General features: G+C 36.4%; 2 protein-coding genes and 1 pseudogene across 4 annotated transcripts in view; all 3 read right to left on the bottom strand.

Annotated features, from left to right (window-relative positions):
- Positions 1–74,648: 74,648 nt before the first annotated feature.
- On the bottom strand, positions 74,649–251,450 carry DPH6 (diphthamine biosynthesis 6). 2 transcript variants are annotated; one of them, XM_033190651.1, is made up of 9 exons: positions 251,244–251,450; positions 247,567–247,661; positions 242,478–242,671; positions 156,501–156,574; positions 152,757–152,875; positions 118,703–118,764; positions 84,698–84,792; positions 76,050–76,137; positions 74,649–74,752 (listed from the first exon to the last, which is right to left on the bottom strand). In XM_033190651.1, exons 1-9 carry the CDS (start codon positions 251,264–251,266, stop codon positions 74,699–74,701), a joined length of 804 nt encoding a protein of 267 aa, XP_033046542.1. In that variant the 5' UTR covers positions 251,267–251,450; the 3' UTR covers positions 74,649–74,698. The 2 variants fall into 2 exon arrangements, with proteins under 2 accessions (XP_033046542.1, XP_033046543.1); XM_033190652.1 differs by lacking the exons at positions 74,649–74,752; positions 76,050–76,137; positions 84,698–84,792; ... (1 more) ...; positions 152,757–152,875; positions 156,501–156,574 and adding an exon at positions 223,734–225,748.
- On the bottom strand, positions 130,900–139,824 carry LOC117069563 (annotated as a pseudogene). The gene is made up of 2 exons (XR_004431588.1): positions 139,757–139,824; positions 130,900–131,640 (listed from the first exon to the last, which is right to left on the bottom strand). The product of XR_004431588.1 is annotated as a 60S ribosomal protein L15-like (transcript).
- Positions 251,451–284,231: 32,781 nt separating the features above from the next.
- Positions 284,232–288,358, bottom strand: part of LOC117071122 (nuclear pore complex protein Nup93-like) — a 15,815-nt gene continuing 11,688 nt past the window's right edge. The window contains 2 exon segments of the mRNA XM_033190879.1: positions 284,232–284,507; positions 284,510–285,647. Of these exon segments, the coding sequence (XP_033046770.1) occupies positions 284,332–284,507; positions 284,510–285,647 (1,314 nt within the window). The 3' untranslated portion in view covers positions 284,232–284,331.

Here is a 288,358-nt window from a genome sequence, read left to right as displayed (position 1 = left end):
GGGCCAATAAGGGCCTTAAAAAGGGCCCTGTTCTAGGGTAGGCAGTCCCACCTTGCATGCCCTATGGCTTCTCTCATTTTAGCTGAGGAACAGTGGGACAAGAAAAGAGGATCTTTTTTCACTTTTGACAGGTTACAAAAAAAGTAGCAATTTTTGCCTACAAAACTACATTGCAATTATGAATGTGAAGAAGGGGTTAGGATGTAGGTGGAAGCTTAAATCATAAACAGGACAGGACATAATAACCTTATATGAATGCCTTTTAGAGCTACTCAAAACAATATGTCACGTATATATAAATTTCTGTGTAATAGTACTAGCTGATAGAATAACCTGAAGTTCAGCTTTAAAAGGAATGACTACTACTAATACTACCTTCTGATTACTAATAGTACCTTCTTTAATGCTTACTGTTCTGTTTAGATCATAAATTGGCCAGGTGTGGTGGCTCACGCCTGTAATCCCAGCACTTAGGGAGGTCGAGGCAGGTGGATCACCTGAGGTCGGGAGTTTGAGACCAGCCTGACCAACATGGAGAAATCCCGTCTCTACTAAAAATACAAAAAACAAACAAAAAAATTATCCAGGCGTGGTGGCACATGCCTGTAATCTCAGCTACTCGGGAGGCTGAGGCAGGAGAATCACTTGAACCCAGGAGGCAGAGGTTGCAGTGAGCCGAGACTGCGCCACTGCCCTCCAGCCTGGGCAACAAGAGTGAAACGCTGTCTCAAAAACAACAACAACAAGAATAACAACAAAAAACCAAAAAAACTATATCATAAATTATGCTAAAAGAGATTGGAGAATTATTATTGAGCAGAGAATTCAGTCTAAAAGGAGAGGTAAGACACATGAATTACACATAGTACTCAATAAACATTAGGTGCCATATGATTATGGTAACTATTAATTTAAAAACAACAGGTTTTAAAGGCAATTTACAAACACTGAAAACAAAAATGCACACCCTCAGATTTCAATCACATCTTGGCAACTGAAGACTGCTTTTTTTCCTCTACATCCCCACAAGTGGTTATACCATGTCATCTTTGAAAATAAATGGCAGTCTTACTCTTTTTTCTTTAGAAAAATATAATTCAAGACAATTACAAAAAAAATTCTGTCTTCAAATATCTGACGAATTTGTCTACAATAAAGCTAATTTAAAAATTATTACCAAATATATGCTCTCCTTATGACTATTAATCCAAGTTTAGAAATTTATGTTCAATGCTTTGGGGCAAGAAAGAAAAAAAAAGACATACACACAGAGAGCGAGAGAGACGGGAATGGCATTAAGATCTGCTTTAAGTACAGTTATCTGAAATGTTCTCTTGTTTTGACTTATTCCAGAAGGAAAACTTGAAACAATGATTAAATGAGTATAAGTTACAAAGAGGCATATTTTAGCTCAACATAAGGATTTTTAAAATAGAGTTGTCCAACAGAATGGATTGTTTCAGGAAATGATGAGCTCCTTTGCTGAAGATATCCAAATTGAGACCGGATGAGCATATGCCAAGGATGCTGCAGAAAACATTTCTGCACTGTGTGGGAGGTTAGCCAACAGAAGATGATGTCTTAGGTTCCTTCCAACGCTAAGTTTTATAATCTTATGACTATCCAAACACGAATAACTACTTTAATGATACAGAGTCTGAAGCCTGGTTAAGAAAATGAAAAAAAAAAAAAAATGGAACAGGAAAAACAAACAAACTTTACTCGGGCACCAGGGAAAACAGACTATATGAAGAAGTTTCATCTTTTTTTAAATGCTGAGATAAGGAAAGCTACTATATTTTAAAAGCACATATTTTATGATGCATGCAATTATTTTATAAAATCTAGTACAAACAATAAAGCATGCATTTCCAAAAGATAAATGAGCTGAGGAATAAGAAATTATTTGCTGAATGATTTGTACAGTTACTGAATTACAGAAGAGTATAAGAAGGTAGGCAGAAAGCCAGTGAAGGACTGAGCAAGGTTTTTACACAGTCTCACAGTCCTATGGAGACAAAAACTAGATTTTTGAAACTTCCGAGGGAGAGGGATCCTGGTTAAAAATCCCAGGATCCCAACTGGGGATTCAGGTGTCCACGTACTGGAAAAGCAGAGATAAACAAGAGGCAGGCTAAGCATTACAAACTCTGTAACTGAGTCCCAGAATTAAGATAATCTGCCAACACTCTATTGGCCAAACAGATTCACGGAGAGAAGTAACATTATCCAGAATCACTATAGTTTAACAAATAAAATATTTAGCGTTAATAAAGAAAGGAATAACAGACATGACACAAAACAGGACAGGAGGGGAAAAAACCCAGATCCACAGGTGACTCATTTATTGAAATTATTTGCTAAAATTAAAAAGAAGTGTATTTCCTTCTCTTGCATATAGTTATCTGGTTTTCCCAGCATCATTCATTGGAGAGATTGTCCTTTCCGCATTGTATGCTCTTGGTGCCTTTATCAAAGACAAGTTGGCTTTAAGTGTATGGATTCACATCTGGGTTCTCTAGCTTATTCTATTGGTCTATGTGTTTGTTTTTATACCAGTACCATGTAGATTTGGTTATTATAGCTTTGTAGTAAATTTTGAAGTCAGGCTGGGTGCAATGGCTCACACCTGTAATCCCAGCAGTTTGGGAGGCTGAGGCCGGTGGATCACTTGAGGTCAGGAGTTTGAGATCAGCTTGGCCAACATGGTGAAACTCCATCTCTACTAAAAAAAAAAAAAAAAATTATCTGGGTGTGGTGGCAGGTGCCTGTAATCCCAGCTACTTGGAAGGCTGAGGCAGGAGAATGACTTGAACCCAGGAGGTGGAGGCTGCAGTGAGGTGAGATCGCACCACTGCACTCCAGTATGGGCTACAGAGTGAGACTCAGTTTAATTTTTTTTTTTTTTTTTTTTTTTAAATCAGGTAGTGTAATGTCTCCAGCTTTGTTCTTTAGGCTCAGGATTGCTTCGGCCATTTGGAGTCTTTCATGGTTTTATATACATTTCAGGATTTTTTTTTTCTATTTCTGTGAAGAACGTCTTTGGTATTTGGATAGGGACTACAATGAATCTGTAAATTGCTTTGGGGAGTACTGTCATTTTAACAATATTAATTCTTCCAATCCTTGAGCATGGAATATCTTTTCTTTTTGTCTTCTCTTCAATTTCTTTCATCAGTGTTTTATACTTTTTATTGTACAGATCTTTCAGTTCTTTGGTTATTTGATTCCTAGGTATTATGTATTATTCGTAGCTATTGCAAATGAGATTGTTTCCTTGATTTACTTCTCAGATTGTTTGTTGTTGGTGTATATAAACACTACTGACTTTTGTATCCTGTAATTATTGAATTCATTTATCAGTTCTAACTTTTTTTTTGGTGGCATCTTTAGGTTTTTCTAAAAAGACATCATGTTGTATGTGTACAGGGCTATTCTTTTTTTTTTTTTTTTTTTTTCTTTTTTTCTTTTTTATTATACTTAAGTTCTAGGGTACATGTGCATAACGTTTATATCATGTATACTCCCCAAGCAATCCTCCCTCCTCCCCCCTCCCCATGATATGCCCCAGTGTGTGATGTTCCCCTTCCCAGTCCAATGATCTCATTGTTCAGTTCCCACCTATGAGTGAGAACATGCGGTGTTGGTTTTTCTCTCTCTTGTGATAGTTTGCTAAGAATGATGGTTTCCAGCTGCATCCATGTCCCTACAAAGGACGCAAACTCATCCTTTTTGATGGCTGCATAGTATTCCATGGTGTATATGTGCCACATTTTCTGAATCCAGTCTGTCACAGATGGACATTTGGGTTGATTCCAAGTCTTTGCTATTGTGAATAGTGCCGCAATAAACATACGTGGGCATGTGTCTTTGTAGTAGAGTAATTTATAATCCTTTGAGTATATACCCAGTAGTGGGATGGCTGGGTCATATGTACATCTAGTTCTAGATCCTTGAGGAATCGCCATACTGTTTTCCATAATGGTTGAACTAGTTTACAATCCCACCAACAGTGTAAAAGTGTTCCTATTTCTCCACATCCTCTCCAACATCTATTGTTTCCTGACTTCTTAATGATTGCCATTCTAACTGGTGTGAGATGGTATCTCATTGTGGTTTTGATTTGCATTTCTCTGATGGCGAGTGATGACGAGCATTTTTTCATGTTCTGTTGGCTGTATGGATGTCTTTTTGAGAAATGTCTGTTCATATCCTTTCCCCACTTTTTGATGGGGTTGTTTGTTTTTTTCTTGTATATTTGTTTGAGTTCTTGGTAGATTCTGGATATTAGCCCTTGTCAGATGAGTAGGTTGCAAAAATTTTCTCCCATTCTGTAGGTTGCCTGTTCACTCTGATGGTAGTTTCTTTTGCTGTGCAAAAGCTCTTTAGTTTAATGAGATCCCATTTGTCAATTTTGGCTTTTGCTGCCGTTGCTTTTGGTGTTTTAGACATGAAGTCCTTGCCCATGCCTATGTCCTGAATGGTACTACCTAGATTTTCTTCTAGGGTTTTTATGGTATTAGGTCTAACATTTAAGTCTCTAATCCATCTTGAATTAATTTTCGTATAAGGGGTAAGGAAAGGATCCAGTTTCAGCTTTCTACTTGTGGCTAGCCAATTTTCCCAGCACCATTTATTAAATAGGGAATCCTTTCCCCATTTCTTGTTTTTGTCATGTTTGTCAAAGATCAGATGGCTGTAGATGTGTGGTATTATTTCTGAGGACTCTGTTCTGTTCCACTGGTCTATTTCTCTGTTGTGGTACCAGTACCATGCTGTTTTGGTTACTGTAGCCTTGTAGTATAGTTTGAAGTCAGGTAGCGTGACGCCTCCAGCTTTGTCCTTTTGACCTAGGATTGTCTTGGCAATGCGGGCTCTTTTTGGTTCCATATGAACTTTAAAGCCGTTTTTTCCAATTCTGTGAAGAAAGTCATTGGTAGCTTGATGGGGATGGCATTGAATCTATAAATCACCTTGGGCAGTATGGCCATTTTCACGATATTGATTCTTCCTATCCATGAGCATGGTATGTTCTTCCATTTGTTTGTGTCCTCTTTGATTTCACTGAGCAGTGGTTGTAGTTCTCCTTGAAGAGGTCCTTTACATCCCTTGTAAGCTGGATTCCTAGGTATTTTATTCTCTTTGAAGCAATTGTGAATGGAAGTTCATTCCTGACTTGGCTCTCTGCTTGTCTGTTACTGGTGTATAAGAATGCTTGTGATTTTTGCACATTAATTTTGTATCCTGAGACTTTGCTGAAGTTGCTTATCAGCTTAAGGAGATTTTGGGCTGAGACGATGGGTTTTCTAAATATACAATCATGTCATCTGCAAACAGGGACAATTTGACTTCTTCTTTTCCTAACTGGATACCCTTGATTTCTTTCTCTTGCCTGATTGCCCTAGCCAGAACTTCCAACACTATGTTGAATAGGAGTGGTGAGAGAGGGCATCCCTGTCTTGTGCCAGTTTTCAAAGGGAATTTTTCCAGTTTTTGCCCATTCAGTATGATATTAGCTGTGGGTTTGTCGTAAATAGCTCTTATTATTTTGAGGTACGTTCCATCAATACCGATTTCTTGAGAGTTTTTAGCATAAAGGGCTGTTGAATTTTGTCAAAAGCCTTTTCTGCATCTATTGAGATAATCATGTGGTTCTTGTCTTTGGTTCTGTTTATATGCTGGATTACGTTTATTGATTTGCGAATGTTGAACCAGCCTTGCATCCCAGGGATGAAGCCCACTTGATCATGGTGGATAAGCTTTTTGATGTGCTGCTGAATCCGGTTTGCCAGTATTTTATTGAGAATTTTTGCATCGATGTTCATCAGGGATATTGGTCTAAAATTCTCTTTTTTTGTTGTGTCTCTGCCAGGCTTTGGTATCAGGATGATGTTGGCCTCATAAAATGAGTTAGGGAGGATTCCCTCTTTTTCTATTGATTGGAATAGTTTCAGAAGGAATGGTACCAGCTCCTCCTTGTACCTCTGGTAGAATTCAGCTGTGAATCCATCTGGTCCTGGACTTTTTTCGTGGGTAGGCTATTAATTGTTACCTCAATTTCAGAGCCTGTTATTGGTCTATTCAGGGATTCAACTTCTTCCTGGTTCAGTCTTGGGAGAGTGTAGTGTCCAGGAAATTATCCATTTCTTCTAGATTTTCTAGTCGATTTGCGTAGAGGCATTTATAGTATTCTCTGATGGTTGTTTGTATTTCTGTGGGGTCGGTGGTGATATCCCCTTTATCATTTTTTATTGCGTCTATTTGATTCCTCTCTCTTTCTTCTTATTAGTCTTGCTAGCGGTCTGTCAATTTTGTTGATCTTTTCAAAAAACCAATTCCTGGATTCATTGATTTTTTGGAGGGTTTTTTGTGACTCTATCTCCTTCAGTTCTGCTCTGATCTTAGTTATTTCTTGCCTTCTGCTAGCTTTTGAATGTGTTTGCTCTTGCCTCTCTAGTTCTTTTAATTGTGATGTTAAAGTGTCAATTTTAGATCTTTCCTGCTTTCTCTTGTGGGCATTTAGTGCTATAATTTCCCTCTACACACTGCTTTAAATGTGTCCCAGAGATTCTGGTATGTTGTATCTTTGTTCTCATTGGTTTCAAAGAACTTTTTAATTCTGCTTTCATTTCGTTATGTACCCAGTAGTCATTCAGGAGCAGGTTATTCAGTTTCCATGTAGTTGAGCGGTTTTGATTGAGTTTCTCAGTCCTGAGTTCTAGTTTGATTGCACTGTGGTCTGAGAGACAGTTTGTTATAATTTCTGTTCTTGTACATTTGCTGAGGATGCTTTACTTCCAATTATGTGGTCAATTTGGGATAAGTGCGATGTGGTGCTGAGAAGAATGTATATTCTGTTGATTTGGGGTGGAGAGTTCTATAGATGTCTATTAGGTCCGCTTGGTGCAGAGATGAGTTCAATTCCTGGATATCCTTGTTAACTTTCTGTCTCGTTGATCTGTCTAATGTTGACAGTGGAGTGTTGAAATCTCGCATTATTATTGTATGGGAGTCTAAGTCTCTTTGTAGGTCTCTAAGGACTTGCTTTATGAATCTGGGTGCTCCTGTATTGGGTGCATATATATTTAGGAGAGTTAGCTCTTCCTGTTGAATTGATCCCTTTACCATTATGTAATGGCCTTCTTTGTCTCTTTTGATCTTTGATGGTTTAAAGTCTGTTTTATCAGAGACTAGGATTGCAACCCCTGCTTTTTTTTGTTCTCCATTTGCTTGGTAGATCTTTCTCCATCCCTTTATTTTGAGCCTATGTATGTCTCTGCATGTGAGATGGGTCTCCTGAATACAGCAGACTGATGGGTCTTGACTCTTTATCCAGTTTGCCAGTCTGTGTCTTTTCATTGGAGCATTTAGTCCATTTACATTTAAGGTTAATATTGTTATGTGTGAACTTGATCCTGTCATTATGATATTAACTGGTTATTTTGCTCATTAGTTGATGCAGTTTCTTCCTAGCCTCGATGGTCTTTACATTTTGGCATGTTTTTGCAATGGCTGGTACCGGTTGTTCCTTTCCATGTTTAGGGCTTCCTTCAGGGTCTCTTGTAAGGCAGGCCTGGTGGTGACAAAATCTCTAAGCATTTGCTTATCTGTAAAGGATTTTATTTCTCCTTCACTGATGAAACTTAGTTTGGCTGGATATGAAATTCTGGGTTGAAAATTCTTTTCTTTAAGAACGTTGAATATTGGCCCCCACTCTCTTCTGCTTGTAGAGTTTCTGCCGAGAGATCTGCTGTTAGTCTGATGGGCTTCCCTTTGTGGGTAACCCGACCTTTCTCTCTGGCTGCCCTTAAGATTTTTTCTTCATTTCAACTTTGGTGAATCTGGCATTATGTGTCTTGGAGTTGCTCTTCTGGAGGAGTATCTTTGTGGCGTTCTCTGTATTTCCTGAATTTGAATGTTGGCCTGCCCTACTAGGTGGGGAAGTTCTCCTGGATGATATCCTGAAGAGTGTTTTCCAACTTGGTTCCATTTTCCCCCTCACTTTCAGGCACCCCAATCAGACGTAGATTTGGTCTTTTTACATAATCCCATACTTCTTGCAGGCTTTGTTCATTTCTTTTTCTTCTTTTTTCTTTTGGTTTCTCTTCTCGCTTCATTTCATTCATTTGATCCTCAATCGCTGATACTCTTTCTTCCAGTTGATCGAGTCGGTTACTGAAGCTTGTGCATTTGTCACGTATTTCTCGTGTCATGGTTTTCATCTCTGTCATTTCGTTTATGATCTTCTCTGCATTAATTAGTCTAGCTGTCAATTCTTCCACTTTTTTTTCAAGATTTTTAGTTTCTTTGCGCTGGGTACGTAATTCCTCCTTTAGCTCTGAGAAGTTTGATGGACTGAAGCCTTCTTCTCTCATCTCGTCAAAGTCATTCTCTGACCAGCTTTGATCCGTTGCTGGCGATGGGCTGCGCTCCTTTGCAGGGGGAGATGCGCTCTTATTTTTTGAATTTCCAGCTTTTCTGCCCTGCTTTTTCCCCATCTTTGTGGTTTTCTCTGTCTCTGGTCTTTGATGATGGTGACGTACTGATGGGGTTTTGGTATAGGTGTCCTTCCTGTTTGATAGTTTTCCGTCTGACAGTCAGAAGGACTGTCTGTTGGTCTGTTGGAGATTGCTTGAGGTCCACTCCAGACCCTGTTTGCCTGGGTATCAGCAGCAGAGGTTGCCAAGATAGAATATTGCTGAGCAGCGATTGTACCTGTCTGATTCTTCCTTTGGAAGTTTCCTCTCAGGGATGACTCCACCCTGTGAGGTGTGGGGTGTCAGACTGCCCCTAGTGGGGGATGTCTCCCAGCTAGGCTACTCAGGGGTCAGGGACCACCTGAGCAGGCAGTCTGTCCGTTCTCGGATCTCAACCTCCGCGTTGGGAGATCCACGGCTCTCCCCAAAGCTGTCAGACAGAGTCGTTCGCCTCTGCACCGCCCCCGCTGCTTTCCCTATTGGACCTCAGCTGTGGGCTGTCCCCAGAGGTGGAGTCTACAGAGACAGGCAGGTTTCCTTGAGCTGCTGTGAGCTCCACCCAGTTCGAGCTTCCCAGCGGCTTTGTTTACCTACTTAAGCCTCAGCAATGGCGGGCGCCCCTCCCCCAGCCCGCTGCTGCCTTGCGGATAGATCGCCGCAGACGGCTGTGTTAGCAGTGAGGGAGGCTCCGTGGGCGTGGGACCCTCCCGCCAGGTGTGGGATATATTCTCCTGGTGCCTGTTTCCTTAAAGCGCAGTATTGGGGTGGGAGTTACGCGATTTTCCAGGTGTTGTGTCTCAGTTCCCCTGGCTAGGAAAACGGATTTCCTTCCCCCTTGCGCTTCCAGGTGAGGCGATGCCTCGCCCTGCTTCAGCTCTCGCTGGTCAGGCTGCAGCAGCTGACCAGCACCGATTGTCGGCACTCCCTAGAGAGATGACCCCAGTACCTCAGTTGAAAATGCAGAAATCACCGGTCTTCTGTGTTACTCGCGCTGGAGTTTGGAGACTGGAGCTGTTCCTATTCGGCCATCTTGCTCAGGGCTATTCATACACAAAAAGTTAATCAAAATTGACTTAAATCTAAGACCTGAAACTATGAAACTACTAGAAGAAAACACTGGAGAATGACTCCAGGGCATTTGTCTAGGCAAATATTTATTTTGTGTAAGGCATCAAAAGCACTGGCCACCAAAGCAAAAATGGACCAATGGGATCATGTCAAGCTAAAAAGCTTCTGCACAGCAAAGAAAACGATCAATAGAGTGAAGATGCAACCCACAGAATGGGAGAAAATATTGCAATCTTGCATCATACAAGGGATTAATAGCCAGAATATATAAGGAGCTCAAACAACTCAATAGCAAAAAACAAACAAACAAACAAAAAAATCAAATTAAAAAAATGGTCAAGAGCTCTGAATAGACATTTCTCAAAAGAAGACATACAAATGGTCAACAAATATATGAAAAAATACTCAACATCAGTAATCAGAGAAATGTAAGTTGGTGCAAAAGTAATTGTGGTTTTAGCATTGTTGAAATTTGCCATTTGAGTCCGGGCGCGGTGGCTCAAGCCTGTAATCCCAGCACTTTGGGAGGCCGAGACGGGTGGATCACGAGGTCAGGAGATCGAGACCATCCTGGCTAACACGGTGAAACCCCGTCTCTACTAAAAATACAAAAACTAGTCGGGCGAGGTGGTGGGCGCCTGTAGTCCCAGCTACTCGGGAGGCTGAGGCAGGAGAATGACGTAAACCCGGGAGGCAGAGCTTGCAGTGAGCTGAGATCTGGCCACTGCACTCCAGTCCGGGCGACAGAGCGAGACTCCGCCTCAAAAAAAAAAAAAAGAAATTTGCCATTTGATATTGGAATACATTTTTAAATAAATGTGGTTATGTCATACATAATTTTAATGCATATTACTCTTTTTTTTGTTAATGACTTATTACTTGGTATTTACTTTATGTTTATTTTAGGCTCGGAAATGATGTTGGAAATGATGTTAGACAAAAAGCAAATTCGAGCAATTTTCTTATTTGACTTCAAAATGGGTGGTAAAGCAGCGGAGACAACTGGCAACATCAACAATGCATTTGGTCTGGGAACTGCTAACAAACATCCAGTGCACTGGTGGTTTGAGAAGTTTCACAAAGGAGGTAAGAGCCTTGAAGATGAGGAGCACAGTGGCCAGCTGTCAGAAGTTGACAACAACCAACTGAGAGCAATCATTGAAGCTGATCTTTTAACAACTACACGAGAAGTTGCCAAAGAACTCAATGTCAACTATTCTATGGTCATTTGGTATTTGAATCAAATTGGAAAGGTGAAAAAGCTAGATAAGTGGGTGCCTTATGAGCTTAGCAAAAATAAAAAAAATCATGGTATTGAAGCGTCATCTTCTCTTATTCTATGCAACAGCAATGAATCATTTCTTGATGGGATTGTGACATGCGACAAAAAGTGGATTTTATACCACAACTGGTGATAATCAGCTCAGTGGTTGGACCGAGAAGAAGCTCCAAAGCACTTTCTACAGCCAAACTTGCACCAAAAAAAGGTCACGGTCATTGTTTGGTGGTCTGCTGCTGGTCTGATCCATTACAGCTTTCTGAATCCTGGCGAAATTATATCTGAGACGTATGCTCAGCAAATTGATGAGACGAACCAAAAACTGCAACGCCCGCAGCCGGCATTGGTCAACAGAAAGGGCCCAGTTCTTCACGACAACGCCCGACTACATGTCGCACAACCAACACTTCAAAAGTTGAACAAATTGGGCTACAAAGTTTTGCCTCATCTGCCGTATTCACCTGACCTCTCGCCAACCAACTCCCACTTCTTTAAGCATCTTGACAACTTTTTGCAGGGAAAATGCTTCCACAACCAGCAGAATGCAGAAAATGCTTTCCAAGAGTTTGTTGAATCCTAAAGCACAAATTTTTACACTATAGGAATAAACAAACATTTCTTGTTGGCAAAAATGTGTTGATTGTAATGGTTCCTATTTTGATTAATAAAGATGTGTTTGAGCATAGTTATAATGGTTTAAAATTCAGAGTCAGCAACTTCAAATACTTTGCAACAATGACATATTATCTCTCCCCAGTCCAAATGGTTTATGTCAAAAAGACAGGCAGTAGCAGATGCTGGTGAGGATGTGGAAAAGGGGAACCCTCATACACTGTTGGTGGGAATGTAAATTAGCAGAGAAACTATGGAGAACAGTATAGAGGTTTCTCAAAAAACTAAAAATAGAACTACTATATGATCCAGTAATTCCACTACTGGGTATATATCCAAAATAAAGGAAATCAATATATTAAAGAGATATCTGCACTCCCATGTTTATTGCAGCATTATTCACAATAGTCAAAATATGGAATCAACCTAAGTGTGTAGGAACAGATGAATGGATAAATAAAATGTAGTAGAGATACACAATGAAACATTATTCAGCTGCAAAAAAGGCCAAAATTCTGTCATTTGCAGCAACATGGATGGAACTGGAAGTCATTACATTAAGTGAAATAAGCCAAGCACAGAAACACAAGTAATGGATGTTCATACTCAATGTGGGAACTTAAAAAGTTGATCTTGAGAAGATAGAGTAGGTTGGTGGTTACCAGATGCCAGGAAGGGTAGGGGGAAGGGAGATAGGAAGATAAATTGATTAATAGATACAAATATATGGTTTAATAGAAGAAATAAGACCTAGTATTTGATAAGTCATTAGGATGGCTACAGTTTACAATAATTTATTGTACATTTCAAAATAGTTAGAAAAGAATAATTCAAATGTTTCTAGAATTTTTGAAAAAGTTAAGGTGATAGATATTCCAAGTATACCGATGTGATCTTTACAAATTATATGAATGTATTAAATTATTGACATGTACCCCAAAACTATGTACATCTGTTATGTATCAAGAAAAAATTGTTTCAAAAAGGACCTGTGATTAATATGTCAAAAATAGATGATAGGACGAATAATTTATGGATTCCAGAGAGCTGGCTGGAATGTATAAAAAAGAACCGAAAAGCAACCTGAAACTTAAAAAAATGAAATCACTGAAACTAAGGACTTATTAGGTAGGTTAAATAGAATACTGGAAGCTGAAGAGAGGCTTAGTGATTTAGAAGAAATGCCAGAAAGTATTTAAGCTGAAACTTGGTGAATAAAAAGAATGGAAGTACTGAGAAGATTATAGCTATATAGGCCTGGTAAAAAGTTGTATGTAATTAGAGTCCCAGAGGGAGCATAAGAGAAAAAATAGGACAGAACAATTTAAGTAATAAAGGCAAAGAATTTCCAAAGTGAAAGACATGTGGGCAAAGAAAACCACACCTAGGTATAGCACAGCAAAATCGATGAAAACCAAAGACAAAGGACAAAGAAAAAAACCCAGAAAACAGATAAATGGCAAAACTACACATTACCATCAAAGGTATAGCAGTAAGAATTATGGTTAACTTCTTAATGGAAATAATAAAAGACACACAATGGAAATATATCTTCAAGATGCCAAAAGAGAACTGTCTTTCTAGAATTTTATACCCAGCAAAAAACTCTCCAGGGCCGGGCACAATGACTCAACCCTGTAGTCCCAGCTCTTTGTAAGGCTGATGCAGGCAGATTGCTTGCACCAAGGAGTTTGAGACAAGCCTGGGCAACATGGTGAAACCCCATCTCTACAAAAAATACAAAAAATTAGCCAGGCATGGCGGTGTGTGCCTGTAGTCTCAGCTACTTGGGAGGCTGAGACAGGAGGATCGCTTGAGCCCGGAAGGCGGAGGTTGCAGTGTTCTGAGATTGTGCCACTGCACCACTCCACCCTGGGTGACAGAGACAGACTCTGAAAAAAGAAAGAAAGAAAGTAAGTAGTAAGAAAGAAAGAAAGAAAAAGAAAGAAAGAGAGACAGAAAGAAAAAAAAGAAAGAAAGGAAGGGAAGAAAGAAAGAAAGAGAGAGAAAAAGAAAAAGGAAGGAAGGAAGGAAGGAAGGAAAATACTTTCCAAACAAGAAGGCAAAATAAAGACATTTCCAGACTAACAACAGCATGTAAAATTTTCACCAGCATATTCTCACTAAAATATATACTAACATGAGTTCCGCTGGACAAAAAAAAAGGAAAAAAAAAAATTCCAAATGGATACATAGATATTCAGAAAGGAATGAACTATGACAGAAAGAATAAAAATGTGGGTGAATATAAATGGTTATTGATTGTAAAAAACAGTAATTATAATGTCTTCTGGGAGCTAAAACATACGTAGGACTAAAATGATTAATAACACAAAGGATGGTAATAAATAAAGTTAAAATACTTTACAGACCTAGCATTGTCCAAGAAGTGTAAATATCTCAAAAGTTATATTAGGCTGTAATAAGTCCAGGCAATATATTGTATTCCTCAGCATATGCAGTAAAACACAGTAAATGAATGTATAATTAATAAACCAATAAAGGGGGTAATAGAATAATGAAGGATGCCTAATTAACTTAAATATTGTGAAGAAGAAAAAAAAAGGAGCATATAACAGGAGAGACATGCAGAAAATAGAGGATAAGTATAAACACAAATATATCAGTAAGTATATTAAAAGCAATCACTCCAATTAAAAGCCAAATATTTTCAAACTGGATTAAAAGTACAACTAGATGTTGCTTAAAAGGCATATTCCTTAAATATAAGCATAGAGAAAGGTTAGAAATAAAAAAGGTAGAAAAAGATATACTATGGAAATATTAACCAAAAGAAAGTTGGTATGGTTATTTTATTATTGAAGTAGAATGTGTAGCAAAATAAAATCCACCAGGAAAAGAAAATAATTCTAAATTTGATTTCACATATCTTCAAATAACTAAAGCAAAAACTAACAGAACTTAAAGAAGAAAACAAATCCATACAACCACCTCTCTCAGTTACTTATAAAGAAAAAATTAGCAAAGATATAGAAGATCTAAAGAAAACTTTTAGTAAACGTTCCTAAATTTTCATATATTTAACAGTGCACACAATGATAAGAGAATACATATTCTTTACGAGTGCATATAAATCATTTACCAAAATTAGTTGTGTGCTAGGCCATAAAGCAAGCCTCAACGAATTTAAAGAAACTAAAATCATATGAAGTACATTCTTTGACCACTATTTAATTAAGCTAGAAATCAAGAACTAAAAACAACAAATATCTTTGCTTCATAGCCTAAACTAAGACTGCAACACATAAGAACTACTGGAAGTCTTCCACTGCAGAAACTGATCCAGGAATCATTTTCACATTTAAAACTGTACTACAAAAGACATTTTATTTTCAGTTAATTACCAAAAAGTTTGTGCATAATGTATTTGGAATTGCTTTTCCTAGATGAAATCATATATAAATATATTTTATGGGATTTTTTCATAGGATTGTAATCAAGGTCTTGCATATTAAAGCTGTCAATATACATACTTGAGATCACTAATGTGTTTTTATTTTTAAACTTTGTTATTGAAAAAGAGCCAGCTGGTCAACTTACTTCACCTACTTGGTTGCCACAAAAACAAAAAAACCTTAAGCAAGTCCACTAACCTTCATAGACTAACTATACTGTCCAGTGCTAGCTAGCAGGTGCCTAGTGAGAAATACTCTGAATGTGCAGGATTGTTTTAGGTGGAGAGAGACCATCACCAATCTTCATGTCACTCTGGTGGACAAGGCAATCTACTGAGAAAAGTACTTCTGGCAACATGGTTTCTATGCACATTCTGAAAAATAAACCAAATGTGAAAGAAAATTTAAAAACCCCAAGGTAATGAATGTGAAAGGCTCTTCCCTCAAATCTTAAGATGACATGTATCTTTAATGCAGATGCTATTAAAAAAAATTAAAAAAATCTTAAAATTATATTGTTGTGGTTCAAGGTGACCAATTGAACTTAAATATTTATGTCTCATCTCTTTCCAAATTCTCCTGAAGTGACAGTAGAAAGGTAAATCTAAAAATAAATTCTTAGAGGTTGAGCACCATGACTCACAATTGTAATCCCAGTACCTTTGCAGGCCAAGGCAGATGGATCACCTGAGGCCTGGAGTTCAAGACCAGGCTGTCCAATATGGAGAAACCCCATCTCCACTAAAAATACAAAAATTGGCCAGGCGTATTGGTGCATGCCTATAATCCCAATTACTCAGGAGGCTGAGACACGAGAGTTGCTTGACCATGAGAGATGGAGGTTGTAGTGAGCCGAGATCAGCCACTGCACTCCAGCATGGGTGATAGAGCGAGACTCTGTCTCAAGAAATATATGTGTCTATTATATATATTTATTTATATAGTGTATATTTATTTATAATAATAGATAATAAAAATATATTTTTAGAAATGCTGCAAAGTTAGACGCATGCTACCAACATACAAGAACAGTAAGAAATTTCTGGAAAATGTAAAGCAAGATTAGGAAAGAAAGACTGAAAAAGAATTACAAGGCTGAAAATTTGCAAAACCCATAAAGGAAAATAAATGACATTAAGCATAACAAATTCTTACACTCTTTTCCTGGTTGCCATTTTACATGGAGCTATGTGAAAATTAGTCTGTCCAACCTTTCAGTTCATTAAACTGCTCTTTAGTTTGTTCTTTCTACTTTTCAGTCCAACTACTGATTTTTTAAAAACCACTAATCATTTCATTTTCGTGGCTTTTTTTTCAGACATATTATCTGTTTGAATGTCACTAAAAAAATTAAGTAAAACAATTCTGAAATTTCATTTATTTCCCAAATTAATTTTGTTTTCCCAAAGGATACATTATTTTGTCTGTTAAGGTTGATGCCGCTTTGTCTGGTTCTTATGTTGTTAGCCGGAATATATTTCAAATGAAAATGTTCACCTGGCTCCAAGGGTGTAGATGATTACATGGGTTCCGGACACACCGTCAGCTGGCTTGTATGGTTGGATATGTCTTGAGTGTATATACTTCCTTCTCTTTTGGGGTCCGTAAGTCAGAGGAGACTCTACCCAATCAAATGTGATTTGGGAATCTCCCACATCAGATTCAGATTTTTGTATTTGTAGCTTTATCCTGTATGTAAGAAAGCCAACCACTTTACAAGCAGAGTGCTCGTGCAATTGTTTTACTACCCTAGAATTAAATAGCTAGCACTCCAGACATAGCCTTTTCATTCTAGTTCCCTGCAGTTGTTAACCTTGGGCTTATTTTCATGGTTCCTTTTGTTCTGTAGAATCTTTTCCTTCTCTGTGGAGTTGCAGGGTCACCTTTGTTGTAATTGGCCATCTACCTTATTCTATTTCTTTTATACCTTCCAAAAACTCACACTGCTAATGGCACTCTTCCCTGCTGTCTAACGTTGCTATAGATTTCTTATTATTTTATATTTATTCTGTCATTTCAATGGAATTTTGGTAGGGAGAAAAAAAAAAAAAAGCTCTCAAAATATTCAGTCACTTTTCTGAACCCTGACCTCTCTGAAGGGTCTCCCTAAATTCCATGGGTATGAGTGGAGTCAGCTGGTTATCAGAAATGGAAAAGTCTGAAAAAAACCCTCAAAAGGCCAATCTTAGGTTCTTCAATTGTGATGTTATCTACAGGAACAACTAGGGAAGTCACAAATCTTGTGACCTCTGATCCCATGATGACCTCTGAGCAGTAAGGGATTATAGAAACTATGCCTACATTTTAGCAGAGTTCAGTTTCCTTCCGTAATCCTAATCTTGTGGTCTTTCAATAGTTTTACAAATGCAGTTTAGCTTTGGAGAGAGCTATCATCACCCTTGCTTTAAGGTTAAACTATAAACTAAATTCCTCCTATGGTTAGCTTGGCCTATGCCAAGGACAGAGTGAAGACAGCCAGCTTGTAAGGCTCAAAGCAAGATGGAGTCAACTATGTCATATTTATCCTACTGTCATAATTTTGTAAAGGTGGTTTCAAAAGAGGCCAGGTGCAACAGAATACACAGGAGTAAATACCAAATATTTTCATCTATAGAGAGTTCAAAAACAAGCAAAACTAATCATCTATGTATTAACTGTGAGAACCGTGGTTACCTTCTGGAAAGAGGGGAACAATAGTGACTGCGAAGGGCACAAAGAAGGGAGAACTTCTGTGGTTTTGATAATGTTTTATTTCTTGACTTGGGTAATAGTTATACAGGTGTGATCACTTTGTAAACATTCATTAAGTTGTATTCTTGATTTGTGCTCTTTTCTCTGTGGGAATACTTCAATAAGAAGGTAAGAAAAAAGGCAGTTTTATAGATTTTCTAAAAAAGGTTCTCCTAATATTATTTCACTCATCTAGAGGTGATTCTGAATAGACACGCTTCTTCCCACTTCTCAATTTGTACTGCCACTGTAATTTCCTGATGGGTTCATCCTGACCACTTTACAGACAAAATCAATTCACTGAGATTCTGGCATTGCAGTAGAGAAAGAGTTTAACTGACGGGAACCCGGCCCACACAGCAGAACTGAAGTTATCACTCAAATATGTCTCTCCAAAGACTCAGGGGTTAGGGTTTTTATGGAGAATTTAGTGGGCAGGGGGCCAGGAAATGGGTGTTGCTGATTGGTTGGGGATGAAATCACAAGGGTGTGGAAAACAGCCCTCATGCACTGAGTCTGCCTCCGGTGGGGCTGCAGGACCAGTTGAGTCATGAGTCATGGGTCCACGTGGGGACGTGGGGTCAGTCTGAAAAAATATATTGAAAACCAATCTTAGCTTCTACATAGTGATGTTATCTATAGGAATAATTGGAAAAGTCACAAATCTTGTGACCTCTGGCCACATGAATCTTGAGCAGTAAGGGATTATAGACACTATGCCTACATTTTAGCCACACTGAAGCCCTTCCCATAATCCTATTCTTACAAAGGAGGTTTTTGGTCTCTAAGCAAGGAGAGGGTTAGATTAGGGAGGGACTATTGTCATACTTGCCTTAAACTCTAAAGTAAATTCCTCCCAAGGTTAGCTTAGCCTTCGCCTAGGAATGACCAAGGATGGCTTGGAGGTAAGAAGCAAAATGGAGTCAACTATGTCAGATTTCTTTTACTATCATAATTCTGCAAAGGCAGTTTCACGACCACTTTCTAACAATTTTTGGTCATGTCAAACCTATAATATAGGATTTAAAATTTCCTTTCCTTGTCTTTTCTGTATCGCTACATTTCTGTTTTGCTTTGGAGTTGGAGAGTAGAACCCTGACAGCATCTACCAAGTTTTGGGTGGGAGCTTTAATCTGAATAATCATACGTTTTTAAAACTAAGGACAATTTTCTTCTATTTTCAAAAATTATTTTTCTACCACCACCTATTTATTCCTATTTATTTGAAAGTGTGACCTCCTCAAATTCTCCTCTATATCTCTTAATTTTTCTCCCATATTTTCCAAACTGTTCTGTATTGTGGGACATTTCTTGGATTAGTAGGAAACTACTTGATCATTAGCTTGTTCTTATACTCTGAACTCTATTATATGCCTCTGAACAGCATGTTTATCTCAGGTTATACCTACTTGATTGAAGGAATAAAAAAATAGGAAAACTCTCTTCAGTTTTCAGAAGGAGTTTAACAACGCCTTTGAACAGAATTTTTAACATTTTCATTCAAATATTATGTTATTTAAACAACAAATAAAAGAATAAAAGAAAAAATAATGAAGACAATGCTCACGGATGACTTCGAGATGGATTTTAATCCTTTTCTTCTCAAATCTTATATAGTGGGGACATAGCGTAATTAAATTGGATTTTTAAAAACAAGGTCAAATTCTGAACATGGCATTAAAAAATCTATTTAAGGATGATGTTATTAAGGTATAAGAGGCTTTAGACGTGTCACTTTTCTGTGAATGTCTTCAAGTCAGCTTTCTTACAGAGAATTTTGGTTTTATGTCTGGCTTTACACATTTTTGGTTTTGTTTCAATGAACATATTTATGGGACTACAGCCAAGAGACTGTGCCATTTGGGGAAGGAGGGAAAAACATTTTGTTTCCTTTTTTTTTTTCTTAAGGTATTTTTATTTACAGAGTGAACACAGGATGTCATCAAACTTCAAAATCTGAACAGTAGAGGTGACTTTGTCAACATCGCTTTGCTCCCAAAGTCAGTAGCTTTCCAAAGCAGTGCAGTTGCCAGCTGACCTCTTTAGTTACTGCCACAGTTAGACATTTTAATAAAAGCCTATTGTTCACTTTATGCTGGATCATTTCATCTTTATGTATTGTTTGCCCAAGCAGAATTCACTTAAAAGTAAGGATTAATGCTCTAAAGTTATTCTACCATCAAATTGCTTTAATAGTACAGGGGAATTATTTTCACAATTACTAATAAAACAACTAAATGCAGCACAAGAATTCATCCAATACATATTTGCTAAGCATCAGTACTGAGGAACCATTGCTATTAGAATTCTGCGGGAAATAGTTTTATAACATATGACAAATTTCTACACTTAAATTTATCATTTAAAATTTCATAGCTAAATACCTTGAGAAAAGTACCAATAATCCTTCAATAACAGAGTTATAATATAGGTATTTTGCTGACCTATGGAGAAGCCATATTGCAAAGAGGTTAAAGCAGAGGCATCAAAGCCGGTGTGCTTGAGTGTATCCCACCACTGGCTTGCTATGTAAATTTGACCTCATTAACTTCTAGATGCCTCAGCTTCATCATCTGTAAAATGGGGATAACAACAGTACATAATTCAGGGTTGTTGTGAGGATAAATGAGTTAATACAGTGCCCAGCATATGGTAAACATCAAATAAAATTTAGCTAATTCCTCACCCTTTATAGTAGGGGACAATAGAGCAATAGAGAATGTCTGAAGATGCCATATTAGTAGAGAGATAATGTGTTGCATAAAGTTATAAGGCATCTTTCAAAATAGTTACAAATAGAATTGCTAACTGGAGAAGTAGGAGGAATGAGAGGGAAAGATAAACCCTATTTTTCTTAAACTCAACAAAAATAAGACGAAGAATATAATACAGGTAAGTGCATCACTTACGTAGATACAAAACTGCTCCTTCCTTCTACTATGCCTTATAATGTTGTTACTTAAGTTGTTCTCAGTCCTTTCTAGCAGTTCCTTTTACAACTTCTAACATTTCCTCTCCTCTATCTCCCAAAGACAGCTCTTATATTTGGAACCTGCACTCAGGACCAGGAGATAAAAGATTGTCACTGAAACTGAGAACATACACTGCAGATAGCAGTAATCAGGAATCAAGATGCTTGTCCATAAATACAAACTGATAGTCAATAATTACCAAAATTGAAGCAAAACCAATACAGGCATGAAAAAGAGGCATGAGGCATTGAACTCAACAAACAAAAGAATTTTACCTTTTAGGAAACTGAATTAATATGGGACACAAAATAAAATTATTACAATTAGTACCAGATAAATTAGGAAAGATGTGTCTGTCTTAACAAAACTGGCTGCTATGAAAGTGAAATAATGATAAGTTTAAATAAAACAAAATCTTAGTACTTGGGATGAATAGCAGAAGGAACAGATAGAATCATCAGCTTATTGAGCTGGAAGATTGAGCTGAAGAATTTTTACATAGCCCAGTGCAAAAAATCACAAAAAGATGGAAACAGTACAGGAGTTTATTACATTTGGTGCCCTTGATTTCTCCTTTTTGGATTTGAAGGATCTTTAGCATCACATGTGATTGTGCATTTGCTGTTCAGATTTTGAAGTTTGACCTTTTCCCCAATTAGTTTATATGTTTAATACGTTCCTAATCTGAATTCCAGCTGGGTTTTTTTTGTTGTTGTTGTTCAAATTGACAAACTGAATCTAAAATGTTCATGGAAATGCAAATGGTTAAAAAATACCAAGATAATTCTAACGAACAAAGCTGGAGGACTTATGCTATTAAATATCAAGACTTACTTAAAAGCTACTATAATTCAGACATTGTGGTATTAGAACAAAAGCAGACAATTAGACCAAGAGAACAGATAAAAGAGTTTGGAAAAAGGGACATAGTTGTATGAATACTTAATTTATGAGAAAGGTAACACTGCATAGCCCTGGAGAAAGAATTATCTTTTCCATCAATGGGGCTGATTCCATTGTATGTACATGTGGAAAACATAAAATCTAACACCCAACCTCACTCCATCCACAAAAATCAGCTGGGGATACTGTAGATCTAAATCTGGAAGGTAAACAATAAACTTTCTAGAAGATATCATAACATTTCTTCATGGTCTTGAACTTGTAAATGTTTTCTTAAAGAGGACACTGAAAGCACTAACCATAAGGGAAAAATAATAAACTGTACTGCACTAAATTGACAAATTCTGCTCATACAAGATACCATTAAAACAGTGAAAAGTCAAACAACAGAATGGGAAAAGATATCTCCAACAAAAATATTTGACAAAGTTCTCACATCTAGAATATATAAAGAAATAATGTAAATCAATAAAAAGGACAGATAATACAATAGAAAAATAGACAAGACACAAAATGGCTGATAAATACATGGAGAGAAGTTCAATCTCAGTAGTAATTAGGTAAATGTAAACTAAAACCAACACAAGATACCACAATATACCAATCAGAATAGAAAAAATTTTAAAAACCCCGACAGTACTAACTGTTGACAAAGATATGGAACAAAAACAATACATTGCTGATGGAAGTGGAAATTGGCACCATGAGTTTAGAAAATTGTCAGTGTTTTCTGAACTCGAACATGTGTAAACTTACTGTCTCATCTTTACTTTTATTGTATTCTCTCCTCTAACATTGAACTTTTTCATATCCACAGATAAAAATAGCATAAACCTATTATCATTTTTCTTGAAAACAGTCAAAACTGATTTCGATTTGTCAAATACAAAATATAACTACCTATTAAAGCTCAATTGTCTTTGCAAATTTTGTATATGGAAATACTAAATTACATACATAATTAATAAATCAGTTTTTAGTTTTCGTTTCTTTTAAAATTAGCCAAATAATCTTTGAAAATTTAAAAATAATTTTTTTTAAGAGACAGGGTCTTTCCGTTGCCTGGGCTGGGTGCAGTGGTGCAAACGTGATTTACTGCAGCCTCAACCTCTTAGGTTCAAGCGATCCTTCTACCTCAGCCTCCTGAGTAGTAGGGACTACAGACATGCACCACCATGCCCAGCTAATTTTTAAAAAAAATTTTGTAGAGATGGGGTCTTGCTATATTGCCCAGGCTGGTCTCAAACTCTTGGGTTCAAGCAACCCTCTCACTTCAGCCTCCCAAACTTCTGTGATCACAGGCATGAGCCACTATGTCTGGCATGCAAGTAGTCTTATAAGTGACAGAATAATTGTGCTTTATGTAGTATTCAATAAATATTTACTAAGTTCCTTCAGGATGTCAGAATTTTTACTCCCCCATCCCTACCTCACTAAGAACCTACATTCTAGCTGAGGATCACAGACAGTATGAAAAACTAAAGAAGTAAAATATATCCCATGTTAGACAGGGATGAGTGTTAAACAGACATTTAAGGCAAGGAACCAGCAGAGGAAATATTAGAGTGGGAGTGTGGCATTCATAGAGTAGCCAGGAAAGACCTTGCTGAGAAGGTGACATGTAAGAGGCATGAAGAAGTGAGCCATGCCAGTATTTGGGAGAAGAGCTACAAGTGCAGAGCCCCTATAAAATGTCCAAATTTCCATATAAGGAATTTGCCTTAATCATTCAAATCTTGTATTCTGCAATCTACACTGGTTACATTATGTGTAATGCTGCAAGCTTTTGCAGCATATTAAATATTGTAGTTCTTGCTTAGCAGTTGTAGTCTAGTTTGTAAATGCTTCCTAAAATCAACTTTCTGAAATCAAATACAAGTTTTCTGTTCCAAAAGTACTGACAAAAGTTTCTAGAAAAGGTTCTTTAAACAATGGTGAGTGAGCGAAGTGAAAGTCAGGAGATGTGTTCCAGTGTCGTCTTTGCTGCTCACTTGTTGTGAGACTTTGGTCTCTAACTTCCCTAGGCCTTGGTTTCCTCATGTAGGAAACAAGACAGCTGGGTTGATTCAGAGGTTTTAAGCCCGTGTTTTATTAGACAAATAGAGTATTTTGAGTAACTTTAGACTGAGCAGCCCCTCTCTAGTTTGACTCTCTACCTTACCATATCAAAACTTACCAACTTATACCATGACCACTTGGCTCCTTAGTTATTTGCTTAACTCCTGATCAAATACACTGCAAACCCTCCAGCTACAACAGCATAATGCTATGACTACTGTACCTTGTTTATTTAAACTCCTCTACAACATGAGAGCTTCTCTGTTTAGTTCACTCATCTTCACTGCAACATGAATTATCAAAACTTCAATGCATTTGGACGAAGTTAGGCAAACTTACATATATATATACACACACATATATATATAAAAATTAATGAGCTCCATATTTCCTCATTGTGAAAAGGTAGAGTCTATCATAGCCTCTACCACTATTTTCAGGTCCTCTGTGTCATCATACTCTCTCTTGCTCCTAGGCTTTAAAATGCTATTAATTATCTCTGACAGGCACCATTTCTCTCCTTCTTTCTGCATCTTCACCTGGTAACCCCTTTGACACCTGGAATGCAAAAATCTGAGTTAGGCGCATTTCTTTCTCTTTCCCCTTTTGTCTCTCTCTCTCCTGTACTTTGTATAATTACACGTATTTTCCCCACCAGACTCTAAACGTTGTGAGTACAGAAAATGTCTACTTTATTCTCTGTAATAAATCCAGCAACTAGCATAGTACTTGACACAGAGTAGGTGCTTAAAAAGTATTGCTAAATGAATGTTATGGAAAGACTGGATACGACTGACCAAAAGAAGAAAAGGTGATAAGAGAACAAGGTACTAAGAGGAAATAAAGACTCAAATTATTTATCAAGGAAGATAATGTGAAGTTATGTAAAACTAAAGAAGAATCCTTGTCACAATTCTTAACATTGAGAATTTTTAAATGAATTGTTCCAAGTAGGTAGGAAAATAATGTCATTAGTTCAAACAGACACTTCCTTGTGGGTCAGTGTATTAGTCCATTTCACGCTGCTGATAAATTGCCCGAGACTGGGCAATTTGCAAAAGAAAGAAGTTTAATTGGACTTACAGTTCCATATGGCTGGGGAAGCCTCAACAATCATGGTGGAAGGCAAGGAGGAGTAACTCCCATCTTACGTGGATGGCAGCGGGCAGAGAGAGAATGAGGAAGATGCAAAAGCGGAAATCCCTGATAAAGCCATCAGATCTCATAAGACTTATTCACTACTGCAAGAACAGTATGGGGGAAACTGATCCCATGATTCAATTACCTCCCACCGGGTCCCTCCCATATGGGAATTACGAGAGTACAATTCAAGATGAGATTTGGGTGGAGACACAGAGCCAAACCATATCAGTCAGTAGAAGATACTAGAAGACACAGACTCATGGTGACTGAGGTACACATAAGCATGATAATCTATAATACCAGATAATTACAATGTGTATTAGCTATTATTAACACTCAGAACATATTGATTTCTAAGATTATTATACACAAATGTATCTGGTAGTAGCAGATAGCATTTGTGTATATATAGAATGCAGGGAAATAGAGTTGTGGTTGAGAGAGGTGTCAGTTTTCAATAAATAAAATAAAATAAAATAAAAGACAAGGATTCCCCATAAACTATTTGCATTGAGGCAACTTATTTTAATTTTAATATTATTTAGCTTAGTTGTGAAATCCTAAATACCTGAATTTCTAAATTTAGACTTCTAAATTCCTTTGACAAAATTTATCTTTCTTGTGGTTAACTAAATCAATTAACCTTGCAAAAGGAAGGTTAAAGGGACTTCTGTATGCTACATTCTCACAGCATGAAAGAGAACAGGCAGAGAAGCCTGAGTGAACTGGAAAGGTTCAAGGTTCAAGGAAAGGCTTGTACAAGCAGATGATCAGTTCTGTTCTTGCTAAAATTTGGCAAAGAAATACATTGTGGTTTCTTCAGATGACAGCATCGTAATTCACTTAGCTCTCCCCTACCTTTCCAGAAAAAGGCCAAAACCCCACAGGAAATGTGAGCACTGACATTTTTTACTCAGGATCAAAAACTGACTATTTGCCAGAAATTGAAAACAATATAGCTAAAACAGTAAATACACAGTAATGTGTTGAAAGAAATAGGCTGCTGGACTGGTCAGTGACACAATCCATCATTTCTATTTTAACTTCTGATGGATAGAAAGGTTAAAAAAAATATATGTTTGGATTGGCAGATTTCCATGCAAATGTAATGACAACCAAACAAATATTAGAGAATCTTTTTGCATTAATTTACAGATTATGCTCCAAAGATTTACACTAAACACGTGTTTTAATGACAAGTTTGATTATACATTTCTACTTGATTTCCAGGCAGTTAAAAGCTAGCTTAAGGGCCATCTAGAAGGCATGATTTCTTCGCTTTCTACAAAATGCTAAAGCTTCTTTATCATTCCGTATTCAGCCATGAACTCAGCTGCACAAGCCAAATGTAAAGATTTTATGGGCCAATCTATCATGCGAATACGTGAACAAGAATACAAGCCTACTCATGCAGACACTAAGGGTGATTTCCAGTTTTATGAATGAAAAAGAACCCTGCATAAACATTCTTTATTTAAAGTTTTAAATGAAGAAAGATGCAAAACAAAATGGAAGCATTTTGTTTTATATGTCAATATCTTGTAAGAGGGGCAAAGTAAGGAATCCGGCTCACATGATTCCCAAGACAGCAATATCTCCTTTGCATTAAGTACATAAATGAGATTTATGGCCACTGACCTAATCTTAGATGCCAAAATGTACAGCAGGAACAGCTTTCTGAAAAACTTAATTTAAAATTATGGTGTTAACAAAAGCACTTTAGGAAGCAGAAAACCTACCCAGCATACATGCACATATGCATCTGAGACCTGACTATAGAAAGGAGGCTTGGTTATTTGCATAAAGCTTTAGCATACATTTCTGACACACTTCAAATCCACAGGTTTTACTTTTTCTCTCTACAACCTTGATGTTTTTGAATTTCTAAATAATTACATATCACCAGACAGTCAATGTTAATCATCAAACATCATTTAATACCAGACATGTATAGATTCAGGTTTTGGGAAGGATAAAAATAAAGAGAAAGAAATAAACCTGTTAATTTATTTTCTGTTTTTAAAGGTAATTTTGTGACTCACTAAATACTAACTAAATTAGCACCTTGGAGAAAAGAAAAGGCTTAAGCAGCTGCATGTAACATGCCTTCTCCACTGAATGAGAGAAACGTGGCTCAGATGTTGCTAGTCCACTGGTACCTGGTGGGAGGTTTTCTTGAATACACTGGTTTTTGACCTTCAAGAGTAAGATAAAATAAAGAAAACAGTAAATGAAACCTATAATGACAGATGTCAAATAAACACTTTCCTAATATAGTCCCATAAAACAGAATTCCTGGAAAAAATAACATCCTGCAGAATGAAATGTCAAGTTAAGGAAATATGTCCCTTCCTTTATCACTGGGTTTTAACAAGAGAACTATGCATAGTTAGAGAAGGTAAACATACAGTAACAAATGCTCTTTAAATGATCTCAAAATTCAAGAGTTTTTACTTTAAAATATAGATTTGAAGCATTTAAATGTACATTTCAGGTATATATAAATCTATCATCTCCCTGAAACAGATAAATCATGCTACTATATGACATGTACATAGGGCTAAAAAGGTTTTTAGAGTACCATTGAAAATTTGAAATGAAAATGCAGGATTCAAAAGAACACTGGGTGCTATAAGTTATTGGAAGATTTAATTTTAAATTCCTATCTTTGTTTGGGTTGTCCCAAAAGAGAGTCTAACACTTGAACTTGGATGTTGGTAATTTTTTTGGAAGATGAATCCCAGAAAGCAGAGTGAGGAGAATGAGACAGGGAAGGAAAAGTCAATAATGCTATTGAGTTGTTTAATGATCTGGGCAGCCAAGGATCAATTCTACTGCGGATTTTCTGAGGAACTCTGTAGAATGTGCCCCAAAATTGTTCATCTGAAGGATGTCAGGTTAGTGCCTTTATTTTCAATATCCTGTCTTGTCTCCATTATTGAGGGTTGCTGCAGGTGGTGGCAAGTCCCTCACCCTTCCAGTCTTCCCTGACACAAGAGCTGAGGGAGAGCCTTTGGCTTCAGAGAAAGCCCTGAGGCAGAAGAATGGAGAAATGCATGCCCGGAGCTTTTGGTAGAGCATTGTCAGTGTGTCCAAAACTGTTTGACACCACTGTAGCTGTGACCATAGATAGGTCAACAGCACATAATGGGAGTACAAAAATCCTGTGCTCCAGATGCCAAGTCAGCTACGAAAACTCCCTACGTTACTTCGAATTAGCTCCTAGGATGGAAATTGATAAGACTCTTCATAAACATAAAGTTTTTGTATTCTATTCCTAAATTTTAAAATATCAGAAAATAATTTATAAAAATAATTCACATGTTCATATAACCAATCCAATATCATTTCCAATTAACATATTTTTGGTGTGTGAGTATATGTGGATTTTCAGAAGAAATTAATGAAAAAATTAGGCAAAAGGATAAATTTGAAAGTTAAAAGAAAAAAGGAGCCAATGACACTAAAAGAGAAAGAAAAAATATTTATGACAACCAATTTTCACATTGCATCTGCACTACAAAATGAATTAAATGGAAAGTAATATAATTTGATCAGTTGTATTCCTTTTTATCTCAATAAAGAATCTGGCTTGGATTAGTTTCACCTTTTTCAACTGGTTGTTTTGGCATCATGAACACATTGTCTTAATTGTACTTTTTAAAAGGCCATATATTATTGCAGTTAAAATTGCTCAGGCCTTGGGGTCAGATGCCTATGTTTGAATTCCCACTCTACAACTTACCAGGTGTGCAAAATGGTGACAAGGATAGTACTTAGTAATATTCAATAATTGGTAATTTAGAATTAAATTATATAAGACATATGGAGCCCTCAAAAGAGTGTCTATCTCAACGAAGATGTTCAGTACTATTAGTGGCGATAATTATCGTTAATGTTATTGTTATATTAGGAAGTAAGAAGTCATAACAAATTGCACATACAATTACACTACAAATTGCATGCACATACAATTACACTACAAAGCAATAAAGGAGAAAAAGAAAATATAACTGATTCAAATATACACTATTTTGTAGAAGGGGAGTCAATGATTTTCAGATGGGAGGTGAAGTTTCATTTTGGTCCTCTTCCTTTGTTAAAGAAAGGATGTTATCCTCACACAGTTCACTTCAAATGTGCAGTTATCCATACACAGCTTGTGTGAGGATGTCAAGTAAGAAGGAAAAAGATTAGTGAGCAGAATAAGAAATGGGGAATCAGGAAGCAAAAAAAAAAAAAAAAAAAAAAAAGCTGAAATTGAGTAAGTTAAGTGCAATTTAAATTTAGCGAAACTAAAACATTAAAAAGTGAGCAGTGGCCAGGCGCGGTGGCTCAAGCCTGTAATCCCAGCACTTTGGGAGGCCGAGGCAGGCAGATGATGAGGTCAGGAGATCGAGACCATCCTGGCTAACACGGTGAAACCCCGTCTCTACTAAAAAAATACAAAAATCTAGCCAGGTGTGGTGGCGGGCGCCTGTAGTCCCAGCTACTCGGGAGGCTGAGGCAGGAAAATGGCGTAAACCCGGGAGGCGGAGCTTGCAGTGAGCTGAGATCCGGCCACTGCACTCCAGCCTGGGCGACAGAGCGAGACTCCGTCTCAAAAAAAAAAAAGGGGGGGGGGTTTATCTATTAATGAAAAAGACCAATATCTGAGAATGGCAAACAGATCGATATTGGTGATGCAATGTGGCCAATGATCATGTAAAATAACAGAAGTCACACAGCAATGATAAGAATACTTGGTATCTTGCAATCATGCAAAGAAGCAAACGTATACTACAAAAGGCATAGAGTTAGGCTATTAATTGTTCAAAGAAAAGGGAAAAATATCACATAGCTATTATAGGAAGAAAAGACAAAGTAAAAAAGCATCAATTAAAATACTCCAGTAGGAAAAAGGTTGATCATGCAATGTCAGGCCATCATTAGAAAGTAACAGGCTAGTACCATTAATAAATGATTCCAATTACATAAATTAGTTAATATATAAATTAATAACCTTGTCCAAAACTGGCCAAAGTAATACACATGATGAAATTTAAAGCACTGAGCATACCTGTAAGAAATTAAACTTATATTCACTCTGGGTTGAATTTATTATTGCATATTACACTGTGGGTGGGAGTGTAAATTAGGTCAACCGTCGTGGAATACAGTGTGGCAATTCCTGAAAGACCTAGAGGCAGAAATAGCATTTGACCCAGTAATCCTCCCATTACTGAGTATATACCCAAAGGAATATAAATTATTCTATTATAAAGATACATGCACCCATAGGTTCATTGCAGCACTATTCACAATAGCAAAGACATGGAATCAGCCTAAATGCCCATCAATGATAGACTAGATAAAGAAAATGTGGTACATATACCCCCATGGAATACTATGCAGCCATAAAGAACAAGATCTTGTCCTTTGCAGGGACATGGATGGAGTTGGAAGCTATTATCCAGCAAACTAACATAGGAACAGAGAACCAAACATGGATCTAAGTACTACAGGGATCTAATGGGCATCAAACAGGCCATGGATGTCCATTTTTAATTTTTCAAAGTCCTCTAAATTTGTATTTAAAAATGGAATAGGGAAGGATACTTACATAAGATTCTGCTAATTTCAGGTCAAAAAGAAACATTTTTTAAAAAAGGTAAAAATGATCTAAAGATAACATAGGTAAATGTGTGCCATGGTGGTTTGCTGCACAGATCATCCCATCACCTAGGTATTAAGTGCAGCATCCATTAGGTATTCTTCCTAATGTTTTCCCTACCCCCACCCCATGCCCCCAGTAGGCCCCTAAGTGTGTTGTTCCCCACCATGTGTCCATGTGTTCTCATCATTCAGCTCCCACTTACAAGTGAGAACATGCGGTGTTTGGTTTTCTGTTCCTATGTTAGTTTTCTAAGGATAATGGCTTCCAACACCATCCATGTCCCTGCAAAGGACAAGATTTTGTTCCTTTTTTTATGGCTGCACAGTATTCCATGGCGTATATGTACCAGATTTTCTTTTTTTTTTTTTTTTTTTCTTTTGAGACGGAGTCTCACTCTGTCACCCAAGCTGGAGTGCACTGGCCAGATCTCAGCTCACTGCAAGCTCCACCTCCCGGGTTCACGCCATTCTCCTGCCTCAGCCTCCCGAGTAGCTGGGACTACAGGCGCCCGCCACCTCGCCCGGCTAGTTTTTTGTATTTTTTAGTAGAGACGGGGTTTCACCGTGTTAGCCAGGATGGTCTTGATCTCCTGACCTCGTGATCCGCCCGCCTCGGCCTCCCAAAGTGCTGGGATTACAGGCTTGAGCCACCGCGCCCGGCCTCAGATTTTCTTTATCCAGTCTATCACTGATGGGCATTTAGACTCATTCCATGTCTTTGCTATTGTGAACAGCGCTGCAATGAACCTATGTGCACATGAATCTTTATAAAAGAATAATTTATATTCCTTCGGGCATATACTCAGTAATGGGATTGCTGGGTCAAATAGTATTTCTGCCTCTAGGTCTTCGAGAAGTTGCCACACTGTATTCAACAATGGTTGAACTAATTTACACTCTCACCAACAGTGTACAAGCATTCTTTTTTCTCTGCAACATTGCCAGTATCTCTTGTTTTTTGACTTTTTAGTAATAACCATTCTGAATGGCATGAGATGGCATTTCATTGTGGTTTTGATTTGTATTTCTCTAATGATCAATGATGTTGAGTTTTCTTACATATATTTGTTGGCTGCATGTATGCCTTCTTTTGAGAAGTGTCTGTTCATGTTTATTGTTTATTAACATGTTCATGTTTATTATGTTCATTGTTTATTTCCTGTAAATTTGTTTAAGTTCCTTGTAGACTCTGGATATTAGACCTTTGTCAGATGAATAGATTGCAAAAATTTTCTCCCATTCTGTAGGTTGTCTGTTTACTTTGTTGATAGTTTTTTTTTTTTTTTTCTGTGCTCTTTAGTTTAATTAGATCCCATTTGTCAATTTTTGCATTTGGCATCTTTGTCATAAAATCTCTGCCCATGCCTATGTCCTGAATGATACTGCCTTGGTTTTCTTCAAGGGCTTTTGCAGTTTTGGGTTTTGCATTTAAGTTGTTAATCCATCTTGAGTTAGTTTTTGCACATGGTATAAGGAAAGGGTCCAGTTTCAATTTTCTACATATGGCTAGCCAGTTCTCCCAGCATCATTTATTAAATAGGGAATGCTTTCCCCATTGCTTGTTTCTGCCAAAGATCAGATGGTTGTAGATGTGTAGTCTTATTTCTGAGTTCTTTGTTCAATTCCATTGGTCTATGTGTCTGTTCTTGTACCAGTCCCATGCTGTTTTGGTTACTGTAGTCTTGTAGTATAGTTGGAAGTTGTATAGCACAATGCCTCCAGCTTTCTTCTTTTTGCTTATGATTGTCTTGGCTATTTAGCCTATTTTTTTGGTTCCATATTAATTTTTAAATAATTTCTTCTAATTCTGTGAAGAATGTCAATGGTAGTTTTATGGGAATAGCATTGAATCTATAAATTACTTTGGGTATTATGACCAGTTCATGATATTGATTCTTCCTATCCATGAGCATTGAATGTTTATCCATTTGTGTCCTCTCTGATTCTTCGAGCAGTAGTTTTAGTTCTTTTTGAAGAGATTCTTCACTTCCTTTGCTAGCTGTATTCCTAGGTATTTTATTCTTTTTGTAGCAATTGTGAATGGGAATTCATTCATAGTTTAGCTCTCTGCTTGCCTGTTGTTGGTGTATAGGAATATCAGTAATTTTTGCACACTGATTTTATATTCTAAGACTTTGCTGAAGTTGCTTATCAGCTTAAGAAGCTTTTGGGCTGAGATGATGTGGTTTTCTAGATATAGGATTATGTCATCTGCAAACAAAGATAATTTCACTTCTTCTCTTCCTATTTGAATACTCTTTATTTATTTCTCTTACCTGATTTCCCTGGCCAGAACTTTCAATACTATGTTGAACAAGAGTGGGGAGAGAGGGCATCCTTGTGTTATGCTGGGTTTTGTAGGGAATGTTTCCAGCTTTTGCCCATTCAACATGATATTGGTTGTGAGTTTATTATCTATGGCTCTTATTATTATTTTGAGGCATGTTCCTTCAATACGTAGTTTATTGAGTTTTTAACACGAAGAGATGTGGAATTTTATTGAAGGCCCTTTTTATACCTATTGAGATAATCATGTGGTTTTGTCTTTAGTTGTGTTTATGTGATGAATCACATTTATTGATTTGTACATGTTGAGTCAAACTTGCATCCTGGGATGAAGCCAACTTGATCATGGTGGATAAACTTTCGATGTGCTGCTGGATTTGGGTTGCCAGTATTTCACTTAGGATTTTTGCATTGATGTTCATCAAGAAAATTGGCCTGAGGTTTTTGTTGTTGTTGTTGTTATCTCTGCCAGGTTTTGGTATCAGGATGATGCTGACTTCACAGAATGAGTTAGAAAGGAGACCTCCTTTTCAATTTTTTGGAATAGTTTCAGCAGAAATGGTACCAGCTGTTCTTTGTGTCTCTGGTAGAATTCGGCTGTGAATTCATCTGGACCTGGGTATTTTTTGGTTGTTAGGCTAAGTATTACTGCCTTAATTTCAAAACTCATTATTGGTCTATTCAGAGATTCAATTTTTTTCTGGTTCAGTTTTGGAAGGGTGTATGCGTCCAGGAATTTATCCATTTCTTCTAGATTTTCTAGTTTATGTTCATAGATGTATTTATATTATTCTCTGATGGCTGTTTCTATTTCTGTGGGGTGAGTGGCAATATCTCCCTTATCATTTCTGATTTTGTTTATTTCATTCTTCTTTCTTTACATCTTTATTAGTATAACTAGTTATCTATTTTATTAATTAAAAAAATACATCTTCTAGATTCATTGATTTTTTTTGAAGGGTTTTGTGTCTCTATCTCCTTCAGTTAAGGTCTGATTTTAGTTATTTCTTGTCTTCTGTTAGCTTTGGGGTTTGTTTGCACTTGATTCTCTTGTTCTTTCTGTTGTGATGTTAGGTTGTTAACTTGAGATCTTTCTAGCTTTCTGATGTAGGCATTTAGTGCTATAATATAAATTTCCCTCTTAACATTGTTTTAGCTGCATCCCAGAGATACTGACACATTATCTATCTGTTCTCATTAGTTTCAAAGAACTTCTTCATTTCTGCCTTAATTTCATCATTATTATTATTGTTATTATTATTATTATTTGAGATGGAGTTTCACTCTGTCACCCAGGCAGGAGTACAGTGGGGTGATCTCGACTCACGTGCAACCTCTGCCTCCTGGATTAAAGCAATTCTCCTGCCTAAGCCTTTTGAGTAGCTGGGATTATAGGCACGTGCCACTACGCCTGGCTAATGTTTGTATTTTTAGTAGGGATGGAGTTTCCTCATGTGGGCCAGGCTGGTCTCTGACTCCTAACCTCCGGTGATCTCCTGCCTTGACCTCCCAAAGTGCTAGGATTACAGGTGTGAGTCACCATGCCCAGACTAATTTCATTACTTATCCAAGAGTCATTCAGGAGCGGGTTGTTCAATTTCCATGTAGTTGTGTGGTTTTGAGTAAATTTCTTAATCCCAAGTTCTAATTTGATTGTGCTGTGGTAGGAGAGATGGTTCGTTATGACTTCAGTTCTTTTGAATTTGCTGAGGAGTGTTTTACTTCCGATTATGTGATTAACTTTAGAGTAAGTGTTGTGTGGTGATAAGATGTATATTCTGTTGTTTTTAGGTGAAGAGTTCTGTAGATATCTATCAAGTCCACTTAGTCCAGAGCTGAGTTCAGGTCCTAAATATCATTGTTCATTTTCTGTCTCAATGATCTGTGTAATATTGTCAGTGGGGTGTTAAAGTCTCCCACTATTATTGTGTGTGAGTCTGTCTCTTTGAAGGTCTCTAATAACTTGCTTTATGAATCTGGATGCCCCTTTGTTGGGTGCATATATATTTAGGTCAGTTAGATTTTCTTGTTGGATCAAACCCTTTACCATTATGTAACACCCTTCTTTGTCTTTTTTGATCTTTGTTGGTTTAAAGTCTGTTTTGTTAGAAACTAGGATTGCAACTCCTGAGTTTTATGGGTTTCCATTTGCTTGGTAGATTTTCCTCCATTCCTTTATTTTGAGCCTATTTGTGTTTCTGTAGGTGAGATGGATCTCTTGAGGACAGCATATTGATGGGTCTTGGCTCTTTATACAGCTTGTCATTCTGTGTCTTTTAATTTGGGTATTTAGCCCATTTACATTTAAAGTTAGTGTTGTTATGTGTGAATTTGATCCTGTCATCATAATGCTAACTGGTTATTTTGCAGGTTTATGTGGTTGCTTCACAGTGTCACTAGTCTGTGTACTTCAGTGTGTTTTTGTAGTGGCTGGTAACAGTTTTTTCTTTGTGTATTTAGTGCATCCTTCAGAAGCTCTTGCTAGGCAAACCTGGTAGTGACAAATTCTCTCAGCATGTGGTTGTCTGAAAAGAATCTTATTTCTCCTTTGCTTAAGAAGCTTAGTTTGGCTGGATATAAAATTCTGGGTTAGAAGTTGTTTTCTTTAAGAATGTTGAATATTTACCCTAATCTCTTCTGGCTTGTAAGGTTTCCACTGAGAGGTCTGCTGTTAATTTGATGGGCTTCCCTTTGTGGGTGATCTGGCCTTTCTCTCTGGCTACCCTTGACATTTTTTCTTTCATTTTGACCTCAGAGAATCTGATGATTATATGTCTTGGGACTGACCTCTCATGGAGTATCTTACTGTGGTTCTCTGCATTTCCTGAATTTGAATGTTGGCTTATCTTACTAGGTTAGGGAAGTTTTCCTAGAGGATATCCTGAAGTATATTTTCCAACTTGGTTCCATTCTCCCTGTCTTTTTTGGGTACCCCGATCAGTCGTAAGTTTGGTCTCTTAACATAATTCCATAATTCTTGGAGGTTTTTTTCATTCCTTTTTATTCTTTTGTCTCTATTCTTGTCTGTGTGTGTCATTTCAGAAACATCATCTTCAAACTCTGAGATTCTTTCCTCCACTCAGTCTATCCGGCTATTGATACTTGTGATTTCATGGTGTAGTTCTCATGTTGTTTTTCAGCTCCAACAGGTTGGCTGTGTTCCTCTCCAGAATGGCTATTCTGGCTATCAGCTCCTGTACTGTTTTTTCATTATTCTTAGAAATGAAAGAATATTTCATGCTCTTTTAGCTCAGTTAAGTTCATTATTACCCACCTTCTGAAGCCTACTTCTATGAAGTCAGCTATCTCAGCCTCAGCCCAGTTCTGTGCCCTTGCTGGAGAGGTGCTGCAGTCATTTGGAAAAGAGGCCCTCTGGCATTTTTAGTTTTCAGTGTTTTTGCATTGATTCTTTCTCACATTTGTGGGCTTATTTTCCTTCGATCTTTGAGGTTGCTGGTGTTTGAATAGGGTTTTTGTTAGGTCTTTTTTCTTGATGTTGTTTTTTCTGTTTGTTTTTCTTTCAACAGTTGGCTACTCTTCCATAGGGCTGCTGTGGTTTGCTAGGGGTCTGCTCCAGACCCCAATTGCCTCTTTTTTCTTGTGCCTGGAGGCATCATCAGTAAAGGCTGAGAAACAGGAAAGATGTCAGCCTGTTCCTTCCTTTGAAAGCTCCGTCCCAGGGGGTTACTGACAAGTTGCTGTTCCAAACACGCCTGTAGGAGGTGGAGATCCCTGTTGGGAGGTCTCACCCAGTCAGTAGGAACAGGATCAGGGACCTGCTTAAAGAAGCAGTCTGGCTGCTTTTTGGTAGAGCAGGTATGCTGCATTGTGGGGGACCCTTCCTCATCTGGACCATTTGTATTCTCTAAAGCCAGCAGGCTGGAATGGTTGAGTGGACCAAACTGCAGAGATGATAGTTGCCCCTCCCCCCGGGAACTCAGTCCCATCTCAGGCAGACTGCAGCCTGTTGCTGTTGACTGGATGGAATTCCAAGCAGTGAGTCTTAACTTGTGAGGTGCTGTGGAAGTGGGGACCTCAGAATGATGCTGCTTGGCTCCCTGGATTCGCCCTCTCCCTAGGGATATGTATGGATGGATCTCTTGCCTTGCTGGAGATCCTGGGACCAGAATATTTATAACTCCTGGTTCTCTGTATGTGCCTGAGTGGCTGCTGTGCCAAGACTTCACACAGCTCTGTGTATCAGATCCAAGTCTCTGGTAGTGTGGGCTTGCAAGGGGATCTCCTGATCCATGAGTTGCAAAGATCCATGGGAGAAGTGTGGTTTCCTGGGCAGGGCCACACAATCAGTCACCACTTCCCTTGGCTAGGGGTGGGGGTTCCTTTGGCTCCATGCTGCTCCTGGGTGGGCTGTTGTCCTACCTTGCTTTTTCTTCCTTCTCCGTGGGTTGAGTTGTTTGCTTAGTCAGTCCCAGTGCAAGAACTTGGATATTTCAGTTGAAGGTGCTAAATTCACTTGAAGCTTTCATTCCTCTCTGATAGTGCCGTGGACTGCAGCTGCTTCTAATTGGCCATGTTGGCCCCTCCAAAGTGGTTTCTAAGTGGGTTTTAAACTGGATTTTCATATCAAAACATAGTGTTGTTATTGTATGGGTTTTCATAATATGAAGATTAGAAAAAATGTTCAATATTTTCCTGTAAAACTAGCCAATAATTTAGAGAATTTAGAAAACTATGGTAATTAATTCATCTTCATCAGGTCTGTTTTTCTTTAGAATTTTAAGAGGAGGTTCATTAGTTTATGGGTTATCTAATTTTATTCTTTCAGATATAGTCAAATGAGAACTCAGCTCTCTGTAGTAGTCCTGACACCTAGCTTTAGCAATGATCAGTTCAAAGCTATTCTTTCTCATCTATACTTTCACCCACTTCTTCTCACCCTCACTGTGATTGTACTGAAGCAAATTCCAGATTTCATAGCATTTCATCCATATACATTTCAGTAAGTAAAGCTAGGGAACTCTTTTTCTTTTTGAATATACCTAGAATACCATTGTCACACTTAAAAATAAGAATTCCTTAATATTATCAACTATCAAGTCTATGTTCACATCAATATTAGATGAAATACAACAAAATATATCTTAACAAATAATACAGTGTCAAGGCAAAACTCATATCTAATCTGTACTTGTGCCTTAATTCTTAAAATACATTTTGTAATGATTGAATATTGTTTTCATTTAAATTAGTACCAGGTAAAGTTCTTAAATATCCAATATTATTTAATTTAAAATCCCTACTAAGCAATTCAGAATGATTTTGACTTTATGATTCCATATTCACCAATGAGTTGTCTCTAGTATGTTCATTTTATTCTTGAATAATCACCCTAATGTATAGTTAGGGTGCATATTTACATATACACACAAAGTAAAAAGAGATGCTGCTGCTTCTATGAATACCACACAAAAATCCATGATGTCTTTCTAGGTATATCATTGTCTTATTTCCTATTACATATTGCCTCATGGTTCTGTAACTACTTCATCAATGTGGCAATGAATAGGTAAGACTCTAGACTACTTTAAAAGATGGTTCTTAGATAAATAATTTATTCTTTAACAAGTTTAAAGGCTAACTTAATTTAATAAATATTTATTGAGTGCCTACTAAATGTTGGATTCTGTGACATTGTATATACTGTACTGTTAGCAGTCAGTAAGAGAAAAATAATTTCTCATCAACTTTATACTGTAGTCTTGTAGAAAGACAGTAAAAATATGCCAAACAAGGCCCAAGTAAATCTAATTAAAAAATCAGGAAATATAATATTTAAAGTACTATCTAACATTTGTTTCACATGTGAAAATATGATTTCACTAGGAAAATAATGAGGAAGGCAGGTAGCTTTGCACATAGGAGGCCACTCAACTAATATCAGTGGGACCAAGTGATTGCCATAGGTTTTCTCTGGATAAGCATTCATTACTCTTCATGTTTAATAACAGTTATTTGTGTATAAGGCAGGTTAAACAACTTGTAATTAAACCTGAAGTAGTCAATTAAGACAAGTTTGAAACATCAAGTCTATGTTTTATTATAAAATGTCTTTCTTTTCCAGAAGTTTATGATTACCACTGATGATAAAGAGAAGCCAGACTGGAAAGAAAAAGGATTGGCAGAACATACATTAAGTTCAAAGAGGAAATGTGAATTGCTGATCCTAAATCCATTTAAAAATGTTCTTGATCTTTAGAAAAATATTTGTTCCATGCTGAAAGCCCCATTATACACAATAGAACTGACCCTTAGCTTATAATTAGGCTTGGGTCAAAAGTCTTAACCAAAAATTCAAAATATACATAAATATGACCTGAATAAGGAAAGTCTCCAGTTAAGTGCAAGCTATGTTTAAAAAGCTCTCAGGGAAGACTCAATTACCATCCCCCGTTCTTTTAGGAAACCATTCAGGAGAGGCTTAAAAGGATGTTACAAAAAATGCTAGATTCCAAAAGGATTTTATATTCTCTCATTAGATCTTCAGTTAAATGACCAAATGACAGATACAAAATTGAATAACAAAATAAAATAGCATATGATATAATACATTGTATTTCCATGTTTGTGGACCACAGTCTACATTATAAGTAAAATAAAAAGTAGGTAACTGGACTCCATACTCTGTCCAACTGAATAACTTTATTCAGTTACAATGAAGGTAGAAAATTCTTCATTTATATATTAGGCCACAGTTAAAGAATGTGCAAAAATACAAGCAAATATTAGTTCCTATCTTAAACTGAATGTGAACTACCTTTGGATCTAATCCTGGGGAATTACTTTTAAAACAGTAGGAAATCATATTTCTAAAATGACTTTAATCCTCTTTGCCTTTGGGAAACTATTAGAGAAGACAGCCATTTTGGGGAGGAAAATGTTTTTTATGGTTGACTAGGAAAAAATATGGCATATATGTTAAAATAAGGAATACAATTAATCAAAGATATTAAAATACGGAAAAAATAAAATCAGTAGACTATAGTATTATCATCCATATTTTATAGATGAGTGAACTAAGACAACAGAAGTTAGAAGGTATGTCCAAAGTCACTTGACATGAAAGTGGAAGGCAGCCTCATTCACTTTCTATTTCTTGGTATACACAGATAAAATTAATTTGTAAATTAACCTTGTATCCAGAAACCTTATCAATCTCAGTATTAATTCTAAGAACATCTATGTAGATTTGTTTTGCACTATTTATAGAGTCATAACTGCAAATAATGATAGTTTTATTTCTTCCTTTCCCTAATTTATACATTTATTTATTTTTCTTGCCCATTCCACTGGTTGAATACAAGTGGTCATTTCCATCATCTTTATCTTGTTTCTAAACTCAAATGAAAAGCTTTAATCATTTTCCACGAAAGCATAATGTTTGTTGTTATCTATTGCCCATGATTACGTGTGGTTGTATTATTCTGTTAATATGGTAAATTAAATTGACTAATTTTCATGTGTTAAGTTAATCTTGCATTCCTAGAATAACCTAATTTAGATTTGATGTATTATTCATGTTATATATCACCAGATACTACTCGATAATTTTTTAAGATTTTAAAATCTATGTTCATGAATGAGGTTGATTTATAATGTTCCCATTTTTCCTGGCATGATCAGGTTTTATTATTTCCAAGTATATTTTTAAAGCTAGAAACATGACTCTAATGCAAATACAGATTGAACATATATTCGATATCAGTAAAGATGGATCTCACCCACTGAGTAGAGCTGGTCCAAGACAATGTGAGAGAAGATATATATGTAATGAAATAACTCTAGAATAAGATTGATGAATTAATGCCCTATGGGTCAATAAAATTATAACTTTTGGGGTTACCTTTTCTACTTGACAGAAAATATTTACATCCCTACTTGACAAAATCTATATATTCATAAGTAACTTCACAGAGTGTAGGCTATAATCAGTAAATAGTGAGTGAAATGAAAGTGCATCTCCTAGAGAATTAAATATTCCTTGAGTGGCCCTGTTCGACAGTACTTTAGAATAACATTGAAAGGACAGGCAGTCATCTTTTCCAAAACATTTCTGACAGAAATGTTGGTTATACTTAACAGAATCTAGATTATATAGGGACCTCATGAAATGAGTCTCCCTTCTGTTTTCTGGAAAAATGTCTATAAAACCAGCAATTTGCCCCTTAAATGCTTGGTAGGTGTGCTTTTTCACTTACACATTTACACTTAAATGTGTAAGTGAAGCCATCTACTCTTGGAAGTGTGTGAAGGTATTTAGTAACAGATTTAATTTCTTTAATAAATATAGGACTATTCAGATTTACCATATTTTTTGATATTACTGTATTTTAGAAATTTTTCCATTTCACCTAAGTTTTCAAGTTTATTGGCAGACAGTAGTTGGCAGTATTACTATCAGATGGAATTACTTGATGTCTTTAGTATTTCTGGTGCTGATTATTTTTGCCTTCTCTCTTTATATCTCAATCAGTATTGCCAGAGATTGATGAAGTTTAGGTATTTTCAGGTACTGAATGTGGACTTCGATGACTTCTCTGTTATGTGTTTATATTCGACTTAATTTCTTACTTTAACCTTTTAATTTCCTTATCAGTTTCTTATTGTTAAATTGTCATTGTTTATCTAGCTTCTTAAGAGGAATGCTTAGGTCATTGATATTCAGCCTTTCCCTTTATCCAACATATACATTTGAGGCTATAAATATCTAGTGCTTTAACATTACTTCACGATTTTGATATGTGAACTTTTTCATTAGCTTATGGTTCAAAAATTATTAATTTCTCTTCATATTTATTCCTTGTTCCATAGATTTAGACATTTATTGCTTTTAATTCCCACATATTTTAAGATTTTCTAGCTAGCTTTCTTATTGTGGTAAAAAACGCATAATAAAATTTACCCTTAAAAATTTTTTTTTTGTTACTTTCCCCTTTCAGGTATCTTGTTATAGCATAAAATTTACAATCTTGACTATTTTTAAGTGTACAGTACAGTACTATTACTTACAGGCATCTTGTTGTGCAACAAATCTCTAAAGCTTCCTTTTGCAAAAATGAAACTCTAAACCCATTAAACTCTCCTCTTCCCCTTCCACACAGCCCTGACAAACACTATTCTACTATATAGTTCCAAGATTTTGACTACTATAGATACCACATATAATTGGAATCGTTCCATGTTTGTCTTTTTGTAACTGGCTTTTCACTTAGCATAATGTCCTCAAGGTTTATTCATGTTGTCATACATGACAGAATTGCCTGTTTGTTTGTAGAGATGGGGTCTCACTTTGTTGCTTAGGCTGGCTCAAATTCCAAGGCTTAAGTGATCCTCCTGTCTAGGCCTCCCAAAGTGCTGGAATTAGAAGTGTTAGCCACCACACCCAACCTCCTCCTCCTCCTCCTCCTCCTCCTCCTTCTTCTTCTTCTTCTTCTTTTTTTTTTTTTTAAATAAAGACTGAATAACATTCCACTGTATAGATATACTATACTTTCTTTAACCATTTCATCTGTTGATACACATTTAGGTTGCTTCCACATCTTGGCTATTGTGAATAATACTGCAATAAACTTGGAGTCCAAAAGTCTTCAGTATCTGATTTCAATTCTTTTGGATACATACCTAGAAGTGGGACTGTGGTATAATGTGGTAGCTGTAATTTGTTGAGAAAGCTCCATACTATTTTTCATGTTGGCTGTATTATTTTACATTCTCACCAAAGTGCATGAGGGTTCCAATTTCTCCTCATCTTCAAGAATACTGTTATTTTTCTGTGTTTTTGTTGGTTACCATCCCAGTAGGCATGAAGTAATATCTCATTGTTGTTTTGATTTGCATTTCCCTGATGATTAGTGATGTTAAGCATCTTTTTATATATTTGTAAGCCATTGTAGTTCATCTTTGGAAAAATGTCTATTCAAGTCCTTTGACCATTTTAAAATTATTATTTTCTTTGATATCGAGTTATAGAAATTCTTGATATATTCTGGATATTAATCCCTTTACCAACACATAGTTTGCAAATACTTTCTGTATTTGGTTTCTAAGCTTTTCATTCTGTTGATTATTGCATTTGCTGCACCAAAGTTTTAAAGTTGGATTTAGTCCCATTCATCTATGTTTGCTTTTGTTGTCTGTGCCTTTGTTGTCACGTCCAATAAATCACAGCCAAATCCAATGTAATGAACATTTCCTTCTATGTTTTCTACTAGGAGTTTTGTAGTTTAAGGTCTTACATTTAGGTATTTAATCCATTTTTAATTACTTTTTGTATATGGTATAAGAGTGGGTCCAACTTCATTCTTTTGCATGTGGATATCCAGCTTTCCCAACATCTTTTGTTGAAGAGACTATTTCCAATTGTGTAGTTTTGACATCTTTGTTGAAAATCATTTGACCATATACATAACGATTTCTCTGAGCTCTAGTTCTGTTACATGAGTATATAGGTCTGTTTTTATGTCAGTATCATACTGTTTTGACTACTGTATATTTGTAATATGTTTTGAAATTAGCAAGTGTGACATCTACAGCTTTGTTTTCTTTCTTGAAATAGAAAGTTGAGGTTTTTTGGCTATTCATGGTCTTTTGAAATACCATATGAACTTTAGGATAGTCTTTTTTATTTCTGAAAAAAAGACTTTGGAATTTTAATAGAGATTTCAAGGAATCTGTAGATTATAGTACAAATATTTTAACACTATTAAGTCTTTCAATCCATGATCATGGGATGTCTTTCCCTTTATTTGTGTCTTGTTTAATTTTTTTCAGCAATGTTTCAGAGTTCTCAGTGTACAAGTTTTTGCCTCCTGGGGTAACTTTATCTATAAGTACGCTATTCTTTTTGAAACCATAGTAAATTATATTTGTTTTCTTAATAATTTCCTTTTCAGGTATTTCGCTGTTAATGCACAGAAATGCAACTAATTTTTGTGTGTCAATTTTATATCCTGAAACTTTACTGAATTCATTTATTAGTTTTAACAGTTTTTGGGTTTTGTGTATTAAATCTCTAGGGTTTTCTATACATAAGATGATGTCAATTTTGAACAGAGATAATTTTACGTCTTCCTTTCTGATTTAGATCCCTTTTATTTCTTTTTCTTGCCTAATTAATGTGGAATTCCAATACTACGTTGAATAGAAGTGGTGAGAGAAGGCATCCTTCCCTTGTTACCAAACTTAGAGGAAAAGCTTACAGTTTTTCACTTGTTACTGAGAAAAATAATAGCTGTAAGCTTTTCATGTATGGCCTTTACCATATTGAGGTAATTTCCTACTATTTCTAGTTTGCTTAGTAGTTTCATCATGAAAAGGTATTAAATTTTGTCAAATGCCTTCCTTGGCATCAATTGACATGACTGTGTGTATTTTTTTGTTTGTTTGTTTTGTTTTTTTGAGAAAGGGTCTCCCTCTGTCACCGAGGCTGGAGTGCAGTAGAGTGATTTCGGCTTACTGCAACCTCTGCCTTCTGGGTTCAAGCAATTCTTGTGCCTCAGCCACTGGAGTAGCTGAGATTACTGGCGTGTGCCACCACACCTGGCTAATTTTTGTTATTTTTAGTAAAGGTAGGATTTCAACAAGTTGGCCAAGCTGGTCTTGAATTCCTGACCTCAAGTGATCCACCCACCTCTGGCTCCCAAAGTACTGGGATTAAAGGCATGAGCCACTGCCCCTGACCTATGTGGCTTTTGTCCATCATTTTGTTAATATGATGTCTTAATTTGATTTTCATATATTGAACCATCTTCTTGCATTCTAAAAGTAATTTGTGTAACTCTTAATATGTTGCTGAATTAAGTGTGCTAGTGTTTTGTTGAAGATTTTTGCATCAGCATTCATCAGGGATATTGGTTTGCAGTTTTTGTTTCTTAAAGTATCTGCCTGATTTTGGTATCAGGGTAACGCTGGACTTCTGAAATGAATTTGGAGGTTTGTTCTAAATTTTTTGCACGAGTTTGAGAAGGATATTTGTTAGTTCTTCTTTAAATAGGTGGAAAAATTCTTCAGTGAAGCCATTGGTCCTAAGCTTTTCTTTGTTGGGAGCTTTTTGATTGCAGATTACGTTTCCTTACTAGTTATTGGTCTGCAAAGAATTTTTATTTTTTCACGAGTCAGGCTTAGTAAATTTCTAGGAATTTATCCATTGCTTTGAGGTTGTCAAATTTTATTACTACATAGTTGTTTCCAGAAATCTCTTGTGATCATTTGTATTTCTGTGTCATCAGTTGCAATGTCTTCTTTCATTTCTGATTTTTATTATTGGAGTCTGGTTTCTTTTTTTCTTAGTCTAGCTAAGGGTTTGTTGCTTTTATTGATCTTTTCAAAAAACCACCTTAGTTTTGTTGATTTTTAAAATTGTTTTTATTCTCTGTTTCATTAATTTCTGCTCTAATATTTGTTATTTTCTTCCTTCTATTAACTTTGAGTTTAGTTTGTTCTTACTTTTGTAGTTCTTTGAGATGTAATGTTAGAATTTTTATTTGACATCTTTTCTCTTTCTAAAGGTAGGCATTTATTACTCCAAATTTCCCTCTTAGAACTGCTTTTGCTGCATCCAGTAAGTTTGGCTATGTTCTGTTTTCATTTTCACTTGACCTAAGATATTTTCTTATTTCTCTTCTGATTTCTTCTTTGACTCATTCATCATTCAAGAGTGTATTAATTTCCACATATTTAAAAATTTTCAAGGGTTCCTTTTGCTGTTGATTTACAGTTTCATTCCACTGTGGTTAGAGAAGATAGATGGTATGATTTCAATTTTCTTAAATTTGCTAAGGCCTAACATGTAATCTTTAGAAACATTCTGTGGGCATTTTAGAAGAATGTGTATCCTGCTGTTGTTGGGTGGAATGCTCTGCATTTATCTAAGACCAATTTGTCTAGAGTGTTGTTCAAATCGTCCTGTTTCTTTACTTATCTTTTCTCTGGTTGTTCTATTCATTATTGAAATTGGAATATTAAAATCTCTATCATTATTGTGTTACTATATGCTTCTCCCTGCAATTCTTTCAATTCTTTATTCTTGCTGCATATATTCACCTAGTATATACAAAGTTACATCTTTCTGGGAACTGACTTTTTAAATCCTTATATGTCCTTCTTTGCCTCTTCTAACAGTTTTTGACTTACAGTTTATTTTGACTGGTATAGCAACCCCTGCTCTCATTTGGTTACCATTAGTGTGACTTTTATTTCCTATCCTTTCACTTTCAGTCTATGTGTGTTGTTAAATTTAAAGCGAGTCTCTCATGGATAGCATATAGTTGGATATTGTGTTTTTTTTCATTTTTCCATTTAGCCACTGTATATATTTGACTTGGGAAATTAGTCCAGTTATATTTAAAGTAATTACTGATAGTTTACTTACTCTTGCCATTTGGTTAATTTTTTCTTTCTGTTTTGTTCTCTTACTCCTCTCTTCTTCTCATGTTGACTTTGTGATTTGATGATTTTTCGTGGTGATGTGCTTTTATTATTTTCTATCTTTTGTGTATCTACTGTACATTGTTTTTGTGGTTACCACGGATATCACATAAAATATTTTATGGTTGTATCAGTCTGTTTTAAGCTAATAACCACTTATCTTAGATTACACAAGTTACTCTATACGTTACTCCTCCCCAACACACATTTTATGTAATTTATGTCAGATTTTACTTTTTTTTTTTTTTTTTTTTGAGAGACAGGGTGTCACTGTGTCACCCAGGTTGGAGTGCAGTGGTGCAATTATGGCTCACGGCAGCCCTGAACTCCTGGGATCAAGGGATCCTCTCAACTTAGCCTCCTGAGTAGCTAGGACCACTGGTACTCACCACCACACTTGGCTAATTAAAAAAAAATTAATAGAGATGAACTCTCCCTATGTTGCCCATACTGGTCTCAAATTCCTGGGCTCAAGCAATCCTCCCATCTCAGCCTCCCAAAGTGCTGGTATTATAGCTATGAGTTATCTCACCCAGCCAGATACAGCTTCTTTCTATATTATGTTTAAATTGACAAATATTTGCGGATACAGTTATTCTGACTACTTCTGTTCTCTAATTTATATATAAGTATTAAATGTTAAGGTGCACCATTACAGTATTACAATTTTCTGAGTTTGTCTTTATGTTTAGCTTTCATACTACAATTTATACTTTCATATGCATTTGTGTTATTGCTTAGCTTTTCTTTTGTTTCAACTTTAAAACTCTCGTAAAGCAGTCCTAGTAGTAATGAACTACTTCAAGTTTTGTCAGAGCAAGTTTTATCCTTCCTTCATTCTTAAAGAATAGTTTTCCTGGGTAAAGTATTCTTGGTTGACAGTTTTTTTTTAGTATTTAGTTTACTTTTTTCTTTTCAACCTTTATTTTAGGTTCAAGGAGTACACGCGAAGGTTTGTTACATATGTAAAGTGTGTGTGGTGAGGGTTTGGTATACAGATAATTTTGTTACTCAGTTAATCAGCATAATAGCTGACAGTTTTTCAATCCTCACCTTCCTCCCACCTTCCACCCTCAAGCAGGGCTTGGTGTCTATTGTTTCCTTTTTTATGTACATGTGTACTCAATGGTTAGCTGCCATTTATACAGGAGAAAATGTGGTTTTTTGTTTTCCTGCATTAATTTGCTTAGGATTATGGCCTCCAGTTTCATCCATGTTGCGGTGAAGGACATGATTTCATTATTTCATTTGGCGGCACAGTATTCCATGGTGTATATGTACCACATTTTCTTAATACAGTCCCCCATCCAGGTTGATTCTGTATCTTTGCCATTATTAATAGTACTGTATTGAAGATACACATGCATGTGTATTTATGGTAGAATGATTTATATTCCTTTGGGTATATACTCAGTAAGGGGATCGTTAGGTTGAATGGTAGTTATATTTTAAGGTCTTTGAGAAATCTTCAGATTGCTTTTCACAGTGGTTGGATTATTTTACATTCTCATCAATAGTGTAGAACCATTCCCTTTTCTCTATCATCTCACCAGCATCTGTTATTTTTATTTCTTTATAATAATACCCATTCTGATTGGTGTGAGATAATATCTCATTGTGGTTTCGATATGCATTTCCCTAATGATTACTGATATTGACCATTTTTTCATATGCTTGTTGGCAGCATGTATGTCTTCTTTTGAAAAATGTCTGTTCATGTATTTATCCCATTTTTTAAATGAGTTTTTTTGTTTTTTGCTTGTAAATTTGTTGTAATTCCTTATAGATTCTGGATATTAGACCTTTGTTGGATGCATAATTTATAAAAGTTTTCTCCTATTCTGTAGGTTGTCTATTTACTCTGTTGATAGTTTCTTTTTCTGTGCAGAAGCTCTTTAGTTTAATTAGGTCCTACTTATCAATTTTTTTTTTTGTTGTTGCTTTTGGAGCATTTTTCATGAAGTCTTTGCCAGGGCCAATGTCCAGAAGGGCATTTCTTAGGTTTTCTTAAGGGGCTTTTGTAGTTTTAAGTTTTATATTGATTTGACTTTTGTATATGGTGAAAGTTAGGGGTTCAGTTTCAATCTTCTACCTATGGTTAGCCTGTTATTCCAGCACCACTTATTAAATAGGGTGCCCTTTCCCCATTGCTTATTATTGTTGGCTTTGTCAAAGATCAGGCAGTTGTAGGTGTGTAGCACTGCTTCTACGCTCTCTAACCAGTACCATTGATCTATGTCTGTTTTCGTACCAATAACATGCTGTTTTAGTTACTGTAGCTTTGTAATATAGTTTGAAGTAGGGTAGTATGACACCTCCAGCTTTGTGCTTTTTGTTTAGGATTGCTTTTGTTATTTGGGTCCTTTTTTGTTTCCAAATGAATTTTAGAACAGTTTTTTTTTTTTTTTCTAATTCTACGTAAAATTTAGTTGGTAGTTTGATAGATATAGCATTGAATCTGTAAATTGCATTGAGTGACATGGCTATTTAAAAAATATTGATTCTTCCTATCCATGAGCATGGAATGTTTTTCCATTTGTTTGTGTCGTCTCTGATTTTTTTCAGCACTGTTTTGTAATTTCAGTTGTAGAGACTTTTTACCTCCCTGGTTAGTTGTAATCCTAGGGTTTTTGTTGTTGTTTTGTTTGTTTTGTTTCTGGCTACTGTGAGTGAGATTGTGCTCTTGATTTGGCTCTCAGCATGAGGATTATTGGTGTATAGAAATGCTTTTTTTTTTTTTTTTTTTGAGATGGAGTCTGGCTCTGTCGTCCAGGCTAGAGTGCAGTGGCACGATCTCGGCTCACTGCAAGCTCTGCCTCCCAGGTTCATGCCATTCTTCTGTTCAGCCTCTGAGTAGCTGAGACTACAGGTGCCTGCCACCACGCCCGGCTAATTTTTTGTATTTTTAGTAGAGATGGGGTTTCACCATTTTAGCCAGGATGGTCTTGATCTCCTGACCTCGTGATCTGCCCGCCTCAGCCTCCCAAAGTTGTGGGATTACAGATGTGAGCCACTGTGACTGGCCAGAAATGCTACTGATTTTTGTACATTAATTTTGTATTCTGAAACTTTGCTAAAGTGGTTTATCAGATCTAGAAGACTTTGGACAGAAACTATGGGGTTTTCATGGTATAGAATCATATCATTTGCAAAGAGAGATAGTTTGAGTTCTTCTTATCTGGATGCCTTTTATTTCTTTATCTTGCCTGAATGCTCTGGCTATAATTTTTAGTAATATTTTGAATAGGAGTGGTGAGAGTGGGCATCCTTGTCTTGTTTTGGTTTTCAAGGGTAATACTTCCAGCTTTTGCCCATTCAGTATGATGTTGTGTGTGTCTTTGTCATAGATGGTTCTTATTATTTTCAGCTATGTACATTCAGTAGCTGGTTTCTTGACGGTTTTTAATATGAAAGGATACTAAATATTGTGGAAAGATTTTTCTGTCTATTGAGATGATCATGTGGTTTTTGTTTTTAGTTCTGCTTATATGATAAATCACATTTGTTGATTTGCGTACGTTGAACCAACCTTGCATCTCAGGAATAAAGCCTACTTGATCATGGTGGATTAGCTTCCTGATAAACTGCTGGATTTGGTTTGCTAGTATTTTGTTGAATATTTTTGCATCTATGTTCATCTGGGATATTGGCCTCAAGTTTGCTTTGTTTGTTGTGTCTCTGGCAGGATTTGGTATCAGAATGATGATGGCCTCATGGAATTAGTTAGAGAGGAGTCCTTCCTCCTTGATGTTTTGGAATAGTTCCAGGAGGACTGGTATCAGCTCTTCCTTATACATCTGGTAGAATGCAGTTATGAATCCATTTGGCCCAGGGTTTTTTCCAGTTGGGAGATTTTTAAATTACTGCTTCAATTTCAGAACTTATTATTGGTCTGTCAGGGATTACATTCCTTTGAGTTCAATCTTGGGAGGTTTTATGTTTCCAGGAATATACCCATTTTATCTAGGTTTTCTAGTTTGTGTGCATAGATGTGTTTGTAAGTCTCTGAGGGTTTTTTCATTTCTGTACGGTCAGTGGTAATGTCCCCCTTTTGTCATTTCTGATTGTGTTTATTTGGATTGTCTCTCTTTTTTCCTTTATTAGTTTAGCTAGCAGTATATCCATCACATTTATTCTTTAAACAAACTGTTGGTTTTATTGTTCTTTTGTACAGTTTTTCTCATCTCCATTTTATTCAGTTCAGCTCTGATTTATTTTCTGCTAGCTTTGGGGTTGGTTTATGTTTGTTTTTCTAGTTCCTCTATGTGTGAAGTTAGGTTGCTAAATTGAGATCTAACTTTTTAATGAGGGCATTTAGCTCTATAAACTTTCCTCTTAACATTATTGTAGCAGTGTCCCAGAGAATCTGGTATGTTGTATCTGTGTTTTTATTAGTTTCACAGAATTCGTTGATGTCTGCCTTAATTTGATTGTTTACCCAAAAGTCATTCAGGAGTAGGTTGTATAATTTCCACATAATTGTAGTTTTGAGTGATTTTCTTAGTATTGATTTCTATTTTTATTGCACTGTGGTCCAACAGTGTGGTGGCATGAATTCAGTATTTTTGAATTTATTGAGAATTGCTTTATGGCTGAGTGTGTGGTTGACAGTTTGGCCTCTTCTTTGTAGGGTGGCTTCTGTGTGCTGGAGATGCAAGTAAAGCCCTCAGGCTCTTTATTCCTTCTCCAGTATGGTGTCAGCAAGGGCAGGTGAAACTTCACAGCAGTGGCAGTACAGTTCTCAGTTGCCTCTGGGAGCTTCACCCCAAAGAAACACAGATCCATTGCCAATAAGAAAGCTCAGTTGGAGGTGGGGAAACTATGTTGTTGGCCCAAACCTGGGGCTGCCTGGTGAAGAGAAGGAGATGGGGCTCACAGGAAAGAGAGACTAGACTCCTGTCTGTATGGTGGCTGTGGTATGCTGGAGGTGAGTAAAGCACTCAGGTTCTTTATTCCTTCCTCAGTCCAAGGGCAGCAAGAGCTGTACAGTTGCAGCAGCAGTGGAAAGTGGCTGTCAGGTGCCTCTGAGAACTCCACCCCAGAGAGACACAGATCTGCTGCCAGTGGGAAAGTTCTGCTGTGGGTGGGGTGGCTGAACTGTGGGCCCAAGACAGGGACACTGCCTGGTGAAGAGCAGGGAGTTGAGGGCTTACAGAAAAGAGAGACTGAACTCTTCTCTATATGGTAGTTATGGCATGCTGGAAGTACCAGCAAGACAATCAGGGTCTTTATTCTTTCTCCAGCTTGAGAGCAGCAAGGGTGGTACTACTGCAGTGGCAATGGATTGTGTCTGGAATTTCCTCCCCAGAGAAATGCAGAGCGGCCACCAATTGAAGTAATCAGGCAGGGGCAAAGCAGTTGTGCTAGGGGCCCAGGTTGGATGACTCTGCCCAGTGTAAAATAGCAGGAGTAGGGACTTGTGTGGAAAATAGTCTGGCTGCTTTCCCATAAGTCAGCTGCAGTGTACTGAATACCTACAGTAGTTCTTGGACTCTGCTTCCTCCCCAGCATGAAGGCAGTAGGGGCAGAGGCTGAAGTAGTGGCAAAAGGGGCAGGCCTTTCAGCTAACTCTGAGAGCTCTGTGCCAGAGAAATGCAGAACTGCTACTGGCCTGAGTGCTCAGGCAGGGGTGGGTTGGCTGCGCTGCAGCCCCAGGCCAGTGGACTTTGCCATGGAAGGTGTAGTGGAAGGGAGGCCTACATTCCATTTGTTCCTCAGCACTGCTGATGTGGCCCCTATCCTGGGGCTGTGCAAGATAGCCTGATCTCTCTTGGTGGAATTACAGCAACTGGCACCAGGGTGCTCAGGGATCCAAGGCCCTTGGGGCTCCATGTGTGACTGGGCAGTAGCTCTGCCCAGACGCCATGCAACTCTCCATGATAGTCTGGAAGCCCCTGAGGGAGGTGGTTGGAAGAATCTCCTGTGCTTAGGATTGCAAAGGTCTGTGACAAAAGTGTGAGTCCCGGCCGGTCGCGGTGGCTCAAGCCTGTAATCCCAGCACTTTGGGAGGCCGAGACGGGAGGATCACGAGATCAGGAGATCGAGACCAGCCTGGCTAACACGGTGATACCCCGTCTCTATTAAAAAATACAAAAAAACTAGCCTGGCGAGGTGGCGGGCGCCTGTAGTCCCAGCTACTCGGGAGGCTGAGGCAGGAGAATGGCGTAAACCCGGGAGGCGGAGCTTGCAGTGAGCTGAGATCCGGCCACTGCACTCCAGCCCGGGCGACAGAGCAAGACTCCGTCTCAAAAAAAAAAAAAAAAAAAAAAAAAAGTGTGAGTCCCTGGGGGCTCTGGTTGACACAATTTCCCTGCAGGGGGACTCTCCCTTGGCACTCTGCAACAATCCTAGGTGGGTCATTGTCCTGCCTTGCTCCTCTCTACTGTCTATGGGAGGTGTTGCTTCCTTGAATTCCAACATATCCTCCTGGATGATCCAGTCAACAGTTAGTGTTTACTGGTCACTTTATCTCAGTAGCTGCTTCTAATCAGTCATCTTGACATCTAGTCTATTTTAGTACTTTGAGTATTGTCTTCCCCTTGCTTGCAAGGTTTCTGCTGAGAAATCCACTGGAATTCTTATAGAGATACCCTTGTATGTGACAATTTGCTTTTATTTTGCTGCTTTAAAAATTCACTTTGACTTTTAACAATTTAATTATAATCTGTCTCAGGGTAGACTCTGGATTCAATCTATTTGGGAACCACTGGGCTTTATGAATGATGTCATTTCTGGTATGGTTTGGCTGTGTAGCCAGCCGAATCTCGTACTTAATTGTAGTTCCCATAATCCCCACATCGTGGGAGGAACCTGGTTGGGAGGTAAGTGAATTGCAGGGGCAGTGACCCCCACAAAGATTTTCTCATGATAGTGAGTTCTCCTGAGATCTGAATATTTTATAAGGGGCTTTCCCCTTTGGCTCGGCACTTCTCTTTCCTGACATCATGTGAAGAAGGACATATTTGTTTCCTCTTCCACCATGATTGTATGTTTCCTGAGGCCTCCCCAGCCATGCAGAACTGTGAGTCAGTTAAACCTCTTTCCTTTATAAATTACCTACTCTCAGGCAGTCCTTTATAACAGCATGAGAATAGACTAATACAATACATTGGTACTGGGTAGTAGGGTCCTACTGTAAAGACACGTGAAGATGTGGAAGTGACTTTGGAACTGGGTAACAAGCAGAGGTGGGAACAGTTTGGAGGGCTCAGAAGAAGACAGGAAAAGTACTTACAATGTGGGAAAGTTTGGAACTTCCTAGAGACTTGTTGAATGGCTTTGGCCAAAATGCTGACAGTGATATTAACAATGAAGTCCAGTCTGAAGTGGCATCAGATGGAGATGAGGAACTTGTAGGGAACTGGAAGAAAAGTGACTCTTGCCATGTTTTAGCAAAGAGAATGGCAGCATTTTGCCCCTGCCCTAGAGATCTACGGAATTTTGAACTTGAGAGTGATAATTTGGGCTTTCTGATGGAAGAAATGTCTAAGCAGCAAAGCATTCAAGAGGAGACTTGGGTGCTGTTAAACACATTCAGTTTTATGTATTCACAAAGATGTGGTTTGGAATTGGAATATGTTGAAAAGGGAAGCAGAGCATAAAAGTTTGAAAAATTTGCAGGCTGACAATGTGACAGAAAAGAAAAAACCCATTTTCTGAGGAGAAATTCAAGCCTGCTGCAGAAGTTTGCATAAGTAATGAGGAGCTGAATTTTAATTTGCAAGATGATGGGAAAATGTCTCCAGGGGATGTCAGAAACCTTCATGGCAGCCTCTCCCATCATAAGCCTGGAGGCATAGGAGGGAAAAATAGTTTCATGGGCCAGGTCCAGGGGCCCCCTGCTGTTTGCAGCCTAGGGTCTTGGTGCCCTGTGTCCCAGCTGCTCCAGCTGTGGTTAAAACAGGCCATGGTACAGGTGGGGCTGTGGCTTCAGAGGTTGCAAGCCCCAAGCTTTGGCAGCTTCCACATGGTGCTGAGCCTACGGGTGTGCAGTAGTCAAGAACTGAGGTTTGGAAACCTCTACCTAGATTTCAGAGGACAGATGGAAATGCCTGGATGTCCAGGCAGAAGTTTGCTGCAGGGGCAGGGTCCTCATGGAGAACCTCTGCTAGGGCAGTGTGGAAGGGGAATGTGGGCTTAGGGCCCCCACACAGAGTTCCCACTTGGGAACTGCCTAGTGAAGCTGTGTAAAGAGGGCCACTTTCCTCCAGACCCCAGAATGGTAGATCCACCCACAGCTTGCACAGTGCACCTGGAAAAGTCACAGATACTCAACATTTGCCTGTGAAGCCAGTCTGGAGGGGGCTGTACGTTGCAAAGTCACAGAGGCATAACTCCCCAATGGCCTGGGAGCCCACCTCTTGCATCAGTGTGGTCTGAATGTGAGACATGGAGTCAGAGGAGATCATTTTGGACCTTTAAGATTTGACTGCCCCACTGGATTTTGGACTTGTATGGGGCCTGTATCCCCTTTGTATTGGTCAATTTCTTCCATTGGGAATGGGTGTATTTACCCAATGCCTGTACCTCCATTGTATCTAGGAAGTAACTAATTTGCTTTTGGTTTTACTCACTCATAGGCAGAAGGGAACTGCCTTGCCTCAGATGAGACTTTGGACTTGGACTTTTGGGTTGATGCTGGAATGAGTTAAGGCTTTGGGGGACTGTTGGTAAGGCATGATTGTTTTGAAATGTGAGTACATGAAAGGGGCCAGGAGTGGTTTGGCTGTGTCCTCACCCAAATCTAATTTTGAATTGTAGTTCCTATAATCCTCACGTGTCATGGGCGGGACTCAGTGGGAGGTAAGTAAATCGTGGGGGCAGTACCCCGATGATGCTGTTCTAGTGATAGTGAGTGAGTTCTCATGAGATCTGATGATTTCATAAGAGGGCTTTCCCCCTGCTTGGCACTTCTTCCTGCTATCATGTGAAGAATCATGTGTTTGCTTCCCCTTCTGCCATGATTGTAAGTTTCTTGAGGCCTCATCAGCCATGCAGAACTGTGAGTTAATTGAACTTCTTTCCTTTAGAAATGACCCAATTTTGGGTAGTCCTTTATAGCAACATGAGAACAGACTAATACAAATTCCCTCCCTAAATTTGGCAAGCTTACAGACATCATGTCTTTTTTTTTTTGACATAGGGTCTCACTCTGTCACCCAGGCTGGAGTGCAGTGGCGTGATCTCAACTCACTGGAACTTCCGCTTCCTGGGTTACAGTGATCTTCATGCCTCAGTCTCCCGAGTAGCTGGGATTACAGGTGCCCACCACCATGCCCAGCTAATTTTTGTATCTTTAGTAGAGATAGTTTTTCGCCATATTGGTCAGGCTGATCTCAAACTCCTGACCTCAAGTGATCCGTCGACCCTGGTCTCCCAAAGTGCTGGGATTACAGGAGTTAGCCACTACTATGTCTTTAAATAAGATTTCTGACATTTCTTACTTCTCCTTCTGTTACTCCATAGGTTGCATAGATTTATACAGATTTTAAGTTGTACATGCTGTTTTAACTCCTTTCCTTTTATTTTTTCATTTGTTCATCTAACTGGCTAAATTCAAAGGAGTTTAAAAAAATTTTTACTGATTCTTTGATTTGCATAATTGTGTCTTTTTTTTTTTTTCCCAATAAGTTATTGGGGTACAGGTGGTATCTGGTTACATGAGTAAATTTTTTTTTTTTTTTTTGAGATGGAGTTTCACTCTTGTTGCCCAGGCTGTAGTACAATGGCATGATCTGAGTTCACCGCAACCTCCGTCTTCCCGGTTCAAGTGATTCTTCTGCCTCAGTCTCTTGAGTAGCTGGGATTACAGGCATGTGCCATCATACCCAGTTAATTTTTGCATTTTTAGCAGAGACAGGATTTCTCCATGTTGGTCAGGCTGGTCTCGAACTCCCAATCTCAGGTGATCCACCTGCCATGACCTCCCAAAGTGCTGGGGTTACAGGCGTGAGCCACATGAATAAGTTCTTTAGTGGTGATTTGTGAGGTTTTGGTGCAACCATCACCCAAGCAGTACACATGCACCCAATTTGTATTCTTCTATCTCTTGCCTCCTTCCCGCTCTTCCCCCGAAGTCCCCAAAGTCCACTATATCATTCTTATTGCTTTGCGTGCTCATAGCTTAACTCCCACTCATCAGTGAAACATAAAATGTTTGATATATATCAGTTTCTTTATCCACTCATTGATTGATGGGCATTTGGGTTGGTTCCACGATTTTGCAATTGTGAATTGTGCTGCTATTAACATGCATGTGCATGTATCTTTTTCGAATAATGACTTCTTTTCCTCTGGGTAGATACCCAGTAGTGGGATTGCTGTATCAAATGGTAGTTTTACTTTTAGTTTGTTAAGGAATCTCCACAGTTTTCCACAGTAGCTGTACTAGTTTATAATGCCACCAGCAGTGTAGAAGTGTTTCCTGTTCACTAAATCCATGCCAGCATCTACTGTTTTTCGATTTTTTTTATTATGGCCATTCTTGCAGGAGTGAGGTGGGTATCGCATTGTGGTTTGGATTTGCATTTCCTTGATCATTAGTGATGTTGAGCATTTTTTCATGTTTGTTGGCCATTTGTATGTCTTCTTTTGAGAAATATCTATTCATGTCCTTAGCCCACTTTTTCATGAGTTTTTTTTTTTTTTTTTTCTGACTTGTTTGAGTTCGTTGTAAATTCTGGATATTAGTCCTTGTCAGATATATCGATTGTGAAGATCTTCTCCCACTCTGTGGGTTGTCTGTTTATTCTGCTGACTGTTCCTTTTGCTGTGCAAAAGTTCTTTAATTAGGTCCCAGCCATTTATGTCTGACTTTATTGCATTTGCTTTCTTGGTCAAGAAATCCTTGCCTAAGTCAATGTCTAGAAGGGTTTTTCCACTGTTATCTTCTAGAATTTTTATAGTTTCAGTTCTTAGGTTTAAGTCCATAATCCATCTGGAGTTGATTTTTGTATAAGGTGAAAGATGAGGATCCAGTTTCATTCTCCTACATGTGCCTCGCCAATTATCCCAGCACCATTTGCTGAAAAGGATGTCCTTTCCCCACTTTGTTTTTGTTTGCTTGTCAAAGATCAGTTGGCTGTTAAGTATTTGGGTTTATTTCTGGGTGCTCTTTTCTGTTCTATTGGTCTACGTGTCTATTTTTATACCAGTACCATCCTATTTTGGTGACTATGGCCTTATAGTGTAGTTTGAAATCAGGTGGAGTGATGTCTCCAGATTTGTTCTTTTTGCTTAGCCTTGCTTTGATGATGTGGGCTCTTTTTTGGTTTCATATGAATTTTAGAATTGTTTTTCTAATTCTGTGAAGAATGATGGTGGTATTTTGATGGGGACTGCATTGAATTTGTAGATTGCTTTTGGCAGTATGGTCATCTTCACAATATTGATTTGACCATCCACGAGCACGGGACTTGTTTCCATGTGTTCATGTTGTCTATGATTTCTTTCAGTAGCGTTTGGGAGTTTTCCTTGTAGAGGTCTTTCAACTCTTCTGTTAGGTGTACTCTAACTTTTTTTTTTTTTTTTTTTTTGCAGCTATTGTAAAAGGGATTGAGTTCTTGATTTGATTCTCCACTTGGTTGCTGTTGGTGTATAGAATTGCACTGGTTTGTGTACATAAATCTTGTATTCAGAAACTTCGCTGAATTCTTTTATCAGTTCTAGGAGCTTTATGGAGGAGTCCTTAAAATTTTCAAGGTAAACAATCATATCATCAGGAAACAGTGACAGTTTGACTTCCTCTTTGCTGATTTGGATGCCCTTTATTTCTTTCTCTTGTCTGATTGCTCTGGCTAGGACTTCCAATACTATGTTGAAGAAGAATAGGGATAGTGGGCATCCTTGTCATGTTCCAGTTCTCAGAGGGAATGCTTTTAATTTTTCCCCATTCAATATTATGTCTGCTGTGGGTTTGTCATAGACGGCTTTTATTACATTAAGATATGCCCCTTGTATGCTGATTTTGCTGAAAGTTTTAATCATAAAGTGATGCTGGATTTTGTTGAATGCTTTTTCTACATCTATTGAAATGATCATGTGATTTTTGTTTTTAATTCTGTTTATGTGGCCTATCACACTTACTGACTTGCATGTGTTAAACCATCCCAGCATCGCTGGTGTGAAACCCACTTGATCATGATGGATTAACTTTTTGACATGTTGTTGGATTCAGTTAGCAAGTACTTTGTTAAGGATTTTAGCATCTATGTTCATCAAGGATATCGGTCTGTAGTTTTCTTTTTTGGTTATGTCTTTCCCTGGTTTTGGTATTAGGGTGATGTTGGCTTCATAGAATGAGTTAAGGAGGGTTTCTTCTTTCTCCATCTTGTGGGATGGTGTGAAAAGGATTGGTACCAATTCTTCTTTGAACATCTGGTAGAATTCTGCTGTGAATCCATATGGTCCTGGACATTTTTTTGTTGGTAATTTAAAAATAATAATTTCCGTCTCACAGCTTGTTACTGGTCTGTTCAGGGTATCAAATTCTTGATTTAAGCTACGAGGGTGGTATTTTTCCATGAATTTTCCATCTCTTCTACGTTTTCTAGTTTATGTGCGTAAAGGTGTTCATAGCAGCCTTGAATGATCTTTTGTATTTTAGTGGTGTCAGTTGTAATATCTCCTGTTTCATTTCTTAGTGTGGTTATCTGGATTTTCTCTTCTTTTCTTGGTTGACCTTGTCAATGGTCTATCAATTTTATTTATCTTTTTCAAATAACTATCTTTTTGTTTCACTTATCCTTTTTTGTTGTTTGTTTAAATTTCATTTAGTTCTGCTCTGATCTTGTTTTCCTTTCTTCTGCTGGGTTTGGGTTTGTTCTTGTTTCTCTAGTTCCTTGAGATGTGACCTTAGAATGTCAGTTTGTGCTCTTTCAGTCTTAGGGCTATGAACTTTCCTCTTAGCATCACCTTTTGCTGTATCCCAGAAGTTTTGATAGGTTGTGTCATTATTGTTGTTCAGTTCAAAGAATTTTTAAATTTCCATCTTGATTTCATGCTTGACTCAATGCTCATTCAGGAGCAGGTTTTTAAATTTCCATGTATTTGCATAGTTTTGAAGGTTCTTTTTGGAGTTGATTTCTAGTTTTATTCCACTGTGGTCTGAGAGAGTGCTTGATATAATTTCAGTTTTCTTAAATTTACTGAGGCTCGTTTTATGGCCTATCATATGGTCTATGTTGGGGAAAGTTCCATGCACTATTGAATAGAATGTGTATTCTATAGTTTCTGGATGAAATGTTCTGTATATATCTGTTAAGTCCATTTGTTGCAAGGTATAGATTAAATCCATTGTTTCTTTGTTGACTTTCTGTCTTGATGACCTGTCTAGTGCTGTCAGTGGAGTATTGAAGTCCCCCACAATTATTGTGTTGCTGTCTATCTCATTTGTTAGGTCTATTAGTAATTGTTTTATAAATTTGGGAGCTCCAGTGTTAGGTGCATACATGTTTAGGATTGTGATCTTTTCTTGTTGGACAAGGAATTTGACCATTCTATAATGTCCCTCTTTGTCTCTTTTAACTGCTGTTGCTTTAACATTTATTTTGTCTGATATAGGAATAGCTACCCCTGCTTGCTTTGGTGACCATTTGCATAAAATGCCCTTTTCCACCACTTTACTTTAAGTTTACGTGAGTATGTATTAGGTGAGTCTCCTGAAGGCAGCAGATAGTTGGTTGTTGAGTTCTTACCCACTCTGTGGTTCTGCATTTTTAAGTGGAGCATTTAGGCCATTTACATTCAATGTTAATATAGAAATGTGAGGTACCATTGCATTCATTGTGCTCTCTGTTGCTTGTGTATTTTATTTTTTTGTTTTTGTTTTTGCTTTTTAACATGTATTTTTTTATAGGTCCTGTGTGATTTATGCATTAAAGAGGTTCTGTCTTGATGTGTTTTCAGGATTTCAAGTTTGAAAGCACCTTTTAGTTCTTGTAGTGGTGGCTTGGTAATGGTGAATTCTCTCAGTATTTGTTTGTCTGAAAATGACTGTATCTTTCCTTGATATATGATGCTTAGTTTTGCTGGATACAAAATTCTTGACTGATAATTGTTTTGTTTGAGGAGACTGAAGATAGGGCCCCAATCCCTTCTAGCTTGTAGTTTCTGCTGAGATATCTGCTGTTAATCTGATAGGTTTATAGGTTTATATGTTACCTGATGCTTCTGTCTCACAGTTCTTAAGATTCTTTCCTTTGTCTTAACTTTGGATGACCTGATGACAATGTGCGTAGGTGAAGATCTCTTTGTGATGGATTTCCTAGGTGTTCTTTGTGCTTCTTGTATTTGGATGTCTGGGTCTCTAGCAAGGTTGGGGAAGCTTTCCTTGATTGTTCCCCCAAATATGTTTTCCAAGCTTTTAGAATTCTCTTCTTCCTCAGGAACATGAATTATTCTTAGGTTTGGTTGTTTAACAGAATCCCAGGTTTCTTGAAGGCTTTGTTCATATTTTCTTATTCTTTTTGCTTTGTCTTTGTTGGATTGGTTTAATTTGAAGACCTTGTCTTTGAGCTCTGAATTTCTTTCTTCTACTTGTTCAATTCTATTGCTGAGACTTTCCAGAGTATTTCACATTTCTAACAGTGTGTCCAAAGTTTTCAGAATTTTTGATTTTTTTTTTAAGCTATCTATTTCCTTGAATATTTCTCCCTTCACTTCTTGTATCATATTTTGAATTTCCTTGCATTGGGCTTTGCCTTTCTCTGGTCCCTCTCTAATTAGCTTAGTAACTAACCTCCTGAATTCTTTTTCAGGTAAATCAGCGATTTCTTCTTCATCTGGAGCCATTGCTGGTGAACTAGTATGATTTTTTGGAGGCACTGAAGAGCCTTGTTTTGTCATATTACCAGGGTTGGTTTTCTGGTTGCTTCTCATTTGGGTAAGCCCTGTCAGAGGGAAGTTCTAGGGCTGAAGGCTGTTGTTCAGATTCTTTTGTCCCATGGGGTGTTCCTTTGATGTAGTACTCTCCCCCTTTTCCTATGGATGTGGATTTCTGTGAGCCAAACTGCAGTGATTGTTGTCTGTCTTCTGGGTCTAGCCACACAGCAAGTCTACCTGGCTCTGGGCTGGTATTGGGAGTTGTCTGCACAGAGTCCTGTGATGTGAACCATCTATGGGTTTCTCAGCCAGGGATACCAACACCTGTTCTGGTGGAGGTGGTGGGGGGTGCAATGGACTCCATGAGATTCTCAGCTTTGGTGGTTTAATGTTCTATTTTTGTGTTGGTTGGCCCCCTGCCAGTAGGTGGTACTTTCCAGAGAGCATCAGCTGTGTTATTATGAGGAGGAAGTGGTGGTGGGCGGGGCCCTAGAACTCCCAAGATTATATACCCTTTGTCTTCTGCTACCAGGTTGGGTAGGGAAGGACCATCAGGTGGGGGTGGGGCTAGGTGTGTATGAGCTCAGACTCTCCTTGGGCGGGTCTTGCTGTGGCTGCTGTGGCGGATGGGGGTGAGATTCTCAGGTCACTGGAGTTGTGTGCCTAGGAGGATTATGGCTGCCTCTGCTGAGTCATGCAGGTTGTCAGACAGTTGGGGGAAAGCTGGCAGTCACAGGCCTCACCCAGCTCCTAGCAAACCCAAGGGCAGGTCTCACTCCCACCATGCCCCCCTCAATACCCCCCAAAGCGTTTCCAGGCAGAGAGCAATACAGGTTTGAAAATCTACTCCAGGCTGTCTGCCTCCCAGCTGTGAAAGAAAAGGGTTTGGTTCTTCTCCTGCTTGTGGAGTCTGCACACCAGATTGGGTCATTCCCCACATTCTGTCCAGAAGGCTTCTCACCCTGTTCAAATTGTTACAAAGTTCAGCTAGGAATTTGCTTCTCCCTGTGTAGTTTTACTCCCTGCTCCTGTCCCATTGGATCCCTCTGGTGCCAGGCAGTAATGGCCTGCTAGGGGACCCACTGAGCTCCCAGGGCCTTTCTACTGCTTCCTCCACCCCTGTATTTCGCTTGGCTCTCCAAATTGACTCAGCTCCAGCTAAGGTCGGAAACTTCTCCCATAAACAGACCTTCAGTTTACCCAGTGGAGGTGCATGTTTGGGAGAGGAAGCTCTCCCTTTGCTACTTCTGCAGTTGGGACACTCACAGTTTTTTTTTTTCTGCGCCGGGGAGGGGGGACTCCTGGGTCCTGTAGGAGCAGTCCGCTTCCTTCAGAGAGTCTCATTGTGTCTGTTTTTGAAATCATCTAAGTTTTTCAGTTCAGTCATTGTATTCTTCAGTTCCAGGATTTCCATCTGGTTCTTTTTTTAAGGTTTCTATATTTTTTTCAAAATTAAACTTTCCATTTTATTCATGTATTGTTTTCCTGGCTTCATTTAGTTGTCTATCTTTGTTCTCTTATAGCTTTTTAAACTTCTTTAAAATGGTTATTCTGAATCCTTTGTCAAGCAGTTCATGCATTTCCATGTCTTTAGGGCTGGTTATTGGAGCTTTATTCATTTCCTTTGGTTATGTTTGCTTGATTTTTTGCATTGTTGTCTATGCGTCCGAAAGAGCAAACACCTTCTCCAGTCTTTACAGACTGGTTTTTGCAGGTAAAAAACTCCTCCTGCTAAGTCCCCAGATTGATAGGGTTGCCTCCAAGATCATGATTAACTGGGGCTAGAGCTGGGTCACATGGATGCTGCTGGGTCTGCAGTCAGGTACACAGTTGGAGGGCCTGTTACTGCAGGCACAGGTGGGCACAATTCCTGCCTGGTACGCATCAGATGGGACTACTTCTGGAACCATGGTCAAGCAAGGTTGGAGCTGGGTCACAAGAGGACTTCTGGGTCTGCAAATGGCAGGTCCATTAGCAGGGTCTTAATAGGCATGGCTCCTACTAGACTGCCGATTAACCACAATAGATGGTGGATACAGTCAAGTCACAGGGCTGCTTCAGCATTGCAGTAGGGTATGAGTTCAGCAGGCCTGTTACCAGGGTTATAAATAGACGTCTTTTGAAGGTAACATATGTGGGTAGCACTGCCCCCAGGCCATAGCAGAGTGGAAATGGAAATAAGTCACAGGACCCGTTTAAGGTCTACAGCCAGATACCTCAATAGTGTACCTGTTATTGGGGGCATATATGGGTGTGTCTCCCAGAGGGTCCCTGGGTTGGCAGGACTGTCTCTGGGCTATGGTAGATTGGGGCTAGAGCCCAGTTAAGGGCCACTTTATTGTACACAATTGGGTGTGAGGTCAGCAGGCCTGCCACTGGAGGAATGAACAGGCATATCTCCTACCAGGTCCTTGGGTAGGCAGGACTTCTCCCTACAGCAAAGCAGGGATGCAGCTGAGTCACAGGTCTCAGGATCCACAGCCAGGACTAAGTTTGTGGGCCTTCTAATGAAGGTATAAACCAACCTGATTCCTCCCATGTCCCCTGGCAAATGGGATCATGGGCAGGACAGAGACCAAGTGCATCTGGAACTGAGACTACGGGAGAATAGGGCTGTTACTGACATGCAGCTGAGGCCACTGTCAGCTAGCCTGTCACTGGGGCATAGGCTAGTCTTCTCAAAGTGGCCCTCCAAAGACTTGGGCATCACTGAGCTTCTGCATCATCCTACCTGGATCCCAAAGCTCCCACAAGGGCATTTCTGTGAATGTTTGCCAAGTTATTGTTAGTATTGAGGGATATGAGCTGGGAAACCTCATTTTCCACCCTCTTGCCTATGTCAATCTCTAACTTTCAACAGTTTGATTGTAATGTATCTCAGTGCAGGCCTTTTTAGGTTTGTCTTTTTTTTTTTTTTTTGAGACGGAGTCTTGCTGTGTCGCCCAGGCTGGAGTGCAGTGGCTGGATCTCAGCTCACTGCAAGCTCCGCCTCCCAGGTTCATGCCATTCTCCTGCCTCAGCCTCCCGTGTAGCTGGGACCACAGGTGCCTACTACCACGCCCGGTTAATTTTTTTTTTTTTTTTGTATTTTTAGTAGAGATGGGGTTTCACCGTGTTAGCCAGGATGGTCTCTATCTCCTGACCTTATGATCTGCCCGTCTCGGACTCCCAAAGTGCTGGGATTACAGGCGTGAGCCACCGTGCTGGGCTGGTTTGTCTTATTTTTAGTCCTTTGATCTTGAATTTGGATATCTACATCATTTCTCAGATGTGGGAAATTTTCAGCCATTCTTTAAATAATATCTCTTTTTTTCCCTCTCTTATCCTTCTTGTACTCTCATATTGTATAGATTGGTCTGCTTGATCATGTCCCATACGTTCATACTCTGATTCAAAAAATTCAAATGACCTGACTTCAAGTTTCCTGATTCCTTCTTCTGCTTGTTCAAGTCTGCTGTTGAACCTCTCCAGTGAATTTTTTGGTTCAGTTATTAAATTCTTTGGTTCCAGATTTTCTATTTTTTTCAGTTTCTATTCCTTTGTTGATTTTCTCATTTTGTTAATGCATCATTTTCCTGATTTCATTTAGTTGTTTATCTATGCTTTCTTATAGCACATTGAGCTTTGAAATGATTACTTTGAATTCTTTGTCAAGTAATTCATATTAATAGGTTTTCATTTTAGGGCCAGTTTCTGAAGATCTATTTTGGGCCTCTGATTGGGTCATGTTTCCCTGTTTCTTTATGAGTCTTATTGTTACGTTTTTTGCATTTGAAAAAGCAAATGTCTCTTCCAGTCTTTATTAAGTGGCTTAACACAAGGGAAGACCTTCACCAGTCAACCCAGTTAGAAATTTTGGGTCCTCTTAAATCTTTTCTGGGGATATTTCTTCCCTGGGTTTCTGCATGTAATTTCACAAAGACAGAGGTTTGCCAGTTTCCTTTTCAGAAGCTTGTAATCTCTTACTCTGCAGAGTGTCTGTCTGCAGTGCTACAGGCTCTCTGGAACCATGAAAAGCCACTGAACTCTCTTTGCAGCTTCCTCTTCTGTTCTCTGTGGCCCTCAGGAATCCAAAACATGTCAGTTCTGTCAGCACTCCGAGTCAGGAGAGACAGTAACCAGACATTTGGGAAGCCCTCTGAAAATCTGGAATATTGGACACATGTTCTGCCCTTCTCTTTCCCTCCTGTGGGAGAAACCATGAGTTGGTCACTTTCCCCCAAATCGGCAAGCTCTGCTGGCCTCCATCTTTATTATTGCCAGTTTTCTGGCATTGTAATATGCTTCTAAACTCTCTTTTTCTCTTTGTAACTTGTAGGTATCCAAAGTATGCCAGGACCCTGTCTGCACTCCAAGTCTGATGAGACAGAAACCAGTCCCTTTAGTCATTGCCCCAAAGAGTTGGAATGTATCTTTAACATTCCACGGGTCTCCCAAGGGAGAAGCCATGATCTTTCTGATCACCCCGAGTTGTGCTGTTTTTGGGGAGGGGGCATCACAGTTGACACAGGATGGCTTTTCTTACCCAATGTGGTTGTTTATGGCTCTGAGCTTGTCTGGGGTAGTGTGACTTAACTAGCTTCTAGAGTTCTCATAAAGGCTCTCTGAAGGATATGCTGCTGTCCCCATGGGGAAATACGGTCGGTGACTTCCCGCTCTGCTATCTTACTAGTGTATTTCTTTCTAGCCATCTTTTTTTATTACTGATTTTTAGCATAATCTTATTGTAAGATAACATTCCCTGTATAATTTCATTCCTATGACATTTGTAGACTTGCATTATGGCCCTGGGTATAACTAACTTTTGTATAATTTCTAGTTTCCTTGAAAATAATATGTGTACTGCAGTTGTTGGGTATTGTGTTTCTATGTTTGTAGGGTCAAGTTTGCTAATTGCGCTATTTTAATTTTCTATATCCTTGATGATTTTGTCTGTTTTTAAAATCAATACTTGAAAGAAGCATGCAAAAATCTCGAATTATGACTACAAATTTGTCATAAGGAGATCCCCTACTGTCAATTTCTGTTACACATTTTGAGATGGTAATTATATATATACAAATTAAGAATTGTTATATCTTCCTGAAGAATTGAGCCTTTTAACATACTGCAGTGTACTTTACAATAATGGTTTTCATTCATTTTGTCTTCTGTTAAAAGACATCTATATAAACTCTCTTTTGCCTAGCTTCTGCATGGCACATGTTTTTGCACTCTTACTTTCATTCTTTCTGTGCCCTTATTTTTAGTGGTGTCTCTTTCAAAGAGCATAGATTTTGGGTTTGCTTGCTAGTCAATCTATTATTTTTTGTCTTTAAGTGAAACAGTGGTGCATTTATATTTATTGTAATTATTGATATATTTGCACTTAAATATATAATCTTACCCCATGATTTGCTTCTGCTAGTTGCTCTATGCTTATTTTACTTTATTGTTTTGCCTTTTAAAAATTATTTTTCATTATTCTATTTCTTCCTTCTTCATTAGATTACATTATATTCATTTATATTATTTTAGTGGTTATCCTAGTTTATGACATGTTATCTACATCTATGAGGCTTATTATTAATCTCAACATTTGCCTTTTTTTATATACAATGCAAAAACTTTAACCATTTAACTCCACTTCCCTAACACCCTCAGTTATGTGCACTGCTTTTTATTTAATTCTATGTACATTTTAAACTCAAAGAGACATCATGTTATTGTTACATATAGTTAATATCTGCTTATATTTTCTCATGTTTACTCTTTTCATTTCTCATTGATCTTTCCTGCATCTCTGATATTCTATCTGGAATAATTTCCTTCTTCCTTAACATCCTTTACTATTCTTTGGTGTGGATATTTTCTGGAAACAAATTTTCTTAGTTTTTGTTCAAAAAATTTTTAGCTTCATGTTTTTTCCCAACATTTTTTGAGGAAAAAATGTATATATATGGAAAACCCTAAAGGATTTCACAAGACCACCTATATATCCACTACCTACACTCTACAATTAGCACTTTGTTGTATTTATCACATACCTATCATTTGCCATCAATTCATCTTATATTTTTAATGCATTTCCCAGTAAGTTGCAGACATTACTCTTTATTTAGACTGTGTCATGCGTGTTACTAACTAGAGTTAAGTATTTATATCTTGAGAGAAAAATTACATACAGCAAAATGGATAAAACACAAGTGAACTATGAAATAAAGTTTTACCAACAGATTACCGTCATCCTGGAAATTCCTCCACTCTTATTCTTGAAGGATATTATTGCTGGGTACAGAATTCTAGGATGGCAATTATTTTCATTTAGCACTATCAAAATTTGATTTCATTGACTACTGTCTTCAGTATTTCTATTCTAATTGTTGCTTCTTTGAAAGTAGCCTGTTTTTAACCCACTTTGGCTATTTTCAATTTTTTTTCTTCTTTTGTTTCCAGCAGTGTTACCATTATGTGTCTAAATATCTATTTTTATTTTGTTTGAGGTTCATAAGGCTTCTTGAATCTATACTTTGGTGTGTTTTGTTAATTTTGGAAGGCTCTTAGCTACTATGTTTTTGAACATTGCACCTTCCCCATTCTCCCTCTAGTCTTTCTGACACTTTAATTACATATATTTTTGACCTTCTATTCCCATGCCTCTTAATTCTTTTATGTGTATTTTCTATCTTTGTTTCTCTTCATGTTTCATTCTGAATATTTTCTTCTGATCTCTTTTCCAGTTCACTGAATTGCTCTTTGGCTATATCTACAGGCTATTGGAAAGACCTTAACGCCTTTTCTCAAACACAACTCAAACACAACTCACAACTAACATCTGCCAATGTGACCAAAAGGACTGGTAATATGACCCTCAACCTGGGCTTAAATCTGTCATTATAAATACTTCAGGATTCCTAGATTATGCTTATTCCCTAAAACCCAATCACCAAATCTATGGGCAGTGAGGCAACTTTCTCACCATACCTCTAATGTATTTTATTTACTTCTCTATCTGTCTCACTCCAAAAAATACAAGCTCCATGAAAGCAATATTTTTTAGCTGTTCAGTTCACTATTGTACACCCAATGTCTAAACAGTGCCATGCATATAAGAATAAGCACTCAATAAATATGTTCTGAATGAATAAATCATATGAGGATTATATTTTATAAGAAATCACCAAACTGGAACTTTATGAAAACAGTAATCAGAAATTTTATTTCTTAACAACAGCAACAGTAAAAAACTGAATTGGTTAGCATAACAACTAAGTAAATATAAAAGCTAAAAAAGAGACTCAATTGGAGTTTGGAAGCATTGATTGTTACTTTTATTATTATCCTCTCCCAAACTGATAAGTCTTCCATAGATCTAGGCTTCAAAAACCGAAACCATCCTTGCATCGCCCAGTTTGATTCCCGACACAAATGATATCATCACGGTATGGTGTTGCTACTACCAAAGTCCATTTACTAGAGACAGAAATGAGTCAAGTAGTCCTCTAACTATGGGTGAAACTGATCCTTGATTTATTAATCTGCTCCAGTGACCATTTATAGCAACAGTGACCCAGTAGTACCTACAGCCCAGAACCCATTCAAGCCCCAAGTTGTATCATTTAGTTTTACAGCATTAGGTTTCAGACTGGTAAATACCTTGCTCCATCTTGCCAAATCACTTTTCTGCTCCTCAGCCTAAGGGCAAGGGTGGGGAGAGACAGGGTAGGAAAGTTGTGATGAACCAAATGTTGGCAAATAAAAGTCATCCTTTATCTTCTTACTTTCTTTGTCCTATCTGTAAGGAAATATTTTGTAGGTTGTAGAGAGGTAGTTGCAGCATACCTCCATGGATGGGATCCTTGAGTTTATACATGTTGCTATGAGTGATGAAAGCAAATTCCCATGCATACATACTCAAGAGGTCTACCACAGCAACACTTTTAATCATCTTGCGTGTGTGTGTGTGTGTGTGTGTGTGTGTATAATTTTCTGAAGGGGTCTTTTTTTACACTTTAGATTTCAATCCCCCATTGTGAGTAATGTTTTCACCTGAGTTCAATGGAAAGTTTTAAAGGGCTCTACTGTCTCTTTCTACCAAGACCAGTGAAATGTTGAAGAATAACATTTAAGTGTTTATTTAACACTGGAACTCACTATACTGCTCTCTCTTAATTTTCTTAATCAGATATTAAAAAAATTAAAAATATATGCTCTTTGTAAGAAGTCACAGATTACAGATAAATAAAGAATTAAGCTTCTCTGTTTACTCCCTTCCTGCTCACTTCCCCAACGAATCCAATACTATCAGTCTGGTGATTATATGCCCATCTCTTACTATGCTCATTCACACATAAATAAACATATAAGCTCCCGGCCTCCACCAACATTTTTAGAAAAACAGGATCATAACTCATACATCACTGTTTACCATGAATCAACAACATATTATGGCCACAATGTCAGTTCAGATTAGCAAAACTGGTGTTATCTGTCACTGTAATCATAACATTGGGAATAATGATTACCGTGGTAACTTCATTTTAATGTTAAGACTAGAATTACTGTGTAATTTACCTACATTTATAGTAGATTCCATGTAGACCTAGTAGTTCTTTTAAACAGAGTAGGTATTCAAGATATATGCTGGATTGAAGAGAAAAATAAAAATACAGAGATGGCTAAACATTATAAAGTTTTTCAAGACCTTTGATGATATATCTCAAATAAAGCAAAATAAAATGAAAGAGCCAAGAATGGGCTGTAAGACTGATGATGTTTTTAAAAGTTAAAACTTTTAAAAGTGTGTGCTTTTATTATTATATAAAATATGTAATTGTCCCATGAAATTATTTCAACAAAAAACGAACTTAAGTGCTGATTATAGGATACATTAGTACTTAGGAAATTATTTCAACAAAAGCACAGTTAAATACTAAGTGAAAGTAGGGAACATTAATAAAATTGAGGTTAAATTCCTGTGAACTTTGTCTTTCTATATACACAATTGCTTTGCCAATAATTAATTTAAAATACTATTTTCCACAAAGCCGTCTGAAAATCTAAAACAACCTCATAAGGAAGAAAAAGCCTTCTGGGTAGTTGCAAGTAAAAGTCTGATTTTTCTGTTAAAGGTTATACATTTTAATATGATATTCTGATTGATTTATGTAAAGCTTTGGATTTTTCATTTTCTCAAGCCTGTCACTGCAGTGATGTACGGTACATTTTACTATCAAGTTTGTCATAAGCAATAAAGTCAAGGCCCCAAAGAAATTTTAATATATTTCTCCATTTTTATCCCTCAGCTTTCTATTATTCAGTTATTTTGTTTAGAATCCCAGTTTAGTTGATATCATTTTTACATTCATATAAATAATTTAAGATTTTAACTTAAAGGTAAAATTTAAGTAGATTAATTATTTAATAGAAAAGTTTAAGGGTCATCATACGTAAAGTGAAAGTCTAAATGATAAATCAAAATTTACACTAACAATATTTTTAAATGTTTTATTTTACATTCTAGTTTGCTTAAAGCATTTTTCTCTAACAAGATAAATGAAAAAAAAGGAACTAATTAAATGTCATATAATGTGAAATGGAGACACACCTGTAAGATTCTTTATGAATAAAAAAAAAAGTATGCAAATAACAACCAAATAAATTAAAAAGTTCTTATTGTAGAACTAATACCTGTTACAGAGATTATGAAGATGAAAATGGAACAGTAGTTAAGACATCTGTATGTAACCTAGTAGAAAGAATAAGTCCTTAAACAACTATAACTAACGTAAAGCAGAATAAATAAGGTTATTTGCAACAAGAAAGGAAGAGAAATAAATTGACAGGGCAGTTCATCTCTTGTGACTAAAAGTATAAGAGTATTTGAGTTCAATCTTGCATAGTCTGTAGGATTAAGTAGTTAAGGAGAGAAGAAGAAAGGAAAGCTGGTAGGACAGAGTAAAGTAAGGAAGGAGAGAAGCAGAAGGCATAATCAGGGAGTGGCCATTGGTTCAGTATTACTAGAGCAAAGTGGACATGTAGGGGAATCCTGGGAGCAGGACTGAAAAAGGATGCTATGGCCATATGTCAGATAGCCTTCCATTCATGGTTAATCATCTTATTCACTTAAAAAATAATGAAGCACTATTGTGGAATTTTGCGCAGGGAGTCATACACTAGAAAGAAAATCTATATGGCAGTGAAAGTGAATATAGAGAATATGAAAGCAAGGATTTGAATTAGTTGTATCTTGTCCAAGAGTTGGGCAAGACACAAATTTAATGAGCGATAAGCATGGGGATGGAAATATGTAAGATACATATTAGGACTAGAATATAAAAGATTAGATAATCTGTTGAATATTCATAGTAAATGAGAGGATAGCTTAATCTGATTCCAACATTCTGTGGTTGAGTTACTGTGAGGAGAAGAGTTGTGTTGAATAACAAAAATAGGGAATAAAGACACTTAGAGGGGAAAATGAGTTCAAGTTTTGTACATAATGAGAATGACATGTATTGGTAGCCATGTGCAGCAGCCAGTTAGAAATAAGAACCTTGAGTTAAGGAGAAAGTAGATATTAGTAGAAAGACCAGAAAGAGAGTGACTTGAGAATCATCTGGAAAAAGAGGTGAAAATTAAACTTGTAAAAAATACATAATTCCAGAAAAAGAAAATATTGAAAAAGAAAAGAATGGACCTACAAAAAGAACTTGCAGCATATGTGCATGTTGGAGGTAAAAAGAAGAGAAGCTACTGAAGAAGACAGGAGAAATCTCAAGACAGGCAGAAAAAAAGTCAGACTAGTACAGAGGCATATGACCATTATAGGTGAAATTTTCAAAGAAATGGTGGCCCATATTATCAAGGAAAGGCATTAAGGATTGTGAAGAATGAAAAAAGGCCAACAGCAGTTCATCAAAGTAATTAAGGTCAAGCTAGATTGCAAATGTGTTATAAAGGGAATGAAAACTGATGCAATTTAGAAAACAGATTGGTTTTCAGAGTGGTATTCAGGGTACTGCATTCTAGATATTACTTACTAATATTTAGGGTGGAATGTTAATTTGTTAAGATGTGTCTGAAAGACAATGTGATTTTGATAAAACATGTAGAAGAGTACCTGACATTTTTGTTCTCCAGCATTTATTCATCTTTCTTTTGGTAATCATGCTTCATTTTCTGTCTAAAGAATTCCTTCTCTACCACATGGGTTACTTTAGGAGTAAAGCTGGTGACTTGTGAAAGTTGAGCCCTGGACCCTATAACTGAGAGACAGGCATATCAACTAACTCTGAATTCACACCAAGAATACCACCTTCAAGCCTGTTACATGAACAAAAAAATTAGAAAAATCCCAAATAGTCCTAATTGAGCCAACATGTAACATATTAAGCTATAACAAAGAAGAGAAAAAAGGTGCCTAAACAAAATTCCAATGAATGAAATCAAAGAACTAAACAAAGTGATATTCCATGTTCATGGATAAAGACTCAATATTGTCGTGATGTCAATTCTTCCCAAATTGATCTTCAATCTCAGTCAAAATCCAAGCACGTTTTTTTTTTGTGGATATGGAAAAACTGACTGTAAAGTTTTTATGAAGAGACAAAAAATCCAGAATGGTCAATACAATATGGAAAAAGAAAAAAGTTGGAAGATTAACACTATTTGACTTGAATATTTACTGCGAAGCTACAGTAATCAAGACTGTGGTATTTGCAAAAGAGACAAATCCATCAGTGGAACAGACTAGAGAGCTCAGAAATAAGACCACACAAATACACAAAAGAACAAGGCAACAAGGAGAAAAGATAGTCTTTTCAAGAAATGGTGCTGGAACAACTGAATAACTACATTTTAAAAAATGAATCTATACACAGACGTTATGTCCTTTACAAAAATGAATTCAGAATGTATCACAAACATAAACGTAAAGCATAAAGCTATCAAACTTCAACAAGGAAACTTAGGAGAAAATCCAGATGACCTTGGATTTTGCAATGATTTTTTAGATATAATATTAAAAGTGTAATACTAGAAAAAAAGAATTGATAAGCTGGATTTCCTTAAAATTAAAAACTTGTGCTTTGTAAAAGACACTGCTAAGAGAATGAAAAGACACACAACATAGAATGGTAGAACATATTTGTAAATACATATTTGATAAAGGACTGTTATCCAAAATATACAAAGAACTCTTAAAACTCAATAATAAGAAAAAAACCCCAATTAAAAATAGTCAAAAGATTTGAAGAGACACTTCACCAAAAGAGATACATAGATGGCAAATAAACATGACAAGATGCTCAACATTATATATCTTTAGGGAGTTGCAAACTACAACAACAACGAGAGAACACTTCAGACCTACCAGAATGGCAAAAGTCCAAAATACCTACAATGCTCAATACTGGTCAGGAGGTGGAACAGCAGAAACTCTTATTCATTGTTGGTGGGAATACAAAATAGTACAACTACTTTGGAAAACAGTGTGGCAGTTTTTTACAAAGCTAAACATAATCTTACCATATGATCCAGTAATTGTGCTCCTTGGTATTTACACATCTGAAAACTTAAAAACTTATCTTCACACAAAAACCTGTTCATGGATGTTTATAGTCGCTTTATTCATAATTGCCAAAACATGGAAGCGACTCAGATGTTCTTCAGTAGGTGCATGGACAAATGAAATGTGGTAGAACCAGACAATAAAATTTTATTCTACACTAAAAAAAAAAAAAAAAAGAGCTACATATACATGACAAGATATAGAGAAACCTAAATGCATCTTAATACATGAAAGAAGCCAATCTAAAAAGCTATACACTGTATGATTTCAACTACATAACATTCTGGAAAAAGCAAAACTATGTACACAGTAAAAAGATCAGTTGCTAAGGGTTAAAGGAGAGGGAGGGATGAATAAGTAAAACACAGAGGATTTTTTAAGGCAATGAAATCATTCTGTATAATACTATAATGGTTGAAAAATGTCATTATACATTTGTCAAAACTCATATTATGTACAACACCAAGAATGAACCCTCATGTAAACTATGGACTTTGAGTGATAATAACGTGTCAATGTAGGTTCATCAGTTGTAACAAATGTACCACTCTATTATAGGATATTGACAGTAGGGGAGGCTGTGAATGTGTGGAGGTAGAGGGTATATGGAAAATCTCCGCATTTTCTGCTCTGTTTTCACTGTGAACCTAAAACTGTTCTAAAACATAAAGTCTATTTTTTAGTAAAAGTTTTCTAAGGTCAACATTGGTAATACTGAAAAACAGCATTTAAAAAATCAGTTATAAAATAACTTGTAAGAGTTAAGGACATTCCTCATAATTGTCCAATAATGTTGAAACCCTTCAACCATGAATACATTTAAAACAAAAATGATAAATCACTTTGGCGACACCCAGTAGAATAAGCTTGACTGGCTAAATAAAGTGACCATCTTTTCATCATTTTCAAATTCCTCTCCATCATGACATTATTGGTAGGGAATGCAGCAAGAAAGAGAGGAGGGAAAGAAACTAGTGTGATAAAAAAAGAAATACTACAGAAATGGGGTTTATAGATGAAATAAAAGAAAAAAAGGTCATAGGGAAGATGTGTTAACAAAAGAGAGTGAATCCCAAAAAAGTTGGCACTATTAATGAACACACCATTGACATTTTCCCAATTAATAAATGGTTCCATTAGCTTTTTCTAATGAAAGTATGTTTTTCTAAAAGAAAAAAGAGTCAGAAAAAAAACCCAAAAAAACCTAGTCATAGTAACTGAGAAAATACTGTGCAATTTTTTTGTATAAAAATGGTGGTTTAATGAACAATGTTCCGAAACACTTTTCAAAAATTATATATATAATTAGATGTTCTGTAGTTGTCAGGTACTGAGGACACCTGAAAAAAAAAAAAAGGAAAATGCACCATATTTATTCAGTATCAGTGAATATGACACTTCAACGATGTAATACTGTTATCTAAAATACTGTTATCTTCGCAGCCTATTTCAGATAACAGTATTACTTCTTTGAGGTATCATACCGAAGACCAATGAAATATCAAAACAAAAGGTGAACAGTGAGCTATTTGGGTAGAGTGGAACATAGAATGGCTGGAGTGTCTACACATGAATTCAGTGCTTTTGACTTTGTGTATGTGTACATGGTAGCAAAGGAGCAGAAAACTACAAGTTAGGGGTTCCAGTAAATCTGAAAAACATTTGGATAGTGTAACTTAATTCTTGTGGGAGTTACCAGCTTTTTGATAAAGGGTCACCAATAGTCATTATCCAGCCCAATTCCACAACCTATTTTCAATCCTACCCATTGTCATTCTTCTGAAGAACTGGCACCAACAATTATCCTCTCCTGTAGAAACCCTCCCATCTTGAGATTTTTGGCATTACCATTCTTTTCCTACTTTTGCCGAATTCTTGTTAATCCTCTTACTCCTTCAGATTTCCTATGATGTAAAATATGTAACTGTGGGTGTGCCTCAAGACTTGTGGGAAAGAACACTAAATATACATAAGACATTTTCTAATCCTTTTCTGTCACGACACTCATTTCTTCACATAATTTCAGCTATCATTTTTATGGTAATTAATATAAAGCAACATCTGAAGGATCAGATCTCTCAATCAAGGAATATAATCCAGAACTTTATTCCACAAGATATCTTCAAATTAAAATTTTACTGTTATCTTGACAGCATATTTAAAATAAAACTCTTTATTGTAATTTTGCTTCACTTTCATCTTCCATTTGTACTTCTCTTTTCCTGGATAAAGATTTCATTTCTCCTTTTCCTCTCTTAACCTTTGAATAATGACGATCCAATTTAGCCTCAAACCCTTCCCCTAACGCTTATGTACGGTAACTTAAATGTGATCCTGCTAGATGATTTAATATTTGGTTTATATTGTCCTCTCATTGTTTAATGTATATACTGTTCCCTTTCTAACTGACCTGCAAACTTTTCATAAGTGTAATATCTTTTGTATCATATATAATCTCAAAACTATAAGCATTTGTAAAATTCTTAGTTATTGACTGAGGAGCTGAAAAAAAAAACACTAATGATAAAAATCAATTTTCTTTTTCCTGTCATCTGTTGTTACAGAATTATATATGCAAAGCCAATGCATATATCTCAGTTTTCTATCGAAATCACTGTGAGTCTTAGATTTACTTGCCTTGTCCTCCAAGTGCAATTCTAAGAAGCGTAGATAGGCCACAGGTGCAAATGCATCAGCTGAATGCATGACTACTTCTGACGAATCCCTGAAATACAAGAATTTTATAATACATTTATCTGCTACAACAATCGTGACAAATCACTCCTCCTACTGACTAGAAGAGACTGAACATTCTTGTTATATATTTATTTCCATTAGCATACAACATGTAGTGATTAATAAATATTTTTAATAATCCAGTATTTCATTGGGAAAAGGTTCAAGTATACTAAGCTTTTAAGAAAAAACAATGAGGCTTTCTATCTTCATAAGAACATAAGAGTTCAACTTTCAGGTTCACTCAAAGCTCTCTGAACAATTTTAAGACTTAAATTCCTGTTCAATTTCATTTTCACATATTTGCTTGGCATAGGCTAAGCATTAAACATTAGTGCTTTATCTTCATTATTCTTTTCATTTTCAAGAGGTAATTCATTCAATGTTTCACACAAAGTCTCAATTATCCTTCACAAAAGCAGTACTGGTGATGGCTTTAAGCTCTAGATGAACTCTTCACACTGCAGTATCATTGCTATTAAAATTGATTGTCTGACATAGTAATTACCACATTCAGGTAAAATGGTATGAACTGTATGCTGGCACCATATGGATACATGCAAATTAACTTGATTTTTATCAAAGATACCCTGTAAAGCACATATGAATAACTAAGATTATGTGTAAAGTTCTAATAACTAATTTTTTTATTATTTATTAAGAGAGTAATAATGTTTTGAATTTCAACTGAAAATTTAAAAATAGAAATTCCTCATATCACTGTAATGCCTTGGGAAGGACTTCTATTGTTATATTAATAGTTAGCATTTTGATCATTATAGTACAGCAAAATAAGTCCTGACATTGACTTTTTGTTGCTAATGTAAAAATATTTTTGAATCGACTTGTATCATGTAAAGTTACTTGGTGGCAATAGAAGAAATCTCAAAATATTTGGCTCCAAATTATTAAACTTTCATAAGCAAAATGTTTACTTTCAACTTGAAAGATCAAGAAAAAAGTACGTTTGATGATAAGAAACCCCAATTATCATTCATGAACCTTTAGTATCAAATACGTATCTTTCTAATGCTTAGAAAAAATAACATTAAAAAGACTTCCATGACATTAAAAGGAAAGCAACTTATAACAGACATAGAATCATTAAAGATTCAGCATCCTGATGGAAACATATAATTTGCCTTCACAGTCTACATCAACCAAAGATGCCTCCAGGTATGATGAGGAGGAGCAGCAGAAGGAGAAAGTACAGACGAGGCCCTCCTGCTTGCTACTACCTGCCTCTCTGGCTTGACCCCAACTTGGTTTGTTAGCCCTAGTCTTACCATTTTTCCATTTCCTCCACAGTTGCCTGCTTTGGTCCTATCTTGGCTCTTGAATCAAACCTCAATTCCTATTCTACAATCTTACTCTTAAATTAAATGTCAATCTGTTCCAGACCTTAGCCTTCGACATTGACCCTGAGCCTTAACTATGTCTAATTCAGGCAGCTTGGTTTTGATATTCTCGACAATGGGGTGTGCCAAGACTATAATTAATCTGAACTAATACTATCTCAGTAGAAAGGGTTTTAGGTCCTCCTTTCTCACGTCAGTTATCCCCACTAGAAACAGAGGGATGACAGCAAATAGCTTAAATGATCTGAAGCAGGATTATTATCCAGAGAGAATATATGACATTCTGAGCACTAAATGAAGAAGACTGTGGTTTTTATAAATTCTATTAAATTCATAATCTCTAATTGACTAACATCATTTCATTCACTTATACAAAGCAAGAGTCAACCAGGAGAGACTAGATTTCAAATGAACAGCTTTTAGTTTCAAGCAGAATAATACCACTCACTATTGCTCTTCTCTCTCATATAGTATCACAATGATACTCAATTTTCAAGGAACTCTGGTCTCTGCTTCATGGATTTCTCTGAATCCTGAAAGCAGAATCTGTCAGAATATCCTCAGATTAATCCAGAAAACTAAGACAATTGTGCCACAGCAAAAATGCTTCCTAGCTGGCTGTCCTCCTTTCCTTTCTCCATTAGTCAGTGCAGCAGTTACCACCTGTCACATAGCTAGGTCTTTTCCACAGCCAAGAACAGGCCCATGTTCTCTTTCATTACTACACTAGGCTCACCCCTACTTAACAACATTAAATGGGCAGCTGGGTTTGAATTGGGCCTCTCTTCCTTGATACCAGCCTCCTGAGGTGTGAGGTCAGGCCCTACCTCTCCCCTCAAAAACAAAAAAAATGGTATTCCCTCTTGAGACTCAGCCATGGTCTTTGCCCCCACCTCTCCTCTCAAAGGACAACTATGCTAGGCTGGGACTGAACCACTGTTTACCTCTCTTGCTCAAACATATGGTTTCTGTATTCACTAAAAGGCATACAGATATCCCCGAAGGACTCACACTTATCCTCAGACATCTCAAATGTTATTTCCACGAAGCCTTCCCTGACATCCTTAGACAGTGCTAGTTTTCTCCTTTATGTGCTTCAGTATCCCATTTATAGCCCTTTCATAACACATCCACTACATTATAATTATGTGTTTGCGTGCCTTTCTTCTGAGAGAGGAACCAGTTTTGTTCATCTTTGTCTGCCTGTCCCTGTTCTACTCCACCTGGAGCTCTGTATAAAGTATACTGCCTAATATTCATTAGATATTTGTTGAATAAATGAATGTACAGTTAAACTTTGTTAACTATCCTCACAATTGCACACTAATTAGTGAAACTATCAGAAACTCATGATGATTTTTCAATTACCTATCTTCATGTGAATATAGTCATGCACCACATAATGCTATTTTTGGTTAAAGGCCGACTGGGTATTACGGTGGTGCCATAAGATTACAATGGAGCTGAAAAATTCCTATCACCTAGTGACATCATAGCTGTCATAATGTTGTAGTACAATTTTATTTTTAAAAGGAATTTAGTGTAGCCTAAGTGTACAGTGCTTTTAAAGTCTACAGTAGTGTACAGTAATGTCCTAGGTCTTCACAGTCACTCACCACTCACTCACTGACTCACCCAGAGCAACTTCCAGTCCTGTAAGCTCCATTCATGTTAAGTGCCCTATACAGGTGTACCATTTAAACATGCTTTTATATGATATTTTTACTATACCTTTTCTATGTTTAGATACATTTAAATATACAAATATTTACCACTGTGTTATAGTTATTCAGTCTCCAGTACAGTAATATGGTGTCCAGGTTTGTAGTCTAGGAGCATATAGCCTAGGTGTGCAGTAGGCTATACCATCTATATTTGTGTAAGTACACTCTGGTGCTTGCGAAATGACAAAATTGCCTAACAATGCATTTATCAGAATGTTTCCACATTGTTAAGTGTCTCATGACTGTACACACTTTCTCATATATGAATATTGCATATATAAACATATTCATGTATGCATATATATATATATACCAATAACACTATATGAATCTCTACCATAATAAAAATAAAGATTAGTAGGACTGAAAATTTAAATATAAGGAAAATAGTTCATAAATGTAAATAAATTCTCAGATGATACAGAATCAATGTAGGAAGGCAAATAAGATAAAGTACTTGCTTTATCCTCATTTTGAAACGCTGCATTACTGTGTTCTGTACTGAGTTATGCCTTGAGGGGCAGAAAATACGAGTAGATGGAGATGAAAATGAGGATAAAGTGTTTTAACCATAGGATTTGGTTCTTCCTTTCTTCTTTTTTCATTCTTATTCTTCCATCCATCCTTCCATCCATCCATCCATCCATCCACCCACCCACCCATCATCTATCTGTCCCATTTACGTGGCAACTTTGCAGCAGTAATACAGTGATATTGATGAATAAAATAGAACTATAGAATTGTCTCAAATACTGACATAAAAACATATACACGAACAGAGAGAAGAAAATGATTACTTTCATTAACACAACCTTAAGACTTTAGTTATTAATATACATAAACTAAGTAAACTATTAATATACATAAACTAAGTAATAAGAGAGCAGGTTTCTAATTTGAGGACCTACAATTATCCTTTTCTTTTAAAAGTTAGGCTATAATTCTTCTCAGGAGGGCTTCTCAGAGAAACAGCTCATTTTCTCATCTCAAAATTTGTATCAAGAGGTGAATGACTTCATATATTAATGGACACAAAAAGTGAATTGTAAACTGTTCTAGGTAAAAATATAAAAAATTATTTCCGGACAAAGGCTGTTATACTAGTCTTTCCTAAAACACTTTAAAATGTTAATTGGAATTTGGGCAAAAAGTATCTCATAATAAACTTCAATTCATTTATTATTTTTTATTATTGTTATTCACTTAATATATTTTTTTTTAGAGACAGGGTATTGCAATGTTGCCCAGGTTGGAGTTCTGTGGTGCAATTATAGACGACTGCAGCCTCAAACTCCTGGCCTCAAGTGATCTTCTTGCCCTGCCCAAAGGGTTGTGATTACAAGCGTGAGCCACTGAACCTGGCATAATAAACTTATAGAACCAAACTGATGTCTCTAAATTACTTCATTATAGAAAACAGTTTCAATCGTGGAATCTACAAAGAACTTAAACAAATTCACAAGAAAAAAATAACCTCATCAAAAAGTGGGCAAAGGATATAAACAGACACTTCTCAAAAGAAGACATTTATGCAGTCAACAGACATGAAAAAATGCTCATCATCACTGGTGAGAAATGCCAATCAAAACCACAACGAGATACCATCTCACGCCAGTTAGATTGGCGATCACTGAAAAGTCGGGAAACAACAGATGCTGGAGAGGATGTGGAGAAACAGGAACACTTTTACACTGTTGGTGGGAGTATAAATTAGTCCAACCATTGTGGAAGACAGTGTGGCGATTCCTCAAGGATCTAGAACTAGAAATACCATTTGATCCAGCAATCTCATTACTAGGTATATATCCAAACGATTATAAATCATTCTACTATAAAGACACATGCACACGTATGTTTACTGCAGCACTATTCACAATAGCAAAGACTTGGAACCAACCCAAATGTCCATGAACAACAGACTGGATAAAGAAAATGTGGCACATATACACCATGGAATACCATGCAGCCAGAAAGAAGGATGAGTTCATGTCCTTTCAGGGACGTGGATGAAGCTGGAAGCCATCATTCTCAGCAAACTATCACAAAAACAGAAAACCAAACACTGCATGTTCTCACTCATAAGTGGGAGGTGAACAATGAGAACACATGGACACAGGGAGGGGAACATCACACATGGGCGCCTGTTGAGGGTGGGAGGCTAGGGGAAGGATAACATTAGGAGAAATACCTAATGTAGGCGATGGGTTGATGGGTGCAGCAAACCACCACGGCATGTGTATACCTATGTAACAAACCTGCACGTTCTGCACATGTACCCCAGAACTTAAAAGTATAATTTAAAAACAAACAAACAAAACCCTGAGGTGTTGGTACAACTGCATTCTCTCTTGGGACTTTAAAGGAGAATCTGTTCCTTGCTTTTCCTAGCTTTTAGAAGCTTCCCACATTTCTTGGCTCATGGCTCCACGTCACTCTAGTCTACTTTTGTTGTTACATCCCCTTTTCTGACTCGGACCCTCCTGCGTCTTTCTTCTAAGGATCCTCATGATCACATTGGCCCACCTGGCCCCTCCCCACCAAAAAAAGATATCTAACTATAATCAAATAAATTTGCATGCAAAAATTTATTTTTTCTCACCTTAAAGGTAATCATCTTTTTTTATAAAAAATAAAATGTCATTTGAATCAGACATTTGAAATGGGATTTCTAATAAATGATTAGTTGCATGCTAATTGTGGCAGACCACTATTACATCAAATGTAACATAAGTTATTAAATTTGTCCCCAAAATGAATTCTAAATGATTGGATCAAAAATTATTAATACTCAATTGTTAAAACACAGTTATAGGAACCAAGCTCATCTTTTAATTGTATTATATGGAAGATTATATCTAAATAATATAACTTTCATTTACATACAGTTTTAGAATGCACAAAACATGTTCACTCACATCTTTGCATTTATTGTGTATCAGGTAGGTATGCTTAGGACATTTCAATTTTAAAGAGGAGGGGAGATTTTGTTTACATTAAGTGATATTGTTTTTCTGCCAATTGAGGATATTTCCCAACCTATAACTTCAAGTTATAACCTAAGAAAGGAATATATATAAGTATGTGAAACAGCATATATACACAAAAATAAACGACAACAAATTACAAATTAGTCCAACAATATTTAGCATATAGCCTAAGGTATGCTCTGACAAGTATGGGAACAAGCACTGGAGGCAATGGCAGCCAAAGCATATAAAAATGAAAGGATTTAGCAAAGTGGTAAGAAATGAGAAGGCAATCTAGAGAAAAGGTATCACAAAAGAAAAGTATGAAGCTGAAGTGAGGCATAGCTTATGAAGAAAAAAATAAGCAAAGAATATGCGTAAATATCAGAATGAGATTGGTGATTAACTCACAAATGAGTAAGAATGAAAAGACAGGGTCTCCTTTGTGTTTACAAGGTACACACCTGCAGGGTAGCACCTATCACTTATTGTTGATTTGCCTGTCCATCTCCTGGGTTACAGGAAGAACTCCTACAGAGCAGGGCAGCAACTTGCGGAGTTCTACTCACGCTTTGCAGTGAACAGCTCATTTTAGCACTAGAGGGTTCTAACCATCTTCCCTGACAACTTCTCTTTAATAGCATGAGTAATTCCCTTCATGCCACTGTCTCTATCAGGCTTAGGTTTCCTTGTCTACAAAATGAGGAAGTTGAAAAGGATTCATATTCTAGGTCTAAAGTACTATGATAAACAGATCTTCTGGTTATGTAGAGTAAAGCAGTACATGTCTTGTAATTCCACGTTGCCCATAAAGACTTCCAGGTGCTCTGGGGCCTCAATTTGTCTGGCAAATGGAGAAATTATTATTCTTTGGCATGTTTTCCTCTTATTGCTGTGCTTTTTTGTTTCTAATTTGGTTAGTCCCATATTAATAAGTAAATATATCCCAAATTTTCTACTATAATTTCACCCTAGCATGCAAATGTTTTTCTTGAATAATATAACAGTATTAGGCCAGGCGCGGTGGCTCAAGCCTGTAATCCCAGCTCTTTGGGAGGCCGAGACGGGCGGATCACGAGGTCAGGAGATCGAGACCATCCTGGCTAATACCGTGAAACCCCGTCTCTACTAAAAAATACAAAAAAACTAGCTGGGCGAGGTGGTGGGCGCCCGTAGTCCCAGCTACTCGGGAGGCTGAGGCAGGAGAATGGCGTAAACCCGGGGGGCGGAGCTTGCAGTGAGCTGAGATCCGGCCACTGCACTCCAGCCTGGGCGACAGAGCAAGACTCCATCTCAAAAAATAAATAAATAAATAAAGAATATAACAGTATTATTTCATAGAAGTAATAACTTATCAATAGTTGATTCATTAATTGTTTTGTGATCATCATGGGCAAAAAAAATATGTACTCTCCCATGAATAAACTTATGACTTATTTTTTACCACCTTGTATTATAATAACACACAGATGTCTTTTTTCACCCCTTTGAAGGCAGAAACTATTTCAACATCAGCCCAGAAAAACACTTTGGAGGTAATAGGTACTTGATGAGTATTTGTCAAATAGATAATGATTTTGGTGATTATTAATGAAAAGAAATTAGAATAATATGAAAGAAGCAAGAGTGCATGAATACTGCATATGGTAATGAAAATGTCTTGTCATATTGTACAAAATAAATGCATTTTTTAAGAAAATCCACCTAGAGTTGTTGTCTTAATTTTCTTAGATCACGCCTTCCGTCATTATTAATAGGTACAAAGAGGTTAAGTCTTAGTGTTAGAATTATTGAAGACTTCCATTCAATCAAGCTTAACTCTGACAATCTTTTCCATGATGCATACAGGCTTAAGAAAAGCAGATAAAGTGTTCTCTTAGCATATAAAAAGAGCAACATAAATTAGAGCATGGATAATAAGGTAACAAACTGAAGAAAGTTTCTGTTTTTCACTACATTAATTTTAACAATTTATGGCAAAGAAATCATACTACTCACCATCAACTAAATTCATTTAAAAACAAAGTTTATTTGTAAAAATAACCCCAAATAACTGAAGAGAAACATTTAGCATTACCATTCTAAGTTGTTAAAGCCAAGAAAAAGAAAAAAGAGGATGGAGTTAATGGAACCCACAGGCTACTGATGTGGCAGTTTATCAAATGTAGCTGTAATGAAAGATAAATAATACAGGCAATTCACACTTCATGAAAGGATAAAAGTGTCAGTGTGTAGGTACCAGTTTTACTGCAGGCCATAATCAGCAAGTAAACGAAAGTGCAATGTCTAAAAAGTTTATAGTCTTCTATGAAGGCCTCGTCTTGTCAGGTATTGATTTAGGTATTCAGACAACTTCACTGGTATTAAACAAATTGAGTGTTTGTGAACTTAGAGGACATGTTCTATTTTTCCCAACAAAAGTTGCCTCAAGCTTAATGTTAAGTTGCTTCCATCACTTAAATTTATGGGAAAAAAAAGAAAATGCTGAAATGGTATCTTACACAATTATTTTCTTCTTAAATAGAGGGCAATCCAAAGTGAAAGTTTCATACTCTCCACCTTCTCCACAAACATGTACTCCATACTTCTTAGAAAGCTGAAAATAGGGAAATACAAAAAACAAGAAAGAAGTTTGAAATTAGACAGCATAAATGCTATCTTATTTGGTCCTAAAAAATCCATACAAAAAACTTTAATTCCAAAATAGTTTGCAAGGTAAGGAAAACTAATTATATTTCTGCTTAAAACATGTTTAAAGTCATTTCAAAAATGTTGTAAGGCATAGGATCTCTAAGAATGCCAAAACTCTTACAAAGAAATAACATTAAGATTATTGTAAATTTGGGGAATGACACTAGCTTTAGATTCAAAGCTAGATTCAGTCACAAAGTAGTAAACAAAAATGTATGCAGCCAAATTGGGCTCCCCCAACTCTTTGCCTTTAAGTGGAAGGAATAAAAACATCGTTTTTAGATAATTTCTCAAGAATACAGAAAAAGCAATACAAGGCCTTTCCTTAGGCCTATGAACAAAAAGAAGTCACATATAGGTTTATTATGCTTGCAGTTATTATTAGGAAAGTTCCGAGGGCACTGAGAACTAGTAAAATTCCAAAGCTGCAGACAAGCCTTAAGAAGGTCCAACTCCAAGAAAAGTTGAGTAACTTACAAATTTGTCTAATCAAACCTGAAATTAAAACAAACAAACAAACAAAAACCAAGCAGCAAAACAAAAAAGCCTATGATTTACATTAAATATAAGCCATACTATTTAAATGGTCTTGATATTGAGAGTAAAAAAATCTCCTATCTGTTTGGCATACGTCTGGCACCAGTGCTGGGGAGCACTCTCCTTTCTACTCTGTGCTAATGACCCTTTCTAACAACTTTCCACCAAACGAACCTTCCAGTCGCATCTTAATGACTTATGACCACTCTCTTTATGTGGGGAGTATACCTTATCATTTATTAATTAGCATTCTTTCATTAGAAAATGTTTTACTGAAGTTCTACGTAATTTCTGTAATCCACTACCAAAGAATAACTAGATTTTTAAACCAAATTTAGTATGGTTATTATCCCACAGAAGTGGTTCTCTTAGTCCCTAGTAAAATAATGTAAGCTGCTATGTTAAACCAAAATATTACCATTATAAAATACTCATATATCCAAGAGGTGACTTATTAAAATCTGGATGTACCCAGTGATATTTTCAATTCACATAAAATATTTCTATCACATTCATTTGTTCAGTCAGTTCTTCGACAAACACTTTTTGAACAATAATTATTAGCCAGGCCTTGCTAGATGACGAAGCTGCAAAAGTAAACAAGATAATGAGACAATCTCCTTGGTCTCTTGAAGCTTACCAAATATACTGTACTCTATATTTTAACATCACACACTAATGATGCAACAGCGATGTTGCCTCTAAAAATGAAAATGCACAATCTCTTCTCCCTTTCTATTACTGATTCACCAGTATTGACACATAGGTTCCAAGTCAAGAAATCGGGATAAAGAACCCAGTGGTTTCTATGGCTGAGGAACCAAGAAATAGCATGACTAAATCCTTACAATATCTTTTGTGGCCTCTCTAAACTCCACTAGCTTCAAGCTCTAACAGACATAAGTACTCATAGAAAAATTCATCTTTGTTGGATTACTTTTAGCCAGCTCGAAGGCCCTTTGATGTCTTGAGAGAACCTCCTCAAGAAGTAAAGCCTATGCCGGCCACTTTCTTTAATGAATCTGCTAAGACACAGCACCTTATTAAAAAGTAGAATCTTTGTAGCACAAAAGCATGATGTATGCATGTGACAGGAAGGTCAGTTTAGGTACCTGAAGCATCCAGATGTGCACATTCCAGAGACTTATTTATGGGGTACAACCTTTCTATTTACTTTTCTAAAAGTTAATGTTACTAATATTCACACTGTTCATCGAAAACAGCAACTTTATTCCTAATCTATCTCAGGTCTGTCTCTGGCTTCGACTAAAAATTTGGATTATTGTATCTCAGCACTTAATCATTCCAAATGCAATTTTTGCCATTCTCTTTGATAAGTTTCTCTATCAATATCATTGTAATGACAAATATTAAGTCACTAACAGACTTTTGAAAAGTTTAATTTCTCCATGAATTTTCATGATTCTTTTCATAATTTAAGTACATAAAATAACAAACTACATTGAAAAATACATAGTTTTCATGCCATCTATTCTTTTTTTTTTTTTTGAGACGGAGTCTCGCTGTGTCGCCCAGGCTGGAGTGCAGTGGCCGGATCTCAGCTCACTGCAAGCTCCGCCTCCCGGGTTCCCGCCATCTATTCTTTAAGTTATTGTTATATGGATGTTTTTAAAGCTATGTAAGTTTGTTAAGAAAAGTATAGAGAGAATTTTAAGGCCGAGGCCAGGAACTAGATGCTAATAGCCTTCAAAGTCATGACAATCAAAAATGTCTGCAGACATTGCCAGGTGTCATTGGTGGAAAAAAAAATCCCAGCTACTCAGGAGGCTGAGGCTGGAGAATCGCTTGAACTTAGGAGGCAGAGGTTGCAGTGAGCCGAGATCACACCATTGTACTACAGCCTGAGGGTCAAGAGTGAAACGCCATCTCAAAAAAATAAAAATAAAAATAAAAAATCACCCCTCATTGAGAACCACTGGCATTGCCGTTACCACCCCTATACCTGCAGGGATGAGCAGAAGGAACAGCTACAAATGGGATCTAATTAAACTAGAGAGCTTCTGCACAGCAAAAGAAACTTTCATCAGAGTGAACAGGCAACCTACAGAATGGGAGAAAATTTTTGCAATCTATCCATCTGACAAAGGGCTAATATCCAGAATCTACAAGGAACTTAAACAAATTCACAAGAAAAAAACAACCTCATCAAAAAGGTGAAGGATATGAAAAGACACTCTCAAAAGAAGACATTTATGTAGCCAACAAACATATGAAAAAAAGCTCATCATCATTGGTCATTAGAGAAATGCCAATCAAAACCACAATTAGATACCATCTCATGTCAGTCAGATTGGCGATCATTAAAAAGTCAGGAAACAACAGATGCTGGAGAGGATGTGGAGAATTAGGAATGCTTTTATACTGTTGGTGGGAGTATAAATTAGTTCAACCATTGTGGAAGACAGTGTGGCGATTCCTTAAGGATCTAGAACTAGAAATACCATTTGACCCAGCAATCCCATTACTGGGTATATACCCAAAGGATTGTAAATCATTCTACTATAAAGACACATGCACACGTATGTTTACTGCAGCACGTTCACAATAGCAAAGACTTGGAACCAACCCAAATGCCCATCAATAATAGACTAGATAAAGAAAATGTGGCACATATATAGCATGGAGTACTATGCAGCCATAAAAAAAGGATGAGTTCATGGCCTTTGCAGGGACGTGGACGAAGTTGGAAACCATTATTCTCAGCAAACTAACACAGGAACAGAAAACCAAACACTGCATCTTCTCACTCATAAGTGGGAGGTGAACAATGAGAACACATGGATACAGGGAGGGGAACATCACATACCAGGGCCTGTCAGGGGGTGGGGGTCTAGGGGAGGGATAGCATTAGGAGAAATACCTAATGTAGATAACAAGTTGATGGTTGCAGCAAACCACCATGGCATGTGTATACCTATGTAACAAACCTGCACATTCTGCACATGTATCCCAGAACTTAAAGTATAATAATAATAATTTTAAAAAGGCAATACGATTTCTTTAAAAACTTATTTTATAATTTTCATTTGTATAAAAGTATGTTTATTGTTTCACATATATCTAAATTGTGCTGTGTTCTCTTTTAGAGAAGGTGAAAATTGGGTTGCTATCTAATGTTAGGGTAAGTTTTGAAAACATCTGAACAGATGTGGCTAACTTGGGTGATTTCATGGTTTGTAAGAATGCCTTGAAGTCTCAGCATTTTAAAAATGAATTCCAAGTAAATTAAAAAGAAATTACTTACATGAATCTATTTTTTTCTGGCACACTTATTTATATAGATAAATATTCATATTCATAATACTTCCAATGGAATACTGCTGATTATTGAACTGAATGGCTAAGAGCATCATGATATCCCTAACACTGTAATAATCACAACTGTTGAATTTCTTATTAAATCAAACTTTTTCTTCTTTTAAATCAGTCTCATTTATCTGTTAGTCATTTTAAAATGGAAAAAAAAAGCCAAACTCATACTTCTTCACCTCCACCCCGACTAAGAGGAAACAATGAGGTTTACAAAAATCACAATTTCATTTTATAAATGGTATTCTCAACATAGAAGATAATTCATTCATAACACTTATTAAGGATATATTTATTGAATATCTACTACAGGCTTAGTAGTGTTTTAGATACTAGGGATAAAAACGGGAGCAGCCATGTATCCTGCATAAAATAGCTTATTGTCTTGTACAGACAGAAAGTTAAATGAGCAATTACAATATAGGGTAGTGATTATTTTGGCAGGTGCATGAAATGCTGTGGTAATATAAAGCAGGGTACCTAACTAAAAGGAACTTAAAAGGCTTCTCAAAGTAAATAAAACTTAAACTGAATTCTAAAGGATTAAGTTAACCCTGAAAGATGGAAGGGGAATGAGAGAAGGCAAGAGAGAATGAACGAATATTCCAGAAGAAACTGCACGTGTTAAATCCCAGAGCACATGATAGGTACTAGAAATTTAAACGAGTTTGGCATAGCTGAGCATAACTGGATGAATAATGGCAGTGAGACAAGGCTGAAAGGCTAGACACAGGACAGGTCAGAGACAACCCTTGGAGAGGTTTTAAGCAAAAAACTGACCTGACTGCATCTGTATTTTAGAAACATCATTTTGGATGAATGATGGAGAATGGGCCCAGATGTAAGTCTAGAAGCAAAAAGAACTGAGCAGTTGCTGGAGGAATCTAAGCAGGAGGTGGAGGTTTCCCAAGCTGGCAAGCAGCAGTGGGGATGGAAAGGAGAGACTAGATATTTTGAGAGATTTTCTTTGGAGGCTGAAACTATAGGAGAGTAAACGTAGTATCTCTTCCTCCTTCATCACAGCGTTCATGGTTGAGGACTTTATGACAAAAGATGAATTAGAAGAGAAAAGCAGAAAAGCATACAAATCTATTTAATAAGTTTTATGTGACATGGGAAGACTTCATAATGGAATGAAGATCCAAAGAAACAAGAAATGATCTAATGGTAATAAACTGGGGTAGAACTCAGCAAGGTCAATTTGTTCAGATTTTTTTCTGTATCCCTGTGTGACATTCCTTTCCTCTGGGCATAGAGAGGATGGCTCCAGAATGAAGGTCTTAAGACTTTAGGGGAAAGTCAAAGGATTCTTTTATGGCCCACTTCAGGGCCATAAAATGAATGGAGGGAGGTCAGAAAGTGACCTTCCTGCTTCTGCTGTTTTCCTGAATGTCAAGGTGGCATATTTTGGGATAGTGTGTCCTGAATTCCATCAAAATTAATGATTAATTGAAGGGAGGATTGAGGAAAGTTAAAAAAGAAATTTAGGAAAATTCCCAGCTTTCTGCATTTGGAAAGTGGATAGATGGTAGTTCTGTTTACTGATATAGAGAACTCAGTTCTCTATATAGTAGTTTTCTGGGAGAGTCCAATGGCCTTATCCTTTTCCAATTTATGTGGCATATAATACCACTTACGTCTCAAATCTTTCCGATTATCTTCCTCAGGCTTCCACATTACTATATTTTCTAAGTTATTGTTATGCCTCTCTGACTCATTTCCCTCCTGCTGTTCCTAAGTTATAAATATCCCTCACTGTTTTCTCTAGAATATGTTCTTCTCTCTTAATGCATTCCCTATAACAGCACCATGCACTCCATGGCTTCAACCATCACCTTTATGCTATTCTGCTGCTGCTAATACTATCACTACTAATTAAAGACTATTTGGTTTATGCCTTAAGGTTAAGATAATGATATTATCATCTTATTTAATACTCAAAATGACTTTAAAAAATAAAAAAAGAGCACAGGCTTGAAATCAGATAAACTTAACCATAAATTCCAGTTTTGCTACTTCCCAGCTGGGCAATGGAAACATTCACCCCATAAGTGATTCCTCGTCGTAAATAATAGTACTGATCTCATAGATGATTAAACAAATTAATGCATAAAAAGCACTTAGCACAATGTACAGCACTTAGTAAGCACTTAATAAAAACACAACTTAATTCTAAGTGGGCAAGGTTCATGTTGTAGTGAGGCACAGTGAAAGCAGCATTGCATAATCGGTTAAAAGCACTGGCTTTGGAGACAGACAGTTCTTCGTTCATTCAAATCCCGGCTGTCACTTTCTGGCTACATGATCTTAGGTTACGCAAGTGCTTTCTCTGAGGCTTGAACTTGTGATCTGTAACATGGAGATGACAATAGTGCCTACCTGATTGTTTTCAGGAAGAAAATCCCATGAATGGAATAATGAAAGTGCCACCCAGCACGTAACACACACTCAATAAAGGGGCTGCTAATTTCATTTTTTACTCTTTTCCACAGGTAAAAACTAGTTTGATTTGCAAAAGTTATCAGCTTAGAACCAAACAAAACCAGAATTTAAAGTCATGTTTGACTCTTCATAATTTCCTGATAGATAACAAACCTTAGGCTTTAGCCTGAACATGTCCATTGTGCTGCAATCTCATAGGTTAAAAAACATATGCCTTTGGTTTATATAATCTAAAATTAAATATGTGTAAGATCAAGCTTATCATGTTCTTTCTCAACCCTGTTCTCCTCTGCATATAAACTGGAAGCAAATAAACATTTCCAGTTTTCCCAATCATTATGTGTGGACTAATCTTCAATTTTTTCTCCTCTAGCTCCTGGCAATTTGGTGCTAATTTCTTTTTCAATCTTCCATAAAAATCTTTCTTTCAGCTTTGTTCCATCTCTCCATTCCTACTGTCAGTGGTTACATACTATGAGCCCTCACACCTGTTTCCCGTAACAGCATCTTACACTCCTTTTCATTTCCATCTTCTACTCCTAATCCATGAATACTGCTGCCAGATTAAATCTCCTGAGATTTCTTTCAATAATATAAATCTCAGTTGAAGAGACTTCTAAAATTTATTTCTTACCCCAAATCACTTGGCCCATCTCTTTTTTTTTTTTTTTTTTTTGAGACGGAGTCTTGCTCTGCCGCCCAGGCTGGAGTGCAGTGGCCGGCTCTCAGCTCACTGCAAGCTCCGCCTCCCAGGTTCACGCCATTCTCCTGTCTCAGCCTCCCGAGTAGCTGGGACTACAGGCGCCCGCCTCATCGCCCGGCTAGTTTTTTGTATTTTTTTTTTTTTTAGTAGAGACGGGGTTTCGCCGTATTAGCCAGGATGGTCTCGATCTCCTGACCTCGTGATCCGCCCGTCTCGGCCTCCCAAAGTGCTGGGATTACAGGCTTGAGCCACCGCGCCCGGCCTTGGCCCATCTCTTAAGGCTTTTCACGAATGGGCCTTACTTTCCCACCTAACCTATTCTTACTGATCTACCAACACCAGCTCTTAGTTTCATTTAGACCAAATTTCTTTGCTGTTCTTGAATGCCTTCTTGTCAAAGAGTCTTCATTCATATTGATTCACTTTGTTGCCACCACCCATCTTTCAAATCAGTCCTAACCCTTTCATCAGTTACTCGAGGTCATGTGGGCATCTTCCATCTTTTAGCTCCCAAGTGACTCTACCTAGTTAAATTTATTAGGGATCTCCCTCCCTCACTTTCTATACTCTACATTTCATGGAAAATGCCAAGTCTTTGATTTATTTTGTAGTTCTTATAGCAGTTAGCATAGAACTAGACACAGAAGTCCTTATATGTAGCAGCTAGCATAGAACTCGGTATAGAAGTTCTTACACATTTATTCAATTCTATCAGTACCACATGACATTATCAACTAACAGCTCATCTACAACATGCATTCAGATAAATGTGAGGGTCATATTGGAATAGCCACTAACTGCCGAGGACCTGCACCTCTTTTTGTTAAATACTACAATCAATAGACACCACTGCCAGTTACTCTACTTAAAACACACCTTTGAGAATCCCACTGTCTTCCTTTAAAACCTTCAGTTACTCCTCATTGTTAACATCCTCCTCCAGTATTCAAAATCTCTCACGATATGGCTTCAAATTCTTTTGTCAGCTTTATCAATTTATATATACTTATCACAACGCAAGAATTCCTCTGGCTGTTCCTACCATCATGATCTCTAGCCAAAATACGATTTATCTCCAAGCTAGCAGAAACTAACCGAGCCCCATTCAACCTAACAGAAGGTGAAGCAGAGTTAGTTAGTCATGGGCTTTAATGTCAAACATGCCGTAGGCCCATTTGCCCTTCAATACTCAAAGTATATTCCAAATAAATGAGACTAACTTCTGAAAATACATTGTGTTTCTCCTTCCTCATGTGTTGGTACAAACTGTTCTCTAACCTACAACAATCCAGCCAGTCAAAAATCCTACCTATCCTTCAAGCTCATTAGGGCTATCAATTTATCTCTAAAGTTACTCTGAATTCTCTCACAACATGTAACCTTTTTCCTTGAAGTTCTGTGATACATGATTTTTACTCTCTTAAAGTACATTTTAATACCGCTTATAATTTTTATTTATAATAGCCATTGGATGTCTCAATCATAAAGTTCTATATATCCTTCCAGCTTGGTTATGTTCAAAATTCAAAATCTTCTTTCAAAGATGTTCTAAACCCTTTTGACTTCCAAGGTCAGTTAAAGGCATTTTTTCCCATAAAGTCACCACTGCAGGGAACAAGTCTTAAAATTCTGTCTTTCTCACACACAACTTCAAGTCAATTTTTGTGAACTTTGCTTTCCCTTTCGTTTTTAAGTAATAGGTAGCTGGGGACTGCAAACTGTGCTTTTGTCAAGCCTATAAGGAAGACCAGTTAACTTCTACAGAAGAGTGAGAAGAAAATGTGTGAGTTAACAATAACTGGATCTAATCTTTTATGAGGTGGGGAATCATTTAGGAAAGGAAGTCTGTATTTTAAAATATGTGCCTTTCTTGAGTTAAAAATGAATACATGCCCTAACAAGCTTTAAGCCTGAAATCTAAGTTGCATTTATCCAGGTTTAGCTCTTGCAGCACCCAGCAGAGTGGTATGCTTCTTAAGTATAGTCAATACATTTCTGTTTATCTTTGACTCAAGGCTGGAGGCCAGATTTCCCGATATTTTGAGAGTTGGCTTAGAAAAAGCAACTAAACCTACATACTCATAATTTTTAAAAATATAAATATAATTTTGCTCTTCCATCTAGCACATGACTTAGATGATCATAAGAAATCTCAAAGAATAACTGCTACTGGTAAAGATGGTAGATTGAATCTATGCATCTACTCTCACTCCCTTTTAAAATGTTACTGGAAAATATTTCATAAAATGGCATAAACCCACAGAGATGGAGAACACAGGAGAGGAGGTGACAGCATTAACCAGTTTATCAGGACCAAGAACACTGAGCCTGTGGCCAACAATGGGGAATGCTGAGGACCAATCTGATTTACACAATAGAATAATCAAAAGGGTAAGGAGCTAGTGACACCAGGTACCTCTGGAAGTGAGAGGGAAAGAAAAAGGGCACTAATTAACAAGCAGTCGGATTCTTAGGTCCCTCTCTAGGCTACTGCTTCTCTTCTACCCTGGCAGAATGCTGGAGGTTTATTCCCTGCAGCAGATAAACAGAGGAACTGGCCTGGGAGAAATGAGACATAGTTAAGGACAGAGGTATATAATAAAAATAGGTGGAATCAAATTATATATATATATATATTATATATATTGTACATATTACACGCACACGCACACACACACACACACACACATGATTCTGAGACCTCTAGCTATTTTTCCCAATCAACTCCTAGAAAAAAGCAAATTAGAGCATGCTATCACCTTCAAGACAGGAGAATGGAGAATCCTTTGCTTTGGAATATGAACAACTCAGATTAAGTAGTCTTGCTATACTTTTTGTGATACTGTGAAATAGTAAGAAATAAATATCTGTTCTCTGCCCCTGGTTCCCAAGATGGAGCTCCTAATACTCTTGTAGATAGAGTGCCAGGAGAATCTTTTGTTCTAACATTTGGTCTTTGACCCCAGTTCCGGAGACAGAGCTCCTAAGACCTTTGTAATTTCCTGAGTGATAGAAACATCTTTTGTTCTAATGAGGTGACCCTTGGTGGGCTCCTGGATAGCCTCAGGATGGGCAATGGTTGCCAGGGAAACCAACCTTGTGATTAGATGGTTGGAACTTACAGCCCTATCCCCTAGCTATGTGGAAATGGAAAAGTGCTCAAAGTTTAGTTGCCCACCAATGGCCAATGACGTAATCAATCACACCTACATAATGAAGCCTCCATGAAAACCCGAAAGGACAGGGTTCAGAGAGCTTCCAGATCGCTGATCACATGCAGTTGCCTGGAGGATGGTGCACTGAGAGACAGCCTGGAAGCTCCGTGCCGCCTTTCTACATACATTGCCCTCTGTATCTCTGCAGCTGGTTGTTCCTCTGTATCCTAAACTATAAGCTTTATGAACAAACCAGTAAATGTAAGTAAAGATTTTCCCAGAGTCTGTGAGCTGTTCACACAAATTAATGGAACCCAAGGAAAAGGTCATTGGAATGCCTGATTTATGGCCAGTTAGTCAGAAGTAGAGTTAACAACCTACTACCTGTGGTTGGCATCTGAAGTGGTGGCAGTCTTGTGGGACTAAGCCTTTAACCTGTGGTATCAGAATTGAATAGAATAGTAAGACAGACAGTTGGTGTTTGCTGGAGAATTGCTTGGTGTGTGGGAAAAACCTCACACATCTGGTGTCACAAGTGTTGTACTGAGTGGTGTGCAAGCATAGAGAAAAAAATAGTTTATTTTTTCTTCAGATTCTCCTATAGTAAAACTCGGGGTCAAAAAGCTCCATCCACATACCTAGTGCTTACAATCAAATTCTTAGGCTCCCTGCTCTTAAATATTAGCATAGTAACACAGATTACAAGAAATCTGAGGAACATTTCTAAAATGAAAGTTAGAGACCAAAACAAACAGTGAAGAAAACAGACTATGCATGGGAGAAGAAAATGAAAACAAACAAAAGCTATTAATATTCTTAGGGAGATTAGAGAATATATTACACTAATGATTGGGTATTATAGATTTAAACAAAAAGAACATTTAAAGAACAAAAAATTAGCTTTTAAAAATTAAAAATGACATAAAACAAGATTGGAAGCAAAATTTAGAAATTCTAGAAAGAACAAAATGAATAAGATCAAAATTAGGAGACAAAAGTTAAAAGTTAAGGAACATTTAAATAACAGAAATAAAGAAGAATTTACAGAATAATAGAAATTCTAAAAGCAAAGCCAGAGGGGAGGTACACCAATGAAATAATTCAAGTAAACTTCCCACAGCTCAAATTTCTTTTTTTTTTTTTTTTTTTTTGAGACGGAGTCTCGCTATGTCGCCCGGACTGGAGTGCAGTGGCCGGATCTCAGCTCACTGCAAGCTCCGCCTCCCGGGTTTACGCCATTCTCCTGCCTCAGCCTCCCGAGTAGCTGGGACTACAGGCGCCCGCCACCTCGCCCGGCTAGTTTTTTTTTTGTATTTTTTAGTAGAGACGGGGTTTCACCGTGTTAGCCAGGATGGTCTCGATCTCCTGACCTCGTGATCCGCCCGTCTCGGCCTCCCAAAGTGCTGGGATTACAGGCTTGAGCCACCGCGCCCGGCTCAAATTTCAAAACTGAATATTATTCCTGTTCCAGCACAGTGGATAAAAACATACACATCCAAGATACACCTAAGAGTCACAATTCTCGGGGCAAAACGAACATTCCATACACTTCCAAAGAAGAAATGGAGAGAGAGGGAGAAAGTCATCACATACTACACTTAGTCAGGAATCAGAATGGCTTTGGGCTTTTCAACAGTACACCAAGCTACAAGGCAATGAAGCAATACTATCAACATCCAGAAGGAAAATCAATCCCAAAACAGAATTCTATGACCAGTTACAGAATCAATCAAACGTGAGGAAAGACTGAAGACATTTTCAGGTATGCACAGTCTTCAAAAATTTACTCCCATGGGTTCTTTCTTAGAAATCTCTTGGAGAATGTGCTTCACAAAAATAAGAGTAAACAAAGGAAAACACTGGATCCAGGCAACAAGGACTCTCAACACAGAAAGAAGGTAAAGAAAACCCCAGTATTATGAGGACATGCTCGAATGTTAGCCTTATAATAGGCATAGCGAGAACCTGGCTCAGATTAGATCAAGTCAGAAGGCTCTGGAAAAGACTTCTTCAGGAAGAAACTGACAAAATACTTCATAGGTCTGAACATCTGGTTAAGAGATTAGAAAACTGGCAATGAGTGTAGTGCTGAATTTGTAGTAAGTACAGAGACTACTAAATAAATGAAACAAGAAAATTATTCACTCGAGAAAAAATAAAAGTTGTACAGGAAAAGAAAGGTTTATTACCAGAGTTGACTATCTCAGCTGTGTATTGGGTTTTTACAGTTATTATAATATAAACACTGGATACTGATCCAATCAGACTTGCAATATAACCATATAGGAAGATGGAAGGAGGGAAAGAGAACACATATGTAATGGAGGGAAAGGGAGTAAACACAGTGAAATCTGCATATTTCAGAGTGGAAAGTCAATAAATAATGCTAATATTAGTGGTGGTGGCAGTGAATCGTGAAGTAGTAATGCAAACATACAATTCAGAGACATAGAGGTAAGTATCAAAAACAACACAGAAGGTTGTTTCTGTATCAAAGACTGAAGAACCATTTGAGAATATAAACCTTGACTAACATTGAAAAATATTACAAAATCAGCATTTCTGCCAGTGGATGCCACCGAGGAAGCATTGTTAAAGTCTCTCTTCCCCCTGCCATCATGTCTAAGTCAGAGTCTCCAAAAGGGCCTGAACAGCTGAGGAAGCTCTTACCGGAGGGTTGAGCTTTGAAACAACCGATGAGAGCCCAAGGAGCCATTTCGAGCAACGGGGAACGCTCACAGACTGTGTGGTAATGAGAGATCCAAACACCGAGAATTCTGGGGCTTTTGGTTTGTCTCAGATGCCACTGTGGAGGAGGTGGATGCAGCCATGAATGCAAGGCCACACAAGGTGGATGGAAGAGTTGTGGAACCAAAGAGAGCTGTCTCAAGAGAAGATTATCAAAGACCAGGTGCCCACTTAACTGTGAAAAAGATATTTGTTGGTGGCATTAAAGAAGACACGGAAGAACATCACCTAAGAGATTATTTTCAACATGATGGAAAAATTGAAGAAAAGGGGCTTTGCCTTTGTAACCTTTGATGACCATGACTTCGTGGATAAGACTGTCATTCAGAAACACCATACTGTGAATGGCTACAACTGTGAAGTTAGGAAGGTCCTGTCAAAGCAAGAGATGGCTAGTGCTTCATCCAGCCAAAAAGGACAAAGTGGTTCTGGAAACTTTGGTGGTGGTCGTGGAGATAAATTTCAGTGGGAATGACAACTTTGGTAGTGGAGGAAACTTCAGTGGTCATGGTGGCTTTGGTGGCAGCTGTGGTGCTGGTGGGTATGGTGGCAATGGGGATGGCTATAATGGATTTGGTAATGATGGTGGTTATGGAGGAGGTGGCCCTGGTTACTCTGGAGGAAGCAGGGGCTATGAAAGTGGTGGATAGCATTAGGGAAACCAGGGCAGTGGTTATGGCAGGAGTAGCAGCTATGACAGCTGTAACAATGGAGGCAGAGGTGGCTTTGGTGGTGGTAGTGGAAGCAATTTTGGAGGTGGTGAAAGCTACAATGATTTTGGCAATTACAACAATCAATCTTCAAATTTTGGAACCATGAAGGTAGGAAACTTTGGAGGCAGAAACTCTGGCTCCTACGGTGGTGGAGGCCAATACTTTGCTAAACCATGACACCAAGGTGACTATGGTGTTTCCAGTAGCGGCAGTAGCTACAACAGTGGCAGAAGATTTTAATTATTGCCAGGAAACAAAGCTTAACAGGAGAGGAGAGCCAGAGAAGTTGACAGGGAAACTACAGGTTACAACAGATTTGTGAACTCAGTCAAGCACAGTGGTGGCAGGGCCTAGCTGCTACAAAGAAGACATGCTTTAGACATATACTCATGTGTATGGGCAAAAAACTCAAGGACTGTATTTGTGACGAGTTTTATAACAGGTCACTTTAATTTCTCTTCTGTGGAAAGTGTAAAGCATTCCAACAAAGGGTATTATTGTAGATTTTTTTGTGCGCCCATGCTGTTGATTGCTAAATGTAATAGTCTGATCGTGATGCTGAATAAATGTGTCTTTTTAAAAAATGTGCTGTGTAGTTAGTCTACTCTGAAGCCATCTTGGTAAATTTCCCGAATAGTGTGAAGTTAGAATTCCTTCAGGGTGATGCTAGGTTCTATTTGGAATTTATATACAACCTGCTTAGATGGAGAAGCCATTGTCTTCAGAAACCTTTGTGTAGCTGAACTGATAGTTACTGCTGTGACCTGAAGTTCACCATAAAAATGGATTACCCAAGCAAAATCATGAAATTATTGGTTATAAAAATGAGTGTTGACACATCCTATGCAATATATCTAAATTGAATAATGGTACCAGATAAAATTATAGATGGGACTGAAGCTTGTATATCATCCATTATCATGTGTAATCAATAAATTAATTCTCTTGAAAAAAATTACAAAATTAGAATACTATTAATAAACAAGGAAGCTGTTCAAAGAATAGTTCTAAACATTTAATAGTGCAATTTGTATTAAAATTCACCTTCCTTTTGGAAAATGAGAAAATGATCTTAGGACACAAAGCCCACAAAACCATTATATAATCCATTATTCACTTATAAGATGATAATTTCAAAATTCTACAGAAGTTTAAGAAACAATGGCTAAAATTATTTCACAGAGTAGTTAGTGTGTAAGTCTTAAATCTTTTGTATTCTTTAACCCAGAAATTACATTCCTAGGAAGTTAAGAAAACAATAACCAGAAATGTGCATGAAGATTTATTAGAAAATATGACAATCATAATGTTATTTTTAATGATTTAGAAAAACCAATCTTTCCAACAAGATTACTTATATAATTATTTCATTATGCATATGTCATAAGTAAATAAGTAATTATATGTTCATATGTAAAATACAAATATCATTAAAATCTACCCAGCCATTAATTAATGTCTTTTCAAAGTAGGGGAGTGGCACCCAATATGGCTGAATAGGAACCGCTCCAGCCTCCAGCTCCCAGAGTGAGTGACACAGAAGACGGATGATTTCTGCATTTTCAACTGAGGTGCAGACCGACACATCACACCTCACATGGCTGGGTACACCCTGAGATGAAGCTTCCAGAGCAAGAATCAGACAGCAACACTTGCTGTTCAGCAATATTCTATCTTCTGCAGCCTATGCTGCTGATACCTAGGCAAACAGGGTCTGAAGTGGACCTCAAGCAAACTCCAACAGACCTGCAGCTGAGGGTCTTGACTGTTGGAAGGAAAACTAACAAACAGAAAGGACACCCACACCAAAACCCCATCAGTATGTCACCATCATCAAAGACCAAAGCCAGATAAAACCACAAAGATGGGGAAAAAGCAGGGCAGAAAAGCTGGCAATTCAAAAAATCAGAGCGCATCTCCCCCTCCAAAGGAATGCAGCTCATCGCCAGCAACGGAACAAAGCTGGACGGAGAATGACTTTGACGAGCTGAGAGAAGAAGGCTGCAGTCGATCAAACTTCTCAGAGCTAAAGAAGGAACTACGTAACCAGCGCAAAGAAACTAAAAACCTTGAAAAAAGAATGGATGAATGGATAACTAGAATAATCAATGCAGAGAAGACCTTAAAAGAACTGATAGAGATGAAAACCATGACACGAGAACTACGTGGCAAATGCAAAAGCTTCAGTAACTGACTCAGTCAACTGGAAGAAAGATTATCATTGATTGAAGATCAAATGAATGAAATGAAGCGAGAAGAGAAATGTAGAGAAAAAAGAGTAAAAAGAAAATGAACAAAGCCTCCAAGAAATATGGCATTATGTCTGATTGGGGTGCCTGAAAGTGATGGGGAAAATGGAACCAAATTGGAGAACACTCTGCAGGATATCATCCAGGAGAACTTCCCCAACCTAGTAACGCAGGCCAACATTCAAATTCAGGAAATACAGAGAACGCCACAAAGATACTCCTCGAGAAGAGCAACTCCAAGACACATAATTGTCAGATTCACCAAAGCTGAAATGAAGGAAAAAATGTTAAGGGCAGCCAGAGAGAAGGGTCAGATTACCCACAAAGGGAAGCCCATCAGACTAACAGCAGATCTCTCGGCAGAAACTCTACAAGCCAGAAGAGAGTGGGGGCCAATATTCAATATTCTTAAAGAAAAGAATTTTCAACCCAGAATTTCATATCCAGCCAAACTAAGTTGCAAAAGTGAAGGAGAAATAAAATCCTTAACAGACAAGCAAATGCTTAGAGATTTTGTCACTACCAGGCCTGCTGTACAAGAGATCCTGAAGGAAGCACTAAACATGGAAAGGAACAACCAGTATCAGTCATTGCAAAAACATGCCAAAATGTAAAGTCCATCGACGCTAGGAAGAAACTGCATCAACTAACGAGCAAAATAACCAGCTAATATCATAATGACAGGATCAAATTCACACATAACAATATTAACCTTAAATGTAAATGGACTAAATGCTCCAATTAAAAGACACAGACTGGCAAACTGGATAGAGTCAAGATGCATCAGTTTGCTGTATTCAGGAGACCCATGCAGAGACACACATAGGCTCAAAATAAAGGGATGGAGGAAGATCTACCAAGCAAATGGAAAACAAAAAAAAAGCAAGGGTTGCAATCCTAGTCTCTGATAAAACAGAGTTTAAACCATCAAAGATCAAAAGAGACAAAGAAGGCCATTACATAATGGTAAAGGGATCAATTCATCAGGAAGAGCTAATTATACTAAATACATATGCACCCAATACAGGAGCACCCAGATTCATAAAACAAGTCCTTAGAGACTTACAAGGAGACTTAGACTCCCATACAATAATAACAGGAGACTTTAACACCCCACTGTCAACAATAGACAGATCAATGCGACAGAAAGTTAACAAGGATATCCAGGAATTGAACTCAACTCTGCACCAAGTGGACCTAATAGACATCTACAGAACTCTCCACCCCAAATCAACAGCATATACATTCTTCTCAGCAGCACATCGCACTTATTCCAAAACTGACCACATGGTTGGAAGTAAAGCACTCCTCAGCAAATGTAAAAGAACAGAAATTATAACAAACTGTCTCTCAGACCACAGTGCAATCAAACTAGAACTCAGGACTAAGAAACTCAATCAAAACCGCTCAACTACATGGAAACTGAACAACCTGCTCCTGAATGACTACTGGGTACCTAACAAAATGAAGGCAGAAATAAAGATGTTCCTTGAAACCAATGAGAACAAAGATACGACATACCAGAATCTCTGGGACACATTTAAAGCAGTGTGTAGAGGAAAATTTTTAGCACTAAATGCCCACAAGAGAAAGCACGGAAGATCTAAAATTGACACCCTAACATCACAATTAAAAGAACTGGAGAAGCAAGAGCAAACACATTCAAAAGCTAGCAGAAGGCAAGAAATAACTCAGATCAGAGCAGAACTGAAGGAGATAGAGACACAAAAAAGTCAATGAATCCAGGAGCCGGTTTTTTGAAAAGATCAACAAAATTGATAGACCGCTAGCAAGACTAATAAAGAAGAAAAGAGAGAAGAATCAAACAGACACAATAAAAAATGATAAAGGGGATATCACCACTGACCCCAAAGAAATACAAATTACCATCAAAGAATACTATAAACACCTCTATGCAAATAAACTAGAAAACCTAGAAGAAATGGATAATTTCCTGGATGCTTACACTCTCCCAAGACTAAACCAGGAAGAAGCTGAATCCCTGAAGAGACCAATAGCAGGCTCTGAAATTGAGGCAATAATTAATAGCCTACCAACCAAAAAAAGTCCAGGACCAGATGGATTCACAGCTGAATTCTACCAGAGGTACAAAGAGGAGCTGGTACCATTCCTTCTGAAACTATTCCATTCAATTGAAAAACAGGGATCCTCCCTAACTCATTTTATGAGGCCAACATCATCCTGATACCAAAGCCTGGCAGAGACACAACAAAAAAGAGAATTTTAGACGAATATCCCTGATGAACATCGATGCAAAAATCCTCAATAAAATACTGGCAAATCGGATTCAGCAGCACATCAAAAAGCTTATCCACCATGATCAAGTGGGCTTCATCCCTGGGATGCAAAGCTGGTTCAACATACGCAAATCAATAAACGTAATCCAGCATATAAACAGAACCAAAGACAAGAACCACATGATTATCTCAATAGATGCAGAAAAGGCCTCTGACAAAATTCAACAGCCCTTCATGCTAAAAACTCTCAATAAATTTGGTATTGATGGAACGTATCTCAAAATAATAAGAGCTATTTATGACAAACCCACAGCCAATATCATACTGAATGGGCAAAAACTGGAAGCATTCCCTTGAAAACTGGCACAAGACAGGGATGCCCTCTCTCACCACTCCTATTCAACATAGTGTTGGAAGTTCTGGCTGGGGCAATCAGGCAAGAGAAAGAAATAAAGGTATTTAGTTAGGAAAAGAAGAAGTCAAATTGTCCCTGTTTGCAGATGACATGATTGTATATTTAGAAAACCCCATCATCTCAGCCCAAAATCTCCTTAAGCTGATAAGCAACTTCAGCAAAGTCTCAGGATACAAAATCAATGTGCAAAAATCACAAGCATTCTCATACACCAGTAATAGACAAACAGAGAGCCAAATCATGAATGAACTCCCATTCACCATAGCTTCAAAGAGAATAAAATACCTAGGAATCCAACTTACAAGGGATGTAAAGGACCTCTTCAAGGAGAACTACAAACCACTGCTCAGTGAAATAAAACAGGACAGAAACAAATAGAAAAACATACCATGCTCATGGATAGGAAGAATCAATATCATGAAAATGGCCATACTGCCCAAGGTAACTTATAGATTCAATGCCATCCCCATTAAGCTACCAATGACTTTCTTCACGGAATTGGAAAAAACTGCTTTAAAGTTCATATGGAACCAAAAAAGAGCCCACATTGCCAAGACAATCCTAAGCCAAAAGAACAAAGCTGGAGGCATCACAATACCTGACTTCAAACTATACTACAAGGCTACAGTAACCAAAACAGCATGGTACTGGTACCAAAACAGAGATATAGACCAATGGAACAGAACAGAGTCCTCAGAAATAATACCACACATCTACAGCCATCTGATCTTTGACAAACCTGAGAGAAACAAGAAATGGGGAAAGGATTCCCTATTTAATAAATGGTGCTGGGAAAATTGGCTAGCCATAAGTAGAAAGCTGAAACTGGATCCTTTCCTTACTCCTTATACGAAAATTAATTCAAGATGGATGAGAGACTTTTTTTTTTTTTTTTTTTTTTTTTTTGGGACGGAGTCTCGCTCTGTCGCCCGGACTGGAGTGCAGTGGCCAGATCTCAGCTCACTGCAAGCTCTGCCTCCTGGGTTTACGCCATTCTCCTGCCTCAGCCTCCCGAGTAGCTGGGACTACAGGCGCCAGCCACCTCGCCCGGCTAGTTTTTGTATTTTTAGTAGAGACGGGGTTTCAGCGTATTAGCCAGGATGGTCTCGATCTCCTGACCTCGTGATCCGCCCGTCTCGGCCTCCCAAAGTGCTGGGATTACAGGCTTGAGCCACCGCGCCCGGCCTGATGAGAGACTTAAATGTTAGACCTGAAACTATAAAAACCCTAGAAGAAAACCTAGGTAATACCATTCATGACACAGGCATGGGCAAGGACTTCATGTCTAAAACACCAAAAGCAATGGCAACAAAAGCAAAAATTGACAAATGGGATCTAATTAAACTAAAGAGCTTCTGCACAGCAAAAGAAACTACCATCAGAGTGAACAGGCAACCTACAGAATGGGAGAACATTTTTGCAATCTACTCATCTAACAAAGGGCTAATATCCAGAACCTACAAAGAACTCAAACAAATTTACAAGAAAAAAGGAAACAACCCCATCAAAAAGTGGGCAAAGAATATGAACAGACACTTCTCAAAAGAAGACATTCATACAGCCAACAGACACATGAAAAAATGCTCATCATCACTGGCCATCAGAGAAATGCAAATCAAAACCACAATGAGATACCATCTCACACCAGTTAGAATGGCAATCGTTAAAAAATCAGGAAACAACAGGTGCTGGAGAGGATGTGAAGAAATAGGAACACTTTTACACTGTTGTTGGTACTGTAAATTAGTTCAACCATTGTGGAAAACAGTGTGGCAATTCCTCAAGGATCTAGAACTAGAAATACCATTTAATCCAGCCATCCCATTACTGGGTGTATACCCAAAGGATTATAAATCATGCTGTTATAAAGACACATGCACACGTATGTTTATTGCAGCACTAGTCACAATAGCAAAGACTTGGAATCAACCCAAATGTCCATCAGTGACAGACTGGATTAAGAAAATGTTGCATATATATACCATGGAATACTGTGCAGCCATAAAAAGGATGAATTTGTGTCCTTTGTAGGGACATGGATGACACTGGAAACCATCATTCTCAGCAAACTATCACAAGAACAGAAAACCAAACACCGCATGTTCTCACTCATAGGTGGGAATTGAACAATTAGATCACTTGGACACAGGAAGGGGAACATCACACACTGGGGCCTATTGTGGGGAGGGCCGGCGGGGGATAGCATTAGGAGATATACCTAATGTAAATGACGAGTTAATGGGTACAGCACACCAACATGGCACAGGTATACATATGTAACAAACCTGCACATTGTGCACCTGTATCCTAGAACTTAAAATATTAAAAAAAAAAAAAAAAAGGCTGGGTGCGGTGGCTCATGCCTGTTTAATCCCAGCACTTTGGGAGGCCAAGGCGGGCAGATCACGAGGTCAGGAGACCGAGACCATCCTGGCTAACAAGGTGAAACCTCGTCTCTACTAAAAATACAAAAACATAGCCAGGCGTGGTGGTGGGTGCCTGTACTCCCAGCTACTTGGGAGGCTGAGGAAGGAGAATGGCATGAATTCAGGAGGCAGAGCTTGCAGTGAGCCAAGATCACGCTACCGCACTCCATCCTGGGTGACAGAGCGAGACACAGTCTCAGGAAGAAAAAAAAGAAAGAAAATAAGGATAAGTGAAAAAAAAAATAAATAAATCAGAGAGAGGGAGAGTTCAATTTCAGGCTATTGAAAAGCAAAAAAAAAAAAAAATAAGCATACATAGTTATGCAGGAAAACGAACATGGTATGTTAGAAGAAAAAGGAGGCAAAATTGTGGTATAGTTTAATCTCATTATGTAAATAAAATATATAGAAGTGTGTACCTACATAACCTTGTATATAAAACAAATTCTCAGGAAATAAATCACGAGAGAATACACCAATATGTGGATTATGTACACTATGGGGCAAGAAAGGTATGATTTTTATTTGCTTTCCTACACTTTATTATATTTTGAATTTTCAGCAATAGCTATTTTTATTTTTCTGCTGTTTTGCTTTTAAATTTTCTGTTAAAAATTGTTTAATTTTATGGGTATATAGTAGGTATATATATATTTATGGAGTATGGGTATCTGCTCAAGTATTTATCCTTTATGTTAGAATCAATCCAATTACACTTTTTTAGTTATTTAAAAATGTGAAATTAAATTATTATTGACTATAGGCCCCGTGTTGTGCTATCAAACACTAGGTCTTATTCATCCTTTATCTTTATTTTTATTTTTTATTTTTGAGACAGGGTCTTACTCTGTCACCTAGGGTGGAGTATGGTGACACAATCATGGCCCATGGCAGCCACGACTTCCTGGACTCAGGTGATCCTCCCACCTCAGTCTAATAAGTAGCTGGCATAGGCATGTGCCACCATGCCTGGCTAGTTTTTTCATATTTTTTGTAGAGTCAATAGTTTGTCATATTACCCAGGCTGGTCTTGTACTCCTGGACTGAAGTGATTCACTCACCTTGGCCTCTCAAAAGTGCTGAGATTAAAGGCATAAACCATCATGCTCAGCTTATTCATTCATTTTTGTTGTTGTTGTTCCCATTAACCATCTCCACCTCCCTGGTGGTCCCCTACTCCCATTTCCGGCCTCTGGTAACCATCCTTTTAGTTTCTATCTCCATGAATTCAATTGTTTTGATTTTTAGATCCCACTAATAAGTGAGAACATGTGATGTTTGTATTTCTGTGCCTGGCTTATTTCACTTAACATAATGACCTCCAGGTCCATCCATGTTGTTGCAAATGACAGAATCTCATTCTTTTTAATGGCTAAACAGTACTTCATTGTGTATAAGTAGCACATTTTCTTTATCCATTCATATGCTGATGGACACTTTGGTTGCTTCCAAATCTTGGGTATTGTGAATAGTGTTGAAACAAACATAGGAGTGCAGATACACCTTTTGATACACTGATTTCCTTTCTTTTGGGTATATATCTAGCAGTGGGATTGCTGGATCATATAGTAGCTCTATTTTTTAGTTTTTTGAAGAGCCTCCAAGCACTTCTCCAGAGTGGTTTTACTAATTAACATTCCCACAGACAGCATATGAGGGTTCCCTTTTCTCCACATCCTCACCAGTATTTATTGCCTATCTTTTGGATAAAAGCCATTTAACTGGTGTAAGATGATAACTCATTGTAGTTTTGATTTGTATTTCTCTGGTGATCAATGATGTTGAACACCTTTTCCTATGTCTGTTTCACATTTGTATGTCTTCTTTTGAGAAACGTCCATTCAATTCTTTCACCCATTTTTGAATTGGATCATTAGATTTTTTTCCCATAGAGTTGAATAAGCTCCTTCTATATTCTAGCTATAAATCTTTTGTGAGATGTGTAGTCTGCAAATATTTTGTTCCATTCTGTGGGTTGTCTCTGCACTTTGTTGACTGTTTTCCTTCACTGTGCAGCTTTTTAACTTGATGCAATCCCATCTGTCCACTTTTGCTTTGGTTGCCTGGTTGGGGAGTGGTATTACTCAATAAGTCTTTGCCCAGATCTGTGTCCTGGAAAAGTTCCCCAATGTTTTCTTGTAGTAGTTTCATAATTTGAATTGCTAGATTTAAGTCTTTAATCCATTTTTATTTGACTGTTGTATAAGGTGAGAGAGAGGGATCAGGTTTTGTTTTTCTGCATATAAATGTCTAGTTTTCCCTACATAATTTATTGAAGAGATTGTTTTCCCCCAATGTATGTTCTCAGCATCTTTGTCAAAAATGAATTTGTTACAGGCGTGTGGACTTGTTTCTGGATTCTCTATCCTGTTCCATTGGTCTGTGTGTCTGTTTTTATGCCAGTACCATGCTATTTTGGTTACTATAGCTCTGTAGCAGAGTTTGAAGTCAGGTAATGTGATTCCTCCAGTTTTGTTCTTTTTGCTATTCTGGGTCTTTTGGGATTCCATATAAATTTTAGGATTTTTTTATACTACTTTTGTGAAAAATGTCATTGGTATTTTGATAGAGATTGCAGTGAATCTGTAGATTGCTTTAGGTAGTATGGACATTTTAATAAAATTGATTCTTCCAATCCATGAACATGGAATGTCTTCATTTTTTAATGTCCACTTCAAGTTTTTCATCAGTGTTTTATAGTTTTCATTGTAGATATATTTCATTTCTTTGGTCAATACCTAGGTATTTAATTTTATTTGTGACTATTGTAGATAGGATTACTTTTGTGGTTTTTCAGATTGTTCACTGTTGGCATATAGAAATGTTATTGATTTTTGTATGTTGATTTTCTGTCCCACAACTTTTCTGGACTTGTTTATCAGTTCTAATAGTTTTTTGTTGGACTCTTTAGGTTTTTTGAAATATAAAATCACATCCTATGCAAGCAAGGATAATTGGACTTTTTCCAATTTCGATGCTCTATATCTTTCTCTTGTCTGATTGTTCTAGCTAAAACGTCCAGTACTATGTTGAATAACTGTGGTGAAAGTGGGCATCTTTGTCATGTTCCACATCTAACAGGAAAAGTTTTCAGTTTTTCCCCATTCAGTATGATACTCGCTGTGGATCTGTCATATAAGGTTTTTATTATGTTGGGGTATGTTCTTTCTATACCCAGTTTTTTGAGGGTTTTTATCATGAAGGGATGTTGAATTTTGTCAAATGCTTTTTCAGCATCAATTGAAATGATAGTAAGGTTTTTGTCTTTCATTCTGCTGATACGATATATTACACTGATTGATCTGTGTATGTTGAACCATCCTTGCATTGCTGGGATAAATTCCACTTGCTCAGATGATTAATCTTTTAAACGTATTGTTGAACTCAGTTTGCTGGTATTTTGTTGAAGATTCTTGCACCAATATTTATCAGAAATACTAGCCTGTAGTGCTCTTTTTATTTTTATTTTTTGACATTTCTTTGTCTGATTTTGGTACAGAGGTAATACTGACCTGATAGGATTATTGTGAAAATATTTGCTTTTCCTCTATTTTTTGGGATATTTTGATTAGGACTGGTATTAGCTCTTCTTTAAATGTTTGGTAGAATTTAGCAGTGAAGCCATTGGGTCCTGGGCTTTTCTTTACTGGTAGACTTTTTGTTACAGCTTTGATCCCATTTCTTGTTATTGGTCTGCTCAGGTTTTGGTTTTCTTCATGGGTCAATTTTGGTAAATTGTCTGCATTAGGAACTTATCAATTTCCTCTAGATTTTCCAATTTACTGGCTTACAGCTACTCACAGTAGCCACTAATGGTCCATTGAATTTCTGTAGTATCAGTTGTAATATTTCATTTTTTTCATATCTGAGTTTATTTGGGTTTTATCTTTCTTTGTTTTCAAAGTCTGGCCAAAGGTTTGTCATTTTAAAAAATCTTCTCAAATAGCCAACTTTTTGTTTCATTGATCTCTTGTATTGTTTTCTTCATTTCAAATTCATTTACTTCTGCACTGATCTTTATTATTTCTTTTCTTCTACTAATTTTTGGTTCAGTTTGCTCTTGCTTTTCTAGTTCTTTAAGATACACTGTTAGGTTGTTATTTAAAGTTTTTCTTCTTTTTTAGATGTAGGCATTTATAGCTATAAATTTCTCTTTTCATATTGCTTTCTTTATCCCATAGGTTTTGGTGGGTTGTTTCCTTTAGCATGTGTTTCAAGGAAATTTTCAATTTCCTTCTGAATTTCTTCATTGACCCAGTAGTCATTCAGGATCACATTGTTTAATTTCCATGTGTGTGTATGGTTTCCAAAATTCCTCTTGTTGTCGATTTGTAGTTTTATTCCATTTAGTCAGAGAAGATATGTGGTAATACTCCAATTATTTTTGAATGTTTTCAGACTGATTTTGTGACCTAACATATGGTATATCCTTGAGAATGATCCATGTGCTGAGGAAAAGAATGTGGATTCTGCAGCCATTAGATAAAATGCTCTGTAAATATCTACTAGATCCATTTTATCTATAGTGCAGATTAAGTACGCTGTTTCTTCATTTCTCATGCTGAAAATGGGGCGTTAACATCTCCAGTCATTATTGTATTGGGGCCTATCTCTCTCTTCAGCTCTAATAACATTTACTTTATATATCTGGGTGCTCCAGGGTTGGGTGCATATATATTTACAATTGTTATATCCTCTTGCTGAATTGACCCCTTTGTCATTATATAATAACCTTCTTTGTCTCTTCTTACAGTTTTCATCTTGAAATCTACGTTGTCTGGTATGAGTATAGCTATTCCTGCTCTGTTTTGGTTTCCATTGGCATGGAAAGTCTTTTTCTATCCCTTTATTTTCAGTGTATGTGTATATTTATAGACGTACACTAAAAGTATGTCTATAAATATAGTGACGTGTGTTTCTTGTAGGCAACATATCATTGGGTCTTCTTTTTTCATCCGTTCAGCCACTCTATGTCTTTTGATTGGACAGTATAGTCTATTTACATTCAATGTTATTATTGATAAGTTGGGCAGACTTCTGCCATATTGTTGTTTGTTTTCTGGTTGCTTTGTGGTCTTCTTTCTTGTCCTCCTTTTAGTGAAACTGACTTTTGCTGGTGGTATGCTTTAATTTCTTGCTTTATATTTTTTGTGTATTCATTGTAAGTTTTTCAATTTGAGGTTACCATGAGGCTTGAAAATACCTTACAATAGTAAATGTTACTAACATTTGTTGAGTACCTAGAATGTACCAGATACTGAGCTAAGTACCTTATGGGCCATTTCACTGTTATTACTTCCATTATACATATGGGAAGCTAACTAGATTAACGTTTCAGGTAAGCAAGAGAACTGGAATTCATACCTGGGCACCTGGGTAGAGTGGTGTCTTGCTGATCAGTGTCCCATACTGCCTCTTGCTCCATGTGATCTGAATGAACTATGAAAATGACTCTTGCCCCAAAGTGTCATCTTGTCTCTATCACCTCTGCTACAAACCTGTCTGCACTTCTCACAATTAAATAGCAATTTGTGTCAGGGAAACCATTATAACATGTAAAACTTCCCTTAATTAAGAAATAGTAATTCTTGGATATAGTCATATATTAAAACATTGATATAGCCAACAAGTCATGTCCACCCATATTACACAAGGGGTACACAAGAGGTGTCTCAGATGCATCGAGGCAGGTGAATAAAATGGGTTCTCCTCTACCAACTCCTTTCTCTCCAAACCCTCCAAGTTTAAAGGTTGTTTTCTACCCTTCTTTTGGATTCCTTAACTATTCATGAGAGTTGTTTCAACTAGTTGAAAAATAAGTATGCAGTTTATTTTTCATTTCACTTAATGAGATTAATCACATTACTCATAAAGAAAAGGAGATAGAGGCATTCTTTACTATATGATTTGTCTTAGATAGTGATGCAAAAGATGGAGTCAGAGGTAGTAAGCTAAACAAATAATACTCTCTAAATGCAGAAGGGTGATAAAGTTTTACAGATGAATTATTCTGCTTTAATATTAGAATCATTGTGCTCCAGGTATATCAGACAATTGACTGAGGCTCCTTTATGTGCATATGCAAAAATGAAACAAAAAAAAGAGGGGAAAAGCCTCGGGAGTTTGAATTAAAACCTAGGCTGTGTGAGATAAGTGTTATGAATGAGATGAAAAACAAAACTGATACATGTATAAACACTTATTAAGCACTCCTGTTATGGAGACCTCACATACACACAAATTTTATGCAGAATTTGTCTATGCAGAAGTCACAGAGAAGTTAGAAAAGACTCATATTGCTTTGCATAATTTTCTGTAACTATCAAGAAAAAATTCCTGTTCAAAATATATAATTATCTATTAATATCCTTCCCTCTCATTTAGGGCAATTTTTATCATCCTGAGAAGACTACTTGTCAAAATCAGCAATGATATCCACAAGTAGATTCTGTAGTAGTATCTGTTCAGACATTGCTTCTCTTCTATCCTTTCTCTCCTCCATTCCTACACCTCAAATCATATGTACAATAAACACCTCTCCTTTACATCTCTTATATTCCAGTTGTCTCTGTGCTTCAGTCTGGATATTTTATATCATCCTATCTTAACTGTTCATTAACTGTCTAAACAGCTGCATCTAATCTACTAGTAAATCCATGTATTATATTCTAAATTTCAGGTATTGTATTTTTAAGTTCTAGAATTCCATTGGATTATGTCATATAGGTTCTAATTCTGCCCTAAAATACTTCATCTTCTCATCTGATTCATCAGCAGATTAACCATATTCATTTTAAAGTTTAAATATGATCATTCAATTATATGGATATCCCCTGGGACTATTTTTATTATCTGCCTTTCTCTCAGTTTTCAGTTATTTCATTGATCTCCTGATATGGCTGGCAACTACTGATTGCTGGGGTAAACTGAAAGCAAAATATTTTAGACATAATTTGAGGCTCTGAATCATGCTATCCTTCTCCAGAGAAAAACAGATGTAAGAGTAGAACCAGATCACTTTAATTCAGTCTAGCATTAATATAACTCAAAACTGGATATAAGTATTTGCAAGATCTGGACTATTTCTAGTTTACCTTTACTCCTAAGGAGGTATTGTCCATTCAAGGGTCCCAGCTAAAAACTTGGAGGGTTAACCAGGTCCACTCCACAGTTGGTTTTCACTGAATGACAGCTATTGTCTCCCTAGCCCTGTGAAACTACTGAAAGCCTAATCAGCTTCTCAGCTACAGTGTTCTCTTCAGCTTCTGGCATCTCTGCATCATTTTTTGAATCAGAAAATACCTTAAAGAAGCAATGCTTAGGGCTTTTATTCTCTCTGGAATTCTGGTCCCTCAACTTATTGCAACTTTTATAATTTTCTAATGCTTTCACACATTAGTTTTGTTCCAATTTCATATGCCTTTTCTGGTTGTTTGTATTTTGAGTGTTCATTTGATATAAGTTATTCCTCCAGTGGAAATGAATATCTTCAAATATCTATTAATTTTTAAAACATAAAACCCGCTCTGATTCAGCATTTTGACTTTTAGTATTTTATCCTACAGATCAATACATGGGCCCAAAATATATGTACAACAATGTTCATTCCAGTATTATTTATAATAGCAAAAGACACGAAAAAAATCAACAAAGAATAAAGTACATCAATAAAGAATAGGTTCCATACATGATAGCATAGCTATGTAATGAAACACAATATATTGTGAAATCAAATGGCCTAGGTTTGTATGTGGTAAAATGTAAATGATATGTATATGGAACAAACATAATCATATGTATGTGAAAAGTAATATGTATAGCACATACCAATTTAGATAAAAATGAGTAAACACATGCATATATATTTTTATATGCAAAAGAATGTTTCTAAAGAGATATATTAGAACAGAAAAGAGTGATTGTTCTGGGAAAGAACAGAAAAACTAGGGGCTTGGTGTCACTGGAAGACTTTTCATGATTTTATTGTGTTGAATTTGTTTTTCACATATTACGTTTTAATTTTATATTTAATACACACTATTTAAAAGAAAAAATAGTATGATAAATATTACATGCCATGAGACAAGAGAAAAATGGCAGCTCAAAGAAAGCTTATTTAAGCAAGAAAACCTCACAGTAGTGAGCTTCGAATTGAGATTTTAAAGAGAGATTTAGCTGCGTGGTAGAGGGATAATACATGCAGACAGGGAAGGATAACATGGAGGTAGGAAGAGATATTCACTGTAGGGAAACCATTGATAGTTCAAAATTGATGAAGCATAGGGAGTTATTCCATTGACTACCTATCTTACAAGCCTCATTTTCCTCCAAGGACAGACTGTGTCAGGGTAAGGAGTTGAAATTTTATTTTGAAGCATGGGGAGCAACTCCAAAGTCTATAAGGAAAGTGTAATATGATATGATTAGCTTTGCATTTCATATATATCATGATGGTACTGTGGACTACTGACTGACAAGGGGCAAGACAGGGAGGAGATACTTGTGCTAGACGACTGCTGTAATAATCTATAGGAGATGCCAATGTGCTTACTGTGAGGATAAAAGGGAGGAAATAGTAAGATATTAAGAAGGGTAGAATTAAAAGGACTTAGGTTCCTAGGAACAAAGGAGTATATGAAATTAATTATTACAATTCTCTTTTTTGGCTTGAACAACTGAGTAGACAATGGGGCCAGCCCTTCAGTGTCAGGAAACATAAAAATGGCATAGATAAGAAAGAAATGCTTAGTTCTGCTGTTGAGGTCGAGGGGCTTGGGGACATTTAATAGATGACAGTGTGGGGGTACAGCTGAATACATATACATGTCTGGAACACAGGACAATGTTGGAGAAACAGACTTAGTTGTTACAAGAATAAAACTGGTCGTTGATGTCATGGGACTATTTCAGATCACCACAGAAGGAAGGCTATGAAGGGAACCACAATATATAAAAGCTAGAGTATACATGGAAAGCCCCAAAAGAAAGCTAAGGAAGTACTAGGGAGATTTCAGGAGTGAGTAGCCTCACAGAAGCCAATGGATGACAGTTTCAAGAAGGAACATACTCTTTCAGAGAAATCTAGAAAGATAGGAGCTGAAATGTGTCAGTGGTATTGAGAAACTAGAAGATTACATACTGTATGAATGTGACAGAATTACCTAGTGCTTGTTTGAAGGTCAGATTTCTGGTCCCTGGTTCCTGTGAGCAGAAATTTGTGGGGATGGAAAAAGAATTTATGCATTTTTAAGAAGATTTCCAGTGAATTACACCCTCAGGTCTGAAAACAACTATAGCAAATTGTAAACTCTTCAAGCAGAAGTATCTTGTTTGTTTAACTCATCATGTATACTTAGTGTTCACCATAGCATCTGTCACATAACAGGTCCTCAACAAATATTCAGTAATTTAAAAATGAGATGAATGAATGAATAGATGGAGAGATGAAAAGCTACTGAATGAAAGAACTAAAGAGCTAATGTCCACCAAAATCTTGGCAAGATTATTGGAGCTTACATTCTAATGGTACAGGGCAGATAATATACATGTAAACAGATGAACAAATAAAATAATTTGCAGAGATCTGCTTTAGCTAGAGGAGTCAGGGAAAGCTTCTTTGAGGAGGTGACATTTGAGTTATCATTTAAATAATGAGAAGGTGTTATTTAAATGATAATTTAAATGATTATTTAAATAGTCTGTGGACAAAACATTTCAGGCAGGGGAAGGTCCTAATGAGAAAACGGGTGAATAAAGTGTGTTTAAGTAATAAAGAGACCTATGTGGCTACAGCTAAGAGAATGAGACAGAAAATGGGAGAACAGTAGAAGATGAGCCTGAAAACATGGATAGGATGCTGATCACATAGGTTCTCACAAGTTGTGATCTCATCGCTGTTTGGATGTTATTCTAATTGCAATAAGAACCCACTTACATTTTAAACAAAGTAAGGATATGATTTGATTTACACTTGAAAAATATCATTCTGACATCTATATAAATAATGGATCACGGCAGGGCAATGGTGGAAGTAAGCAGACCAGTTAGAGGTTGAGGTAGTATTCCAGACAAGAGGTGATTATGGTATGGTGGTAGTAGTAGAGACAGTGAGAAGAGCCTGGAGTTATAATAGAATATATTCTGGAAATAGAGCAGACAAGATCATGTTAATGAGTTAGATATAGCAGGTGAGGGAAAGAGGAGTCTAAAGAATTTGGATTTTTGCCTGTAGGCAATGAGGACTCATTTAAACTTTTGACTGAGTGACACAAATACAGTAGAATATATTAGAACAATTATCTTGGGGCAAGAAGCAAACGGAATTCTTTGGGAAATAAAATAGAAGGTAGAGGCAAATTTGGAGGTGTCAGTAATATTCCAGGCCTGAAGTAACAGGCATCTGAATTAGGTGATGACAAAAGGAATGGCAAAAAAACGATGGATATCAACGCTACCATCAAGTATGTAGAGATTGAATTTGTGGTATCTGTGGGCACTGAGGCTTCGCTGATAAATATGGACCAGAAAGACTTGGGAGTCATCCGAATATAGCTAATAAAGTCAAGTGAGCGATTGAGATTACCTAGAAAAAGTTTCTAGAGGGAAAATGAAGCCTAAACTAGGAATCAGTAAAAGAGCAGGACTATCCAGAATGAAAGTAGAAAAACGAGGAAAGTGTGGTTCCATCAATGTAACTAGAAGCATTTCACGATGTGTTTGTAACTGGGAAATACGGACTAAGAAGTATCTATTGTGTTTGGCAAAATGGGTATCGTGAGTGATTTTGGTCACAGCTATATCCGTTTAGAGGCAGAATGAGAAGACAGATTCCGAGTACTTGAGGCATCTCAGACATGAAGAAGTACTGACAGTGAATACAGATAACACTTCTATATATTTTGGTTTTGAAGCAAAGAAGTAAGAGAGGTAGTCAGAGAAAAACTAGGGTGGAGAAAGGGGGTCTTTAGGATGGGACAGTCTGTATTACGTTCCAATATTGATGTGAAGGAGACAAAGAGACTGACAATGAAGACAGTCGAGGGGGTGGATTGACTGCAATGTCTCTGAGAAGGCAGGTGTGCATGGGATCCAAGCACAGGTAGGGCCTTAGCCATATAAAGAAGAAAGAACACTTCTCCCAGTTACAGTAAGCAAGGATAGGTGTAGGTACAAGGAAATTAGTAGGGGTGATGCTGGAGTTGGGAGGGAGGCAGTGCGATTTCTCATATCATGGCTTCTATTTCCTCTGTGAAGGAATATGCGTCATCCACTTAAAGGAAGGGGGAAGGTGAAGGGATTTTAAATTTTAGGACAGTGGAGAAGTAATAAAATAGCCATTATGGAGAATGAGTAGAAAATAATTCTAGGGAAATGTAAGATTGCCAGAGCAAGTTGAGGAACTTGCTAAAGAATCATTGAATAAAATGATTTTTGCAGTTTGTGTTAAAACATCCTATGGTAATACGAAGGTTAACTCATAATCAACATCGTGGTGCTTCTCAAAACCTTATTTCCCTTTTCTACAAAGAATATCAACACACTTAAAATCTGAACTTACGACTTCAAATTCTGGAAATAGCTCTTTTGGCCAATACTTTGGCTAATGCCAGTCTCTCACTTCTGAATTTCTCTTTCATTTCCATAAATCTATACAATGTTTTGGTAGAAGCTAAGTTTAGTCTGATGGCAGTGAACAGATGTGAACATGATATAATGGAGCTACAGAACAAATTGCTGTGAGAAAAGTCCTATCAGATAAGCATAAAAAGCAACCATGTTCCATAAACTGACTTAAATAAATGACACCAAATTATCTAGAAACCAAATACAATTTGTCACAATTATATAATCATTTCATTTTTCTTTTAATCTTTACTATCTGCCTGGAATATACTAGATGCTTAATAATAATTATTAAGGAATTAACACTATAAAAAAATAACATTTCAGAGATGTCTAGGCATTTGGTACATACTGATTGATAAACCATAAAATAATCAATTACAAATAACTCCTCCAAAAAGGTAAAACCCATGAAGGTATTGAAAAGTGTAACTGCTAACAGTTCATATCACAGCAATGATATTAAAAAAGCCCAGAGACAATATTGATGAATTAAGAGCATGGGACAAGAAAATGATAACTTGTTAAAAGAGATAAGTTCTTTCATAGGAGAGAGATTTTCTTTTTTCCATCATCATGATAGAATATAAATACTCCACATAGTGTAATAATTAAACATTCTAGTTAATGATGCATTACCATACTAAACATAACATTTGCTCTAAAACTCTAATAAAATATAGTACATTTAATAGAAAGAGTAAATGAAAACAACTGAATATTTAATGTTTAGACCATGTTTAGGGTTTCACAATGAGAAGTTAAGTAGAGTAATTTGAAATCTTGGGATAATTTTTTTTACTATGCTGCAAGTCAATTTCCTAATTGGTAAAAGAGAAGGGGTTACATTAATCTCTAAAGAAAGTTTCTACTCCTGTTTCTGATGACAAAGCATGTGATCACACAAACTATCAGATACTTTAATAGTATAGCACATTTTATACAGAATACAGTGTTCATTTTAATAAAAATAGACTTTCTGACACAGCAATTTTTTTAGGTATAACTGTGTCTTATATTTGGATTAACAAGTTGGTAATTAATTTTTATAATTTTAAACATTTTCATTTCCATTTGAAGTTTATTTTTTCATAAATATACTATAAATGTATTTGATTTTTTCTAAAATAAAATAAATTTTGTAATCATTGTATCATGGCATTATTTTGTTTTCTCCTTTAGATGACTGTATTTTGAGATATAGTATAAATTGTTACCTCTATGAGATATGGCTCCATTTGATCCAGGGTTTTCCCAAGATGCTTATCAGGATCTAAGCCTGCCAAGAAAGGTTAAATTTTTTAAAGATAACTATCAGATAGGAAGTTTAAAGACACATTCCCTTTCCCTTGGCCCCTCCTTGCCTAGGAAAGCAGTGTGTATATATTTTGAATTGCTTTGATCATAAAGTAAAATGTACTTTGCTAGTATTTACTTTTCTATTCCCCTTGGGTAACTGGTTTTACTGCTTCTGAAAAGTACGTTTCCATTTATTTCAATTGCACTATGTCAACTACCAGATGCATTGTTTCAATTCCTTTATTCATTTTGAGGATAGAAAAATGTCTGGATTTTTAGGATAGAAAAAAAGAGTATCATTTCAAATACCTGAACTTTTAATTCTTTATATTTTAATGGTTACGGTTTATTTTACTGATGGACAACAGCATTAATTTTCTGATTTATCCCTATTTTATTTAAACTTCAAACTTCTTACTTAGACAATAAGAATAGAAAATAGCTGTAGACTGTTATGCTTATGTAATTAATTCACTTAATAGTAGCATATGGGCACAAACAATTGCATTATTAAATTAAATGACATTTCATTTCAATGACTCCTTTGAAACAATGTATTTTTCAAGTAAAGATACAGACAACTCTGAAAAATCATCACTGTGCGTGTGCATAACCTTTAATAAACATATTAAACTGACATAACAGTAGCGTTTACATAGGTGATGGAGTGTGGGAGACAAGTGTGAGCTACATGAATGCTTTCCATACACCAAGACTAACCAGCCAGGAAAAAAAATCACACGTCACAAGTCGGCCATGAAATAAATGAATTCATTTTGGATATTTACATTCATATTTACATATATTGGCCTAGCTTCATTTACAAAAGTTAATGTAATGAAAGGCAATACTATAGAGCAAAGACAGTTTTGTCAACAAATGGTGTGAAATAACTGGATATCCACAGGCAAAAAAAAATGCATCTAGACACAGACTTTACACTCTTCACAAAATTAACTTAGATTGTAGACATAAAGGTAAAATGCAAAATTATAACATTCCTATAACAGGAAAAAAATCTAGATGGCCTTGGTTATGGGGTATTTTAAGACACCCCACCAGAAACATGATCCATTAAGGAAACAATTAATAAGCTGACTTCATTAAAATTAAAAACCTCTGCTCTGTGAAAGACAATGTAAGGAGAAGAAGAAGAAAAGCCACAGATTGAGAGGAAAGAACATCTGATAAAGAACTAGTATCTAATATATACAAAGAACTCTTAAAACTCAACAATAAGCAAACAACAATCCAATTTAAAAATGGGCAAAAAGACCTTAACAGACACCTCACTAAAGGTATATCGATGGTAAATAAGCATATGAAAAGATCCTCCACATCATATGTCACCACAGAAATGCAAATAAAACAAGAAGATACCACTACACACCTATTATAGCAGCCAAAATCTGGAAAACTTACACCACCAAAGGCTGGCAAGGACGTAGAGCAATACTATTGCTGATTGGAATGCAAAATGGTACAGTCACTTTGTAATGGGAATACATGTAAGACAGTTGGGCAGTTTCTTACAAAACTGAACATTTTCTTACTAGATGATCCAACTATGGAGTTCCTTGGTGTTTACCCAAAGGTATCAAAACTTTTGTCTTCACAAAAACCTGCCCATGGATGTTTATAGCAGCTTTATTCATAATTGTGAAAATCTGGAGCAACCAAAATATCTTTCAGTAGGTGAATGACTAAGTAAATTGTGTACATCCAGACAATGAAATATTATTCAGTGCTAAAAAAAAAAAAAGCAGCTATCAAGCCATGAAAATACATGGAGGAAATGTAAATGTGTATTACTAAGTGAAAAAAGCCAATCTGAAAAAGCTACATACTGTATAATTCCAACTATATGACATTCCGGAAAAGAAAAAACTATGAAGATAGTAGAAAGGTCAGTGATTGCCAGGGGTTTTGGGAAGGGGGCAGTCAAGGTTAAATAGGCAAAGCACAGTGGATTTGTAGGGTAGAAAAATACTCTGTACGATACTATAATGATGAATACGTTATTATACATTTGTCAAAACCCATAGAACGTACATCCTAGCAGCGAACCTTAATGTAAACTGCGAACTTTGGGTGATTATGATGTGTCATTGTAAGTTCAACAATTTTAACAAATGTACCACTCTAGCAGGGGAGGTTGATAATGGGGGAGCTCATGCGGTATGGGGTCAGGGTATATGGAAAATCTCTGTACATGTCTCTTAATTTGCTGTGAACCCACAACTGCTTTAACAAAATAAAATTTAAAAATTTGGTAAAGTTTCTTGTGGTCTAGAACATGATTAGATTTTATAAATGCTCCATCTGTGCTTGAACGAAAGTGTGTTTTCTATCTGTTGAAAGCAAGATTCTGTACCCAAACACATAAAATCATGATCATACTTGTTAATTTTGCTCTTCAAATCTTTTATGGCCTTAAACATTTTTGATATCCATGAACCATCAGTTTCTAAAAATAAGGTTTAAAAAAAAACTCCCATTATGATTTTGGTTTTAATAAGCTCTTCTTATAATTCTGTCATTTTTTCCTTAATAGATTTGAGAGCTATGTTGTTATATGTGCACAAACGCATAATTTCTAAAACTTTTTGATAGAATTACTCTCCTAATCAAGAAGTAGTGACTTTTTCATCTCCATCAGATTTTTATCTTGTAATCTATGTTTCTTCTATGAACACTGCGACACCAGCTGTCTTCTGTTAATCTTCCATATATATTTTTTCCATTATTTGTTCTCAAATTTTTTGTATTGTTTTAGATGCCCACATAGAGTTTCTTTTGTTTCACCCAATCTTATAAATATGACCCTAAAGAACTGAGTTTAATAATTTTATGTTATATGGCTGGACCTGCTTCTATCATCTTAGTATAAATTTTCTGTTACATTAAGCTTTATATCTTTTTCTTTTTTTTCTGCCTCATACTGAGTTGAAAATTATTTTAATGTTTTACTCTGCTAATTAGAATGCTATAGAGTGAATTTCTACTTTTCAGATAATCATCTGTGATTTTTTGCATACATTCAAAACCATATTTTTAAAGTCTTAACGTATTAAGTATCTTCAGCATCCTTTAGATCAGAACTTAGTATGTTTTAACTAGACACTACACAGGCTTCACCATTTCAGTTATTACTGTGTTGAATTTTTTTCCATTATTTTTAGCAAGAAAAATTAAGGTTATCAACATAGTTCACAATGTTTATGCTCACTATTGTTTGTCATTCATTTCTCCTTGAATCAATCTATTTCTAACTGAAGTTTGTTCTTTATTCTTTCACTGAAGATCTGTGAGTGGTATATTCTCCTAGTTTTTACAGGTCTCATAATGTCTCTATGTTACTCTCATAATAGTTTAGTTGCAATATGTTACTTTTGGCATTTGTGGTTCCTAATGAAAATTATGATGTCAGTCTGATAGTGGCTCCCATATAAGGAATCTTTATTTTTTATATGCTAGATTGTACAATTTTCAACATACCTATGACACAATTTTCAACATACCTACTACAGTTTGCAATCTTAATTCAAGGTGTCCAGGCATATGTTTATTTTAATTAGTACTGGACAGCACCTAATGTGTACTTTCAATTCAAAAACTCATGTCTTTCTTCAAATCTAGAGTATTTTCAGTTATATCTGCTTTTCTGCCTTCTTTTTTTTCCTTGAAACACATATTATACAAATAATTGCAATTTCCCAATCTAGCTTTCATATTTTTTAATTGCATTTTCTATTTTTTTCTTCTCTCTGTGGCTTTTTCTATTTTTTTGCTTTCTCTATGCCTTCTTGGTGAATTACTTTTTCTCTTTTTTTCTGCTGCACTCATTCTCTCTTTGACGTGACTAGCATTTATTCTGTCCACTAAGGTTTTTTTTCATGACTATGTTTCATTTCCAAAATTTCTAATTGGTTTTCACATCACTCTGTTACTGCTTCATTCCGGGCGATTTATTTTTCTAATAACTGCTCTTTTAAACAAATGGATTTTATATTTTTCTTGATCTCTTTGAGGTTCTCCCTCATGTAGGGCACTTCCCATTTCTGTTTCCCCACAGGACATGACCGCCCAACTGCTTCTGCCTGCTTCCTGGATCCCTACATTACAGCGCACAACTTCAGTCCTGTTCACTACTTTTTGTCTTTTCGTTTCTAGCTAACAGAGATGTTTATAATGTTTTCCAGCACGATTATGTTTTTCACATTTTTCCTTCTTATATTCATCTATGACTGCCATGGGTTTGGGGAAATTTGTTAAAATCCAAAGCATGAATATACAAGGTCAGCATGGCTGGAAGTCATTTTTTAGCTTTCCCTCCAACTCTGTGTGTGTGGTGTGTGTGTGTGTGTGTGACAACACATACATATATCATAGTCAGCATTAGGGCATCATTTAAAAAGTCTCCCATGATTGAATCTGAGAATTTGTGTTTTGCATTCTATGCATGAGCCTGGAAGTAAATATATGCAAAGATATGCCTGTAAGGCATAAAAGAGAATTTAAGAGCATACAGTTTTACACAGGTAGGCACCATAAGATCTCATTTTTCTTGCAGTTTTTTAATTCATTGTAGAGTATCAAGCCCCAGTTCAGAATTGTTAAAGTATAGAAACAGCAGTTATATCTCATTTCAGAGATGGCTGTATTCCACAGTGGATAAAGTCATTTGGCTTGCCTTTAAATATGAGTCAGTAAATAATGTAAACATAAAACACCCTGAACACACTTTCCATATGAACCTGTGGTCTTCACACAGTTACAGCTTGGTAAAAAGTAGTTGGTCATTTAAATACTTTTCTGTATTCATGAAAGTATTTTCAATATATCAGCTTGGGCTAAGCACTAAAAATTCCAGGAAGCTAAAATCATTGAAATAAATAACATTTAAAACATTAGAGAAAAATTTTCAAATATTTTCCTGAGACATATTAGAGATAATTTCACCACAAAAGGAGATTATTGTACAACTAGAAACGATCTAAAATATTTAAGAGCCAAATCTCTTTTCTCTCAGAGCTAATAATAAAATAAGCTTCATGCGTATCTACAGGTTTGGTAATAGGGTCTGTGTAAAGTTCAGTGAGGGTGTATATGCTGCTATGATTCATGGGCTTGAGGTTTTAGACCACGGGTATCCAATCTTTTGGCTCCCCTGGGCCACACTGGAAGAATTGTCTTGGTCCACATATGAAATATACTCACACTAACGATAGCTGATTAGCTGGAAAAAAAAAATCAAAAAAATCTCATAGTGTTAGAGAATTTACAAATTTGCGTTGGGCTGCACTCAAAGCCGTCCTGGGCCACGGGTTGAATAAGCTTGTTTTAGACATTTTACACAGGGCAGAAGCATTTCACATACATGGTTTCAAAGATGGTTTCAAAGGACATCTAAAACCAAGGAATTAGCAGGATGTAAGAAACAAACAATTTTAAAACATATTTTTCAGAGGTTATGCCAGGTGATTTAGGTAGGCTTTTTTGGCACGAACAATGACTTAGGTGTTCCTATATCATAATTTGATAGTATTTAAACAGACTATAATTCTTTTCCATAAAATGTCTAAGTTTTAGTAATGAAACTACTTGTTTAAATTGAATATAATAGCCTGCATACTCTTCTAAATGGATTTTTATACTTTAATTCAACACAGCTTATAATATTTACTTCTATCAGGCTAACATGTTCCACTGTACTTGATTATAATAACTACAAAGGTCTTTTTCTCCTGATGCCTTGCTGGTTACTTTATCTGAATATCTGAATACTTTACCTGAGCACAGTCTGCCTTTGCTTCAATTTTTCTGTTCATTAGAAAGTGACAAGTCATTGGGGACCTCATGATCACTGTCCATATGCCATGTACTGCAGATTGCTTATAGAATATATTTTCTTGGATAAAATCCAGAGATTCCTAGCAATTCCAGTTACTGTCCTTGCAAAAGCAATGGCCTGAAGCCACCCTGATCTTTGAGATCTTTTCTAAATCATCTGAAACTACTAAGCATCAGACGATATTAGGGATGTTAGGGATGTTGTAGGAAGATTATTCATCCTACCCCAGAATATATTCGGATACAGAAGTTTCCTCAATAAATTCTTTAATGCTTAGCACACCAATGATTCCATAAATATCAAACTATTAATACATGAAAACAAAAACTCATAGTAATTGTTTTTATAAGTATAATTAAAGATGAATACTTAATTTTCTTACACTTCCCCATATTCCACACGTTTCCTCATCTATCAACATCTAAGCATTGTATGCACAGTGTTTATAATATTTACTTTCATTTCCCTAAATATAAGATGATTATTAAAATAATTTTAAAACAAAGATCGGAAAAAACAGATCTTTTTAGTGTGAAAAATTGTTAGCTTATCTATAATTATGAAGCTCTAAGATTTTAGTTTTACATTTTATGTATTTTGGTTTTGGTATTTTCTAACTAGATGATATACACAAAGATTTCTGAATGATCCTTCTTAATTGAGAAAGGAAGGTCAGGGTCATATTAGCATCAATAAAATATATTTCTCAATAGACTTATTTTTAAATTTTTGTTTTAAATGGCTCAGAGAGAAACATTTTAAAAAAGTCAATGTCTGAGTTAAATTTTAACACAAAAGCTAGACATCACAGCATCTCTACTTTACCAATAAGAAGAACCCACTTATGTTTCTAAGCACAACTAAAGAATGATGCTAATATACCAATATATTTGCACTCAAATAATTCTATCCTATAAAATCATTTTAAAGTATATGAATATATAACAATATCTCAGTAAATTTAAAATCCATCTTACACATCCATTTCTTTTTCAATTTCTAATTAGTAGCCACTCAACTGGTAAATGCAGCTGGTCCCAAAGTCACAATTTTCTTTTTCTTTAAATAAACCCTATTATCTAGATCCAACACAATTTTAGTATACTTTAAAAATCTCTCTGTTAATCTTTGTAACATCATCATTCATATTTTATTTTACATAAAACTGCATTACATTAAAACCTCTGAAGGAGCTATTAAAAGCCTCTGAAAGAGCCACAACAGTTCATGGGCTTTTTCAATGCAATTCAGCTTTATCTAAAAGCTTCAATTTACCTCAGTCCTTGCAAAAGATTTTTCTTTTTTAAATTTATTCAATTTAGGTGTCTCTTTTCTCGTAAAGTTTGGATTGTGAACAGACACAAATTGTGCTTCACCAAAATCCTAGCAGTCAATACAATTTACCTCTTGAGCCAGTTAATTATGGAATGTGAGTCTTTATGTATATATCTCCCTATAAAAACCTTTATAATCACTGAGACAATTACATTAGTTAATGTGAACATAAATATCAATATCAAGAAATATCAATATTAATGCAGATTATGATCCATAGGATCCAGGACAATGTTAAAGTACATTTTAACTCTAATACATGAATATGTTACTTTGAGTTACCAACAATATTTTTGCCAAAGTACAGAAAAAATTTACTGTAAACCCTGACATCTAGCCATTTCATCATGTCATATAGACATTCCTTGATGGAAGCTGGGTGGATGAATAAACCCACAACAAGACCTAGGCACTGATAACTCCATGCAGAATTAGGAAATTAATTAGGAGGAAGAACCATAATTTGCAGAGCTGACATCTATTTTACTTTACTTGCATGTATCAATGGGAAGCAATTACAATTCAATTAAAATATTCAATTTTATTACTTTACTTACTGACCTTGAAGTTAATGCCTGTTTTATTTAATTGCATCATCTATGAATAAATGTTAACCCTACAATGTTATGCCCCATTATTTTCAATGCATTTTTCAACTTCTCAGCTGAATTATATCAATTTATTATCTACTGTCATGAAAGCAAGTGGAGGTTTATCTCTTCAGTACAGCCCAATATATGAAGAGAGAGACATCACAAAATGGTTGACAATGCTATTTTTAAGAGTCAAGTAAAGTGAATTGTCTTCTCATCTCAACCTTTGTAACCTAGAGTTTTACTGTAAAATCAGTAGGTGATATTAGAAAAGGTATCATCATTCTGAGAAGCAATTTCTAGTCTGTGTATAATTCTTGATAAATCCACTAAATACAAGAAATGAATGCCTCATGTATCTTTCAAACCAAAATACACACACACACACACACACACACACCACACACACACACTCACTCCTGAAATCTCTTCCTATCTCTACCAGGCTTACTGGCTAACTGAACAAGTAGATACCATTTTTAAAACTCCAATTGTTTTGTGGGCAAATATAATTTTTATTTGTTCCCAGACTCCTGCTGAACACACCATTATTCTATAATTATTTTTAGAAATAAAATGACAGAACTTTTATTTAAAAGAACAGATAAGAAGATTGGTCATATAATCTCTAAAAAAAATGAGCTTACATATATGAAAGTGACTATCTCAGGAAGGACCTTATTTCAGTTTTTCAGATTTTCCATTTCTACAGTTAGACTTAAATGCTTATAGCTCTTAGAGGTTGTGTTACGAGTTGTCTCAACATGTGACTTCTTTGCTGTGAATGTAAATGTTTTAAATTCTCCAGTCAAAAATACAGAGAGGCAGAATGGATGAAAAAGTGAGCACCAACTACATGCTGCCTACAAAAAAACTCAGTTTTCACCTTGAAACACGCTCATAGACTAAAGGAATGGAAAAAAAGATATTTCATGCAAATAGAAACAAAAAGAGCAAGGATAGCTATACTAATCTTAGACCGAAAAGGTTTTAGATCGAAAACTGTAAAAAGGATAATAAAGGTCATCATATAGTGATTAAGGAGTCAATTCATCAAGAGGATGTAACAATGGCAAACATATATGCACCCAAATTGGAGCACATAAATATATAAAGTAACCAAGTCTGAAGAGGCATAGACTACAACACAATAATAGCAGGAGATTCAATACTCCACTATCAACATCAGATAAAACTTCCAGACAGAAAATCAATAAGGAAACACTGGGCTTGAACTACTTTAGGCCAAAGGAACCTAATAGATATTTATAGAACATTCGTTTTAACAGCAACAGAATAGAAATTCTTCTCAAGTGCACGTGAAACATTCTCCAGGATAGATCATATGTTTGGCCACAAAAAAGTCTTAACACATTTAAGGTTAAAATCATGTCAAGTATCTTTTTCAACCACAATGCTATGAAACTAGAAATCAATAAAAGAAAGAATCACAGAAAATTAAGAAGTGCATGAAAATTAAATAATATGCTCCTGAAGGAGCATATGGCCCTATCTTCCTGGGTCAAAGAATAAATTAAAGGAGAAATTAAAAAACATCTTGAGACAAAAAAAAAAGTGGGAACACAATATCCCAAAATTTATGGGATGCAGCAAAAGCAGTTCTAGGAGGAAAGTTTGTAGCAATAAATGCCTACATCGAAAAGGAAGAAGGATCTCAAATAAACAACCTAACATAATAGTTCAAAGGATTAGAAAAAGAAGACAAGCCCAAAGATAGCAGAACAAAGAACATAACAAAGATTAGGGTATAAATAAATGAAAATCGAGCCTGGAAAAACAATGCAAAAACCAATAAAACAGAATTTTATTTTATTTTATTTTATTTTCTTATTAGACGGAGTCTTGCTCTGTTGCCCAGGCTGGAGTGCGGTGGTGCGATCTCAGCCCACTGCAACCTCCGCCTCCTGGGATCAAGTGATTCTCCTGCCTCAGCATCCTGAGTAGCCGGGACTACAGGCATGTGTCACCACGCCTGGCTAATTTTTGTATTTTTTTAGTAGAGACAGGGTTTCACCATATTGGCCAGGCTGGTCTCAAACTCCCAACCTTGTGATCTGCCAGCATCGGCCTCCCAAAGTGCTGGGACTACAGGCGTGAGCCATTGTACCTGGCCTAAAACTGAGTTGTTTTGAAAAGCTAAACAAAACTGACAAACCCTTAGCCAGACTAAGAAAAACAGGGACAGGACTCAAATAAAATCAGAAATAGAAGGGGAGACATTATAACAGGTAACATGGAAATACAAAGGATCATAAGACACTACTCTAAACAACTATGTACCAACAAATTGGGCAATCTAGACAAAATGGATACATTCATAGAAACCTATAACCTACCCAGACTGAATCACAAAGAAGTTGGAAATCTGAACAGACCAATAATAACTACGGAGATTCAATCAGTCATTAAAAGTCTCCCATCAAACAAATGCCCAGGATCAGATAGCTTCATGGCTGAATTCTACCAAAAATTTAAAGAGCTCATAGCAATCTTTCTTAAACTCTTACAAGAAAACTAATATTGAAGAAGAGGGAATACTTCTAAACTAATTTTACAAGGCCAGAAATATTCTAAAATCTATGAACTGATAATTTTACTTCTGTGTAACATAAAGTAGACTTAGATATTTTATAGATTCACTTTTAAGATCAATGGCATACATGAAATAAATGACCAATAAAAAAATTAAGTATAGTTATGCAGTTAATGATAATCAATAACTGCTGGTGATAGCTCAAATATCCCTTTTTGTACATTAAAAATGACTATAAAGCGTTTGGGGTGTACAGAACAAATAATAAGTGAAAGATGTGTGGAACACAGAGAATTTTTTTTTAAAGAAAGGATTTGAAATATTTATTCTTGAAACATTTTCCTAATCTTTCTTATCAGTTTTCAAGATGATGAGTACTGGAAACTGAAAGAAGCTTGAATAGAGAAGTGTCTGAAGGTGGAAGAGTTGAAGCTAAAAATGTAGACAAAAGCCAGGTCCTATATGACCTTCTGTTTCATTTTAAGGAGTTTATGCTTGAAAGTAAGGTCATAATGAATACTGAGAAATTCAAACAAAACAATGATACGATCCAATTTGACTTTTGAAAGATCATTCCAGCTTCAGTCAAGTTCCCTGGTAGAAAATAAGACTGGAGGTAAGAAGGCAAATAAACAAGGTGCTGCAACAGACCAGATGAGAGAGGATGTAATAGACAAAGCATTAGTATAGAGGAGAACAGAATTGAGAGCAGCATATGGTAGGTAAGATATATAATACCAGTGAATTGGATGTGGGGAATACAGGAGACAGAAAAGGGAAGAATGAGTCTCAGGTTTTTGACTTTAAGCAAATTAAAAGATGGTGGCATCAGGTGTTATTCCTTCAAATATATATATAAATCAAACAGATGAAGGTTTGGGAAGGACAATAAAGGGTGAATTCAATATTAATTGTGTTAAAATTGACATGTATTTAAGTTTCCCACGAATCATCAGAGAAGAGTTACCTAACTAGATTTTGGTCTATAGAAACACAAGCCATGAAGTGAAATCTCAAGGAGAATATATTGAGTGAGAAGAGAAGATACAGAAAAAAGCCTTGAGGAATACCAAATTCTAATGAACTTACAGTAATAATGAAATGTTCAAAATGCAAATCTGGTCTAGTCATTTTCTTTCCCCTATCAGCTGTATTGAGATATAGTTGACAATTTAAAATTATATATATTTAAGTTGTACAACTTGATGACTTTATATATGTAAACATTGTAAAATATTCACCACAATCAAGTGAATTAACATACCCATCTCCTCACACAGTTATCATCTGTGTGTGTTTTGAGAACACTTAACACTTATATCCTCTTTGCAAATTTCAAGTATGCAACACAATATTGTTAACTATAGACACACTGCTGTACATCAGATCTTCAGAACTTCTTTATCTTGCATTACTAACTCTGTACCCTTTAATCAACATCTTCCCAAATCCTTCTCCTCGCCATCCTCTGGTAACTACCATTCTATTCTTTATTTCTTTAAGTTTGACATTTTTAGATCACACATATAAGTAATACGATGCAGTATTTGTCTTTTTGTATCTGGCTTATTTTACATAGTATAAGGTCCTCCAGGTTCATCCATGTTGTTGTAAATGGTTAGATTTCCTTTTTAAAGGTTGAATAGTACTCCATTGTATAAATATACCACATTTTCTTTAGCCATTCATCTACTGACATATATTTAGGCTGTTTTTGCATCTTAGTAATTGTGAATAATGCTAAAATAAACACAGGAGTGCAGATATCTCTTGGAGATATTTTTTTTTTTTTTTTTTTTTTTGACTGTCCTAAATTGTTTATTAGGTATGAATTTTACAAACTTTACTTATATTAGCGGTAACGGTGGAGCTGGAGAGTATTGCGCCTTCTCCAAGCTGCCCGGCGAGAACCACCAATAGTATGGTGGAACTTATGGCCCTTTCCAAGGCCACGGCTCTTTCGGCCTGCAGATGTCAGCCCACGCATCTCCCTGTGCTTGTGGACTGGTTTGGTGATCCACTGGGTGTCAGGATTTCTTCTGATAGCTTTATGGAATGGATCAATGAGGATAACCTCAAAAAATTTGTATGTGGAATCTTCTCCAACCCAGTAAGAATTCAGGACTCTCAGAGCCCCACAGTGGCGTCCAGCTCGCTCCTCTGCAACGGACTGAAGGCTTCGAGCAAACTTTAGCTGGTTAACACCATGATGGACAGGCTTGCCGTAAGTTGCACCCTTAGGAACTGGGCGTTTTCGGCCACCACGGCGAACACGAATCCTATATATAACGTAACCTTGCTTGGCTTGTAGCCCAGTCGGCGCGCTTTATCAGGCCGGGTGGGGCGGGGAGCCTGTGGAGAGCAGAGAGCTGGCGGTACTGCCAGCAGCGGACCCTCAGAAGAAAGCGCATGACATCAGACTGCTTCTTTCTCCATAGCTCCTGGATGTACTTGTATGCACCATCTTGGCTTACCTGATGGCTGCCGCCAGACGGAAAGGAAAGAGCTGTACTCCTCTCTCTTGGAGATATTGATTTAATTTCCTTTGGATATATACTCAGAAGTGTGATTGCCGGATCATACAGTAGTCACATTTTTAAAATTTTGAGGAATCTCCATACTGTTTTCCATAACGGCTGGACCAATTTACATTCGCACCAACAGTATACAAGGGTTCCCTTTTCTCCAACACTTATCTTTCACTTTTCTGATACTCATTCTAACAGGTGTGACGTGATACCTCATTGTGGTTTTGATTGGCATTTCCATGATGATTAGAGAAATTTAGTGCTTTTTCTTATATCCGTTTGTCATTTGTATGTCTCATTTGGAGAAATGTCCATTGAAATCCTTTGCCCTTTTTTAAACAAAATTATTTGTCTTTTTGCTATGAAGTTGCACGAGTTCCTTATATATTTTAAATGTTAACTCCTTAACAGATACAGGATTTGCAAATATTGTGTTGCACTCTCCAGGTTGCCTTTTCACTCTGCTCTTTCCTTTGCTGTGCAGAAGCTTTTTAAAGTTTTTTGCTTTTCTTGCCTGTGTTTTTGGTGTCACATAAAAAAAAAATCATTGTCCAGTAAAATGACAAGATTTTTTTCCTCTGTTTTCTTCAAGTAGTTTTACATTTTTGGGTCTTGCATTGAAGTTTTAAATCCATTTTGAGTTGATTATGGTGTGAGATAAGGGTTTTAAATCTATTTTGAGTTGTATATGGTGTGAGATAAGGGTCCACTTCTTTCACATGTAGATGTGGATCGTTTTCCTGGAACCATTTATTGAAAAGACTATCCATTTGTATGTTTTGGCACCCCTGTGGAAGATCAGTTAACCATAGATGTGTAAATTTCTTTCTAGGCTCTCTGTTCTATTCCATTGGTCTCTATACTTGTTTTTATGCCAGTACCATTCTGTTTTCATTACTGTAGCTTTACAATATGTTTAGAAATCAGAAACTGTGATTCTTTTGTTCTTCTTCCTGAAGATTAATTTGGCTATTTGTGGTTCCATATGAATTTTGGAATTTTTTTTCTATTTCTATAAAGAATGCCATTGAGAATTTGATAAGGATTATGTTGAATCTGTAGATCACTTGGGGTAATATGAACTTAATTCTTTCAATTCAAGAACATGGCTGTATTTCCATTAATCTTTGACTTTTAAAATTTCCTTCAGCAATATTTACAATTTTCAGTGTACAAGACTTTCACTTCTTGGTTAAGATTATTCCTAATTATTTTATTCTTCTTGTTGCTATTGTGAATGTGATTGTTTTCTTGACTTCCTTTTCAGATAGTTTGTTATTTACATATAGAGATGCTACTGATTTTTGTATGCTGATTTTATATCCTGCAACTTTACTGAATTTATGTATTAGTTCTAACAGGATTTTTTTTTTTTTTTTTTTTTGCCAAGTCTTTAGGATTTTTAATATGTATGATATTATCTGTAAGTAGAAATAATTATGCTTTCTTCTTTCTAATTTGAATGTCTTATTTCTTTTTCTTGCTTAATTTCTCTAGTTAGGATTTCTAGTACAATGTGTAATATAAGTGGCAAGAGTTGGCATCCTTGCGTTGTACTGTAATTTGATAACTTTATATTTCAAAATCCTTCAATAATACTTCTGGGCAAGACGGTCATATAAGCACTGGCATCTAATTCTTTCCTTTTCTTCTCTTCCCCATTGAAAACACCACTGAAAAGATGACTGAAAAAAGGAGAATATATCAGGACTGAAAAACTGGGAAAGAATACTATTCATATATCTAGGACTTGAACTTAATTCTGCTTGAGTGAAGATGGAATCAAATTAATAGAAAAAGTTGTCCTATAACTTCTCCAGTATAAGGATAACTTGCTAGAAAAGAAAGTACAGGAAACTTTGGAGAACACCGATTACAACCTCCTTCAGGCCTTGTGTTGGTGAGATAGAATTCCTTAACTGGTTCTCATGTAAGATTAAACTGAATGTGACCTATGTACATTTCTGCAAATTTACTCACATGCAGTTGAGACAGCAACCAATACAAGTAGTACTTTCTATAAGAAAATTCAATGGAGGACAAGCCCTGCAAATGTTATAACATATCCTTGCTCCAAGAAATTTTGGGTTACTGAGTTCTACTTCTACACATATTCACCTGTGGTAATTACTGTGTGTTACATTAATAATTGTGTTGGGCTCTCAGCTAAGATAGTATGTCTCACTTTCCAATTATGCCAAATAAGAAATAGTATTTGTATTAAGGCACAAATATCCTCCTGAACAGTATAGTCATTAAATAATCTGACTACTACACAGAGAAACAGAAAAACACTTGCTGGCTTACCTTTTCAGAAGGAGTTTTTAATTAATTGTTACATAGTATCATGAAAGCTATTATAGTGTAAGCTGCCTGACAGAGCCATATGTAGAGAGTTAACTTTCATACTAGCATTCATTAAAATAGAATCCTCTCCTATTTATTTGTAAATATTACAATTAACATCTTTTTTTATTTTTAAAGATTAGAAGAAATTGAGGCATTGGTTGAGATATAGGTGGAAAGACAAGTTTTAGAACTACAATATAGCACATATTTCTTGGCAGGCAATATACATGCATAAAACATACCTATATACATATGTAATGTGTATATATATCCATATATAGGATATATATGGAAGAGTGTGTGTATATGTGTGTGTGTGTTCATGGGTGTATATATGTGTGTGTACAAAGTAGCTTTGGGATGGAAAGACTCAATCTATTCCAAAATTCAAGAAACATATCCAAACCAGCACCAAAAAGTTATATGCCTAAGTTATTTTTAGAACAGCCTGCCTTACCTAGTGAAGAAAATGATATGCTAGCAATAAAATAAGCAAAATCAGCATTTCCTTCCTCTGCTGTTATAATCTGTTACTCCCCTTTATAAGCTGAGCAAATGGAGACTCTCTTCAGGTGGCTGTGTGACTGGTGGTATTTGTATTTGAAACTTAAGAAAAGACTGTATCCCATATACAGTACTCGAAATTGGATATTTAACTTTTTTTCTTAAATTGAAAATGGTAGATAATTTACAACACATTTTGGAAGTTTTGAAAGTTTCCACTTTTGATGTTTTAATACTTCAGTTATACAATTAAAACACTCTGTGCTAAAGTACTTTGCATAAAGGTAGAAATATATTTAAATCACAATTAACTCTACTTGAAAGCACACTGAGTAACCTTTTTTAAACAAAATAATTATTTGAACAAAGTTCAGGTGTAAAAATGTAATGTTAACTATAGAATATAAAAGAATAATACAAATTGCTTTTAACCTTTACTGCTCAGCATTCTTTTCTAAGAAGGTTATTGCAATGAATGATTTTAATTATGTCCATTATTAGCCAAATAAATGACAGAAGAACACGATGTGTAGAAGCATTAATTAACATACCTTATCTTGGCTATTTGGGCAGGTATGAAAGAGGAATAAGATTAATGTAACATATAGAAATGACCACAGGTGAGTATGTGTAGGAGTAGAACTCAGAAATTGGGAAGACTGCACAATTAAAGCTCATGTTCTAATTAGTATGGGCATCTCTTAATGTTAACCCAAAAGGTGAGACTTCAAAAAGTATACGTTAAAAATCTGAAGAGAAAATCTGGTTAGCAGCTCTCTGAGAGGTTTTAAAAAGTTAAAAACCATCCAGGTTTCTAGGAAGACATATAAGGACACTGGCCATGAGAGATATATGTACTGTGACATTATCGGAAAGGTCAAAAGATAAATTTGTGGATAGTTTAAAAAAACAAACAAACCTGGAAACAATCCCATAGAGACATTTATGAACACATTGAAAATATCTAAAACATCTTATGACATTTTTTCCCCCTGAATTAAATACCAAAAATGTACCGTCAGGGGAAGAAAGAATCTAAAAAGACAGACGGTAACACAAGGACTAAATAGCCACCGTGAGTGGTAGGACTAACGGTTGAGTTTCTCTCTGGTAATGAGGACAGCAAGTAAAGAGGATGTGAAGTCTAGAGGATGTAAGATGCAGAGAAGTTCAGTTTAGTTTTATTTTGCATTGACCTCTGCTGTACAGGAGAGTGAGGAAACGACTATTCCAAGGGCACTTTCTCAGAAAAACAGTGGGTAGTAGTAGAGAGCAATCTCCCAGGAGGAAATAATAGAGCAACTTGAGAAATTCCACAGCAATAAATCACCATGGCCAGATGGTATTCAACTGAGAGTTTCTGAAGGAAATAAAGTGTGAAATGGCTGAGCTACAGATGAGGATATGCAATATATTTGGAAAACAAGCAACTATTTCCAAATATTGCGATTTTGCTAATATGAAGCTTTTCTTTCAGAAAGAAAAATAATCAAATTAAGATTTATGGAATTACAGAATAGAGGCTTTCTTGGTGATAATGGAGAAACTGATAGAGTCTAATTAAGAATAGCTTTCTTCAACATCAGGATAAGGTTAACCTGCTAAGGTCAAATCGCCCACTGAGTCTATAAAGAGAACACTGTTTCTCTCCATCCTATTAAACTTATCTGGAAATGTCAATAAAATACTAGATAGAAGTAAACCAGTAAATGTAATTTATTTGGGAATTACATGAAGCTTTTAACAAGGTCACATGAGGCTACTGGGGAAAATAAATAAGCACAGCCTTTGGAAGGAAAGGCCACAAGAGAAACTTCTGTCATTAATTGTAAAACTTGCTAAGTAATGAAAACAAAGTTTCAGGGACAATTTCTCTTTCTTTTCTTCCCTAAAATGGGGTTATCTCTTCCAGAAGTATAGATCACCTTCAAATTACAAAAAAGAAGAAACACACAAAAAAGGAATTTCATTACAGACAACAGGCAGCCTAAGAATATGGAAGGGAAGATGCGCTCCCAAACCAAGAAGGAAAACAGACCAGAAAGCAATGGCAAAATAAGCATGCAGCAAGATTTTTATGTATCAAATAGAATCTCAAAGCCACACATGAGTTTAAGTTTCTCATCACTGTGTCTGTATAAGCATCAAATTTTAATGAAAACTAACAAGTGACAAAGTAGTAAGACAGATTTTTTAATGTATTCAAATGAGGGCTGTCTCCTTTGAAGTTGTTACCTTTGAATACTATACGCTTATCCAATAGGATATAGCTTATCCAATAGTTTGATGCCCTGGATCAAACTACTTCTAAAAATTTTTCTATAAAACTGTCTTCAGAGCCAGTTGCATACTGTTCTGAAATGATCTAATGGAGGCAAATCTTCATCCTTTAAGGGTGGAGCCAGAAGCCATCAAGGAAGAATGGAATTTCTCTCCAAAAAGCAAACTTAGTCTGCAGCTAAAACAGTTCTACACACTCCAATGATCTCTTCTGACAAAGAAGCAGTATTAAACAGGAAGAAGCAAGGGACATGAAGTAGAATCTTGAAGAAATCTACCCATGGTCCTGGAGCAATATCCTGGGCCACTATTTGGGAACTCCAAATGTTAGAAAGTTCCTATGCCACACACACTAAGGCCTGTTTCATTGCATAACTTCCACTTGCTCTGTGAATTGTCCTCTGAAGCCAAAGAAAGTACCAGTGGACTTTCAAACACTGCGAATTGCTATAAAAATCCTCACTCTCCTTGGCCCAGTAACCTGCTGCCTTTACTTCAGGCTAAATATATAGCTCCTTTAAATAGTCCTCATATGCCACCACTGTTTGTCCTTTCATAGTTCTGGTCACTCTATTCATTGAATTACATTTGTTTCTGTGTCCCACTTTTATGCAATCTTTCCCTTTTACAAAAAGCAGTTTCTGTTTATTGTATGAAATATAGAAAAACATAAACAAGAAAATTTCAGTTTTTCATATTAAAAAGTTTCTGAAGATATGTTGCTAATACATTGTGATTTTAGTTGTCAGGGTTTTTTCTATGAATGCCTTTTGCACAGAATTGAGATCCAATTGTTTATAGAATACTGCCTTTTCCTTAAATTACTACAGCCACAACCTTCTTAAATGAAGGTGCCTATAACAAAACACAATGTTCCACATTAACTCTCTTAATAGGACCCCTTAAATCTCCTTAGTTGCTTTGGCAGCCACAATGTACCACTGACACATACTAAGCACACCGTCATAAAACCTAAGACTTTTCTCTTCAGTGCTATTGTTTAGTAATATCTCTCCCATCTGATTTTACCATGTTGGTTTTAGGGAATGAAATTCAGAACTGTTTATATTTACCCCTATTTTGTTTTACCTGGTCATTTTTAGTCCCTAATTCCAATCATTTAATATGAATCTGAATTCTGATTCTATTATTCAAAGTATTAGCTATTTCAATAACAACGGTGTCACCTGCAAATTTCATCAGCATGCCCTTCAAGTGCTCATTCAAACAGCTGTTTAAAAGAGTGAAAAATGTTGAAAAAAGAAAGAATGATATCATACGTCAATAGGGTCCTTTTTCCATGTTGATACTGACCTATTACCAACTTCATATTAGGTCCATTTGTTTAAGTAATTATGGGTTAATCATTAAGTCATTTGTTTTATCTTACCGCCCTTACACACACATTTTTATAGATACACAGAATATGGTGTCTTTCCTCAAGAGATGTGTCTCTGAAAAACTATATAAGTGAATCAAATTACATTTTAAATATCAAACAGAATTCAATAGTGAAAGGATATCTGTAATGAAAAAAATCTGTTCCTAATATGAATAATATTTTGTTAACGCGGTTTAACGTCACTGTTACTTTGGTGTGTAATATTTATGAGTTAGAGTTGCAAAATCAAAACGTTGATTGAACAGAAGCTGGATCCTAGGAGATTGTGGCTACAAGACCAAAATCCAGTCTGTGGGGGGATAAAAAACAATAAAAAAATTCATTTGTTAAGGTGGATCTGGATCTTGGAGTAAGTTAACCTTGCTAATTTATTTGTAAAGGCTGAATTTAAAAAGAAATCATCAAAAATGATATTGACCTGTTCAAATATATGTTAAGTGAACCTTAAAGTTTTCCAGTGAAAGCAAATGGAATGAAGGGGAAAAAGGACAGAAGCAGTTTGAAGTCATGTGAATGCTAATGAAGGAGGGACACAGAAATAATAACTGCACACCATCAGCAGCATTTTCCTCTCCTGCCTGGAGTTTATTATTTGTTAATACATTCACTGCTACTCGGTTTATAAAGCACCTATGGTTATTTACCTAAAAGATAAATAGGCAACTTGTACTTTAATTTTTTTTTTTGCCACTTGATATGTTAAACAACCTTCATACTGAAAAAAAAAAAAAAAAATGCAATTATTGAAGCACAGCTGAATGGCCCCAGAGCACACAGGCTCCATTAAATTTGCTTACATCTAATGACTCCTGCCCAAGGCAGGTGAGAAATTTATTCTGATAAGATCTTTTCTTTATCCTGTAGCCAAAAAAATAAAATGAAATAAAATCAGTGATTTTCAATCTAATCACTATCTAAAACTATTTGTGGTATTTGTACTTTAAGACCCTATAAAGCTGGGCTTTGTGCAATAACCATTATAATTATGTTTTCAACTGCTTAATACAAACATTTCCTTCCAGAAAAATTAGTGTAAGTCATCATCAATGTCAACTGTAAATGCATTTCCTGTAACTTTCAAATTAAATGTTTTAAGGTCAGTTAAAAAAATTATTATTTAGAAATTGTGATACTGCTCTAGTTTCCTAAAACCCACAGCTATATCTGATCTGAAATATCTTTAACAAAGCAAATAAAAATGTGAGATTATAAGTACAGTATAGGAAGCCAAAAGCCCCAAGACTTACCCAGCTTAGACAGTGACTTTTATGAGCCTGTGAAAAAACAAAAACAAAAACAAAAACAACCTCCTAGTTCCAGTTCCATTGAAAACCATAGACTTTACTTTTCTTGCCTATATTCCATTTGCTGTGTGAAAAACTCTCAATAATTTTTAAAGGTGGAGAAACAAAAGAGAGGTAAATGAATTTATATGGCAGCACAGTTATATAACACCCAAGATTCTTCTTTGCCAAACAGAAAAACAAAGCAGCAAATGAAGCATATGAAAAAAGCTTAACCAATGAGTTCACTTGTTCACATGTGTCAAAAGTCACTCATAATTACCCCATACCTATCTAGCAGTAATAATGTGTGTAATATGTTAAACTGTTCAAGAAACTTTTGTACATATGGCCCCATTTTAGTAGTAAATGTTTAGGATAAGTGGTAAAACAATTGTTTTACTGATAAAAGGGAGGTTATGAAAATGGAGGCTCTGGGATGAAGTGAATTATCCGCTGGTAAAGTTTGAAAGCCAAAATACTGGTCACTTGGGATGGTTAAAGTTGGATAATAAGGGATTTAAATGGATTTCATAAAAAGAGCTGAGCTAAATTATAAAAGGATACCCAAGTTATAGGTATATTTAAAGGCATTTATATTTTTCTCTTCTTGTATCTTGTGTTTCTGGAAAAAGTTTTTTTCTCAGTTGACTGAATTCTTTTTCTCCATTTTGTCTTGCCACTCTTAATGCACACATCAGAGGCCCTAAGACAATTTCTTTTTTTTTTTTTTTTTTTTTTGAGACAGAGTCTCTCTCTTTCGTCCAGGCTGGAGTGCAGTGGTGCGATCTTGGCTTACTGCAACCTCCGCATCCTGGGTTCAAGCGATGGCCTGTGATTCCTTGGGAAAAACAGAAAAGGTCATTGGATTCCATTTTGGGAGGAGCCTCTGTTTTCCTCATGGAGCCCCAGGAATTAGAGGCGGATGGATCTTTCTCAAAATTTGTTTTTGTCTTCCAGCTATACCTGTTTATTAGGCCCTAGAAACTGCATGCTTTCCTAGCCCTACACTTAAAGGGCCTCATTCAGAGGTCAATAGCCTAATTAGGAGATTGGCAAACAGAAAATCCTATAACTACTGGATCTGCTTCTATTTGTCTTTGTGGTTATATACGTGTTGTGTGTGGTATCTACAAAAAAGAGAGCTCTTATTAATTGACCTAAAGGAAAATAAGCATCTAGATTAAGTATCTTTTAAAGGGAAGATAAAAGCTGTGGTACCTTTTGGTTCATGTGACTTCAGTCTTTGAGAAATGGAAACAGCCTTGGAGATTACTGGTAAAATGCAAATGCCATCAAAATGTAATTTTTTACCTAGGTTTATAGGATTATTTTAAATTAGGTAAGATAAAGCCAAAGGTTTAAACAAGTTGTGGAAGGTTTCTAAAAATTAATCTTGCAAAAGAAATTCTGTGTGTGAACACTGACTAGATTCAAAAGGGTATTACATGGTTTTTCTGTAAATTGAGCATTGAAATAAAAGCAAAACAAGGTTTTCCTAAGGCACTAATCTGCTTTTTAGCAAAATTTATAAAGAGTTATAAAAAGCTCATAACGATCTCACCTCATGGTCAAACTGGTTAAGATTGGATAGAATTGTCTATAAGATTTCATTAGAAACTTGGGGTTGATATTAATAGCTGAAATGTTGATGAATATCAAACAGAACAGGAGTTAAATGAATGGACTGAACTAATGAAAAACTGAGTAAGCTTTTTAAACTTTTGTTTAAAACATTGCTGATACTTATTTTTTCAGAGTCAAGGAAACTTATTTGGAGCTATTTATGGCCTTTACCAGAGTGAGGCATACTCCTGTGAACAAAATTTGGAGCATATTTGTTTCTCTCTGCCTGGCTTCTCCAGTATTGGGAAACTGTCAGCATTCTTAGCTTATGACAATACGGTTATTCGCATCAGTGCAATAAGAATCCATTTTCTCTTGCAACAGGATGTAATCGGAGAAACTGGTTGTTTTATCAAGGCTTTGACTGGAAGGGTATGCTTCCTTTTAAGGAATCAAGCTCAACGTGCAGATCCAATAAAAACCCCTTGGGAAAACTGTCTATAGTAGATACCTTGTTTACATAGTCCCTGTACAAAGTTTCTAACCTGTGGTGAGTAAAGAATGTCACTTTCTTGGCCGCGCGCGGTGGCTCAAGCCTGTAATCCCAGCACTTTGGGAGGCCGAGACAGGCGGATCACGAGGTCAGGAGATCGAGACCATCCTGGCTAACACGGTGAAACCCCATCTCTACTAAAAAATACAAAAAAATTAGCCAGGCGAGGTGGCGGGCGCCTGTAGTCCCAGCTACTGGGGAGGCTGAGGCAGGAGAATGGCGGGAACCCGGGAGGCGGAGCTTGCAGTGAGCTGAGATCCGGCCACAGCACTCCAGCCTGGGTGGCAGAGCAAGACTCCGTCTCCAAAAAAAAGAATGTCACTTTCTAACAGGTCCAGGAGCCCCATGTTCTTGGGACCTCAAGAAGAGAGGAGTTCACTCAACTCACAGTCATTAGAGTGTACAAGCCCATGGCAGAGCTTGGCTTTAAAAAAGGAAAATAAAAGTCCTATCTGAGATTCTGTGTGGAATAGAATTCCATCAAATCCAATTTAAAAAGCCCATGTAGAAATAATTATTCTTGCTCCATCTTACGCAAATAATCGGGCCAGGGATGAGACTAAAGTTATTTTGCAAACAATTCAGTCCTGTTATGCTTCGTTTTTAATAAAAATGAGGAATGGAGAGAAATTATGTTTCAAAACTTACACATTTGTCATTAAATTCCAGACCTGTTAGTTGTTTTTTAAGTTCTTGCCTACATTTTAGCTTACACTGCTTATTCCTGTGAGCCAACCAGCAATCTCTGGCTGCAGCTCAGAAGGAACAAAAGGGATGGGTAATGTAAAAATCTGGTTCAATATTTTAATTCTGAGCCATTATCCCGAAAGTCCTCCCAGGTGATGGGAGTAAATAGGGGCCTATAACCTGAAGGTTTCCTTTTTGGGAAAATAGGACAAAGAGGGCTAACCAAAGCCAAGCCCCACGCACCCAAATCTTAGCAACTCTAACGACAGCTACCAGTTCTCCAGGCATGTCAACAGCCTTGGGATTTAAAAACTGTCCTTACCCACCCCTTTTTGTTTCATTTTGACACGTTTTCTAATAACCAGGTCTGTCTCCTCTCACCTTCAGGTCATCCAACTCCAAACATTCATGCAACTGGAACCTCAAACAATGGCCCCCTTTAACCGCAGAACCTTAGATAGGCCTCTGAGGGAGATCTGACTCCGTCTTCCCAAAACAGTGCCTCCTGTCAGCAGTATGAAGTGATCAGTCTTTATCCTTATCCCTATCCTTATCCTAATGGCAGCTATATGTCCTTCTTTAAGAAGGGAATGATAGAGGCAGGAGGCAGATAAGGGAACCCGCACAGGGTCCTGCCTGGGCATGCCTGCATGCGCACTGGGAGAATGGGGAGGAGCCACCAGGAATATGTGCCTTATGCACCAAAAGCTATGGCAACAAAAGACAACATTGACAAGTGGGATCTAATTAAACTAAAGAGCTCTCTGCATAGCAAAAGAAACTATCATCAGAGTGAACAGGCAACCTATAGAATGGGAGAAAATTTTTGCAATCTATCCATCTGACAAAGGGCAAATATCCAGAATCTACAAGGAACTTAAACAAATTTACAAGAAAAAAACAAAACAACCCAATCAAAAAGTGGATGAAGGATATGAACAGACGCTTCTCAAAAGAAGACATTTATGCGGCCCACAAACGTATGAAAAAAAGTTCATCATCACTGGTCATTAGAGAAATGCAAATCAAAACCACAGTGAGATACCATCTCATGCCAGTTAGAATGGCGATCATTAAAAAGTCAGGAATCAACAGATGCTGGAGAGGATGTGGAGAAATAGGAACGCTTTTACACCGTTGGTGGGAATGTAAATTAGTTCAACCATTGTGGAAGACAATGTGGCAATTCCTCAAGGATCTAGAACCAGAAATACCATTTGACCCAGCAATCCCATTACTGGGTATATACCCAAAGGATTATAAATCATTCTACTATAAAGACACATGCAGATGTATGTTTATTACAGCACTATTCATGATAACAAAGACTTGGAACCAACCCAAATGCCCATCAATGATAGACTGGATAAAGAAAATGTGGCATATATACAGCATGGAGTACTATGCAGCCATAAAAAAGGATGGGTTCATGGCCTTTGCAGGGACATGGATGAAGCTGGAAGCCATAATTCTCAGCAAACTAACACAGGAACAGAAAACCATACACTGCATGTTCTCACTCATAAGTGGGAGTTGAACAATGAGAACACTTGGATACAGGGAGGGGAACATCACACAGCAGGCCCTGTTGTGGGGGGTGGAGGGCTAGGGGAGGGATAGCATTAGGAGAAATATCTAATGTAGATGACGGGTTGATGGGTGCAGCAAATCACCATGGCACATGTATACCTATTTAACAAACCTGCATGTTCTGCATGTGAATCCCAGAACTTAAAAGTATAATAATAATTTTAAAAAAATGAACTCATACATACATACACACATACATATATACAGTGGGAGAAGGACAGAACCAGGAAATCACATACCTAATGTAAGAGCTAAAAGTATAAAACTCTTAGAAGAAAACACAGGAGTAAATCTCATGACATCAAGTTAGGTAAGGATTTCTTAGACGTAACATCAAAAGAACATGTAATCAAAACAAAAAATGATAAATTGGACTACGTCAAAACTAAAAATGTTTATGCTTCAAAGGACACCACCTGGAATAAAGAGAAAACCCACAAAATGGGAGAAAATATTTAAAATCACACATTTGATAAGAGACTTATACTCAGAATATATATTAAAGAAAACCTACAACTCACTAAAGACAAATAACTCAATTAAAATATAGGGAAAGGATTTTAACTGGCATTTCTCTAAAGAAGATAGACAAATGGCCAATAAATACATAAGAAGATGGTCAACATCATTAGCCATTAGAGAAATGCAAAATAAAACCACAATGAGATACAACTTTATACTCACCAGGATAGCTATAAGACAGACAGAAAATAATTAAGTGTTGGCTAGGATGTGAAAAACTGGAACCCTTATTCATTGCTAGTGGGAATCTAAAGTGGTACAGCCACTTTAGAAATCAGTTTGGTGGTTGCTCAAAATGTTAAACATAGAATCATCATATGACACAGAAATTCCACTCCTAGGTATATACCCAAGAGAAATGAATACATATGTCCAAAGAAAAACTTGTACACAAATGTTCATAGAAGCATTATTCATAATAAACAAAAAATAGAAATGACTCAAATGTCCATGGACTGATGAATGGCTAAATAAAATGCGGTATATCTTTGTAACAGAATATTACATGGCAATAAAAAGAACTCAATTGTATATGCTATAATTTGGATGTTTCTTGAAAACACTATTCTAAGTGAAAGAAGCCAGTCACAGAGACCACATATGTAGGATTCCATTTATATGAAATATCCACAATAGGCAAATCTATAAAGATATGAAGATACAAAGTCCTCATGGTGCTTAAAACTGGGAGCAGGGGAGCAGGGGTTGGGGGTAACTTGAGAATGATTACTAATCAGCATGGGATTCCTTTTTGGGGAACACAAATTCTAAAACTAGACTATGGTAATGATTGCACAACCTGTGAATACACTAAAAAAATTGAATTGTACATTTTAAATGGGTGATGTGCATAGTGTGTTAATTATATTTCCATAAAATTTAAAAAAATGTATAATCATAGTAGCTATATGCTCAGACAATACAAATAAAAAGATGTCTTAAAAATGAGAGGGGAAATTCATAAAAGCACATACAAAAAAATCTTTTTAACTGTTCTCTGAAATTACATAATCAGTAGTGGCATTAGCATTGTTATTCTGAAATTGTCTCATACACTGTTAACATTTTAATGTAATATCTATATCTACTGGTATGCTGAGTCCCAACAAGAGTTCCCTGCAGAACTCTTGCTGGAGCAGAACACATTATTTTTATTACTTACAAAGAGTAAGTAAATAATACTCTTCTGACTTTTCTCTGCCCCAGCTCTTACTCCAGGAGCAAGGTGATGAGAAAGAGATATAATCTTGCAAGTAATTCCATCTACCACAGGTAAGGGGTCTGGAAAAACAAATCCGAGTATTGATTTAGGAAAAAAGAGGCAGCTGTTCCCCCTTCCCTTCTGAGAGAGTTTCCTTGGAAAAGTCAAGAGAAGGATATGTGCTTTCACACTTTGGAATGTAAGTAAATCTTCCTGGTGGGAAAAACTAGTGTGTCTCCAGCTTCACAATCCAACAGATGTCTCCAAGGTCCTGGTCTCAACCCTTCCTTTGAAATGTAAACAGATACCTCAAGAAAGGTAAGTCTCTCTGGAGTTTTCACTATCTGTTCAGCCATAAATTAATTACTAAAAGTTGTCTTTTAGCCTAGGTCTCAAGTTTCTGTAAAATGTGCTCAGAAAGTCCTAACTGTGCAGAAACATAAGAATATGTTCTCTACAGTCCCACATACAATGTGATATTTATTTTATAGTGTAATACAAAATAAGTACGAAATTGAGTTAAACCAAAATATTAGCTTGTTAAATCAGACTCAAACAAACTGGACACCTTACCCAGTTTCAACCTTTTCTGATAATTTCAAGAAGAGAAGTAATCAGGCAGCCTAACAAGGTAGAGTTCCAAGACCATCAGAACAGCTCTCCAGGTCCTTCACTGCTATACGCTGGCCCACATTAGCACGTGAGGTCAATTAGAATTACAGTACCATTCTCTGTCTCTTCCCAACAAAAACAACTTTTCTCATGCACGTTCATAGTCACAGTGACCAGGTTAGTGACTAGAGATTACTGTTCAATAAATTCGGGATTCCATTTGGCTTGAGGATATAATTACATATAGCACAGTATAGGTTTTAAAAGTCATTGGCTTCCAGATAACATTACGCAACAAGTTCCCTTCAGGAATAATGTCGTTCCTTTATCCTTCCAATTCTAATCAGTGTAGCATGAGAAAGACAAATTCCCTTTTTATCTGTGATACTTGGGCCATTGAAGAACAAATACAAAGGTCACGCTATTCAGCAATGTCCCATAATTTAGGCTAATCATAGCGTTCCCGTAAGTGGGCATCCTTAGCTTGGCTACTAAAACTGCTGGCCACAGATCTTTAAAAACAACAACTTCCATAGCAATTGGAATATTCAAGAGTCTTTCCTGCTAAGAGTAGAAGCCCTCTTCTTGCACTGCTGACCAATATGATGTTCCATTAAATACTCTATTAGTCCAGTCATTTAAAGCTTTCTTGTCCCTCTAGGGCCATTTCCAGATGCAGCCAGTCTCCTGGAAGAGAGCTCCCTCTAGTGTCTCTATTGGGACTAGCAACTCCTTTTCATCACGAGCTTTCAGGAACATGATTTTGGTCTGATTTGGTCTGATATTAGTAATGGTCCTCACGACCACTACTAAAAATGCCTTCAGAACATCAAGACAGCAGAGACAATATTTATCAAGCAACAACATGGGTTATTACCATGGTACATTAGTAAACTTTGTACAATTTAGAAAAATAGTTTGCACACACACAAAAAAGTCCCATGAGATTCTCATTTGGTATATTATGTACTAAATACAGCTCTCTCTGGGTGTGTCATAGGCTTTTCACAAACATACTCTGCATAATTCCAGATAGGAGTTGTTAGTAATATTTATTCATTACATTACATCCAAATCCATCTCCCTCAAGGTGGTCTTCCAATTCTCTCAAATGAACTCCATTCGCATTCACATATTCTATATTAGAAGGAAATCAAGCTATAACAGGCAGTAGAAATCCGCTCTCCATTATACCTAGGTAGATGTCTTAGCAGCATATTGTCTTGATTTATGTCCACAAGGAATGCAAAAGCCCTACTGTTTCAAATCCTCTGTCTACGTACTTTAATTAGTAATGGTGAAATCATCAAAAAACAAAGCAAAACAAAACAAAAGAGATCTGAATGGTAAATATAGTTGACCCTTGAACATCACGGATATGAACTGCCTGGATTCACATATATGTGGAATTTTTTCAATGAGTATATTTGGAGAGATTTGTGACAATTTGAAGAAAACTCAACATATGAACCATGTAGCCTAGAAATACTGAAAAAATTAAGAGAAAGATATGTCATGAATGCATGAAATACATGTAGATGTTCATGTATTTTATCATTTACTACCACAAAATATATAGAAATCTATTATAAAAGGTTAAAATTTACCAAAACACACACATATTCACAGGTGAGAGAAAGGTAAACAAACATAAAGATGCAGCATTAAATCATAACTGCATAAAATTAACTATTATTATCTATTGTTACTACTGTATTAATTTTGTAGCCATCTCCTGTTGCCACTGCGGTGAGCTCAAGTGTTGCTAGTGTCTGCTTAAAATACTATGTGATGCTAATCATCTCTGCATGAGCAGAGCATTTTCTGTCTCCAGTAAATTGTGTATTACAGTAAAAAGTGATCTCTTGTGGTGCCTGCATATATTTCATTGGGTTTAGTGTAAATACTGTAAACCTCGAGTAACACCATGGGACCCATACGAACTGCCACTAGTGATGCTGGACGTGTTCCCAAGACCCAGAGAAAAGTCATGACATTGTAAGAAAAAGTTGACGTTCTGTAGATTGAGATCTGCAGCTGTGGTTGCCTGCAATTTTGGACAGATGATTCATTTTGTAAACAGATAACATAAATTTGCAGTATTGATAAATACAGGACAGTACTATAAGTGCATTTTCTCTTCCTTACTTTTTTTTTTTCTTTTTTTCTTTTTTTTTGAGACAGGGTCTTGCTCTTCACCCAGGTTGGAGTGCAAAGGTGCAAAGACAGCTCACGGAGGCCCTGACTTCCCAGGCTGAAGCGATTTTCCCGCCTCAGCCTCCTGAGTTGCAGGGATTACAGGCACACACCACCATGCCCAGCTAATTTTTAAACTTTTTATAGGGATAGGTCTCCTTATGTTGCCCAGGCTGGTCTCGCACTCCTGACTCAAGCGATCCTTTCATCTTGGGCTCCCAAAGTCCTGGGAATATAAGCATGAGCCACTTTGGCCTCTCTTCCTTATAATTGTCTTAGTAAAATTTTCTTTTCTCCAGCTTATTTTATTGTAAGAGTGTGTAATACATACAACATGCAAAATGTGTTACTTGACTGTTATGTTTTTGGTAAAGCTTCTGGTCAACAGCAGTAGTTAAGTTTTTTGGGGTGTCAAAAGTTGTAAGTGGCTTTTCAACTGTGCAGGGGGTTAGTGCTCCTAACCACCTTGTTGTCCAAGGGACAACTGGATAGCCTACAAACCAAGACACGAGTGGGAACTGTAGTGAACTGCTCCTACATTGAGTAATCAAGGGGCACTCTGCCACTCTATTCCTCTAGATTACATAGGTGGAATCTTTCTTTTCTTTTTTGAAACAGAGTCTTGCTCTGCCGCCCAGGCTGGAGTGCAGTGGTGCGATCTTGGCTCACTGCAAGCTCCGCCTCCCGGGTTCATGCCATTCTCCTGCCTCAGCCTCCTGAGTAGCTGGGACTACAGGCGATGGACACCACGCCTGGCTAATTTTTTTGTATTTTTAGTAGAGATGGCGTTTCACTGTGTTAGCCAGGATGGTCTCGATCTCCTGACCTTCATGATATGCCTGCCTCGGCCTCCCAAACTGCTAGGGTTACAGGCCATAGGTGGAATCTTTAAGTAGAGCTGTACATCACCAATTTCCCTTCTCTCTAGAAAACACATCCAAAGTGTTCTCTCAACATCAGTTAGGTTAGCATCAAATTTGAGAGAGATATCCAAGACAACAACTCAACTTTAGCAAGAATAGAGTAGCTTGGCATTTACCAAAGAGAGATACCAAATACCTTATTATTTTCTAGCTCTGAGGCTCTGCCATGTTAGGTCACATGGTTATATCTCTCCACAGAATTTGAATTCACTTATAAGTGCCTTTCTATCTCTTACACATCCTCCCATTTCCATCTATTACCTGTTTTGACCCATACCCTTTTCCCCACGATTGGGCTAACTGGCTCAACGGTTGTATTATAAACCCACAGGGACAGTAAAACAGCAGTCTTGTTAGCACTTCTCCTTGGCAGATATTACAGGATTTGACACATAAGAATCACAAGACACTTGGCTTGTGTTTATGGATAGGCCTTAATTTGCCTACACAGAGTGAAGTTATTCACACCCCTAAAGGCCTTTAAGAATACGCACTGTCAAAGGTAATGGTATTGATATTGTGTTTTGTGCACTGATAACACTTTCCTTTGGTATGTGCAACTCTAAACTCGGGCCTAGGACCATTAGATCAGGGAAAACTAATAAAAAAATCTATGAAATGGGAAAGATATATAGTTGTGAACTTGCATCCTCCCTCATCACCTCATTCCTATCTCCCAATCCTAGAAACCTTATAAGTAGAGTCCTAGCATTATTCCCTTTCACAGTCAATGTTACTACACCATTATTTAACTGAATAACCCTTAAACCTGTACAGTTTTTTCTAGTGATCAATTTAGTTACTTTGGAAACAAATATATCTTTCAAGAAACAGGAGGTTTTTCAGTGTTAGGTAAAAGTGGTTTCATGTTTTCCCTTTATCATTTATCTCTTTTTTAGCAACTAGATAACATCCTGCTAAAAGCAGTCCAAAGATACTCTTCCCTTTGGTAAATAATCTTAGTGATTTTTTTGTTTCTTTGTATGTTTTTTTGCCATGAGGTCTGTAATTATATTTACAGGAAGATTATAGAAGTTCTTCCTTCTTTCTTTCCAGGAAGCCTATCCCAGTTACTGGAAAGAATGGATAATAGATCTGCTATTTGGTCTTTTTGTTCCCCCAAATTATGGGATTTTCTAATAAATAATATCTCTTGTGATCTTGATAATCAAGATTTACTGTGGAAGAAAGAAGGCAGAGATAGAATACAGAATTATTATAATCCTTATGTTGTCTTGAATTTGATTTTGAAATATCATGAACTCATGAGTCATTAGATATATACATACAGACATACATTATTTCACGTTCAAAGAAATCAGGGCTTCCTGAAAAAAAAGATGTTCTAGCTCTGGGACAGAAAATGTGTAAGATGACCACTTCGTGGCAGCATTGTTTATCACAGTGCCAAACTGGATACCACAGTGCCAAACTGGATATGCCATCAATAATAGAATGGACAATTAAATTGCGGTGTGATAAGTTAATTAAATTAGAGTCTCCCACAAGGGAACACTATACTACAATATAAATGAACACACTATTGCTTCATTCAATAATATGGATGAGTCCCTTAAAACATTATAATGAAACAAAGAAGCCAGAAATTTTATGAGTTCATTGATGCCTATAAGACATAAAGGTTATGTAACATAATTATAAAAAATATATTTGCATGCATTCGTGTAGAACTGACCCTTTTCTATTATAAGACCATTTCATAGAAAAATGGTCCACAAAATCTTACTGATCCCTCTTCCCCATAGAAAGGTCTTATTGTCCCTTTTTTTTGGCTTAAATCTTGTTCTGACCATTTTAAATGGGAGGAAAAAGGCTTAGCAACCTATATTGCATCATTTATATGCTTCTATGAAGAGAAGTACTGTCTTTCTTAATATTATTCTAAAGAATAACTTTCATCTTTGCATATCTATAGGCAGTCAGTAGAAACCATGTGCTGTAAATGTTGAAATCAGATCTATATTTTCATTACTGAGATGCCAAAGACAAATCTGCTCGGTTTTTACATTTTACCCAAAGGCTTGATAAAGCTAATTCCCCATCTCTAATCCCTACAGAGAGGCACACATAGAAATGAAAGAACACACAATATCGGTCATATACTATTAAAAGATGGCAATAAGGTCAAATTCTTTGACTACCTTTTCAATAAGGGAGGTCTCTCTGGGTCCTAATCCAGTCTTTTATCTATCTGGCAGTAAAAGGAATAGTATGTGTACCTTTCAGTGAGATGTCACGTGAACTTCATTACAGAACTATGTAATCTTAGAAAATTCAAAGAGAGAGCGAGAAACAAAGAAAAAGCAAGAGGGAATACCCTGTACAGAATCACCCAGAAATTCATATGACAAATATATTTATAATGAGATCGTTCATCATGAGAGCTGCTCGGCAACCTTTTCTCAGAAATAATAATATAATACCACTCAATCTTTCTCGTTTTAACAGCTAAGGAGATCAACTACAGATTCACTAAGTAAAGCTTTCAACTGAAGACAACACCTCAACTTCAGCAAGAATAGAGCAGCTTGGTATTTACCATGGAGAACCATTATGGGGTCTGTACTCTTTCTCTTAATTTTATTTAAAAAGTGAATGTATCTGTAAAATCTTCTACAGCTCGAGACCTCACTATTTCAGAGATCAGCAAGGTAAACACTCTCAAATGAGGTACATGATTTAGGCTTTGGGAACTCTCAGGCTTCAGGGCATTTTCTGTAACAGGTTCACGAAATGAACGGACTGGGCTCAAACCCTATGGTTTCTCAAAAATGAATATAATTATAGCAATTCCAAATAAATTAAATGTGTTCATATGTAATGTCCATACTTGAATCAGATTACCACCTGCCTGCTGTGTCTATGCTAACTAATCAGATAACATTTTCTCAAACATGATTTTCTCACCACCTCCAATAAAAACCAGTACCCTATCTATTTTTTACAACAAAAACAAAACCATCATTCTATTTTAGCATTATTCAAAATATGTTAAAAAATACAAGGAATATATCATGTTTTGTGTCAAATACATATTGTAAGAAGCTTCCAAAAAACTCCAAAACAAAACAAAAATAACCCTTGTATCTCCTGTCTCCAATAAGCCTAAATTCCAAACTCTAAAAAAAAAAAAACAACTTAAATTGAAGGACTATAATACAATATCAGTTTTAGAACCAGTTATATATTAAAAAAAAAAAAAAAAAAGCCTTACTAGTAATCACTTTGGCAAATGGTCAAAAGCCCATTTTAAAACTTCCCTTTCTTCATGCAAGGAAGGTGCTTACTCAATTTCTTCAGCTGTGACTCCACATTTTTATATTCTAAATCAGTTTTCTCTGTTCATTGTAACTACTTATTAGTGAATTGAGATTATCTATGTGGCAACAAACAGCTCCCTTGATAGTTTGGCTGCATACCCAAAGCTGCTACTTTGATGATCATTGCTTGAATGTTAGATGATATCATCTCTCTGAGCAAATCTTCCTGGTTTCTCTGCCAAAGGTAAGCTAAAGGCTGGAGATTAAGCCTTTTACACCTACAAAAGAAAAAGAAAAAGAAAGTCAGATGATATCTTAATATTTTATACTTGGATCCACAGCAATTACTTTGATTGGAAACATAATGCTTCGTTCAAGGATTTTAGCATTGAAAGTGCTTTTAAAAACATATTTTGCATAATGAAGTTTATATATACAACATAAACATTTAATTTCCATGGGCTATGCATAAACTGATAAAAATGAAATTTCTAGTCCTACTAGAAATATTAATTTTAGTAAGACTTTTAGTTTAGTAATCTATGTAAAAGAGTTTACAAATGCCAGTATTCTCTCAGTTTTAAAACTTCCATGGGTATCAAAATTTTGAAGCATATGTAAAGTGGGCAAATAATTTACCCTAATAAAACAGCCGCATATTGATTAAATTAACAATAACTGCAGTTATGTGAATTATTCTAAACTACTAACTTTGATTTTTGTTTTAAGAATTTGACTGTGAATAAAAAGAAAATACTAAGAGCAAAAAGTACAATGCTGCAGGCACTGTACAAGATATTTTCCATTATTGGTAAAGTAGAAAAAATATAGATTTTGGAGTGAAGACACATCTGAATTTAAAACCTCATTTTGTACTCTAGCTGCACGGCTTTTGAAGTCAAGTAAAATCTAAGTCCTTGCGCTTAGTTTCCTAGTTCATAAATGGGGCAAAAATAGTTCCTTTCAAAGTTCTTAAGAGGATTAAAAAATGTGAAATGAAATCATCCTTCCCTTTCCTTCACATTCCACAGCCAATCTACCACAACGCAGAAGGTGATTACTCCTCACCAATACCACTGCTAACAACTTGGTTTGAGCTACCATTCTCTCTCATGTCAACATCCTAATTTCCTTCCCTGCTCCACCCTCAACCTTCTAAAATCCATACAGCAGCCAATGTGATCCTTTTAAGACATTAAATAGATCATAGTATTCCTCTGCTCAAAACCCTCCAGTGGCTCCCCATCACTCCATGGATCTTGCCCTGTTTAGTTCATGCGCTTTATTTCCTACTACTTACTCTCTCCTCACTCCATCCTACCACTGCTACCTGCTCACTCTTGCCTATTACACTAGTTGTGTTCTCACTTGCTTCGTGCCTTTGCTTAAATGTCACTTTCTCAGAAAGGACTATAATTGTTTAATCAATTAAAGGTAATATAGATAATGTAGTACAATGCCTAGATAAAATAGGTATTCAATAAATGATAATCAAAGCCAAGTGACTTGCCCGAGTCATACACTAACTGGCTGAGATCAGATTCCAAACCAAGAATATAGCTCTAAAACCCAGTGTCTATAAGGTTTATAAGTAAAATCCACTGTCCCTAGCATCTGTAAGGTTACTTGGCTGACTACTCTGGCCTATAGTGATCTCTCTCTCTCTCTCCCCTCTCAGAGATCCCAATACTTATTAAATGTACCATGTTTGGTCATTTACTCATACATGGCCTTAAAAATATCACTATTGTTTTTCATTTACGTATACCCTGACTTTCAAAAAGCCAAAACCTTCCTCATTGCAGAGATTGTTGCATGTAATTTTCCCTTTTAAAATGTCTCAGAGCATTTAAGCAATGCTGAAGCAGTTAATAAATACAAAAATAATAAAATGGGAACTACTCATGTAATACAAACACTAGTTCTTGCTGTCCTCTCACTCAATGTTTAAGGCCAACTAATCAAAACAGCCTCTCTACCTTTTTAAACTAAGACTTACTTTTTTATTTAAAAAAAATGTTTTTTTCCTGTCCTTATTGTAAAATTTGTGGTTGTTGCTTTGAAATTCCTCAAAACCTCTTGACTATAGACTTAAGTAAAATCTTTTTCCCATTTAAGTTCTTTAACAGTTCAAAATATCATGGCTCAAATAAAAGTACTCTGTAAATCACTGCTGAATTTGAACTTGTGACATCTATTAAATGCTTTACATTCTGAAATTATGATAACACAACACAAACTAAAATTTGGTCATAGGCTAATTCAAAATTGAGTTTGTGGACCAATAGACTGCCAGTAACATTACTTTTGAAATTTCAAGGATAAAATAATTGCAGATATGCTTTATAACATAAAGTCTATTCATCTGTTCAACCATGTGTTGAAGTGTACCAGAGACTGTGCTTTGAGAAAGTCTCTACCCGTGGGCATGACATGTGCTTCTTCCATATATATACATATAGGTAACGGGCAGCCTCCTAATGAGGAGCACATTTTTATTTGGCTTTTTAACTTTCATAAATAGATGTCATCCCTATCTCCAGTTTGGCTACCCATTAAAGCATGTGGGTTTGAACTTATTAAAAAACAGTAATTTTTAAACAATTCTCAGAGAACATGATCTAAAACTTGATGACAATACTATTATTTCTAAAGTATGGCTTAAGGGATATGCAATTCATCTCCATCTGTAGATCGGTTGTTCTCAACGGTAGATCTACATCTAGGTAGAATGCAAGGAAAACTTTCTCAAAATACACATGACCTTCTTCCCCACTCCACCATCATCATCCATCGTCCAGAGACTCTGATTCACCTCTAAAATGTAAGATCATATTTCTCTTCACTTAACTATGCTTTACCCTGTTTTCCCTTCATTCACTCTTAAAATTCTGTATTTTTTTAAACTTCCCTAAATCCACCATGGAATTAGAGAGAAAATAAATAAAATAAAAATGAAACTTAAATTTTCAAATCTATTAATATGTAGGTTTTAAATGAGATAGTAAATAGGAATGTTTCTTTATCAAGAATATAAAAATATTATATAAATACAGCCATTATCTTATTCTATTTATCCTTTTGACTAGCAAAATCACTTATTTGTAGGTCAAATTGTGCTTAAGAAAAATAATGGAGTCCAATTTTTTTTTGTTAATATAATTATGCCCAGAATCTCTATACAATATTATATTTATCTAGATAAATTAAAAATGAAAAGTAAATTCATTCAGGTCATGTCTTGCCAGGCCAACATTAAATAACCAATATTATCATTTTACCTCATGATTTTTGAATAGATCAATAGAAGTGGCCCGTTTTGGTATGTGCAGCTACAGACTAAATGCTTCACTAGTGCTCCCTCCCTTAGGGGAGCAGAGACGGGCTAGGAGGAGGGGAGGAACATCCTAAAAATTCCTTGAAGGTTGAATGGCTTTATATGTAAGTACTTCAATCATATAAATATTTTTGGACAAGAACTGAATTATATGAACCAAAGAGATGACGCCTTAGTAAGCACTTTTTTTCTTTAAAATATTACTGTATTGATTTTATTATCTCTTGATTTTTATTACAAATGACGAGTTAAAAGAGAGTAACAGGATATACTAAATCAAATAAGAAAAAAATGAAGATAATACTTCTCACTAAAAAATCTGTCTCAATTCTATGATAGATTATTTTTCCTTACACTAAATAAGTTAAATTTTCTCATGTGTGATATAAGGATAGAAAAACGTAAAAGCATGACTTTTGTTACTGAGGTAAATACATACATTTAGTTCCATGGAGCACACAGACTTCCATACCTATTTATAATTTGAATACAATTATTGATTTTTCACTTATTCACATTCTTAAAACACATACACTTTTAAAATTAACAAATTAATGTTTTCTTACACATTTTCCACTCGAATACGCTGATAGTCAGAAAGTATAGCACCTACTGATATCCCCTCTACTTCTTCTTTTTCCTGAAAATAAAGGAAAAAACCATAACTTTAAAAATAAAGTAACAAATGGCTCCACATCATGCTCTGAAAATTATAAATGAACTGCGTCTCATCTAGAAAACTACCTCAAAGCAGAGTAATTTACTGAAAATATAATCGACATTCAGAAAAAATTTACATATATTTAAATCCTTCTCTCAGCTGTGAGAAAAATAATTATGGTTTTACTTAAAATTTAAATAACTAGAGATCCCTTTCCATGGAGAAAGCAAAGACTTAGGCAGCACTTCCAAAATGTTTCACACTTAACGTATTTTTAAAGACTCACTGATGTTCGATGGAAACTTTTGAGAAATTTCTATTTAAGGACACTATTTTCCGAGATTGAGTAACTTCTTTTAAAAATTAAGCAATGGCCTACATAGATAAGGGAGCACAATAATTTTTACATAAATCTTAGGAAAAAATGATTGAAATAGGAGTATCCAGAAAAGCAGAGATGGTAGAGGCATTGCCTGGGTAACAGTATAGCACTGTAGATAAAGAATTCTGTCATGGGAAGGAAGCAATGAATTATTATCAACATAGTTGCAACTGAGAGCATCCAGCAGTATATCCGGCACGGTCCCACAGGAATGACAACTATCCTGTCTAGCACACTCATTAATGAGCTCGAGGAGAATGTAAATTCAAGTATGATCAAGTTTGCAGATGATACAAAGCTAGACTGGATTAAAAAGAAAAGAAAACAAGATCAATCAAGTACATGGATGGATTATGGACAACTTGGGGATTTGAAAGGACAGGTCCAAGATGAGATTTAATGTAAAGAAGTATAAGATAATACACTTAGGGAAGAATAATACACAATATGGGTGTAAACTAGGGAACTGTTACCTAGAAAACAGATATGAAGAAAGTGACTAGGGGGTGATTACTAATAACAAACTGAATAGAAATTCTCTGAATAAGTGTAAAAGAAAATCCATCCTAGCCTACGGACGTACAAAAGAAACTACTTCAGAGAGATCGCTTCATTATGAATACTCTGGCCTTACCAAACTTGGACAACTAGAAAGAAAAACAAAAGTGTTTCACATAAAACAAAAGTTAATATTTCAAGTCATACTGAAATAACCCTGTGTACCTAAAAGGATGCCATAATAAATAAACAAAAATGTGCAAAAGGAATTTTTCATGTCTTTAAAGTCAATTGAAAATTTGCCCTCCAAAATGACAGAGAAATACCTGTCCAAATCACCCCAAAATAAAACAATTCTTTTTATCAGATAAGGTTTCAGGAAAAGAGCTATTTCCTTTACTTTCCTATTTCAGCAACTTTGTGAGAACATTTGCCTATAACCTTTCCCTAACCTTCCTAGCCATATTTGTTTTCATAAAAGTCACTGTATTCATTAGAAAAAGTCATAGCATAGAGTTCCTTATTAAATGTAAATACAGTAGAGATTGGAGTTGTTGAATAATGTTATCAAAATTTTAGTTATATCCCTATATCATATAGATGTTTAGCTGAAGTTCTGCTATAAAAATAATGAAGTACTAAACATAGACATATACGAGTGTGTGCATTTCTCCAGAGATCATGGAAACAAAGACAAGGGCCACTGGTGTTTTCTTCCTTCCCTAAGTCAAATTACTATTTTCTTTTTTTTAGACAGAGTCTCACTCTGCCGCCCAAGCTGTAGTGCAGTGGCACGATCTCAGCTCACTGCAACCTCCACCTCCTGGGTTCAAGCAATTCTTCTGCCTCAGCCTCCCGAGTAGCTGGGACTACAGGCACGTGTCACCATGCCTGGCTAATTTTTGCATTTTTAGTAGAGACGGGGTTTCACTATATTGGCCAGGCTGGTCTCAAACTCCTGACCTGGTGATCCACCCACCTCAGCCTCCCAAAGTGCTGGGATTACAGGTGTGAGCCACTGTGTCTGGCCATCAAATTACTATTAAAATAATAATTGGAATTTATTATCCATTTGCCATTCACTAGTGTGTTATGATTTTTATTTAATGCTCACCACAACCCTAAACAATTTCTTTGTATACATGCATTCTCTGGAACACTCTTCTACTCCCATCTATTTTATTTCATGTATTTTTAAATTTTTATTTATTTATTTATTTATTTAGAGACAGAGTCTCACTCTCTCTGCTGCCCAAGCTGGAGTGCAGTGGGGTGATCTCAGCTCCAGGGTTCAAGCAATTCTTTTGCCTCAGCTTCCAGAGTAACTGGGACTACAGATGTGTACCACCATGCCAAGCTATCTTTTTCTATTTTTAGTAGAGATGGGGTTTCACTGTGTTGCCCAGGCCGGTCTTGAACTCCTGGACTCAACTGATCCGCCCGCCTTGGCCTCCCAAAGTGCTGGGATGATAAGCTTGAGTCACTGCACCTGGCCCCATCTATTTTATTTTTTATTTGATAACACTTAACTAATCAGTACTAAGTAAATTCTGACTATTCTTCAACACTGAGCCTATATATAGATCATTAGTTTTATTTGTTCAATAATTTTTTTGAGGCCTCCTGGGTTCAAGTGATTCTTGTGCCTCAGCCTCTTGAGGAGCTGGGATTACAGGCATGCGTTGTGTCAGCAAGTCCAGCTAATTTTTGTATTTTAGTAGAGACAGAGTTTTGCCATGTTGCCCAGGCTGGTCTTGAACTCCTGACCTTAAGGGATATGCCTGCCTCCGCCTCCTCCCAAAGTGCTGATATTACAGGTGTGAGGCACCACACCTGGCCCAATAATTGTAATTACTACTGCCTGGTAGAAATCTGGCCCTATTACTCACTAGCTCTGTGATTTTGAATGTTACTCAATTTCTCTGTGTCTGTTTCTTCATCTATAAAGTGAGAAAAAAATATCAATTCTTATTTTCCAAGGTTATTGTGGAGGTTGAATAAAATAATTCAGGTAAATAACACAGTATCCAGCACCTAGTAAACATTCAGCAAATATTTTCTTCTTTCATTATTATGATCTCTACTATTCCTATTACTTCTATAACTACCTGTGTTACTACTTCTACTGTTACTACTACTGACTACTACTACAGTCATCTCTCATTATCAGTGGGGGGTTGTTTCCAGGAATCCCCCTAAAATCAAAACCCACAGACTCTCAAGTCCATTATATAAAATAGTGTAGTATTTGCATATAACCAACGCATATCCTTGCATAAACTTTAAATAGTCTCCAGATTATTTATAATACCCCAATACAAGGTAAATGCTATGTAAACAGTTGCCATACTGTTTTTAAAATTTGTGTTTTTATTGTTGTATTCTTATTTTTTATTGGTTTTTCCTCATAATATTTTTTATCTACAGTTGATTGAATCCATGGATGTGAATCTGTGGATACAGCGGGCTGACTGTACTGCTACTACTGGATTAAAAACCTAACTCTTCCATTTTGACGGACAAAGCCCTTCACTAATGGGCTTTAACACTCTTTCTCATTATGACTTCTCAAGACGAGCCTACTAACCCTTGACACTCAACTCTAGATAGAGTTGCAACACAGTTTTCCAGCACGGTGAGACCCGAATAATCCAGCAATAAGAAAGACTTCTGCTGATTCCTTAATCATTCTGAACACAGCTACAAACTTCAAACAAAGGGCAAAACAGATATTTAAAAGATAAAGATCTACCACATAGTCAACCTACGCCTTAGAAAAGACATAGCTAGGTTCAGGCCCTGATCCCTGACCCATATCATTTGGGAGAAAAAGTCAGTAAATAAACAATAGCAATGGAAGTGTCAGCAGAGAAAAAAAGAGAATGGCTACTAACATAAAGGATATATTGAGATAGCATAAAGACAGCCAAATGAATCGCCTTGTGTCATAGTTGAAATAAAACCAAGTATGCTACAGGAAATTAGTAATATAGACTCTGGGACCCTATCCCTACAAATTTTTTAAACCAACTCAACTGAGTTATAATCATGTACAATCAACTGCATACAGTTAAAATGCATAATTCAATCATTTTGGATTGAAACCAGTGAAACTGGTACCATAATCAAGATAGACATCATTTCAGTTATTCCCAAACAGCTCCTTGTGCCCTTTGCAGCCCACTCTCCCTTCAAACCTGGAGAGAGACAAGGAGAGAACCTAAAGAATAGGACCAACGTTTCTACCTTAAATTACTATTAACTGAGAAAGAAAATATATACATGTTTTAAAAGAAAATACTCCATTTATTCAGTTTTGCATATGTTGTATTCAATCTGTTTGCTAGGTATCTTTGTGTGGCTCATACTGTCATAACAAAATACCATGTAGACTGGGTTGCTTAAACAACAGAAATTTACTTTCTCACAGTTTTGGAGGCTGGAAGTCTAAGCTCAAGATGCCAGCATGAATTCTCTGGGACTCTCTTAAGGCCTCTCTTCCTGCCTTGTAGATGGTGGACATCTTGCTGCGTCTTCACATGGTTCCAGGGGTGGCAGGAAGAAAGTGCAAACTCCTTTCTGGTGTCTTTTCTTACAAGGATACTAATTCTATCATGAGGGTCTCACTTTCATAACCTCATCTAAACCTAATTATCTCCCAAAGGAGATCCAAATACCTTCCAAATACAATCACATGTGAGGTTAAGGCTTCAATATATGAATTTGGGGTGGAGGGCATAATGAGTTTATAGCACTATCCAAATAGATAAGACTATTAGGTACACTGAAGAAAACTCTGGTGCTCAAGAGAGCATAGGAATATATGTGGGTGTTGTCAACATATACCTGAAGCCACGGGAGCAAACAAGAACCTCAACGATAGGATATAGGGTGAGAAGAGGGCTGAGTGGAAGACCTTGGGGTACACCAACATGTAAGGAGAGGCAGGAGAAGGAAAACCCAGTGAAGACATTGGAAAAGAGTGGTCGTAGTGACAGAAGATACAACCAGGATAAAGTAATGGTGTGTGCACAAATATACAGAAAATTTTGATGAAAAGGCAAGGACAAAGTAACAATATTACCGAGTACCCAGTATGCACTAAGATTTCTGTTAGGTACTTTGTATATCTTATTTCAGTTATTCCTCATAAGAATCCGAAATAATATTAAACTGATTTTATATGTGAAAAAACCAAGGTGATTAACCCATTCAAGTTAACAAAGCTGGTAAATAAAACACCAAGCCTTTAAATTAAGGACTGTCTACCAACCACAGCTGTGCTCTTTCTTACTGACATAGTACCATATGCTATAGAAACTTCAACAAAACCATTGTATTTTACCATTAGGGGGTTGATTATGACCATTTAGGAGAAAGCTGCAGTCATGATTAACAGAAAAAAGAATAAACATTTGAAGGAAAGACACATATACTGCCAGTTCTTCAAAGAATGAATTTCAGATCCTCAGAGAAAAAAAAGTATAATCAGTGAATGAGTATCTATTACTAAATTTAATAGAATTTGGAGATTTTAATTCATATTAAATTACATTCTTGTCATCAAGATAACCAAAAGCTAATCAAGTAGTAGAGACCAAAGGGGAAGAAAATAGAAATTAAAGATAATAATGTTAGTAACTGAGATGTCAGAAACAAAGACCGGACCCTAAACAGGCTGGCACATTGCTAAACCACAGGGGCTCTCGGACACAAGTGAAACTATTCAGCTTAGGCCATTATCACTATAAGTGATGATATACAAGTTCAACTCAGGAAATAAAGTCAGCAAGAGCATCACTGAGTGTTAGAAACAGCAGTGCATAATGTCATTAAACATTTATATCAGTTACTGCTCTCAACAATGCTCTGAGGTAGATTATCATTATCTTCCTCACTTTGTAAATATGGGACATTAACAGATTCTTACGAAGTCAACTATGACCACATTAGAAAAGCAGGCATGACAGGCCCGTTTGTTGCTTAGAATACTTTTCCTCCCCCATCTTTGTCAATGTGAATCACACCTGCAAGACTGCTGGGAAGCTAGTCCAGGCAGCTGTCTGACCTATGTCGACAATTTTAACAATAGAGAGGGCACTTCCTAAAGCAAACAGATACGCACAAACTGGTTAAAAAAAAAAAAAAAAAAAAAAAGGTTAATTACTAGAACTATTTCCACACCTCTCTGTAGGCAAAAGAACAGTTATTCCAAGAATTTATTCAGAAAAAGCCAACAAATATATCAGTACAATGTTTAAGAATCCAAGAGCTGAATCTAGATGATCAACCATGGTTCTCAGAATACATTTATTTTTATTGATTGATTGATTGATTGATTGAGACGGAGTCTCACTCTGTCGCCCAGGCTGGAATGCAGTGGCGTGATCTTGGCCCACTGAAAGCTCCGCCTCCCGGGTTCAAGCAATTCTCCTGCCTCAGCCTTCGAATAGCTGGGACTACAGGCACATGCCACCATGCCCGGCTAATTTTTTTGTATTTTTAGTAGAGATGGGGTTTCGCCATGCTGGCCTCAAACTCCAGACCTCGTGATCCACCTGCCTCAGACTCCCAAAGTGTTGGGATCACAGGCATGAGCTACTGCGCCCGGCCAGAATACTTTTTTGTTAATGTACAAAGAAAAGCCACAGCAATCTTCAAGTTCTTGCACTGAGACTGGGAAGCACTATGTAGTAAACAGTTGATTTTTGCAACTGGGAGTGCACGGGAGTGTGCGTGCACGTGCACAGATATGCTGTACATGTATAAGTCAAGTGCAGTCTTGGATCTTTTAAACAAAAGGAAAGAAATTCTTAGTTGTGATCTTTTTTTTTTTCTTTTTTTCTAAGGAAAGGAAGACCAAGTCTTCTTTTGGAAGTACACATGGCACACTACTAATAGTGATGATACCCTGGAGAGTGGGAATTCCGGGTGGAGAATGAGGGAAAGGGATATGGACTTCCACTTTTTACTTTATACACTCTTGTATTTCTTAAACATTTTTTTAAACCAAGAATATGTAAAAGGAAGCTTTAAAAAATTTACGTTGAAAAAAGAAAAACGGGGTAATACTCTTCAAAGAACCACTTACTCTCTTCTATAGAGAAGGAAAGCTGTATTTTCCCCCTAACATTCCAGCGTTTGGATATCCTGGGTAAAACACTTTTGAATTCTGATTTAGGCTGCAGATTCAACAAAGCTCTTGATCCGGCACATATATCCATCCCACACAGAAATCCTTCCATACTGCTCCTCATTTTAGGAAATGGCACAACATATATATTGTTATTCAGACCAAAAACTTTAGATTCACTCATGATTTCTCTTTTCTTTATGACATGCACCCTATCAATCAGTAGTTCTGTTAGCTTCACCTTCCAAAAATATCCAGATTCCAACCACTTTTCATCACCTCCACTACTATCATTCTAGTCCTAATCACCACCACCCCTTAATTTGACTATTACCATAGCTTCCTAACTGGCCTCTCTAAGTCCACTCTTCCTCCCTGCAGTCTATCTCCACAAACAGAGATCTTTCTAAACACAAGCCGCTGCATGAAGCTTCCCCAATTCAAAATCCTTCAGTAGTCCCAGCTACTCGGGAGGCTGAGGCAGGAGAATGGCATAAACCCGGGAGGCGGAGCTTGCAGTGAGCTGAGATCCGGCCACTGCACTCCAGCCTGGGCCACAGAGCAAGACTCGGTCTCAAAAAAAAGAGTAAAATTCAAGCTCCTTGCAGATAGCATTAAAGGTATTATATGCCTGGACCCTGCCAACCCCTCCGACATCACCACCAACTACTGCACTCCCGAGTATACTCCAGTGATCCACACTGCAGTCCTTACTGCTCCTCAAACACCTATGTTTGTTTCCATCTCAGGGTCTCTGGGCTTACCTTTCCCGGTGCCTGTAAAACACCTTCCCTAGAATTTATGTGGCTTGTTCCCTCACTTCTTCCAGGTCTCTGTGAAAGTGTATCTCAGAGAGGACTTCTCTTTCTAAAATATCCCTCCTATCCTTTCACCATCACTTTCTATGTCCTTGCCCTGGCTTTATTTTCTTCACGGTACTACCTAAAATTATATCATATTTTAAAAAATTAAACATTTATGTTTAAAATGTCTGTCTCAGCTCCATGATGGTACTTGGTCCTGTTTCCACTGTAATCTCAGCTCTAGAAAAGTACCTGGTACAATATTAAATAAATATTTATAACTGAATGATGTTGACTACATAAAACTACAGTATTTCTGTACTTAAACAATCACCTAAAACAAAGGCAATAAATAGAAATAAAATTACCATTTGGTAATATACATAACAAAGGGTATCTTTGTCTTTCAAATCAATATGGGATGAATTAACATACCAGTAGTAAAAATGAGGAAAGTATACATATATATTTTTTTCTTTTTAAAAATGTTTTATTAAAGTTCTAGGGTACATGTGCACAACGGGCAGGTTTGTTACATATGTATACCTGTGCCATGTTGGTTTGCTGCACCCATTAACTCATCATTTACATTAGGTATCTCTCCTAATGTTATCCCTCCCCCACCCCCACCCCACAACAGGCCCTGGTGTGTGATGTTCCCCTTCCTGTGTCCAAGTGTTCTCATTGTTCAATTCCCACCTATGAGTGAGAACATGCGGTGTTTGGTTTTCTATTCTTGCAATAATTTGCTAAGAATGATGGTTTCCAGCTGCACCCATGTCCCTACGAAGGACATGAACTCATCCTTTTTTACGGCTGCATAGTATTCCATGGTGTATATGTGCCACATTTTCTTAATCCAGTCTGTCACTGATGGACATTTGGGTTGGTTCCAAGTCCTTGCTATTGTGAATAGTGCCACAATAAACATATGTATGTATGTGTCTTTATAGCAGCATGATTTATAATCCTTTGGGTATATACCCAGTAATGGGATGGCTGGGTCAAATGGTATTTCTAGTTCTAGATCCTTGAGGAATCACCACACTGTCTTCCACAATGGTCGAACTACAATCCCACCAACAGTGTAAAAGTATTCCTATTTCTCCACATCCTCTTCAGCACCTGTTGTTTCCTGACTTTTCAATGATCGCCATTCTAACTGGTGTGAGATGGCATCTCATCGTAATTCTAATAGGTAATTTTTAAGAGAATAAATACAAATAACTAATTTCAACCTTTTAAAAAAACAAAAAATAAGCTAAAAGTAGATACTTTTTGTCAAACAGATATATATGAGTATGTGTGTGTGTGTGTGAAAAATCTGATGAACACTCAGATTAAAAGTTGATGAGTGTATGGGCAATTGCATGATCTCACATGCCACCAACGGGGCTGTTATTAGTGCAACCTTTCTGAAAAACAATTTTGTAGTATGTAGCATGAACCTTCATGATGTTTATTCTCATGGTCCCAGAAATTTCAAATTTATATCCAGAAATGCAGTCTATAAAAATAATTGTAAATGTGCACAAGTTTATATATAAAAATATTTATCATATTTATATTCTACATGTAAGTGAAACAAAAATGAGAAAATCCTAAAATCCTAAACACAACGAACTGTGGTACATTTGGAAGAGGGAAAACAAAGCAGTCATTAACAGACATATTTTCAAAGGACATGTAATACAAGGAACTATTAATGATATAAGGCTAAGCGAAGCAAATGTACATAAAATGCATACTAAAATATGTATTTTTTGAAATAGCCCTAAGTGTAGAAAGCGGACCAGAAATAGACCAAAGTGTAATAATTCTTATTTTTGAGTAGTATTTCATTTTTGCTATTTCCAACTTCATATTTTAAGTATTTTTACAACCCATGTATTACTTTCTTAATTAGAGGGAAATTATATTAAAAATATACATATGGATATATATATATATATACATTCATCTCTTATCCCATGTGCTGGTAAGCTGTCAGACACAATCATTCATATATTTATCAAAAAGTAATTTTAAAAGTCCCACTTCGTGACAGGTCCTATACTAGGAAAGGTAAAACACATTAGAAAACAGCACAGTTGATGTTCTTAAAAAATCAAAATCTAGTGATAAGAAATGCAGAGGAATGGACACATAAAGAAATAAGTCAAATGTCTGGGTGTGGTGGCTCACGCCTGTAATCCCAGCACTCTGGGAGGCCAAGGCAGGCCGATCACGAGGTCAGGAGTTTGAGACCATCCTGGCCAACATAGTGAAATCCTGTCTCTACTAAAAATGCAAAAATTAGCTGGGCGTGGTGGCACATGCCTGTAATCCCAGCTACTTGGGAGGCTGAGGCAGAAGACTCACTTGAACCAGGGAGTCAGAGGTTGCAGTGAACCGAGATCATGTTACAGTACTCCAGCCTGGCAACACAGCAATACTCTGTCTCAAAAAAAAAAAAAAAGAAAGAAATAAGTCAAATATGTGACATAAGTCTATATATATTATAACAGGCGACAAGGGAGACAATTCTCGCCTATAGGATAACATTAGGAAATATTTCTTTTAAAAAAGTTATACTCCAGATACTAAACAGTCAGAAATGTTGATCCTTTGTCCTTCTCGATTATAAGAAAATAGATTCATAACAGATAACAGCTCCTACTGATGTCTTCCGACATCTTCCCTGACACAGCATTTATGTACGACATCTGACAAATATTTTTTTCAAAGAAACAAATCTGGTTCTAAAAAGAACTATAAACAATTTATCTGCCAACAAAGCCTCACAATCCTAACTGTTGGTCTCCATTTGGGGGCTGATTGTGTGTTTGAATCTTCTATTAAACAACCAATCAGTAAGGGCCTGATACGTCATTAGTTCTATTCTAATCACCAAAATGTAGACCTGTCTATAAGAGTTTATAACCTAGTCCTAAAGATTTGTTAATGACTACTCTCAAAACCAGTGCACTAAAGTGTCAAGAACATACACATGAGGATGGAAATGGATTTCTACTATAAAATGTACCCAATGTCATGTTATTCATATGCAAATTTCAGCCATATTACATACAGCTAAAAGGCAACCAATACAGAGTTTGAGATGAGGAAGACATTCAGCCATATGGTCATAGTGACCATTACAAGTTTAGCAGACGGGATTAAAGGTAGAAATCTAGACACAAATTAGGCTGTTGACTCAATATCCACTTGTCTCAATACTGAAATGCTGGCTCACAGAGCCAAGAAGGTAATTGAAAACAAGCTGTCCTTTCTTATAAATGAAAACTAGGCCTACTTATTACAAAGATAAGAAGATAAGCAGCTTGCATTTATCAGGGATATAATTTTCTTTGAAAAATGCCTCAGTTACTGGTTTTATTCTGTTAATGAGTTCCTGCCTGTGGAGAAAAAAAATGATCTTCTGAATTCAAAGTGTTTTTCATCTGAAGGGCATTCTAACATTTTTTAATACAAACCATTCATAAAAGAAGCACACTTGCATTATAGCTCTGAGTGGCAATATTTGGACTTCTGGTAACACGACATTATTAAATAAACATTTGTGAATGCCAGTGATGTTCTAGGGCCTGGATAACTAAGTGAGAAATTTATAGGGCAAGTATAGCATTAGATGCTTTTTCCTTAAACTTCAAATTTTTCACTTTGGTAGAATTACATAAGTCTAGGCTAATAAAAATAACCAAAGAAATGAATATTATCTTAAATAAAATAATTCTGAAAGTGACACTTAGAATTCCAAGTAATATATTCAAGAATCTAAAATATTGCTGGACTAAAGAAGCTTTTTTTTTTTTTCTTAAAATCATCAATATGAAAAAATTTCTAAGATGGAAAATGATCACCATCTGGAGCTCCCCCATTAAACAGTGAGCTCATGACAGAGTATTGGGTCACTAATTTGTAGTATTATTACCTCCCATTGTGGGCTTTCATTAAATAGGGGAAAAAGTTGTTAAGGCTGAAAATAAAATGACAAAAAAATTGCAGAAGGGCATAATTTGTCAGTTATATCCATTTAAAACAATGTGTTATTTTACTTCTAAGTCTTCATCTTAGTTGCAACAGTATGAAGTCATCCCAGATGAGATTCAACCTACATATGAAACTAAATGGAAGTGTAGCACTACAGTTGTTTATTTTCCTTGAGTTTCTGAAGCAGTCTTTTTGCTAAAAAGATAAGGTGGGGCCAGGCATGGTGGCTCACATCTTTACACCCAGCTACTCTGGAGGCTGTGGTGGTAGGACCACCTGAGCCTGGGAGATTGAGGCTGTACAGTGACCCTGCCACTGGACCTCCAACCTGGGTAACAGAACAAGGTTCTGTCTCAAAAAAAAATAATAATAATTAAAAATAAATAAATAAAAGATAAGGTGATATTTTGAGGACTTCTGTGAAATGCCTAAACAACAGCAAGCAACAAAAATAAATAAGGAAAAAATCATATGGTTCATCCTTTATTCTCCTAACTGCTTATTGGGAGAATAGAGTAACACATTCAAGAAGTATTCATTTCTGGCCGGGCGCGGTGGCTCAAGCCTGTAATCCCAGCACTTTGGGAGGCCGAGACGGGTGGATCACGAGGTCAGGAGATCGAGACCATCCTGGCTAACACGGTGAAACCCCGTCTCTACTAAAAAATACAAAAAAAAAAAATTAGCCGGGCGAGGTGGCGGGCGCCTGTAGTCCCAGCTACTCGGGCGGCTGAGGCAGGAGAATGGCGTGAACCCGGGAGGCGGAGCTTGCAGTGAGCTGAGATCCGGCCACAGCACTCCAGCCTGGGCGGCAGAGCGAGACTCCGTCTCAAAAAAAAAAAAAAAAAAAAAGTATTCATTTCTAAGCACCTCAGTTTGGTAGTGTTTAATCTGTTCAGAAGCTGCTTTCTGAACTCATATTCTAAGCTGCTAAGGAAATGCCCTTTGATTTGTTTGAGATAATTTTAAAATGAAACCTATATAAACAGGAGTAAAATATTCTAAAATCTACACTTAAATCACTACTTCCAAGAAAAAAGTCGTTTATGTAACATTTCATTTGCAATAATAGGACCATATTGAAATGTATACAGTTATAAGATATTTAACAATGGGCATACATTCTAAGGAATGAGTCATCATGCTGTTTCATCATGTGAACATCAAAGAGTGTATTTATATACATGTAGATGGTGTAGCCTACTACACACCTCAGTTATATGGTACAGCCTATCGCTCCTAGGCTACAAACCTGTACAGCATATTACTATGCTGAATACTGTAGGGAATTGTAACAATGGTAAATATTTGGGTATCTAAACATATCTAACCATAGAAAGAGTACAGTAAAAATACAATTAAAAAGATAAAAATGATACACCTTTAAAGGGCACTTAGCATGGTTGGAGCTTACAGGACTGGAAGCTGTTTTGGGTCAATCAGTGAGTGAATACGAAGGCCTAGGACATTACTGTACACTACTATGGACTTTATAAACATGGTATGCTTTAGCTGTACTAAATTTATAAAACAATTTTCTTCCTTAAATAATAAATTAACCTTAGCTTACTGTAACTTTTTTACTTTATTGCTAATTAACTTTTTAATCTGTTTAACTTTTTTACTCTTTGTAATAACACTTAGATTAAAACATAAATAAATTGTACAAAATATTTTCTTTATGTCCTTATTCTGTAAACATTTTTCTATTTTTAAAACATTTTATTTTTCACTTTTTAAGCTTTTTTGTTAAAAACTAAGACACAAGGCCAGATGTGGTGGCTCACGCCTGTAATCCTAGCACTTTGGGAGGCCAAGGCAGGCAGATCACTTGAGGTCAGGAGTTTGAGACCCGCCTGCCAACATGGTAAAACCCTCATCTCTACTGAAAATACAAAAACTAGCTGGGCGTGGTGGCACGTGCCTGTAATCCCAGCTACTCAGGAGGCTGAGGCAGGAGAATCGCTTGAACCCAGAAGGTGGAGGTTGTAGTGAGCTGAGATCGCACCACTGCACTGCAGCCTGGGCGACGGAGTGAGACTCCATCTCAAACAAACAAAGAAACAAAAACAAACAAAAAAACTAAGAAACAAGCACATGAATTAGCCTAACAGAGTCAAGGTTATCAGTAACACTGTCTTCCTCCTCCATATAATGTCCCACCAGAAAGTCTTCAGGAGTAATGACTGGCATGGAGCTGTCATTCCTATAACAAGGCCTTCTTGCGGAATACCTCGGAAGGACCAACCTGAGGCTGTTTTACACTTAATCTTTTTTTATAAGTAGAACTACACTCAAAAATAACAATAAACAGTCAATGCAGCAGATTTGTTTATACCAGTATCACCACAAACACATGAGTAAAATGTTGTGCTGTCTATGACGTTAAGATGGCTGTGATGTCAAATAGAAGATAGGAATTTTTCAGTTCCATTATAATCGTATGGAAACAACACCGTATATGTGGTCCTTTGTTAACCAAAACATTGTTAAGTGGCACGGGCTGTCTAAATAAATTTCAAATAAATTCCATAGTTCATAAAACTAAATTTTTTGAAGAATACTTCATTGGATACAAGTAAGGCTATTTCTCAAATTTCAATCTGCTTCAACATTCACTCAGCCAAACTGAATTTATCAAGAAACTATCTGCAAAGCATTGTGCTTATCATTTTACGCTATGCATTATCTCATTTTATAATCCTAACAATCCTTCAAGAGAGTTCTTATTAACTTCATTTTACAGAAGAGAAAGAGGTCAAGAATAGCTGCATAACTTGCCCCAGATTTCTCAATAATAAATGAAATGTAGAATTAAACACTAGGTAAATATCTGCAGGGAACAATCACTGAGCTGCCTATCCACCCCAAGTGAGTCACAGACCATCCCAGTCTCTGCCTCATAGTTCTTCTTCCATGCTCTTAAGCTAACTCTCTTGCCTGCTCAAAACCCTCCAATAGTCACATCTCACTCAAAATAAGCCAGATCCCCCATTATCTCTCTATCCTCATCTACCATTCTCCCTTTCATGGTAGGAGCAAGGGAAATCTCTGGGGTGGGGGTCAAGACTAAGGAGCTAAAGCTTGAACACAGTTATCAAGAAAGAGACTTAAGCGACCAAATCTGTAACCCGAACGGACAGGATTATCAGAGGTTATGGCGCAGGTAACAGAAAAAGCAAAAAGGGGGAAAAATACCTGGTAAGGATGGTGGAAAGGTTAAGGCTGCTGAAAAGGGGGCAATTGGCAAAATACGAGACTAAAAGTCCAGGTAGAGGCTGGGTGCAGTGGCTCACGCCAGTAATCTCAACACTTTGAGAGGCTGAGGCAGGTGGTCAACAGGTGTTAGGAGTTAAAGACCGGCCTAGCCAACATAGTGAAACCCTGTCTCTACTAAAAGTACAAAAATTAGCTGGGCTTGATGGCAGGTGTCTGTAATCCCAGTTACTTGGGAGACGGAGTCAGGAGAATGGCTTTAACCCAGGAGGTGGAGGTTGCAGTGAGCCAAGGCCGCACCACTGCACTCCGGCCTGGGCAACAAGAGCGAAACTCCACTTAAAAAACAAACAAACAAGCAAAAACAATAAAAGGCCAGGCAGAAACCACAGCATGAACAGCATTATGTACCACACATTGTAGGCCACGGTAAAGAATTTAGATTACATTCTGACAAGGAAGGAAAGGAAGAGTTACTGAGACAAGCATGATAACATAAATATTAGATTTACTTTCCTTATTGGTAAAATATATATAACATAGTATTTATAATTTTAACCATTTTTATGTGTTTAGATTTACTTTTCTTATTTACTTTCCTTATTGGTAAAATATATATAACATAATGTTTACAATTTTAACCATTTTTAAGTGTAAAGTTCAGTGGCATTAAGTATATTGACATTGTTGTGTAGCTGAATTTACATTTTTAAAAGGTTGTACAGGAGTATTGATCAGAAAAGTCTAAAGTTAAAAGCAAGGAATCCTAAAGAGATCTAAGTAAGAAATGATAACAGTCTAAACTAAGGCAGTAGTTATGACAAGAAGAGGGCAGATTCATGATAAGTTTATAAGGAATGATCAATAGATTCTGGTGGTATATGGCTGAGAAGGAAACCCAGAATGCTTCCAAGTGTTTGGCTTGGTCACTTGATAGAGAGCAATCACACTGATAGGAAATACACAGATCTGGGGAAGATGCTGAGTGCCAATTGGACACTGAATCTTATGTGCCCTTAGGTCCTTCAATGAGAGGTATCCAGGAGACAATTGGTTATGGAGTTCAAAAAACAGGTATAATCAGGTAATATAAATGTGTCTACCAGTGGTAGTGAAGCCATGTGAAGAGATATGTTAAAACAGTGAAAACGTACAGACTGAAAGAATTGGGTGAAGAATGAAGCCCTGAGAAGCTACATTTACAAAGTGGGCAGGGAAAGAAGTGTCTTAAAAGAAAACTAGGCTGGGCATAAAACTAGGCCCATGTCTGTAATCCCAGCACTTTGGGAGGCTGAGAAGGGTGCATCACCGATGTCAGGAGTTTGAGACCAGCCTGGCCAACATGGCAAAACCCTGTCTCTGCTAAAAACACAAAAACTAGCCAGGCATGGTGGTGTGCGCCTGTAATCCCAGCTTCAGGAGGCTAAGGCAGGAGAATTGCTTGAACCTGGAAGACTGAGGTTGCAGTGAGCCAAGATCTTACCACTGCACTCCAGTCTGGGTGACACAGCAAGACTGTGTGTCAAAAAAATTAAATAAATAAATAACGAATAAATAAAAAACTAAGAACGGGGGATAGATGAAAAACTAAAAGAAAGGGCTATCACAGACGCCAAAGTCAAAGAGGTTTCAAAGGGCAGAGTTTATAGTGCCAAGTATCACAAAGAAGTGAAGGAATGAAAAAAATGGGTATTAAAAACAAGAATAAAAAATGTTCACTGGATTTGGTTATTACTGACCTTGACAAGATGTGTTTTAATAAATTGATGTTGATGGGAACTGAACTGAAACAGGATTAAGAAAAAGGGAGATGAGAAATAAAATATTTTAAAAAGACTTGTGAAGAGATGGTGAAATTGCTAGAAGAGAATGTGGGATCAAGAAGAAAGGCAACATGTTTGATACTAAGTCAAAAGTAAGTAGCATGACTTATACAGGTTCACAAAACATGTTGGCAGCACCATTATGGAAAGAATTTGATAGGCCACTTCCCAATTCAGTGTTACTTCTGCTAACAAACAGAAACATTATCCAGTTCAAGAATAACAAAGCCATGAGAAAATGCATCTAGCTTCATAGTCTTTAAAAGTATGTAGTGAACTTAGAACAAAACAAAAACTCCTATCTTTAATTATACATACTGTTTTTTTTTTAACTTTTCCCTGAACATAACTTTATTATTATTATTATACTTTAAGTTCTAGGGTACATGTGCACAAGGTTTGTTACATATGTATACATGTGCCATGTTGGCATACTCACCCATTACCTCCTCATTTACATTAGGTATATCTCCTAATGCTATCCCTCCCCCCTCCTCCCACCCCACGACAGGCCCCGGTGTGTGATGTTCCCCATCCTGTGTCCAAGAAAAACTTCTAAAACACTGTGTAACTTTTCTTCAAAAATATCTCCAAAATTAAATTTATCTTAATTACTATAGGAGATGTAATTTGTGGTCACAAGAATACATAACTTAAAGTTAATTATTTAAAAAAAAAATAGAGAAATAGAAGACCCGAGTTAAAAAGCTCAGCTTTACAACATACACATTAACAAAATCTTGTGCACATTTCTTAACTCTCATCAACTCAGTTCCCTCATAAAATACAGATAAATCTAGTTCATAGGGTTGTGTGAGGCAACTAATGTAACATGTGAAGGTGCTCAATCATAAAGAGTGATAAAAATATTACTTATTTCTCCCTTACCCTTCTGTGCTTCTGCATTTCTCTATTTCTGTCACCAGCATCACCCAGGCTTAAGACGTACGGGCTTCAGATGTAACATAAGACTCTCTCTGCTCTCTCTGGGGGCTTATCTGATGCCAGACAGATGTTGGAACTACAGATTCCCCACATCCAGTCACAAAGTACTAAAAATCAAGCATTTTCACTGCAGTGCTCCTAAATCAGATCCCCTCAGCTCTCCCTAGAATAAAGTCAAAGAAGCCATCGCTGCTCTCCCCACTTCTAATTACTTCTCCCTCCAATTTGATACAACTATTAGATTGATCTTCTTAAAATCAATCCCTCCACACCTTCCTACCTACCAAATAAATTTTTCCCTCTAATTTACCTTTATTTTCATTAAATCCTTTTCATTACCATCTACTATTTGGCTGAATACACTAATTTCTTACTTTGTTCCTACTCTTTGTTCATCCCTTTGTTCTTAACTCTTCTCTCCATTTGGAATTTTCTATCCATCCTCTGCAACCAATTTCTACCTACTGTAATCCTACTCCTTCTTCACAACCCATGAAACCACATTTGATCTTACTGATCAGAAGTAAGCTCTCTCTCATTTAAATCCTTTATATCTCTTACTCTGTATGTTTCTTGATATACTTTACATATGTTATTTTCTATATGTGTTCTAAGTTCTATTAGATTCTGTTAGCATCCACATAGCATGCAGTGTAATGCCTTATATTCAATTAAAAAAAAGTGCATGAGAAGAATTCAGTCATTTGTGTGGGCCCCATAATAATAAATGTAAAGAATGGCCATTTATTTTAATTTATCATTTTGTGAAAATAATGTTGTGCTTTAGCTGTATTGTGCTACAATCACGCCTGTGAATAGCCACTGCACTCCAGCCTGGGCAACACAGCGAGTCCTTATCTCTAAAAAATAGACAAATAAAAACAAATAAAGTTGAACTTTATAAGATCAGGACTTCAATGACTGTATCAGGGTCCAAAAGAAAAATAAAATACTCTAAATATTTTCTTAAAGGACAGGGAATTGATTACACAGGTGACAGAACTGAGAAACCAAACAGAGAGAGTGAAGGAACACATGGATTAACAATAGCAGAAACAGTTACTATCCTTTGCCTGCTGGGACAAAGAGTTTACCAGAACCCAGGAACCAGGTACCCTTGTAGAAGGAAGCTCAGTGGACCTGTCCAATAGAAGCTGGAGAAAGTAGCAAATCAGCAACAGCAGTAACTCTACCCAGACAGAGAGAGAGGGAAGAACCAGTTTTCCCCTCCTTGTGCCCTCTAATCTCCCCAGTACCTCCAACTGGCCAAATCCATAGCCAGCTAATGACAGTATGGACATTTAGCTGACTAAGCCCTCCTGGACACCAAACAGTACCCGCACGGGGCTAACAATGAGTATGAAAGCAAAAAGGTGGCAAAAAGGCCCAAGATGAGCATAACTTTAACAGTATATAATCATTTAAGGAAAATTGAAAGATATAATAAAATAGACAAAATTAGCCAAGGTAAAATGTCTAAAAATCAGCAAGAGACAAGTCCCAACAGACTATTTTCACTCAGCAAATAATTCAACAAATATTTGAGTTCCTACATGCTCTGTATTCCAGATAGAGCAAAACGTAGGAGACATCATCCCTACCTTCATGGAGCTTAACATCTAGCAAAGACGTTCCAGAATACATAACCCTTAACAAACAAGATGTAGTAAACACATCACAAAATTCAGTGGTATCCAGTATCACCACATGAAGGGTTAGGAATTGTGGGCTACCACCTCTACTTAAAAGTTTCTTTTGATTCTCTTAGGGATAAATCTGGAAAGTAATAGAAGCAACTTCAATGACTAGACTCAATACGAAAACTTAGTGGGAGCAATCTCTAAGATGCTCGGTTTCAAACTATGAAACACTTTGCTAGGAGCCAGGGGTAACAACAGAATCCAAGTTTATATAAACCTAATTAACAACTGCTATGGATATTATTCAATAAATAGCAATTGTCTCATTTTTATATAAAGCCCACAACAATCCCGGGAAATAAAAAAAGTCCTGGTACCAGCTTTAAAGATGAAGCAAATACTGTGATTTGCATTCATTTACCAAATAAATCAGAGGCATCATTACTAGGAAAAGGACTCCAATCCACATCATTCAATTATGTGTTCCTTTCATTAAGGGAAAGAAAGTAAAAGCTAGATCAGAAGTAACATAACTATGTTAAAACCTATCAAGCTTCATTCTCCTTATAAACATATTTCTTCAAAAAAAAAACTGCCCAATTATCTCAATAATTTTTAAAAAATTCATTAATTTCATGAAAACTCAGACTATCTTTTTCACAGAACACTAAAGAGGGTAGAAAAACAGGTATATATATTGGTACACATATACCAATATGTGTACCCAGACTAGGGTTATGGCAATATTTATTAAAATTGCAAATGCTTCTCTTTCAGGCCCAGAAATTCCACCTAAAAACTTACAGATATATTCACACACGAAACAAAATATGTACCAGGATATTCATGGTAATAGCAAAAGACTGGGTACAACCTAAATGCTCCTCAGTAGGGCAATGGTTAAATAAATAATACATACATATAATGGAATACTACACAACAATTAAAAATGAGAAAACTCTTTACTAAAAATGAAATGACCTTCAGGATACATTATACAAAAAAGCAAGGGATAGAACACTGTGCACAGTGTGTGTGTGTGTGTGCTTTTGTAGATGTAAAATATTTCTAGAAGGATACATAAGAAATCGACAATATTGGTTGGGTTGGAGGGGGAAGGAAACTGAGTAGGGAGGAAGAAGATATACCTACGAACATTGTGAATTTTGAACCAAGTGACTGTGTTGCCCATTCAATAAACAAATATTAACATCAACATCAACAATGGCAAAATCCTCTAAATCTTTGCCCTTAGCAAGTTTGGCAGGAAACTGCTTTCTAAACCAAATTTTTCCCCACTTAAAGAGAGGAAAAACACAACAGAAAAATTCTAATTAGCCCTGATCTACATACTACTGCCTGAAGTGCTGTTATAACTAGAGTCACGAGGTTTCAAAACTCTAGCAAAATACTGCCACATAAACATATGGAATTACACAAAGGAGAAACAAATACTGAGGACCAGTTATATTCTTCACTCTTTTTTGTCCTTGATAACCTCAAATAAAAAAACCACCAATAGCCATAACAGCGAAGTTTAAAGGCAGACTCTAGTTTCCTGAATTCTTTTAAGGGTAACCTGCACATGGTTAGGTTAATTAAGTTAAAAGAACAGACCTATTTGCCAATTTTTCTTCGTAGATCATCTTTTGGCTGTTCATTTTAGGAACCATGAGAAAAAGAAATTGCTGACCAACAGCATGTCTCTCAAAGCATATTTAAACACTATGTAAATGTAAACAATTAAAATGAAGAATTTTAAAAATGTTTATTATTAGTCATCAGTAAGTCAGCATTACTTAATAAGCATCAGCCCCACAACTGCTCTGAAAAGTAGTTAATACATTAAATGTGTATATTCAGAAGATCTTTAATATTAAGAGTTGGGATAGAAAAGCCAGTCCTAGGAAGGAAATAGAATACCGTACCTTGTGCTACCTGCAAAGTATCACACCTGGGAGATAATTTTAAAAGTCATTAATTTAAGCAATCAATAATAAAAAACTTGGATACAATCATGTTTGGGATTAAGAAAAAAAATAAAAGAAAAAAGAGTTTGAAAAAAAAGCCTACACAACTACCACTATTCTTGATTTGATCCCTCCTCAGGCTTCACCCCTGCATCTGAATAATGAAGCACTGAACTACTTACTGCAGACATAGTAAAGTATGTTTAATTGAAATACACAGCTTTCCTGGTTCCAGCTGATAAACATTAAATATTTTATTAAATAGAGAGAGGAAGCAGAATAAGAGTTAAACAACACATGGAGACGGTCTTTTATAGGTTTTAGTTATCTGCATATATTAAACTGCATGTACATCCAAGAAATTGCTGATGTGGTTTTCTAGTTTAATGGTCACATATCAACTGTAAGGCAGATCTAGAAATGAATGCAAACATCAGAAGTGGTTTTGAAATCTGTAGACATCAATGTTTATTTAGCTTCTCTGAACTCTCTCTACAATCAAAATCTGAAATCATAAAATTGGAGAACCTAATCAGAGCCAGGATTCCAAGTTTGCCAAAGTCTTTTCAGACAAAGCATGCAATAAGATGATCGACCAACTATCTGGTGACAATTAAAGAAACTGCTATGCTATTGTGGAAACATTGGTTAAGACGAATGATATTATTTCTTTGGTCATGGATTTAATATTTTATGGTCAATTACAGAAAAGCAGACTTTTCTGATGTAGTTGCTAAAGAAATGGAAAATTAGGATGTTACTCTGAAATATTTCCTATTCTGATAGTTGTATTGCATTAATAATTCAATATCCTTAATTTCCAGACATAAAGCACCAGAGGAACCTGAAATTAATGTTAAAAAGAATGAATTAAAAAAAAGCAGTCAAGCAAACAGGTAAGAGTGGCCAAGCAAAAATAATAATAACAGTAAATATAAACAAAAAATTAAACTGAGAAGAATATTAAAAAGTGATATAAGCCACAGTCTCTACCCTCGAGAAGCTTATATGTAGCTGGAGAAAAGATACATGAATAGAGAATTAATAATACAAAACAGTAAATGAAAAGAACAAAAAATATTTTTACAGAACAAAGCATTAAGACATCACTCTGAGTAGCTCTACAAACAGTATAAATGAAAAGATTTTGGAAAGAGAAGGCTTGCTAATTTATAAAAAATTTAAAAAATATACGGTCATTTCAAATTATAAAAACCATTTGTTGATCTATACAAGTAAGAAATATTCATAGCTCATCGAGGTCTCATCATAAAAAATGCACCTTACTAGGCATGCATTTCTAACAATGACCAGCTGTGGTATTTTAAACACGATTCCTAATTTCTCTGGATCTCAGTTCCCTCATTAGTAAATAAGAGACTGAGACATCTTTGCACGTCTATTTTTCCAAAACTGAGCTGTTGGGATCCGTAAATGTGGTTGTGCCTAAAGTTAGGATAATGGAAAAACAGAACAACTGAGAAGGTTCAGTTTGACTCCATCCTGCTCTGTTAAACAAATGAGACATGGTCTCACTTTATATAAAGTAGGTTATTAAAGAAATTACTATAAATAAAAGCTAGAAACCACCTTTAATTCTGAAATATCAGAAAATTAGAAAACTATCATTTAAACATAATCTAAAGATTTTTTTTTTAAAAAATCCACACAAAAGCACACAGATTCTATTTTTTACTTCTTGACCATTTTAGTTTGTTATTATTACATTATGGTCAATGTACAGAAGAAAAAATAAATTACACTGAAACTTCATGATTACAAAGTCATCAGGATCTATTCTGATATTAGTTAGAGGTGAAACTTCCTTAAAACGAGGTCCTATGATTAATTAGGTGCAAGACAAAGTGACTTTAGATTGAATTCCACTTGCCAGTAACAAAGTGTATTATAAACAACAATGCATTTATTCAGTTGTCAAACATTCGTCAGATACAAAGTTATAGAATAGTAAATGTTAAGAAAAATAATCTATGAAAAATAGGCAGTAAAACATTGGCTTTTCTTTTCATTTTTATAATATTTTCTTTCCATGGAAACCACTAACATTTTCTGCTCTAAAAATGAACACAACATGAGACTTTCAAAAACAAAACAAAAACAAATACATGTGCAAATTATGACAATAGACATTTAGCAGTAGCATACTTTATTATACCTACAAAGACAAGACATCTTATTTATGGGTTTTATTTTTCATACAAGCTGAAGTGATTATTTTAGTTTTTACTATACCCTATGCATATCATTAATAAAAGTGGAGGGAAAAAACCCTAGAGGTTTACTGCTAGATTAGAATGTACAATTAATACAATAACTATACATCAAAGTATAACATTTATTATCTGACTTACATAAAATTTCAAGTAAATCATTTTTTAGATTTTTTTTGCTGTTTTTGTCTTGATGAATATTTGAGGGGAGTGGATTTTCTCTTAAATATTAACTTGGAGTTGTTGCACCTTGTTATGCAACATGAAATATCTTTTGAAGTGAAAAAATGAATTATAATACAAAGTGTGAAGAACTATACTACAAACATAGGTACTGCAAAGCGTGCATTGTATCAGTGTACTCCATCAACCCAGCATATTCATTCATTAGAGTGGTGCCATCATACACATGGATAGCATGATGCATTGGTTACTGGTAGATGTATTACTTTCATAGGTCAGATCAGTGTAATATTTTAAAAACCTACAGTACACAGTGATTTCATTCATTTAGAGATTTCATTTCCTTGTCACAGCCTAAAATTAGTTCTTCTAAACATTCATAGTGATTCATTTTCTATCTCTAAAATGTTTTCACTGGCCAACTAACCAATTGTTTAAATTGGTGTGACTACATGAATTTTCTTCAATTTCACATTCTCACTTCTTATCCAGCCATCTTAGGGTTCAGCAAAAAGAAAATTAGTGATAATGCTTTCAATTTAATTAGTATATTACATGCACTGTAATTATTAGCGGGAAATGTTATATTAATGAATGTAAAAGTTAGCAGTAAATTACCTTGTAGCTATTATCAATTTCCCAAGCTACTGCTCCTTAAGATAACCCTCTCCCTATGGTCCTTCCGGTAATTTTTCTTTGCCTGATAAACATGATGATTAAATAGCACACAGAGCAAACCTCTGATACTTTTAAAATTAAATCCATGCCCAGCCTAAGGGCTGTGTCTGATTTCAACTAAATGTGTCAGTTAATCAGATAAAAAATTATCAGTAACTCAAAGAAACAGCAGCCTTAGGCTTCATCAGTGCCACAGAAAGCTGAACAAAATAAGACATTCAGACAATATCACATTATGTGTAAAGGTTACTGATAAGCCTATAACTAAACAGAACTGCTTACCACTGTAACAATGTCTAGAAAGAAATACTATATTCAACATTCAAATTATCTTTAAAATTTTAAAGAAAAAAACGTAAAGAAAACTAGGAATACTTTACCCATACACACCCCGCCCCCCCCAAATAAAGATGGTAAAAATATGCAGTGGATTTGGGAAATGGAATTCTTGAAGCTATATTCTCAGTGAGGTTTTATTGAAAAGAACTTAATACTACCAACACGATTTCTAATAGAATACTTCAACAATTATACAAAGTAAACCATACATTTAATGGTTTGTTAAGAGAAAGCATACGTGAATTCAGTTTCATTAATCTGCACAGTTCTACCCAGGGCCTCAGACGGAATGCAATTTCATCAGTTAAAACAAAATCTGAGGTAGTCTAAAACTATAACAAGATCCTAAATTAATTAAGAAAGGAGATCATTTTTAACCTGCAACAATGAGCACCAATAGTCATTTGCAATATTACCAGTTAAAATAATACATATTATCAAGGGCCTGATTATTTTAATAAGAGGATTTAAAAGCTCCTACAATTATTAGATAGGCTGGCAACCCCTTAAACTGTCAGAGTCTATTATGATTTTCAAAGCATTCTCAGATTACTAATTAAGATTGCTTTAACTATAGAAGAAGGCTATCTTATAAACTTGATATATTAGTAACAACTGCAAGAAAGAAACTAAATCTGAAAAGAACAGAAAATTATCTTTGAAAGACATAATGGGCAGTAGCTATGAAAAATCCATTTACAAAGCAGAACAGGAGTCTCAAACCTTCTGACAAAGAAAATTTCAAATTAACACCCATCATCTTTATTCTTCTCTTCTACTGAGACCAGATAATGTATTCAACTGTAACAAGATTCTCATTCGTTTTTACCGAGTGCAACTTTTCAATAAGTAGACCTTTGTGGCAGGAGGAGAACTGGGCCAATTCTATACAAACATAAGCTAAATATCACAGACCCATATAAATTAAAGGAGTCCAACAATTTAAAATTTACTGTCTACCTATGAGTACAGGATCATCCCACTGAATCTTAAAGTTTTGATTCTTGACACATTGAAAAGTGTATTGCAGACCCACTGAAATAACTATTTTTAGTCAAAAATTAATCTGAAGTGCAGAGAAGTGGTTTTGCTTTTCCAGCTTGCTACAAGCAGCATGTACCTTTTAGATAAGAATCCATCAAGCACTAACCCTGGTTAAAGTTAGGTTAAGACTCCCCCTCCAAGACTTCTACAAATTTCAGAGTTCACCAAAGAGCAACTAAAAAAATTATCACAGGGTTACAGGATGAAATTCAAACTGGTTACTAAGAGATGACTTAATCTAGCTGCCTCTTGCCATCCCCAGGGCTTTCTGGTCTCCTCTCACATCACAGGGTTTAATTGTTAATGCCTGCTCCCTTTGACCCCTACATGGCTCATGTTAATGATCACAATACTCTCTCTTTTAACTTTTCACAACTTCAAATCTATGCAAGAGTGTTAACAGATTATTTAAATAAAAAGCACAATGATTTATACATATTAAAAATTATAATTGAAAATAACACTATCAAAAGCATTTCGATTAAACTATATAAATACAATACTAGGATCCATTCTCTAGGTTAACTAAAAAGAAAACAAGAATGTAAGTCATTTATTTAAAAATATATTTATTATTGAATTACAATTACAATTTACTATATTTTCAAGTGTATCTTTCTGAATAGTGAAAATATTATGCTTTGTTTAAAAAAGTACTATAATAATAAAATTTATTTTGGCATGCATTAACTGAAGTAAATCAATATTAAACTTTGAAAAAAAACAAAACAAAAGTTTATACTGAAAAACTTTCTGATTTTATAATACTAATCGAATTTTTCCCTGGGATGGGTTCAAGGCACAGGAAAACTTTATAACCACAACAGTTAAATAAAAATTCTAACATTAGGTAGATGATTATTTGCAGCCAAATATGTAAGCATTTTGTGGTTTCTCACTTTACAAGCTCAAATATTTATAAAACAGTTTGCCTACAGACAATTCTTTAAGAAAATCCTATATAAGGATGACCTTCATCAGGTATCTGACGATGACTTTTAAAACTGAATTTGACCTAAACAAGCTTTCCAATATTTAATAAACTAATGTTAGCTCTCATGCAGTGATGAAGTATAAACACAATTAAATCTTAAGGTTATATAGGTTTCTATCCCATACCAACTATATAAATAGGGAATAGATTTGTGGACTTTTACACAGGATGGCCTTTAAACATAGTAGTTTAATATTTTTATCCATGAATAAAATGTTGGCTGTTTAAAACAAGCGCAATAATATTTTACATAAAGCATACTAATATTTAATAATTCCACTAACATAATTTAGTAACAGAAATTAAACCATCTTACAATTAAGGTTGGGTATATAGTCTTTAAAAATATAATTTTTAAGTAAGAAAAGAATTAAGAATTTATCCTGTCTTTCTTATATAAACTTATTTTGAGTAACCACTGAGTAACCAAGTAATAGGAAGAGCATCTCTCTTTATGGAATATTTCAGCTAATAAATGAAGCAGGAATGACAGACTCGTAATAACACCATTTAAGAAAAAAGAAAATCCAAAATATAAATAGTATATGTTTCCTGATGGAAGAACATACAACCATATGTGGGGCATTCTTAAAAAAAAAAAAAAAAAATCAAACCTGAATTTGATCAAACTTCCAGATCTGTGCTGTCCAACAGAACTTTTCGTAATGATAGAAATGCTCTATCTGAGCTATGTAACAAGATAACTACTACCCACATGTGACTACTGAACATTTGAAATGTGGCTAGTGAGACTGAGGAACTAATTTTTAAATGTTATTTAATTTTAATAAATTAGAATTTAAATTTATGTAACAGTATGTGGCTAGTAGCTACCACATTACACAGCAGAGCTTTAGATCCAACTATCAAGTTACAGGAAATCATAAAGAACAAAGCAACACATTGCCCTGCACTGTGGGGATTTCAACAGTCTGTCAAAAACTCTATTGGACAAGTAACCTATTTTATTCAAAAAGGATGTCAGAAGAAGGAAAGAGAAAGAGAAAAGATTACAGAAGATATAGATTACAAAAGACCTGAAAGACATATTAACCAATTGCAATACATGAAACTTCTTTGGATCTTGATTCAAACAAAAAAATTGTAAAAACAAAAACAAACAAAACAATGTAAGATATCTGTAAAACAATTTAAAATTTGAATATTGACTGGATATGTAATGAAGAGATTACTGTGAACTGTTTTAATGCATGATTATGGTGTAATTATTATGTTAAAAAAGGAAATCTGATCACTTAGAGACAGATGTTGAAATATTTGCTAATGAAGTATAAGACCTGGGACTTGCTTCGAAAGAATAATAGAAGGAGGAAAGTAAGTGGATACATAAATGAAATAAGATGGGTTATAACTTAATTGTAGCTGGGTAATGAGTACATGGGGGCTATTTTATTATTTACCCTCTTTTAAAAATGTCTATAACTTTTTAAAATAGAAAAATCAAATAATAAAAAGGTAAAAAAGAAAATACGACAGGATTTCAATATGGTAGATTTATTATTTGGCAAATCCTAAATTCCCCAAAGCAATGATAAACCTGGATAAACAACTATCTCAAGGATCTGGAAACTGACCAAAGGTATAAAAACCAAATTAAGCAGTTATAAATGAAAAATGACTGAGCTCTGAGAGTCTGTGGCATCCTTGCCTGCAGCCACTCCCATAACAAGGTGGGGCAAGCTGTGAAAAAGAGCAGTTTTACTGCCAGAGAGGGTTGACTAGATTTGAAGTGGGACCAGAAAAGTCCCCACACCCAGCAGCACTGTCTGTAACAACTGTGATTTCCTGGCAAATGGACTGAAAAACAGTGACTCAGCTAGCCTGAGGCTGCAGTACTAGCTGGGCGAAGCAATATATCTTCAGACTATACAAGAATTTAACAGGTAGGCTGAAAAATGAGATAGCATAAAATAATTATGTGACTCCATACACATTATGTTGGAGTCACCAGAAAGGTCAAGCTAGCTTCAAATCCTTGCTGACCTGAGGCTGTGCAGAGAAGACACAAGAGAGAATAAAGTGGGAAAACTTACATTACTTGATTAATAAACATTCTAAATTTACTATAAAACCACAATAATAAAAATAGTACTGGAGTAAGGCTAGGCATATAAGTCAATAAAACAGAATTTAAAGTCTAGAAATAAATCTAGAAATAAAGTATTTACATTTATGGCCAATTGATTTTGACAAAGGTTCCAAGGCAATTCAATGGGGGAAAGGATAGTTTTTCAACAAAGAGTATAGACACAACTGAATATTCAGATGCAAAATGATAAGTTTAAACCCTTACCTCACACCACATACAAAAAATAACTAAAAAATTGTAGGCTTAAAGGTAAGAACTAAAACTATAAAATATTTAGAAGAACACACTGTAGTAGCTCCAGCTTAGAAACACCAAAAGCACAAACCATAAAAGAAAAAAACTGATAAATTAGGCTTCACCAAAATTTAAAAATTTTGCAGTTCAAAAAACATCATCAAGAAAATGAAGATAAGCCATGAACTGAAGCAGTTTGCAAATCATACATCTGATAAAATGTTTTACACAGAATATATTAAAAATTAAATATTAAGTATTTAAAATTTTTAAATTATAAAATTACCTATTAAACTGTATAATAAAAATTCTAACAACTGAATAACAAGAATATAAATCACTAAAAATGAGTAAAAGATTTCACTAGACACTCCACCAAAAAATACAGATGAATGGCCAGTAAGTATATAAAAAGATGCTCAGCATCTTTAGTAATCAGGAAATGGAAATTAAAACCACAATGAGGCTGGATGTGGTGGTTCATGCCTGTAATCCCAGCACTTTGGGAGGCTGAGGTGGGTGGAACATGAGGTCAGGAGTTCGAGACCAGCCTGGCCAACAGGGTGAAACCCCGTCTCTACTAAAAATACAAAAATTAGCCAAGTGTGGTGGTATGCACCTGTAATCCCAGCTACTCAGGAGGCTGAGGCAGGAGAATTGCTTGAACCCAGGAGGTGGAGGTTGCTGTGAGCTGAGATTGCACCATTGCATTCCAGCCTGGGCAACAGAGCGAGACTCTGTCTCAAAAAAACCCCAAAAAAACGAAACCAAAAAAACCATAATGAGATACCAATACAAACTCACTAGAATGTGTATAATCAAAAAGGTAGACAATAACAAATAGTGAAGAGAATGGGAGGAAACACTTATCCATTGCAGGTGGAAATTTAATATGGTACAGTCATGTTTGAAAACAGCTTGGTAGTTTCTTAAAAAGTACAAATTTAACATACAACCCAGCAACTTCATTTCTGATATCTACTCATGAGAAATGAAAACGTCCACATAACTTATATGTGAACATTCACAGCAGCATTACATGTACTAGCCAAAAATGGAAACAATTCAATTTTCCATTAATTTGTGAATAAGCAAAATGTAATATATTGGTATAATAGAATACTATTCAGCACTAAAAAGAAATATTGATGTGTACAACGTGAATGAACCTCAAAAACATTATGTTAAATGAATGCACCCAGTTAAGCAGACTACATATTGGATGATTTCATTTACATGAAATGTTCAAAAGAGGCAAAACTACAGACTATAGAAAGCAGATTAGTGGCTGCCTGGCACTGAGATATGTGAGCAAGAGTGACTGCAAATTGGCAAAGTGAGAGGGGGATTGTGGAGACGATGGCACAACTCTTAAAAACTAAATTAATGAATTGTACACTTATAATAGGTGAATTCTAGAGCATGCTTCAAATTATGCCTCAGTCAATCTATAAAAAATAAATAACCATGGATAAGAGGTAGGGAAATAGTGATGGAACAAGTCTAGCAATATATTGATAATTTTTACATCTGAGTATATTAGCAATCTATTGCTGCCTAAGAATACCCTAAAACATATTAGGTTAAAACAAACACTTATTAATTCACAGATTCTGTGCTTTAGGAATCCAAGTGCAGTGTAGCTGGATATCTCTGGTGCAAGACTCTCATGAAGTTGCAGTCATGCTGTCAGCCAGGGCAATGATCTCATCTGAAGATTCAACTGGGATAAGATGCACTTCTAATCTCATTTACATGGCTGTTGGCAGAATTCAGTTCCTTGTGGTCTGTTGGAACGAGGATGCTCAGTGGCAGTTAGCCAGAGGCCTCCCTCAGTTTCTTGCCATGTGGACCCCTCCATCAGGAAGTTTACAATATGGCAGCTACTTTCCTCAAAGTGAGTAGGCAAGACAGCGGGAGAGAATGCATGCAAGACAAGGAAATACTTTTTTGTAATCTAATCTCCGAGTGACATTTCATCACATCTGCTGTAAGTCTTAGGTCTAGCCCACATGCAAAGGGAAATTACAAAAGGGCATTAACACCAGGAAGCAGAGATCACTGGGGACCATCTTAGAAGCCACCTATAATAATTGGATTATATTATTCCTTCTACTTTTGTGTCTGTTTGAAACCTTTCGTAATAAAACATTTAAACAGAAAGAGAAAATACTATTCTATTTGCAGAAACTAAACACAAGAAAGCATTTCTCATGTTTAACAAAATTTAGGAAGCTTTTTTAGAAAGTAGCAAAATAACAAAAAGTCATTAAATAAAAAAAACCAATTAACATTTATTGACTACTTACCACATCCCAGATACTGTTCTAAACATTTAACATGTTTTAATTAATGTAATTTAATTCTTCCAATAATTCTCTGTGGTAGGTACTACTATTATCCTAATTTTAAAAATGAGAAAACTGAGGCATAGATAGGTAAAATTGTCCAGGATCACACAGCTAGTAAATAGTAGAGCCAAAAAGTTCTATGGGTGGTAGAGACAGAAGTGGGAATTAGAAGGCACATGGGGTATACATCAGAAATTTAGAATGAGAAAATCTTGGTGAAGGTGATTGAGATTTTCTTGTGTTGCCATGTGTTTTTATTAATGTCCAGTAACGATTAATGTTTAAATCATTACTACACAAATTGTATGTGAGGATATGTTATCATGTCAAAATAACTAAATGGACTCACTTTCCTTTGCCAAGATACAGTCATTAGAAAGTCAAGTTTATTCTACAGTTCACCCCTTGCTCAAAATATCAGCATGGATTATCTTCTGATATGGGCAATCTGTCACAGCTAATCTAATTTTCTCATTTATATGTATCATAAATGTAGCCAGCGGTTTGTTTCAATTATCCATTGTTCTTCCACCAAATCACATGCCTTCATTAGTCGCTGATCAGTTGGCAAGGTAAAACTTCCTTGCCCATGCTTCATTTTCCCTGTGTCAAAGTCAAATGCTGAAAAATAACTTGTTTGGATATAATACTTTGAGTTTATATTCTCCCATACATTACCTCATTTGCTCCTTCCCACGATGAGCCTGTGACAAGCCTTGACAGTCTACCATTGTATGTGATATTTGGATTATGGTGATATGATGAGTATGTGGTAAACTCAAAGCTCACACCCGAACTTCTGCTTCTTAATCCAGGACTCTTCCTTCCTTGTACCCACTACCTTCCTCCAAATGGGTTCTGGACTTTAGAATGCCAGACATTGCTAACTAGTTTAAGTAGTTGTATTAATCCATTTTCACGCTGCTATAAAAAACTACCTGAGATTGGGTGTATTAGTCCGTTCTCATGCTGCTATGAAGAAATACCTGAGACTGGGTAATTTACAAAGGACAGAGGTTTATTTGACTCACAGTTCCACATTGTTGGGAAAGCCTCAGGAAACTTACAATCATGGCAGAAGGCAAAGGAGAAGTGGGTAGGATGGTATGAGTGCAAGCAGGGGAAACGCCAGACGCTTAAAAAACCATCAGATCTCATGAGACTCACTCACTATCACAAGAACAGCATGGGGGAACCTCCCCCACGATCCAATTATCTCCACCTGCTCCCGCCCTTGGCACATGGGGATTATGGAGATTACAAATCAAGGTGAGATTTTGAGTGGGGACACAGCCAACTCTATCACTGGGTGATTTATGAAGAAAAAAGGTTTAACTGATTCACAGTTCTGAAAGGCTGGGTAGGCCTCAGAAAGCTTACAATCATGGCAGAAGGCAAAGGGGAAGCAAGCATGTCTTACATGGCGGCAGGAGAGAGAGCGAGAGCAAGAAGGGAAGTGCCACACTTTCAAACCATCAGATCTCATGATAACTCATGTACTATCATGAGAACAGCATGGGAGAAATTACCGCCATGATACAATTATCTCCCACCAAGTCCCTCTCCTGACACATGGGGATTATAATTCAAGATGAGATTTGGGTGGGGACACAGGGTTAAACAATATCATTCTGCCGCCGACTCTCCCGAATCTCATGTCCTTCTCACATTTCAAAACCAATTATGCCTTCCCAACAGTTCCCCAAAGTCTTAACTCATTCCAGAATTAACCCAAAAGTCCAAGTCCAAAGTCTCATCTGAGACAAAGCAAATCCCTTCTGCCTATGTGCCTATAAAATAAAGAACAAATTAGTTTCGTACAAGATACAATGGGGGTACAGGCATTGGGTAAATGCTCCCATTCCAAATGGGAGAAATTGGCCCAAACCAAGGGCCCACAGGATCCATGCGAGTCCAAAACCCGGCAGGGCAGCCATTAAATCTTGAAACTCCCAAATCTCCTTTGCCTCCATGTCTCACATTCGGGGCATGCTGATATAAGACATGGGCTCCCAAGGCCTTGGGCAGCTCTACCCCTGTGGATTTGCAAGGTTAAAGCTCCTGCAGCTGCTTTCATGGGCTGGTGTTGAGTGCCTGTGGCTTTTACAGACACACGGTGCAAGCTCTCAGGGGATCTACCATTCTGGGGTTTCGATGATAGTGGCCCTCTTTGACAGCTTCACTAGGCAGTGCCCCAGTGGGGACTCTGGATGGGGGTTTCAACCCCATATTTCCCCTCTGCATTGCCCTAGCAGAGGTTCTTCATGAGGGCTCTGCCCATGCAGCAGACTTCTGCCTGGACATCCAGGCATTTCCTTACATCCTTTGAAATCTAGGCAGAGGTTCCCAAAGCTCAACTCTTGTCTTCTTTGCACCTGCAGGCCCAACACCATGTGGAAGCCACCAAGGCTAGGGGCTTGTACCCTCTGAAGCAACTGCCTGAGTTGTACCTTGGCCCCTTTTAGCCATGGCTGGAGCTGAAGCAGCTGGGATGCGGGATGCCATGTCGCAAGGCTGCACAGAGCAGTGGGGCAGCAGGACTGGTCCACAAAACCATTTTTCCCTCCTCGGCCTCCAGGCCTGTGATGGGAGGGGCTGCTGGATCTCTGACATGCCCTGGAGACATTTTCCCCATTGTCTTGGCTATTAACATTTAGCTTCTCCTTACTGATGCAAATTTCTGCAGCTGGCAGCTTGAATTTCTCCCCAGAAAGTGGGTTTTTATTTTCTATCACACAGTGAGGCTGCAAATTTTCCCAACCTTTACACTGTGCTTCGCTTTTAAACATAAGTTCGCTTTTAAACATAAGACCATCTCTGTGAACACATATGAGCATACAATTTTAGAAACAGCCAGGTCACATCTTGAATGCTTTGTTGCTTAGAAATTTCTTCTGCCAGATGCCCTAAATCATCTTTCTCAAGTTCAATGTTCCACAGATTTCTAGGGCAGGGGAAAAATGCTGCTAGTCTCTTTGTAAAGCATAGAAAGTATGACCTTTGTTCCAGTTCCCAGTAAGGTCTTCATCTCCATCTGAGACCACCTCAGCCTGGACTTCATTGTCCATATCACTATTTTGATCATATCAGCATTTTGATTAAAACCATTTAACATGCCTCTAGAAAGTTCCAAACTTTCCCACATCTTCTTGTCTTCTGAGCCCTCCAAATTGTTCCAACTTCTGCCCATCACCCAGTTCCAAGCCACTTCCACATTTTCAGGTATCTTTCTAGCAGTGCCCCAAACTCCTGGCACCAATTTTCACTACTTGTCTGTTTTCACACTGCTATGAAGAACTACCTAAGACATGGTAAATTATGAAGAAAAAAGGTTTAACTGACTCACATTTCCACAAGGCTGGGAGGTCTCAAAACTTACAATCACGGTGGTATGCAAAGGAAAAGCAAGGCATGTCTTACATGGCAGCAGGAGAGCAAGTGAGCAAGAAGTGCCACACTTTTAAACCACCAGATCTCACGAGAACTCACTCAGTATTACAAGAACAGCATGGGGGAAATCGCCCCCCATGATCCAATCACCTCCTACCAGGTCCCTCCTCTGACATATGGGGATTACAATTGGAGATGAGATTTGGATGGGGACACAGAGACAAACCATATCAGTAAATATCATTTTGAAAAAGAAAACAGGAATTGTACATTATGTAAAATAAAGTTCTGTGAGGCTACAAAAGAGATGAAAATGATGGGTAAAGGAAATTATAATCAATAAAACAGAGCTATGGAACACGACTGAGAGATATAGACACTGTAATTCAGAGATAAAGAGACTTATATTTTATTAAGTTCCCCCAAAATACACAATTAATACTGCAAGTCTGTGCACAGCAAACCATAAAGTCACTTAGAAGGTTTCACTTTCAGTCAATGAATGTAGTAAATACATTTTTTTCCAGGAAAAAAAAAATGCTGAACAGATAACTCCTTATATATTTACCACTCACCATCTATGTGGCACCCACAGACTTTTTTTGTAAGATGATGTCCCTCTGTCAATACTTAATTGGTTCAACACTGGATGCCCCAAGCTGGTTCAATAGTGGGTATTCTGTTTCTCTGAAATTTGAAATTGGAACTAAAGGATTTCAATTTTGGGCTAAAATGGACACTTTAATCTTGGAAACCACAGAGCAGCCATATTTTTTTTTTACCATGTGATCTGGGGATCTGAGAAAACCAGTCTATTCAAAGAAAATGGAAAGGATAAGCAAAGAGAAGCAGTGATGAGAAATAAGAATTTTTTGAAAGTGTTCCAATCCCTGGTCCCAGTTTCATTAAATTTTTTTCTGTCCTTGAAACTTTTTGAATCTTAAACTAGCTTAACTTTGTTTCTGTCATTTGTAGCCCAAGACTAAATTAATATATTACTCAAAAAAATATTAGGCATATAATAAATATGAACTAGAATTATAGCCAGAACTTACTTTCACAATCTTTTGCAGGGATGAGTCTCTATCTTTCTCATGTTTAAATTTTTCTGAATAATCATAAAAAATACCTGCCCAAGAGCAAATATTTGGAAAGTTCTCTGCAACATAATGTTAAGTAAAAAAATACCCTAAGGCATACAACAGTATATATAGAATAAGATCTCTTTTGTCTAATAAAAGATTAGATATTAAACCATTTTTTTCTGGAACAGTATACAAAAACTATAAAGTATTTTGCTTTAGGAGGATAGAGAACAAAATTCTCTACCTTCATGTGCCGTTTTATTTGTCTAATAATGTACTTTTAAAAGGAGTGTTAACAAGAGTTACTTGGATTATACATTTTAAAATGTTTTACACATTTTTCTGTACTAAAAATCGATGATTACTTTTTAAAAGTATCAGAAAGAAATAAACTATTTTTAACAAACAGCTAAACAAAACTATTTAATATGCATAAGCCCAGAAGAAAACCCTTTATGTAGAAGAGGTACCCAAATTTAAAGAAAACACCCCAAGGCTACAAGACTATTTGAGCAATTATCTTCTTACTTGGCCTAAATCTCTTCCAGGCTCACTAGCTCTTTTTCAACTGCACTTCAATCATTGGGTTAATCTGTACTTCACTTATACAGTAAAGTCTGAGATTCCTGTGGCTCTTTCTAACTCTTCCTAAAGGAAGAAAGGAAGCAAGAAAAGAAAAGAAAGAAAAACAAATAAGAAGACAGGCTGAATTGTCAGTCATAAAGAGAGGTTTGTAGTAGACCAAATGAACGTGAGTAACTAATACATGAACTATACTCCATCACTATAAAACGTAATACCTTCAGTCTACTTGACCAAAAAATGAACAGTTATGAATTGCTGTGTTTTTAAGCCATATGTGTGTGACCACATAAAGCCATGTAACGACAGCAATCTGCTGTGCCAAATTTCTTTAGGTCCATGATTATACAAAAGAATATTTTCTTGCAGTAAATTCATGTGTGCGATTCATTCATGCTATTTTACTTAGAATTTCTCTTTTCTGAGATAGCCTCCTGGGACATGCATCTCATTTTCATGAGGGTCCCTGAGAGACTTGAGCATACAGTATTTACTTCAGTACAATATCAACAACATATTGCAGAACATTTCATCTAAAATAATAATAGAAAATGTTGAGCCATCTTTCCGTTTGGAAAATTATATCTGGAAGAATGTGATGTCTGACGAAAGCCACATTGCTTAAACACATTGTGCCATCTCAGCTTGCTTTGGGAATTGTCTTAGTCCATTTTCTGCTGCTATAAGAGAATATCACAGACTGGGTAATTTATGAAGAACAGAAGTTTATTCAGCTCAAGGTTCTGGAGGCTGAGAAGTCCAAGAGCATGGTGTCGGAATCTGGTGAGGGTCACCTCACGGCAGAAGACACCATGTGGCAAGGAAGTACATGAGAAACAGAGAGAAAACAGGGACTAAACTTACCCTTTTATCACAAGTCTATTCCCATGATAATAGCATTAATTCATTCTTGAGGGCACAGCCCTCATGATATAATCGCCTCTTAAAGGCCTCACCTCCCAATATCATTACATTGGCAATTAAATTTCGACATGAGTTTTGGAGGGGGCATTGAAATGCTAGCAGAAATTTAAAGAGAAACACACACACACATATAACATAAATAATGTTAAATAATGGATGGAAGGATAAAGACAAGTAAAAGACTATACAATAGGGACGAGAAAGTTAATGAATGCCTACATACAGTGCCTGGCACAGAGTAAACACAAACACCATCAGGTTAGCTGGCAGCCTGGCTTGGTCAACAGTAAAATGACTGGATTTGTACAGAAGGAAAAATTTTCTACAATGGAGACTGTTAGTGAAATTACTGTCCTAAACCAAATTGTTAAGCTCTTCTCATAACTACTTCCTTAGTAGTACTGTCGGTTAATCATCTTACCTGCCATGGTCAACACAAATATAAGGTTATATTATTCAGGTTCTCCAGAGAATCAGAACCAATAGGTGTACACACACACACACACACACACACACACACATACACACTCTCTCTCTCTCTCGATATATATATATCAATATATAGATTTATGTCTACAGATACAGATCTCATATATAGATCTATAGATCTAAAGAGATTTGTGTGTATATACACACATATAAATATCTTTATATAGATATATAAAAATATATATCTAGATATATTTAAATATAATATATATTAACATATATAATATATAAAAATATGTACCTAGATATCCATTTATATGTATGCATATACATATAAATATCTTTATATATAGACATATTTTTATATATAACTATTTTTATGTGTATATATAAAGATATATATCTATACATCTTATATATTACTATAGATCTATTTATATGTACATATATACACATGTATATATATGCACACACATATATATCTTTTATATGTATCTATAGATTTATAGCTCTAAAAAGAGAGAGAGGAAGAGATTTATTATAAGGTATTGGCTCATGTAATTATGAAAGCTGAGAAGTCCCATAATCTGCTGTGTGCAAGCTGGAGACCCAAGAAAGCAAGTGAATTAGTTTGAAGGCTTGAGAGCCAGAGAGCCAGTGGTGTAGATTCCAGTCCAAGTCTCGATGCCTGAGAATTAGGAGTGCCGAGGGCAGGAGAAGATTTATGTTCCAGCTCAAGCAGACAGGCAGAGAGGAGGAATTCTGCTTTCACCTTTTTGTTCTATGAAGGCCTCCAACACATTGTGGGGAGGGCAAGGTGCTTTACTATGTTTATAAATTCAAACGCTAATCTCTTCTGGAAACACTCTCACGGACACACCCAGGAAAAATGCTTAATCAGATATACGGGCATGAAATTCACTACCACAGAGGACAATGAAGGAGCATTAGTCATTCACCTGTTATGTGATTCATGGTTTTCATTCAGCCATGAGAATATCCACCAGCTCACAAATGAAAACTATGTATCATATAAGTGCTAGAAGGTAATCCATAAAACTCCACTGGTAATTGGAAATAATAATCCATAGGAATAAGAGTGTCTAAAATTCAGAAACATTTTCCTTTCCCAAAGGATTATTCTCACTGGCCACCATGGACTGAGCTTCTCAAGTCTGAAAGCATTATAACCATGATTGAGCTGTTAAATGAATGCATGCTCTCTGCCAGGCATTTAACATGTTTATCTCATTTAATCTTCACTATTACTTCATAAGGTATGCTTTTCTATTTTTTATTTCTATTTTGATTTTTGATTTTACAAACAAGAAATCTTGGGTACTGAGAGATTAAACAGTTTGTTCAAGAACACAGAACTACTAAGTGCCATATGGTACTAGGGCTAGAAGTCTGGCAGGTTAGCTCCAGAGTCTGGGCTTTTAACTGCTACACTAAAACATCAGAGCAAAGGTATAGAGAAAAATGAAAAATAAGTTCCACTATTTTAGTTTACTAGACACAAGACAAAATGTTACCAATATACAGCCAAATGTACAAATTACTTTGATTTGATTTTTATTGCTTTTACATTTTAAAAAGATAGTGCCATTTCCTACCATAAAAAGGCCACCACCTTTTAACTATTTGTCCAAGGGTAGTACATTCATGCTGATCCACCAACATTCTCTCATTTGCAATCAAAATACAGCACATTTGAGATTGTTCTACTTGGTCAGAAATTGAATTTATAGTCACAAAAAAAGGCTAATTGGATCATTTATTGTTTCTAAATAACTAAGTTAAACTGCCACAAATATTAAATGAGTGTATTGTATGAAGTGTGTAAGCAAATGTCCACCCACAAAAGAATTATACTTCACAAATCTATTATAATTGATGGTTAGATTCCCTAGGCTAACTACTGAGCTAGTGAGATACCTTTACATATGCTTGTAATGCAAAAAGAGCAGAAAGCAGTAGTTAAAATCTTAGTAATGAAACAACTATAACAAAAATAATTATATTTAAAATGAGCAGTACAAGCTTTTATCTCAAATACATAATATTTGAAGAAAAAGAGGTTTAACAGGAGAAAGATGAGGAAATAGAATGGGACATTCAGAGATACTGGAATGGTCATTTCAGGCATTGTTAAGAATCTTGAAGATTAGGTTCAACCATTCTATAATTTTAGAGATTAAATAATTCTACTCTGTTTATTAATATGGAAACTGCGGGCCATGATTCTTCATTATATCTAATTTTACTTCCAAACAATGTGTTGCTATCAAGAGCATGTGAAGTGGTTTGGTGTAGGAAGAGGATTATTGGGATGGGGGTTAGAATAATGGTTTAGGAATGACAGCAGGGAGAGCGACTGTGCACCTAGCATATGAAAAGGGTCAAATAACAGTCATATTGTGGAAAACTAATTTTTTGTTGCTCCTGCTGTATTTTTTTAGTCTGGGATTAAAACGTACTATTCTTCATTCTAGATTCTATTTTAAAATTAAAGACTTATATCCCAGCGTAATACAACATAGCCTCCCAGAGCAGACTCTGGAACCAACTGTCCGGATTCAAATCATGAGTCCACCATTTATTAGCTGTGTGGCCTTTATCTTCCTAGTTATCTTTCTGTATCTTAGTCTCCTTATCTGTAAGAGGGGGATAAAATAGTATTATGAGAATTATTTTAAGGACTGTGTTAACACATGTAAATCACTTAGAATAGCACCTAGAATATTTTAATTGCTTAAAAATTATCTTTAGTTAGTATTACTATTTATTATTACTGCCATTAATACCACCACATGACTAGTCCTAACCATCTATCATCTGAGACATACTTTTTAATGATTCTGAATAGCTCCAAATAACACTTTGTATAATCCACAGTTTAACTTTTTGTGCATACTCACCGTTTTCAAGTATCAACCTTCAAAATATTGAAGCAAAGTATCCAGAGGAGTTATTTCTATTATTAACTGAAAACAAATCGGATAACAATAACCTGCCTACTTGGCAAAAATTAAAGAAATAAAAATTACATTAAAATTACGGAAGTGCTGATGATTATAAACACCTGGATCCTTAGGCTATTCGGTGGCTGAATTTTTTACGTTTTCAATGAAATTCACCCTTCAAAGTAATTTTACCAGTTTTCTCTAAATCATTCCTTTCAAATTTCATAGAAACTAAGAAACATCATAAAACTTCGGTTTCCTATGAACAAAAGTTTTACTTTCCACTATTTACTATATCAAAAGTATCAATCAACACATCTTATCAACTTTTCTCCACGGTTAACATTTAAACAGCATATGAATTTCAAAGTCTATTCATGATTTTTTTTTTTTTTTAAAAACTTGCTTAACAAATGAACAATAAATTTGTTTTTGGAAATTTGGAATTTGGAAAAAGGGTTTATAGAAAGCCTACAGCAAGTATCATACTTATTGGTAAAATATTAGAGGCTTTCACCCTAAAATCAGGAAAAAAAAATGTCATTATTCACTGGTGATGTGATCTTCTGTGTAGAAAATCCAAAACAATTAATAGATAAACTTTTTTTTTTTTTTGAGACAGAGTCTTGCTCTGTTGCCCAGTTTGGAGTGCAATGGCGCAATCTCGGCTCACTGCAAGTTCCGCCTCCCGGGTTCACGCCATTCTCCTGCCTCAGCCTCCCGAGTAGCTGGGACTACAGGCGCCCGCCACCACGCTCAGCTAATTTTTGGTATTTTTAGTAGAGACGGGGTTTCACCGTGTCACCCAGGATGGTCTCGATCTCCTGACCTCGTGATCCACCTGCCTGGGCCTCCTAAAGTGCTGGGATTACAGGCGTGAGCCACCGCACCTGGCCAGTAGATACACTTCTAAAAATAATAAGTGAAGTAGCAAGACCACTGTATACAAGGTCAAGATTCAGAATTAAAATTGTATTCCTATATGTCAGCAATATAATTTGATAGTATTATGTTATGGGTTCTACTATGCCCCCTCAAAATCTGTATGTTGAAGTTCTAAACTCCAGTACCTCAGATGGTGACTGTATTTGGAGATAAGACCTTTAAAGTGGTATTTATGTAAAATTAAGTCATATGTGTGGGCTCTTATCCAATATGTCCAGTATCCTTATAATTATGAAGAGGAGATTATAATACAGACATGTTCACAGATACAAAGGAACACTGTTTAAAGACTTAGGGAGAAGAGAGTTATCTACAAGTTAAGAAGAGGGGCCTCAGAATGAAACCAATCCTACAAAAACCTTGATCTTGGACCCTCCAGAAGTGTGAGGAAATAAATTTGTTATCTGAGCCACTCAGCTTGTGGTACTTTGTTATGGTAGCCCTAGCAAACTAATACATACTGGCACTAGCATCAGAAAACACTCAGACATAATTTTAAAGAAACATGTGCATGACTTCTACACAGGAAATGCCAAAATATTATAGAAAGGAAATAAAGAAGGCCCAAATAAATGGAGGAATGTACTAGATTCACAGACAGAAGACTCAATATTCTGATGATGTCAATTCTCAAATGAATCTATAGATTCAGTATAATCCCCCTCAAAATCCTAGCATATTATTTTTGTAGAAACTGGCAACTTGATCCTAATAGTCATGGCACTCTTAAAAAGGAATTAAACTGGAGAAATTACACTAGCAGACAGCAAGATTTATTATAAAGCTGCACTAATTCAAAAAGTTTTCTAATGGCACAAGAAGAAACATATTAACTTATGGAAGAGAATAAAGAGTTCAGAAACGATCCACACATATATAGTCACTTGATTTATGACAAACACGAGAACATGGTATAGTGGAATCTTTTCAACATATGGTACTGAGACAAATGGATATCCCTAGGGGGTAAAAAATGAATCCTTACCCTTAGCTCACACCATACACAAATCAATTTCAAGTATATATCAAATGTGTAAGTAAACAATAGCTTCTAAAAGATAGTACAGGAGAATATCTTCATGACTTTGTGATACAAAGATTCCTTAAACAAGGCATAAAATGCCTTATCTAAATTACTTAGAAAAAATTGGTAACTTGAATTTATTTTTCTAACCAAAATAAAAGATATTTGCAATCATGTATCTGACAAAGGACTTGTATTAAAAATATAAAAATCTGGCCAGGCACAGTCGCTCACACCTACAATCCCAGCACTTTGGGAGGCCGAGGCGGGTGAATTACCTGAGGTCAGGAGTTTGAGGCCAATTGACCAACATGGTGAAACCTGTTTCTACTAAAAACACAAAAAATTAGTCATGCAAGGAGGCAGGCACCTGTAATCCCAGCTACTTGGGAGGTTAAGGCAGGAGAATCACTAGAATCCAGGAGGCAGAGGTTGCAGTCAGCCGAAATTGGGCTACTGCACTCCAGCCTAGGCAACAGGAGCAAAGCTCCATATATATATATAAATATATATCCTCTACAAATGAACATGAGAGACAGAAAGAGAACCAAATAGAAAAATAATCAACAGACTTGACCAGGGAGGACTCACAAAAAAATAGCAAAATGGTCAGTAAACATATGAAAAAACTTCTCAATCGCCTCAGAGAAATGCAAACTAAAACCACAAGGCATAACAGTACATAACACCAGAAGGACTTACTTCCTACTTCTCCAGCCATTCATATAATCACTCTCAACTTTTACTCTTGGCACTGCAGCAACACTGGCTTTCTCTCAGCCTAATACTACCCACCAAGCTTCTCTCCTACCTGCCAGAGGTCTTTGCTTATGACTATCTCTCAGACTGAAACTTTCTGGAACTTACTCAGATGGTGCCTGTTTGGAGAAACCTCGTACACTGAAGCCTCTCTTCAAGAAAGTCTTTCCTAATCTTTAATCAGTTTAAATTCATTGTCACGACCTCCTGTACTTTTCCTTTACAGCATATTTCATAGCTGTAATTTTATGTTTTAGATAGTTTATTTGATTAATGTCTGTACATACTAATAGCTAATTATATAATTAATTTGAAATTAACACAGACTAATTACTACACTCCAAGCAGATGCTCACAAACAGTGCATCTCTTTTTGCTCCCCATTACATTCTTAGAAATGGTCACTGGGCCTGTCAAACAGTTAAGTAGTCAACAAATATTTGTTAAATAAATTGATAAGGGGAAATATAAGAAAATCAAACTAAAATGAAACTGAGAAACGGATATTAGTGAACTTAGTTTTAACGTGAAATTTTTATTTGTCATATTGCTCAAGAATAAATTTCCAACTAGTTATCCATTATGGAAACCAGCTTTAACACCAAGATATAAAGTTATATAGCAGAGTTAGAATTGGCTTTATTCTCTAAAATGTGTTCCTTTTTCATACAACAAGTTTCCTTGTCCTAAAAGGGTTAACCGTAAGTTTTTTAAAATAGCCACATTCATAGTCAGAAGTTGAGAAAGCAGAGTTCTACAACATGCTTGATTCACGACAAGTAAAAGTATACCCTCTTTCAATCAGTCTCTGTATTATTGGGGAAGAAAAGGAAAAGAAAAAGATCACTAACTCGGTGAATCAATAAAAATTTCAAACAACCTTCAGGAAAATGGAGAGAAAAGAGGATGGTCCAAAAATCATAGTTAAAAGTAATAAAACCAAGACACAAAACTAATCTAATTGAAATTTGTTTAGTTATTATCCAATGTCATTCCAAAACCATCTCCTAAAAGTAACAGATACTTAAAAGACAATATTCTACTAACATTACCCAATAGTGTAAAAATAACATAAGTACAAAAGTTTAGAAACACCAAATACATGAATTGATGATAACAAACCAGAAGATTCCATCTGTTAAAATAGTCTGTTACTGTTGACTGTTATTGAGCTACACTCTTCTTTTTTCAATACCAGAAGGAAGATTATGCAGTATTAGTTAATCTGCAAGCCATCCTCTTTACTTTCAATAGATTGAGCAGATTATTAGCACACACTATGCAAGTTCATATTTTAATAGTTAGTACCTTCTCTCCATTGAGTATAGAGACTTCCCTCAGTCCTGAAATTAAAAAACCCACAACCTTAATACTATCTCAAATGTTTCTCATCATGTCCCTGAATGTCAGCCCTCAGAAAGGCTTGCCGTGAAACAGATCTAGAATGATAAAATCCTTAAAAACAACAACAGTATAATATTTCAGGTCTCTTGTTTTTAACAAGTCATCAGCTTATACTGGTACTAGTTCTCACTCCCCTATCTCTCCTTCACTGTTTCCTCCTTACTCTCAGTTTTAAAAATTAAATCACTTCTTGGGACACAAAAATAAAGAATTCTCTTTTTCCTTTATTACCATAAAAAAAAAAAAAACAGATTTTGGCACAGATCATCATGTGGTTATCAAAGCATAATGTTAAGGATATCCAGGATTCTTCTATTTCTTCCTGTCACCCAATCCCACACATCTCCCACACCTCCCAGGAAGTGTAAGTTAAGAAATGGCCGACAGTGGGAAGTGTACATGTTTCCTTGTTGATGGGAATGGGCATAGACATATGATCCTTACTGATTCAAATATAATTCTAAACAACAGTCACGACCTTATATATTGTAACTTCTTCACAATGCCAAGTCTAATTACATTTTACCAATCCAAACAATGCAGCCCAAGTTACAAGTATTTCCTTTTAGTCTCTATTTATAGAGTTGTTTTTACGTAGATGTTGTCCAAGTGTATATATAATTTTGTATCTTAAACCGGGTGCAGCGGCTCAGGTCTGTAATCCTAGCTACTGGGAGGCTGAGGTAGGAGAATTACTTGATGCCAGGACTTTGAGAACAGCCTGAGCAACACAGCCAGGCCCCATCTATTAAAAAAAAAAAAAGTATCTTATTATATATGTTAATATACAGGCTTTAGAATGTACTTGAAGACTTCACAAGAGTCCTTTTAATGGGATAATTGCCATTCCCACCATACTGCAACCTCCTATAGTGAGTTCCAGTAGTTGTTACTCCTTGAGAAAGCCAGTCTATATTTTTCTATTTTTCTAAATTTGTCTCTTGACAGGTCTAGAATACCAGATATTGAATAAATTTGTCCCTACTACTTATATTTCTTTCCAATTCCCTTTGCTCTTGACAAAGTTTCACTTGAGAAGTTATGCCTAGAACCAAATAAACTACTCTAAGGTCAGGACTTTCAGAGCTTCAGAAAGGAAGGATGCTTCCTTCCTTCTTTCCCCTCAAGTTCTTTTTCTGATGATTATGAGACTTAATTAATCTTTTTGGTTACAAAAGCATTATTGGGCTGGTATTTGTACCTCCTCTGTTCCAGTCTACCAAATTTGGGCCAAGTACAAATTTTATTAATCACACAGAATACAGAAATATCTCCATTCCCCATCCCACCCCTATGGAAATCTGGGGAAAGGAATAGGCACGAAATAGGAATTTTTCCACTGTGTTTTGGGGAAAGGAGGAAGACAATGAGGGAGGAATTAAAAAAGATGGTTCCCTAGCTATTGCTATAGAGGGTCCAAGCCCCTAATGTCAACAGCATGCTTGTTATAAACAAAATCATTAGCATACCAATAAATAAACTTAAGTATTACGGGAAACACTAGTTCCAGCAGCAAAGAGAAATAAGATACATAGATCTATCAGATACTTACTTTATTGCTTTCTGGCCACTGTGCTTGGCAGGTCTGCCAGTTGGGAATAGGTAGAGGTATCATGCTGGCAAACTTCCCATTTAACTCAGGAAGTAACTTGCTAATAGCGCAGCCAGGCCAGTAGAAGCAAGAATGAGGTTCCTGGCAGCACCATGCCCGTAACAGCCAGTGTGCTAAAGAAACCATTCAGCCTTTGAGGTGTCGACACAGACTGTATTGATGTGGTTTTCCACAGTGCAAAAAGGTCAAGAAGTTGATGAGGTAAGAGGTGCAGCTTATCATCTTAAAGGTGGTGTCATATTTTTCTAAGTTTACTCCTATCATGAGTAAGGAATATTTTGGTCCAAACCTTTGAGTAAGCCCTCCGTTTTTCCAAGATAATAAACATATCAGTCCATGCCACAATATAACCAGTATCATAATCACTCCATATAATATTGATAGGATCTCACTTCAGGGAAAGAGTGATGGCCTCTCCTTTGATCAGAAGCTTCCTGTCGTAAGTCTTGAACTTTATACTTTTCACAAGCGGAATCATGCTGATACAGTCAATGAATGAGTTGTTGATGACTATACTCTCGCCTTGCAAATGTTTTCAGCAGACTAACAAGGAGCTCAACATGATCCAAGCCAATTTAATTTAACATTCACTACCTTTTCTCAGAACTGCATCTGCCTGGTGATCAAGGAGAATGAGAGCACTAGGGTTATTTTTAAAAATAACCATACATTGACTCAAGAATCCTTTTTTGTGATTTAAATAATAATTCAATCTATTTTTCTATAAGCAGTATGGGTTACTTTACCACATACTTGTTCACATGAAAACTAAACTACTTTTTTGTTCACTGGCATTTATTTATTCATTTAACAAATAACAGGGCTACCCACATATGGGCAAGACAACATGCCCATTCATGTGATATCTTCCCTAATTTTGTTTCTATTAGAAATAAACAACAAGCCAGCAGATTTTAGTATGTGCTCTCTTTTTGTGATAATCTGGTTTTTTGTTGTTGCTGTTGTTGTTTGAGACAGAGTCTCACTCTGTCACCCAGGCTGGAGTGCAGTGATATGATCTCAGCTCACTGCAACCTCTGCCTCCCGGGTTCTCCCTCCTGAGTAGCTGGGATTACAGGTGCCTGCCACCATGCCCAGCTAATTTTTGTATTTTTAGTAAAGATGGGGTTTCACCATGTTGGCTAGGCTGGTCTTGAACTCCTGACCCCAGATGATCTACCCGCCTCAGCCTCCCAAAATGCTGGGACTACAGGCATGAGCCACCGCGCCCGGCCAATAATTAATTTTTAACATTAAATAGAATGGAACTGTTTGATTATACATTTTATGAATTTCTCATTTTAGAAGATTGTTCATTTATTTCGTCCCTTTTTCCCATCTCATTGCCCTTTCTCTTTTCACAATATATTTCCACCAATATCATAATGACAATCAGTAATAATAAGATACAGAAAAACATTAGAGGCTTACTTTCACATTTATAACACTTTCTATTAAAAATAATCTCTCTTATTAATATCTTGTTTCTTTCCTCTTTAGCAAAGTGATGCTCATGAATACCAGAGCAGTCTTCTTGTTAGATTAGTTTAGCTTAGTCAGACATTAAATTAGTTCCCCAGACTGCTGACATGGGGTCAATTTCTGACAAGTGTAACTTTTTCTAGGAATCTTCATTATGTTTCATATAAAAGATGAAAACCACAGAAAAACTCATTGCATATTACAACTTTTCTTCAACTTCCTGGTAAAAAATAAAGGCTTGGTCTCTGTTATACAAAGACTTAGAGAAACATGTTAGGAGCTATTGAGCTTGAGTATTGGAAAGTCAGTACAGTTATCTGTTTGTTTTTTAATAAGTAGGGCAAATATGTTACTAAAAACTTAACCATAAAACAAAAATCTGCTCATATTTTTGTTCATTAAATAATTTCAGAAACCTAAAATATGACATTTAATACTTATTACCTTTCTAGAGAAAATGTAGAAGGTCATTCTGATTTTCATTTTGTTCATGTACCTTTAAGTGTGGCTATATTTTAACATGGTTCCCACAGTTTTTCTAAGCAGGATAAAAAGGACTACTTAATGGATCAGAGCTGTTCTCAACCTTGATCTTAACTCACCCAATTTAAGTTTAGCACATACCATTCCCAAGGGAAGTTCAATTTTTATCATCTAGGTAGCAGACGTTAGCAACTTGACAAATCTCTGTGATAAATGACCCAGAATTATGATGCTTTAATTTTTCTAACTGGAAAACAATAAAATCAATGGCTTAAAAATGCTCAGAATATGGGGGAAAATAAAACTTATTTCTTCAACATCTGTTTATACAAGTTGATCCTTAATTTTAAATGCTACTCTGGACTTCTCTATATTTATAATTAAGATGTGGCCATTATTACATCGGCACTAAGACATCACAGGAATTTGTACATTGTAAATGAAGTACTCTGAGTTGAAAACGTCTGAAGTTGGGAGATGGCTACATGAGGATTCACAATGCTATTCTCCTTTTATAAGTATTAAAATTTTTACAACGGGCAAAAAAAGAAAAAAGAAAGAAAGAAAACTAAATGAGACTCTGGGTACTTATGCAAAGTGAGACAAAACAAAACAAAATACCACAAGAATCACTACATTACTACTGCCAACCACTGTTGCCCCACTGACAAATAATCTCCCATTCAGAGTTCTGTTTGTTTTATATCAATGAATCTAAACTGTAAGCATTCTACTTCTCATCAATTAAAGAATAGTAAGTAGTTAACACTGGAGCATTTATTAATCCTTTGTAATATATATTAACATGAACCAAGTGATAGCATTTTAAAGATTATTCTTAATTATTACAACAGAAAATTGCTTTTTAAATTACATATAGAAAAACATTTAAAAAGGAATATTTGAAAAATCTAACAAAAAGCTAACTGGAGTAATTCTTGAAGCAACTTACATGCAATAAAGAAAAATTGCAACAATATGTTACACTTTTATTTAACTTATTTGTTAAGATCTCACTTTGTTTTCAATTCATTTAAGTAGGAATCTAGATGCTTATTTCTACTTAGCACAATTATTAATACTAGACTGGGAGGACTACTGGATTCTATGTATTGTTTTCTAGCATGGTAGTTTTTCATCACTGATTATATATATTTACATATAAAATTATATGTGTGTATATACATATATATACACACACAAAGACACATATATATACACACATACACACACACCAGTGCCTGGCCTCACTGATATATTTAAGTGACCATCATAAAGTGACTGCATCAGTGTCCAGAAAATATAGCCCTTGAAGAGCTGTATTTAAATTCATATTAATTTTTTATCCTCCCCTCTGAAATAAGGAAGGTTAGTTCTTACAGAAATTTAATTTAGCAACTGTTGCCTGCTATGATTTCCAGAATGCTTATTTATATGTTCCATAATAAAATATATTGTTACATACCTTTGTTATAAGTAAATAAGCAACCTGCTTTCTAAAAAGTGATCTCACCTACCAAATATCATTACTTTACATTTCAATTTAACTGAAGTTAAATTTTAAAGACCATCCCCTTTTCATACTTCTGATTTCTAACCACACCTGGACTCTGGGGAGTTTGACAATCCTCACTCCCCTTTTCCTTTCTCTTAAAAGATCAGTCCAAATATTTAAGTGCTCTCGATTCTCCTAAAAGCACTTCATTACTTCCCTCACCTCCAAACACATGAGGCAAAAGACCACAGAGAAAAATAGCAGCTGTAAGATGAACAGTCCTTTATCATTTCATTTCTCATTTTTAAACATACCCATATTCTTCTATCCAGAGCTGGCCTACTGTGCTCTTCATCCCATCACCTGCAAATCTTCCTGGATTTGTTCAATCGATTGTTCCTTTTCTAACCTGTATCTTCAATAACTTTTTCTAGTTCTTAATTTATTACTAAATGTCTCTCATCTTGAAACGCTATATGACAAGAACACTAAATTGACTCATTCAATCCTCACAGCTATTCCACGAGGTAGGCTATTTTTATCTTCATTTTATAGAAGAGGAAACAAAGGCACAGAGTGGTAAAGTAACTTGTCCAAAGTTACAAAGCTAGTAAGTAGCAGCTGGGGAACCAGGTACCAGAACGCAAGTTATTTTCCACTATGAAATACTTAATCCCGGCCGGGCGCGGTGGCTCAAGCCTGTAATCCCAGCACTTTGGGAGGCCGAGACGGGTGGATCACGAGGTCAGGAGATCGAGACCATCCTGGCTAACACGGTGAAACCCCGTCTCTACTAAAAACACAAAAAAACTAGCCGGGCGAGGTGGCGGGCGCCTGTAGTCCCAGCTACTCGGGAGGCTGAGGCAGGAGAATGGCGTAAACCCGGGAGGCGGAGCTTGCAGTGAGCTGAGATCCGGCCACTGCACTCCAGTCCGGGCGACAGAGCGAGACTCCGCCTCAAAAAAAAAAAAAAAAAAAAAAAAAAAAAAGAAATACTTAATCCCCAGGAAAGCTTACTTTTCACATGACTTTGATTATTAATTATATGCTGATGATCTGTACCATCAATTTATCCAGTTTTGATTTATCCCTTTTTAGTGTCACTATCTTCTATTTTGAGATAACTTAATCTCAAGATCTCAAAAGACCTAGTCCCTATCTCTCCTCCGTACCTCCTATACAGTACTACAAAATACAGATCTATCCATTTTGCTTCTTTACTTACAAACCTTCGAAAACTCCCCATTACTTATGGAATGGGGTCTCCAAACTCCTCAACAAGGCACACAAGGCTCTTCACAATCTGCCCCCAAAATACCTTCTCACTCCTACGTCATGCCATTACTTATATGTATCATCTAGTCACACCAAATTGAGAGGTATGTGCCATGTTTTGTCCCATCAATATATTCCATACAGAATGTTCTCTCAGTTTGGAAAGTCATCTTCTCACTCCTGATGAATCATCATTCATCTGTTTCTACAACTGCCCATCCTGCTCCATCCCCAGGTAAAACTGATCTCTTTCTCTTCTATATTTTCACAACATTTGTGTGTGTTTTTTTTTAAAAAACCTCTACATAACAATATAAGATTGTACTGTTACTCATAATCTAGACTATGAGCTCTAATATATCTGGGTCATTCTTTTATTCATAGTTATATCCCCTACCCAGAACAGGGCAGTCACTCAGAACACATTTGATGAATGAATGGATGCAGCTTTTCTTTAATATTCAAAATCAATATGCCCTGGAAATGGAAAGATAAATTAATGCATCACAGGAGACATCATAATCTTAATTAATCACTGTTGGCCTATGAAATGCCACAACACTTAGCAATATACAAAGATATTTCTGTTTAAATATTAGTACAAGTATAGACCCTTTTTCTTGAAGTGCCAGTGAACAAAGAACTCTATCCTACATAAGCAATCTTTGAGGAAATAATAAAACATATCAAAGTAAAAAAGGGTCAGAAATATCAGGCCTGTAACCAAGCCACAAGACTTAAGCATGAATAGCCATCAAATTATAAATATTACCAGGTATCCACATGAAACAAACAGTGAAGTGTTCATCTGAATAGTTTCCCCAGCGACATTAATTCCTACATGTATAAAATACTTGGCACTGATATGACATAGCCATTTACCAAATGGTTTATCAAATTCCATTTCCAAATCACAAAGGCATCGGCTTGCATGTTCAACGGCGTGGAAGTGTGAGGTGGACTGAAGCTGTGTCAGCCTCAAGTGTGGGAAGTGCAGTGCTCAGTTTTGCTTGTAAGTCTAAAGATAAACTGGATTCACTAGATCTTTAAAGAAAAACGCAACCAGAAAGCAGTGTGATTTCTACTGTGCTTTAAATGGTTGTTTCCTTTGCAGGCACTTCCTCTTAATTCTATTGAGAAAAAAAAAAATACACACTTTACAAAATAAGGTGATGAGAGGAATGCAAAGCAGCACAGAAGAGGGTAATGATGAAATACCCCAGCAGTTTGGTTACCTAAGCTACAATAAGGTCAATTAAATTGGTCTTATTTCTTTAAAAACTGCTAAATGTCTCATTGAAAGCTTTTTTTCTAATTTATATTAAACTCCTAATATCAACATTCTCTGGTTGCATTTAATAATGTGAGTGGCCTTGAGTGATTCTGATCCTGAAGTTATCGCCTTGCTTATACACTAAGTTCGCACATGGGCTGGTCTAAAGTTCAGAGTTGAAAATAATTCAACTTTTAATACATGCAATGAAAAATTACACCTAAGTCAGTCACCAGAACACAAAAGCAACATTAAGATTGCTGTTGTAGACTAAACAAAAGCAGGAGTCATCAGTCTTTAAAACTTGTACTGTTTTTCTAGCCTCAAACAGGAAAAGCATTTTAGAAATATAGGGCTCATTAAAGAAGCCCTTTAAACTACTGTTGAAACTCAAGATTTTTGCCTTATAGGTGGAACTCTAAGCAGAGAGATTTAATGACCATTTTTATTTACACTTGTCAGTATTTTAAAATTTTACACTCTAAAGAGAACAGCTGACATCTGACATTGCAAAGTTTGACACTGCAAAGTTCACACACAGTATGTCAAATCACTGGCAAGCTCAAGACACAAAAAGAGAAACGAAACTTTGATTTGTTAAGGGAAAAACTTATCATGTAAAGTTTACTTTTCTTCCTGCATCATCACGTTTATATCTATCTTATTTAGGAACCATGGCCTAAAAATAAAATGAATTAAAACTAATTTATTAAAAAAATCACAAATATTAAATCACCAAATAGCTGAACAAAAGCAAATCTCTAGGAATGTTTTTTTAAAAATACTCTGGAGCTTGAAAAAGAACTATTTACATGCTTTCCTGCATTAACAAGAGGGCAAGTAATAATGATGGCTTGTATGACAATATTGTCTTTGTTAGTTTTGCCCCAACAGAACTAAAGATTTCCTGATTACAACTTTGTAATTTAAGTCAACTGTAAAGATTTCTGGGGAAGGGAAACAAAGAAGAGTCTGAGTGCCAGCATTTAAGTGGACTATATTACCTGAGTTTACTCTTCAGCATGGGACACTGTAAATAAGAGGGGCTCCTACATCTACAGCCCATGCGAGGTCACGACCTGAACTCACTGTACTGGTATAAAAGAGAAAGTTGTGCTGGAGTCTCCAATTTACATGCTTCTCTGCTTCACCTTCAGGATCCTATAATCACATAGGGCCTTACAATGAAGTGTTCACTCTGTACTGTAGCTCATTGTCATGATTTTTAAACAGTTGCTTTTTTATTATAATGAACCAATTATGAGCCAGTCACTCAAGCACTCATTAACAATAGATTTTTTAATTGCATTTTTAATGAATTTTATTTTGGATAAAAGCCCTTAAAAGTACCTATGGCAAAGGGTAATCATACATTGAATTAACAGCAAAATCTGTTTAATAATGACTTGTCTTTTATTTACTACAACAAAATAAATTCTAGTGAGAGTGTTAAAAAATATGACAGTGTCAGAGAAAAAAAAAGGTTGGGGTGGAAGAAACTTGTATCCTACACTGCTAAAATAATTTAAATGAAAACATACCTTTTTTGCATTTAGTCATCTTGTTTTTCTTAATTTTAAAGTACAAACAAAATACTTTCTTATGAACATAAACTTTGATCTATATTTAGAAAATAATCAGACACTAATATTTGATCTATAAGCTATTAATGATGTTAAATATAATTATAAAACAAGCTAAGCTGAAAAGAGAAAACACACAAATTTAACGCATTAATTCTAAAGATGAATACACAATACATGTTAAAAGTATTTTTTAAGCAAAATACTATAATATAAAATTTTCATTTCTCTCACAATAACTTCTATGTATGAATAGAAATGTCCTTGCTGAAAATAAACAGTAATTTTAATGAAAATCTGAATGAGTATAGTTGTGATTAGTCAGATATATAAATGTATCTTTTTTAGTTGACTGTTAAGACCTCATATACTTATAAGCGCAGGTTTGAATTTTAACAGAGTATGTGAATATTTCCAGTAACAGTGAAATAAAAATTAACATTAAAATTTACCCCATAAACAATTTTTGACAAAATTTCAAAGTAAAAAGAACAAACTAAATTAAAACATGTATCTGTTAATACAGTACATTTCTGAATTGCCTAAATTAATTTGCTACTATTAAATCATAATTAAGAGTTAGCTATCCAGTGTGATTTAATAAATCATTAATTAGAAATATTAAAGAATACACACTGACACTAGAAAAATTCTCTCTGGAGGTTAGACTGTCATATTCTGGTTGGGTTTTCAACTCTTTAATCTGTTAAAATCACTCATTCATGCAAAGATAAAATTTATATACGTATATATTCATACAAATATATATACAACTCATATATATACACCTATATATACATATACAAGTATATGTATGTGTGTGAGCAAGACTATTTCTAGAAAATTCTCAGTATACACTCTGATTTTGTTAGGAGAAAAAACTTTTTTGAATGTTCCAGGCTTTTAAACCCTCGTATTTTCTGCCTCAAGAATGGGCTGACTGAAAGTAAGAGACTCGGCAGGAGGACTGTGCAGCCCCTGGTTAATTAATCTGCCGGCTGAATGACAGCGTGCCTAGGGGCATAGTGCTGGCATCCCACACCAGGTCCCAATGTGCTTTAAGCCTTGGATAGCTACATTCTACACACCAAGACTTTGCCCAACAAATAGCAGAAAGGCCTTCAGAGCCTTCCTTCTTCTGCCTGAGACATTCCATTTAATTAATGTAATCCCTTTTTATCTTAAAGTTTTAATAAATTTTGATGCAGAGGCATAATAAACACATTTATGCCCCCGAAAGGAGTAACCAGTTGCTCTAATGATTTTCTTATATATCCAAAAGGCTTCTTTACGAGGCACAAAGAAAATGAATGCAAAACATGTTACAACATGTTCAGAAATTCTCAAACATGCTACTTGATCTATTCAAAACACCATATTTGTACAACCTGATATTTAATGAATCTGGCAATTTCCATTTCACTGGGCTTAAAGTTTTTTACATCATAAAAATACAAATCATATGCCTATCCCAAAACACTTTAAAAATTACTAATACCTAATCTTGAGCAAGGTAAGGCTATTTTTTAGCAATAGGATACACATGACATTCTCCTAATCCCTTTTACTGCCAGAACAAAACATCTTTCAAATCAAGATGAAATCGCTAAATCCTGAATGTTAATATCATTCTGAGAAAAATAATACCTTATGACTAGAAAAGACCATCCCTTTAGGGAGAAATATTGTGTTAAAGTAGATTATTCGTTTAGGAGTGTAATAGAATGGCTTCTACCTAGTCCCAGATGGAAAATCAAAATCTGCATTTAAATGGAAATATTTTTAAACATATAGGACAATAGGCTAAAAACCATAAGGAGTATCTACTTCCTTTCATGTTAAAAATTCAAAACCCCATGTGAGAACTTTTAGGGAAGGCTTTGGCTTTCAGATTTTGTTTGTATGTTTGTTTCATTTTTATGAAGAGCTTGCAACACAATACAATTTCAGTTTTGTGATTAACACATAGTATTTATGCCTATTATACCAAATTCACAAGTCAGATTAAGCTGGGCTGTACAATTTTTACTATGACAAGAAACAGATTTATGATTTAGGTTTAGGTAGAGTTAAGAATGAGTCCTCTATTTTCTTCCTATTTTTAACCATCCTGTTTTATATGTAATTCTTACAAGGCAATAGCAGTTTGTCGAAATAAAATAAAATCTGAATTTCTTCAGCATTGACTCAAATCACCACTACGGTTAGAGAAAAAAGAAAGCAAAATGCTCGGCAATATTATAACTACTGCTCTTTGCGACCTGAAAGATTATTTTCAGTTCTTCAATAGTTGGAGCAATTTTCTTAAATCCTGAAGGAGCCTGACAGCACTGCACATTTCTTAATGCTTGCATTTACTTTTACATTATAAAACAATAAAACAGCAGGATAATGTTCATGCAGTTTAGAGACTTGTAACATTAACACAAATAATTCTACTGTATTATGGCAAAACATAAGCTTTTTAAATGTAGGCGGACTAAAGAAAGGGCAATCTATATTTATTGAAAGTACATAGACAAATAAGATTGGAAATATAACTTAAATGTTGTACCTAGATTTAAAATAACGTTTGAAAAAACAAAATCCATGCGAATTTTTTTTGTCCTAAATTAAAATACAATTAATTTTCAAGCATAGTGCTTACAAGCAAGGGGAAAGCCTTCTCACTTATCTTTCTTTGGAGTATGTGACTTCTTTTGCTACCTCAGGAACCAGCCACATTAGTTAATTTAATCATTTTCCCTCAATAGTGTTGTAAACCAAGAAACTTTACAACTATCAGCTTTAAAGATTCAGGTAGCTGGGCATGGAGGCTCATCCCTATGGTCCCAGCACTTTGGGATGCCAAGGCAAGAGGACTGCTTGAGGCCACAAGTTTGAGACCAGCCTGAGCAACATAGCATGACCCTCTCTCTACAAAAAATAAAAAAAATTAGCTAAGAGTCGCTGTGTGTGCCTGTAGTGCCAGCTACTCAGGACGCTGTGTTGGGAGGATATGAGCTCAGGAGGCTGAGGCTGCAGTGAATCATGATGGTGCCACTGCACTCCAGCCTAGGTAACAGAAGGAAATCCTGACTCTACAAAAAAACAAAACAAAAACAAAAAACAGGTGTTTTGATGATTGTCACATTTGACTATTGTATTACAAATAATGGGCCAGCCTGCAGAACTTGGTCGCATCATCTCCTTTCTGAAACCAGCCCACCTTCCAATCACTACGCAGGTTCTGACATACATCTTTATTGCTGGAAGCTCTGTCCATTTTTGCACAGGAAATTGTGGGTCTCTTTATTTTAAAGACATCTTGTTTAAAAGCATAACTGGAACAACTGCATATGTATCAGGTAATTTTCTTACATTCAATAAGTAATTTATTTCAACTCAGTTGTCCGTGATTCTTCTAGTGGTAACCATAGGGATGAGAAAGGATAAAAGCATTTCAGTGCAGTAACCTGTTTCTCAGATTCATCCTAGGTGCTCCATCCGTGCTCCTAATTCCCCACTCTTCACCTTCAATTCCAAAATTCCTAGCAGAAAATTTTTTCAACCATCAGTTGGAGATAATATACCATAAAATTAAATCACCAAAAACCCGATACATGTCATCATTAGTATACACTAAGTAGCAAACTAAATTAGGGAAGCTGTATGTGAGACCATCACAGAAGATCCCAAACTCACAAATCTTTTAAACTCTTATGGCTTAAAATTGCCTAAATCAAAGAAAAGTGAGGAAACATGGCAAATTAGGTTTTGAAAGAAAATATACATCCCATCCTTGTAGATACTGGACTCAGAGCTAATGTATGAAGAATCCCAAATATTCCTGTTCTAAATAAATGATACTCTTTTTTAAAGGCAACCAGAGTCTAAAACCTGACTACTCAAAGTGCAGACTCAGACCAGCAGCCTCAGCATCACCTGGGTACTTGTTAGAAAAATCTCAGGCTCCATCCAGACCAACTAAATCAGAACCCAAATTTTTAATAAGATCCCCAAATGATCTGTCTGCATATTCAAGTTTAAGACTTTCTAATCTAAGAGTTTATCTGGTTTCACAGCTTATTTTTCACCAAGAGACATAAAACAGTGAAGGGACAGAACAACCAGTGCTCATGAAAAGACATAAATATTACACATGACCATAATCTAATGAAAGAGGGAGAAAAGAGAACATTTAACTTAAGCGTTTACATTGGATCTAGATCTCGGTCTGTAATCTTTGTGTTTAACACCTGAAAATTCATTTATGTGTGTATGTACATGCATACACACGTGAGAGATGAAAGAGAAAAAGGAGAGGAAAAAAGTAGAATGTGAATGAGAGGAAAAAGAATAGGGGGAGAATTGAGCCATGAAAACTGTACATAGTGTGAATATGTGTATGTGCTTATAGCTGAAAAGTAGGAAAAACAATGTATCTTGGAAAAGAGCAGCAATACTCCTCTCAACAAAACTCACACACACTCCTACTTATCCCCATACTCAAGTCCGTGTAATAGCAGCATTTTCATATCACCGACGAGAAACGACCAAGAGATTGCCATTAAAAAAAACAAAGTGTCACAGAAGGAAATATTCCCTAACTTCATCAAAAGTACAAACAAAAATAGAGAGAATTAGGTCTAAGAAACTAAAATGACCAAAAGAGAAAGGTATTACAATTCCAAGATGGTGATGCATTATTTTGCAAAGTCTAAATAATGATTTAGTAATAATAACCACAAAATAAACATTATTTTATTCTCACAAATGAGCTATTATAATATTTAATCCAGTAACTAGGTTTAAAATAGTAGCACTATAGTTTTGTTTTGTTTTTAATGCCATAATAGAAATTGTCAACATTAATAATAAAAGTTCATAAAAAACGGGAAGCATAAAGTATTTTCTATGGGATATTTAGTGAACATAAAGTATTTTCTATGGGATATTAATGAGATAAAGTAGTGGTTTAAACCTGCAGTAATAATTTGTACAAAGTGAAATATACCTAAAATCTTACGTTTGATATAAAAAATATGACCAAAATGATTAAACTACTTTTACTAAGCCAATATTCTACCACCATTGATTTACTCAGAGAAAATCAGAAATCATTTTTAAATGCTGTCAAACTCAATGATGCCAACAGAAAATAAGTCAGTTGATATCCAGGAGCAGAAGAGTGTGGCTAGTTGGAAAACAGAACCTAGCAGAAAAAAAAAGTTAAAATTAGCATCACATCTGTAACTGCTTAAAAAATAACATCTATGCATGTCTCTACCTATATCTATGTTCATCCACATAGCACATTTTTAGTATAAAGTATACTAAAATGTAGCACACGAGGCCACTGGTCATCGATCTACTTTAGCTCCTTTAAATCCCTGGAAACTGACTTCTCACAATAAGGGGAAAAAGTCACCTTATGCCTTGTATTACATGACTGAATTGCCCTAACACATATCTCTTTGGTTTTATTCCAAGAATAAAATGTAGTCAAAAGATGGGCAGAATGCTACTCCCACCTTGAGTTCACCAAATGCCAAGAATTGTAAAAACAATTTCAAGTTAAGGTTTCAGATACATTAAACAAAGAATTTGAATTTTAAAATATAAATAATGAATTCACAAGCAGGTGTATCATTTATAGAAATCAACTAGGCAATATGTTTCAATGGCCTTAAAAATAATCATATACTTTGATCCATTAATTCTGCATCTGAAAATGCATCCCAAGGAATTAATTTTTAAAAATGTAGACAATAATTTATGGATCACATCAAAGGGCTATTATTTATAGTTAAAATTAGGTTCTACCTAATTTACAAAATTAGAGAATCATTAAAAAAATTATTATACAGACACATGACAGAATATTAAGTAGCCATTAAATTATCTTACTGAAGAGATTTTAATGGCAAAGAAAAATGTTTCTGGTATTTTAAGTTTAAAAAAAGGAATGTACAAGTACAGAAATACCACACACAGGTGTGTGCATCTATGTATGTGTTAAATATATGTTGCATGCACAAAAATATGTCAAAATGTTAACTTGAAATGGTTGAACTTTCAGCATTGTCATATTTTTACACTTTTGTGTATTTTTTTAATTTAAAACATAATTTTTCTAAGTATCGAAGAAAATTAACAGAGAATTTAGACAATAAAAACAAGGCGGGAAGAATATGGGTGAATATCCTGCAAGGTTACAAAGACACAATTCCACTGAATAAAGAAAGCATGTGCACCAAAAGAGGAGTACTAAAAACCCAGTTCCAGAAGAAAGATGCTCTTTCTTCCAACTATCTAAGAGGTAGAAGACAGATGAATATCAAAAATTAAAATAAAATAATGTAGAGAAGTCAGATCTATTATAGTAACTAGAAAGCAAAAAGGGTATCATCTAATGCCAATGTTATTTTTACTATGCAAAAATATCAAATAATTGCAGTAAATAAGAAAATAAATTACAACACCACTTAGTCTTGGGAGGCTTATTCCAAATCTTGAGTTAACTATAAGGAAAGAAACTGGTTACTTTATCAAATCATAAAAAAAAAACTTTATAGATCCTAACTTTGTTTTCTACAAAGTTGACAGGTACACAGACTACTTTTTTCTCTTCCTAAACACAATTAAACATATCTTTAACATGTCCAGATAATGAACATTATAACACTCAAATATGTATATGATTGACAAGCTAAAAACCTTTTTATAAAACAATATTTTAGCTATTACGTTAATAAGTAATTTATAACATACATTTTTCCCTTAAATTTTCATAAAAGTCTTTTCCTTGGTTGCTAATGCTTCATCATCATTTCCATTTCAGACTGCTTGACTGATCAATTGATTCTAAGTCAATAACAACATGGAGTAAAGGGTTGGAAACTTTATAGTCATACTAAATTTGTTATATAAAACCAGGAATTCAGCTAATAGCTGCGATTTGCTTACACAGTAGGGACTCAGTAATTCTCAACCACAAAGAAGAAAGCATTAATATAAGTTTGGCATCTTATGACTATGTAAATAAAATCTTATAACTATGTAGAATCCTCACAAACTAAGTTAGTTTTACCTATTATATAACATTGTTGTATTTAAAATATTTGCAAGTAACAGTTTGAGAAGATGTATTATGCAAAATAGCATAAAGGAGCCATTTAAAGCTAAAGACAAAATTTCTACATAAGTATAAATGCTCCAGAACATCTGAAAACAAGTCCCTTGATATTAGCCTAAAATTAAACGTAACAGAATGTTACCTAATCTTTGATAGAACCTAGTCAATGACAGCCCTAAAGAATATCTGATAAATAAGATGCTTCCTTAAATAAGGAGAGATGTCTTGCTTTCCAAAGCAATTAATCTAAAAGAGGAAAGTAAACAGTATCTAATCCATGACCTCAGGATACATTGAATTGGAAGTTTGATTTAATTTTAGTTCTGAATCATATGACTTCACTGTGGCAAATACCATATAGTGTTACTTTGGTGGAAGTACTAAAAACCTATGTTCATATGTAATTATCTGCTCTCTATTGGGGAAGACCAGGGGAGAAAAACTTACCTCTGAAAAAATCCTATAAACTCTAACCCTGAAGTGATAAACTGACAAATTATTTCAAGATATTAAATAATCTTGAAATAATTTAAATATAAGCTAAATGAAGAATTATATATAAGTTCCCAACAGGCCCAGATAGAGCAATACTGAGCCTTCAAGAAGACAGCATTCTGTGGAGAAACTTAGTAACACTGGCCAGACAAAGGATGACAGATGCCAAGTCATGAACAAGTAAGAAAAATATAGGGAATGCAGAATATTTTTAGAAGAGCAAAGAATTCATCACAAATAATTATGACTAATACATAGCAGTAATTTCCTGCCTTAAAACTCAGTGCTAAGTCTTTAAGACAGGCACTGTGCTTTAATCAACTACATCTGTTGCCTTAATCAGCCAGATCTTCAGCACTTAGAAAAATGCCTGAAACACACTAAGGTTCTAAAAAAAAAAAAAAAAAAAAAAAGCTAATGTATCTTAACATTCCACAACTTATACAGCACGTGTAAACATTATGAATAATAGTTATGTATTATAGTATGTGATTTCTTTTCCTCTCTTTCATTCATCATGTTATTGACACTCAAAGGAAAAAGCATATAGAACAAAATCATCTGAAAAAGTTCATAGGGGCTGGGTATGGTGGGTCACACCTGTAATCCCAGAACTTTGGGAGGCTGTGGTGGGAGGACTGCTTGAGGCCAGGGGTTCGTGACCAGCCTGGGTAACATAGCAAGACGCCCATCTTTACAAAAATAAAAAAAATAAAATAAATTAGCCAGGTGTGGTGGCACTCACCTGTAGATCCAGCTACTCAACAAGCTGAAGGCGGAAGATCCTTTGAGCTCAGCGTTTTGAGGCTACAGAGAATTATGACTGTAGCACTGCACTCCAGCCTGGACAACAAAGTGAGACCTTGTTTTCTCACACAAACTTTTCAAATTCTTGGTGATACATCTGTTTTGTGCCCACAAAACTTTCCTAGTTAAGAAGTTTTTAATAGGTGGTCACTCAAAAGACCCTTTAGAAAAATTAAGCTCTGGAAAATATTCAATTAATTCTTACCTCGCATCAAGCTAAAGCAAAGCCCAAAGCAGACATATTGAAATGCATAAGCTCATATTCATCAATGCCAAAGGAGCTGATATATTAAGTACTAAAAAGAAAGACAATTAAAGACAAAACAAGGAGTAACAGAATTTCCACCACACAATACTCCTAAAGAGACAGAAGAGCACAGCTAAGTTCACTAAGAACCAGATCAACAGATAAACCATGACAGATAACAATTATCTTATTAAGTTAGTTAAATATCAGCAATGCTCTATGGCCCTAATGAAAGAGAAAGTGTTTTTCTAGTGACAAATAAGTATGTAATAGTTAATATTTATTGATGCTTCCTGTATGATCTATTCTCCATGGATTATCCCATTAAATGCTCATAATGACCCTATGATGTAGGTACTACTACTAGTCTTACTTTACAAATATGAAAGCCAAGGTATAGAGAAGCTAACTAAGATCATAACATGCAGTGGAACCCAGAACAAAGCTGAGTCCAACCCTAGAGTCCCCACTTATCCCTCAGAGGCAAAAAACCCATCGACATTTCTTGGTAAACACAATATTGGTTTTCTAAACTCTATTTAATTATGAATATATCATTGGTCATCATTAAAGTATAAAAACATACAGTGTAACAGGTTTTCAACCACTTTGTTGGTCTCCAGGCAATCACTTTTTTGGTCTCACTCACTCACATGCCACATAGTAACTCTAATCACAACTCAGTGACGGAGCTGAAGAGGAAATAGCAAGGAGCTGTTCCTAATATACTCCTAGGAGGTTCTGCCTCACCTTGAGAATTCCAGAGCATACGTACCTACACCTTTATTTGTAAGCAGTACTACTTCTGACTCCACCCAAATTTTGTTTATGGTTCCAACAGATTTTTTAAAATATATATTATTCAAGGATTTTGCCACACATTTCTTTCATACAAGACTCACATGAAAAAATATGCAGACATCATCACATACGTCATATCAACTCATAATAAAGAAAACTGAATTAATAAAATATAATAGCATGCTATTTTTTTCAGGTTTAATCTGTTTCATTCAGCAGCAGTAATGATATCTCATATTCTAGCACCTTGGAAAAATTTAAAGAAGGATTTTTTTTGGAGGACTGCTAATAAAATTATCATTGACATTTTAATTAAAAAAAGAAATGTATGTAGAATAAACAGGACGCTTCCTGGAACAGTCTGCAGTGGCTGCTCCATTGCTTCTTTGTACAGTCTTGGTAAATTATGCAGGCTCTCAGTAGATAGAGCAGCTGTATTTCACTGTCTTCGGTAATGTAATCTACATTTATCACTATTTTAATTAAGTGGATTCTTAATTTGGTACTCTCATTGCAAAGAAAAAATACCTTATTCAATTTTTTTCTTTGGTGGACAGCATCTTGCCAGTCTTCTAAGCCAGAATGTAATTTTAAATATATTCCTTACAGTAACTGGTCATTACTTTCAGAGGAACTACCATATTTGGTTACTAAGGATTTGTTCCTTTTCAAGCTTAAAACATTGGTTCCTTCTTTATAGTGATAAAAAGATAATTTTACAATTCTTAGTTTTAACCCAAGTGATATACAAAAAACAATAGGTGGTTTATTATAATATGACATTCAAGATTACTCAAGAGCAAGACAAAACATAAATAAGAACTTTACAAGAAAAACAACAATTTACTGAATATTGAGAACATTCAATTCCAAAGTTCTTTGTGTAAGATTATTTTTATCATCAGGTCATTTGAAGTGTCTAAATCTAAACCAATCATTGTGGAATATAACAGCTTTTAATCATACTGAAGACACGTTCCAAATATTTCTCATTCATTTCCCATAATTATTTGCAATTATAACAATGTTTTACTTTAAAAAAATTAAATTGATGAATTATGCCAGAAGTATGTTTGTTTTAATTGGTTCACAGGGAAACAATTACTTTACTATTAGATGGCTTCATAAAGCTGCATTTTTATGCATGAGGTGTCTGAAATCAACAAGGGAAGGGCTGGTATTCAAAAAATTCTGTATTCAGCACACATTAATTGAACATCTTTTATGTGCCAGGTACAGAATTAGGCACTATGAATTCAAACCAAAGTAAGACAAAGCCCTTACACAAAACAAAAGGAGTGTATGTACACACATGTACATAAACTGTACAGGACCAAGTGGCTTTTAAACTCTGTTGCTTTGAAAGAGAGGGACTCTAGGTCCCCATCTCCATTTCAACCAGAAAAGCTCCATTTTCATCTATTTTACACACCGGTCTTCTTTGTAACTGCTGGAGAAAACAAAAGCTGTATAGCTAGAAAACACAAATAAGGGCTTTAGACTATTATTACTAAGAACCCAGATAATTGAAAAAGTATCCTAAGTGTCCTAAGTAGTTTCAGATACACTAAAGGGGAAAAATTTTTAATTTCTGTTTTGTTTTGGTTTTTTTTGAGTTTTATCATCAGTTTTCACATGTTGCTAAATATTGGTTTGTGGGTAAATTTCTACTAAAATAAAGATTCCAAATACAGTTTATTTTAAAAGTTTGGGAATGAGGTATGTAGGGAGTTGAAACTGAACGCACAACTCATTATGTTAGTTCACATTACCAAGAAATGCTATCCCAACTTTCAGATTCACATAAATCCAGAAATTGCCAGATAGGACTTTCAAAATCCAAAGTGCATTAAATGTGTTCTAGATTCTATATTAAAACTTCCTCATATAAAACAAACCCATTTATTTTCCTACTGTGGTTTTGGAAATAAAGTTACCATTTGAGCATCTCTACTAACCTGGCCAATTTAAATATATTATCTCTAATACCTCACAAAAACATCAAAGGATAAGGTGTTTTTAACTCCCATTTTATAGAAGAGAAAGCAGCCAAAGGGGTTAAGACGTGTTCAACACTACATAGCGAATACACGAAGAAACTAGGACTTGGGCCCATGATCTTTTTATTAAAACACTTTCAGAAGCAAAATAAACTTAATCCATAAAATTTTTCTCTTCTAATCTTATCTAAATATGATGCCTGCTTTTATTATCCATAACTTCACATCTAGTTGTATTTTACAATGAAAAACTTAGCTATCAATATATACAATCAAAAAGGTAACCAAAAAAGAGAGAAAAGGAAATCTAAAATTTAAATCAATGCTAATGAATGACAAACACTTTAGTCATTGTGTAACTCCCTTGGTTTGAATTTAAATAATGTCATGTATAACGCCTGGGTTACACAATTTAGGAATAAATAGAAGTCAAATTTTAGGCAGCCCACTCAGATTCTAATTAAATAGAAAAAACAAGTACAAAGGAACTAAATTATTTTAAAGAAATACTCCTATCAGAGTTCAACTTCAAAAAGATATTTCATGAACAGACAGTACAGCCTGTAAGATTCCATCTTTCTCAAATTACTCTGATGAACGTCTGATAAAACTTGAGATTTACCAAGGGATAAAAAGAAGAAGCAGCCAATAATTCTAAATGAAAAGTCAGAATGGTCTTTTGTTCTCTTTGTTTAAAGTAAAGCCACTAGTGAAAAACAAGAATGTCTACTTAGGAAAAAGGAGTCTCTTGTTTGAACAAAAATTAAATTTAAATGTCCTGCTTCTTACCTGAACATTTGAAATCATCTACATCTGTCTAATGTTCACTAAAAGACTATAGAGGGCACTGTTGCATCAGCTTTGAAGCTTTACAATAGAGGCTGAGAAAAAGAAAACTGTCTATAATGTGCAATTTCTCTAAAGGGTCAAATGCATGGAAATCTACTAAGCCTGATATAAAGGGGAAAAAACTAAAATGTATGTTTTTCTAAAATAGGCCGGACTTCAATGGGGGAAAAAACTTAACAAAAACAACTGTCAAATAGAGAAGACTGCACTGCACACACATTTTGCATTTCCCTTTGTAGTGCTTTCATGAGAAAGGTAACTAATCATAGCACCTCCTTATCCATTGGAAACAGCACCCCATTGCAGAATCCTCTTTACAATCAATAGGAAACTGAATGTGGCACCTCATGCAATCCTTCCATAATTCTATCAACAGAAAGAATGCAGCCTGTTTGCATACTTTTGTCTAAAAGGCCAATTCCATTTGTCCCCTCTTGGATAAAATGACAGCTACAGATCAATCACTCTCACATGAAAGTAAACATGGTACAAAAAAAAAAAAAAAAAAAAAAGCAAAGAAGAAGAATCAAAACTGAAATCCTTGCCTATTCTAAGCATAATTTTATTACATATAAAAACTCAAAGCAAAATAGAAAAACCAAGTATTTCCTCATAGACATGCATTTTGTGCTATTATACAACAGTATCAGGATGTAAAATACATAAGTTACAACAAATAATAGTCACGAATCTTACCTTTACATATGGACAGCACTTAATTAAGTTCCATATATTTTCTATTATCTCACATCATTCCTGTTACAATTTTTTGAAATTAAATCCAATTATGTAGTGTCAAAGGTTCTTTTAATAAATATATACAATAGAGTAGTATACACAGCATAAAGCTTCTTATTATACTACCACTTAATTTTTTTCCACTAAAAATAATGCAAACATAAAAAGGAGTTAAATTATCTCATTTCGGTAATTTGAAAATAATGTCCTGAATTGCTGAACCTCTGTAGAAACATGGACATTAGCTGTGAGAATTATAATATCATGATCAAACCAAGCAGAATATGTACAATGAAAAAAAAAAGATCCTCCATTAATGCATATCTAATCACACCACCATATCACATATTAGATAAATCCGCATTAATACAGGTACCATAATAAAACTACGGCCTCTAATAAAGAAACCCAAATTCCCTGGAAAACCAGTATACAACTCATTTTGTCACTCTCAAAATTCCAGAGAGATTAGCACCTTCTCTGAAATCAAAGTGCAGAACTGTGAAAGTGTTAAAAATTCTCCAGTAATATGTCAACCTACTCATAAATCAAAAGGAGGGGAAGGGGCTTTAGATGGTATGTAGATTTCATTTGATTACAAAAGCTCCAGTTTAATGAGTTATTTTCAGCCAATAAAAGTCAAAAAGTAAAGCATTGTTAAAGTGGCTGGTACTGACTCTGAGGCTTTACTTCTTAACTGAAATGCTACTTGAGTATTGCTCCTTTAAATTATTAATTTATGAGTTCTGCTTAGTCTCCTCCTAAGGCAAGGCAGTTTTAGTTCTAGGTATGTTGAATGCATGTAAATAAACAGAAAGCTTTTATAATGGTCCTGTAATTCACTAAACATAATCAACAACCCTTTTTAATGAATGTTGAATGTACAATCCTATGAACCAACTTTATGTAAATAGACTGTATCATTTAAAGAATCTGTAAGATCCTATAGGAAGTAAATGAACAAATTCAGAAAAATTAAACGCAGGCTGATTACTTTTCATTGATCTAACAAAATTAATGCTTACAACAGAATCAAAGTGCTGATGGGACTATGAAGAGTTGTGTCCACTTTTGAAGAAATCTAAGAGAAATTGTCACGAACTGTGAGAAAATGTATCTGTAATATTGCTTTTCATCTACTACAGGATGGCTGCAAAGAAAAAAAAAATCAGGTAATGTATTTTTAATATGCAGGATATTTAACTAGATATTTTAGTTTACTATTGAAAGAGAGTAGCATATTAAAATCAGTTTTAGTCAACTTTAATTTATGCAAAGCTTGATTGGGAGCAATAGCTGCTAAAAGAATGCAACATTGTTGATTCATATACAAGCATTTTACTTGACTACATTGGATAATAGCAGTGCTCCTAAAGGAGTATAAAAAGCAAAGTGATTAGCAGTCATTACTGTTAATTAGTGTTCACATTACATTCCTTGGGATGAATCTCCTTTAAGTTGAATACACGGAAAGTTTATTTTTGAAGGTTTGCCAAATCTTGCCTAGGTAAGTACTGAACTAAGCCGTCAACTACCAGCAAGCAGAATGAAAAACAGGGACGGATCAGCATCCAATTAGTATGTCTAAGTTTTTAAACAGGAAAAGGGTTGAGGGGAATGAGTAAAACTGGAAACTCATACTTCACATTTTGCAATCTCACTGATAAAAGGAGGAAATGTGTGTTTATCAAACTTGCTGTGAGTGCACAGTTCATTTGGAGTCCTGTAAACAATCGCCTGGCTGCCCACTTCCAAATGCATGTGAAAATCTTGGAGATTCAGAGCATCATATTCAGCAAGCAAGGTCACTCTAGTGATGCCCTGGAAATGGGAAATTAGGAAAACGTGGCAATCAGAGGTTTAGGATTGACCAGAAAAGGCCCTGAGGCTGGATTACCATCTTTCACCACCAGTCAGACTGTCTCTGCTTATTCAGTATTAATACAACAGGACTGCAAGTGAATGAAAATAACTCTATGTACCTAACTGTGACACTGGCTTTCTTGTTTAGAAAACGAGAGATATGTGTCACAGCAATAAAATAAAATAAAATAAAATAATCTCTCACATACAAGCTTTCAAGAACCAACTCTGAAAGAAAAACAGACTCCTCATGAACCTTCAAAAAGGACCTGGGGAATGGCTGACATCCTGTTGATTTGATAATCAATAGGAAACATTTCTTTTCCCTCAATATCATTCAGTGCATTTTTAAGTAGATGCCAAATATTCAACATGGAAGCTTCAAAAGCAATATATCCTCATTAGAGAAAAACACCAACGAGCTAAATGAGCAAAAATTACACTCTTAATTCTGCCCACAGACCTAAAATATATCCTACAGATATTTTTCTATGCATGTACTTACACAAATGCATTGCAGAAAAATGTTATTATAGCATACAGAGTATTCCCTAATCTGTTTCCTTCTCTTAAGAATATATACAGACATATTTCTGCAAGTTCATTTTTAATGCCATACAGCATCCCACTGTATAGACACGTCATAATTTACATTGCCAAAGATTTCTAAATCTTCAAGTATATCTTAAATTATTTCCTTAGTTATAAATTCCCCAAAGCGGAAATGCTTATTACAAGAGTGTATTTTTTTGTGTCTGATGAGTTTTGTCAAATTACCATCCAGAAACATTGAACCAATTTACAGGGCTGCTAGCAGTACATAAGGGTATCTGTTTCTTCAAAATCATTATTATTTCTTGTTTCTGTCAAAGTGATATTCGTGTTTTCGAGTTAGTGAAGTTAAACATTCTTTTTTTTTGGTCATTTGAATGTATTTCTCTGTGAAATGCCTGTTCATACCCTTAGCCCATATCTCTATTTGGAGACATGCTTTTTATAATAATATCCAAAAATTAGTGAGGAATTCCCCCCACTGAATATTAATCCCACCAATAAGAGATTATTTTAAAGAAGAGATATTAATTGTATGGACATTAAAAGATCCTATTAAGGTTGGTAACTTTACATGAACCTATTTTATAACATTATATTATAGAACAAGACTTCCCAACTTATCCAAAAAGAAAAAGAAAAATTAAAAACTGAACTGGGATTGCAAATGTATCTCTGAAGCTATATTTGCTTTCCATAAATGGAAAAACTTATGATACTAAGTTGGCATCATCAGCAATGTTTTGTTGTTCTTTTTACTGTTCTGTTATTCCAAGGAACAATCATGAGCATATTAAAATTGGAATTGTTTTACTAGCTATTATGATAAGTCAAGAAAGGAGACTGTAACTATGGATGATAGACAAGTTCCTCATGCTATTATCTTGAATCAAGAATTTAATTAAAATGTGTCACTTTTGAGAAAAGCACTAAGTGTAAGACAAAAATGAACAATGTCCCCCTCCACCCATCCAAATCAATTGAATTTAGGGCCTGATCTCACAGAACCATGGAAGTGGCCAATACCCAAATTACTAATTCCTAATACATTTTCAAAAACAGGTTTAGATCAAAATGCAATTTCAAACCACAGATCATGCTTTCTTTTCTTTTGCAAACAAATCAGTTTAAAAACTTGCAAAGCTATTACCTAGAACAATGTTTCTCAAACTGTGTTATAAACCACTTTTTTTTTTTACATTTCCAACCCTTCAAAGATAGAAACTTGTAAAATACAACAAAATGAATTAAAAGAATAAAATTGTTAAAAGGTACAAAACACAACGTCAAATTTTTATTATTAGATTCAAAAGAAATAAAATTACTCTTTCATGTTACTCTAAAAGTTTCTAAATGCTTATTTTCAATTTCTCTCTATATCTTAGCTTGAACAAAACACTTCATGGACTAGCACCAGGCTAATCCCTAGACCACACTTTGAGTAGTAATTATTTAAAATTATTCTGAGAGCTCTGAAACAAGATCAGACACAGGTAGATCACTTTGATCCCTGACTTAATAATCCTAACCCCTTATTAAATCATATGCCTTCCCCTCCGCCTCACTGTCAATTTACACATACCTTACTGGTTTATGTATGCACTATATACGTACTGTAATATAGTAATATCTGCATGAATTAACACAAATGCAATTCTGGGAGGCAGCAGAACATAGTGATTAAAAGTACATGTTCTACCACTTTTTAGCTGTGTAACCTTGGATGAGTTACTTAACCTCTCTGTATCTCAGTTTACTTATCTGCAAAGGGTTGATGTAAGGATAAAATTAGAATATATGTATATAGAGCTTATAGCAGCACCTAGAAGATAGTGCTACATAAATTGCAATTATAATTACAATAAGACACAGATAATTGAAAGAAAATCACATGGTTCTGGGTTTTCCAGCAATCAATATAAAGAGGAAACTTTAAGTTGCATGATTTACAGTGTTCATGCAATAAAACCTGTCAAATAGTTATAGTAGGGCTAAACTATTACAAATACTAAGTCCTGAGAGAAATTTTACCCTTGGATTGCCATAAAGTTGACTATGTGATATAAAAATTCTTCACATCATCCCTGGAGCAAATACTCAACAAAAAAAATGTGAATATTTCTTATGGACAGGACACCATGATGAGCACTGAAGAGTATCCAAATTTGAAAACATTCAGTCCTTGCCCTCATGAGGTTATAAACTAACAGGGAGGATATATTACAAATGCAAATAATTACACAAAACGAGGCATAATAACTACCCACAGAAGTAAATAATGCAATAGAAATTGTTAAAAACAAAAGCTACACTTGAGGAAATCAAGAGCAATGCCTTGATTACATCCCTATTCTTCTCTCCTTCAACATAAAATATAAAGGCTGTTTAGAACAGGCCATGTCCCCAAGCCTATTGTCCCTTCCCTGGCCCCCAACACTTCTTACCTGAAATTTAAGATGCTTTATACTTCCTTTTCTTTTAGATCTTAATGTCTTTCTTGAGAAGTGCACAGTATACTCATCTGCTCTCAGGATCTATCTCATGTGACTCTTCACTCTTTGGAAGCCCCAGAAGACCCATCTGATCTCATAGCTCATAGCATAGCATGGGTTACAAACTCAGAGGACAACTAATTATTGAGTATTCATGAATACTCCCAGGCTACAAGGCTTTCTGAAAGCGATGGTTAAAATAGTAGCTGTTAAACTTTTGAAAAGAACAGACCACTGTAAGATTATGACAAAAATTTGGGCACCCTGGGCAACATGGTGAAACCTCACCTCTACAAAAAAATTCAAAAATTAGCCGGCCATGATTGCATGCACCTGTAGTCCCAGCTATGCAGGACGCTGAGGCAGGAAGATGAACTGAGCCTGGAAGTTCGAGTGTGCAGTGAGCTATGGTCACAGCACTACACCCCAGCCTGGGTGACAGAATAAGACTCTATCTCAAAAAGAAAAAGAAAAAGAAAAAAAATTTGTCCTCTCCCAGAAAAATTTACACCTACAAAAAATTTGCATAAAATTTCAGAGTTCAAGAATACCTCTCCCTTCCAGATTAATAAATTCTATCTTAAAGTAGTGCATTATCATAGATGAAATCTACTAGTCTGATCCTTATTAGCTTTCTGTGATCAAGCCCAGGATATATGACCACTGAAAATCAGAAGAACTTGGATAGGGGTTAAAGAAGTCACAAGAAATGGCTATCAGGCCAATAAAAATGTTTCAAGAGATAAATCATGAAAGGCTCAAAGGGAAGATCATGGGTTATTTATTAAATGATGATTGTTCTCCCTCCCTTCCCCACCTCCCTGCAAAATTATTACCTAGGAAAGAATCCACAAGAGAACTGGTCTTAAAATAGACCATGGGGAATTTCAATGGCTCCAGAACCAATCTTAAAGTACAGAGCACAGAAGAATCAGCAAATTCTGCACAAGAAAGAGAAATAAATGTCTGATAGTTTCTGCCTCTTCTGATTGTCAATGTCTTTTGATAGATATCTATGGGGATCAATATTAGTAGAATTTTGTCAAAGTTCGATAGGCTTAATTTTGGTAAGTTTAACAACTAACTGCTCATTGAGCACCCACTGTGTATGAGGACACAAAGTGACCACATGGCTCAGCACTGTATACAAATAAGTATGGCATAATTCTGCTGGTGTTGAGAGTTAATTGCTTTTACATACAGGAGCACAAATGATAGCCCCATTCTACTGCCTCTGAAGAAAGACTCGTTTTGTTGTTGTTGTTGTTGTTGTTTTGAGATGGAGTCTCGCTCTGTCGCCCAGGCTGGAGTGCAGTGGCGCCATCTCGACTCACTGCAAACTCCGCCTCCCGGGTTCACGTCATTCTCCTGCCTCGCAGCCTCCTGAGTAGCTGGGACTACAGGCGTCCGCCACCACACCCGGTGTATTTTTAGTAGAGACAGGGTTTCACTGTGTTAGCCAGGATGGTCTCCATCTCCTGACCTCGTGATCTGCCCGCCTGGGCCTCCCAAAGTGCTAGGATTACAGGGGTGAGTTACCGCGCCCGGCCCCATTTTTAAAATCTTTTAATTCATATACTCCAAAAAGTCTGAATTTTCCAAACTTGGTTCATCTAACTTTCACACTTAAGTCCTTGCTTAAGGCTTTCTACAAATGAGTTCATACAAAATACACTGCTTAGATTTTAAAGACAAACATGGAGTTAAAATTCTAAAAGAACATGCCAAAATAAATTTTAATGGAAAAAAATCAACTATTAGAACCACTGATATCTTTAGGTTAACCCTCTTTATCTCCTTTTGAAACGGCCCATGCCTCAGTTAACTAACATAGGAAACTAGAAAACGTTAATTCTACATGTCTCTTGGAAGGCTGAATTATCTGACTGAAGAAGTCTAAAACAGGCTAAGAATGGCCCAAAATTATAGGCAACAAATGTAGAAGGATCAATTCAATCCAATCCGTAATATAAATTTACCCCCATTGAAACCTCTTTCACAATTGAACAATTACCATTCGTTTTCTTCTCTGCATTAACTTACTAATAAAGTCAAGAAGAATTACCCTCATCTCAATGTCCACTTGTAGCTACCACTTAATATTAATATACTAATGGAATGTTGTATGCAATGAAAAAAAAATGACTTTACTAGATTATTCTGGAAGCTAGAGAATGAAGGAGACCTGAGGCTAAAATGAGGATGACAGGCTCTCAAATATATTCTTGTTTATTTCCAAAACAGATAAATAAGAAAAGAAGAAAGAAATATCCACATTTTATAGATGGCACAACTGTATTCCACAGGAGTAGAGTTTAACACAATGCCTGTCATAGTCTAGGAGCTGTATGGCGTTTCATAGGAAATAAAAAGAATGAAATATAATCCCTATTCCTCAAGTTACTTATAATCTTAACAAAACAAAACCCACAAGACAGATTTTTTTTAAATCACAGCTTTGTGTATTAAAATAGACTAAGCACTACAAGAGTTAAAATGTGACATGAGGGTTTAAGGAAGGAAGACACTGTATTCAGTGGGGTGAATCAAGGAGGACATCAGGAAAGAGGCGCCATGTAAGGGAAGGAGTTGGAAAGGAGAAGTTACTTCTGACTAAAACACAGCACTATTCAGGAAAGGGATGGACCATATGGAGAAGAATGAGTTCTGACAATAGCCTAGTTTACATGGCACATAGCTTACATGTAAGATAATCTGAGAAAAGACAAAAAATAAACTGAAGTCATATTGCAGTGCACCTAGCAGAACGATGCTAAGCAACAAATGTCTGATGGAAAGAGAAATGTGATTAAATCCACACTTTAGAAATATTCAACTCACAGGAGTTTAAAGGATAAATATAGGTGATGAGAGACTAGAGAAAGACCAGAAGTAAACTTTAAGGGGTCAATTAATTTACAGGTCTAAAGTCAGGTTCAATCTGTTATGATTCCCAAAAGGCTACAGAATCCATTATGACTTTATATTTTGCTTGATTTACCAGCATATGTGTAATTGCTTATCAAACAATAATGCAATAATTTGAATTTCATCTATATACATTATTTGAAAAGATATTAATACCATAGTTTTGCTTATTTCTGTGAATCCACACTAGGTGCTTTTAAGGAATAAGGATAAACTATTTCATTTGATATGCATTTCACATAACTCTATAAAAATTTTAAATGATAAAAGAACAACCAAGACCAAAATTTATTAAGAATTGATTCTGATTAAATGAACCCATATTGATATGAAGCATCTTCTATACCATCCTTTACCAGATTAAAGAGATGACAATGACAGGATGCTATAAAATTTAGGATCATAATATCTATAATATATAGCTATCATAATTCATTTTGATTACCAATATTGCTCAGTAAAAACTATATAAATTAGCTGTGGAATTGTCAGTTTACAAGGTACCTTATATAGACTCTTTGTCACTATTTATTTAAATACCATCATCAAATCCAATCAATCTCTGTAGAATGTCCCCTTTTCACCTTTCCCCTTGGCATTCCCCAAGTTCAAGTTCTCAAAATCTTTCAGATACCTAGTATCTTCGTTTTTAATTTGAACTCATCTACAGAGTTGCCTATAGCTAATCCATTTCTTGTATTATATAAGTGGTTCACCCTCATAACCATAAGAATTTGTTGAGCAGTAAAAAATACACAATGTAATGGCATAGCATACACATATGTGCCTGTACATATCTATTACGTTACACAAAACGATAATTAACCTAGGTACAATGCACATTGATATTTTCTATTATATTCTAGGCTCTTGCATTTTTTATAAAAATAGTTGTCACTCATTAAATTGAGTTTAGAAAATACCACCTTAGGGGCTTTCCACCATCTGAACAATCCTTGACCTAAAATTTAAGACACTCTCTTTTTTTGGTATTAATCAACCATTACAGGCTTATTTTCCACTACTCCTCAAACTTTAAACCCTAAATCAAATTGAACACTCTATTTCCCTAATACATTTCATAATTTCCTGCTTACACGACTTTGGCTAAGAACTTCCCTTAATTTTTAACATTCTCTTAGCCATCCTCCAATGCCTGTCATCTGTCAAAATCCACATAATCTTCAAGGATATTCTATTAGTCTGCTCTCGTACTGCTATAAAGAACTACCTGAGGCTGGATAGTTTTTAAAGAAAAGAGGTTTAATCAGCTCAGTTTTGCAGGCTGTACAGGCTTCTGCTTCTAGGGAGGCCTCAGGAAACTTACAATCATGGCAGAAGTCAAAAGAAAAGCAAGCACATCTTCACATGGCCAGCAGGAGAGAGTGAAGAGTGAGGTGCTAAACACTTTCAAACAACCAGATCTCAGGAGAACTCTATCATGAGAACAGCAAGGGGGAAGCCCACCCCCATGATTCAGTAACCTCTCACCAGGCCCCTACTCCAACACGAGGAATCATAACTTGACATGAGATATGGGTGGGGACACAGAGCCAAACCGTATCAGGTATCAAATGTAACTTGCCCGTAAGGCCCTTCTGATCCCCCAAATGGGATTTTTTCACCCTCTGAACTTCCATAACCCTTTAATTGCATGCTTTAATGGCAACTGTACCTTGTATTAATTTCTCCGTGTATGTGTATTATCCTTTCAGGGTCTGTGAGGGCAAAGACTATGTCTCATACATGTTTTTACTTTCCAATACTGGTACATTATAAGCATTGAATTAATGTTTGACAAATGAAAGAATAAGAGGATTAAGAAAAACAGTAGTAGTATAGGTTAAAATTAATAGGAATGTCAAGGTCAACTAAGATATTTATTCAGCTCCTCTTTATTCACTCAATATTGTCCCACATCAGCACATCACAGAACAAGCTCCTATTAAACCATTTCTAACCAAAAAAACAAAACAAAACAAACAAACAAAAACTCATCACTAAGTATTTATTGATAATATCTTTTTTTGGTTATTTAATGATTTAGGCACTACAAATCTGCTGACTGAAGATGTTCCCAATTTAAAAGGCAAAGTTGTTATAAAAATATCAGTTCAGGATCTATTACTGTGAGACCACCAATAAAGTCACATGCTTCAAAACTATACAACAATAAAGAAATAAAGAATTTATGCTTATCAATCTGGATAATGTATTCTCAGTCATTTAATAACAATATGGCAAGACAAGATAAACTACAGGCCTAGAAATGAAGTAGAAGACTATAGGACAGAGACCCACACCTAGCATCCCAGACAACACAACTCCAGAAGGAGACATCTACAAAAGGTTTCTTTGAAAATAAATGGTAGCATAGGAAAAAAAAAAACCAAAAAAACAAAAACAAACAAACTAAAAAAACCAACCAGTCAAAAGGACACAGACACTAGAGATTGAAAATATAAAGAAAGAAATTTGAAAGAAAAGTCAAAAATACACAACAAAATGTAAGATATATAGAGTAGATGAAAAGATAGGAAGAAATCCATAGTTTATAGAGGAGAGGAATATAGGATATAAAAATAAGCCAATTGATAAATTTATAGAGAGGCACTGACTCTGGGAAAAGATAAATACGAAGGGTAGATATGTGCATGTGCAACATATACACACAATCACTGATAACAAGTGGAGAAAAGTCCAAGGTTGAAGGGACAGAATGATCATTTTGCCAAAATGAGGGAGTCACATTTTCTAGGCTTTAGGGGGAATTTACAGATGAAGGCTTTGTACCTGTGATAAGTTTAGGAACTACAGTAATTGACAAATATGGTACAACATTTTATTTCCAGACAGATCTTCCATCATGTACTTCCTCATGCATGCCTGACTTTATCATCTGAAAGGGCCAGATATGGCACAGCCTCAATAAAGCTGCACTTGGGAGTGAAAATGACACCGGTATGTTCCAATGCCAATTCTTCCTGTTTAGAGTCCAGAATCAATACTAGAAAAGCATTTCTTATGCCAAGGGACCAGGTTTAATGTCCAAAATCTTGGGAACTGAAAGGGCTTGAGGCAAGCTGTGCAATTCTGAGGAGCCAGGAGCAATTTGTACAGGGCTGTGTGCCTGTTTAATTAATGCTATGTCTGGGTCCTCCCTGAAAATCTTAAGTCCATCTTATATGTTTCTCCCACTCCAAACCCTTCAGATTTGCCATCTCAGGTTTTTCCCTCATGAAGTGAAGTGAAAAGAGATCCACAAAGTAATTTTCCACCATCATCAGGTTTTCTAAAATGCATATACTAAAAATAATTTGAAAGAGTTTCTGCTCAGCATTTTCATAAAGTAGTGTGCAGAAGGAAACTATTCTTGGTACAATTAGTGGTTACACTGATAGGATGCCTTATTTTGAAAACTTCCACTATGATGCCCATTCCATTTATTATGATATTAAGCTTCTACGTAGAAAACAAAAGACAAAATGAATTTGCCAATGGTTTTATATCACATATCAGAGTAACATGGCTCCCCTGTATTAGATAATTACAACAAATTTTTTTTTTTTTTTTTTTTTTTTTTTTTTAGGCAGAGTCTCGCTCTGTCGCCCAGGCTGTGGAGCATAGTGTTGTGATCTCAGCTCACTGCAACCTCTGCCTCCCAAGTTCAAACAATTCTCTCACCTCAGCCTCCTGAATAGCTGGGATTAAAGCACGCACCACCACGCCCAGCTAATTTTTGTATTTTAATACAGACGGGGTTTTCCCATGCTGGCCAGACTGGTCTTGAACTCCTAAAAGTGGTCTGCCTGCCTCGGCCTCCTAAAGTGCTGCGATTATAAGCCATAAGCCACTGTGCCCAGCCTAGGTTGGAATAATTTGATACTTTTTTTTTTTTTTTTTACTTAACTTACTCTTTTAATATTCAATATTCTTTTAAGAGCCTCCATATGTCAGGAACTCTGCTAGGACAGATACAAAAATGAACAGCACTATCATGTTTTTCAGGTCTCACAATCTAGCAAAAGCGACAGCCACAAAAACAATCCTAACAATGCAATGAGACCCACAGTAGAGTGATAGACAAGCTGCCATGGAACAGAAAGCAGGAAGGTAAATTAGGATAGGTTTCACAAAAGAATATGAGGTGAGAAGGGGTTCTCCAGGAGGACAAAGAGATAAGCATAAAGAAAAGCACAGCCAAAGACTCAGACATGAAAAGCAATCTCCTAGAAACCTAATTAGTTCATTATAACTTGATCCCAGAGGTGCTTGTGTGGGAATAGCAGGATCAGACTACTAGGATTGCCAGGGCCTCTTCTTAAAGAGCCTTCTGTGTTAGCCTAATGTGTTTGGACTGTATCTTAATCATGGGTCATTTAAGCATTTATACACATCAGCTGCCAACAACTTAGTAGAAGAGGTGGATGGAGCATAGGGCAATACTGCAGGCAAGTTTATTAGGAGGCTCTCATATAGTACAGATGAAAAACCAGTAGTGGTGGGAATGAAGTCAAGGGGTCAGATTTTAGAAGTCATACCAGCATTATCTATAATAGCTGGGGCTATAATGGTGATGGTTGAGGGGGATGGAGTGGAGAAAGAGACTGAGAAAAAATAGAAGTCTCACAATAAGGCCTAGGTTTTGACTTAGATGATGAGGTAAATCATGATACTTTTAATTAAGGAAATACAGAATATGGAACAAGTTTGTGTAGGAAGATAACAAACAAGTTTTGAATTTGTTTAGTTTACCATGCCTGTGGAGTATTAAGGTGGAAAAATCATGAGCAACTGAATATACAGGTCCTTAACTACAAGCTCACTGCTTCAGCCTCAATGTCCAACTGTTTTTGAAATAAAAAAAGAGGAGGAGGAAGGAAAAAAGTGAGGAAGGGGAGGAGAGAGGGAAGAGATAAGAGATTAAAAAAGAAGAATTGGCTGGGCATCGTGGCTAACACCTGTAGTCCCAGCACTTTGGGAGGCCGAGGCAGGCAGATCACCTCAAATCAGGAGTTCTAGAACAGCCTGGACAACATGGCGAAACCCCCGTCTCTACTAAAAATACAAAAAAAAAAAAAAAAAAAAAGCCAGGTGTGGTTGCGGGTGACTATAATCCCAGCTACTCAGGAGGTTGAAGCAGGAGAACTGCTTGAACCTGGGAAGCGGAGGTTGCAGTGAGCTGAGATCGCGCCATTGCACTCCAGCCTGGGTGACAAGCGCCACACTCAGTCTCAAAAAAAAAAAAAAGGAATCATCTAGGATGGTTTCCAAGTTGAAACCTACACATTTTTAGGAAACATGTTACTCTTTGCCCCCCTACCACAGTTCACCTTTCTACAGGCAACAGCCTGATCTATATTTGGAGATTAACCTTCCTTTACTCCTAGGAAACATATTCCCAGTAATCATGATTCCATCTCTTAGTTTAGGAATGACACACAATCTAGGCCTACCCAATCAAAGTCATCTTCTCCCAACCACAACTGACTCGTGAATGTGTTACATGTCAGATCAGTTAGATTCCGATTTAAGCTATTTAAAATGAAAACTGGAGCTTTTCCTACTATATTTTAGCCAAGAAGAATACAACTGGGAGCCATCCTCTAATTACAAGGTCCTGACTGAGAAGAGCATCTACAGAAAGTAGAGGTAAGAGAGAAACAGAAAACAAAACAAAACAAAACAAAAAAATCTTGACTTTGATTATAAAATTTGGGTCCTATATCTAGTTATTTTGAAGTTAAACTTACCTTTAGATTTCTGTCAATAATAAAAAATAATTTTAGTTATTTGTATTATTAAATTTATTATTTATGTATTTAATATTTATTAAAATTTTGATTCCTCAATTATTACTGTCAATAATAATAAACAGAAGGAAAGAACCAATGAAAAAAGGATTTCAATCAATTTATTAAGTTAGAAAGCAGATAAAGAAGGAACGATGACTGATCAGTCAGCAGAGACAGCCATAATCTACTGTTTGCAGGGAAGAGAACAGAGCCAAGAAAGGAACCAAACTAGGCCACACTATCCTGAACTCCAGGAATAACAAATGTGAGATGTGGGGTTGGGAAAATTGTTGAGTCAAAAGTATTCACAGTCAGCTTTCCTTTTGTATTATTCTTGGATATGAAAAGGTAACCAAAACATTAGAGAAAAGCCTATAACATGAAAGAGAAGAAAACTAAGAAAAAAAAAATTTCAAAGAAAACACCAACATCGGCTGGGAGCGGTGGCTCATGCCTGTAATCCCAACACTTTGGGAGGCCGAGGCGGACGGATTACCTGAGGTAAGGAGTTTGAGACCAGCCTGACCAACACGGATAAACCCCATCTCTACTAAAAATACAAAATTAGCCAGGCGTGGTAGCACATGTCTATAATCCCAGCTACTCGGGAGGCTGAGGCAGGAGAATTGTTTGAACCCGGGAGGCAGAGGTTGTGGTGAGCCATGATTGTGCCATTGCACTCTAGCCTGGGTGACAAGAGTGAAACTCTGTCTCAAATAAAAAAAAAAAAAAAAAGAAAGAAAACACCAATATTTCAGGAAACGAAAGATAATATTTAAAATCTCTGTTTGTATTTTAAGAGGATATAGGGATCTTACATCTATAGAAAGAAAAATAAGTTATTATTAAAAAACTATGGACAAACAAGAAAAGTTTTTTTTTTTTTTTTTTTTTTTTGTTGAGACGGAGTCTTGCTCTGCCGCCCAGGCTGGAGTGCAGTGGCGGCTCTCAGCTCACTGCAAGCTCCGCCTCCCGGGTTCACGCCATTCTCCTGTCTCAGCCTCCCGAGTAGCTGGGACTACAGGCGCCCGCCTCGTCGCCCGGCTAGTTTTTTTGTATTTTTTTAGTAGAGACAGGGTTTCACCGTATTAGCCAGGATGGTCTCGATCTCCTGACCTCGTGATCCGCCCGTCTCGGCCTCCCAAAGTGCTGGGATTACAGGCTTGAGCCACCGCGCCCGGCCTAAGAAAAGTTCTTGACTACTGAAAATATGATGGCTAAAATTTAAAAAACTTTAGCAAGAAACTAGGGAAATTTAAAAAGGAAATCTCACAGGCTGTACCACAAAAAGACACTGGGATAGAAAATACATTTTAAAAAAGAGAGACATGAAGATTCAGTCTAGAAGGTTTCATATCTGACTAGTGAGAGTGTCAGCAAAAGAGAACAGAGAAAATCAAAAGGAACAAAGTATCAAACAACTAGTGGAAGAACCATCCTTACACTGCAATCCTATTGGCTTTGCAATATGTTGTGTATCAGATTTGACATCAAGTTTTCTCCCGTCAAAAAAATAAAAATGGCTATGGCAGTTTTAGGTCTCACATCCACACATCTCTCTGCACAGAAGGAGAAGAGCTTATCTTCTGCCAACTACCCAACATTCTAGGCTTCATTCTATTAGGACAAACATAGGTTAACAAAACCACCTCTGATCCAATCCCTGTGGCCAGAAGAATGCCATGTTCTGACCAGCTATCACCTGGATTACATGCCTATGCCCAAACCATCAATCAGAGAAATAGGGCAAGGGATGTGTCACTACTCAATAGGGATTTAGGGAAGGGATGCAGGAGAAACAACACTCAATACAGCATTACTGTGACATTTCAGTACACCAAGCATGAAGACACATCATAAAAGTTAACAGAGAAGAAAAACAGACCACCTAAAAAGGAAGAACAATCACACCAGTATCTGCAAAAGGCTAGAGAACCATGGGGCAATGCTGTCTATGATTTGAGGGAAAAATGACTTTCAACTTAAAGTCCTAAATTCAACCAAATCAATAAAATATGAGGGCAGAACAGGAACATTTTCAAAATGGAAAGATTCCAAAGTCCCCTAAGGCAGTTTCTTAAATATAGATTATACTGAAACTAAGGAATAAACCAAGAAAAAGGAAGACATCAGATCCAGAAAGTAGCTCCAACCCAGTAGAACAGAAAGAATATAATCCCTACATATATTTCCTATAGAGATATAGTGCTTATATGTATCTTTCCATAACTATTACACTGCTCGTGTGACTTAAAACAAACAGAATTGGAAATTACTATATTTTCAGGAAAAATACACTTATCTATTAAACTAAACTAGATAAGAACTGAAGTTACATTTTAACAGTAAAGAAATTCTAAAGAATAAAAGATTAGCCACATGAAAAATATTTTGCAAACAGCTTGAGATACGTACCTCTAGCTGTCAGAGTCACCTGATAATTTATGAGACAAAGGCTTATTACATTTCTATTAGGTGTCATAATTTCTACAAAATAGTTATGAAATTTATAACTCTCTAAGTTCTTCCAAGTCTTCCCTACTTCTTTCCAGCAATTAGTAAATTAAACTCTTTGCAAAAAGGAACATCTATTCAAAAATTAGTTTTAGTATTTGTGGGGAAAATGTTACAAAAACAAGACTTATATGTGAAAGCTGCAAAGCTGTAACTGGTTATAAATAAATGTATACAATGAAAATAAATCTAAATGCTTTCCATACTCCATTAATATTCAAAAGATTAAAAAATGCAGTTCTTTCTTTTTCTTAGAACAAGTAAAGACTAACTTGAAAAATTATAGCTTTTCTAGATTCGTTTTTTCCATAATTACTCAGTTATTCATCAGAATATGTAAGACCTCTATTGGAATCTTTGCACCAGTGTTTCATAAATGAATTTAACTATAAAAGCCTAGTTATACAATCACTTCCATAAAAGCAATATATTTCTGATATTTATGTCCTTAAAATATCCTATAGTAAAATTAATATTTCTACACAGGAAAAGAAGGAACTATTTAGTCCCAGACAACTTGATAACATATCTTTCAACTATAATTATCATGTACAAACTTCCAAAGCATAAGTTGTCAAGATTTTAACATTAGCATTAATTTATGTCATAACTGATGGTTACCATAAAGATAATAATGGCAAAGCACCCATTTCTCCAAAGACAGCATGGATGGAAAGGAAAATTTCTTCTTAATTATTGCTAATCTGTCCATTTTTAATTAAACTTATTATTAATAGTAATTTATTATCTCTCTCTTTCTTGCAGGGCTATTATCACAGAGTTTCTCCAAAGTGATCAAGCTTGTGATTTTTAAGCAACCCAATTACTTCAGTGTGAGTCTCATCATTTTATAATATTGGTTTATATAAAAATGTAATGCCCAAATTCTTTGTACTATGAGAAAGAAATTTTGAAAATGCAGGATTTGCACTCAGTATTTCATACTTCAAAGTGAACACTGTCAAGATCATAATTGCACCCTTTTGGAGATATGACCACTAAAAGTAGGATTCTTTTAAGCCTTCTACCTTGTTTGATAATTAAAATATTTATCAGCATGTATCTTCCCAAAGGGAAGAGAGCGGATCCCTGTGATTTCTTTTCAAAAGTATCTACTTCTTATGCCATCCATAACTAAGCAGAAAATTTTGGTACTCCTCTAAGGGTTTTTCCTATCAGTTTCTTCTTAGAATAAAAATAAAAATGTTCTGACATACAAAACAATAACTATTTTAGTCAAATTTTAAAAGAATTTCAGTGCTTCATATATTTTTCAAATCAAAATCCTTAATTAACTTTTTATTTGTATGAAACTCAAAGTATGTCATTTAAGTAGCTACTTGAAACTAGAAAATTTTCATGACAGAAGTTCATGAGATAACTTCTGAAAAAATTGAACTTCTCTCAAGAGTGAGAAAGTGAAATGCAATGTCCCTTTGTAGAGGAAGGGACAGAAATCTTTCCTTCCCCTTGTGAAAAATGGTAAGACATCAAGAAATACTGGCTTTAATATCCTACTTCATCAAATCTGCCTTATAGGAATCGATTGTAACTGAATAAAAATTCATACTTACAAGAATACTGAACTGTATTCAAATAGTTGGCTATCAATAAAAATGAAAAGATAATTGCTTAATATAAAATCATCCTTATTAATTACCATTTACTGAGTATAGTAACTATTAGATATATGAGCCCAAATATACCCTCCTAGAAATTAATGAGTGCAAAATGGCTGCCAAACTCTTACATACTGTGACTTATGCATTAAATTCATACCTGTTCCAACAGATTTAAGCAAGGTTCAATCTCTCATTTTCTTTATGTCTACTTGTTAGCTTATCAGAAATGTCTTGCTTGACCACCGTATGTAGCACTACCTCCACAGCTATGTCCTGCCATCATGTGCTATCTGATTCTGCTTCATTTTTCCTCATAGTACTCTTCACTATCAAGCATGTTATTTGTTTATTGCCTGTCCTCTTCCACTAGAAAGTGAGCTCCATTAGCATAGGCCTTTAACTTATGTGTTCACTGCTCTATCCCCAGTGTCTAGCACTATATGCCAGCCATATAGTAAGCATTCAAAAAATATTTGTTAATAAAGAGATTAAATGGCCATCAGCTCTAATCTTTCTTTTCCTTAGGAACAGAAAACTTAGTTTAATATCATTTGATAATCCTGGATGCCAAACTATACAAAAAGTCTTATTTTTAAATATCATTTAATATAAAGGCATACTCACCATTTGGAGCTTTTTTATAACCAAAAAAAGACAAAATATCCTTTTAAAGAATAGTTGGGCTACTAACAATTGCAAATTATGAATTACTAAATAATTCGGCAAATGTAATTTCTTAAATTACACACTAAATTCAATATACTTAATTGGTTACTCTGCATACCTTAACAAGTTTCAAAAGCTCATAGAGATCTTCAACCTCATCACCTTCACATTTGGTGTATACTTGTCTTGTATCCAAGCTCCTTCCTCTTATGGTTCGGCGATAGAGGGGAAGAGCCATTGCTTCTGCATACAAGTCAATGGCATGGTGTCCCACTGTCTGATACATGTAGCTATCCAGTTCATCAGACTCCACTGCAACAATTAAAATGGAAATAATTAGCAAAAGAGAGTGAAAAAGAAAGTGGATTTGAAAGCCCATCCAGGTTTTACTGCTTGAAGATTAGTCAACACAGAACTTAAAAGCTTGCTATATTTCTCTGCACTTATGTAGTGAAATAAAAACATAAGAATTATACATTTGTCTGTAGTTGCATCTAGTTCATATCACCCCTAATAATCTCTACTACTAATTACAAATACAAATGTATCAATACATAAATCTGTTATACCATATATGGCAAACATTTAAAGAGAAGAGTAATGTATCCAATAAATTTTGATTAGCTTATTCAGTTAAAGATTTTTACTACATAAATGTTTTTACAAATCATTCAAGGTTATTCACGAAGTCATCTAGACTTGTAGAAAAAACCTTTCTTAATTAAATATCTACTTAGTTAATAAGTGACAAATATTGGTAAGAAAAATTTCAGATCATTTTGGTATATATTATATTCAGATATTCAGTACCTTGTAATAAAATATGTAAATAGATATAAATTCAATATTGTTAGAGCATTAGAGCAGTTTCAAATGTGCATAGAAACATGATATCTTAAGCTAATCAACAATATAATCAGTGGTTGTCACAAGATTCCACAAATATCAATATGAGTAAAATATTCAAAACAGATGAGTCACATCAGAGCTTTGGGTGATATAAATGAACTTAGAAATATACTGGAATAGACCTTTTGATCTTGTAACCTTATTTTTCAAAAAAAGAATCATGAATATATACAAAGATTATTTGCAAAGATAGTTGTCACATTATTTAAAATAGACTAGAAATAATAGTATATTCATATAATAAAGTACTATGTAGCCATTAATATAATGTTGAAGAACATTTTCTAAAGCATGTTCTGTGGAATACAAATCCCATAAGATATTAATAGGTATGGGATGATAAAAAGATTTAAGGTTAAAGAAGTTTATAAAACATGGGGATAACAAGCGTTAAATGGATGTCTGTGGCGTAAATCTTCCTAGGCTAATATGCTTTCAGGTACCCCAATAAGAGCAGAGAATATGAACTCTCTCTCAAATTTATCTACCCACAGAACACTTAAATTTAAAGGGGGTATTTGTGTTCTAAAGACATACGGGAAATGCTATTGTAGAATAATATTTAATGACATGGAAAATGTTCACAAAATGCTATTAAGTAAAAAAAAAAAAAAAAAAAGAAAAATTACAAAATAATTATTTTGACATATACCTATGTGTGTATGTATGAATATAAGCCAAACAGGTCCAGGTTTTCCATTAAATGTGAAAATTTCCTATCAAAAGGAATGAAATATGATAGTGCAAGGACCCCTTCAACAATCAAAATCATCGAAATGTGCTACCCCATTTTGGCTCACAGGTTTCTGAACTCACACATGATTAGACTGGCTTCCTTCAGAATATTACTCACATTGTTGTTATGAAGGTTTCTACTCCTGGTCCCAGTAGGAAGTAGAGAACATAGCCAAAGACCTAAAAACCTTTCGGCCTTCTCCTGTCTCAAAGTTAGACTGGATCTTTAAAAATACTCATTTTAAAGGATATTGATACAATAAAATCAATTTATTCAAAGAAATTTGGGCTTCTTGGCAAGAAACATTCTGATGTTAGCATATAAGTAAAACATTTCACTGGCTTCAAAAACCTAGAAGATAATTTTCTTTAAGGCTCCATTTAGTCCTAACCACATTGTAACTTTGATTAATGGAAGCTTTTTTTTTTTTTTTTTTTTTTTTTTGAGACGGAGTCTCGCTGTGTCGCCCAGGCTGGAGTGCAGTGGCGTGATCTCGGCTCACTGCAAGCTCCGCCTCCCGGGTTCCCGCCATTCTCCCGCCGAAGCTACATAGAAACAATAGTAATAGTGTGAGATCAAATAAAACCAAAGGCTCCCCTGTTGCCTGAAGCAACTCAATTAACATGCCACAAAAGTTCCTACTACAGCCGGGCGCGGTGGCTCAAGCCTGTAATCCCAGCACTTTGGGAGGCCGAGGCGGGTGGATCACAAGGTCAGGAGATCGAGACCATCCTGGCTAACACGGTGAAACCCCGTCTCTACTAAAAAAATACAAAAAACTAGCCGGGCGAGGTGGCGGGCGCCTGTAGTCCCAGCTACTCGGGAGGCTGAGGCAGGAGAATGGTGTGAACTCAGGAGGCGGAGCTTGCAGTGAGCTGAGATCTGGCCAGTGCACTCCAGCTTGGGTGACAGAGCGAGACTCCGTCTCAAAAAAAAAAAAAAAAAAAAAGTTCCTACTACAAATCTAAAGAGATGGTTTTTGAATTTTATGACAAGTTCGCATTATCCCCATTGACGGGTATAAATTCCTTTTCAGACCACCCATTGAAAACCCATAACTTTGCTGGACATTGCAGTCATCTCTACCAGTCATTCCTCACTAGGGTTTCTTTTACAACACTCGTAAGGGGAAAATAAGTCATTCAGTGAATTGTTCAATAATTCCCAATGTCCTGCTGATTCTCATCAAGATTAGCTAAACCATCTCCATCTACCAACCCACAGCCATCTGCCTTCTTCCACAACAATTTCTATTGTTTCAACTGCCTTTTTCCAGGCTTTTTACTTCAGAATATTCTAATTCCATTTACTATTAAATTTTTTCTCATTAACAATATTCTAAATAAGTGTCTCTATTGTGAGAGGTATAATTTTTATTTTTATTGTATTTATTTATTTATATGTATATTTTTTGAGATGCAGTCTCATTCTGTTGCCCAGGCTGGAGTGCAGTGGTGCGATCTCAGCTCACTGCAAGCTCCACCTCCTGGGTTCACGCCTTTCTCCTGCCTCAGCCTCCCCAACAGCTGGGACTAGAGGCGCCCGCCACTACGCCCGGCTAATTTTAATATTTTCAGCAGAGACGGGGTTTCACCATGTTAGCCAGGATGGTCGCGATCTCCTGACCTTGTGATCCACCTGCCTCGGCCTCCCAAAGTGCTGGGATTACAGGCGTAAGCCACCGCGCCCGGCCTTGGGGAGATATAATTTAAAGATATACTTTGCTTGTCATTTTATCACCCTGCCAGTGAACCGTAGACACAAGGAAGATTATACATTAATGATTCTGTACCAGGTAAGTAAAATAATTCATGTGAAAGCTGAAGACAAGATAGAAACTCCAGCGATGGAAATGACAGTATACTATGTAGGTATTATATACTACATAAACATCTGCTTTTTAACTTCACAAGATAGCTTAAAAGTCCCAGTTGCCTCCCTGGGCACAAGGGATAAGGGAGTTTCTTTCCTTTGGTAAACCTAACAGGAGATTCTGCTTCCTCTTTTATAACACAGAAGTTAGAGTGGAGTTCCTACTCATTCTCAAAGAATTTTCTTTCTTAAAGTTGGAACTTTTTCAAAAAACTTCACTTCTAAAAAACCATCTGTTACTCATCAATTGCAGCACAAAATCCAAGCATGTGCATTTACCTATGACTCTCTGTGGGACCTTTCCATTTCTTCCTATAAAATATTTCTAACCTCTGTCTTTCCACACAACTTCCAGCATTACCTACGTCTTAATCACAGAAGAAAAGAAAATTCAAATATCTGACTGAAATAACTGCTTACTATTCCAGGGCGAATTCAAATCAGTTCATTATGCACCTGTCCACCAAGCAACTTTGCATGAACTCCTACCAGAGGCATAGAGCTGTTCTAAGCGATGAGGAGCAATAAAAGGAAGATAGAAGATATGATCTCTCCTCTCAAAAAGCTTATAATCAATCTATTTAGAGATATAAAACAAGTATTTAGCTAGATTCCAATTCAGCTAAATTTACAGAATGCCTACTTCATGACAGGAACTATAACCAATGTTCTCACATATACTACTCATTTAATTAATCTTAAAATAACAGTAGTGCAAAAAGATGGAGCCCAGAAAGAAGTAAAAGAGATAATAAAAAGATCTTACCAGAAGAGTCCTGTGAGAAGCAGTAATACAAAAGTCACACAAGTGCTAATCTTTGCTCCCTCTTACATTTTAGCAGTTAATATCTTTTAGTTTCATAGGTATAACACAAGAGCATTAAAAAGCAAATTGGTGAATACATTTCTTTTGTCAAAAGCTATAATTGGGGATATTTCATTGGGGAAAAAAATGAAAAAAGTAGCCAATATGAGGTCTGTGAATTTTATGTAGATGCCCTTGTTACTACAGACAAATGAAAAGTGGAAATGCATTGCTTTTTGCTTCTCTCAAGTCTCGCATCTCTGGCTTACATCTAAAATAGGTAAACTGTATCTTTTCTTTTCTTTTCTTTTTTTGAGACGGAGTCTCACTGTGTCTCCCAAGCTGGAGTGCAGTGGTGCGATCTCGGCTCACTGCAAGCTCTGCCTCCCGCGTTCACGTCATTCTCCTGCCTCAGCCTCCCGAGGAGCTGGGACTAACAGGTGCCTAATAACATTAATATATCATTTATCAATATATGTCTTACTTCTCAAGCCCCTTGAGGCCTGAGACTATATCTTATCTACCTCTATGCTGCCTACAGTACTTGGAAATGTGGTGGGGTAAAATGGCAGAGTACTTTGAAGTAAGAAGGTTCAAGTCTTAGCTCTAACAAGTTTGTGCTAGTTTACTTCAGACAAACTCTAAGCTTCAGGATCCCTGTCTATTAAGATTAATAATGCATCTCTACAGAAGTTGGTTATGAGAATTAAAAAATAAGTAAGTGAAAACAATGCTAAGTTCTGGGTGGAACCTAGCATCTAATGGGTGCTTAATATATATTGGTTCTTTTTTTTTTTCGTCTTTGTATGGTATACCTGTACAATGTAATTATCAAGTTGGAGTTTCATTCATTTAGACAATTTCCCGATAAAGGCATGTACTTACCTTGGTTTTCAGCCGGTCTCAGATTTGCTAAAGCAACGATCTGATGCCCAGCAGCAATGCACTGCATCATATTATAGCAGCTGTCTTTCCCACCACTAAAAAATAAATCAACAGAGAGACAAATATCAAGCTACTGACCATTATTCAACATAAAATCACTCGATATCAAAACAGAACATATTATTTACTCGACTTTTCAGAATATATTACAATGCAAAAAAAATTAATTTCTAAATCATAAACAAACTGAGCAACCATATCTGAATGTCCAGGGCTGCTACACACAGGAGCTTAAGAAACTACATGCCTTTATAAAAAGAATATTCTAAATAAAATATGGTAATTTTTTGCTTTGTGATAGCAAATATATATATTTGAAGTGCTTTGCAAACAGAAAACGATTTCAATTTACATCCCAGCTAAACATTTATTATATAATTATATATTTCATATATATATTCCATCTAAGGAATATATATAATAATATATATAATTCTACTTAAGGAATATATATATATAAAATAATTTCATAGAAATTATTGAAAAAGCAAAAAAAAAAAACAAAACTATTCTCTATGAGAAAGTAAAAAAAATAAATTCTGCTCCACCATAAGAAATCTAAGAAATGGCTATCATCAGCAATTAAAGGACCAAATTAAAGATTTGAGTACCTATCTAATGACAAAGTTTGACACACTTGGTGGGTTCAAATTCTGCAGAGATAAAAAACAAGACGCTGACTTACACTGATGACGTGAAACATCAGCACTATCAGTACTTCAGCCATCACCACACTTACATACATACATATGTTATACACATACACATTATATATATATGATGGCAGCAGAACATGGCTTGAGCTATAAATCTAGTAACACATTGAAAGGAACTTCTAAATTCTGGTTCTAAATCTACCTAAGGCAGAGGCATATCACTTAGTAAAGACTAGTAGCAGCTCATCTATAACATGGCTGAATGGTAATCTATATGCCATTGCGGTTTAATATTCTCCTAATTCCCACTATCATTTCTCATTGCCTCTCTCCCTTTTATATTTCTTTTCCTCCTGTTTCCCTTCTTTCCAATATTTGCTTAAGGTCTGCAAATGTGCCCCCAGGCAATGTTTAGACCTCTTCATAGCTCAAGAAACTGAGGACCCCAGAAACTGGCCCTGTTGCCTTTTATCTTAGTTTTCAACATTTTCTGCCTCTTCCACCCTCCCATCAATAACAACTCTCATTCCAAAACTTCTCAAGTGGAAGGAGAGTGCAAGGGCCAAAGTGAAGTTTTAAAAAGTCCATTCCTCCTCTCTTCAGATTCCGTATCCCTGTAAGTAGGTCTTCCACAGCTTCCCGTATCAAAGCTTACTGCTGTGTTTCCCCAGGATAAAAAGATATGACTAATTGTTTCAGATATTAAAGACTGAAGGGTGTGCATCCAGAATCAGAACCGAGTCTTACAATTCATTTTGAAATACGCTAACATTTCAAACATGGTTTTAAGTAGTATTTACCAAACTGTGTTCTGCGAAACACTGGTGTCCAACAAAATACTAACCAATTACTCTAAAAAAAGGTTTTGAATATTAGACAAGCTTGGGAAATTCAGAGTACCTTACTGTCCTCTTAGAACTCCATTAAGTACACATGTATGTTACGGGAGAGGTCTTAACAGATCTATTTTAGTTTCCAATTCTGGGACACTAAGCTAAGTTATTAAATGTGCTTAGGTTTGCATACTTCATAGAAAAATGAGTGAACGGTCTGCCTGGATAATCCTCAAAATAACATTCAATTATAAAATTCAAAGACTCATTTATTTATTAGAAAAATAATGTTCCATGAGAGCACATGGACACAGGGAGGGGAACATCACACACTGGGGCCTTTGGGGGTTTGGGGGCTAGGGGAGGGCTAACGTTAGGAGAAATACCTAATGTAGGTGATGGGTTGACGGACGCAGCAAACCACCATGGCACGTGTATACCTATGTAAAAAAATGCACGTTCTGCACATGTAACCCAGAACTTAAAGTAAAATAAAAAATTAATTAAAAAAGGAAAATAATGTTCTTATAAAGATATGTAAGAATCCCAGTTTCACTTATTCACTTATAATACATAATTATATATAATGCACATATGTAGAATACATAGGTATCTATATCATAAGCATATAGGTGCTTATGTATTCATACTTACAGCATATGTCCTTACAGCTCTTACACTTTAGCAAGAATTTTCTAACATTGCTTTTTTTTTAGCAAAATTTTTTATTATTATAAAGCAACATATGTACATTACAGGTTATTTAGTGTAACTGACTCTACCAATCTTCTCTCCTCCCTTCTAATACTTCTAAGTCTTTGGTTGTTGTGCTTTAATCATTAAACTTTTGAAAAACGATGTAAATTTGAATTATTCACTTCCTGGGGTACTTTTAATTCTTAAAATGAGACACAATGGTTAAAGCCTAATCATTCATTTTACAGAGGACATTTACTGAAAAACAATAATTATTGTGACATTATGGTCTAGTCTCCTAAAAATGACACTGAAGGAAAGGGAACTGGAATATTTCAGACACTGTAGTATGTTTGAAATGTCATATCAAGTCCTTAATAGGTCAATGCTTAACCAGCCAGTATCAATTACCTAAGGGACTTAACAAAAACGTTTATGAAATCTTCAATTGGGTTACAAAAGCAAACACATCGTTGTACTGTATCTAAGACACTCTACAGGGCAAAATCTCATGAAACAAATATTTAAAGTAGTCTAAACTAACTTTTTAATGTTGCTAGTGTGTTCCCTTCCGCCTCAGTTTACAGATTGAGTATGGAAATATTTAAGCAGGTTTGGTTTTGGTTTGTCAGTCATAGGACTTACTTAGACACTGAAATTTATGATTTGGTTACTACAGATATCAAACTCCTTTTGGAATACAGAGTATAGGGTAAGCTCACTCTAAAGCAATGATAAGAGTCCGAAGCAACAGCAACTGGATCTAGCATAAGACTAGTACAATTCGGTCTCTACCACGAAGAGAGATCTCTGTACTTGAGTGCCCAAAGGCAGACACACACACATGCCATAAGCAATCCACATCTGTGAAGATGAGGGAGGGGTGGACTTCTTGGGAGGGGCGGAACCAGTTACTAATAGGGAGGAAGCCCAGGCTACGGCGGACCCAGCTGACCAAAGGGAACTACAGAAGATGATGAAGAAAGCGAGGGGGAAAGGGCGAGGGTTATTAACTGAGTTGGCGGAACAAGGTAGTGGCTCCGAACTTCACGGCTCATTAGAGCTTGAAAAAAAATCAGACGCCGGCCTGCACAGAAGTAATTAAACCAATCCCTCTGGCGGTGGGGCCTAGGCGTCAGTTTTTGTTTTTTTTTTTTTTTTAATTTCCCAGTTGAATCCAATGGGAATCCAAGTCTGAGGGCTGGAAGACCAGAGAGGCAGGGACGGACGGGGAGGAGGCGCGCCAGCCCAGGACCGAGGCACAAGCGGGCCGGCAATACTGAAGGCTCCGCCTCTTCCTGTGGCTCGGAGGAGCCGCGGAACCCCCAACACGCGGTTCAGGCAGAGACACCCAGTCTTTCGGCGCTAGGGGCGGCTGGAAGGGACGAGAGGTTGGCCTGGGAAGAGGGAGGCGGCTCCAGGACCGCATTACCTGATCAGAGCCGCGACTCTCATGCTGGGCGCAGTGCGCGTGCGTGGGGCGGGAGCCAGGAGGTCGCCGCCGCAGCTTGCGTGACGCACCGCGGGGCCTCGCCCGGGTGTTCGCTCCGCCGCCTGTCCGCGGATCGGTGCTGCCAGCCCCGCGGCTGCCTCCGGGACATCTGAGCGCGGAGGGTGCGGCACATTGGCACCTTGACCCTGTGACAGGAATACCTCAGCCCAGGAAAGAATGATGTTTAGGCACGGCCTAACCACCTAAGTGAGGGCACTGAAGCTGCCGGGGGAAGGGCAAGCTCCGTGTTGCAGAGTCCAAGCCCGGTGGCGCTGGATTTGTTTTGGTAAGAGGGGCTTTAACGTCCCAAATGCCGCAAATTGACACAATTACGGACATGCAAGCGCAGAAGAAATTTGCCCATCTTCCCCCATCTCCTGCAGAAACAACTGTACACTTTTGCTTTTTAACGTACATCTCCTCAGTCCTCCAAACCTGTGTCCACATGTGAAACTGAGATCCCCAGGTGCTGAGGTAATTTTTAAATCTGGGGTTAGCCACCCCCAGCACCTCTAGGCCCTCTATGGCTTTGGCTCTTGGTCAAGCTTGTGTATTTGACAAGGCCAGGCCGGGCTCTTCACCAAAGAGTAATGGCCTTGCAGAAAGAAAATCTAGCTTCTGAGTTTATTTGCCAAGTATGTATTGAGTGCCTTTCGTGTACCAGGCACTGTTTTAGACTCTGTGGATACAACCGTAAATAAAACAAAAACCCGGCATTCCCGGCATAGAGCTTAAAGGGGATGGAGAGAACAGACAATATATAGCTTAAAGGTTAAATCGTATGATGAAGAGTGAGAAGTGCTGTTAGAAAGGGCAGGGTGGAGGGAGAGTCAGGAGAGAGGTGGAGAAGCAAATTGCAGAATTAAATAGTGTCTATATAGGCCTTATCGATAAAGTGAGAGTTGAGCCAACTTAAATAAGGAGAATTAGCTGTGTATATGATTGGGGTGTGCTCCAGACAAGAAAAAAAAAAAAAAAAAATCAAAGGTTCTAGGTGCGTTGTGTGTTTGTGGAAGACTAAGGCAGATCAATGTTGCTGGAGCAGATTGAGCAAAGCAGAGAGTAGTGGAGAGGAAGTTAAGGTGATGGAGGGGAAGGATTATATAGGGTCTTGTAGGTCATTACAGACTTTTGAAGAGGTGTGACTTAAATTTTTAAAAGGATTGCAGTGTTGAGAATACATCTATTAGGAACCTGTTACAGTGTTCCAGTAGAGGGCGAAGCCTAGAATAGGCATGGTGAATTTGGTGAGAAGTAAGTGGATTCCAGCTCTATTTTGAAGATAGAGCCAATAGAATCAGATTAGATTTGGGCTATAAGAGAAAGAAAGTCATGAAGGATGATGCCAAAGGTATGAATTAAGTAAGTTAATATATGTAGGGAACTTAAAATTATGCCCGGTACATAGTAAGCATTCAATTTTATTTTGATGTTCTCAACTCTAATAGTATGGGTGACTCTACATATCAGTTTCATCATCTAGAATCATGCAGCTTTAAGATTTTGCAATTATGAATATTTACCAAATGAGTCAAGTATTTAAGAAGTTTGCAGTCTATATGGGGAGATAAATACATGAAACACACACTTTTAATGATACAGCTCCGATGAGTGTAAGAACACCAGGCCTCTCATCTCACGCCGAATTGGATAAAATGACACAGACACACATGGAGTGGTTTTAAGAAGTGGAGAATTTAATGGGCGAGAAAGAAGGGAGAAGAAAGAAGACGCCCCCATGTAGAGACACAGGGAGGTGGGCTCCAAAGCCTAGAGAGGAAACCCCAAGTACTGAGTTAACAGCCAGTTATAGGAGGAGGCTGGAGGAGGCGGTGTCTGATTTGCATAGCGCTCAGGGGATTGGTTTGATCAGGCATGTCATTCCCATAGCCCACGGAAAAACCTGGCTCTCCCACCCTAGTCTTTTAATATGCAAATGCAGGTCGTCTTGATGTTCTACAAACGTGGGGATATGTGGGGGTGGCCATGTTGCCAGGCACATGTAGGGGCAAGGCCGAGAGGACAAGGTGGCTATCGTCATGTTTGTGTGGACCTAGTTTCTAATGGCTGGTATTTGCATATCAAAGGTTGACAGCTGGGCTCTAAGAGCGGGGGCTTTCCTGCTAGACAAGAAACACTTCTGGAGCTGCTTTAAAAGAGACAAAAACTTTCCAAGGACCCCTTTTCCTCTCTATCTGCCTAAAATTTTTTTTAATAAATCCTACAGCAGTAATCCAAGAGAACATCTTTTGAAAGTAACAAGTTACGTAATGCATATGGCAAGAGCCCCCTGAGTCAAACCCACAGGGTAATGCCTGGAATGAGGATGGAACTTGAAAGATGAGCAGAATTGAACCAGAATGGGTGGAACATCCAAACAAAGACAGCAAGACAAGAATGAGAGTAGTGCGTTGAACAACAGTGGGTAGACTAGGTTGACTAGTTTGGAAGGTATATGGGAAAGAAGGAAAAATAAGTTGAATAAATAGGGTGAGGCTAGGTTATCCAGGGTCATGGAAAACCAAAATGAGGAATTTCAAAACCAGACAGGTTACTGTGGCTGCTTGACATCATTTTTCAGGAGAGTGTGTGAAATAGCAGTAATGAACATGATGAGTGATTTTGATAAAATAGGCACTCCCAAAGATGCCAATGGATATCTTTTCCACCAAGGGGTGTCTTTTCCTTGCCACTTCCCAAGAGGGATAAAGAGAGAAGATTCAAAGGTTACCTTCCTAAAACTACATCTTTAGGATTGTATTTTGTTTCTCTCTGCATTCTGTAGGCTTCATTGTAAGACATCCTCAACAAACAGTGTGTATATCCTGGCATTAAACTGTATGTTATATACAGTGTGTATATCCTGGCATTAAACTGTGTGTTAGGAAATATGTTGAGGCCATTCTCCAAGGTCACCCAGTTATTAGCTTGATGGTGTTGCTTTCCCTCCTGGATTCTTCCTAGCACCTTGTATTAAGTATCTATTCTCCAGGTCCTTTTTACCCCTTGAACAAAATTTCTCTGAGCACCTATTCCCTCCTTTTAAAGCTTTCTGCCAGAATTCTTTAAATTAACGAATGTTTCCGGTTGCCTAATGTAACACTGCAACATGTACTTTATTAAAACTTTTTATATTTCCTCACATTAGTGCCTTTCTTTCAGAATTACCATTCAAGGCTCTGTGCTTGAATGTCCTATCAAGGCCACCATAAAAATGGTAGGTTCGATTCATTCTGGTTCAATAGACATATTGGTATTTCTGAAATTAACAGATATCTGATTGGTCTTGACCCAGCCATCAAAGTTATTCTTAGATTCATACATATTTTTGAATTTTTTTTTTTTTTTTTTTTGTAGCTAACTGAACAAAACCAGAGCAATTATTGACCCCTGAAAAACTTGTTAAAAACTAGAGATTCGGCTATGCTCTAACTTTTCCCATTGAGAATCTTTCTTAATTCATTCTAGTCACCGTTGTGGGTGTCATTTTCTTTTGCCGAAATTTAAAAACAACACCCAGTTTGTCAGCTACAGGTTTCTGAGAAGCAGATGCCAAGACGGGATTACATGTGCAGGAGATGAGAGAAAATGCCTGTGAAGGACAAAGGGAGACCAGCAAGAGAAGGCAGGGAGACTCCGATTGGAATGCAGGGGGGTGGAAATCTGAAAAAGAATGGGAAGGAAGAATAGGTTGAAAGAACCTGTTTGCAGTGTCATTCTGAGAGACTCAGCCAGGTCAATGGGGAGTCCTAAGCCAAAGTTGTTCATTAGAGGAATTCCAAATTGGTCAGGAATTGCCCAGTTCTAGTATCTCTGCCGTGCTCAGTCATTGTCTGAGAGCAGTGCAGGAAAAACGTAGTCTGGTGCAAACTCAGTGGTGAATCCAAAAGTGCAGTAGATGGAGACTGTAAGTCAGTTCATAATAACGTTCATGGTGTCGTTTCATGATTTCTGTAAACCTCTCTAGGATAAACTTAGGGAAGGGAAGTTAATAGGGCAAACTCTCATCGCAGGTGGTCTGGGACCACAGTAGTACTTACCCTGTCCTCCGCTGTCCACTCTATATTCCCCTTACTCTCAGCTCTCACTTCAGCAGATCTTGTTGACTTACTTGGTGGCATGTCCTCAACTTCACTCCTAAGTGGTCTTGGGCTTTTGTCGTCATACTCTTCTCAGTCCGTGACTGCAGTTTGTGTCCATTCACAGTTAGAATTAGGTAAGGGCATACCAAGAGGCACCCAAGTGGATCGTCTGAGTTCCACATGTGTATTTCTCCTTGTCCCCAAGGTGTAAAGGAGGCCTTACCTCCTCATACTAATCAGTCGTCTTTGCTTGCTGGCCCCTGGCTGCAAAGAGCCAAAAGTGTCATACTGTACGTAACTTACAGTTCAATGGATGCCCGCTCTACCCCGTTGCGAGAGAGAAAACCTGTAATTCTACTCAACCCAGAGTTGGGGGAGGTGAAGCAGAGTTCTCCAGTGCGTTGTTAGGAGTGACTGTAAATACAGCCATTTGTGATTTCACCTTTTGGTTCCTAGATCCATGTATTTGTCCTACTAGAGACACAGTGTCATGTAGAAATCTCTGATTAGTGCCTATACTAAATACTGAGGGATGTCATGCCATCCTTGCAGATTATTGTCTCTGAGCTGCTGATTTAGCTGTGACTTAAGTAGGCTTTTCCAGTACTCTATGAGGCCAACTTCACCAAAATAGTACAGTATATGATAAAACAATTAGACTCCATGGTCATGGCCTACCTGTACCTCCTTTACTATAAAGTAAGTTTTCTTGTGGATACCCTGCTAGGTGGGATTCTGTGACTAAAGAGGCATGCTGCTAGTGGTGCCAGCTAAATCTTTGCAGACAGGAAAGGCCAGGTTCTAGTACCTGCTCAATCGAAGCCCGGAAGCAGCCAGGGGAAGCGTGGCTTGTCATGAACGCCACAGTGGATCCAAAGGTGTGGCAGCTGAAGGCTGTCAGCTGCGCTCTCCGCAGCAGGTGCTTTCGAGGGGAGATCTGATTGGAACACCTGTAAGGCTGCCAGAGCAAGACAGTGACTCTCACAAAATCATATGAGATGTGGGAACATTTGGAGCGCCCTGCTGGAGTAAGAAATGTAGAATAAAGAGTTAATTCAAACTTAGAATAGTACTTGAAGGAGAACCAACCTAAAATTGTGAAAGTCTAAATTATAAACAATACTATTTTTAAGGAAATGCCTTAATTTACTTCCAAACAAATACTCTAATCTTGAGCATACTAACATACTGATATTGAATCCTGGCTAAGTGTTTTTACTATAAGTTAATAGAGAAAACATTTTTAACTGGTAGTAGTTATTTACCTACATGTAATTTGCTCAAATTTTAAGGACAGTAGGTTTACCAAGACCCCTGCATTCATAATTTTCCACATGGATAGTGTAAAGGTAACTTCAGCCCAGTAAATGTCAATAAATTAAAAGACTTTTTTTTTTTATCAATGCAGTCTAAAGTATTTCTTTTTGCAATATATTAAAATGACTTGCTCAAGATTCACTTTTCAAAGGCATTGTGAGCTCACTTCCTACAGTCTGAGACTGTTGCATATGAGTGACTTTGGATTAGTTTGTAGGGCCAGCAAAATAGGTGAACAGAAAATCAGCCTCAGAAAACCTCCGTTCTTTGCCAGTTTACTTAAGAAAAACTCTCCATAGCCAAACACTGTTGCTGGTAATAAAAGTTGCAAGCTGTCACTGAATTCTGCTTCCTTGGCAGCACATCTCGATATACTGATTGATAAAGACTCAGATAATCAAATCAAGAATGCTACAGGTGGTTACTCCTCAGAAACCTTGAAAGGATTTAAATTCATTCTGCTTAAAATCATGGCATACAGGAAGCCATCAGAAGTTGCCTGGTAAGGATTTAAGAAAAAAGGAATTAAGTAATTATTTGGATCATAAATTTTAGGGCATCAGGATATGAGTATCTGATGTATTTATATTAATAATTACAGCTTACCATGGACCAGTCACTCATTTAAATGCCTCAGCAAATTTATGAAGTAGGATACTTTGTTATCCTCATTTGCACATGAGGAAACTGTGCACAAAGACGTTAAATGGACTGGCAAAAATCCTAAAGCTAGTAAGTGCCAGTATCAATATTCAAACCTAGGCAGTCTAGCTCTTAACCACTATACTATATCTTCCATTGAAATGGACAGCTTGTTATTTTGACTAAATATTCTAAGATTTGTTTGGAAGGGAATTACCATCACTGACCTCTTAAATCTCCTTTTTGTGTACTTCTAAGCTGATCAACTCTTTTTTTCTGAAAGACTCAAATTGTTGTGTTGTATTACATGGATTGATATATGAGGTAATTGCTAAACATTATAGACCTGAGAGTCATTCTATCTCTTTTAGAAATCTCTTTCTTTATTCCATAATGGAGACTAACAAATTCAAAAGCTTTAGGAACTAGGCAGATAACATAAGTGAGGGAAATGGCTTGGTATAAGGCAATTTGAAATGGCGAGAACTGTGGCAAACCACTGTTCACTCATCACTTGGCTCCAGCTGCTCGGTGCAAATGTGGACCCAATGTTATCAGATATTTTAAGGCCAGGAATGGTGGCTTATGCCTATAATCCCAGCACTTTGGGAGGCCAAGGCCACTTTGGGAGGATTGCTTGAGCCTAGGAGTTCAAGATCAGCCTGGGCAACACAGTGAGACCCTGTCTCTACCCAAAAAAAAAAAAAAATTAGCCACGTGTGGTGGCATGTGCCTATAGTTCCAGCTACTTGGGAGCGCGAAGTGGGAGGACTGCTTGAGTTCAGGAGGTCAAGGCTGCAGTGAGCTATGGTTGTGCCACAGCACTCCAGCCTGGGTGACAAGGCAAGACTCTGTCTCAAAAAAAAAAAAAGATATTTGAAACTTTACCTTCAGGGTAAGTTATTACCTCTGCAAATAGCTCATTTCTTCATCGTCTGTTTTATTCTATTCAGTTTCAGAGACCACAGTGTTGACTTTATTTTCAAGTTCTGTCAATTCATTATATTTACAGCCATTACCTCCTTACAGTCTCCATGTATATACTCAATAATGTAAAATATGTTAACATTTCATTGTTTGGCCTGTGTCCTTTTTACAGACAATTGACTGTATAAAAGGCTGAAGGGTTATTCCAGTATATCCCTAGTACTACAAAGTACATTTTGAAGTTAGACAAATCTGAGTTTGAATTCTGTTTCTGAGACATTAACTTGTAATTTCAGCAAGATGATTTTTCTTCATCTGTACAATAGGGTTACTTATGCCTCCTAATTAGATGAGAATTAAATATATATAAATACACTGATCATAGCACCTGTCATATGCAAATTCTGAAGCAAACATTAAAAAATTAAAAAACAATGGGTTATCATTAATAAGTCATAAAGGAGATAAAGGAAAGATTATATATGGAATCGTATAAAAATACTGAAAAAGGGCCAGGCGTGGTGGCTCATGCCTGTAATCCCAGTACTTTGGGAGGCCGAAGTGGGTGGATCACCTGAAGTCACGAGTTCAAGACCAGCCTGGCCAACATGGGTAAACCCCATCTCTACTAAAAATACAAAAATTAGCCAGGCATGTTGGCATGTGACTGTAAACCAAGCTACTCAGGAGGCTGAGGCAGGCAGAACTGCTTGAACCCGGGAGGCGGAGATTGCAGTGAGCCGAGATTGTGCCACTGAACTCCAGCCTGGGAGACAGAGCAAGACCCTGTCTCAAAAATAAGTAAATACAAATGAAAATACTCAAAAAGGACATTTATATGTAACTATATCAAAATCAAAAAGATTTATATGGAATCATAAAAAAATAGCCTAAAACAAGTCAGAAAAAAAGAGGAAGAAAAAATGAGACAGAAAACAAATATCAAGATGATAGATTTAAACCCAACAATATCAATAATCACATTAAATGTAAATATCTCAACATTTAAAATTCATATTGAAACACTGGACAAGAAAGCAAGTCCCAACCATACCCTGTCTATAAGAAACTCACTTTAAATATCAAGACACAGGCAGATTAAAAGTAAAAAGATAGAAGAAAAGATAAATACTATGCAAATACTACTCAAAAGAAAGCTGGAGTGGCTATATACATATCAGACAATGTAGATTTCAGAGTAAGGAATAAAATTAGTCTTTTTCCCTTCTTAGAACTTCAGTCCCCCAGGTCTCTTCCTGTGAGGCAGCACATTACCCATTTTTCTGTATCTTTCCAGGATGAGTTTATGAATATATAAGCATATATCACTTTTATTTTTCACCAAAGGGAGCATACTATATTCACTGTTATGTACTTTGTTTTTCCACATATATCTAGGACATTATTCTGTAGTACCACTCCATATAGATTTATCTCATTCTGTTTAACTACTGTATAGTAAAGAAGATAGATTCTTTGAAGTCTTTATCAAACATATTAGGGTCTCTAAATTCTAGCTAACATGGTAAAGCACCTCCAAAATATGACTGTGATATAACTTAAAAAACACCGGACACCTGCCTCTCCAACACATTCAAAACTAAGGGCATTATCTCAGCATGCACATTCCTGCTCTTGTCACCCCAATTCATTCTTCTACCAATTTCTTGCTTTTTAAGGACATCACCCTCCACCAATCTGGTCTCTAAAGTAATCATTAACTTTCTTTCGTTCACTTTCTTCCCCCAATTAGTAGCCAGAGTCCTATACATTCTGCTGTTAAGGTGTCTCGATAGTTTGGAGATGGATGATGAAGATCTTTTTGAATTTCATTGTCACTTAGTGTACTGAATATAAGACTTTCTGCATCCAATTCCAATGTCCATTGCCAGATGTCTTTTCTATAATATTGCATTGTAGAATAACTTTAGAGTATTTTAAAATAATAAATTGATATTTTCAGTATTCCTACCTGAAAAGTTTTTTTCCAGAGTCTTTTTAAATAATTTCACTCACCGTTCATCTGATTTGAGATGTCTAAGGTCTGGTGGGATGTGTAGTGTTGTGTAATCATAAGTTAGATTTACAGATCATCCTTTTTTTTTGAAAAGCTACAAGTACTTTAACAAGTTTTGTTTTGTTTTTCCTAATATTCCTGTGAAGTAGTTTGAAGAAAATATTTTCTTTTCAATTTACAAATGCAAGAACAGAAACACAGATATATCCGTTAATTAGTGCTTGGCTGCACAGGATGTTAGTGGCAGAACTGGGACTAGAACCCAGGTTTCCTGACATTCAAGCTGGATTATAAATTTCAGCATCATAAAACTGTCTACCCTGCAATTTTTAAAAAGAAATGGCATATGCTCTCACATTCTGGATTTCTAGAACTGTAATAATAATCCATTAAAAAAGAAAAAAAAAAGGCTTCCTTTGAGAATCTCATTGGAAAAGAACATTTTGCAAGAAAAGTAGGGAATACATACATACATATTCAACCACTGATTCTCTTCATCAAGAACTTCTCTGTAAAATGAGCTTAAAATATGATGACATCAGGCCCAATGTTACACCTATTTTTATTCCTCAAATATTGTCCAAACATATAAATGTTCTGGACTCTAAATCAATCATTTGAAACTGGTCGGCTACAGCTTTGAAAATATTGGAAGCATCATGAACATCATGCCCATCTGTCATTTTTTTTCATCATAGAACATATATAGCCTGCAATCATTCATAGCAATATCTCATGGCTCTGGTAAAAGCTCATGAATAGCCTTCTCTATTCATTCTCTCTTTAGCCTTCTCTACTCAGCTGCTATTTCTGAGTAATTAGATGTATTCAAAAGTCCAACAAACTAAATTCTAAGTGGCAACTCAATGGCAACAGGAATAGTTGAATAAATTACTTTATTTAAATGGAAAACCCATTTTCCTCTGAAGTAGAGCAATTTGCAAGAAGAACTTAAAAAACCAGCCTATAAAAAGAGAATTTAAACTTTGAAAATTTTATTGCAATTATAGTAATATGTTAGAATTTGACTAAACATTTTAATTACAATTGCTTTCTCTCTGAGCTTTCATTTCATCAATAAGATTTCTATTCATTGGCTTTGCATTTTTGGTGGAACCAGATAGGTTAAAATTTTATTGTGTTTAGCATTTATACAAAAGTAAACCTTTGTTGTTGCAAACCACTGAGACTTTAGACATCGCTGAGTTATCTCAGGGACTAAAGAGTCTTGCAGTTTGTATGGGCAGCAACCTAGCAAGCATGTGTAGAAGTGGCTTCTAAGGGTGTTAGGAGAGAATTAACTGTAAAATTGAATTAGGAAAACTGTAAAGGAGAATTAACTGTAAAATTGAATTAGGCAAAATTTACCTTATCCTCATAGATAATATACATTGCACATTTTTTCTTTTTAATGTTTTAGTTCACAGACTTTTTGATGCAAAGACACAGAGGACCCTATTTGCCAAAACATAAATAAACACATACTTGCCTCTCTACTTTCAGATGTATAATCATTAACATCTCACACAACAAACTTTAGTTATCACAGGCTGGGTAAGATACCTTTTTGTCTGGTCCCATAGCACCTTACGCTTTCTGATCATAATTTATTAAATGTCTGTGTTCTCTAGTATATTGTCAGTTTCAGGAAAGCAAAGAATGTCCAGTTCTGTTGTACCAGTCAATCTAGTGGCAGGAGACAGATTTGAAAGATATTGAATGAAGGGACTTTTCATAGAGCTGTGGGAAATTATCAGGAATGTTCAGATTTCTAGAAACTAACAACACTAGGAAAGCAATAGCACCAATAGGTCTGAATAAGCAGGGAGAGAAAATGGTATCATTAGATCTTTTCAGAGGCTGGAGTAATAGAAAATGGGGTCAGTCAATAGGAGCTCTAGTAATAGAGGGAATACAGCCACCATCACAATAGTGCACCAAGAAAGGGAAATCACAGGTGAAGAAATAGACTCATCTCTTCTTCATCTACCCTGCCATTTCCTACCAGTGCTTCCCGCTGGCTGAATCCCACACAAAGTTAGACAGTAAGGGAGCTTTTTAATGCAATTTACAGAGATCAGCCCTTGGGGCAGAGGATGAAGGATGGGTCTTGGGATTGCAAATGGAATAACCTACACACCTCCTTATTACTATATGGCCAGTTCTTGTTTATTTACCTGTTACGTAGAAAGTGTTTAAAGATATTTGTTGGGTATAAGAATGAATAGCATAGACATTAAATGTAATTAACATAAGCAAGATTAGGCTGCATTTCTTGTTCTTTTAGGAAATTGTTTTACTTCAACAAGTTGTCTTGTCGCTGAATATGATTGTGAGAGTTTTTTTAGCTATTTATATTAAATGCTTCAGAAACCATATATTGAATTCCTATGAAGAACACTAAGAAGTATAGTAATTGGGTATGCAATTGTGAGAGAGATCATATTGGTATGAAAGAAAAAATGAGGTGACTCATTTGAACATGTTAGTTGGGTAGATAAGTGAAGAAGATGAGTCATAAACTGTAATTCATGCAGTTACCACACGATGGCTCAGATTATCACTGGCATTGGTATTGGGTAGAGTGTCAGCTGGGGCAAGACAATAGGAGATCATGTGGCTATGGTATTGATTACGATGGCAATGATGATGACAAAGATTGTGAGGTGGGCTGACCATCTCTGTGTTGTAAAACTTATTTTAAAAAAGATAAGCTTTGTACTCTTAAAGCATGGAGAGACTATTGGAAAGTTTTAATGAACATTTTAAGCAAGACTTCTTAACCTAGGATCCACAATTAGGATACAGATTGACTGGCCGTGGTGGCTCACACCTGTAATCCCAGCATCTGGGGAGGACGAGATGGGATGACGGCTTGAACCCATGAGTTTGAGACCAGCCTAGGCAACATAGCAAGACTCCTATTTCTACAAAAACATAAAAATAGGACAAAATAGCCAGGTGTGGTGGCATCTGTGGTCCCAGCTACTTGAGATGCTGATGTGGGAGGATCGCTTGAGCCCAGGAGGTTGAGGCAGCAGTGAGCTGTGATTATACCACTGCATTCCAGGTTGGGTGACAGAGGGAAAATCTGTCTCAAAAACAAATAAATAAAAATTAAAAAATAGTATACGTGCTAAGGTAGGAGCACTTATGTTTTGTCTGAAACAAGAATGGATAAAAGACTTAAGTGATCTCTAAGGAAAAGTGGTAGTTTTAGAGAAGTAATTTTTTTTCTTCTAAAGAGAAGGAAAAAATAGTCTTGCTTAAATCAACATACTGAGTCTATAGGAGTTTAAGAGTTTTTAGAGGATTACCAAGTTTATGCATACCAAATTGGCTTAATATTAAATAAGCGTAACCAGAGGTGTGGTCATTTTTATATTATTCCTAAAAATTAAGATAATCCCAACCATATGTGTCATGAAAAACTTTTACCAATGATTTTAAAATCTATGTTAATCATTAAGGGCAAATCAACTAATGTTTGAAAGCATTTAAGAGTTTCAGACATAAAATACTTCACAACAAACTATATTGTTATTTTTAAAATAATGTACAATAAGTAACAGGCTCTGACCCACTGAAGAAAGACAACTAAAAGCATTTACTAAGTTAGATGATTTTATTCTGCAAGATGTAATATCGTGGAAATCTGGCATTTTCACAATTTACTTTGTCAGGGGAAAGTACCATATTCTCTAAGATGCTGGCTTGGGTCCCTCTGCCATCATAGTAAAAAATACCCTTAGTGTTCTGGGTTATAATTTCCTTGTCAATATAATGCAAATCCTAAAGACCATCTGTTTTCATTCTGCAAAGTGTGTTATAGCAGTCTTGCAAATAATTTTCAAAAATTGACTTGCTCGGTATTTTCCCTACCTGCCCTCACCTCAGGATGTATATATTTGGACAGTAAATTTATAGTGGTTATTATTCCTGATGCCCACATGGTTACTTGCAGTGACAAGTGAATAAGGAAGTATTTGTAAGGCTTATGTAGAGACTATAATGAAGAACAAAATGTTTACATGGAATCCAGTCTGTTCAAAAGCATTTTATTAATGAGGAATTTATTTTTAATGTATTTTTATATAGGCCAATTACTTGTCTAATTTATGTTTAAAAATTCTCTAGAAATACCTTTTCTGGTTTTAATTGGCAGTTTTATTGGCATTGCATTGACAGCAGCCCTCATTAATATGACATTCATTGTTCTGAAAGAAACCTAAGATGATATGCTGCAGGGTGTAAAAACACCTCAAACAACTCTGCACCTTCTTCCCAACATTCACAATCAGTAAAATCAAAAATTTGAGAGAGGAATTAATAAGGTGACAAGTCAATAACATTCAAAAAGAAACTCCACTACTAAAAATCTCGACCTCTTAATTAGGTCCTCTCTTCCATTTTAAACAAACATGCACAGGCCTATGAATATCTTCATATCAATATATTTAAGGACATACATGCTTTTGTAAGGACATTTGTGAACTACCTTACAAATCCTCAGAGAGGCAAAAGATCTAGGAAACTGTTCGGTTAATAGAGAACCGATAATTATTTTAATTAAAAGTATTTGTAATCAACATCCCAAATGATTAATAAAATATGTGAAAGAATGTGAAACAAGCAAAAGAAAAAAATCACAAATCCATTTATTTCTCGAAAATCAAAACATTATATTGGGAAATCTGTTACTTGTTCACCTGCCAAGTTCTAAGATTAGAAATCTTTGTTTTCACTGCAACAGTTGATGCTACTGAAAACTGCTATATCACTTGAGGAACCTACTTCCTGTTCTGTTTCAGATGTTTCTTCTTCATTAACTTTTTAATCAAAAAACTTTACAAATCACCCTAAACTTAGAATAAGAAGAATGTTGTCAGATTTTTTTCTCTCTTTTGTGTGTGTATATATAATCTGTAATTCTGCAGCTGTATTAAAATAAGTACCTTCCTGCAAGCTGAAATAAACCTGAAGTGTAATGAGTCTTGGTTGTCTAATTATCTCATGGATTTCTACCATTGTATTAATTAATATCTAACCTTCATAGATCTGTTGACTTTACTGGCTGTCAGTATCATCGGCTTTCAGTGTTGTTCATATTTAAAAAAATTAAATCAGCCTTTTCCTATAGGTTTCATTTGAACATGACTCGACCAATCACCACAATCAATTCGTTACCATTTTATTAAGGTGCTATTTCTTGGTTAGCTCCTGTATGCATAACATTACCATGATATATTTATGTCTTTGAGACTGAGAGAAATGTAATAAACCACTAACAGTATCATGGGTCAAAAGGCCAGAGTCTGCTGAAAACCCTTCTTTTGTATAACATTTGAAACTCTCCCTAGTAGGGTCATTCCACTTAGTTAAGTTCAAGGGCCCAGAACAATTCGTTATATAACCTGATAATGTTAGAAGGAAATAATTCAGTGATACAATAAGTTATGCATGCCTGAGGTAATTTGAAATCTATCCATAAACAATGTAAAACCCATAATCCTTGCCAATGGATTTGGGACCAAACTGAACTTTTTGTTGCATCTTCAAATTCTACAACTTTCCTATGATTTAAGATGTCTTCTTCAGAACTCCAGAATGATTTTTTTTTTAATAAAAGGATCTTCTTTTTCCCCAAACACCATCATATAACAGATTTAGAGAAAGCTCCAAAGAGTAAGGAATGTGTGTAAAAGATCTTAAACAACAGAGCTGTTTTTGTTCACTCTCCCTGTCTCTGTGACAAAGAAAAACAAGGACATAGATGAGATACATGGATAAAGGAAACAGATTTCCATTGGAAAGCCTATATGGCACCATTGAAAACAAGAGTATGAAAAGAAGTTTTAAAAGTTATGAGGAACACATTCAGAGAAGACCAAATGAAAGTGAGCAATTATTGGGTAACAACAGAAACTGAGCATGTGCCAAAGTCTGCTATCTCTCTCATGCCTCTTTTATAAGAGAAATTGCTTTCTATTAGTATGTAACTGTATCCTGAACTTTAGAGGAAAGAAAGGTGCTCAAGAAATAAAATTAGGACTATCATTACTGGTAGAGGAATAAGACACTAGTGGGTTTATTGTTTAGAAATCATCCCAAGTAAGAATACCAAAGCAAGGGCACTAAATTTTGTCTGAAAGTAACTTTGATACAAAGAACATGTTGCTGCTGTAAGTCCATAAACTACATACTGTACTGAAATAATCTTATAGACAATATGAAATTACATTTTAAAATGTTTTTGTGCAAGAAGAAGTCTTTGGTAATTTGTGAAAATATTTAATCACAATTGGATAAACCTTGGATAAACTGGTAATCTCACTTTGTGTGCCTCAGTTTCCCCATCCATAAAATGGGAATAGAAAAGAACCTATTGCATAATTTGTTTCGTCGCTTTTCACCTGTACAATATATGTGAAACATTTAGAGTTGTGCCTGTCACAACTCTAAATGTTTGAAATAAAATATTTGTCACAGAGTAAACAATAAATGTTATTACCATGCCCTTAAAAGTATCTAGACATTTGCTTAAAATATCTGGGTAACTGCTTCCATTCTCCAGTATACCCTAATACAGATAGATTATTTATGAATGCCTGGAACCAGCTGAATAATGTTCTTCAAATATATCCAAGTAGGTCCTAACCCCTGGAACCTGTAAGTATTACTTTATGTGGCAGAAGGAACTTTGCAGGTGTGATTAAATTGAGGATCTTGAAATGGAGAAATTATCCTGAATTATCTACGTGGACCTTAAATGCAATCACACGTGTCCTTATGAGAGAGCAGCAGAGGGAGATTTGACTGCAGAACAGAATAGAAGGCAAGGTGATGACTGAAACAAGATGATGCTATGTTGCTGGCTTGGATGATGAAGGAAAGGGCCACAAGTCAAGGAATATAAGGAATTCAGCTCTAGAAGCTGGAAAAGGCAAGGAAACAGACACATTCTCTGCTAGACCCGCCCAAAAGGAAGTCCTGCTGACACCTTGAATTTTGCCCAGTTAAACTTGAGTTTGGACATCTACCCTCTAGAACTATAAGACAATGAATTTCTGTTGTTTAAGCCAGTAGATTTGTGGTTACTTGTTACAGCAACCATAGAAAACTAATACAATGTTGTATCATCTTTTCTTTAGTTACTGAATTAATTAGTTACCTGACTAATTATTTACCTAATAGTTACCTAATTAGTAAAATGTATATACTAAGCATATGCTATGGAATGAAATGTGTGTGGGAAGTTGTGATTATCTAGTTTATGCAGTCAAAATACTGATCTATTTTCTTGGAGTTTACAAATTGATTTGGTTTTCCCCATCTCCACAAATATTTTATTTCAACTGTTTAGACAGAGCTATGGGCTTTTAGTGGAAGGCTCTTTAATTTTCTGCCTATGCTTCATTTACCACCTCAAACATGTACTCTTTATTTATCTGAGGTCTGATAATATTACTCTTTAGATGGCAATCTTATTTTTTTTTTTTTTTTTTTTTTTTTTGGTTTAGGAGTGGAGGTTTAATAGGCAAAAGAAAGAGAAAGGAGAATAGCTGTCTCTCCTGCGAGAGAGGGGCACCTGAGTGGGACTTCTGGCCCACTGCCAAGTGCAGAGGATTTTATAGACAGGCTTGAGGAGGTGGTGTCTGATTTACAGAGGGCCCAAAGATTAGTTGGACCAGGTGTTTACATAGCATGCAAGGAAGCTGGCTGCCCCACCCTAATCTTCTGTTATGCAAATGAAGTCTTTGCCTGGCCTGTGCCATATTGCCTGCTCCTTACTGTACACATGGTTGACAAAGAAAAGGGAAGATGTCGCTGCCATTTTTAACATACCTAGTCCCCTTACTATTGGCACAGCTGCTGCTATTCACTTGTGCAAGCTTCTAGCTTACCTTTCTCTATCTGCAGCTTGATTTTACAGGCTGATCTTTGTTAGAAAAGAAAATGATTTGGGGGCTGCTTTGTATTAAAAGGAAAACCTTACCTTACCTTTTTGTTTTGTTTTGTTTTTCTTTTTTCTTTTTTCTTTCTTTTTTTTTTTTTTTGAGACAGAGCCTCACTCTGTCACCCAGGCTGGAGTGCAGTGGTGCAATCTCAGCTCACTGCAACCTCTGCCTTCTGGGTTCAAGTGATTCTCCTGCCTCAGCCTGCCAAGTAGCTGGGATTACAGACATGCACCACCACGCCCAGCTAATTTTTGTATTTTTAGTAGAGATGGGGTTTTGCCATGTTGGCCAGGCTGGCCTCGAACTCCTGACCTCAAGTGATCCGACTGCCTCAGCCTCCCAACATGCTGGGATTACAGGTGTGAGCTACCCACTGCATCCAGCCAATAATACATTTTTTAAAAGGCTGTTATTAGGAGATTCCACAAAGAGTCTCATAAACTATTATATATGATACACAAAGCGGGCTTCGTGTCATGTTAGTCACACCAGTGATGCCAGTGCCCAGTCTGTGTGTGCACATGGTCTCTCTCTCCTTAGACTCTTTCTTTTTTCATTCTTTCACTTTCTGTCTTTCTCTCTGTCCTTCTTCCTCTCTCCTTCCCTCCTTTCCTTTATTGTATCTCCTCTCTCTGTTGTCTCTTTTTCATTTCCTTTTTCTCTTTCCTTCTTTCTTCCTCCCTCCCTTTCTTTCTTCTTTTTTTTTTTTTTTCTTTTTTTATTTTTTATTATACTTTAAGTTCTAGGGTACATGTGCATAACGTTTATATCATGTATAACTCCCCAATGCAATCCCTCCCTCCTCCCCCCTCCCCATGATAGGCCCCAGTGTGTGATGTTTCCCTTCCCGAGTCCAAGTGATCTCATTGTTCAGTTCCCACCTATGAGTGAGAACATGCGGTGTTTGGTTTTCTCTTCTTGTGATAGTTTGCTAAGAATGATGGTTTCCAGCTGCATCCATGTCCCTACAAAGGACGCAAACTCATCCTTTTTGATGGCTGCATAGTATTCCATGGTGTATATGTGCCACATTTTCTTAATCCAGTCTGTCACAGATGGACATTTGGGTTGATTCCAAGTCTTTGCTATTGTGAATAGTGCCGCAATAAACATACGTGTGCATGTGTCTTTGTAGTAGAGTAATTTATAATCCTTTGGGTATATACCCAGTAGTGGGATGGCTGGGTCATATGGTACATCTAGTTCTAGATCCTTGAGGAATCGCCATACTGTTTTCCATAATGGTTGAACTAGTTTACAATCCCACCAACAGTGTAAAAGTGTTCCTATTTCTCCACATCCTCTCCAACATCTATTGTTTCCTGACTTCTTAATGATTGCCATTCTAACTGGTGTGAGATGGTATCTCATTGTGGTTTTGATTTGCATTTCTCTGATGGCGAGTGATGACGAGCATTTTTTCATGTGTCTGTTGGCTGTATGGATGTCTTCTTTTGAGAAATGTCTGTTCATATCCTTTCCCCACTTTTTGATGGGGTTGTTTGTTTTTTTCTTGTATATTTGTTTGAGTTCTTGGTAGATTCTGGATATTAGCCCTTTGTCAGATGAGTAGGTTGCAAAAATTTTCTCCCATTCTGTAGGTTGCCTGTTCACTCTGATGGTAGTTTCTTTTGCTGTGCAAAAGCTCTTTAGTTTAATGAGATCCCATTTGTCAATTTTGGCTTTTGCTGCCGTTGCTTTTGGTGTTTTAGACATGAAGTCCTTGCCCATGCCTATGTCCTGAATGGTACTACCTAGATTTTCTTCTAGGGTTTTTATGGTATTAGGTCTAACATTTAAGTCTCTAATCCATCTTGAATTAATTTTCGTACAAGGGGTAAGGAAAGGATCCAGTTTCAGCTTTCTACTTGTGGCTAGCCAATTTTCCCAGCACCATTTATTAAATAGGGAATCCTTTCCCCATTTCTTGTTTTTGTCAGGTTTGTCAAAGATCAGATGGCTGTAGATGTGTGGTATTATTTCTGAGGACTCTGTTCTGTTCCACTGGTCTATTTCTCTGTTGTGGTACCAGTACCATGCTGTTTTGGTTACTGTAGCCTTGTAGTATAGTTTGAAGTCAGGTAGCGTGACGCCTCCAGCTTTGTCCTTTTGACCTAGGATTGTCTTGGCAATGCGGGCTCTTTTTTGGTTCCATATGAACTTTAAAGCAGTTTTTTCCAATTCTGTGAAGAAAGTCATTGGTAGCTTGATGGGGATGGCATTGAATCTATAAATCACCTTGGGCAGTATGGCCATTTTCACGATATTGATTCTTCCTATCCATGAGCATGGTATGTTCTTCCATTTGTTTGTGTCCTCTTTGATTTCACTGAGCAGTGGTTTGTAGTTCTCCTTGAAGAGGTCCTTTACATCCCTTGTAAGCTGGATTCCTAGGTATTTTATTCTCTTTGAAGCAATTGTGAATGGAAGTTCATTCCTGACTTGGCTCTCTGCTTGTCTGTTACTGGTGTATAAGAATGCTTGGGATTTTTGCACATTAATTTTGTATCCTGAGACTTTGCTGAAGTTGCTTATCAGCTTAAGGAGATTTTGGGCTGAGACAATGGGTTTTTCTAAATATACAATCATGTCATCTGCAAACAGGGACAATTTGACTTCTTCTTTTCCTAACTGGATACCCTTGATTTCTTTCTCTTGCCTGATTGCCCTAGCCAGAACTTCCAACACTATGTTGAATAGGAGTGGTGAGAGAGGGCATCCCTGTCTTGTGCCAGTTTTCAAAGGGAATTTTTCCAGTTTTTGCCCATTCAGTATGATATTAGCTGTGGGTTTGTCGTAAATAGCTCTTATTATTTTGAGGTACGTTCCATCAATACCGAATTTATTGAGCGTTTTTAGCATAAAGGGCTGTTGAATTTTGTCAAAAGCCTTTTCTGCATCTATTGAGATAATCATGTGGTTCTTGTCTTTGGTTCTGTTTATATGCTGGATTACGTTTATTGATTTGCGAATGTTGAACCAGCCTTGCATCCCAGGGATGAAGCCCACTTGATCATGGTGGATAAGCTTTTTGATGTGCTGCTGAATCCGGTTTGCCAGTATTTTATTGAGAATTTTTGCATCGATGTTCATCAGGGATATTGGTCTAAAATTCTCTTTTTTTGTTGTGTCTCTGCCAGGCTTTGGTATCAGGATGATGTTGGCCTCATAAAATGAGTTAGGGAGGATTCCCTCTTTTTCTATTGATTGGAATAGTTTCAGAAGGAATGGTACCAGCTCCTCCTTGTACCTCTGGTAGAATTCAGCTGTGAATCCATCTGGTCCTGGACTTTTTTTCGTGGGTAGGCTATTAATTGTTGCCTCAATTTCAGAGCCTGTTATTGGTCTATTCAGGGATTCAACTTCTTCCTGGTTCAGTCTTGGGAGAGTGTAAGTGTCCAGGAAATTATCCATTTCTTCTAGATTTTCTAGTCGATTTGCGTAGAGGCATTTATAGTATTCTCTGATGGTTGTTTGTATTTCTGTGGGGTCGGTGGTGATATCCCCTTTATCATTTTTTATTGCGTCTATTTGATTCCTCTCTCTTTTCTTCTTTATTAGTCTTGCTAGCGGTCTGTCAATTTTGTTGATCTTTTCAAAAAACCAACTCCTGGATTCATTGATTTTTTGGAGGGTTTTTTGTGACTCTATCTCCTTCAGTTCTGCTCTGATCTTAGTTATTTCTTGCCTTCTGCTAGCTTTTGAATGTGTTTGCTCTTGCCTCTCTAGTTCTTTTAATTGTGATGTTAAAGTGTCAATTTTAGATCTTTCCTGCTTTCTCTTGTGGGCATTTAGTGCTATAAATTTCCCTCTACACACTGCTTTAAATGTGTCCCAGAGATTCTGGTATGTTGTATCTTTGTTCTCATTGGTTTCAAAGAACATCTTTATTTCTGCTTTCATTTCGTTATGTACCCAGTAGTCATTCAGGAGCAGGTTATTCAGTTTCCATGTAGTTGAGCGGTTTTGATTGAGTTTCTTAGTCCTGAGTTCTAGTTTGATTGCACTGTGGTCTGAGAGACAGTTTGTTATAATTTCTGTTCTTGTACATTTGCTGAGGAGTGCTTTACTTCCAATTATGTGGTCAATTTTGGAATAAGTGCGATGTGGTGCTGAGAAGAATGTATATTCTGTTGATTTGGGGTGGAGAGTTCTATAGATGTCTATTAGGTCCACTTGGTGCAGAGATGAGTTTAATTCCTGGATATCCTTGTTAACTTTCTGTCTCGTTGATCTGTCTAATGTTGACAGTGGAGTGTTGAAATCTCCCATTATTATTGTATGGGAGTCTAAGTCTCTTTGTAGGTCTCTAAGGACTTGCTTTATGAATCTGGGTGCTCCTGTATTGGGTGCATATATATTTAGGAGAGTTAGCTCTTCCTGTTGAATTGATCCCTTTACCATTATGTAATGGCCTTCTTTGTCTCTTTTGATCTTTGATGGTTTAAAGTCTGTTTTATCAGAGACTAGGATTGCAACCCCTGCTTTTTTTTGTTCTCCATTTGCTTGGTAGATCTTTCTCCATCCCTTTATTTTGAGCCTATGTATGTCTCTGCATGTGAGATGGGTCTCCTGAATACAGCAGACTGATGGGTCTTGACTCTTGATCCAGTTTGCCAGTCTGTGTCTTTTAATTGGAGCATTTAGTCCATTTACATTTAAGGTTAATATTGTTATGTGTGAACTTGATCCTGTCATTATGATATTAACTGGTTATTTTGCTCATTAGTTGATGCAGTTTCTTCCTAGCCTCGATGGTCTTTACATTTTGGCATGTTTTTGCAATGGCTGGTACCGGTTGTTCCTTTCCATGTTTAGGGCTTCCTTCAGGGTCTCTTGTAAGGCAGGCCTGGTGGTGACAAAATCTCTAAGCATTTGCTTATCTGTAAAGGATTTTATTTCTCCTTCACTGATGAAACTTAGTTTGGCTGGATATGAAATTCTGGGTTGAAAATTCTTTTCTTTAAGAATGTTGAATATTGGCCCCCACTCTCTTCTGGCTTGTAGAGTTTCTGCCGAGAGATCTGCTGTTAGTCTGATGGGCTTCCCTTTGTGGGTAACCCGACCTTTCTCTCTGGCTGCCCTTAAGATTTTTTCCTTCATTTCAACTTTGGTGAATCTGGCAATTATGTGTCTTGGAGTTGCTCTTCTGGAGGAGTATCTTTGTGGCGTTCTCTGTATTTCCTGAATTTGAATGTTGGCCTGCCCTACTAGGTTGGGGAAGTTCTCCTGGATGATATCCTGAAGAGTGTTTTCCAACTTGGTTCCATTTTCCCCCTCACTTTCAGGCACCCCAATCAGACGTAGATTTGGTCTTTTTACATAATCCCATACTTCTTGCAGGCTTTGTTCATTTCTTTTTCTTCTTTTTTCTTTTGGTTTCTCTTCTCGCTTCATTTCATTCATTTGATCCTCAATCGCTGATACTCTTTCTTCCAGTTGATCGAGTCGGTTACTGAAGCTTGTGCATTTGTCACGTATTTCTCGTGTCATGGTTTTCATCTCTGTCATTTCGTTTATGATCTTCTCTGCATTAATTAGTCTAGCTGTCAATTCTTCCACTTTTTTTTCAAGATTTTTAGTTTCTTTGCGCTGGGTACGTAATTCCTCCTTTAGCTCTGAGAAGTTTGATGGACTGAAGCCTTCTTCTCTCATCTCGTCAAAGTCATTCTCTGACCAGCTTTGATCCGTTGCTGGCGATGGGCTGCGCTCCTTTGCAGGGGAGATGCGCTCTTATTTTTTGAATTTCCAGCTTTTCTGCCCTGCTTTTTCCCCATCTTTGTGGTTTTATCTGTCTCTGGTCTTTGATGATGGTGACGTACTGATGGGGTTTTGGTATAGGTGTCCTTCCTGTTTGATAGTTTTCCGTCTGACAGTCAGAAGGACTGTCTGTTGGTCTGTTGGAGATTGCTTGAGGTCCACTCCAGACCCTGTTTGCCTGGGTATCAGCAGCAGAGGTTGCCAAAGATAGAATATTCCTGAGCAGCGAGTGTACCTGTCTGATTCTTCCTTTGGAAGTTTCCTCTCAGGGATGACTCCACCCTGTGAGGTGTGGGGTGTCAGACTGCCCCTAGTGGGGGATGTCTCCCAGCTAGGCTACTCAGGGGTCAGGGACCCACCTGAGCAGGCATAGATGGCAATCTTAAATATAGGCATAGAAACCTGTCAAATTTTACAAAACAAGAAGTGAATGAGTCAGGCAAAGAAACACCTGATATTGTGGAAAACGTACTGGCTTTGGAGCCAGCTAAATCCAGGTTTGAATACTAGGCTACTATGAACTTTGAGACCTTTATCATCTTTGAGTTGTAATTTCCTCCTGGGTGAAATAGGAATTTATAAAAAGTGCCATATGTCATAAAAATCAATCCTCATTTATATTTATAACCAGATAACAATGCTCCAAACATACATTCCTTTTAGTAGTAGGAATCCTCGTCTTTTTACCAGACATTTCCCTTATAGTAAGAATGGATTCTTCAGGTGAGTGAGCAGAGATTGGAAGGTGTCCTTCTTTCTGTGTTGCAGTACCCAGGATATGTCCTGTAGCAGGAACCCAAAGCAACATTACAGAGATTTTACATTTCAGCTCTTTTTGATTCTTCCACCTTCAGTTATTTTCCCCTGGGCATAATCCCCAGTACTGAATTGAATGGATCAAGAAGGATGGTAGTCCAGAATTTAGATAAATTAACAGTGGACAAAGCCATCAAGTGTTAGTTGAGAAGGAGATATCAGCTCTATCAGGAGAGCTTCTTAATCTTTTGCAGATGATGTTAAGAAAGAACTGTGACCTCCTAGGAACTATCCCACAGTGTCACCCATGAAAACACAGTACTTGGCCCCAATTAGATATCTACTCTCAGACTCTTCTTAGCGTAGAATATGATTCACCAGATTTGTAGATGTTTTCCTTAAGACCTACTATACTGCAAATTCTTCAGAATGTATGTGATTCTCATGGACCTGGAGGCAAAAGGCCTTTAACCTGTCTTAGCAACGTTTGCTTATTAGAACAAAATGATTTATCTGGTTTTCTGACAAAAATTTCAAGTCTCATGACTTTTTTCACTGAGTCAAAACATCTCACTGTGGAGCAGCCACATGATTCATTAATAATATCTCATTGTTCATTTAAATCTACTAGTTAAAACATACAGCATTAGATTTTATTTCCATCAGGGAACAATCTCGATTGCCTACTAACTGGTCAAATAGAAACAGTGACTTGAAATTTAAGTGGTTCTTAACTTTTGGGATGACACACTTCTCATTACAATGAATATTTGCAAAGCCCACAAAATGTGACCTATAATACATACCAAAAGGTCTATGGACTCTATATTAAGAACTCCTGAGATACAAAGAACTTTTAAATATGGAGCAAGATTTTCAGACTGTATCTGTGTAACAACGCAGATAAGGGTTCAGATTGGATATTTGCTTTACCATGAGAATGAGTTACAGTCAGTTGGACTGTGTATCTTCAATCCATTTGGGTAGAAGATTTGGCCAAAATAAATACTATCTTTGATTTGGTGTCACAAATAGTTTTTTTTAAAATCCGTATTTATATTGCATAATATATTAGTTTTCTAGAGCTGTCATAACAAAATACCACAGACTGGGAGGCTTAAACAACAGACATTCTCTTCCAGTTCCAGAAGCTAGAAATTCAAGATCAAGGTGCTAGTAGGGTTGATTTCCTCTAAGGCCTTTCTCCTTAGCTTGCAGATGGCTACCCTCTTGGCTATCTCTCAATGTGGCTGTCTCTGTGCTTCACAATCCCAGGGTCTCTTTGTGTATCCACCTTTTCTCTTCTTATAAAGATGTCAGTCAGATAGGATTAGGGCCCATTCATATGAATTCATTTGAGCTGAATGACTTCTTTAAAGGCCTTATCTCTGAATATAGTCACATTCTGAGATATTACATATTAGGGCTTCAAAATGTGAATTTTAGGGGGACACAACTTAGCCATAAAATAGAGTATCTTAGTTTAATTGCCTTTATTTACATCTGAAAGTATTATCTCTTGTGTCCACATTTTCTTTTCTTTTCTTTTTTTTTTTTTTGAGATGGAGTCTCCCTCTGTTGCCCAGGCGGGAGTACAGTGGCTCCATCTTGGCTCACTGAAAGCTCCACCTCCTGGGGTCACTCCATTCTCCTGCTTCGGCCTCCCATGTAGCTGGGACTACAGGTGCCCACCACCACGCCTGGCTAATTTTTAATATTTTTAGTAGAGACAGGGTTTCACCACGTAAACCAGAGTGGTCTCCATCTCCTGACCTCATGATCCGCCCACCTCGGTCTCCCAAAGTGCTGGGATTACAGACATGAGCCACCACGCCCAGCCTTCTGTCCACATTTTCATAGTTGAGTTATCTCATGGGTTTATTATCTGGTACAGAAATAGTACTTCATTTTCTTAGGTTTATCTGATGTCAGTAAAACTGGCAATGGTTAGTTTGTGGCCTAAAGAAACAACCATAGACAAAAGACTTTATAAAGTGAAAATAGTGATAACTGGAGTTTGAAGAGCTTTTCTTGATTATAAATGTCATCATGGAACAAATAATGTAAATATTTAATATCCGATTTTTGAAAAGATTTATAATGTTTATTTAATTGCCATGCTTGCTTTTTATGCAGAACAACTGCTATACAGGTTGTTCTTGAGAATGTAAAAACTATACAAATGATATTTTAGTCCTCACCATGGCTACTGATTTTGCTATGTTGCAAACATATCAATAATATATTTGCAGATCTGCCAGCTGAGAATAAAAATTGCAAGGGAAAAAGAATTGGTATATTTATATTACAATAGGCTAAAAGATCAAACATTAGACATTTATTTAGAAATAGCACATTTATTGTTAACTTTCACTATTAAACTAACCTTCTCAAATAAAACATCTTATATTGGTGTGCATGCAGAAATGACAAAAGGTGAATACAAAGAGGGGAAAAATTATACGGCTGAAGCACAGACACAAATCCACAGAAAATAAAATTAATATTGGATATTAAGATGGTAAATATTTAGGCAATAAATCTTGGGATATCAAGGTTATCAGAAGGTCAACTTCCACGTTTGTGAAAAAGGTACCAAAAAGAAATCAGTGTAGTTAGTTCTTCTCCCTTACCAAAATTAATTTTATAAGAGGGACTCAGTATATTGTGAGGATTGAACTTTTTTTCATTTTCCAGTGTTCAGCCGGTTTTAAGCAATATTAAAGGCATTTAAACTCAAAATATACAAGATAGCAACAAAATTTTAACCCTATTGCACAGTGTGTCAGATGAACAACAGAAATAATTGCTGTCAGTTTGTACTTTTTTGACCAATAATTCTCTGTATTTCCTGCAAGTAACTTGAGTGATGCAAATGACCTTATTTTTACAGCATGCTTTTATTAAATAGTTTATTATTTTGGCAGACTAATAAAGATTTTGGTATTTGCTTTTATTTGCAATAATATTACCACCACATAAAAAAGGATTTTATGTTCTTTTTGAGGAACAAGGAGGATAAAAGTGGTGATGGATAGCGCAACTGAGGCATCAGCAATGAGCTGGAAATGAGACACATAAATATGAAAGCAGAGCTAAGAAAATAGAACTGCACCCTTGGCCTTTCTTAAAAGAACATGCACACTTCATGGTTCATTCACACTGTTACAGAAACTCCTTTTGTTTCCAGTGAATCAGAGAATGCACGTAAACTCTGAAATACTATTTTTACTCATAGCTGACTGACTCCTATTAATTAGATTCATTCTAAAAAAGTACCTTCAAGCTTTCTGAAGATGTTATGATTTGAGGAAAAAAATAATACATTGACTGAAAAGTTGGTGGACATAGGGGCTGAAGGGGACTCAAAACAGATTTACTATTTTCGCCATTAGTTAGCACAGGGCACAGAAAGGAAATCATTCCATGTAGTAGCATCTTTAGGGTCGAATGTGTAATTGTGGAGTATTTAAGGATACTCAAAGTAGGTGGCTAGGCAATTACATGTTTTTAAGGACAAATAATATTCAATATATATGTGTATATATATATAAACATTATATGGAGACTTTGGGAATTGTAGCATTATATTTTGCCAGTAATGGCATGTGTTTATTCAAGAATTATGATCATTTACATGTTGCATATTTTCAGATCTAATGGCAGTATGTAAATTTTACATATAGAATATTTATGTTTATTTTTAGCAGAGTATGTTTAGCATTAATTTTATCTTCTGTTAATAACTTGTTTCTTCATCGTAGCATTTAATTGTTACCACAAATAAAAGCAGATTGTGATGAAAGAACCAAAGGGGAGGTAAGTTTCCTATTCAGGGCTAGAACCTGAATTGGCGCACAGTAGCTCTTAGCTTAGTAATATTCAGACATGCAGCTATTTTTCTTTTCTCAAGAAAGTGCAGCCGATAGATGAAAGTAGAAAGTAATATATTGTGAGCCGAGAAATCCACTGCTTCATTATCGACATAATTCGGATCTTACAGAGGGAGAGAACTCTACCATTTGGACTCTTGTCGCAAAGGCTTACAATAGACATGATTCTGACAAGAGGTTGGTGGTAGCAGAACAGACTTAACAATTAATGGTATGCCAAGGCTGAGTTCAGAGAATTGCTTTACCCAATGCCAATCATTCATTCCTGGCAGTAGCACTTCACATCTTTCCTGGGATGCCATCCAACCACAGTGGCATCTAAAATATATCAAGCAGTGTTGTTACAGTTGGAGGTGAAATTGAAATTTGCGCCAAACAGAAGTGACAAATTCACATGGCTGAGTGTTGCCTAGCAATCAGGTCCAAGGGGGACGTGGCAATTCTGCCTTTACCCATGAGTATGTTGCAAGAGGGGAGAGAAACATTCACATTAGAGCTTAGGTGGTCCCACAAGTAGAGCCAGGTATATGAGATTTCATTTTCCTGCAAGGGTGTAAGGAGATAAGCTATTAGAGTGGTACAGGGAAAGGAGAAAGTAGCTGAAGTTGGTAGGATAAGCTTTCAAGGCTGAGGTTCTTAGCAATTAACCTGGGGGAGGGGAAGAGCAGCAAGATGCCAAGATGCCAGACTTGCTGCAGAAATTGATGGCAATTGGCCATCCTGCTGCCTTTTGACTGCAGGCCTCTTGATACACCTCTGTTCAGCTGGCACTTGGCAGCTGGTTGGCCCCAGGGTATAGCAAGCAAATGGTGGCTTTCTCTTCTCAGAAATCCACCTGAGAGCAAAGCGCCCGATGGGCAGCCAGACTCAAGAGATTAGTGCAAGGAGTGGAATGTTCAAGCTGAAGTTCTTATCTTATGCCTTTATTTGTTGTTTCTTTTTTGGGTTCCTTATTCCATCTGTTATATTCGTCTTTTCTTTATCTTGGGGATACCATTCAAACTCTTCCTACCCCATCCTCTAAGGTGTGAAGTGACTATAAAATCAATAATTAACCTATGAGAAAGTGAGTGTATATATCAGAATACGAGCTGTGAGGAAGGAGGTACAGTATTTGCCTTATAAAATTTCTCAAGTCTCAACCTGACACATTTTGTACAAATAATTTTGTTTCTGGGTTTTTTTTCACACTCCTTATTTGGAAGCATAGACCCAGAATTATCTAGAGTAGATTTCCCTGCTTGATGGAGGAACTTATGGAAGTATTACAGCTACCTTAGTTCCTTTCCCCCTTTATCCACTTTTGTTGTTGTCATTGTTTGAACTGTTGGGGTCTCATTAACCTCTTGAGTCTAGTCTTCACAACCCTATATGAAAGAAGCACTCAATCTAGGCTGAGATGGTGGACACTTTGTCATTCCCTGCTTTGGTGCTCCTAATTCCAGAGACTCATGCTTAATGAATTAAGCCTGAGTGAGCGCCCATCTGCAATATTACAAAATTTCAATACCATGTCTATGGTGTTTGAATTTGTACGCAATTTGTTGTTTTCTTTAAGGAGACTCTAAGGCCTAACAGCAGGAACTATTTCATCTAAGTAGGTCAGGTAAGATAAACTTATGGAAATGCAAATGGTGCTACACAATTGTAATACATTTTTGTTATTCCTGTTACTGTAGTATGCTATTCATTTTGCAATAGATGTTCCAAAAATGCTGGTGAATAAGTGGATGGACTGAATTAATAGACGAATTGATAATGACTGATGAATGTATAAAACCACATATAAACAAGAAACTATATAGATCATAAAGTTGAGTATAGCAACTAAAATATATTCACAACTCATTATATGTTGTCCAATTTTTTTATTATTGTGATAAAAATCATAAGATCTATTCTCTAAACAGATTATAAGTGTACAGTACAGAATTGTTACTACAAGTGCAATGTTGTGAAACAGATCTCTAGAACGTTTTTGTCTTGTATGACTGACACTGTATACCTGTTGAATAGCAACTCCCCATTTCCCCCTTCTTCCAGCCTCTGGCAATCACCATTCTACTTCCTGTTTTCATGAGTTTAACTACTTTAGATACCTCATGTAAGTACAATAATGCAGTAGTTGTCCTTCTTTGATTGGCTTATTTCAACTAAGCATAATGTCTTCAGGGTACATTCATGTTATAGCCTATGGCAGTATTTCTTTTTGTGGCTGAATAATATTTCATTATATGTATGTATCACATTTTTTTCTACCCATTCATTTCTTAATAGACATTTGGATTATTTCTACTTCTAGGCTATTGTGCATAATGTTGCAGTGAATGTTAGAATGCAAATATATCTTCTAGATACTGATTTAACTACTTTTGGATAAATACCCAGCAGTGGGATTATTGGGTCATATGCAAATTCTACTTTAATTCTTTTTGAGGAAGCTTTTTACTGTTTTTCATAGCCATTAACCCATTTTACATTCACACTCTGAATGCATAAGGGTTCCAACTTGTCTACATCCTTGTCAACACTTCTCATTTTCTCCCTCTCTCTCTCTTTCTCTCTTTCTCTCTCTCTCTCTCTTTCTCTCTTTTTTTCTCTCTCTCTTTCTCTCTTTTTTTTTCTCTCTCTCTTTCTGTGTGTGTGTGTGTGTGTGTGTGTGTATAAATAATAACGATCCTAACAGGTGTAAGATGATACCTTATTGAGGTTCTGATTTGCATTTCCTTAATGATTAGTGATGCTGAAAATCTTTTCATATACTTGTTGGTCATTTGTGTATCTTCTTTGAAGAAATGTCTTTTCAAGTCCTTAGCCCATTTTAAATATCAGGTTATTGTTATCATTATTTGCTAGTAAGTTGTAGGTGTTTCTTTTTTATTTTGGATGTTAACTCCTGATCAAATATATGGTATGAAAACATTGTCTTCCATTCTGTAGTTTCCCTTTTCATTCTGTTTATTGTTTTCTTGTTGTGTAGAAAGTTTTTAGTTGGATGTAGTCCCAACTTGTCTATTTTTGCTTTTGTTCTCTGTGTTTTTGGTGGTATATCTGAGAAATCATTGCAAAGATCCAGGTTATATAGCTTTTAAAAATGTTTTTCGGCCGGGCGCGGTGGCTCAAGCCTGTAATCCCAGCACTTTGGGAGGCTGAGACGGGCGGATCACGAGGTCAGGAGATCGAGACCATCCTGGCTAACACAGTGAAACCCCGTCTCTACTAAAAAAGTACCAAAAAACTAGCTGGGTGTGGTGGCGGGCGCCTGTAGCCCCAGCTACTTGGGAGGCTGAGGCAGGAGAATGGCGGGAACCCAGGAGGCAGAGCTTGCAGTGAGCAGAGATCACGCCACTGCACTCCAGCCTGGGTGACAGAGCCAGACTCTGTCTCAAAAAAAAAAAAAAAAAATGTTTTTCGTGTTTTTTTCTAAGAGTTTTGTAATTTTAGATATTACATTTATATCTTTCATTCACTTTGAATTTTTTTTTGTGTATGGTGTAAGGTAAGCATTCAATTTTATTATTTTGCCTGTAGACATCTAGTTTTCCCAGCTCTACTTATTGAAGAGATTGTTCTTTTTCCACTGTGTAGTCTTGGTGCCCTTGTCAAACATTGTTTGCCTATATATGTGTAGGTTTATTTCTGGGCTCTTTCTTTTCTTCTATTGGTTTATATGCCAATCTTTATTCTGGTATCATATTGTTTTCACTACTGTAGTTTTATTAAATGTTTTGAAATTAGGAAGTGTGAGACTTTCCACTTTGTTTTCCTTTCTCAAGATTGTTTTTGCTATTTGGGGTCCTTTGTGGTTCTATGTGAACTTTAGGATTGTTTTTTCTATTTCTGTAAAAAATGCCATGGGGATTTTAATAGGGATTGCATTGAATCTATACATTATTTTGGGTAGTATGGACATTTTAACAATGTTAAACCTTCCAATCCATGAACACAGAATGTCTTTCCTTTTATTTGCATCTTCTTTAATTTCTTTCAGTAATGTTTTCTTGTTTTCTGTGTAGAAGTTCACTCCTTGGTTAAGAGGATTCCTAAGTATTTTATTCTCTTCAATACTATTGTAAATTGATTGTTTTAATTTCCTTTTTGGATTACTCATAGTTAGTGTATAGAAACACAACTGATTTTTGAATGTTGATTTTGTATCCTGCAACTTTACTGGATTTGTTTATTTCTAAAAGTAGTATTTGTGTGGGATAATTAGGATTTTCTACATGTAAGAGCATGTCATCTGTGAACAGAGACATTTTACTTCTTTTCCAGTTTGGATGGCTTCCTAAATTTTTTACATACATTAATTTATTTAATTCTCACAACAATATGAAGTAGATATTATGATTCTCAATTAAAATGAGGAAATTATTACACAGAAAGGTTAATCAGTTTTCCCAAATTGTTAGTAAGTGGGAGGAACTGTTTTCTAATGGGACTTTAGAAGTAATCTTCATTCATAACATTAATTAATTACCCATATTTATGACAATGCAAAATTTGGATCTCTTATATTTGAGTTCTGTAAGCATGAAAAGCTAAAGAAGAATGAAGTCGGTAGTGTACACTCTTATGGTAGGCAAAATAATGGCCCTCCCGAAATGACCATATTCTAATCCTGGAACCCCTGAATATTAGGTTACATGACTTTAGGTTACAAATTCATTAAGGTTGCAAATGGAATTAAGATTGCTAATTAGGTGACCTTGAGCTGGGGAGAGCTTGTGCTGGATTATGCCAGTGGATCCAGTGTAATCATAAGGATCCTTAAATGTGGAAATTGGATGCAGATGACTCATTGTCAAATAAATACCATATGAGAAAGACTTGACTGGATGTTGCTGGTCTTGACAATGGAAACAAACCATGAGCCATGGAATGTATATAGTCTCTAGATGCTGGAAAAGGCAAGAAAATGGATTATTTCCTGGCCCTCCAGAAAATAATACAGCCCTGTAAACACCTTAATTTTAGCCCAGTGAGAACCATTTCAAACTTCTGACCTCCAAAACTGTTGGATAACAAATGCATGTTGTTTGAAGCTATTACATGTGGTAATTTGTTACAGCAGCAACAGGGATCTAATAGCTTTTAAATTCCAAGGTTACAGAATGAATTTTGATTTTTTGTTAATCCAACACTAGAGTTTAGAAAAATAATTTTCAAAGAGTTGGAAGTTACAAGTGTTGGCCTTATTTAGATTCACTATGAATTTCATCTTTATTTGAACTATTATAAGGAAAAATCTGTCTTACATATCTTTCTATAATTCCTAAACACATCTTTTTCCTAAAACAAGCAATATCTATTTTTATTCCATTTTAAACATACTAAGATATTTAAAATTATAAACATAGTTACCAAAAATTACCCAGAAAAGAGAGACACCAAGTCCTCCAGTACATCCTTCAAACTTTTCTGCCCTGTTGCTTGCTTCACCTTTCTCAGTCTGTCTTTGCTCTTGTCCATCTATCTCCACCCATCCTTTGCTTAAATCTCAGAACAATGATCTCCTCAAACCTGATACTATTCTGGCTAAAGATCCATATATTTCCATTCCTCTTTCTTTCCTCTTTTTTTTTTACAAATCAAAGAAATTTATTGGTGTTGACAAAAATACGTAATACAGAAACCAAAACAAAACACAACAGAAACAAAACCAGAAACCCCACCCTAGTGGGCCCATGTGCCTGATGTACTGACAGTGTGCCGACCCAGATGTCCCCAAAGCATGGCACTTAATTCATGAGGACCTCCATCTGCACCAGCCTCGCATTGGTGTCCCCAGACGTTCGGTAGGGTATCATTCCAGCAAAGGTAATCAGGGTTCGGGCTTGACTTCGGAGTTGAGAGTCGCGGTCCTCGATGACTCTCTGGGGCCTGGATGACGAGGATGGACTTGTCCCCTTGAGCCTCTTAAACTGTGTGAACAAGATGTTCATGGTGGCAAGAAGCACTTCTGAGAGGTTGTGCCTGATTTCATCACTGAAATTTCTGAAGGCAGCCACTCTCTCTTCCACACTTTCCTGATTCAGGGGCACCAGCTTCAAGCGCTCAATTATATCAAAAGCTCTATCAATATGACCACTATGATACTCGTCAAAAAAGGTGATCAAGTCCAAAAGAAGATAGAACGTGGAGTCCACAAATTTATTTGCGCTTATTCCTTGAGCCCTATACCGTTCGGCAATGGAGAGTGCCATGTTCTTCAGCCTCTCCTTGTTGGACTGCGGGGCACTGATCTGGGGGACGACAGGGCTCAGCAGTTTGTTCATCAGTTCCAGTACCTTGTCAGCATTCTTGGCAAGGTCATACAGCTTTGCTGCCTCTTCAAACAGTCCTTTATTTTCTGCCACGGAAGCAACTTTGTTGATAATAGGCTTTGTGTCACTAGTAAACTTATCTATGACTCCAGGCTTTCTACTTCCGTCATTCTCTAGTTTCCCAAGAATCATATCGAACTCTCGGCTTTCAATCACAAGCTCACTCACACAGCGCAGAAACATGTTTTCTCCTTGACTATCTTTCTCATCCTTGAGGAAATAGAAGTACTGGAGGGCCTCCCTTGGGTCCGTGGACTCAAACTTCCGGGTGTACAGCATGAGGAGCCGCACAAAGTTCAGCCGCCGCATGCAAGGAGGGTCACCAGGCTCATGGCTGAGGAGCTGAGCACTCTGTCCGGAGGACTTTAAAAGCAACTTCAGCTCAAACAGCACCAGTGCTACATGGACAGCATGGCAGCGCAGCCGCTCCATGCGGAAAAGAAAGGCAATTGCTGCTTCAAACTGCGCTGTCAGGAACAGGACTTGGAAGTAGAGGAAGGGTTGCTGGTTCACCGTAAAGTGGGACTCGCCGTAGTCTTCCAACAACTGTTTCTGGAACTGTGAGAGAGTCAGCCTGTCTTGTGGGGAGCTGGTGCCATCGTCGTCAAAACACACTTGGTTCAACTTCAGCCACAGGTAATCCTCAGTTTTGTCTGCCACTTCACTCTTTAATAATTATAATAACAGATGAAATGTATTAAGAACTCACTATTGCCAATATTATAATACATGCTTTATATACATAATATCATTTAATCTTCATAAAACTTTAGGAGGCAAGTACTATTATTGCTGCTTTTCAGATAAGAACATTGAGGCATTGAGAAGGTTAGAAACTTGCCCTAAGTCCCTTAGCTCAAAAGTGGAAGAGCTAGGACTTAAATCCAAAGACCAGTCCAATTTATGTTGAGTGATTTTAATAGAGTGTTGCCTTCTTGTTTAGTGTAACCCTGGGAGAGACTGCTCTCAGGCAGCTCCCAGATCCCCTGGCAGATGAGAAATGCCTACATTATGCCATAAGAAAATATAAAAGTTCTTAAGTGGTCTGCCCTTGGGAGAAACCTAGGTGGTCAAGAAAATACACAGAATAAATATGGGGTGGTACAGGGAGAAACCCAGTCAGGTATTGTTGTGCACTCGAAAGGCAAGGCTAGTCATAACAGAAATTAAACTCTGAGCATATTAAGGAAGGACCCATGGCTTATTTATTTTCACATTTTCAGCACTTAGCACCAAGATCAGTGCCTCGTAGGTATTTAATCAGTGATTCTCAGCCCAGGCTTGCTGGACTATCACAGCTGTGATGCTAATGTTGGGGAATGCATGAGTTTTACAGTCAACATTCCTAAACTTTAAAGGAAAGTATCCATCACAATGATAAGGCTGCATAGACTATTTAAACAGGTACGTCTCTTGACTGTTGGCTATAATTCTACAAGTTCAGCAAGATTACATACTGGTTCTTCATAATGAATGAAGGTTTTAATTAACAGATGTGTATGTGTAATAAAATGGAAGCTTAATACTGCTTTAAATGAATTTTGTTTGATAAGCAAAATATTTCCAAAATGGGTGCTATGGAATATAATGAACTATAAAAGCTTTCTTTAGTGGTAAAAAAGTTCAGAACTACAGTGCATACTTAAACATTCACTAAAAGTTGAGTGAATTCAAGTCTGTGTCTCCAAATATCCCCAGCTATAACCTAATCCTGTCAACCTATTAATGGGTTATATATATGGAATGTGTATGTGTGTGTGTATATATATGTGTGTGTGTGTATATATAAAATAGAATACCACTTAGTCATAATGAAGTATGAAATCATGTCTTTTTTAACGATGTGCATGGAATTGAAGACCATTGTCATAAGTGAAATAGCAGAAACAGAAAATCAAATGCTTCATGTTCTCACTTATAAGTGAGAGCTAAACAATGGGTACTCATGGACATACAGAGCAGAAAAATGGCCATGAAGACTACAAAATGTAGGAGGGTAGAACTGCAGTGAGCACTGAAAAATTACCTATTGGGGCCGGGCGTGGTGGCTCATGTCTGTAATCCCAGCACTTTGGGAGGCCGAGGCGGGCACATCACCTGAGGTCAGAGTTTGAGACCAGCCTGGCCAACACGGTGAAACCCCATCTTTACTAAAAATACAAAAATTTAAAAAACAAAAACAAAAACAAAAATTAGTCGGGGTGTGGTGATGGGTGCCTGTAATCCCAGCTATTCAGGAGGCTGAGGCTGGAGAATCACTTGAACCCAGGAGGCAGAGGTTGCAGTGAACTGAGATTGCACCACTGCACTCCAGCCTGGGTGACAGGGCAAAACTCTGTCTCCAAAAGAAAGAAAAGAAAAATTACCTATTGGGTACAATGTTCACTGTTTGAATGATGGTGCACTAAAAGCCCAGGCTTCACCAGTATGCAATACATGCACGTAAGAAATCCAGATTGTACCTTCTACATACATGAAAGTTAATTTTTTTAAAAGAGCAATTAGTAAATGATTTCTGAGTCTCTACAAGACTGCAATACAAAACACAATTTTTTATCTTTGTCTTCAAGGGGAAATGAGACTTAAACACAAGGCTGGCACTGGGGTGTTTTGCCTAAGCATATGAAAACATAGTGACATAAAATAAATCCCAGTTTCATCCAACAATGCAGTAGATAACATAACAAAAAAATTAACCATGTACAGGAAATGATGGAAAGTTTGTGGGAGGGAGCTATCATTATGGCCTGGAATCAAGCCAGTGTGCTGGGGTCTGGAGGGGCATCCATCTAACTCACCCTGTGTTCCTAGACATGTACCACACTGGGTTACTTACTAAAATACATTTTTTTCCACTCTATCTTCTCCTAATGAATAAAGGAGGGCAGGGGAAGCTCAAGGGATCCCTTTTTCTTCATCTGTTGGCTCTAAGATCCTCAACCTAACTGGCTAACTCTTTGTAATAATCTCCTACCATTTTGTTTCCCATCCTGTCCCAAACATCACCTGTCTCTCTGAGTAGCCTCCTCACTCTTTTGTAAAAGTATGCTCCACAGTTCCCCACTGTGCCTTGCTTGGGATGCCTCTAGCTCTTGTCCGACAGTTCCTGCCCAGGAGGTCTCTGCCGTCCCTATATGAACTTCGGCAGTGCATTGAGTGTACCCTACATTTTAGCACTTATCTATTCAACCATTTAACAAATATTTGTGGAGACCCTGGTCTGTGCCAACCATGGATCTACACGCACTAAATTATATCCTTTCTTATATTATTTATTAATTGTTTTACATGGCCTATGTGGTAGATGAAAGTATTGGATTTAGAGTCTGGAAACTGAGATTATAATCTCAATCCTGTTACTTGGTTAATTGTATAAT

Source organism: Trachypithecus francoisi, unplaced genomic scaffold (assembly GCF_009764315.1).
Source record: "Trachypithecus francoisi isolate TF-2019V2 unplaced genomic scaffold, Tfra_2.0 Lachesis_group3, whole genome shotgun sequence".
In the NCBI taxonomy this organism is placed as follows: Eukaryota; Metazoa; Chordata; class Mammalia; order Primates; family Cercopithecidae; genus Trachypithecus; species Trachypithecus francoisi.
The sequence above is the reverse complement of the archived record's forward strand: the minus strand, read 5'-3'. Positions and strand labels throughout refer to the sequence as shown.

Excerpts from the sequence above, each read along its gene's own strand:
- DPH6 (XM_033190651.1), bottom strand. The coding sequence starts at position 251,266 with ATGAGAGTCGCGGCTCTGATCAG. Across the intron at positions 84,793-118,702 it reads TGGAGCCATATCTCATAGAG|CTTTCTAAGAAGTATGGAGT; the intron begins GTAACAATTTAT and ends CCCTATTTTCAG. Across the intron at positions 74,753-76,049 it reads AATTGCACTTGGAGGACAAG|GTGTCCTCAGTACCTGACAA; the intron begins GCAAGTAAATCT and ends TTTTTTTTTCAG.